This window comes from Pseudorca crassidens, chromosome 13 (assembly GCF_039906515.1).
Source record: "Pseudorca crassidens isolate mPseCra1 chromosome 13, mPseCra1.hap1, whole genome shotgun sequence".
Classification (NCBI taxonomy): domain Eukaryota; kingdom Metazoa; phylum Chordata; class Mammalia; order Artiodactyla; family Delphinidae; genus Pseudorca; species Pseudorca crassidens.
Genome location: NC_090308.1, coordinates 74,803,560 through 75,067,597, shown reverse-complemented (window position 1 = coordinate 75,067,597; position 264,038 = coordinate 74,803,560). Strand labels below are relative to the sequence as shown.

Here is a 264,038-nt window from a genome sequence, read left to right as displayed (position 1 = left end):
CAGGTGTTATGAATTATTTAATACTTACAACCACCCTATGAAAGAGCTTCTGTTATTCCCATCATACACATGCAGCATAGGCTAAGAGCTTAAGAAATGTGTCTCATCTCGCATGGCCAGGATGCAGGGGACTCAGGCATGCATATTTTTTAAACTTACACTCCCGGTGATTCCCGTATGCAGCCATGATTGAGAATCACTGTGTGGCTTGTGAGGTCTTTTAGGACAAGGGGGCCATCCATGCTTCTGGACCTAGCACAGTGACTGAGACGCAGTAGGTGTTTGTGGAATGAATGGAGGTTTTATTTGATCCTCTACACCAGTGTAGGAGGCAGGGCCATTCAGAAATCGTAACTGCCTTGTTTTTAGATGTGTAAAGAGATCCAGAAAGTCGAGTGACTTTACAGTTCATAAATGGCAGTGCATGTTCCAGACTAGGAACATCTGACTCCCCTGGGCTCTTTTCACCATCGTAGCTTTTTCTGGGACAGCCTCCCAAAGAAAGATTTCCTTTTGATTCTTCCTGGAAAACTTTGGTGATAAGAGATTCATTTTCACCTCTGATCAGATTTAGAGCATCTGTAGTGCCAGAGTACAAAGGGACAGGGTAGGTTCTGCTGCCAGAAAGAAAGAGAAGTTGCAACCTGAGCAATGTCGTTCTTTGATGTTTATCCTTAAAAGGAATTGCTTCAGTTACTGGAGTTATCTCGAGATCATTCCAGGTCATCTGGAATATTATTCCAGGTGGTTCTGCTAAGCCTCTAGGTTGAAGGATTTTTAAGTGAAAGAGTAACATCAGAATTGGATTTACTGAACACACACACATACGCACACACACACACACACACGCACACCACCAGCAACAGTGCAGGGGATGGGTTGTCAAGGGACAAAAGCAAACACAGGAAATGATGTCCATAGCAGGGTTGTTAATAACAACAAAAGGCTGGAAACAACCACCATGTCTAATGGCAAACAGAATGGTTCAATTGTGATGTTCACACAATAAATATTATACGTAAGTGGAAATGAATGAGTTATACCTTGTGTAAAACATGGGTAAATCTTGGAAGTATTACAGAATTACAGTCGTGTGAAGAAACAGCCAAAGAACGTAGGAAGAAAGCAGCCACCAAAAATGTAGGAATAAAAGATATTAGAGAGCATTCAGGCTCCTTGTTAAACAAAAATGTGATATCCATGTATACACTTGCATACAATATATGCAATCTATTTCACAGATATTTGGATGTTTATAACTCACACTACAAGCACATGTATATGCATGCTATATAAGCACATTATACAACTGGTATACAATGGACTGTGAAACATGATTGATGGCACAAATGTTATTACTATGGAGGTGATTGCATCTTTAAAATAGAGTTTAGCAGTATGGAGCTTCCTCAAAAAATTAAAAACAGAACTACCACGTGATCCAGAAATCCCACTTCTGGGTATATAGCCAAAGGAAATGAAATTATTATCTCAAAGAGATAGCTGCACCCCCCCATGTTAATTGCAGTATTATTCACAATAGCCAAGATGTGGAAACAGCGTAAGTGCCCATCAACGGATGGATAAAGCAAATATGGTACCTATATACCAGGGGATCTTATTCAGGCACCAAAAAGAAGGAAATCCTGCCATTTGTGACAACATGGATGAAACTGGCGGACATTATGCTAAGTGAAATAAGACAGAGGAAGAAAGATAAAAACTGTATGATCTCACTTATTACATGTGGAATCTAAAGAAGTCAAACTCAGACAGTCGAGTGGTGGTTTCCAGGAGCTGGGGAGGAGGTGGGAATGGGGAGAGGTTGGTCAAAGGGTACAAACTTTCATTTATGAGATGAATAAGTTCTGGGGATCTCACATACAGCATGGTGGTTCTACTTAATAATATTGTGTTGTATACTTGAAATTTGCTAAGAGAGTAGATCTTTACCGTTCTCACCACACCAAAAACAAAGAAAGAAAAAGATAACTATGTGAGGTGATGGATGTATGAGCAAATTTGTGGTAATCATTTCACAGTGTGTATATCAAACTATCATGTTGTACACCTTAAATATATACAATTTTTATTTGTTAATTATACTTTAATAAGTCTGGGGAAAATAGAATTTAAAATAAAAAATAAAATAGAGTTTAAAGATAAAATAGATCAAAAAGTGATGAGAATGACTAAGACTTAGTTAAATGAAATGGCCCCTTCTTTTTTCTAGCAATATTTCAATGATTTCTGTCAAACGAGTAAAAAAATAGCATTTCTTAGATTTGGGGGGAAAAAAACTGACATTAGGTAAAATAGTAAGTAAAATAGGGAGAAGTAAATAGGAAGTGAGCAGATGATATAACCTTATGTCTTTTGACATTTTCCAGCTGCTCCTTAGTGACAAAAGTTAAAATCTATATTTGTAACTGTAACAATATATACTATGCCAAAAAGCCTGAGTCATATGAAATGTCCCCAAATAAAATTTCATTTGTAATATAAGACATTTTAACCATTCTTCTAAATGAAAAGAAACTTGATTTAATTAGAGATCAACTAATTAATATATTTGTTATCTAACTCCTAGGTAATTTCTAGGAGAAATTACCTAGGAGAAATTACCTAGGAGAAATTACCTAGGAGAATTACTCCTAGGTAATTTCTCTTACAAGTAAGAGAGAATTACTTTTCTCACAATTCAAGGAAAATTGTGTCTCTCTTAACTTTCCTCTCAAATAACAAGAATTATGAAAAGGGTGACCCAGAGGGTAGCTTCTTTTAAAGTTTTGACTGAAATGAATGTTAAGTTTATAGATAAGCCATTATCTGAGTTTTGGTATTGCCAATATCCAGCACATTAAAGTTATTTATTATAAGCCTCCATGTTTCCAAAATAAAATGTCTGGCTTTTGCACACCACAGCAGGCATCCACACTGAGTGAAAAAAATAATAATAATAATGTTTCTCAGGCTGAAAAGCTCTGTTTATGAAGTTGGAAGCTGATATTTCTGTTTTATGTTCAGTGGAGCCACTTTGCCTACATTGCCTGTCTGCAGTTTTCTGGTTGAGGACCTCTTTCATGTAAAAAATTAATTCAAGGCAACACCCCTAACGATTTCAAAGCTTGCTGTGAAATATGGCATATATAGAACTACTTTCAAGATTTTCAATGAATCACCCATTACCTATCTGTGATAATGGAAAACTCTCTTACCAGGTGATTATGACATTTGGCTTCAGAAGCTGAATACATTTTATTGGTACCAATTAATTCTAACAATTAGGTTACAGTTTTCATAGCTTAGCTACTATTGGCAGAATTGTCGTCATGCTCCACATTTCCTTCCGTAGGATCATATAGATCCTTGTATACTGGGTCGCATATCATGCATTAAAAACAACTGAGATAGGCAGAGAAAATTATTCAGGGACGGCCAGTCAGCATTCCTAACAATGTATACATCAAGCGATTAGAATCAGTGGCAATCATGTAAAGCAGAAGTGTTACCTTGACCTCATGATTAAAATAAAGCCCCAAACTCTTAAGCATGTCATGGTAGCCATGAGAATGGGGCTTGAAGAACTCCATCTACAGGGAACCTAGACCGGAGCCCCAGCAGCTGCACTCTGAATTCTATCGCTGCATTTGTGCCGTGGATTCACACTTCCCTGGGCAACTTTGACACAAGGACTTCCCATTTGTCCAGCTGAACCTTTCTTAGACAGCACGGCAGTTGGGATGCTTTCACCCCACCTTACTTCCCTTTCTGCTTCACTGGGGTCAGACTTACACTGCAGTCTGATGGATCTCCCAGCCTCTCCTGCCTCCTTCCCAGTTTTCTTTCATAGCACTTCCTTATTCACATCCTTGTATGTTTAATTCCAACTTGTCATCTATTTCTTGGAAGACCTGGACATATGTCTAGAAATATCTGTTGGGTATTCAATTAAAAGTGTAATAGTGAAGAACATTTGTATTCTATTACAAGTTAATCACTAAAGGGATGTTGCCTATATGCTTAAATTACACATCGTGACCCATATCTGGGAACCCTGCCTCCCAGGTAATGAGCATTAAGCTAAAATACCTTTGTTTAGCTCACAGGAAACATCGTGACCAGGCCCACCTGTGAATGACTGCAGGGAGGAAGAACTAAACACATCACATGTGGAGGCTGCTGGGAACCAGGAAATGTTTGACTTTACGCCCTCCCCTTTTGGTATAAAAGATGCCCGAATTCTAACGCAGGCAAGATGGTTCTTTGAGACGTGACTGGGTCTGCTAGCTGTCTGATGAAAGTTGCTATATTCCTTTGCCTCAAAAAGGAATAATGTCGGGCTTCCCTGGTGGCGCAGTGGTTGAGACTCCGCCTGCCGATGCAGGGGACACGGTTTCGTGCCCCGGTCCGGGAGGATCCCACATGCCGCGGAGCAGCTGGGCCCGTGAGCCATGGCTGCTGGGCCTGCGCGTCCGGAGCCTGTGCTCCGCAACGGGAGAGGCCACAACAGTGAGAGGCCCGCGTACCGCAAAAAAAAAAAAAAAAAAGGAATAATGTCAACTCGTCTCTCAATTTATTGGCCTGTCCTGTGGCAAGCAGTACCAGCTTGGACTTGGTAACAAATGTTGGTAAAGCCAGCTAGAAGCCTTGCTACTCAGGGCCAGACAGCCCCAGTTAGGGAATTTTGGGGTAAGGCCCAAGCAGCTCCCAGGACCACTTGTCCTGTGGTTCTTCCCTTCAAAATTCCCCAAAGTGCCACCGGCTGCCCCAGCACTTGGCAGTGGGAGCAAAGAGTTGTCATCTGGGAGCTGACGAGTTCCATACAGTAGGGTAAGTTACTCCAGTGTGTACAACCAGAAACTTTGTGTCCTCTCCATTTGGGTTTTTTTCTCCAGAATAAGCCAATTTTTCCCTAATTTCAGCAGGTTACCCTGTTACAGAGAGGAAATAGTTGCTGGACTTTTACCCAGTTTGTGTACCAGTTTGTTTGTTTCTTTGGATGCTAGCATTTGTGTGTGCCTTTTTGTTTGTTCGTTTGTCCTGTATTTGTGTCTTTAAAAAATGGGGAATGTTTCAACTATCCCTGAAGAAAGTCCTTTGAGGCCCATTTTGGATAAGTGATCTGATTACAGCTACGAACTGATGAGTGAGAGGAAGATGATGTTTTATTGTAAGATTGTGTGGCCACAGTACTTGTTAGGGTCTCCACAAGGGGTTTAGGCAGGGTTATCTGGGGACCCTGTGCACCGTGTACTGTCAGCCTTGCTGTGTTAATTACGTCATCTGTGGCTTCCTGTGTCGTTTGTATATGTAAAACCCCAAGACCAAACTTGAGAATTTATTTAGGGTTTCCTGTTTGTCCTTTGGGTATTTTGTTCCATTTTGTTTTGGACCATTTCTCCAGTTACAGCCAAGTCAGTTTTATGATGTTTAAAACTTCTACTGATGTCAAATGGAGGAAAGGAACAGGACAAAAACAAAAAACAAAAAAACAACCCAAAAAACCTGTCCTTGTTTGTTTCTTTTCCCAGGGAGAAAAGAAAGATTCCGCTAGGCTCCTAAGATCAATAAAAGCCCCATCCCAGAATTCAGCCCGGTTTGTTGATGGCAAGGCAAAAAGGTACACTTCGAATAGTTAGAGATGACCAGTTGCTATTTGTGGTTTTCCAGTGGCTTTTGAATGGCTCTATAGCTATTCTGTGAAGAGGTGGAGAAGAATGATGAAATCCTTTATGTGCGAGCTTTTGTGCCGTTACATCAGGGAAAATAAGAAAGGGAAGGGAATGAGAGTGAGGATATATTGCTTCAGACCTTAACTCCTCCAGCCGAGCTGACTGTCTCAGCTGCTCTGGCCGCTGTGCCAATATATCTACCCCTTGCACCACCTCCCCTTCCTATCCAGCCCCAATTCCTGATACTGGGGCTCAGGACTCCACTCTCCTTCTAGGGAACAATTAGAAAAGCCTGTGTTAATTTCTGGGGCACAGGGACCTGATCTGGTATTGCCACCATCTAAGATCCAACAGGACACCCAATTTAGGCCAGGAGCCACTCCCAAAGCAGGCCAATTTCCCTTACACTGTTATCTCCTAGGGGGCTTAATGTAAATGGGCAGCTGGCTGGTTTTCTCAGGCTTCTTTAATTGGGAGAGTTGCAACACTCCTTATAGACAGGATCCTCTACACCTGAAGCTCACTTGGCAGTACACACAGCTGAACCAAATTGGGACCTTAGGGAGGGAACAATGCCCTTATTAGAGCCTTACTTGTTAGTTGGCAGGGCTTTGAAAGGGGGAACCAAAGCAAAAGAGTTTGAAAAAAATTCAAGGAATTCAGCAAAAAAAAATGAAAACCCCTCTGAATTTTTGGAAAAGATCTATCATGTCTAGACATTATACTAGTGCAGATCCTGAGGCCCCTGAACATACTAAAATGGTAAATTTGACCTTTTTGGAGGGCAAAGCGCCTCAGATATCAGGAAAAAGTTGCAACAATTAGATGCTGCTTTTGGAATGAACCCTTATCAGTTGGTAGATGCTGCTTTTAAAGTGTTCAACAGAGAACAACAACAGAATAAAGAAGATGTCAAATGAAAGGACACTTTTCTGGCAGCATCATTGGATTCCTGGAAGGCAAGTAACCCATTGGGGAGGGAACACTGTAAGGAAGAAGGGAATTGGAAAAAAGATCTCCCTAGGCTAAAACATAAGAAGAAACAAAAAGAGAAAGACAAGAGCCTCTCATTCTGATGAATGAACAGACCCAGGGGCTTCCTTGGGCTTGAGGTGCCCAATTTCAATTTCCCCACAGGAGCCCCCAGTAAAATTGACAGTGGGGAATGAGATGATTAACTTTCTGATAGACATCACCCTGAAACATAGTTTCTCCTTTTTTTTTTTTTTTTTTTTTTTGCGGTACGCGGGCCTCTCACTGTTGTGGCCTCTCCCGTTGTGGAGCACAGGCTCCGGACGCGCAGGCTCAGCGGCCATGGTTCACGGGCCCAGCCGCTCCGCGGCATGTGGGATCTTCCCGGACCGGGGCACGAACCCGTGTCCCCTGCATCGGCAGGTGGACTCTCAACCACTGCGCCACCAGGGAAGCCCTGTCCAGTTTTTTTTGTTGTTGTTTTGGGTTGTTTTTTTTTGCGGTACGCGGGCCTCTCACTGTTCTGGCCTCTCGCGTTGCGGAGCACAGGCTCCGGACGCGCAGGCTCAGCGGCCATGGTTCACGGGCCCAGCCGCTCCGCGGCATGTGGGATCTTCCCGGACCGGGGCATGAACCCGCGTCCCCTGCATCGGCAGGAGGACTCTCAACCACTGCGCCACCAGGGAAGCCCCATAGTTTTATATATGCCAGAATGTCCAATCCCTCTTTTGGGCCAAGATCTCCTTTGTAAATTAAATGCTCAAGTAACTGAATGCTCAAGTAATAGAATACACAGGTTCTTCCCTATTACAGTTCCCCACTGTCAGTGATCCACTCCACAAGTCTGTGGGAAGGGGGATGAAGGCCCTACTCTGGCTACTTCCTGTTGAAAGGGGGCAACAAATATTCCTTAGAATCTTTAGTCAATAGTACAATCCTTTTTCCTTTTTTATCTACAACTACTTTAACCTGATGAAATCCCTGAGCATTTTGTTGTCTAGTTTCTAATCTCGGGGTTTGGGTTCCAGTTCCCAATACATATACTAAATTCCTGTGCTATTTATTTGGACAAAATTAAATAGGTCGACCCTTCTCCAGCTACAGTGAAATTACCATCTCAGTATGTTTAAGAGCAACCTTAAGTCTTAATAGGTTCACAAGCCCATTTTTCCCCAGGCCTCTCGGGAGTTGAGTCATTTTCTGATGATGGTGGTGCTGCTTTAGTCCATGGCTTCAACCCAGCTAACTTGACAGATGAGAGCATGGTAAGTAATACCACATGTGGTCCTGTCCACCTTGCAGTCAGCTGATGTTCAGGCCCTTTTTCTCTCCCGGTTTTCAGGAGGACTCAGTCTCCAGGTCGGAAAGGATGTAAGGCTGCTTCAGTTGGATAGGCAGATCTGCTGGAGGCAAACTCATGAACAGAGATTGGTATAGTGTCCAGAGTTTTAACATAATTGGCAACTGCTAGGTCTTTTGAAGACTTTATAGATTCTCCTGCCCAGGCAGACACCTGGAATGGCCTACCATACAATATTTCAAAGAGGCTTAATTTAAGCCTGCTTCTGGGAGCCACTCTGATCCATAGCAGGGCAACTGGCAAGGACTTATTCCAAGTTAAATTAGTCTCTTGACATATTTTAGCAATGCTCCTTTTTATTTTTATATAAAGTTATTTATTTTTGGCTGTGTTGGGTCTTCGTTGCTGGGCGTGGGCTTTGTCTAGTTGCAGCGAGCGGGGGCTATTCTTCGTCGCAGTGCATGGACTTCTCATTGCGGTGACGTCTTATTGCGGAGCATGGGCTCTAGGCACGTGGGCTTCAGTAGTTGTGGCATGCAGGCTCAGTAGTTGTGGCACATGGGCTTAGTTGCTCCGCAGCATGTGGGATCTTCCCAGACCAGGGATCAAACCCATGTACCCTGCATTGGCAGGTGGGCTCTCAACCACTGCACCACCAGGGAAGTCCAGCAATGCTCCTGTTTAATGTATGATTCATTTTCTCAGTTTTTCCTGTGGAATGCGGTCTCCAGGATGAATGTAGTTTCAATGCCTTAATGCAAATCAGGGGATAATTTCCTTAAGGAAGAGCTTTAGCCTCTTCAGAGACTTTCTGTCTGGTGGCATATGCTTCCACCCATCCTGAAAAAGTGTCCCTATATCAGGCATTTGAGTAAAGTCTATTTGCCAGTCGTTGGTGGGGCAGGTTGCTTTGTGTTGAGTCCCCCTCTGGGGAGGTCTGATGGCAGTCTTTGGGTTATTTTAGCCCTAGAGTTTGAATTTATCACCAGTTGTTCTTTCATGAACATACAATTTGAAATGTTTCTTTAAATCTGGCAGTCCCCAAACCAGGGCCCAGGCTAATTTTGTTTTTATTGTTTCAAAAGGTGTTTGGTGTTCTTTAGCTCAAGTAAGGGACTCAAGATCATGTCCCTTTTAAAGCCTTATAGAGGGGCTTTACCATGAGCCCATATTTCAGGATCCAAATCCGACAGAATCCTGCCATTCCCAGAAACCCGCTCAGTTGTCTGTGGGTCTTGGGTGTTCCCAAGCCCGCAATCTCCTTTTTTCTGTCAGGCAAAATATCCCACTGTCCCTGGCACAGGACAAAGCCCAGATATGTGACTTGTTGCTTATGTATCTGGATCCTTTTCTGGGAGACCTTATATTCATGATAGTTCAGGGTTCTGATGGTATTTTGTAGACATTTATCATATGTAGGACTCAGAATCCTTCATTCAATATGAAATTTCTAAGGTCCCTAGCCAACACTTCCCAAACACGGTAGGGGAATTCTTAAATCCTTGAGGCAGGACTGTCCAACAATACTGTTGGGCTACCAGTGTTTCTGGGTCCTGCCATGCAAAAGCAAACAGCTGCTGGGATTCTTCTGCAGTAGGAATGCAGAAAAAAACATCTTTCAAGTCCAGAACTGAGAACCAGCTGCACTCTCCTGTAATAGTTGTGAGCACAGTATACAGATTAGGTACCACAGGTGCAAGTCTTGGACGACTTCATTAATAACCCTCAAGTCTTGGACAAAATGATACTCTACTGAGTTTGGCTTTTTGTGTTGCACAGGGACCTCCATTGTTTAATCAGTCCTGTTTTCAAAAACTTTAAGAATTGGCTGAATTCCCTTTTGGGCCTCTTGCCTCGGAGGCTGTTGTTTTAGATCAGGTGTCCCAGTGTCCCTTTATTTATCTATCTATGTATGTATTTATTTATTTTTGCGGTACGCAGGCCTCTCATCGTTATGGCCTCTCCCATTGCGGAGCACAGGCTCCGGACGCGCAGGCTCAGTGGCCATGGCTCACGGGCCCAGCCGCTCCACGGCATGTGGGATCTTCCCGGACCGGGGCACGAACCCGTGTCCCCTGCATCGGCAGGCGGACTCCCAACCACTGTGCCACCAGGGAAGCCCCCAGTGTCCCTTTTTAAATGCGATCCGTGTTGGCCTTCCTTGGAGTGCTGTCACCACACACTTCTGGACTTAACATTTCCTAGGCCTTGGGGTTGGAGCGGGGGAAGATATGTATATATCTGTCTCCTTTTCTGGGGATTTCATGGGCACCATCTGTAGGCTTACCTCATGCTCTAGTGGACTCTGATGTCAAGCTGTACTGGTGAGCAGTACCAGCTTGGATTTGGTAACAAGAGTAAAGTGATTGGGCTTCCCTGGTGGCGCAGTGGTTGAGAATCCGCCTGCCGATGCAGGGGACACGGGTTCGTGCCCCGGTCCGGGAAAATCCCACATGCCGCGGAGCGGCTGGGCCCGTGAGCCATGGCCGCTGAGCCTGCGCGTCCGCAGCCTGTGCTCCGCAACGGGAGGGGCCACAGCAGGGAGAGGCCCGCGTACCGCAAAAAAAAAAAAAAAAAAAAAAAGAGAGAGAGAGAGTAAAGTGATCTATGCCAGACTGGTGAAGTTTGTTAAATCCTAGTTATCAGAAAATGATTATGGGTAGTCCAAAAAGGTCTTTGTGGTGGTCTGTATACTGGCCTTTTATAATAAGACCCAACCTTAGGCAGAATTGCCTTTAGAACCAATATTATAAATCATATATGGAAATCACTCATTAATCCAGTCAATTCATTTGGTGGGGGGGGTGCAAATTACTTAATATCTGGGTGTTTAGTTTCTCCTAATTTAACATAGGAATAATAATTGTACCTACCTCACAGCTGTGCATTCTAAATGAACTAATATATATATAAATAATGTATATTGACCCAAGGGTTTAATCGCCACATGTTAACCATCATTATTAATAGCAGCATGAGCTTGGCACTTGAGAACATGTAGTTTGCAAAGACAGCTAGGATAGAAAATTTACACTTAAGTGAACAAAGAGTCAGAAAAGAAATGGTCAGAGTGTTTAGAAAAGCTAAAATTGTTTATTCAATGGCATATCTGAAAAGGGGGAGGAGAAACTTGTTCCATTTGCTCCAAGTTTTACACTATTTTTATGTAGCAAACTTTATTGTAGCTTGGTGTCCAGTGAAATAACTAATATCGCTTATTTTGTAAAACAATATGGCTACTCTGACCACTATGAGAACTTATTAGCATTCAATTGGTTCCTTAATAGTAGTAAGAGAAATATATTCCAGATGATCTTTCAAGTGGTCTTAGTAAGTGAGGGGACTGGTTAAGGTTAAAGAGGAAATAGGTTGCCATGGGGATTAGCAAAATTAGTGACTCATCTGAAAAAACAAAACTGAGGCCTCAGAGTCTTTAGGATACAGCTGTAACCAGGAGCAAAGTGGGCATTTATGTTCATTATTTCTCTGGGATAAATATGGCCTCCATGGTTTAATAGGGGTGCCCTTATATTATGAGAACACCAGAAAGTTTGATGAAATTATTTGTTTCACAAGTCATTGGGTGTGGGAGTTTCAGCTGAGTATATGAAGTCCTTTTCATATGACTTTTAAGATTTTGCTTAAAGATTTCACATTAAGTGAAGTTACAGGTTAACTTTTAGATTTTGTCCAGTAGAGTTAAATATCATTTCTGTTCAATGGAAAACAGAACTACAAAGTTGTGGTATTGCTCTGTTAAACATTAACCAGTTTTGTATCTAACCCAGCAATTTTATTTTCCTGTGAGTGGGCCATATTTTCTTACTTTTCATGCCTCAATTTTTGTTGAAAATTGGACATTTTGAATATTCTAATCTAGTAACTGGAAATCAGATTCTTCCCCCCAGCTCCCGGGGTTTTTTGTTTCTGTTTGTTGAATGTCATAGTTGTTTGTTTAGTTAGTTTTTTAAACTATTTTTGTAAAGACTGTATTCTTTGTCATGTGTGGCCACCGAAATCTCCGTTCCATTAATTTAGGGGTCAGCTATTGATCTGACAGATTTTCTTAAACAATTAGGGCCCTCACTCTCCCCCACAAGATGTACCTCCCAGATTAGCTTTGTGTTGGGACATGGACTCATGATTTAGGCAGCCTGTTCACAATTCTGCCATAGCCTTTACTTTCTGTTGTGAGGAGCCTAAAGGTCAGACACAGGTGAAAGTTTAGCATCTTCTCAGGTCCTCTCTGAGCATGCATGTGGCCCTGGCATGCATATTGCCTCCTAGACCATCTAGTATACATAGAAGTTTTTCAAAGCCTTTATTCTCCCATGTATTATCTTCCTTCCAAGCTTTTCAGTCTGCCTGCTGCTTACCCCATCTGTTCTGCCTTGCTTCAGGCAGCTGTGGTTAGTACATTTTTCTTTAAATCCTTTTGACAAACGCCACCCAGGGGGCCACTTCAGCCCTGCGAAAGTTCAGAGGTAGCTGAAACAAAGGCAAGCCCCTGACCTGATCCTTCCAGGAGCCACTAGACCAGTCAAAACACACAACTGCAATTTTTTTTAGACACCACATTACAGGGGCCCTCTCAGTGAGCCCTGAGGGAACTCAGGATGGAAACAAAGAATGCCTGCCATCTAGCAGTCAACTGCTGCAGCCACCCCAGATGGCGTATCCTGAGGTGACTCAGGATGAGAAAACACATGATACTGGCCCCAGATAGCTGAGATGCATGTAGAAGGAATGATTTCAGTGAGGCCAGACTCTTGCATCTTCTGATGCATAAGATATCTGGTTTTGTTTTACTAACAGTAATCTTTTGATGTTCCGACTACCTGGTCTTTTGTTGCAAAAACTCCTATATATCCAGGCTCCCCCCTTGTCTCTTCCGAGCAGTCTCTCAGAGTTATCTGAGATGCAGTGTCCAGGGCTTAAGTCCTCAATTTTGTCCACTGAATAAAACATAACTCAACTTTTAGGTTGTGCATTTTTTTTTGGTCAAAGGTTTTGGTGACTAATTATGAAAGGACTCAGAGAGGACTTCTCCCCTTTGCCTGAACTCTATGGGGATCTGGAGCCTTGGTACCAGCAGAGGCCTCTTGTGCCCATCCACCTCCTTAGAGGTGAGTTCGTGTGAGTTTGTCCTGGTTCTAGCATCTCCCATTATTGGTTGGTAATCCTAAGTTTTATTTGGTGGTGTTAAACTCCTCTCTGGAGGAGTAGGTTATCCTTGAAACTTAGTTTCAAGAAGAGGTACCTGGGTTATCCTCAGTGAAAGGCACTGGGAAGATTTCACTCAGTTTAGACACTGAGTGGTTTATCCTCAGTTGAAGGACTGGGAACACTTTGCTCAGTTAAACACTGAGTAGGGTTGGACTGAGTTATTAGAGGGAAGACGGGCCTCTTCTTTTTCCTTGAATTGACTACACTAGCGATTTTATTTTGACAAACCAACCTCTGAATGGGGAATAAAACTTTCAAAACAAAAGAAAAAGGAGCGACAAATTGCCAGCCTCCAATTAATACCCCAGCCAAATTTATGTATGTACAAAACCTTCGAGTACTGGGCTTCCCTGGTGGTGCAGTGGTTGAGAGTTCGCCTGCCGATGGAGGGGACACGGGTTCATGCCCCGGTCCGGGAGGATCCCACATGCCGCGGAGCGGCTGGGCCCGTGGGCCATGGCTGCTGAGCCTGCGCATCCGGAGCCTGTGCTCCACAACGGGAGAGGCCACAACAGTGAGAGGCCCGCGTACCGCAAAAAACAAAAAACAAAAAACACCCAAACTTTCGAGTACTTACTTAATTGGAAATTAAAGGAAATCTCACTCTGAAAATAAGGGAGCTCTTTTATTGCATATACAGTTAAATTTAGAAAGCCAGCTTGATAAAAATATCTTTTCAGATTTCTGACCTTAAACAAAAGCCTTGTAGGGGGACCTTGCCTTTCTCCTCCTGTGTCTTTGAGATGTAAATGTTCTACCTGATCTTGTGTGCGCGCGTGCGCGTGTGTGTGTATTGAAACCTCGACCTCTGCCATATTATTTTTGGGAGTAAACTTTCTGGGTCTTATTTAGGTGGTATCCTCCCCACTGTCTTATGGGGAAGCCTCTTGCATCCTATTGGTTTGAATCACTATGAATATATATCTCATTAATAGCCAAATGATGGATCCTTTAAATTGGAGAAACTTATAAATTTGCAAATTTTTAAAGAGCTCTCATTATAAACAGCAGCTTTATTGGTACCTATAAAAAATCAAATTAAAGGTGGAAAAAAGAAATCTAATGGTTAACCTAAGAATTTCCTTAGTTTAACACAAATTTAAAAAAACTGGTTTGGGAAGCTTTACTTGCAGTCTTTGCTTTCCCTCAATGGGTATTACAGATGCTAATAAAAACATTAAAATAATTAATGTTAACAGGAAAAAAAAAAGTAAGGAGGGCTTCCCTGGTGGCGCAGTGGTTGAGAGTCCGCCTGCCGATGCAGGGGACACGGGTTCGTGCCCCGGTCTGGGAAGATCCCACATGCCGCAAAGCGGCTGGGCCTGTGAGCCATGGCCGCTGAGCCTGCGCGTCCGGAGCCTGTGCTCCGCAACGGGAGAGGCCACAACAGTGAGAGGCCTGCGTACCGCAAAAAAAAAAAAAAAAAAAGTAAGGAAAGCCTAGATATTTTTTTCCCAACAATGTAGAAATTTTAAAAAGATTTATCCCAAACAGATAAAGAAATCTTTAGATGGTTATTTGAAATGGGATAAATAAAATGAACATTTATGGGATTAAAAAACCAAGGTTTTGATACTACAGCACCTAAGGGTAAATGAGCCAAAAGGGATCCCCTACTGGTCCCCAACATTAAAGGCCAAACAAGTCTGCTCTATTTACCCCAGTTTAATATATAAAATTCTTATAAGTAAATTAAATGCAAATAAGAAGAGCTTTTGGGTGAACTCTTTCAAAATAATTATGTTTTAAAAATGTCTACTTAAAATGATCTCTCCAGATACTTGGTAACTTAAAATTCTAGAGTTACACTAATTTAAGTTAAATGATGGAAGTTTATTGAACAGCTAGATCATTTCCCCAAAATATAAAATACTGAGACATCAGTTACTAAACAGAGAAACTAAAGGTATTTCAGACTACTAATGAATATGTTTGGTGCTATACTGAGGTGTTCTCTATAAGAAAGCAAATGTTTTTAGAAATTGTCACTGGTATTATGTTCACAATCTACAGAATGCTAACGTAAAAGAGTTAATAATTGCTTGCTTCTTAGTTTTCACTAGAAATTAAGGTTTGTAAGAGTTGAAGATTCTAATTTAAACATGTAATTAAAGCTAATAGAAATAATAAAGAAACATTTCAGTACACAGTAGGAAAGTAGGATGTGTGTCTTCAGTATAGAAGGTATGAGGAACAGAATTGCATTTTATTAAGGGAAAAGAAAGTAAGTTTAGACCTGTTTGTTTTTGAATGGAAAAATAAGGGACAAACTAATGGTTACAGAAAATGATGGAAGGTTGTGGAAAGGGACCCTGAGAAAGTTTTAAGCATGGTCAGGATTAGCTAAATTTAGATTGAATTTAAATTAGTAAATGGATCTTGTTAAAGGTAAGCTAGTAAAAGACTGGTATTTGATTTCTCTCTTGTTTAGGAGAACAAAGTTTCTTGAGTGTTCCTATTTGATAACAGATTGAGCTTCCATGCCCTTAAGTGATTTGTATTTGATTTTTGAAATCTTTTTATTATTTTGGTTAAATGAATAAGTATTGTTTCACAGTGTCCTATGATCCTATTGTGTTTTAAAACTTTTTAAACAAAACTTCCCAAATATCAAATTCTAACTAAAGTTCTTTTAGCCTCCAACTTAACTCTAGGATGCTTTGAAGGAACCCTGAGACATCTCAGAGAGGAATGTTAAATTAAATAGGCTTATTTGATATGTTAAATTACTTGAAAAACATTGCCAAGTGATTGGAGGTGAATCTTAGTTTATAGTGTATGGATAAATGTCATTAATATAGATATTCCAAAATTTATATGGAACTCCTAAAATCTCATATATCTTGAAATAATGTAATCTTAAAATGTTGTATGTCACAGAAATAGCCAAGTTTCTTGCCAATTTTATTGTAGTCAAATCTTTAACTATGCCATTTTAAGGTTTGACCTTTATAGACAATCATTATTTTACACTGATGCTTTAAAAAATGAAGATCTTCAAGAAGACTCATAAAAGCGCTTTTAAACAAATATAAGTTTCTGATAGCCTTTAGATAATACCACTGAACTAAATAACAAATGACAAAACTCTAAGGGAAAACCTGATGACTTCATTCAGATACATAGGAATTAATTACATGGGACTAAATGAACTGATAAATATGATTTGTAACTTTGTGACTCTTGAGAAATACACTAGTTTTTAATCTCTGATTTTCAGAAAAACCTTTCTTCTTCTGCTATGACCTACAACAAGTTGATAAAGTATACCTTTGTAAACAAAGATGGAACGTTTATCTTTTTCTCTCTACCTGATCCTTCCAGAATTTGGATTCTCCAGCTGGCTCTCCTGTGGGCTTCATGGCTTATTGCAACTGGATTACAACTAGTTATATTAATCATTGTTTTAATTTTTTCTTTGTTTTCAAATTGTTTATGCTTTGTGTCTCCCAGCCTCACTATGATTTTATTTAATGTTACTAGCGGTATTACTTATATCTTATTTTATAAGGTTATCTCTTACATTACACAATGTGTAAATAGGCCTCCAACAAAATTAATGATGGCTAAACATCTTGAGGAAATAGATCATATGTATGACTCATAAAATAATCATAATAGTGTGATTCTAGGTATGGGAAGAAGCGACAGGGGAAAATATTTCCTGGATAACAATATACTAGTAAGACAGGAACCAGAGAATTTTTTTTATTGGAGTATAGTTGATTTACAATGTTGTTAGTTTCTGCTGTGCAGTAAAGTGAGTCAGTTATACATACACATATATCCACTTTTTTTTAGATTCTATTCCTATATAGGTCATTACAGAGTATTGAATAGAGTTCCTTGTGCTATTCAGTAGGTTCTTTTAATTATCTATTCTATATATAGTACTGTGTATATGTCAATCCCAATCTCCCAATTTATCCTTCCCTCCTCCTTCCCCCCACCCTGTAACCATAAGTTTGTTTTCTAGGTCTGTGACACAATTTCTATTTTGTAAATAGGTTCATTTGTACAATTTCTTTCAATCTCTAGGTCCATCCATGTCACTGCAAATGACATGATTTCATTCTTTTTTATGGCTGAGTAATAGTCCATTGTATATATGTATCACATTTTCTTTATCCATTCCTCTGTTGATGGACATTTAGGTTGCTTTCAAGTCCTGGCTATTGTAAATAGTGCTGCAATGAACATTGGGGTGCATGTATCTTTTTGAAATTATGGTTTTCTCCAGATACATGCCCAAGAATGGGATTGCTGGATCATATGGCAGCTCTATTTTTAGTTTTAAAAGGAATCTCCATACTGTTCTCCATAATGGCTGTACCAGTTTACATTCCCACCACTGTCCAGGAGAGTTCCCTTTTCTCTACATCTTCTCTGGCATTTATTGTTTGTAGACTTTTTGATGATGGCCATTCTAACTGGTTGAGGTGATACTGCATTGTAGTTTTGATTTGTATTTCTCTAATTATTAGTGATGTTGAGCATGTTTTCATGTGCCTCTTGGCCATCTGTATGTCTTCTTTGGAGAAATGTTTATTTAGAACTTCTGCCCATTTTTTGATTGGGTTATTTTTTCTTTTGATATTGAGCTGCATGAGCTGTTTGAATATTTTGGAGATTAATCCCTTGTCGGTCGCTTCATTCGCAAATATTTTCTCCCATTCTGTGGATTTTCTTTTCATTTTGTTGATGGTTTCCTTTGCTATGCAAAAGCTACTAAGTTTAATTAGATCCCGTTTGTTTATTTTTGTTTTATTTTCATTACTCTAGGAGGTGGATCAAAAAAGATCTCACTGTGATTTTTATCAGAGAGTGTTCTGCTTATGTTTTCCTCTAAGAGTTTTATAGTATCCAGTCTTACATTTAGGTCTTTAACCCATTCTGAGCTTATTTTTGTGTATGGTGTTAGAGAATGTTCTAATTCATTCTTTTACATGTAGCTGTTCAGTTTTCCCAGCACCACTTATTGAAGAAACTGTCTTTTACCCATTGTGTATTCTTTCCTCCTTTGTCATAGACTAGGTAATCATAGGTGCATGGGTTTATCTCTGGGCTTTCTATCCTGTTCCATTGATCTATACTTCTGTTTTTGTGCCAGTACCATACTGTTTTGACTACTGTAGCTTTGTAATATAGTCTGAAATCAGGGAGCCTGATTCCTCCAGCTCCATTTTTCTTAAGATTGCCTTGGGTATTCAGAGTCCTTTGTATTTCCATACAAATTGTAAATTTTTTTTGTTCTAGTTCTGTGAAAAATGCTATTGGTAATTTGATAGGGATTGCATTGTATCTGTAGATTACTCTAGGTAGTATAATCATTTTCACAATATTGATTCTTCCAATCCAAGAACACGGTATATCTCTCCAACTGTTGTGTCATCTTTTATTTCTTTCACCACCATCTTATAGCTTTCTGAGTATAGGTCTTTTGCATCCTTAGGTAGATTTATTCCTAGGTATTTTATTCTTTTTATTGTGGTGGTAAATAGGATTGTTTCCTTAATTTCTATTTCTGATCTTTCATTGTTAGTGTATAGGAATGCAAGATATTTTTGTGTACTGATTTTGTATCCTGCAACTTTACTGAATTCATTGATGAGCTCTAGTCGTTTTCTGGTAGCATCTTTAGGGTTTTCTATGTATAGTATCATGTCATCTGCAAACAGTGACGGTTTTACTTCTTCTTTTCCAATTTGGATTCCTTTTATTTGTTTTTCTTCTCTACTATGTTGAATAAAAGACGAGAGGGTGGATATCCTTGTTGTTCCTGATCTTAGAGGAAATGCTTTCCGTTTTTCACCATTGAGAATGATGTTTGCTGTGGGTTTGTCATATATGGCCTTTATTATGTTGAGGTGTGTTCCCTCTACGCCCACTTTCTGGAGAATTTTTATCATAAATGGATGTTGAATTTTGTCAAAAGCTTTTTCTGCATCTAATTGAGATGATCATGTGGTTTTTATTCTTCAGTTTGTTAATGTGGTGTATCATATTGATTGATTTATGTATGTTGAAGAATTCTTGCATCCCTGGGATAAATCCCACTTGATCATGGTGTATGATCCTTTTAATGTGCTGTTGGATTCAGTTTGCTAGTATTTTGTTGAGGATTTTTGCATCTATGTTCATCAGTGATATTGTCCTGTACTTTTCTTTTTTTGAGATATATTTGTCTGGTTTTGGTATCAGGGTTATGGTAGCCTCATAGAATGAGCTTGAGAGTGTTCCTTCCTCTGTAATTTTTTGGAATTTTTTGAGAAGGATGGGTGTTAGCTCTTCTCTAAATGTTTGGTAGAATTATGTGAAGCCATCTGGGCCTGGGCTTTTGTTTGCTGGCAGTTTTTTTAATCACAGTTTCAATAGCAGTACTTCTGATTTGACTCTCCATATTTTCTATTTCTTCCTGAAATAGAAAAGAAACCCTCCTGAAACGTTGAACCTTTCTAAGAATTTGTCCATTTCTTTCAGGTTGTCCATTTTATTGGCATGTAGTTGCTTGTAGTAGTCTCTTATGATCCTTTGTATTTCTGTGGTGTCAATTGTAACTTCTCCTTTTTCATTTCTAATTTTATTGATTTGAGTCCTCTCCCTTTTTTTCTTGATGAGTCTGGATAAAGGTTTATCAATTTTGTTGATCTTCTCAAAGAACCAGCTTTTAGTTTCATTAGTCTTTGCTATTGTTTTCTTTGTCTCTATTTCAATTTATTTCTGCTCTGATATTTATGATTTCTTTCCTTCTACTAACTTTAGGTTTTGTTTGTTCTTCTTTCTCTAGTTGCTTTAGGTGTAAGGTTAGGTTGTTTATTTGATATTTTTCTTGTTTTCTGAGGTAAAATGGTATTGCTATAAAATTCCCTCTTAGAACTGATTTTGCTGCATCACATACGTTTTGGGTTGTCGTGTTTTTGTTGTCATTTGTCTCTAGATATTTTTTGATTTCCTCTTTGATTTCTTCAGTGATCCATTGGTTGTTTAATAACATATTGTTTAGCTTCCATGTGTTTGTGGTTTTTTACAGTTTTTTTCCCCTGTAATTGATTTCTAATCTCATAGCATTGTGGTTGGAAAAGATGCTTGATATGATTTCAATTTTCTTAAATTTACCAAGGCTTGATTTTTGGCCCAAGATGTGATCTATCCTGGAGAATATTCCATGTGCACTTGATAAGAAAGTGTACTCTGCTGCTTTTGGATGGAATGTCCTATAAATATCAATTAAGTCTATCTGGTCTAATATGTCATTTAAGGCTTGTGTTTCCTTATGAATTTTCTGTCTGGATGATCTGTCCATTGGTGCAAGTGCTGTAAAGTCCCCCACTCTTATTGTGTTACTGTCGATTTCCCTTTTTATGGCTGTTAGCGTTTGCCTTATATATTGAGATGCTCCTATGTTGGGAGCATATATATTTATAATTGTTATATCTTCCTTTTGGATTGATCCCTTGATCATTACATAGTGTCCTTCCTTGTTCTTGTAACTGTCTTTATTTTAAAGTCTATTTTGTCTGATATGAGAATTGCTACTCCAGCTTTCTTTTGATTTCCATTTGCATGGAATATATTTTTCCATCCCCTCACTTTCAGTATGTATGTGTTCCTAGATCTGAAGTGGGTCTCTTTTAGACAGCATATATATGGGTCGTCTTTTTGTATCCATTCAGCGAGTCTATGTCTTTTGGTGGGAGCATTTAATCCATTTACATTTAAGGTAATTATCGATATGTATGTTTCTATTGCCATTTTCTTAATCGTTTTGGGTTTGTTTTTGTAAGTCATTTTTCTTCCCTTCCTCTTTTGTTCTCTTTTCTTGTGGTTTGATGACCATTTTTAGTGTTGTGTTTGTGTTGCTTTTACTTTTTTGTGTGTATCTATTGTAGTTTTTGGGTTTGCTGTTCCCAAGAGGTTTTGATTTAGCAGTCTATATGTATACAGAAGTGTTTTAAGTTGCTGGTCTCTTTCCCACCTAGAGAAGTTTCTTTAGCATTTGTTGTGAAGTTGGTTTGGTGGTGCTGAATTCTGTTAGCTTTTGGTTGTCTGTAAAGTTTTTGATTTCTCCACCAAATCTGAATAAGAGCCTTGCTGGGTATTCTTGGTTGTAGGTTTTCCCCTTTCATCACTTGAAATATATTGTGACACTCCCTTCTCACCTGCAGAGTTTCTGCTGAAAACTCAGTTGATAACATTATGGAGATTTCCTTGGATGTTATTTGTTGCTTTTCCCTTGTTGCTTTTATATTTTAAATTTATTTATTATTTATTTGGCTGCACCACATGGTATGTGGCATCTTAGTTCTCCAACCAGGGATTGAACTCATGCAGTGGAAGCACAGAGTCCCAACAACTGGACCACCAGGGAAGTCCCCCCTTGTTGCTTTTACTATTTTTTCTTTGTCTTTAATTTTGGTCAGTTTGATTAATATGTATATTGACATGTTCTTCCTTGGGTTCATCCTGTGTGGGATTCTCTGCTCTTTCTGGACTTGAGTGTTTCCTTTCTCATGTTAGGGACGTTTTCTTTATTATATCTTCAAATATTTTCTCAGGACTTTTCTCTTTCTCTTCTCCTTCTGGGATCTCTATAATGCAAATGTTGATGCGTTTAATATTGTCTGAGAGGTCTCTGAGACTGTTTCCATTTCTTTTCATTCTTTTTTCTTTATTCTGTTGTGTGGCAGTGATTTCCATCACTCTGTCTTCCAGTTCACTTATTCGTTCTTCTGCCTCAGTTATTCTGCTGTTGATTCTTTCCAGTGTATTTCATTTCATTTATTGTATTGTTCATCTCTGTTCTCTAAATCTTCTAGCTCCTTGTTAAACATTTCTTGTACTTTCTCGATCTGTGCCTCCACTCTTTTTCCGAGACTTTGGATCATCTTTATTATCATTACTCTGAATTCTTTTTCAGGTAGATTGCCTATCTCCTCTTCATTTAGTTGTTCTTGTGAGTTTTTATCTTTTTCCTTCATTTGTAACATATTTCTTTTTGTCTCACTTTCTGCGTTTGTGGTCTCCTTTCCACAGGCTGCAGGCTTGTAGTTCTTGCTTCTGGTGTCTGCTCCCTGGTGGGCAAGGTTGGTCCAGGGGCTTGTGTAGGCTTCCTGGTGGGAGGGACAGGTGCCTGCCCTCTCGTGGGTTAAGCTGGGTCTTGTCCCTCTAATGGGCAGGGCCTTGTCAAGGGGTGTGTTTTGAGATGGCTGTGAGCTCAGTATGACTTTAGGCAGCCTGTCTTCTGATATTTGGGGTTTGCAGCGAGAAGAGGTACAGGAAGAAGCCCAGCACCCAGACACTGTGCAGACAGTAGGTCCTCATGTCTCCACCACCCAGAGAATTTTAAATTATCAACCGGGCCTAATCCAGAAATTAGCCCCTGGAATGGCATATCAACAAAATCTTCGGGGACCTCCCCAGCGGTCCAGTGGTTAAGATTCCACCTTCCAATGCAGGGGGCCTGGGTTCGATCCTTGGTTGGGGAACTAAGATCCCACATGGATCTAAGATCCCATGTGCCGCATAGTGCGGAAAAAAAAAATCTTTGCCTGATCTGGGATGAATTTCTCAGTGCCATGGGACAAAAATTGTTCATGAAATGCCTCCCAAACATTGGTTGATTTTATGATCATGAGGGAGCACTGTGAACTAAGAATGCCACCTGCCATATCAGTAAACAAAGGCAGCCATTAAGCCACCACATTACAGCTGCCCTGGCAGTGAGCCCTGAGGGAACTCAGGATGGAGGCAGCATGCCCCCCCATCTAGCAGTCGACTGCTGCAGCCACCCCGACGGTGTACCCTGAGGAGACTCAGGGTGAGAAAGCACAGGATCCTGGCCCCAGATAGCTGAGATGCATATCAAAGGAATGATTTCAGAGAGCCCAGACTCTTGCATCTTCCCATACGTAGAAAAGCACTAAATTCTGAAACTTGTGATGTCTGGTTTTCTTTAATCTTTTGATGCTCTGACTACCTGGTTTTTGTTGCAAAAACTCCTATATATTCTGGCTCCTCCCTTACCTCTTCTGAGCAGTTTCTCAGCTGAGATCCTGTGTCCTAGGCTTAAGTCCTCAGTTTTGTCCACTGAACAGAACACCGTTCTCAACTTTTAGGTTGTGCTTTTTATTTTTTTTCAGTTGACAGCGTTTATGTTTGACTTGTTACTGACTAAAGTTGTAGAAATGAAGCTATAAGATCTGTGTTTCTGTCTGTAACCAACCAAAGCCTCTACTCTCTTAAGTATGAAATGGTTTCCTACTACCAGAAAGTATTAATAAATTGAACTGAAGCATCTCTTAAAGGACTTCAAAGGAGCTCTCTTCTGATTGGTTTATAGAGATAAATGTGTTTTTATAAACAATATTTCCCAAATTCACAGAAAATAGAGAAACTAAATTTCTAGTATTTTAAGTAAGAGACATTAAAAAGTCTTACAGAAGCAACAAGCTCACAAATATTTTAAGAATTTCAATTATATAATTAAGATGAATCTTTGGACAAATTAAACTTATTTAATAACTTTGGTTTTAAAAAAATGGCTGTCTTTTCTATATAAATATGGAGTATAATGCAAGAATATTTTGCTTTTTTTTTTTTTTCCAGTATGCAGGCCTCTCACTGTTGTGGCCTCTCCCGTTGCAGAGCACAGGCTCCGGACGCGCAGGCTCAGCGGCCATGGCTCACGGGCCCAGCCGCTCCGTGGCATGTGGGATCTTCCCGGACTGGGCCACGAACCCGTGTCCCCCGCATCGGCAGGCGGACTCTCAACCACTGCGCCACCAGGGAAGCCCTATTTTGCTTTTTTTAAAAATGAAAACTGGGTCTGCTATCTCAAGAAGAGACAAGTTAATCTGAAGCCCCTGAATTTCTCATGCTGGTCTACTGACTAGATAAGCTAACACTACTCTTACATAATATTTGGAAGAGCTAAAAACATAAAATATGTGTTCAAATTAATTGAATCATAATTCTGACAAATGTTTTTGTAACAGTAATTATGTTCTGTAGTATGTCAGCTTGAACGTAATTTCCAAGATCTTCAGGTAACTTAAAACTTTGGACTAATATTAAACGGAATTAATGGTTAATCATTGGGTACCTATTTAATTATAAAATTCAATACTGAAATATTGCTAAGCATAATTTCAAGTTTATATACTTCTGCTTATATTTATATACTATGGAGTGGCTATATTTGGGTCATGTATTTAATGAACATGTTTATTTTTGCAATTTTAATATTTAGAAGTTATGTGTATTCATGAGTTTGTTATTCTACAAAAATGCTTGCACCTGACAGTTTTCAAATTACTTCCCTTCCAATTTTCTCTGAAATCGAATTTAGTTACTTTGGTTGAAATTTGTAATTCATGTAGGTAGTTGAGACCAAGAACAAATAGTGACAGAGAAATAAAACTGAATATCAGGATAATGGAATGAGTTTTTCTAGGACAAAGAGTTTTGTCCTGAAGTGTCTATTTGTTCCAAAATATGAAAAACAAGTATGTACAAGTAGCAGAGAGAATTAAGAGCCTGAAAAGAAACTATAAAGTGCGTTAAAAATTTGACAGTTACCCTCCCTTTGATGCACTTATTCAGGTGAAGAGGGGGAGGGAAGAGCTTGTAAAACCTTTATTTCTAAGTATTATGTCAATACCAAAGTAGAATTTGGTTTTCTGTTACAATAATCTTGTTTTCAAAGAGCTTGAAAGAAGACTGAGTTGCTCTTTAACTTCTAAATAATCTGCTCAGATTCCCCATATCTCATCAGAGTAATTTGCTTTGCTTTGACTTTATGTCCTTTTTATTAAAACAAAGGCCAAAACAAGGAACAAACGTTTTCCACTTGCCAAAGATCTAAGTTTTCTTAAAATAGTTCTGCCTTCTATATTTAAATATTTTATTTCATTTTTAATTAAATGGGAAACCAACTATTATTCTCAGGCACCCATGATTAAATTTTCTCAAACTCTTTTGGCTTTGCTTTCCCAAGACTGGACCTTAAATAAAAATTTCAGGATGTGTTTTACACTAAAACTATCCTTGAGATTCTTTAGAGGGCCCTTGGGAAAATCACAAACTTTAGTACTTTTTATTACCAGTAAACAAATATTTCAACTCAACTCACAATTTATAGTGTGTTGCAACAGCACAGTTGTAACTAAGGGTTCAGAAGATCTCATAACTACAATCAGGTCATGGCCACAAGGCACAGGTTGCCTGAAAGCTACACATTAAATGGTATATTTTCTTTAGGGACTAAATAGAAAAGCCAAGATTGAGTCATGAGTGAAGACAATATACACATGAGAAATAATCATAAATCATTTGAATTGAATTGGACATTGCAGATTAATCAATTTTTTTTAACTTTACAGATGAGGAAAGTGAAACTCAGAGATGAAATGACTCAACTCCACAACCCCAGTTCATCCCGTTACACTGTGTTGTCAACATGTCTAATATATTAGACAGAAAGGTACTAAATGAATCTTTTCCACTATTTTTTCCCCAAACAAAACCAAAAAGAATAATCTATATATGGTAAAACATGTTAAATGCAAAAAGATTACAAATACAAGGTATTCTATTGCAAAAACAGACATTTTGAGCTTTGGCTTTTAATCTTATTGTTCTCAAATAATGGAAACGCTTAGCCTAGAAGATAAAGTTGATGTTATTACAAAAGAGAAACTAGTAAAAAGTGGTTGCTAAAAATAATTTTTTTCTTTGCTGGTTCTCCTAAGTATAAACTAGGTATTAGTATCAGCATACTTTAGAAAGAAAAAAGGTACCTGGGAATGCTTACCTGCTTTCCTCAACTTAGAAATTTATTTTATACAAAGTCATTTAAACAAATTTCTTAAGGAGAAATGATCACTAATAGCTACAAATTCACAAATTATCTCATGTGCTTAATTGGAGTTTTCATTTATCGTAGCCTTATGCACTCTTTATACTAAAATTGAGATTCTCAGGATGTCAATAAAAATGTATACCAATCTGAACAAATTTCTAGAAAAACAGCAATAGCCTTATGAATCTCATTTTGTATAACTGCGTAACAAATGAAACGTTTTCATCGTTCTTCCATTTAATTTTCCCAGAAATTTCACTTCACACTTTTGAGAAAATACTTATGTAAACTGTTTCTTTGAAATATATCTTAGAAAAGTCTGAATATTGAAGTATTATACCCAGTACAGTAACTTATGCATAGCAGCAAATCAATATAGTTTTAAGTGTACACATTGAAAAGCAAATGACATTTTTAACCTTTGGTTATTTTGGAATTAAGTTACATTAGGGTACCCACAATCCTTTAATTAGCTAATGTATTTCAACATTTTGCCAAGTAGACACTAATGTACCACCATTTACATAATACCTCTTGAAATTATGTACTTAGTGCTTTATGTGTTACCAAAAAACATAAAGAAATCATGAGGCTCTACAAAATAGCTTAGAAAAACAAGTTTTCTATTTATTTAAAAATAAGTTTGTAGTTACTACATTGCAGGGACAGGAATTCTTACACATACATTCTAGTTTGTATAAAAGGATTCAAAGAATTATGCTTCAAAACTAACATAGAAAGTGTCCACCTAACAGTAAAGAAAGGTCCAATCAATATGTACAAAAACAAAGGGCACTGCTATTCTGGTGTGAGACTGCCGTTTATAACATGATACTCCAGGTTTCCAGAAAGAAAAAAACCAAAAACCTCAATAAAGCTAAATAATTAATTTGTTTTTAAACTCTGTTACTTATTACATACAACAGATTTGCTTGTGTTTAACATTGTTTTCTGTACAAAATAAGCATTTTAATTTGCAAATGTGTCAGTTTCAACATTAACTCTCTAGGTCAGTTACTTTTTAAAATTGAGCTACATTCTACACGTCTAAATATCGTGTGACAGGATTTAACAGTTTTCTAAAAGATCTTTAAATAAGACCCCATCTTCTTGCAGTTTTAATATGGTCCAAAAATGTAACTTTGTATTTTGTCGCAATTTGTAGCCTTTCAATCAACACGCACAATCTTAACAGTAACAAGCGTGTGTGCATCTGCCTCATAGGTGTGTGTACTATATATCGTCTCAAACCTATTTTCTTAGCTCCTTAAATGTAGAAACTCATAGCCACCCACTATTATGTATTTGGTTTGTGCCATATAAGGTTAATTTCCTGATGATTTTATCTGCATTAAAAAAGTATTTCAACACAGAGCTATCAAAACTAAAAATAATATATATTTATAGCTCATAATATTTTCTAATTGTTTTATTACAGTGTGTACAAGGTTTCTATCTGGAGCGTCAAAAGCGGTACTTACAGTCTTCTGACTCAACGTGACCTCTTCTTGGGTATTGTACATAGTACAAAATGACCTTCCATCTGGAGTCCTTAGCTCAGTATAATTAAGAACAAAAATAGCTTCTTAGTAAATGTAATATTTAGTTCAAATCACTTGGAAATTTGGGAAATGAGGGGAACTGCAAGGAGGGAAGTGAGGAAAAGGTATATTTTCCGACTTTAGTAGGAAAATAAATTGTCGCCTAAGTTTAACTAAACCACTTCTCAACCTGTTTAAAAACAAAACCAAAAAAAACAACTAAATACGGGTGTAATTCACAGAACATAAAAGTACTTCCCCTATTATGACTTTTAAAATCATATATTTCCTGCATATGAGAACAATTATAGCCCTTTTAAACACTCAAGTATCTTGGTCCTTTCAACCTACTCAACAGTAAATTTCAGGTGGACAAAAACATTCAGAATAACAATTTGTTTTCATTAGGTAGAAAACAGTCAAAATTGCTTCCAGTTGACATCTGAGAGAGAGGTATGTTTGCATGTATAAAATGGAATGCTAGAATTAAACGCTATAAACTGGAGAAACTAATTTATATTACAAATCATATTTCAAAACATGTAAATGTTGCTAATATATAAGGTAAAAATGTTATTTGAATACTTTTGTTAAAATGTCTGATTAATCTACTGCACTGCAGATAAGGGACAGTTCTAGATGTTAACATACATGCTGCACAAGGATCTTTTTGCTGATCAGTGTATATTACATCATTTCCAAGTGATACTAGATTCAACCAAACTTCGTGTCTCAGATGTGACCTAAACATGCTCACAAATATTCTATACAATTATTCTACTTAAGGAGGAAGATCGTTGTTACAATGCTACCAAATAGTCTTCAAATTTGTGACGTTGTACAATAATAAAAACAATGAAAGCAAGGCCAAATCTTTAGTTCATGAATATATGCAGAGAACAGTCCAATGCCACAATAGCAGATTGCAAAGAATAAAATTTTTAAGAAGTATGTCTACTGCCCAGAGTTACGAGATTGTAATTAGACTGACTGTTTAATCTGCTGATTTGCAACATTTTGTAATTTTATAAGATTTGATTGGGACTTGAGAATGTTGGGGTGGAGGGAGAGAATATTAGGGTTAGGTACTTAAAAATACATAAACTGATTTACATTTTCTACGAATGTAATAACAAGTTATATTTCTGAAACTTTCAGGAAACTTAAATTCTTTTATTGCTCACCTAAAACAACTGCCAACATTTCCTTTTGACCTATAAACAGTATATATATGGTGTTACTGTCTCAAAGAAGGTATTTTCCAAGTGGTAGAACAAAACTATGTTGATGACTTAAATTTCTCAATGCAACTTTTGCAACGTATAGAAGCTAAATTATAAAAAAATAAAATCTAGATATATCTGGTTATTACTAATACATTTTTAAGTGTTTCAATTATAAAGAATCTGATCCAAGTCATTTCTGCCTTACTAAGTAACCAGTGTCTAATAATATCCAAATAAGGTCATAAATATATAGTGTCTTTAGAACAGGAACAATACATTTACTTGTTGCAGGTAAGATGGTAAATACTCATTTTTTTGCTCATGAGTTAGAATTAATACACCCTACTAGCGGTATATTTCACTCTTAAGACTGTGTACGCTCTTCCTTTTCCTGTACACACCTTAAAACTGTACACATACTTTTTTTTTTACAAAAATGGATTTTATAGTCTTATTTTCTAACACAATGCAGATAACATCAGGAAATTACATGTTTCAAATAGACTGCCTTCAAAAGCAACATATTAATGACTTAAATTTCAAACATACACACTATTATTTTCAATACTGGTGTAGCTGAGAGACTCATTTTACTATACAACCAAGCCATCCATTTCTGCATTATGAAGAGTTTAACTACTGAATTTTAATTATATAGTTAAATATATTTGTTAGAAAAAAATAAATATACAAAAAACCTGAAAAATTTGAAATTATTTTCAACTGCAAAATCACAGCAATCCAGTTAAGATCTGGAAAATGGTTTACTTAATTCCATAGGAGGATTTCTGTACAAATTTAGTTACAAACAATCTAAAAAGCCCAAATGCATCACTTTCCATCCTTTTTCAAGACAATCAGATGACAGCTAACATTTATCCCTACCAGAAATATTATAGAAATAATTATGTAATGTATTTTGCCAAGGTTCAATTAAAGACTTTATTTTTCTATATCAGGGTCATGCTGATACATATATTCCCCAGCCTCGCTTTTTAAAAATGTAGTATCCGAAAATTCTGGCTACATTTTTGTACCATACCAGTCCTCACAAAATACTACATTCTTCAAACTTTAAAAAAAAAAATGGACAATAATCTTTAAACAATAGAAATGGTATTTATGTTGGTTTTTAAGGTATAAAATAACTAACTGTACCATAAACAAATAAATAACTGCTTTCCTTTTCCACAGCAGTACATATAGCAATACATTCTCCTAAGTCATATAGTTATCATTTACAATAGACAACTTAATTTTACTAATGATGCAAAAAATAATAGAATACAAGGCACAATCATTAAATGGAATTTTCCTTTAGGGTGTATACTGACATACCAGCGTGATAAGGATACCGTAAAAAGTGCAGAAAAAACACAATGTGCAATGAGACCACTGTATAAAACATGATTGCATAAAAAGTGATTTGGCCTATTTTTAAACCTTTAATAATTGAAAATAACCAATCTTCCCCTTAAAATTAAACTATAAAGTATGACATTTTAAAATTATTTTTATTCTACCACTATCTAAAAAATCCTGAAAAAAGAATTTATACCTGGGTAATAGTATATAAGTATGTGTTTGTATATATATTTAATTATACCCATTTATCAATATATACACATACACACACAGACACATTTCTTTGTAAGTCATTTTAGCCTATTAGATATGTCTAAAGTTTAGAAATGACATTAATCCGGATTAACAAGTAAACATCAAATCCCATACCTTTTTCCTGTATTTTCCTTGAATCCTTTAACCACTTAAACATTTTCTCTAAAACATCTCTGTCAAAGGACCCACCAGTGCATTATTTTCTACTATTAGTACCAAAAAAAGATACACCTCAGCATAACTCTTTAATAACTTGCTCTTTAGAATAATATATAGCCTTTCCAATATTGAAAAAGTGTATGCTGTCCTGACAGTCAAAAACAGGCTTTCCACTGCACTGATTCTCAGTCTTTGGCACAATAAACAGAGATTGAGTGATTGACATAAGAATCAAGGTCTGAAAAATTAGACAGTCAAATGTTTTCCAATGTGGATATGTTTCCTTTGCATCAGTACATTTTCTCTTAAGTTTGGCAGAAATGGAATACAGCAAAAGCCTCCTCTAGATTCTTTGTAGATGAACATTCTATAATTAAAATTAAACTTTTCAGGGTATCAAATGGTGGGAATTTTATATTTACCTTTAGAGGAAACACATTTCTTAATTTACTGCTACTCTGGTAACATCTGTTCTCCTAGGGACAAGACTTCTGTATCAACAGAAATGTACCTGGCTTGGTCAAAAATAATTCATTTTAACATAAAATGCTCTATCACTAGGAATATTATGCTCCTTAAGAGTATAGCAGAACTGTCTTCTTCAGAAATAAATTGGGAATTCATTATAGAGCCTCAATTTCCTTTGTTTTGAACAGTAAATGAAATGAATGTTGAAATGCATAACCTATCTAAGGGCAATAAATAGCAAACATTTAAAATATATATGTATATATTTATATATATATATATATTCATTTAAAGAAGTGAAGTGTCTTGTAAGTTTGTTTGTTTTTTTTGCAAATCAAATCATAACATTCCCTAATCCGTCATAGCAGCAAGGAAGCAGAAGCCATAGTTCTACATACTCCTTAACTGTACCTGCTTTATAGATTTTGAAGTAAAATATTTTGGTGCAAGTTACCAACCAATTAAGTTAGCTTTTGCTTTTTCAGTCAACTTTCGGACTCGTCCTCTACTAGAAGTTCCAAAAGTCAAAGAAGTGTCTTCAAACAACAGCTGCCTTTGCTCCTCTTCAGAGTCATCCTCGTTATAGAAGGCTGTCCTTCGACCTTGGTTTCTAGTTCTCATGTGAGGTTCAGAGCCTTTAAGTTCCTCAAACTCTTCTTCCTCATCCAGGGGATCGTCTGTCTTTTTTCGGTTACTTCTCCTTAGCATTTTAACACTTGTAGGAACTATGAGATCTGAGTCTAGTTTTTGTGTCTTCATCTTCCTTTTGGGTTTTCTGCCTCCACGACTCTTTTTCTGTAACAAATCCTCCTTTACAATATTAGTTTCAGAAAGAAAATTGCAGGTTGAAGAAGGAACTACTTCATCTCTGATGGGATGCATGCTATTTTGCTCCGAATCTTCGGGCTTTGCATACTGTAGCTTTTTGGGCTTCCTACCCCTCTTCTTGTGTGTAACTTCACCACTGCTGGTATTAACATCCACCTTAGGTTTCCTTCCAGGTCCTCTCTTCACAAGCTTGGACGGCTGCCCTCCGTGGCCATTTACTTGAATGCTTCCGGGTACAAGAGCATTGTTTTTACAATCTGCTGAAAGGGAACAACAGTGCACTTAATATATGGAACTGCTTTTTTATTTGACCCTCAAACCAATCAATAAGTCCACTGCTATACTTATACGTAATGACATAATCCTAATTTTTTTTTTTTTTTTTTTTTTTGGCGGTATGCTGGCCTCTCACTGCCGTGGCCTCCCCCGCCGCGGAGCACAGGCTCCGGACGCGCAGGCCCAGCAGACATGGCTCACAGGCCCAGTTGCTTTGCGGCATGTGGGATCCTCCCGGACCGGGGCATGAACCCGTGTCCCCTGCATCGGCAGGCGGACTCCCAACCACTGCGCCACCAAGGAAGCCCATAATCCTAATTGTTTTTTAACTAATATGAGAAAAAGAACTGACAAAAGGCTAACGGTTTAATGATATTATTTATCTTCTATTTAAAACTCACAGAGGAGAAGCATCCTTAATGAAGTCACTGATGACTTGACAGGAGGGAAATGAAACTCAGAGCAAATAAATTACTTGTCTAAGTTAATACCGTAAATTATGACAGAGCTGGGATTAGCCAAGGTTTCTTATTCCTACTACCTTTACTACACATTCTAATGTACGAGCATTGTTTTCATTACACAAAATGACCCTGTTTACTCGTATGGAACTTCACCACCACAAAGCACTTTGTTTCCCTCATTAACACAGAATTTTTCTGTCTTCCTACCTTCAAGCAGCTCCATCATGGAAAATAATCTTAGCATAAAATCCATGACCTTTAAACTTGGTAATCGGAATAAATAAGCATTATCATCCCCCTCTACTTTCCTCTAATCATTTTTTTCTATTACAGATGGAGGAAATAGGGACTATCAAGACTGGAATGATTCTAACTCTTATTTAATCCTCTCTTGGATGTGATGATGATCATGACCTTTCTGATATCAGAGAAGAATTTATAGTCTAAATATTTCCTTATGTTCCTCAGAAGTAAAAAGGATCTCCTTTCCTACTAACTCCTATGCAAGGGGTTTGGAAGTACATCTACTGCAATAATTTGTAACAGTTGTTCTCCATAAACACTACCATGGCTTTGATATTCTTCATCTATCATTTTTACAAGAGTAGAAATAAGTTACTCTTGGTCACAGAATTTTTAAAAAAGGGTTAAAATAAAAAAGCAACTAAATGGCAGTTTTCTTCACAGGCTCTTTTTGGAACAGTCCTATCTCCTTATGTAACTGAATGGCAAATGACTGATTTATAATCATAAGCAATACTGACTGCACATATCAATCAAATCCACTATGTGTGCAACTATTATCAGGATTAAAATCCCATTATAACAAACTCCACGATAAAGACCATTATGCTTTATTAAAAAATAAAAAAATTCTGAAGATTAAATTCCAAATCTGTACAATCTGGACATCATGATGAACTGCCTTTCTATGGTTTAAAAAAAAAAAAAGCCATTACCCTTTCAGATGACGAAAAAGATGACAAACACGCATTACCACTAACTTTTTTTTTTGCAGTGCACGGGCCTCTCACTGCTGTGGCCTCCCCTGTTGCAGAGCACAGGCTCTGGACGCACAGGCTCAGCGGCCATGGCTCACGGGTCTAGCCGCTCCGCGGCACGTGGGATCTTCCCGGACCGGGGCATGAACCTGTGTCCCCTGCATCGGCAGGCGGACTCTCAATCACTGCGCCACCAGGGAAGCCCACCACTAACTTTTTCCTCCAAAATTCTGAAGTTTTTTGTTTTGGTTGTGATGGGAGATCTGCAATGCAGTATTTTACAGGAAATCCATAAAGAGATGGAAAGTGCTGTTAAAGAGAATGCTTCTCAGAGAAGGAGTCTCTGAGCCAATAGCAGAGGAAGAAGGCAAAGCCCTCATTTCCTGACCCCACAGTACAAATGACTTTCTTCAGATTAGTGGTTTTGAATAATGACGAGGGGAGGGGTGCAGGGGAGAAACATGTCTGTGCATAAAGTAGTAAAAGTATTTTCTAACAAACAAGTACCCTTAACCTGCCTGAGGATTCTGTAAGATTCTGTATATCTTTTAATTTGTTTTACATTAAGACTACTGGCAAATAAACATCCAGTTCATATACCCTACAAAAGTTCCACAGACTGGCTTCAAGGACTCCAGGAGCTCCTTGAAATGGTCCAAAGTTTGTGTGGATATGCCTACGTGCATTTTTTTAGGGGAAAAAAACTACAGGGTTGGCCAACTTTACAAAGCAATATATAACCTAAAAAGGTTCAGAACTAATGCAGTTCTTTTAAAAAGGAATTCGAGTTAAAAAGAAGTTTTAAAAATCACTCATCTGGACCTGTACTATCCAATGAGGCCACTACTAACCACATGACCACTGAGCACCTGAAATGTAACTAAGCGATTGAGGAATTCAAGTTTTAATTAAGTTTAAATTTGAATATGAAGCAGTGTACATTTTGAAACACTGATGACACACTGAAATAATATTTTGGATATAAAGGAGTAAATAAAATACAGTATTAAAACTGATAATTTCACCTGTTTGCTGTTACGACATGTAGCTACTAGAACATATGTCACTTGTATTATATTTCAATTGCACAGCACTGCTTGTTTCTGATAGTTAATTCAAGTGCCAATATTTATATGCTAAGTCATCATTAATGGGTTACATAGTAGCTTATTATATTTCTATACTGTACTGGTATTCCTATGTATTTGTAATACTCAAAAACTATGAATCAAATTGGCTATTGGACCTCCCCTATCATAATGCCAGAACCAATTCTCTATATACATTTGATTTCTCTAGGATTCAGGACTAACAGAAGCAAGGCCAATATATCATTCAAAACTTTGAATTCAGTTCAGAAAGGAAGCAAATGTAAAACACTCACATACAAAATTATTTATTTATTCAAACACTGATTGTCCACTATATACTAAGTATAGGCAATTAAAAAATGAGCATGGGCAAGCACAAGAGCTCAGATTCTACTGGAGATAGACAACATAAAAAAAGAATAGTTCTATCAACATTATAAGGGCCACAAAAGGCAATGAACAGGAAACTATTAAACTAGTAGGAAAAAAGAAATTCCAAAGAAGGAAGAAAGGACAACAATATTTAGGGACTTCCAAGTGGTTCAGGATGGCTGGGACATCAAAGGGAGACAGAAAAGTAAGGACAGCTGAATGTTAGACAACAGCCAAGCAATGAAGAGTCTTGTATAACAGGCAAAAACATTCAACTCTGATTCCACGTATGATTCAAAGGCAGGGAAGGATCTTAATTCTCTCTGTGTGTTTGTCTGTGTGCACGTGATCAGAAAGGTCACTTTGACTTAAATGTGGAAGATGGACTGAATAAAGTAGAGTTGAGAACTGAGGCAGGGAGACCAGTTAGGAGAGTGTGACAGTCCATGGAAGTGAGAATGGAGAGGAGGAAATGGATCTCAGAGATGTTAAGGAGGCAGAAAGAAATAAGTAGATTTGGATGATGATTTTAAACTTATAGAGGTGGGAAGATCCCAATATCATTAATCAAAATGAGGTCATTTCAGTAGAAAAATTAAATTGTGAGAGGTTTCTGGGGGGAATACTGAAAAGGAAATGGTCTAGACACTCTGGAAGTCATGACGAAAAATGCTTATTCTTGAGCTGTCTGCTGTCAAGAAGCCATAATTATTTTAACATGTCGTAGGGTGTATTTCATCAGTTACTTGCTTCATCTTTCAAACAGAAAACTTTTACAATGAAAATGTGAAGACAAAAGAACTTTGGAAGCATAACTCTAAGGGGTCAAAAGTTGTATGCTAGAATAGATATCTGGCTATAGACAATCCTAATTATTATTTAAAGGTCAGTGTGTTGAATTTTGTGATATAAAAACAACTCAAAAATTTTTCTAAAGAAGTGCTATACTGCGTTAAAACTAAATTCAACTTTATTTAAACTTCTTGGATATACTTTTCTAGGTTTTGTAATACTGAAGTTAAAAACTACTAAATTTATATCATAAAAGCCTCTGATTTTAGAATATGCTTTTATTTTTCATAGGACAGAAAATGCTTTTATTTTTCATAGGGCAAGTTTTTCTTGGCTTCTAAAATTTAGTAACAATACAGTTTGCTTTTGGCACAAAGCTGCGTATCAAAAGATGTCTCAGTAAATATATCAACTAATACAGAATGTGTGACTTTTAAATGAGCAACCTAAAAAGTGGATATAAATATTATTTCCAATAGAACCACCATTTGTTAAGATCTACGGTACCTTGCTCGATGACAGCTGATGACTTTGAGAGAGCGGATGTCTTTGAGAGCACAGACGATTTCATTTTACGTTTGGCTGGCTTTTCCTTTTCCATGTTTTCTTTTGTAGAATTATTCCTAGTGGCATGACTAAAATTGGACTGACCAGGACTTGAAAGAGTACTCAAGGTTTTGGAATGTTTCATGGAATTCTCTAGAACTAAAACACACATACGAAAGATTAAAAGCTAAGAGTTAAATTATTTAACCTTAAAACAAGCAAGAAGGTTGGGATTACTTCTAAGGTGAATTGTTTGAATTAGCCAACAGGATAAAACCTGGGGCGATGCTTAAAGCTTCCGTAAGAAATCTACTTTCAAAAAGGAAAAAGGCGTACATAATAGTTTCAGACCTTTCAGAAGCTGTCCAGTCACTGCAAGATTATGAAGGGAAGTGCTGGCAAACTGCTAGCAAGTCTGGGTTCTACGATTTAAATTTAGGCAGTTTGGATCAGAGTTGCCATTTTTGAGCATTATCCTATACTGACATTCCTAAACCTCAATATTCTTTTCCTTATCAAAAAAAATTAAAAGAAAAACGGGCAAAAACAATAAAGAAAAGCAAAACCAACAGTGTCTGATGGAATTTACTAAATCTAATATATTCCATTTGGCAAAGTAAATGCTTAAATTACAAAAGTCATTATATATATTTCAATTTAGAAACTGTAGCTGATTCTTACTTGTTTTCCCTGGCACTGCAGATGTGTTAGCTTTCGAAATAAAAGTCTTCGCTGCTGAAGAAGTGGATGGTTGCTCACTGGTAACTAGATCCACAGCCACTCGATTGCTTCTGGTTCGAACTACAGAACTGGATTCCGTTTTACCATTTATCTGAGCAGCACTGTGCCTTGGTGGTATTGATCGTGTAGGTGCAGAGAATGGAGAGGTAGAAATATCTGACTTTAACTGGGGTTTTAAGATCCTTTTTTTCCGTTCAGGGCTGAAAATAAAATAGTATCATTAGTCATTCTTTTAGCTCTATGTGGATGAATAAAACAGTCTTATAATACTGTTGGATTCAATATTTGTACTGTTATGAAATATGTTAAAATATGAGATTTGTAGTGGATTTCATATGGTTGTGAGCCTTTGAAAAGTGAATATTTAGTGAAGGATCGCTGTAAATGCTATAGTTATATGACAGAAAGCATGATGCCATCACTATCCTAAAAATGCTGTTTTACTGTACAGATTTAGCAGTTTGAATTTAAGCACTTACACTAGTATAGCTTTAGTTAAAAGATTAAAAATCCTCCACATCATAGGAACTTGCATGTCAAATATATCATTCTGCAATATAGGGAATAGTAAAGGAAGTATTAAAAAACACCAAGTTCTATCATTTAGATGACAAACTTATAGATCAGTTGATGATATTTAAAAGAAATCAAATACCTTGATGCAGCACTACTGGAAACAGAGCTGCTTCTATTTCTTTTCCTCCTCCGTTTGGTTATTGTACTTCTTTTATGAAAACGAAGGGCAGATTTATAATCTGATAAAACTGAACTAATGTGTTCTTCAAAGAAAGCGGACAAGCGCAAACTCATGCTGTAAATCTATGGAAAGAAAAAAAACTGTTCAAAGATTCCTGAAAGGAAATGCCTGTTCCTTTGAGATAATAATTTAAATATTTTTCTAACAAAAAGTTTTTAGAATTTAAAACATTGCTTTTTCTCAATCTCTTTTGACAAAGACTAAAACTGAAACATTATTACAATTAAATTATTTTTGTATTTCTTGGACAAAGAAAGGTAAATGATATTTATAGTTTTACTCATTTTTATGACTCGTATGAGCATTATATGGAAAAAAATGCTCCTTTCCACTAATGCAGAAAACAGCTGGAAAAGTTAAGCACACGTACCTCTAACACGTATCAGGACAATGTGTACGTGATGTCTATTCAACTACACTACCTTCAAGAAAAGTAACCATTCCTAAACATTAGTGACATTAGTGTTTTTTCATAGAAGGAATAAAACAGAAAGATGTGAATTCCTTTTTCCACTAGAATACCATTAAGAACCTAATAGAAAGTTTATCAATTTTGTTTTAAATTTTAAGTAAAAGCAGCATTTAGTTACTCGACATACTTTTCTACTAATTTCATTTCATTTAAACAGAAAAGAAAGCAATTCAATTATATACCCTTGATCTTTTGCTTGGTGTATATGCTTTGGAATTACTAAAAATAAGTCTGACATCTTTACATAACTCCATTGGTGACTCATAATTCCCAGCCTCTAAAGTCTCTCTAACGGTAGCAAAATCCATTGGAGTGTCAATGATGTCTCTGTAGTCCTAAGAGAGGGAAAACAGGTCATATTAATAATATAATAATAATAGTGCATTACTTCTCATAACAGGGATTCACATTCAATTTCTGTGATGACTGCAAGTCCTAGAACTATTAATAATCATTCCTCGTTTCCCTCATCAAGGCTCCCTTTATTCCCGAAGTCATTTTTATTTTTTTCATGTCCTCTACCTTTTACTGCAATCAACACAGGATTTCTCTCATTCAGGAACCTATAAATTCTGCTTTTTTTTCCTTCAGAAAGAGGTAAAGGGTAGAGTTGTGTTTGAAAAAGGAGATTAAAAGAATATCGAAAAAACTCAGTTCCACAACTACAAGTTTGATATAAAAAACCCAAAACTTTATACTACCCATGAACTCTAAAGGCTGCTAATTCATTGAAACATAATTGTACCTTTAAAATTAAGAGATAAAAACAATAAAAATATGTTAACATCCCATGTACGTGAAGGTCTGAATTCTAGTAACCTCAACTGCAGTACTACAATTACTATAATTGGGAACTTTGTAGTAATCAAGAATTATGAATGTAAGTATCTGTCACAAAGCCTTTGCAGTTCATTCCACGGAGGAAAAGTGCAGTCACCCAAAGTCTCCACCTAATCAATTGTATATTGTATATACAATTGTATAAGATAAAGCAATAAAAACAGGCAAATGAAAGGAGAAAAAAGCAACAGAATAGGATAAAATGATCCAAATATGGTATCTTTAAAGGAGTAAATAATACTATACCTTTTCCATAGCCCCAGAGTATGTAACTGTATTTTTCGAAATACAATAACTTGACTTTGCCCCATCAAGTTTAAATTATGATCAAATATGTTTGACCATAAAGCAAACAGTATTACTGCCTTTGACAAATAGGGACAGTTTTATTTCTTCCATAACAATCTGCAATGCCCTTTATTTCCTTTTCTTGTCTTGCTGCACTGGCTAGAATTTGCAGTACTATGTTAAATAGCAGCTGTGAGGATGGACATTTTTGCTCCACTCCCAATCTTAGGGGGAAAGCATTCAGTTTTTCATGATTAAGCATGATGTTAGCTATAGGTTTTTAAACAGATGTTCCCCTTTATTCCTAGTTTTCTTAAGTCTGTTTTTATTATTAGTGGTGTTCTGTTTTCTTAGATTATGTATTTGTCTTTTTGGCATCCACTCAGCACAGGGCCAACTATATTAATTTTCTTATTTTTGTATTCTTGATACTGTGGCATTTTGGGGACCAAACAGACCTAAGGAGAGACTGCCCCCTTCCAAGGGCTTAGGCAATTCTTAGAGATGGCAAAGGGTTGTACTGGGAATACAGCTTTCATATGTAAACCAACCATGCCCTTAAGCAACCCTCACACACCAAGCCAGTATTTCCTCTGCCATGAATCATCCCAGGGTCAGGTATCAGACAACCAGAGACCACCCCTATGCCCCAAAACCAACTGGAGTAATTCAAAGTAGCCAGTCTTAAGCTGTTGACTATGCCCTGCCTTGCCTTTCTCATGGAAACCTCAGTAAAGGCTCTGGCCCAAGCTTGTCCTTTGCCCCTGTGTTTTTTGGCTGTGTTGGGTCTTCGTTGCTGTGCGAGGGTTTTCTCTAGTTGTGGCGAGCGGGGGCTACTCTTCGTTGCGGTGCGCGGGCTTCACTGTGGTGGCTTCTCTTGTCGTGAAGCACGGGCTCTAGATGCGCGGGCTTCAGTAGTTGTGGCTTGCGAGCTCTAGAGTGCAGGCTCAGTAGCTGCGGCACACAGGCTAGTTGCTCCGCGGCATGTGGGATCTTCCCGGACCAGGGATCAGACCTGTGTCCCCTGCTTTGGTATGCTGATTCTTAACCACTGCGCCACCAGGGAAGCCCCCGCCCCTGTCTTCTGCAACGTAACTAAGACCCTGTGCTTTCCCCTGTGGCCCTAAGTGGTATTTGGTGAACCCCTCTCTGGGACCTTAAGTGTAATACATTTCTTTCTTCCAAGACTCATTCTCGTTTCCTCCTGTGGCCACAATGATTACCACACCATACCCAACATGTACATTCTTTAAAGAAATGAGTACTGAATTCTGTCAAATGCCTTTTCTGCACTGATATGATCATGTGATTTTTCTTCTTTAGTAATGAATTATTGACATATTGACTGATTTCTGAATACTGAACCAGCCTTATATCCCTGGGAAAAAACCCACTTGGTCAGGGTACAAAATCATTTTCATATATTGCTGAATTCTATTTGCTGATATTAAGAATTTTTGCACTTTCTTCTTTTGTACTGTTTTGTCTGGTTTTGACATCAGGGTAACACTGGCTTCATAGAATCAGTGTAGAAGCATTCTTTATCTTGAGGAAGAGACTGTGTAGAATTTGTGTTAGTTCTTTAAACATCTGGTAGAAGTTTCCAGTGAAGACTCCTGGGCTTAGAGATTAAAAAATACATACTTGGGCTTGCAAGAAACAAAAGGAAATCCACACGTTTCAAAAACAAAGAGAAACGAAAACCAGAGCACTTTAGCATTAGCTCAGTTCTTGTAAGAGGTTTTTTGGATGGTAGGGTTTGAATTAGTCCTGTTTATCACACTGCTGGAATTAAACATTTATCTTCTACATTTAAGATTACATGTTTCTTGATTTTTAAAATGACAAGTCATTTATGATATTGATCTATTGATGAAACTTCTCTATTTCCATCATTGCAAATTAGAACACATACATAAAAAAACAGATAATAAAGACTTTGGTGATACCACATCCAGGTCATGATCTCTTATAAAACGTTTAATTTTAATTTCAAACCATGAATGTTATCTGATATACAATCTTTAGTAACTGAAAAAAGGAATAAAAAAAAATCACTTGAAGTGAAATTTAGATTGCTAAGACTGCACGCAAAAATAAATACTTGTAACATGTTTACTCAAACTTTTTACCACGAATTCCATAAAGATCATAAATTGGCATAACCTACATATATAGTAGTGCCACCTTACATTTATATATAGTGCTTCAGTGTAAAAACTATTTTAATGTTGAATAAATAACTAGTAATATTCTCATTCCACTTCTATAACCCTGTAAGGAAGGTTAGAGACAGGTATAATTATTCTTGCTTCCCAAATAATTTCCATAGTAAATTCACAGAATTAGTGTGGAAAAGAAAATAGTAAATATATACTCAGATATAAAAACTAAATAACTTGCTCGAAACTGCAGAACTGGTAAGAGGCAGAGCTGGGACAATAACCCAATTCTTTGGAGTCTTAGTTCAGGGTTACTTCTTTTTTACCACACTGTTCAATTTAGATGCTCTATGTAGCCAAATGGATAATGAGAAGGTGTATGAAATAAAAAGAAATAAACTATAATCATAAAAATAAATAGTAAACTGTCATGTATAAGAGATGTATATGTATTTATATATATATATCAAAATCAAACTGACAAATAAAGTATTTTCAAAAATACTTACTGGGGGACTTCCCTGGTGGCGCAGTGGTTAAGAATGCGCCTGCCAATGCAGGGGACATGGGTTCTCGAGCCCTGGCCTGGGAAGATCCCACACGCTGAGGAGCAACTAAGCCCGTGTGCCACAACTACTGAGCCTGCGCTCTAGAGCCTGTGCGCCACAACTACTGAGCCTGCGCTCTAGAGCCTGTGCTCCACAACCAGTGAGCCTGCACTCTAGAGCCCGTGAGCCACAACTACTGAGACTGTGCTCTAGAGCCCGTGAGCCACAACTACTGAGCCTGCGCTCTAGAGCCCGTGAGCCACAACTACTGAGCCCGCACACCTAGAGCTGGTGCTTCACAACAAGCGAATGAGAAACCTGCACCTTGCAACGAAGAGTAGTCCCTGCCTGCCGCAACTAGAGAAAGCCTGCACGCAGCAACGAAGACCCAACGTAGCCAAAAATAAATAAATAAATTTTTAAAAAAATCTATGTGCAAACACATTAAAAAAAAAATACTTACTGGATATTCAAGAAGATCTACTGGCTGGCGGAAAGGCTCAGAATCTTCACACTGAAATATGAGATTTAACAATTCTTGACACTGTTTCTTCCATGCTTGAATATCATAAGACTGTGCTCTGTTACGTAATCTTCTTCTAGGCTGATGGTCCTAAAATTAAAATGTTCAAATAATATTAATAATACATATAATAAAATTTTTATTTTTAATCTTGGATAATTAGGTAATATACAGTGATTCAAATAAAAGAAAACATCATTCACCTAGTTCTGAAAACCATGCATTGTTGTGATGGAAACTGATTTGGAAGTTAATACTTAATCTGTCTTTAAAAATAGTAAGAGTAAAAAAAAATGCTCAATACATTTTAATTCATATAAGGCACTTCTGTTAAAACAAAGAACTTAGTACCTTCCTCTTCCGGGTAGAAGTTCCTGGCACATCAGTGTCTTCTTTTTCTTCTTCCTTTGAAGAAAGAATTTATCAGATTCATAAAATATTCTAGGTTTCACTATATTCTATAGTTTTTTAATACCAATTATCTCCTTTACATTTTGGAAAACCCATAGTATATATGATGCTGGAACACTTTACTGACTCATTAAAAAGTCTCCCTCCACCCACCGTTTAAAAAAAATTATAACAATTCTGAATCATTTTTTTTTAAAAAGTTAGCAACAGCATTAGGCAAAAATAATTTTCATAACAGCATTCACCTGAAAACTACTGTGTGTAAATTTCTTTTTATATATGGAACATAACCAATGTAGTAATAATCATAATGAAATATTAAATACCTCAGAGTCAGACAAAACTTTCTTCTTCATTGAATTGTAGAGTGGAATTATGTTATAACAAGTCTGATCCCTAAATAACAAAGAAATGTTAGTATACAAGACTGGAGTCATGAGATTTTTGTCCTTTAAACCTGTTAGTAAAACAAGATTTTAAGATAAAACTTGAAGCTGAAGGCTTCTTCATCAGTTGACTCCAAAACCCTATGGCACACACATCTGCCCCTGCCCCGCCACTCTATGTGAAGCCTCCACTCTGGCCTATTTCATTACACCAAGCCCAATTCCCATCTCCCAGGTTTTGCTCAGTTCACTACTGGGCCTGGAATGCCTTCCTTCATTCTTCAGTCTACAAGGAATAGCCAGTATACCTCCTGTCTTCTAATTCCTTCTTCCTTTTATTCTTAAATGTAGGCATTCCCTAAAATTTTGTCTTTAGCCATCTTCTATACCTTTTGACCAGATAATCTTATATATCTGCAGTTTATCTGTGTTAGTGAACTCCAAATTCCTATAATTTGGTCTGACTCTTCTCCTGAGATTCCTGACACCATCTAAAATTCTGCATGTCTAAACCTAACTGTTGTTTTCCACTTTCTCCCTTTTCTTTTTAACTTTTTTTTTCAACCATTCTTACAGTAATGCATGGTTTTTCACTATTCCTTCCCTTGCCTCCTCCTTATAAACCCAATCATTGGACAAGTTCTGTGATTCTACCTTCAAAATCTCTTGGCATCTGCCTCTTTCTCACTTCCATAAAGTAAGCCTCCATCACCTCTTACTTGGTCAGCTGTAGAAGTCAATCTGCAGTCAGTTTAATATTTTTAGGGCAATTTGCATCATGTTATTCTCATGTTAAAAACATTTCAACAGTCCCTTGCCTTTTGTCTCCTCCCTATCTGTTAACATTAGACACTGCAGTCAAATTAATATTTTTAAGGCATAGCAAGCACCATGCTATTCTCAGGTACAAATATTTTCGATAGCTCCTTGCTCCCTGTGCTCATATTTTAAGTATAGTTCCTCAGATCAGCATTCGAGGTCCTCCACGATATGGTCCAAACTCGAGTTTAGCACACTGTATCCCTATTACTTCAGCTCATGTACTCTCTACTTCACCTGATTTCAGTTACTCGATTCCCTTAACAAATATTTACCTTCCTCCATCATGCCATTCCTCATCCCTGAACTGCTTTCCTTTCATCTAACTTCTGAATCAGTATCTACCTTGTCCAGAACATCTTAACATACTTCTCCCTGTACCTGAAATCCCACCCTTATAGCCAGAAGTGACCCTATCCCTCATCTAAGCATTCATACAAACTCCTTTTACTTTTTCCTTATATTATAGTTACAGATTTATCTACCCTACAAAACTGTATTAAGAGGATAATTATGCATTTCTTTCTATCTCCAAGTATCTATTACAACACTTTGAATATAACTATTGCTTGAAATTTGGCCAAATAACTCAATTAAAAAGTACCATTACCAAAATTTCAAGATATACTAGACATCTTGAAAAGTAACACTAGCTAAAAATGGTCCTTAACAAATTGTATACCTCTAAAAAATGCCAGGGATTTACTTTTAGATATATACAATGTAAATGTTTTATTATTTTATTTTAATCGGTTCTTATAAGGCATTTCAAAGTAACTATTTGAAAGAAATACAATTTCACAGATTATTCCAAATGTAAAAATAACTGTTTCATCTAAATTATTTCACTAAAATATGAATTTACTCTATCATGTGATTCTATTGATTCCTATCTCTTTGGAAAAACAGATGTACATAACATATATAAAACACAAAATTACAGATTAAAAACTTTATAGTTAAGATACTATAAACTTTTACAACCAAGTATATAAATAGTTTTCTGAGGATAACTAATTTTTATTATCTTATTAATTCTTGATTATCAATTTTACTGAAAAGCAGCAAAAGCTTAGCAATAACAGCCCCGAAACCAGTTGGAAGGCAACAGTTTTCTTTAGAGAAATAAGGTCGAGGAAGGGCATAAAGTTGATCTTACGAATTTTCTTTGGTTGTTTATTTATATTGCAATTACCTACATTCCTTAGCAAAACAAACAAACAAAAACAAACTCACCTAATACCAAGAAAAGGGACCCTATGATTATGCTGAGTAATGAGAATGAAGCTGGAGGTGTTTAAAAAAAAAAGCCTCAATAATCCCTTCATGTAAAAATGAAAGCTGAAAATAGGTGAATACTTAAATTATAAAATACCCAATTCTCTTAATGAGAAAAAATTATCCAATATAAATAAACTTCGTATGAATTCAGAGCTGTATTTCGTAGAAAATATACATATGATTCATTCCTCTGGCTTCAATTTAGAAGACTCAATTCATTCTATGAATGCATAAAATCCTAAGACAAGGAAGTAAAAGTCCTGCTGTCTTAAGAAGTTGTAGTTATCATCACTCTTGGTATGGGATTAATGAATGAGGAAGTAAACTTGACTTTGAAGAAGAAAAACCTTGAAAGTTAAATTCATTTTCCTGCTGATGTATTTGAATACTTGTTCCAAAACTTGATAGGGGCAATACAATGTTAAGATGAAAGGTTCTCAAATCAAATGGCAGACACTCATTTACTGTGAAAATTAAACAAGTTAACCTCTAAAAGATTCAATTTCCTTAACTGTAAATTCCAGATAATGATCTCTCCCACCTGTAAGATTTTTATCTGACTTAGAAGAGCTAATTTAGGTAAAACATTATACATTCAGTAAAAGCTTGCTATTATTATTATTATCGAACATTGGATTTAGAGAAAGATCCCTATTTTCTTACTTGAATTGCAGAACACAACTGTAACACAATCTCTTTGACTCTGTAATTATTATCAGCCAGTGAACTAAACGCTGCTTCTTTAGACAGACATACGCTTCCTATTTTGAGTGGAACTATGCTTATAGCACAGCACGTGACATGATGTATAATAAAAAATGATTGTACTCTACGTTTTGGCATTTTACATTTTAAAATACTGCCATTAATTATTACAGTAATATAATTAAGTGTGGAAAAATACTCACTTTATAAAATGTAGAAGAAGATCAGTCACAAATTTAGCAGATTTCACAATAGGGCTTCCAGGCTCATTAAACGTTCGTGTATTATGCTCTATATACCGAACTTCCCACATTAAGGAAGAAACCCGCCTTTAAACAAACAAAATGCATAAGTCTTATTAATCTCTTTATACTTAGAAACACACACACACATTTTAAAACCAAGACATTCAGACTTTTTTAATTGCAGTCTTAAATCAATTACAAAACTCACACCTTAAAAAGCTGTTTTCAAAAAAACAGAACGTCATTTGTGTTGGGCGGGTGGAAAAGAGTAGTAACATTATGTACTGGCATAGAAAATGTCTGGATTTGACACATTAGTCTATCAACAGGGCCTTCTTTTAGGGAGAAAGACTATAAGGAGAGTAGCAGGAGGAGAGAAACAGTGGAGTTTTAGCTTTACATAGTCCTTTCATGTATGGTGTAATTTTTTGGTAATAAGCATATCTGACTTTTACTTAAAAAAGGAAACCAAGCAATTTCAATCTAATTCTATTACTGGTAATCAAATGACATTTAAAAATGAAAAGCTAACAGCTTGCTTATGAGATACAAAAATATACAAATATGGTGAACATGTTAGTTTACTAAGAAACCTAACGAAATGAAAATTAATTTTTTTTTTTACACTAAATAGACAATGCAGTTGATCCTTGAACAATGGGGGAGTTAGGGGCACTGGCCCTCCTTGAAGTCTAAAATCCGAATACAACTTTAGAGTTGGCTCTCCGTATCCAAGGTTCCGCATCCATGGATTTAATCAACCATGGATCATGTAGTACTACAGGTACGTATTTATTGAAAAAACAATCCGTGTATAAGTGGACCCGTGCAGTTCAAACCCATGCTGTTCAAGAGTCAACTGTACTAAAATTCTGGTGTTTTATTATTTTATTTCAGTAACTAAAGAAAAATCCAAAGGCAGATTCTAGAATATCATCCAACTTAAAATGATAAGGAAGAAAATACTCAGGAAATGTTACTGATTTTTGAACAGAAAACAATTATATGGAATTTTTAAAGAATTATATATAATTGTGGATACAGAAGCATACAGAAAAGCTTCTGTGCATTTCCAATAGCATTCACAAGGCTCATTCTAATAAAAGAATCACAGGCCATTTTCAGAGTACCCTATAGAAACTGTGTGTAAGATAAGGCATGAGGATTTAATATCAGTAGGGCAAACTGACAGTGGTTTAAGACTGAACTAGAAGTATCAAAGAGGAAAACTACAAACTGTAAGAAGCCTGAAGCCAATGAGCAGAGGAGAAGCAAAAAAGCTCGAAACAGTGAAATAGCACATGCAGGCATCATTATTATGAAATAAGAACATAACTCAGGTCTACAACTACATTATTTAGTTAAAAATCAGGCAGTTTCTAATTTATAAGGAGTCTGTTCCAAAAGATTTTTTTCCTAAGTTGGTTAAGTTGGCTAAGCTAGGCTAATGCCAAAAAGCCTAATTAAGCTGTAATGTATATTGAAATACAGTACACCTTAGCAATTCTCATGTTGAGCAGTATTTCTATGAGAAAGTATATTTTTAACAATGGTGAGAGATGGCAGAAGTTTATCTTTCTAGATGTAGTCCAACTATTAGTGTGTAGAAAACAGTTCTTTCTCTCCCTTTTACTCTCCCACGTCTTGTTCCATCTCTGAAGCCCGGGGTGTAACTCCTAAGGTTTAACAACTTAGGAGCTTAGAGAGAAATAAGGATATAGTTAAGAATTTCTTCTCCATTTCCTGTCTTAAAACCTTTAACGTTGAAAATGATTTACTTAAAGAAGTGTGCTTCGAGAGGAAGATGGCTGGGAGGCACAAATCACAGGTGATTTCCTCCTCATCTCAATGCTTTTGACAAATATTAATGAAGCAGCAGCAGAAATACCTAACGAGATCAGAACGTAAAGTCCAATGCCTTAGTTTTCTTTATTCCAAGTGTTTCTCGGTGAAGTGACTCCGCCCAGCAGGAGACATTTGGCAGTGTCTAGAGACATTTTTGGTTTTTACAACTAGGGGCTGCTATTGGCACTTAAGGGTAGAGGCAAAGGATAGCCCCTCATAATGAAGAATTTTCCAGCCCTAAATGTCCGTAATGCTTTTGTTGAGAAACACTACCTTAGTCAGTAAGGAATAACAAATGGTGTTTTCAGCACCAGGCACACACAGTATCAAATTAGAATTACAATCTAAGTATTAAAAAGAACTAAAGGCACATTTTACACAGAAAAATATGAATACAAAATATGATTAAAAACTTCCCTAAGGGGCTTCCCTGGTGGCGCAGTGGTTAAGAGTCTGCCTGCCGATGCAGGGGACACGGGTTCGTGCCCCGGTCCGGGAAGGTCCCACATGCTGCGGAGCGGCTGGGCCTGTGAGCCATGGCCGCTGAGCCTGCGCGTCCGGAGCCTGTGCTCCGCAACGGGAGAGGCCACAACAGTGAGAGGCCCGTGTACCGCAAACAAACAAACAAACAAACAAAACCTTCCCTAAGTTAAAATAAATAGTAATGTAAAGAACTGCAGTACTATAAAACTGATCACAAAAATAAAGTTTTAATGCAATTATTATTTAAGTTAAAATGTTGTTGGCCTGCTAATAAGCAAAAGTCATAAGAAATGTGAAAGCTAAAAGTCTGATTTCATTACGTGAAAACAATGGACTTAACCTCACTTTTTGATAAGACGTTTTAGGCAATAAACCTACAAAGCCTGCCCAACATTAGAACTCAATGTTTACAAAAATTGTTAACCAGCATACGCAAATTAACTGAAATTGCATCTTTTTAAAACTCTAGTTATATTTCAAACTAAGCTACAACTATAAAAAGTACCCAAAATTTTCTTAATTTCATTCTTCAGAAGTATTCATAAGCTAAATAAATAAGAGAACACACAATTTTTAATATTATTCTATGAAAAAATCCATGAACAAATATTTCAATGGGATATCTAGGAGAAAATAAAATATGTTGGATTGTTTCATAAAATATAATACAAAGACAGTGACCATCAATTCGTATTTGTCTCTAAGTGTGGTCTATAGACCAGCAGCACCAGCATCACTGGGAACTTGTGAGAAACGCAATCTCAGGTCCTACTCTAAACCTACTACCAGATTCTACATTTTAACAAGATGCCCAAGGTGATTTGCATGCACACTGAAGTTTGAGAAACACGGCTAGAGAGGATCAGTAAAAGGGTGAAAGAATCACTTAGCTTTCTTTTGTTAGTAGCTACAGCAAATGGTTCTAACCTGTAAAACCTGTTTTCCAGTCTTTGTTTAATTGTACTTAAATCCGTTGGATATGCCACTACAGTGCAATACATGGGATAGGCTTGCAGATCCACAGGAGCCACAAATGCTGAAGCAATATCTAAGATAAACAAACAAATACGTTTATAAATTTATTTTTGTATTGCTTAAAATATTTCAAAATTCTGCTTGAATTAAGCCTTAAGTTCTAATCCACATAACCATTAGTCTACCACTATCTTCTGATAGAAAATACATACAGTTTAGCTAACACATAGTCTCACTTTTTATTATGTCTACATTTATACTGCAAAATTCTAGGAGTATTTATTTATGGACTCCTTAGAAGAAAAGAGATGACAGACAATATATAAAACTGACTTATTAAAGAACATCTACATGTATTTCTATAATTAAAACCAGGCCATTCCTGAATCTATGTTATGTGTTTGACAGTAATTGTTTTGACATAATTACTAAAATTACCTAAGATAGTATCTGAGACAATAATTAAGTGTTGCCCATATTTTAAAAGACTTCAGATGAAAATATCATCCAACATGTGTCTCCAATATCTTCAGCTCTTATTCATGTTAATTTCTCCCTTAGACTCTTTAAATCTCATTCCTTACTGAAAGTCTAGGTTAATACAAACCACCACACTAGTTTAGAGTTATTTTGGGCACCAAAAGTTCAGATAATCATGCTTTGTGGTCATTGTTCTTTTTCTGTTTTTTTTAAATAAAGCAAAGCAGTTCATATACCTTCTCCCTTCCCTTTACAAATATTCTATTGTGTATACGTATATCAAGTTAAGAGGAAAACTGGTACAGTTACCCATATAATTCAGCTTTCAGCCCTCCTCTTTCAAGTCGCATCATGTCAGCGTGAGTATGTGAAGGATTTTAAAATTAGGTTCTGGAGGATCTAGGTTTTTCAACGGTACCCCTGGTGTTTCTGGGGTCCCTTACTCTGAAATTCAGCTAGAGCAACCTCATTTATAACTGTTTTAGATATTTAAGCCCTGCGTAAAATCGCATTGAAAAAAAAAATACCAGTTAAAAATGTTTGAAAACAATGACATGGTATTATGGAAAAAAGTTTTGCTTGAATAATAGTATTTTTCCTTTGCTTTCTGGCAACATCTTCTATCTATATTCATGTGTTACTATTATTTACCTAGTGTCATCAACTGGTTTATTCCTGTAACAATTCTTTCACATTCTTCATCCCTGGGATTGGAACCCCATTCACCATCAAGAGGCTTATAAATCAATGATCTGCATTCAACATCAGTTAAAGGAACACTGGTACCTAGTTCTTCAGGAAATACAGCTGAAATACAAAGAAAGAAAGCAGATTTAGTGAAAATATGTGGTAATTTACTAATATTTAGGTTACCTTTAGAAATCAGAGTTAATATTGTTATAAAGTATAATTTTGTAAATGGTAAGTATATTCTTTATTTTCATTAAAGGAAAGTATGTTTCAAGGGTCAATAAAATTTATTCTTTAAAACATTAATTTCATAATTCTCTAGATAAGCATATAATTACTTCTCCAAAATTATACCTGACAACTTGCTCTATTATCAGTTACAGGTGAAGGAGAAAGTATTCCTATAAAATGATGCAAATTTAAAAGTTTTCTGAATCATTTCATAATGTATAATCTCCATGTTTACTTTGATAAAACACACAGGTGAAACTGAGCAAAAGTGGTATTCTTTCAGAAATGCTTCAATCAAAGGCTCAGTTTTTTAAAATGTGGGAACAGAGAGAATTATGAATACTGACAGATGATTCTTACACTTTTTGCTCTTAAATGATGAAGGTATGCTTTCTGCATGCCTGAATTTTTAACAGAATCATTAGGGGGTCGTGGTGACATAAAATCTACAAATCTGCCAAGCAATTTTTTCTTTGAACTAGACTTCATGAGAGAAACATTTTGAAATATGCTATTATTTGTTTACAAAATTTCTCCTCCTCCCAAAATGTAATTAAACTCTATAAGTGCCTATGTACGTGTATCCAAATAGAACAAAAACAACAAAAATCACCCCCTCCACATAGCAATATATTCAGGTAGGAGACAAGTAGTATATTACTGTCACTAATTCATTTCAAGAAATACCCCAGGCATTACAACATCGATTAGCTTCATTTCTCTCATATTCACAATAGTCTGATGTGACTTCAAATTCAAACCTTCACAAAGGAGAGAACTAAAACCAGACGAAAAGCCATGTAACACATTTACAAGTTGATTAAGATATTTTAAACAGCTCTAATTTAGCAATGAGATGAAAAAGACATTATTGGTATTGGTATCTCAAAGTGATAATTTCTAGAAAGTACTAGTTTTGAACAAAATCAGCATGACCATTTTCTCATTTCTAAGATTTACCAGACTGGGCTTAGTTTTCCCACATTGTCTTTTCTCTGCTTTTTTAGAATACAATAACTAGTGAGGAACTCCATTTATAAATGACTATTTCTACTATGTTACAAGTCAGGCTTTTTTTCTTTTTGTTTTTTAAAATCTTTATTCTTACATGATAGTAAAAGTAACATACTATTAAAAAAATCAAACAATACAGAATAATGTAAAAGATAATTTGTGGAAGTCCTCATATCCCCACGCTTTATAAATGACCACTATTAATAATCTGGTATATATCCTTTTAAACCTTTTTAGGCATATACAATTGTGTGTGTTGTATTTTTTTAAAACTGAAACAAACATGGACAATGAAATAGAAAGAAAATGCAATCTCCAGGCTTCAGCCACATTGGTCTTTTCTCAGTTCCAGGAAGATGTCATATTCACTGCCTAAGGCTAACTCCCAAATCCTAAGGCAATGCATCAGGCCATATGCAAGATGATGGTTATTATTATTAATTATAATTACCTACTCATTGAACCCTTACATGTGTCAGGCTCTATAATAAGTACTTTACACATATGATATCATTTAATCCTAATAGCAGCCCTATAAGGAAAGTATTAGTTTACATAGTTTCAAAAGCTGAATCCTAAGAATCTGGAGTTTTGAGATTTAAAGGAACTTGTCAAGATGGCATAGATAAAAGACAGCAGAGCTAGGATAGGAATCTAAGTCTTACTCAAAAGCCTGAACTCTAAGTATTACACTGTATTCTATGTATTCTGCTTGGAGTTACAAAAATATCTTTGATCCCAAGTGCTCATCTTCTAGAACAGCGGTCCCCAAACTTTTCGGCACCAGGGACCAGTTTCATAGAAGACAATTTTTCCACGGACGGGAGGTGGGGTTGGGGGGTTGGGGGGGGACTGGGATATGGCTCAGGCAGTGATGCGAGCGATGGGGAGCGGCAGATTAAGCTTTGGTCCTCGCCCGCCACTCACCTCCTGCTGTGCGGCCCGGTTCCTAACAGGCCACGGACCAGTAGCGGTCCGCTGCCCGGGGGTTGGGGACCCCTGTTCTAGAGTGAATAATAATTAACAAATCAGTATCATATTTTGCTGTAATTAATTTCAACCTTCCCTGTTAAATTACAAATTCCAAGTGGGCAAGGATTATGTCTAATTTTTTCACTGTTATGCCTCCCCTACCTCCAGGGTCAATAATAGGTAATAAATATTTGTGGAATGAATACTTTCTACTTGGTCTTCATTAAGAACTCTTTGTAGTTGCAAGTTAGCAAATCAGATTTTTATTTAAGAAACTAATTCCATAATACAGATGCAAAAAGCTTAACATACACTTACCATTGTTAGGTATAAGCTCCATATCCCAAGGACTCATCTTTTCTGTATCTCCATTGTCCCAGCTTAAAGGAAGGAAAACCTTTATATTAAAAAATCTAAATATTGCATTGCAATTTTAATAAAATCACCTTGTAAAAATAATTACTTCAGTGTTTAAAAGTAGTATCTTTATCATTTTATTAATAGGCGGGGAAAACATTCAAAACAAGTTAGGCTGAACAAAAATACAATACTTCCTTACCAAACATTATAACACTGAAACAAACTATCAGGGTACTCAGGCTGAAGAGGTTCCTGGCTTTCAATTGTTCCAAACCACCAGGCATCATCTATGACTGATCTGAAACGGTCACCTGGACAAGAATAAAAGCCATCTCATTACTCTGAAATGAAACACTGCTGTTGTTACTCCTCTTTCCTTTAAGATACTTAAATTGCCTGTATGATTTTAAAAGACCTACGAAAAATGACCTACACACTCCAAAATAAATAAGTAAATATATAAAATCAGCAATACTGAGGGAAAAAGTTATTTAATAAGCACACCTGAAGTGTGACTGACTTTTCAGCACCATTTTTTACATTTTATTATGGTAAGGAGAAATTCACTCTTATCTTAAACATTTTTACCAATCTAGCACATCATTAGGACTATGCACAAATTTTTCATTCAAATAAAACCACAGATAATTTCTTCCCCCAAAATATTTATAGTCTATCTTGAATTCTTACTTTCTGTAGGGAAGTTCCTCTAACCAACAATTAAGAGTCCAGCCTAAAAACAAACCAAACAACAACAATCCAACCTGCTTTCCTTTGACTCAATCACCCTTAAGTTACTAACACTTATCTGTACACTCACTTTCCCTTTCCTATAGAAACAAATAAAAAAGAAACGAAAACAACTAATCTTTGTAATAGTTTTGATCCAAGACTGGTTGAATCTGTGGAGGCAGAACCCATGGATACGGAGGGCCAACTATATAGCATAAAATGTATTTAAAAAAAGAAAAGAAATTTAATGACAGAAAGCTGGAGTCAGGCTAAATTAACAGAACACAACTGCATGTTGTTGAGTTATATATATGTGTATATATATACTCTGAGTGGGTATGCACTGGGATCAAATTTAGATTCAAATTCAAGCATTCTAACGGCCAATGTTAAGAGGGAAACATGATCTATTACTAGACTAAGAGTAATTGCTCCTCAGATGCATATTAGTGACACTACCCTTAGTGAGAAGCTAATACATAATTTAATAAACAGCATTACTGACACCTCCGACACCTTACAGTAAACATAATAATGAGTTTCATGAAGCTATTTCTTACAATCCTATTGTACCTAGACTGATGACAGTACGCTGAAGAGGAAGAACTGGATAATGTGTGCCTGACCACAATGAACGATACTGCAGGCTAATGACAATAAAGTTAAGCAAGGAATAGAGTCTACCAGAGCAAGCCTTAAACATACCTGAGGACAAGCTAAAGCAATTATTATTGATGTAATTTTAAATGGCAGTTGGTAGATACATGTAAATATCTTCAGAAATAGAAGACTAACTAGTATTAACTTTAGAAGAAATAGTAATCTATAAATTTAGGGGAGAAAAATGATAAGATCCAAATGATAACATTCTGATGTACATCCATTTGAAATATCTCTCTGATTTGTCCAATACTTGCCGTATTTCTTTGCTTAGATTGTCAGTGCATTTCTAGAATGTTCTCCTGGACTCTGACTGCTAATATTTGTTCCGCCAATTTATTGGCAGATGCGTGTCCTCAAAAATAACAGATGAAATTGATCTTATCAACTAACACATGTAAATAATTTAAAAAATCATATGTACCAAAGGCTTACATCTAAAACCAAGACGAACTTTTAACTCTTTCTTCTTGAATTTACTTACGGTTTTCTAAATACTGAGTATATAGCTATTTCTTCACTCATCAATTTTAGACATTAAGTATTGGTCTCTCTCCATATAATTGTATATAAAGGGTATGTGCATTTAATTTAATTTAATTTAATTCAGTTTTCCTGTCATGACTACACTGTATAAATATTGTTTGCTAATGAGCCAAATAGCACACAATTCCTTTCCTATATAATTTTGTATAACTGCTTCATTTTCTTATGGTTGCTTTTCTCTGAATTTATGATTATGTCTTCCCACATTCTCTAATAGCTCAAACTATAAAACACTCTTCAATATATAATTTCCCACAAAGTCAAACATCTTATACAATTTATCCAATTTCACTTTTTTTTTCCCTGATGATTTCACTCTTAGAGGACAATGTTTTCTGGACTGTTTGTTTTACAGACTTGCTAAACAGATGCTATCCTGAGACTTCTGTTGACTGTTATTTGGGAATTCCTTTTGTTGCTTTCCTGTTCTGAATTTCCTGTCTCCTGCAGAGATTCCGTGTCTTTTTCTTTTCTCCCTTATTTGATGGAACACATCTTTCAAAGCTTCCAGAAAAACGGTACATGCGATGTAAATTTTTTTCTGTAACTTGCATATCCCTAATTTTAATGACTTGCATTTCCATAATTTTTCTTTTTACAGCACACATGTAAATCTCTACGTTTACCAAGACCAAACAAGAGACAACAAATCACCACACAAAGGCCTTCCAATGGCACTGGAAGAGGGATGAAATGCCACGTCAACTGATGTGCTTTTTCAAACCAAATAAGCCATAGGGGCACCAGAGTCTACTCCAAGATGACACAGTGGTCCTGTCTGAAATTTTTTTTTTTTTTTTTTTTTTTTTTTGCGGTACGGGCCTCTCCCGTTGCGGAGCACAGGCTCCGGACACACAGGCCCAGCGGCCATGGCTCACGGGCCCAGCCGCTCCGCGGCATGTGGGATCCTCCCGGACCGGGTCACAAACCCGTGTCCCCTGCATCGGCAGGCGGACTCTCAACCACTGTGCCAGCGGGGAAGCCCCTGTCTGAAATTTTTAAAAGGAATACTCTAGAAAATAGCACATCCATCTGAACATAAATTAATGCACCTTAAATGCCTGGAGACTTCTAAGGATTTTAGAAGTTTTTCTGAGTCTTGATTACAATATTAGCTTTAATTTTAACAGAGTTAACCAATAAAAGAAAAATGTCAGTTCAGTTTTAGTCCCAGTCCAAATTATTAAACATTTTGAACTGGAAGACTACTTTTGCTTCAAGTTTGAATTCTGTCATTAATTCCTTTGGATAAGAATTTAATTCAGCACATAAAACAGCAGAAGGAATAGCTATAAACAATCTTATACATAGTTAAGAAATATAAGAGAGAAAATGTCTGGAATTTCAGCATCACCTAAATTAGAAGTATTTTCATTCTTAAAAATAAATAAATTCCTGACACAATATCTTACTTTCTTATTAACATCCCTGCAAATGGCAATATTTCTGATTATCTTTACCTAAATTATGAAAAATAGTAAGTCACTTATTAGATAAAGCAAACATTACAGCTTCTAAATAAATTACCCACCTATATTCCACCGCCTATATTTTGCATCGTCAAATTGTTGTCTCAAGACTAGGAAATCTATAACATCAGGCATATCATGGTACCTAAGTACAAACAGAAACACACTGATTAGGTCATATACTTACAAATATCTAAAAGGCATTCAAATTTATCTGGATCTTGAAAAATAATCTACAATACTAAGAAACTATTGCCTCTTTCAACAGTCCTTACTTCATGGTAAATGATCCACCGGTCAGTTTACCAGTATCAGGATCCAGAAAAGCAAGTTTAAGGCAGCAAAGGGTAGGCAATCCCACTTCATACTTTATGCCAACTATTTTCATCAGTTCTTGTTCCTGAGGAAGATACAGAAAATAAGAAACCATCTTCACAAAATAAACTGCTAAACATAATAAAAAAAGTTATCCATTTTAATATTGATCTAGGTGATTACTCTGTATGTATATGTAAAAATCCACTGAGCTGTGTACTTATCGGTGTACTTTATAGTATGCAAGTTATATGTCAATTTAAAAAAGAGAAAACAAAAGAAAGAGAAAAAAGAAAAAAGGAAAACTTTATCGAAATAAGAGTTTTCTAACACAGTTCCAAGGACATGGAAATAATTTTAAACTACTGCTGATAAACCTAGAAATACTTCCAAATTTACAAAGATGAAGTTTGCCTTAGATGTTAATGTTGTCCAGTTCTCACCATAATTACATTTTATTCCCAATTTATAAACTACTGGAATATATAAATTCAATCTTATGTTTCTTTAGAAATTAAACACCTTCTACTCCCCAGATTGTTCCAATTAGAAAAGGTATCTTCATGATACAGTTTCTTATAGTGAAAATAGTAACACTCAATACAAATTCCTCTATAATCGCATCTTTTTGGACTATTAAATTATAAACACCATACCCGTAGTTCCATTTTATGCCATGGCTGTTTTTTGGGATTGATACTATAAATTTTATTTTTCCGGGCCATTTCAACATACGCTTCATGTCCTTGTCGGAAATAATAAACCTAAAAAGTAAATAAAATCACAATTTTAAAACTTGTATGTGTTTCCTTTGACGCAAGATGCACGGTATCAGCTGAAACTGCAGAGGGAATTTAATGTCCCTTAAACTAAAAAAAATTCTAGTATTTTGATTTTTTTTTTCCCTTCTTTTCCTCAAGCTGTCCTACTGTCACTTAATCATAACCATAGTGTTCTAAATAACATTAAGAGGTTAGGATAAGCAGTTATTTTTTGGCTTTTTGGTTTCACCATTTTATTTTTGGATTCAAAATAAGTTAATTTATGTTGCATAATAAAGTAAGTTGTAACTAGGGGTCATGTTTAGTTGATTATTCACCTACTTTTATAGCAAGCAGTTTGTACAAATGCAGGAAACTTTAAAATGAAAAATATATTTTCATATATATTTTCACATATATTTTGTCATTATAAAGAGAGCAAGGCATATATTTATCCTCATTTATGGAGGTCAAATTTAAGTGACTCCTGACTACCACGCTGGAGAACCGGTACGTGAATACAGCAGTCTGACCCCAAGTGTTCTTCCCATGACACTTCCCACGATAAATAGTTGAGCTTGTTAAAAAATGCTGCTGGAATTTCAAAAAATGCTATTAAGTTCTTAGCAATATTTTGCGATACCCATTAGCTTATACACATTCATTCTATTCATTAATATCATTATTGCTCCAGCTGCCTGGAACTTTAGAGTTACTTATTACTCTTGCATTAAAAAGGTTTTGTTTTCCTTTTTTTTTTTAAACTGTCAACTGCCACCTGTCACTTTCTACTGTTAGTGTGCTCTGCTAAAGAAGCCTCTATTTTAACTCCTAACTTATTACTATGAATCTACTGAACACCAGATAACCCTGCCTCTTAACATTTACGCATAAAACAAGGAGACATGAACTCCTGAGTGGAAAAGTTTGGTCTAATCTTACATTTTCATTTCAAATTCACAAGAACATAGTCCAAAATGATGGCCAACCACCATATTTTCTTAAAAATGAAATGATATTTCGAATATAATAGATTTTAAGATCTAAGGAACATATTATGAACATTATAGTTATTTAAATAAAATACTTCTATGAAATAAAATTAAAAATAAAGGGCTGAATTTTATTTTTCCTTTACCATATGAATATATTTTAGGAAAAAGAAAACTGGCCATAAAATCCTCTTATTAAAAAATACGTATTAGCTTTTAAAATGTCAACAAAACCTCTATTCTCTTACAATATTTAATTTGCTATTGCAATTTTTACAGTAGCCTCAAAAAAGATTATCAGTAAAGCTTTCCTCCTAATTTTCCTTTTTCCATATACAGCTACAAATATGTAAAATGAGATACTTTATAAAACTGCTGCAATTTTCTGGAGTTCTGTTTCAAGAGCTATAAAAAGTATTTAAAGTTACTTGAATGAAACAAAGGTATTTTTTAAAAGCTAAAAAATACCTCATCACCCATTTGTGGCACAAATGGACATCTTCGGGGGAGAGTATCTGTAATCCATGTTGAAGGTAACCATTCTTCTAATGTCAAACCATTTTCCGTTAGTTCTCCCACAGCCAATCTCTAAGTGTAAAACAATATAAAGTAATATTATCATGAAAGCATTAATCTATCAATCTGCCCTTTAAAATAACTACAAAGGTAGTTTGAAAAATAAAAGGGGAAGGGATCTTTGTACAAAAATGTGTATTAAGTATTAATAAGCTTACTCTGGGAAGATGGCAGCAGTGGCAGTATAGTTATATTCGATTTCTCCAAATCACTCCATAAAAAAAGAACTAGATAAACCAAAGCTCTACAGACAATATTCAAAACAAAACTAGGTGACAAGATATTCCCATAAACACCAAAGTATAAGCTCTGTCTCCTTTCTTTCCTCTCAAAATTCTAGCAGTTTCATCAACACTCCATGTAACAGACTGAAGCATATTCGATATTTTATTTTAAAAAATCCTAGTCATAAGCGTGTTAGTAAGAACTAACTAAGATATTCTCATATGGGCTGAGCAGTGCCAAGATACAGAAGGCTAACTGCTTCCATGGGCTGGGCATTATACTTCCCCATAGCCCAAGAACATTCCTTTACTCCTTTTAAAGTAGCCATTTCACACACAAGCTTCTAAAAAAAATTTTTTTTCAGATTTTTTTTTTTTTCAAACAGAATGCTGTCAAGCCAGGTTTCTTACTTTTGTGAATAGGCCTTTGCGAAAAATTTAAAATTTTCCAGTCACCTACAGGTGGCCATCATAGCCTGGATATTGTTACCTTAGACTTTGGAAAAATGGACTTTGAGCTGAAACCTAACATATGTAAGTAGAGACAGAAACTTCATGCAGCTGATTAAAAATGTTTTGGTTCAGTGTTTGTAAACTAAGATTTCTAAATTTTATTCTCTTGCGTTTGTTTAAAAAAAAAAAAAGGTGGTTATAAGGTAGTTATCACTGTGAGTTAATGAAAGTTCATGAAAAGGAAAAAGGTCATAATGGGTGTCGAGAACACCATCTGCAGCAGGTATGCTATAGTTGCTACTTAATACTCATTTTCCTATTAACTCTCCTTCCTATTAACCACCTTTGTATTTCTCAGTTAAGCACATCAGGAGAACTCTCTCTGGAGAGTAAGGGAGGAGTAAAGGACTTTGGCATTTACTATACGTGAGATGGATCCATTGGAGAATTTTAGGCAGAAGAGTGATAGGATCTGACATATTTTAAAAGGATCACTCTGGATGCATCACAGCAGGCATCTGCAAATTATGGCCCATGGTCCAAGTCCAGCCCACCATCTTCTTTTATAAATCAAATTTTACTAGAACAAAGCCATACCCATTCGTTTATGTATTGTCTGGGGCTGCTTTTAGGCTACAATGGTGGAGTAGCTGGCCCTCTACAGAAAAAGTTTTGTTGATCCCTGCTTTAGAAAACAGAGGCTAGGGGGATGAGGGTAAAAGCAGGAAGAGAGATGGAAAGCTACTGCAGTAATACAAGTGAGAGTTCACCGTAGCTGACACTAGCATGATAGCAAAAGTGGTGAAAACAGTCAAGTGCTGAATGTATTTAGAAGACAGAGCCATGATAATAATTCCCTGATGGACTGAATGTGGAATGAGAGAAAAAGGAGAATTACAGGGTTTTGGTGTAAACAACTGGAGTTGTCACTGCTGAGATGAGGAAGGCTGAAGTGCAGCATGTTAGAGGGGAAAGCTTAGAAAATAAATTTTGCTATGTGTTAGATTTGAGATGTTAAGCCACATGACATGTGAACAGTTATTTTATCTACATGTAGTTACTGAGTAGCCACTACTGTTATGCACTGAGCACATCACAGAGTGAGATCCACAGATCATATCAGTCTTACATATGATGAGGTGTTCAGTTAAAGTGCTTGAAAAAGGTTTCCTTTGACTTAGTAAAAAAGGAAAAAAGGTAGGAAAAGTCTAAAAATTACTTATTCCAGCCTCAATATGAACTATTAATACACTAAGGCAAGCATTTCTTCCCAGAATGTCGATTAGGATAGCTAACAACTCTTACCTGAAGCCAGGTAAGTTGGATATTAAATAAAAGTAATCATATTTATAACTGTAAGACTGTGGCATAGACAAGAATCATTATGATAAACATTATGACAATTCCTCAACAATTCTTGGGGGACCTAGAAGTTTGGTTAAAGTAGATTTCTGTCAGTTAGTACTTACAACCACTTAGGGGATAAAATGCATTGACATGTCTCTAAATTTCCAGCCTCATGAATTGCGATTTCTTTAATTTTGGAGATACAGGTAACTGATTTATTTCCTTTCTATCCATGGATATTCTTCTAGGCCCATCTAAAATCTTATTTCTTCTGGAAAGCTTATGTGAAACTCTAAGATAAGATGGCCCCATTTGGTTTCTGAGTTATTATCTATAAAATTACTTTGCCAATCAAACATATTTTATCATGTGATATTTATTCCATTTTTTGGGGGGGGCGGGATTCAAATAACTTGTTAGTCACACATTGTTTCTGGAGCAAGTACTACGTCTTACACTTCTTTTTATCCACTGTATTGCTTTATAAACTGCAGGCACTAGATAAAAATTCATCGCTCTGATTTCCAGAGCTCCTAACAGCATAAGGGATATATGTCAGATAATATCTGAGATAACTTTACTGTATCTCTCGAGAATTCTATTTTTTAATAAGCATTTTCTATATTTGCCTAACTGGGTTGTTTCTTCTTTTTTTTTGCTTAATTCAAACAATCATATGGAAAATATTTTCATTTTTTTCATAGACGCAATAAATATCAACTAATTAATGATGTCTCAGTTACTTTTCAGCCCTACAACTCTATGCGTAAGAAGGGAAATATTGTGTTTACTTGAGATAAGACGACTAAGGAATAAGAACAATTCTATCTACTGTTAGATTCACTGATAGGCTGACAACAAACCATGTGAACAAAAACCAAATTACAGGGAGTAGCCTGTAACATCCTAACCTTATGCTTTTTAAAATCTGTCCCACATAAATTTAGTGGCAGACAGACCCTGGGGTAATACTTTAAGCAAAACAGTGAAATGAAAATATGCCAAACAGTAACAGTGGATCCAAATGTAGCATGTGTGAAGGAGCCTGAGGTATTAGTTTATGGATAATCATCAAATAAAAGGGGACCAGGTGAAGTAAACTGCACTCCTGGGATAAAAGAATTATGTGAGGCAGCACTGCAAACCTCAAAAGTTCATCAAAACTGTCGAGATGAAAAAAAAGTTTACCTCATTAGCCAGATACATGACTAAATCGGTTTTACCTGTCTACTATGTAAAGTAATAGGTCAGCCTACATTTATCATCACTGACAAGGAAGAAGAGAAATATTGTGGCTAATGTGTGGTACTCTCTTTGGTAAATATCCCCTAGACAAAGGCAAAGGAGGTGACAAAAAGGATAGTAGGCTGAGGAATGCAGATTAAAGTAATCCATAATTATAAAGCTGAAACAAACAAGTGCTCAATGGATGCAGATAAAATAAACACTTAAGACAGAAGTAGTCCTAAAATTTTTCAAAGCTCTCTAAAGATAAAGACCCTACTGTCTCCCTAGTATAGTATTTAATTCTACAGATAACAACTTCTATTTGATTCTAAAAATGGCAGAGGTTTTAAAAAAATCTCCATTTGTTTAACCAAATGTGCCTCGAATTTATAATCTTCTGGGGAATACAAAACGTGTCCCTTGTATTTCATTTACTTTAGAGCAAAATTTAAACAGTTCTTGTTTTTAAAGAACTCCGACTCCGTAACAGCTAACAGATATTATTCGCATAACATTCATCTCTTGCTTTTTCTGATCTGTCTCAAAGTATCCAGACTAAAGACGTAGTAATCAAACCAGTACTACTGACCTAAGGACTAGTGATGGCTCACATGCTCTGTAAATTAATGAAGGCTTGTTACCACAGCAGTATGCAGTAACAGTTAGTAAGGATGGTTGAAAAGTAAAGGCAATTAAAAGACTAATAAACTGTGTGTTTTGTAGCATTATTTTTTTTACATAAATAAACAAATCCCACTGAAGTCTCAAGAAAAATATCTGCTCATGTTATACGATTAAGTGCTCAATATTTACAATATGGTAATTCTACAAGTAAATACTCTCACATGCTAAACATTTAAAAACCTGAGGAAACTAAAGAGATCTTAATATATTTTATTTTACTACTGCGTACTTCTGAGTTTTTTCTATTGCTCTTACACCTGAAAAATGTTTATGTTCATCAGCTGCACTTTTAAAATGCGTGCTTTGTTTTTATAGAAAACATATATATATATAAATCAACCTTTTGTTTTCTTTCTTTGGGCTTCTTTTTCTTTGGTGATACTGGTCCATCTTTTTCTTCATTTACTTTCTTTCTTTCCTTTTTAATCTGTTTTTGCTTCTGTTTTTCAGATTCTTCTTCTTCATCTGAACTGCTTTCTGCTTTCTTGGTTTTATGCTTAGGAATTTTCTTTGGTGGCTGCAGATTAATTCCTGCATCTGCTGTCCAGTCAGAATAATCACTGGAGTAGTCACTAGAAGGAAAGAAAAGATTTAAAAAATACACAGACAAGATACACTTTTAAGACTTTGTTGTATGAAAACGTAAAGAAAGATCATCATAAAAAGTAATGACAGAACAGTACATACTAAATGAACTAAAAATATTTCCTAACTTTCAACTCATCTTCTAAATAGTTTCTTAGAAGTCTGTAGGCTTAATTTACTTAAGTATCTCCAAAAATTTTTAAGATAAATAAGGTCGTAGTGCTAGTTAAACAATGAACTTAAGTACCTTCTATGATTTTAGCAAACATACAGATTTCTGAGTGCTGCACGTGTTCAAAATATTGTGGAGTATACAAAAATGAGGAGCACAGCATCACTTTCCTCAATTCTAGCAACAACAGAAAGATAGCCCTAGATAGCACAGGAGGTACTGTCACTGAGGAAGAAGCATAGGGATTCCTTTTTGAGGGGAGGTGGGCCCCCTGACACGGGAACGCCCATGGTAGAGGCCTGATGCCTTCACGGTAGCTAGATACCGAACTGACAGGGCCAGAAGTCCTCCTACCCAGTGGGAAGACTATTCCTGCCAACTTCGCACGGCATCTCCAGTGTACACCCTAAGTGTATCTTATGCCTCAAAGCAAAGTAAGATTCAGAAAAATACAGGCCTAATATTTTATGTATCACTACCAATCGTGTTTGCCATTGGCTGTATCTCACTGGAAACTCAAGCTTTCTTTTCAGTTCACCTTCAACAGACCTAAGTTTTACTAAACTGATGTTGCAAAAATAAAGAATCCAATTATGTTATCTTCTGTTTTAATTTTAGTACATGAGAATATTTCATTACTTGATTTTATAGTTTTATAAATGTAATTACCTTAATGGAATCTAAATTATACTGTGTTAAAATCAATAATCAGGTTGCCTAGATTTACTGATGTATATCCTCACTCCTCTAAACATATTGCTGATAACACTGAAGGCATATTTTTCTGGAGTTTTATTCTACTACCTTGTCCCTCTGGTCCAAGTGTCCTTTATGGGTAATTTACCCATTATCTCCCTAAGAATAATCATCACAGATAAGAATCAAATAATTAAGGTGTTTTCTAGTATGATTTCATGACTTCATTTTAAAACTTAAAATGATTTTGAAGAACTTAAATAAAAAATATTTCTGACACTACTCTGGATATGTGGGAACACATCTGCAGGGCAAATAGCCACCTAGGCTATCCTCAACTTAGGAGCATTTATTTACTCTAACCCCAGCCATGGTCACTGTAAATGGCACTCGCCAAATACTCACTGTTGTTACTCTCTGGAGCACTCAGCTCTTACAGAAAATCTGCTGCCACCAGCACGGACTACAAACCCCAGAGGTCTATGTACTTTACAACAATTTCGCCAACTGCTGAAGCCAACACTGCTTTTTCAAAACAAGAACCTCTATGTTGTTTCATGGTTTGAGATACAGGCATACCTTGTTTTTACTGTGCTTCACAGACACTGTGTTTTTTACAAATTGAAGGTTTGTGGCAACAAATCTATCGGTGCCACTTTCCCAATAGTATTATTTTCAGATTAATGCTGTTTTTAAATGTTTAATTATTTTATTTAGACGTAATGCCACTGCACACCTAACAGACTACAGTATAGTGTAAACATAACTTTTATATGCACTGGGAAAACAAAAATTCACATGACTTGCTTTACTGCAGTATTCTCTTCATTGTGGTGGTCTGGAGTCAAACCTGAGATATCACCAATATATGCCTATACTCTATTTCCACTGCTGAGCCAAAAGAAAGTGAGCTTTTCTTCTACTGTCTTCTTTCAAATACAGAAAACCACCAGACATAACAATGAACACTTGCATATCATTACTGGGAGCAACTACTGTGGAAATAGGGAAGTCCATGACAAAAAGAGGTAAAGAATTCTTAAATACAGGCTCTTGGTTTCTTTGGCAATGTTAAGAGCTAGTTCTGCCAGGGAATAACTATCAGGGGCTAAACATAATTACCATTCCCAAAGGCTCTACTTCTTGCTACTGAGACCTCGCCAAGGTCAGCCAAGGCCATTAAGCCCTGTAACAATGTGAATCACCAGTAAGTAGAAGGAGCTGAAGGAATTCTCGCTTACGTGATCAAATGGGGTGGGAACAACAGGAATAAGGGAAAGTTTATTCTCATTGCTGGAAGAAAATATTATTAGCATTCAACAAATTCCATTAAAAAAAAGTTAACTCTACAAAATCTCATTACTTTCATAATTTAATGCATAAATATTTCTCAAAGCCAGTAATGAAGCTAGCTTGTGGTTCAGTATTACAAATATAACAGCATTCAGAAGATAAAATATCAACTAAGAAAAAGTTAAAAGCATCATTTTGTAGATCCAGTTACAATATCCAAAAATTTTTTTCTACTAGCGAAAACATGTCAAAGGAAATCTACATTTTGGACAACTACAAAAAAACTCTGAAGAAAGATCAACTTTAAAACCAAAGGGACTCTGAAATATGTTTCTGATAGAAAAGAATTTAACATTAAGAATCAAGGCAGCTTTCTAAAGAATTTACATTACATTTGGAAGAATAAAAATTCATTAAATTACCTAGAACTGCCATCACTATGCCATGCTCTCTCTTCCTCTTCGGACGTTCCACCACTGACAGCAACAACTTCACCTTCCTAAGAGATAGTTAATACATATTTTATTGTATAGCTTTACAGAATAACATTCTATGATTACAGAAAATATCAGTGATATCTAACAGTATGAATCATATTAGGATATTTATATTAAAACCTGATTTAAGTTAGTTGTAAAACACAGGGCTCATATTTCTATACAAAAATTATTGAATGTATCCAAATATTAAGTGTATCCAAAGATAAAATACTTACTAATACTGGATTCAGAGCAATCTCTTGGGTGGATTAACATTTTTTAAAAAAGCCTCATAACACATCTTCTAGACTGGGTGATACCAAATTAATATTTGATATCAACTTTACTTCTTGGGCTTTTTTTAAAATTTAAGTTTTCTTTTTCTATAGATGCATTGAGAAACTTAAATTCAGGAACTTTTATGTTTTTATTATTATTATTAAAATAGCTTTATCATATAAAAAAAGGATATTCCAACTCAGGTATTATTTTATACAAATGGAGAGGATTAAAAACTACCCAAACACTCTGATTTCTCTTTAGTAAATATTCACTGGTTAACACAGGATACTACCTGTGAAGCCATTTTCTTTATAAAAATTGGTTTTTTTTGGGGGGGGGGGCACAAAATCTTGCTCCAATAAAAATACCAGCTCACATTAATTAAGCTTTTAGTATATGTCAGAAACTGTTCTAAGCACTTTGTATATATCATCCCATTTGATCTAGACAAACAGTGCTGGTGATAAGAATCAGTCATTTAAATAAAAGAAACTAAAGCTTAAACAGGCTAAGAAATTTACTCAAGGCAGAACAATTAATAAGCAGCAAAGCCTATTTTGAACTCATGTCATTTTACTTCAAAGGTTAGATCCCACTCTACACAAGAACGGTTCAGTGTTACTAACTGCTGGGCACATCCAGATCATTTTTCACAAGGATAATGAAATGTATTTTTTTACTAATTAAATGTTATATCTTGGGGAGAAATTTTTTCCTGTTTTGATGGCTTAAAAATGAAGAATGTATTACATAACTATTCCACAGGGCTTTGAAAACTAGGCAAATATGAAAAGATCAAAATCCAGAGTAAATTTTATTTAGCAAATTTAATCTTTGCTCAATATAACTGAAAAAAAAATCTAAACAAGTGATCTGATTATTCCCACTCTTAGTATATTACTTCTTTAAAGGGGGAGAACAGAAACATAATTCTACATTCCAAATACAAAATAAAAAGGTACTATATGGAAGTACAAATTATTTGAACCAAAAACCCAGGATTCTTTCTTTTTTTTTTTTTTTTTTTTTTGCAGTACGCGGGCCTCTCACTGTTGTGGCCTCTCCCGTTGCGGAGCACAGGCTCCGGACGCGCAGGCTCAGCGGCCATGGCTCATGGGCCTAGCCGCTCCGCGGCATGTGGGATCTTCCCGGACCGGGGCACGAACCCATGTCCCCTGCATCGGCAGGCGGACTCTCAACCACTGCGCCACCAAGTAAGCCCGGATTCTTTCATTTTTAACTAATATATTGTGCCAAAGGTGATATTCTTTTCTTATTATTCTCCTCTACAAATTTAAGGCATAAACAAATTAGTTTTGAAGATAAATCAAAGAATTAGTAGAATTTTCTTACGTAACAGACGTACCTGGAAATACATTTTGAGCTGAATTAATATTTTTAAAATTTTATAGAAACTTAATATTTAAAAGAGTAATATTATAAATCTTTCAAAAATAAATATTTTATAATGCAAATAGATAGCACACATATATTTTACATTCTGTGGCATATCTAAATTGTTATGTGTCAAGTTTATATAATGAGTATATTTTATCTTTTTTTGCCAGATTGAATATATCGTTTTGTTCTGGCCATACAAGGATCTGAAAACACTGGAGACTTACTTTTAAATTATGGTTAGAATACTCTCGATTTGTGCTAATATTGCCCTGTCCATAGAGGATATATGTGGAGAATCCCCACACGTGTCTAACACTGCAAAACGTAACATGACTTCAAAAATGTGTAGCTGTCAACATCTCAGATCATAGAGTCTCTGACTTAACTGTGAGTGAAGGGGTAATAGGGAGAGTGCGACAGGGGAAGGAAGACCATTGTAATTGCTAAATAAGACTGATCTGTGACTGCAAATGGATTCCCTTCGCTGAAAGAATATATAATTTAGTAGGGACAATGATATTTATGGAAATAATTATACATAAGGAATATTTTAAAAATTTACATTGAGAAAGCTATAAATTGGTACAGAGATTAAAAACTAACCAAAATTGTCAAATGTCTATTGATCAGTTATAGTTACAGACTAGAGCTTCATGGTACCATTTCAAAAACTTGGTTTTGGAGTGAAAGGAACGTGCGTTTAATCCCTGCTCTACCATTTAATAGTTAGGTAAATGTGTAATCTAAACATCTTTGAACTTCAGAGCCCTCAAAATGGGAATAATTAATTCACATGCATTTGTTTTGTGGACTTGAGGTTATGAATATCTGTGCCATGCCCAGAACACACACTACGGTCCTACAACTATCACTATCATTTTAAGACCTAGACAAACCATGTTTGAGCTACATCTCTAAATATAACAATGAATGCAAAGAATAAAAGTTACATTAAAAAAAACAAGTAAAAATGGAAACAGAAATCTATGAGTGTGCTGAGCTCTCACATCTGAAGAACTAGTGCCATTTTCTATCTCTTCTGAAGGTCTGGGAGTCTCTTCCAATGCAGATCTCGTACGATAATTGTGTTGGTTTGCTTGCTGCTTTTTGGATTCTCCAAGATCCAGGAAATGTTCATGAGTATGATTCTGGAAAAAAGTAAATTAAATTTATCTGGAGTATGCTTAAAGAACACCTTTTACTTTAAAAGTTGTATTTTTTTTTTTTTTTTTTTGCGATACGCGGGCCTCTCACTGTTGTGGCCTCTCCCATTGCGGAGCACAGGCTCCGGACACGCAGGCTCAGCGGCCATGGCTCACGGGCCCAGCCGCTCCGCAGCATATGGGATCTTCCCGGACCGGGGCACGAACCTGCGTCCCCTGCATCAGCAGGCGGACTCTCAACCACTGCGCCACCAGGGAAGCCCTAAAAGTTGTATTTTTTAATGATAAAAAACCCATTCATATTTAAGATATCCCATAAGTAGACTAAACTATAGTACCAGCTCAAATATCTTAACATTAAGTTAAAACACAGGTTTATGATATGTTGAAATTCACTTGCTGATTGACAGGTTATAAAAACTTTTTTTTTCTGATGAGGATTCATAATAACAGACTAAGCCTAACACTGAACTCTCCTGTACCTACGCCAAACCTATAGAACAGATATAAGAAAGAGGACCACAGACTGGGAGGCATACATAATAAGGCAGAGGCAAACTAGAAAACAAAATGGTGATCACAAAGCTAACCAATCACTATGAGACTTGGACACCAGGTGACTAGCTCTCTTCTGCTGCAGGCAAATGGGAGAAAAAAGTCTTCTTCAGCAGATGAGAAAACAACTAAGACTGATCAAAATAACTGAAAGTCCAACATGGTTACATGATGGAAAAAACTAAACAAAAAGAAGAATTTACACCTGAAAAAAAACCCCCAACTTGTGAATATAAAAAAATAGAAGGAAAATACTAAAAATTACCTTTGAAAAAAGAGACTGACATCAGACTTATATATACAAGATATCATGCAATAAATCATACAATAAGAAAAAGGAACACTATCTTTGAAGTGTGGACAGAAAATAATTTTGAACCTATTAGTTATATCCTCAGTCCTTTGAACCTATAGTTATATCCTCACTTTTTTTTTTTCTCTCTTCTCATTAACTTTGTTTTAATGGATCTCAAAATTCTGTGACAGATTTCTGGTCAAGTTGTTTCCATTAAAAAGTACTGATTTAAAAACTAGTAAGTTAAAACTGCCACATACAGAAAAACGAATGGTCCACAAAACATTCTCTGCTTCTTCAAGGTTTTATGATGCATTGTTATCAATCAGTCTTTTACTATTCAGCTTAAATGGCTGATCGAGACAAACAGTCCTGAGACAGTTCTTCCACCACTGGTTAAGACTGGGGTGCCCGGTACTGGCGATAATATTCATTTAGCCTTCTGAGCTTTCTGGGCAGACGTGGTGACCTTGCCAGCTCCAGCTGCCTTCTTGTCCACTGATCTGACGACACCGATAGCAACTGCCTGTCTCATGTCACGAACAGCAAAGCGACAGTCAGAGGAGCTCTCAACACACAAGGGGGCTTGCCAGGAACCTATCAACGGCAGGCAGCACCACCACCTTTCAAGAATTTGAGGCCATCTTCCAGAAGCCCCTTCCCAGAACAGTGACCAATCTTCTCCTTCAGGTCAGCAACCTTGCAAGCTGTGTGAGCTGAGCTGTGGTACAATCCAGAACGGGTGCACAGCCAGCACTGACTTAGCTTGGATGGCTCAGGATAATCATTTGAGCTGTGAAGCTGGCTGCTTCCATCATTCATGGGTTATTTTTGCTGTCAAGAACCACAAAGCTATTATGGCTAGCAGCTCTGACAGACACGTTCTTGACACTGAGGTCTACATTGTCTCAGAAGAGCTTCACCCAAGGCTTCACGTGCACTTCAACAGACTGTTTTTTTTTTTAAACTTCAGCTGCAATGACGACTGAAGCAAAGGTGATCACATGCCAGATTTGAGAACCCCAATCTGCAACTGGCCCACAGGGACAGTACCAATACTACCCGGAGGGGCAGGCACCAAGGGCTTGTCCATTAGACAAGTCGGTGGCAGGATGCCATTCAGAGTTTTAAAGCAGCATGGTTCCACTGGCAGTGCCATCCTTACGGGTGACTTTCCATCCCTTGAACCCCGCACGTTAGCACTTGGCTCCAGCACGTTGTCACCATTCCAGTAAGAAATCAGCAAAAACATGACTGTGTTGGGGTTGCAGACGATTTTCCTAATGTGGGTGTTGATTCTTTAATTTCCTCTTAACTCTTCTGGCTGTAGGGTGCTCAGTGGAATCCATTTTGTTAACAACAAACAAAAAGTGTAATATCAGTCAAATTAAAGTTCATGTGGTTCCCTTTTTCCCTCCAGAAACTTTCAGAATACTCTGTGTTTTAGATATCTCCAAATCTTCCTATAATGTGCTTAGCTGGGGTTTTAATTCTTTTTTTCCTTATTCTAAGTTGGCACGCTACGCATTTGCTCAGCTAGAGATTAATTCTAGGAAATTCTGGATCATTTTTCCAACTCTTCTCTCCCTCTGTATATTTTTTCTTCTTTGAAGACTCTTACCAAATAAAGCTTTTTTTTTTTTTTTTTACTATGTACTTCTAATCTCTCTGTGTATACAACATACACATTACATAAACATACACATATGTTTTTCACATTTCCCTCTTTCTCTCCATCAATTTATCCCTTGTTGATGCATTCTGAAGAGTTCTTCAACTTGACATTCCAGCTTGTTAACTTATTTCTCAGTGTTTTGTATTCCTCTATTCAACCCATCCATTGAGTTCTCCATTTCAAAGACAAGATGTTTCATCCCAATTTCTCCAACAGAACCCTCTCCAAAACAGCTTGCTGCTACATCATGTTTCCAATATCCTCTCTTATCTCTCTCAGAATAATATGCTGTGTTGAATATCTGAGTATGTTTGGCTCTGGTTTCACAAGTGTATTGGGTGGCACTTGGGAAGGGAGGGAAAAAGAAAAAATCTAGGTATTGCCCTGTCTCCTAAAAAAGATTCTGTATGTGTATGGGGGGATGGGGCTGTGTACCTCAAGACCTATAATACTGCAAACCTGAGTTCAACCAGTCTCTGTCTCTCCATCACCTCCACTCTCCAGTTCCCTCCCCACAGTCTTGTCACTTCTTCCCTGCACTTTACCTCTACTCTTGCTGGGGCTGTTAACTTGTAAAAGCCAACTGAAATAAAAGACATTTTCACATACAAGGATACAAGATTTACTCCACACAGATTCTCTCTAAAAGAATTACTGAAGGGTTCTGTAATTTTGCAAAAATTTGGGAAAATATGTAAAAAAGGAAATAATATTCAACTATAATCTCATAAGCTTTGAGTAATTTATTGTTAAGAATGTAATGGATCTTGCTTCTTTCATTTAAATATTATTTATCTACACAAATCTATTTCATTAAAAATTGCTTTTTTTCCATTTTGTAAAGCTTTATCCACAATTTTGCATTTCATTAGAATAAATTCCAAGTCAAAGAACATGTTTTTAATGCCTTAATATATAATGTGTAAGAAAAAGCTGGTTGTCAACCAACATCTGTTCCCCGCTTCTTGCACAGAAAATGAAATTTTCATTGTCAGAATTTCATGTGACTAAATTCTGGTCAATGGGATATCTGGCACAATGTTGCAGAACAACTTCAAAAAACCTTCCTCAGGAGAGCATATGTATGTACCCTCTGCACCTTCCTCACTGATATGATCTTCCATCTTGCAGCCTTATATGAAAATGCTGACATCTTGAGGCATGAAGTCAAATTCAAACATAAGAAAATCAGAAATATTTAAAGAGCTTCAGTTCTCAACACAGAGGGCATCAAACCAGATCTTGACCACCTACCGAGGCTTTTAAATCTGAGAGAAATACATTTCCCTCAAGGGGAATAAATAAATATTTAAGAGAAATTAAGTAAATTTAAGGCACTGTAATTTGGGGACCAAACCTATTATCAAAAATCAACTTTATAATTGCTTTCTAACCAGTTTTTTTTGTATTAATTTATACAACCCCCCTGCACAGTTAGTACCCGCTACTATTAGAGGAAAAAAAATAATGCAAGGTAGCATCTCATAACTTGTACATCTGTGATTATCAACAGGAGGTGCTTTCAAACCTTTCTCCAGTCTCATAAAATTTGAAAAACAAATGTTTTTTGTATGTTATAAACACTACTGTCCCACTTGCTTTTTTTCACTTAACAAATACATCATGAACATTTCTCCAAGGCAACGGAGTGAGCTCTAACTCATTTCTTTAAAAAGCTGTAGAGTATTCCATGGGTATATATATGTCATGACATCCTACCTTTCGTCCACCAATAAACACTGAAGTTATTCCAGTTTTTGCCACCAGAGACACTATAAATATCTGCATGCACACACACGTATATACATTCACATCAATTCTTTTCTTTCTAAAAAAATATTCTTCGAAGTACCACTACTGGATTAAAAGATAAGCACATCCTTTTAATTTTTACAGATATTACCATATTCCATCCATAAAAGTGGCAGCCAATAGAAGCTCACAATCATTATATGAATTATGTCCCCACATCCTTGGATTCAGAGCAAAGGATACCAAAAAAAGGGTATGCTTTCCAGCCACCATGAAAAAACCCACCACCACCACCAACAACAAAAACCTAAAAATGAAAAGATTATTTCAGATTATACTAACAGAAACTGTAGCAGTGTAGGGTCCTACTGATGCCAAGGTATGATACCCTTAGTAAAGGAAAACATAAAATAATTGCAAAGGACTACTTGAGTCCTTTGAAGAGTCACAAAACAGAAAAGGTAGCTGTAATAAAGGAAACTACTTTAGAAGGTCTGAGGAACTCAAATAAGAGGAAGGAGCACAAAGCTGGGTCTAGAGACCCGTCAACCCTTGACACTCAAGAAGGTTAAGTACATTATCTCTCCCAGATTAGGGCATAACCAGTTGAAATCCACTGGACTGAAAAGTTTTTCCAGAGTAGGATGACAGACAAACCAACAGGGCAAACTAGTAGGGACAATTTACCTATCTTAATGGAGAAAATGAGAACTATTATTTATAGCAGCACAGCTGTCTTAATTACCTGCAATAACAAATAGGTGCAAAACAGTAAAAAAAAAAAAAAAAAAAAAAAAGTGTAGGACAAAAAAAAAACCAGAACACTGTTTTACAGTGTGCCACCAATGGCAGAACTAAAAAAAAGATCTTGCTTAGGCTTAAGGTGTAATTTATTAGATTTAACAGGCATATTACAATTGGCATTTGGGGAAAAGGTATGCTAGAAAGTAGGAAATGTAATATTAAAGATTTAAAGATAATCCAAAGATAATCGAGAATTAGCTATGTTAACTTTATTTCATTAGTTAAATATCCTGTCTATAATATTAACATGTTTAATTACAAACAGGCCTTTAATTACAAAAATAGTCACTGTACTTATGAAGCAAATATTAAACATCAAAGTAATTACTATTTACCTTGGAGACGGTGGGCATTTTATTCTCTTTTGGAACTGTGAAGTGTTTTCTTTTCTCTTCTGATCTGTAAGTCTTTATTTCTTCTTCTCCCTTCGCAGTTCTCCATTCTTCTTGCCTACTGAACGAGAATTAAAAGCCACATATAATCTGTAATGTTTATAACTGATTTCTCCCCAAAGGGAATGTTAGGTATCAGTGAGGGGATGTTACTCCTGATGCCTTCTTTTCAGATGAGGCATGTGATAAAGATTTCTGAGTTTAATTTCATAGATTGTGAGCTCTGGACATTGAGCATTAAATGACTGGAATACTGGAAAGACAGACTCTGTCCACTTGAACTAGATACTACTGTTTCTACTATAGTCTTTGGCAAATAAAGTTTTAGGATCTGGGAACACGGTTACTCTTAAGGTAACTGCTCCAAGGATTAAAAACAGAATTTATTTATTCTTCAAAACTTATGTCAGTGTTGGGCTTATGCTGTGATAATCTTATGTGCAATACAGATAGCTGGAATTTAAAAAAAAAAAAAAAATAAGGCACAACAGACCCTTGAGGTAGAACTAACATTAACTCCCGAAGCCCTGAAAGAACTACATTCTCTCCAGTGAAAGGCAGGTCAGGCTTCAGCCACTGAAAAAACTTCAACTCTATCCAGGTATCAAGCTGAATTTGAGCAACAGAAGTTTTGAGGAACATTAACTGTGAACTTTAACTTCATGGAACCTGGACTCACAAGGACAAGAGAATTCTTTAAAAATTTTAATTCCTTAAAACTTTAAGGTTTTTGAACTGGAAGGGTATTTAATCTCTGAACTTTAATTTTTCCCTGGAGATATCACAGTTGGAAGGGAGTTAATATTCGAACCTGGAAGAGCTCTATAATGTTGACATTTTATTACTTGGGTATACTTGGGTCATTTTATACTTAATTGCAGAATCTCTAATGAGGCTGGTCAAGATTCTGAATGGAAATGAGTGAACTTGAATCTTGTGAAAAGAATGCCCTTGGATTTAATTTTGTTTGTTAATTTGTTTTTTTTAATTAAATTTTTTTATTGAGATAACTGTAGGTTCACATACAGTTCTAAGAAATAATACAAAGAGGTTCCTTGTATCCTTTACCTAGCTTCCCCCAATGGTAATATCTTGCAAAACTATAGTACAACATCATAACCTGGATCTGGATATTGATACTACCCACTGATATTCAGAGCTCCCCAGTTTTACTTCCACTCATGTGTGTGTGTTTGTATTTAGTTCTGTCCGAGTTTATCACATGTGTACGTTTGTGTATCCATTGGCCCAGTGATACAGAAAGAACATTTCCATTACCACAAAGGTCCCTTGCGGTGCCCTTTTAATGATCATAGCCACCTTCTTCTCCTCCTCAGCCCTTCCTCTTCACAATGTCTAGCAACCACTAATCTGTTCTCCATCTCTATACTTTTGTCATTTCAAGAGTAGTCCACAAATGGATTAATACATAACCTTTGAGACTGGTTGCTCACCGTAATTCCCTGAAGATTCAATCAAGTTGTGTATCAACAGGTTGTTCCTGTTTAATGCAGTCTTATTCTATGGTGTGGATATACCATAGTTTGTTTAATCATACACCCACTGAAGGACATCTGGGTTGTTTCTAGGTTTTGGCTATTACGAATAAAGCTGCTACACATTTGTGTACAGGTTTTTGTGTGAAAATAAGTTTAATTTCTTTGGGATAAATCCCCAAACAGTGCAATCAATGGATCATATGATAGTCCTATGTTTAGGTTTTTAAAAAAATGCCAAACTGTTTTCCGGAGTGGCTGCACCATTTTACATTCCCACCAGCAATGCATGAGGGATCCAGTTTCTCCACACCCTTCCCAGCATTTGGTGCTGTCATTGTATTTCAGCCATTCTGATAGGTACATAGATTATTTCACTGAAGTTTTAATTTGCGTTTCACTAATGGCTAATGATGTTGAGTATCTTTTCATGTGCTTATTTGCCATCTGTATATACTCTTTGATGAAATGTCTGTTCATAGCTTTTGCCCAATTTTCTAATTGGATTGCTTTGTTTTCTGCTGACTTTTGAGAGTTCTTTATATATAATAGATATTAATCCTTTGTTGGCTATGGGATTGGATTTAATTTTAATGCAAAGCTCCAGGAAGGCCGAATACCCTTTGAAGTAATGGCCACAGCCTCGCTGGACCATACGCTCAATGGTCAAGCTCAAAGAAAGAGAGATAAAAAGGTGACAAATATCTGGAGAGAAACAAATCTTCCCCACTGTTCCATGTGCAGGGACCTCCACCACCAACGAGCAACCCACTCCTGGACACTTTTCACCTCCTTACTCATTCTTGTCTAGGGGAGGAGGAGTGAACTAATTAATTAGGATGCTCTAGAAGGAAAATCCAGCTTAGCATGGCCCAGTTCTATGCCCTGTTTGCCATGTATACATTCTTCTCTGCACTTCAAAGAAGCAAACCAGCTGCCTCACATGGGGAGAAATACCGTGGCCCAGTGGTACCTTTCGTTGGGGTTCAGTATTAGGAAGCACACGTTCATGCAGATATAAGTCACGTTCTTCACAGCCGTATGAATAATAAAATATGCTCATTTCCTGTCTTACTCTTTTGTGTTATTTTTTACTCCTTTAGAACTATTTTTAAAATGATGGGTATTATTTATTGCACCCTCTTCAAACCTTAACATTAGAATTAAAAAGTAGACAGGAACACAGCTAAAGAACATCTGGATATATTTGTCATCAGATAAAGTTATGGTTCAAATTCAAGCTTTAGGTGTATAATCCTAAAACCTAACACAAATTTGAGTGTTGTCCAATCAAAAAAGCATAATATATATAAACATTCAGATTACAAATATTTTTAATCATATAATTACTCTTATCTTTTAAGAACTAGGAAATCCTAAAATCAAATTTGATCTTCCTATGTTTTTTGTTATAGTACAGTATTATAATATATAGTCAGTATTAGTTGGGGCTCATATGGACCTCATCCATGAGTATTTCATTAATAAAGAATCAAAAGGAATTGGATATAAACGTCCCTCATAGCAATGACCTTTAGAATAGGATTACATAAAATCAATACTTTTTAATTTACATATGTATACTTTTAAGTATAAAAAAGATTTAAAATTCTTATATAATCTATTACCAATAAATAATGTATTTTCACTATGCCTCTGAATGATGCGGTATGAATGATTCGTAAAATCCACAGAAAAATAAATTATAACAAACTATGAATGTGTTTTAAGATACAGTTAAACAAGACAAACTAAGATTTAAATATGCTACTCAGTAAAATCTCATATTTGTTCAAGCCAAATTTATAATTCCCCCCCCATTCACCTTAACACTCCCCCCATATCATTTACATGAATCATCCTAGAAAGGAACATATACTGAAATTTAACTTTTCTCCAGAGTCATGAATAGTTTAAAACATTAGCTCTGCAGATAAATTTAAAACAAATTAGAGCTAAAAAGGTACTCTGAAGACTGTAATTCAAAATGAATACAAACAACTGTGGTACATAAAAATTCATAATTCCCCTTCCTTACCTGGCTACACCAGCTGATAGCTCAGGTACTACCACCCTTCGACTCCAAGCTACAAGATCCCGCTCTGTGGCTATTTCACTTCTTGGTGCATTACTATGCATTTGCCGTACACCTTCGATTTGACCACTACGCCTTAGTCCTACATTAGGTGGTGAATGAACCTCTGAGGTAGAACTTGTAGAGCCTAAGTGAAAAAATTAATACAGTAAGTTCTATTTAGACACACTTCTCCATTAGTTTCTAACAGGAAACACACACACACACACACACACACACACACACACACCGGGGAAAAAATCCATACTGTCTTCCACATGAAACTTCATAGTGCTGTGGCAGATAATCACATCACCAAATTAGGAGCTAAACCACAAGCAAAAGCTTAATGAAAACAGAACATGGCTATTCAGTTGACTAGATAAGTTAATGAATCATGACTATGGACTGTTAAGCTCCAAAGATGTAAAACCTAATATTACTTAAAAAAAAATTGCCCACTGTGTATTTTTGGGAAAACTATATAAGAAGCAAAAACAGACACAAACCGAAGGACATTTATGGTTCATAAATTTTCTCTGAAGTTTAATAATATACAACATTAAGGATGGTGAGATGTTCGAGAATGTGGCTTTGAATGTATTCCATAAATTATTGAAAAAATTTATTTTTAACATTTTTCTAAATTATTCATGTTTATTATAGGAGATTTGGAAGAATATATACATTAATAAACTCATTGTCCATAGTGTGAAACCTTATATTAAGAATATTTTTTTAGGTCATTAAATATTCTTCAAAACCATGATCATTTTGGCAGCCTAATATTTCACATAATGGATTTACCATATTTGTTTAATTGCTTCTCTACTGCTGTAGGTTTAGACTGCTTCAATTTTTTAAATATTTCACTTAAGAATCACTGCTTACCTCTACTTAAACGGCTGGTATTACTGATACCTGCTTCACCAGAACGTCTCAGGTCTTGCTCCTGTTGTAGTCTTTGAATCATACTGTCCAGTGGGCTGATCTCCTGGTTTGCTTGCTGACTTAAAACTTGGTTCAGTCCTATGTAAACCACAAAAATGCTAAGGATATTTCAAACCATGTTACTTACCAACCTCACTTTGAGTCCATAATTAAACATTAATTTTGCTTGAGTAAAAGACCTAAAATGAGCAACTGTGAATGACGGGAAAGAGAGAGAGAAAAAAAAAGGAAACATGCCCCCTTCAATCTTCATTAAAAATAACGATAATGATGATGACATAACTTTTACTTAGTGTTTACCATGATTCAGGTACTCATATAATCATTACAACACCACAATCCCATGGGTATTATTAATTCTATTTTATAGATAAGAAAATCAAAATAACTATTCAAAGTCATATATCTAGTAAGTGGCAAAAGAAGGATTTCATCTTAGATCTTCTTTTAAAAAAGGCAAATCTGATTACCCACTTTCTCAAAAAGCTTTACTGCTTTATTCAACAAATTCTTGAGTGTCCATTATGTATTAGGAACTACACCAAGAAACTGAGGATCCAGTGGTGAACAAGATACATCACGGTCCCTGACCATCAGGGAGCTAACATTCTAATGGGGAAACTGAATGATAAACCCATACACAAATGAAGATTGGGAAAAAATGTTGTCAACATAAAGAAGGTGATGAGATAGAGAAAATGGGGAAGGAGAGAAATGGGAACTACCTATGGTGAGTCAGAAAAGTCAAAAGAGCCCACTTTGAAAAGCATTTGAGTGAGACTTGAAGAAAAAAAAGAATTAGTCACCCATGTGAAGAGCTAGAAATACACTCTGGACAGAAGGTAACAGCTAATACAAAAGCTCTGAAGTAGGGAGGAACTTGGTGTATTTTAACCCATCCTGCTTTTCCAACATCAATTCTCACCCACACCAGTGATATGAGACTACCTGACTCTTTTACTCTCGTAATAGGATATACACCTTTATGCTTTGGAGCTTTTGACCACTTCAAGTACAAATGTGATAAATGCTAACATCCTTCAAGCACCAAGAGAAATGGCATCTCCATATTTCCTATGTGAAATCTTTCCAGACTACCCCTGAAACACCTAATACAATGCTATGTAATAGCAAATGCTATGTAAATAGTTCCCTGCAAGTAGCAAATTCAAGTTTAGCTTTTTGGAACTTTCTGGGGTTTTCTTCCCGAATATCTTCTATACGGGGTTGGTTGACTCCACAGATGCTGAATCCAGGAATACGGAGGACTGACTGTGTACATACCTTAGTACTCAGCCCAATATAGAAAGGAAGCCCACTACTTATTAGTTCTTCAAAAGCATGAATTTTCTTATCCATCTTAACATTCTAATCCTAAATCTAGAACAATGCTAGGCATATAAAGATGCTCAATCCTGCTGAACAAATAAGAAAATGTTATGTTATGAGATATATGAAAGGCATTGCCACAAGAGGAGAGAAAACAGCAATTAATATCGGGTGTGTGGGAATGTAAGCAAGGACTTGATGCGATCAGACTTTTAGAGTGGGTTAGTAAGATACAAAGTATATTCTGAAATGAAGTAGTAGTAGTATGAAGGTATAAGAAAAGAGGAAATTACATGTATTAAGCACATAAGGTTATTTCATTTTATAAGAGAAAACTAAAATTCAATGAGATAAAATAACTTGACCAAGGTCACAAAGCTACAAAGTGGTAAAAGTGAACAGAGGTAAAAATTAAAATGCCTATGGACGCCTCTTTCCTGGTATACTGGTGAGAAAACATCTCATGTTTGAATCTGACACAGCTCAAGTTTACAACTGAGAAAACATTTAAAGTGTATTGTTCAGTGTAGATATAACAAAACTGCACTCAAACCAACTTATTACAATATCCAACATGTATGTTTACCTAACTCTATTTCCCCAAATAAATTTTACTACAGATCCAGATTTGAAAATAGAAACATAATTAGAAATGATGCTAAAATTTTTTCAAAAAGTATTTTTCTTTTGTTCTATTTTTGTACCTGGCAAGTCTAAAATAACGAAGGAAATGATATTTACCCTGAATTCTGTGAGCTACTAGAACACGTAAAAATTCTGTGACTCACTGTGAAGCCATAATTATTGCTCTGGGTTCTCTTGTAGCCCAATACTATAACTGGTGTCTATTTCATTTTCAAGATCAAGTCCACTTGTTACTCTAAGGGCAGCTTGGCATGGAAGAAAGAACAATGGACTGGGAGTCAGAGCTGGATGTGAGTCTCTACGATTCCGTGTACTTTAACTTGAACAAGACATAATGTTGTTAAATTTTCATTTTCTCAATTTTTAGAATTGGGACACCACAGATAAAGGATTAAATGAGTGTTATTTATGAAAGCCCTTTAAAAACTGTTAAATGAAGGGAAGAATAATCACGATAATTAAATAGCACTGATATTTTAATAAATGAGTCCTTTTCTTATTTCCCTGTGCCTGAAATCCCAGCCTAGGTACCTGACTAGACCTGGGAAAGATCTGATTCTTGCCAGTTCCCCACTAAGGGAATGAAGACATTTATCTTAATTTCAGTCCTATGACCAAGACTTCTCTAACAATTGTGAATTCTCTAATCTGAATGCCTGCCTAGATTTCTCAAATCCTGCCTTTTCTTGGATTGAGTTCATGCTGTGTCCACGTACTGAAACATTTTAGTTTCACATACTCTAGATTCTTTATTATAATTTCACATGCCCAACCCTTTAAGAAAATAAGAGATGATTGATTTTTCTGTGCTGCTTACAGATTCTAAATTCATTATTTAAAAGTTAACTCATTATATATTACATCCCATAATGTCCTTCATATCTACTTAGAAGTTTTGTCCATTTATGCTAGTTGCGAACCTAAACTGTTTTCATAAACATTTTTCTAGTCTAAAATATAACAAAGATTCATAATTGCAAAACTGGTTTAACTTTCTTTACAGTCCTTCCATTTATTTTCACTTAATAAATTAGTGCTGTTCTTCTTGCCAAAAGCAGGGAAGAAGCCTGTAGACCTTGTCTCCATTTCAACTCCCATTCGATTCTTCAACTAATTCAACTTTCACCCTCCATTACTTCACCCTCCAAAACAGCAACACTTTTCATTCCTATCTTAAATTTCTTAAACTTTTAAAAGTTGATCACTTCTTAAAACAATCGTTAACGTGAACAGGCTATCTAGTCTTTTATTTATTTTTAATATTTATTTATTTATTTGGCTGTGCCAGGTCTTAGTTGCGGCATGCAGGATGGGATCTTCGTTTGTCGCATGCAGGAGCTTTCAGTTGCCACATGCGAACTCTTAGTTGTGGCATGTGGGATCTAATTCCCTGACCAGGGATTGAACCCAGGCCCCCTGCATTGGGAACACAGAGTCTTAGCCACTGGACCACCAGGGAAGTCCCCTAGGCTATCTAGTCTTATTCTCTCTCTCACATCATACTATTATTTGCTTTAATAATTATTCATAATTTTTAACTATGTATTTGTTTATAACTGTTTACTAATCTAACTCACTCCATGAGAGCAAGGATTGCATTTGTTTAGTTCACTGCTGAATACCACAGCTTAGCAAGTGTCAGTGACAGAGGAGATTCACAATGTATGTTACTGAATGAATAAATAAATGAACTGACTCATCTCATACCAAATATAGACTTACCCTATTAGTCCTCAGAAGGTTATAAATAGATATAGACCAAAATTATTGCTTTAAACCTCCAATGCTTCTTAACTGTCTTGCAATACTTAAGCATTATTCAAAGAACTTTAAAGAATTATAAAAATCATTTTACTTCTCATCTGTTCAAAACAATTAAAAACAAAGTTCTACCCAATTATCAATTTTATAAGATTTCAATAGGAAAAGGAAAATTTAGCATGGAATTAAAATGAGCATTTACCTGAGGAAGTTACCCCCATCTGAGGGATGAGTTGCTCCTCCCTGCAATTTTCACGACCAGGAACTAATCTCTGATATCTTGATGGATGAGGGTTACCATCGACATCAACCAAAAAAGGCGGCGGCATCAGATGAGGTGCTTGCTGTGTCTGTTCATCTAATACAAAATTGTTGGCATCACGGATAAGGGGCCGATAATCACTGTGAAAGAACATTTGATCTGCTATCTATAAAAAGAAAGGCCCATAGAAGAACGGACAAAGAAAAATTTATCATTATAGATTTCTAATGGAAGGCAAACATTTTAATATAAATCATGGTATTAAACAATAATATAAAAGAATATTATTTTCTTGAATTAACTGTAAATAAATCTTTGTATGTTCTACATTAAATTTTACGATTAGAAAAGTAGCTGCTTTGACTTGAGGATACAGGGTGGGGGAAGGGTAAACTGGGACAAAGTGAGAGAGTGGCATGGACATACATACACTACCAAATGTAAAATAGCTAGTGGGAAGCAGCCGCATAGCACAGGGAGATCACATAGAGGGGTGGGGTAGGGCGGGTGGGAGGGAGGGAGATGCAAGAGGGAAGAGATATGGGGATATATGTATATGTATAACTGATTCACTTTGTTATAAAGCAGAAACTAACACACCATTGTAAAGCACTTATACGCCAATAAAGATGTTAAAAAAAAAAAAAGTAGCTGCTTTAAAGTTTCCCTGGAATAGAAAGAGACTGTATTCATAAAAAAAAATTAAAAATAAGTTACATAATTTCAAATTAAATGGTAAAATTAAATCTAGGCATAAATCTTTCAGCAGTACTTTTACTTTCCCAGGGCTATCATGCTTTATCTTATCTTTAAAATTACTAAATATGGTAATTATTTGTTTTAGCACTTTGCAACGAGAAATCAATTTATTCTCTGAATTAAACTCTTTAATGAAACCACTCATACAATTTAAGAAAATCCGTAAGTATACAGTAAGCATGGTTTATATAATAATAATATAAAAAATTAACGACATGATTTTCTAGGAGAATAAGCATTTTCTCTAAAATTTCTGAATATAAAAATTATTAACATGAACTCATACCTGACACATCTGTAACTTTAAATTTTATCATTTACTTTGGAATTTCTTAAACCTGAACGCTTCAGTTTTTACTATGATAACCTTTTAAACAACTCTACCACAGATTAACAATTTAAATCTTTTAGTCACTAATCTCAGATAGGGCCTTTAATATTTAAAAATATTAACTACCATCACAGTAGGTCATACATTTTTTACTTTTTTTTTTTTTTTTTTTTCTTTTGCTGCAGTACACGGGCCTCTCACTGCTGTGGCCTCTCCCGTTGCAGAGCACAGGTTCCGGACGCACAGGCTCAGCGGCCATGGCTCATGGGCCAAGCCGCTCCACGGCATGTGGGATCTTCCCGGACCGGGGCACGAACCCATGTCCCCTGTATCGGCAGGAGGACTCTCAACCACTGCGCCACCAGGGAAGCCCAGGCCATACATTTTTTTGAGAACCACATAAAAGCCACAGAATTGTACCGCAGACAAATGCATATTCTCCATATAAGTAAAACATTTTACAGAATTTCAACAAATCCCTCTATGGACATCTCCAACACCCATCTTATATACCCCAACCTAAGAACTGCAATCTAGACCTTTCTAGCAGGCTAAGTAAAACGTTATTTCTTCTGAAATATAAAATTATCACTTCCCTCCCCAAAATACAACCCCTAAACATCTATGGATTTAAAAACAACAAACAAACAACTATAAGGAGTAGATATACAGTCATAGTACTCTACCTTGTCATATTTGCTACTGGAGCCAAAGCCAAAAATTAAAAGATGTCCATGAGAGTCTGTGCATGCAAAATGCTGCCCATCAGGAGAGCATTTGCAGTCAAATACTGCACCATGTCCTTGGCCTTCAATCTGAAATGTATTTAACCAACAATCAGAAAACTGCCATTAAAATATAAAGAACTGGCTGGTCACTATTGTTACTAAAATTCTATGATAAAAGATATGTAAGTATATATCCTAATGAAGTGAAGATATAACAAACACAGTATAGTAACAAAATTTGTGAATATTCATGAAAAGTGCCAGATTAAAAGCCTTGAAAAACAACGTATTATCTTTATCCATAGACCAGACACAAGTCAGGAAATAAAACACCACCATTCTCCCCCACCCATAGTTCTGCTTCATGGCTGTAACCCGGATTTAAAATGAAATTGCACCTTACAGTCCATCTCATCTGCATTTAATCAAGCCCTTTCAGCAAAGGCTGACAATGTGGAGTAACTGTAGCAATTTTTTGGTAACTCTTGAAGTAATAGCCAGAGATCACTGCTCACAAGACACTAAATTTTTCTTCTTGGTAATAAATTCCCTTGATGGTCTGACTCATTTTTTAAATGGTGAATTTCAAAGGTTAAAGAAAAGGTTTTTTTTACCTGATAATTGTTTTCTGTTTTCCAGTTCCATTAATCCAGAACGAATGGGTTTCTCCCTGCAACCTGTCAATCAAACAGAGGTGGCCAATCACCACTCTGAATTTTTTTGCTCTCAGTGCTTCTTCAGACTATGTTCCAGTTGAAAACTTCTTTAGCAGTGTTCTGAAAGAGGTAAAAATTCTACCCTATCTAAAGCACAACTAGGGACTGAATTTCAGAAAACAACTAAAATAGGGAGTTGACTCCCTAACAAATAACAACTAAGGATGATTTTCAACAAATGTGACTGGATTTCTGGATTAGCAGAATCGGAACACACACACATTATCAGGTAAGAAATACCTCCTCTCTGTTCCGGTATCCACTGATCTAGAACAAATTGGTTTTATTAGTAATATCCCAATATCCCAGTAAATGCTTGGAAAAGAGAGAAGTGGTAATTTTCTTTCTTTAGTGTTAAAAATATGGCACAGGGATGAATGTACAGTTCACCAAGTACAGAAGTGAAATTAAAATTTTGAAGAATAGTTGATTTTTCAAGGAAGGTTTGCATTTTGGTCAAAAGAGAAAATATTGTTCTAAAAGAAAGGGCTCTGCCTAAGAAGTTTATATAGTACCACAAATGGGATTACCTCAAAAAGAAAACTAATTTTTCCTTTGGCTTGTTGAAAAGAAGGAATGAGCACACAGGTGTTTATTAATGCTGTTTTGAACGGTGATAATAATGGAAAAGAAATAAGAATAAATTTCCTTAAAATTTAATCACATGAAAGAAAACTGGTGAAGTAATCTAACGTCTAATACACTAAAAGACATAACATAAAAGCAAGAAAATGAGTAAGTGAAACAGGATCATTTCTTGGTTGTGAAGAAAGTTGGAGGATACGATAACAGAGAAAGGGAACTGATTCGAAGTCTACTTTAAAACTGTTCAAAAATAAGAAAGAACTACTTCTCTAGATTAACCTAAGGGCATTACTAGCTATATAGCTTCGTATTTTCCAAAAACGAAAGAATATAAGCGAAATGTCAGGATTCACATCTCTATTTTTCAGTGTTGTCTAGGGAAATAAAAAGTTACATGAACTGTTATAATACCTAATCACACGAACAAAGTTTAGCTCTATATAGAATTTTACATAAAAAACTCAAGACCAAAGAATTAAAAGTGTCTTGGCCATGTGTTGTTAGATGTTTTATTTACCTCAATTCACTCAAAATTTCACAAAAGGCAGAGAAAAAAAAACAAAAAAACCCCAACTACTTTATAAATCTAATATAATAAATGCTCCCAGAACTGTAATACTATTCTAAGTTTACAATTCTAAGTATACGGTAGAACAGAGGAAGAGATCTGAGAGTCTGACTCAGCAATGCCAAAGTATGTCTGATGGATGTTCATAAGCATGGTATCCTTTATATAATGTTTAGACCATCTTGCTCTACATTCTTCTTTTGGGGAGGTGGCGGGGGGGGGGAGTGGTGGTGAGGATTAATCAACCCTATACCCATGCTACCTACCAATGTTGCCACATTTACTGTTGGTAGAAGATCTCTGAGAGAATACTTGGGAGAGGCAGAACTTCTAAAGCTCTAAAAAAGCAAAGAAAAAATAGCAATCCTATTGAAGATCACTGTGTTGCTATACAATAACACATGCCACTGTGAGTATGGCAGGATGGTACAAATTCTCGTGGTATAAGCCATCTGTATAACTCCAGAGTGACTTTTATATGGAGAATATGAAAGTGTATTTCAAAACTACATTATTTGGATTAACTATTAAAGAAGACAATGGATCTGCTTTACTTACAAACCAACTAGAAAAGGTGCCCATAACCTTACTATGTAAAATGCCAAATTTATCTTCAGAAAAAGCTCCTCAGATAATAAACAGCCCTAACTACAAAATGCCATCTAGCCTTTCCAGTTGATCAAAGTAGGAAAATATTTTACTTTCCTATACAGCTAAATATACCCTAGCTATTTTTATGATTTATGCTATAATTAACTAAGCCAACCATTAAAAATAGTTAAATACTTCTCTCTGAAAGGGATTTCATCTTCTTAAACCAGGGTCAGAATATTTATGACTAAGAATTCTTAAAGAAAAAATTTAATAATGAAGGCACTATTTGAGTATGCATGTGTAACTAAAAAGCAATGAGGTTTACATTCAAAAACTAAAAGGAAGAAAACATCCTTTCTATTCATATTAAAGTTACATGAACGTATATATTATAAATCAACTACACTTCAATTAAAAATACATTTAGATAAAAAGGTATATGAACCTATCATAAAATTAAATGCTCAATAGAAAAAGTCAACATAAAATTTAACATTGTACATAACTTATGCTAGTACTTATAGCATGCTCTAGTAAGTTTAAAAACAGAAAGAAATGAATAATAACAAATTTTCAAAATCAGTGAATTTTAGATGAACTATTCCCCTAATAATATCAAGTATGCTTGCTAAACATTATTTGGGACATATGAAAACAAAGACCACATAATAAAACTCATACTTGCTAAACCACAGTAAGGAAAGCTGAGAAAATCCATGAGGTAATATTCACTAATAAGTGTAAAAATTTCAAGAAGAATAGGAGTTAAAAGAAAACAGAAAAATACATTCAGTGACTATGATAAGGTTATTTTGTTTTGTTTTTTAAAGTAAGGGATGAAAAGACCAGACAAGTTAAAATAATGACTCCTTTGTAGGAAAATTCTCATACTGACTAAAGAATTCTAGAAATATTTCCAAGAAATGAGCAGCACAATCTTGTTAGTTTAGAAGTTTACACTGAACTTGGAAAAAATTAAATCAATGCAAAAACTTATGAATTAAAGAGCTTTGATGATGACAGAATTGTCATACTTAATGAAGAATACTAGTACCCTTTTCAAGGCAGAATACAATCCACAACTTCTAATATAATTCTTGTGAAATAGAAAGATGAATAATTAAAGGAGACAGAAGACTGACGCCTAAGACTGAAGAGACCTCTCCTCTAGTAATGGGTAAATCACTTAATATCTCTGCTAAATGATAAAGGTCATTTAAATGATCACTAGAGTCCTACCCACTTCTAAAATCCTAACACCTAATATTCAGGAAGCCTTTTTTGGAAAAACTGGACAATCTGAAAATGAGGTATGCTAAAAGCACCAGAATACAGACTAAAATTATAGGGTCTAAATTACATCAATTGTGAGGAACACACAGAGATGAATATGAGAAGTATGTACTCCTAAAGGAACTCAACACAAATCAGGATGCTTAAAAAACTGGCTTTCTTAGGCAGAATCATCCTTTTATGGAATTATTCCAAGTCTATGACCACAGTCAATTTGGGGGTCTCATTCATTTTTTAAAATATACCATTGATTAGAAGGGAGTAAGTATCTCACCTAGAAAATACTCCACAATTTCAAATTAGGAACCTTTCAAAATATCCTAATAATTTTATGGGATAGATTCATATTCCAAGAATAAAAGAGCTGAGAAACTAAATTTATGCTAAGAATTACCCTTAGAAAGTCTTATGTATAAAGAACCTTTAAAGCTATCAACCTGGGGGAAAATAAACTTAATTAAGAATGTACCCTAGATACTGGAGATAGACATTGTCATACCTATGATTAAAATATGCTTAGGTCACCTTCTAATTACTACTATAGTAACAGTGTAAACCAAGAATATATCTTAAGGGAAGCTATCCACACTCCAACAGTCCAGGTGTCATCAAGTTACTTTAAAAGATTATTCCTAAATAAATGTTTACTTTAACATTGAAAATTCTTTAATTAATGGTAACATTATTACATATGAATTAAAGATAGCTATTTAAAATAAATGGTGCCAAGATAAATAAGTTTATATAAAAAAGGAAACTGTTGTAACTGACTTAATAAAACCAGTAGATATATTAAAGTGATTCTGAAGAATCAACTCTAATGTTCATCAAAAGAAAAATGTACTACTAAAATAAATAACTCATCTTCAAATTTAACACCATTTTGTTTACCCATATTCTGATTTCTCTGAGGGAAGTAATACTATTAATCAAGTCCTCCTTGAAACTGATTCTCCTCCTTTGGCCTCTCTGACATAGCATGGTGTCTTCCCAACACACTTTCTGGAGATTGTAATCTCCTCTCCATTCTGCTAAACATGACTAAGGTTGACCCTTAAATGATGAAGGAGGTTAGGAGCGCCAACCCTTTGCACAGTCAAAAATCCACATATAACTATATAGCCAGCCCTCCATATATACGCAGTTCCTCTGTATCGACGGTCTGCATCCCGTGGATTCAACCAACCGCGGACTGGGTAGTACTATAGTATTTACTATTGAAAAAATCCGCATGTAAGTGGACCTGCACAACTCAAGCCAATGTTGTTAGAGGGTCAACTGTATTTCTAAATGTTTAGTTTTAAGCCCTCTACACTGTCCTCTCTATCTCCATGACATCTTTCTACACAGAAGACTACACTTCTTTCTCTCTACAACTAGCCTCTCCAAGTAGTCTATCTCCAAGTGCTGGCTGTCCATTTCCACAAAAAGTCCAACACTACGTCACAATAAACATATTAAAAAAACCCGTTTTCTTTCACATCTCTCATATTTCCATTAAGAGTATCACTGTTGTCAAGATCACCTAGGCTCAATACTCTTAACACATTTATTAAATTTTCTGTCACTCTCTAGCTCTAATCCTTCTATCATCACAGAACACCAAGTCCTACGTATGTTTTTCTTTCACAAATTTACTACCTGTTGCTACAATGTTTCATCATGACTTCACTGATGAAAGCAGATCTCCCCCACCTATCCAATTTCATACCTGAAACACTACCACTGGCAACCAAAATATTTTTCTCTTAAGTTTCTAGAATATAAAGTAATTCACCAAAACCCCCACTAGGTTTGCTATTCTTTATGTTTACAAGTAATTTGAGGGCACCAACAAGCCACTTCAATTTATGCTTTTCATTTTATCACCGATTTTTCAAAGTCTATTCCAGAAAAACTTTCCAAATTACTCTATGAACATGTCTTAACATTTCTTATTTGGCTATTTATATAATATTCCTCTTACTTATAAAATTATCTTCTGACACAACTGTTATTTATCTTTCAAGGCATAATTCCAATTCTTCCTCCTCTGACCATCCACCCTGAAGTTATCCTTACATTTTTAGATATACCAATTATCTTTTCTCATATGCCACACTACCACTTCAAACTATTTAGCCATACTTATCTTTTCAGGTGTATTTTATCTCCCCAACTTAACTGCAAGCTGGATTAAAAACAAAAACAAAAGAAGGACCACGTCCTACTCTTCCCATATTCTGTGTTTATGTACAAAATCACTCAAGTGTCTGCTAATCAAAATGTTTTCACCTGCATGTTTACATTCTGTAATTTTACATACTTTCCCTTATAACTATCAAATCTCAAAATATCCTTGTGATAGCAACTCATGGAACATGTCAAAATTACTACATAAAAAAAAGTAATTCACCAAATATAATATAGTATGACAAGCTCACATTCATGGCAACAAATATTAAGATATGTTTTTGATATCAAGATACAGAATGAGAAAGAGACAGAATCTAAAGAACCCCAGAAACCTGAAAGAAAATGACAATAACTGAAGTTTATAATCAGAAGATTGAAGGTAATTTCTTATGCAGAGAGGCTGAAACAAAGAATGGAAGTATCAGAAAAATCCTTTTAACAAACAGAGTACAGGTATATGACATCCTGTTAGATGATGATAGATAGGTAATGAGATAAAAGGGAAGGAACAAAAGAGGGAAGGAAGGAGAAAAAGAAAGGAGAAAGAGAGATGGAGGAAGAGAGAGGAAGAGAAAGAAAGGTCTTGAAATCTTGATTCACAAGAGAACACGATATGAGATACACCTATTTCAAGCTTCTTTCTCCCTTTCCTAGATACATGCAGCTACAATTGTCCAAAACTAAACTAGAGGTCACACTGAGAACATGTTAATGTCAGAAGTATGCATGTGCAAAAATTCTGAGTGGTGGATTGGCAGCCTCTGCTTGTTTGGAACGTTGCAAGGAGAAATATATTGTTCTGGATTAGTGGACACTGGAACATTTTTTTAAAATCTCAAGTAAAAGAAAGGTTAACAATTATAAAAAATAAGGAAAATTTAATCAAATAAATGAAAACTGTTATTTGGAATTTACCCATGAAACAACAAAAGCAAAGCAAAAATCAAATTCAGTAAAATTGCTTTCTAGCCAGAGACACTGTACTCTTCAATTAAAATCAAAACCAGACAAAAGGCAACAAACTAGAGCTTTGAATAACATTACAGAAATAGAACGATATGGAGAGAAAGAGACAGACAGACAGACACAGCTAGAACAATAGAAATAGAGAAAAGAGAGCAGAAAAGATAAAGCAAAAGTGCCAGAGACATGAGGAAAGCTACAAATCCCCCTCCAAACATCTTTATTTTCTACCTAATAATAAAATGGCCTAGTACTAAGAAATTTCAAAGTCACTTTTCATATCTTTTCAAATTAAGTTAATACTCATTTCATTAAACTTGTAGTTAAAACTTAGCTGTACTATGATAAATTTAAAGGGAAAAAAGGCTATAAAAAACAACTTTGTATTTTAGGAACATTTATGGGTGTATTAAACTTCTAAATTTGCCTACCTCTTTTGGGGGAATGGGGAATATAATACAAAAACCCTCAACTTTAGTTCAGAGAGTTTGCACACATTTTCAAGTTATTCTGTGAAATAATTTATCTGCCTCTTAGCATTTAATAGGAGTTTACAGCCTTTTAACTAGAATTTAGAACAACTGTTATCAAAACAAGATGCCTCCTGTCACATCCAAAGACAGAACATGGGCTTGCTCAACTATACATCAATAGTTTGAAATATTCTTAATATACACTATCAGTCTTCAATAAAATATCCCAAAATACTCAACTTTTGCCCTGAATACTCAAGCTATATAGGATCTATTCAGCTGAAACATGAATAATTGACAGTTAGTAGACGAATGTAAGTAAGTATAGCTTAAGGCCTAGAATTTAGTTTTTTAAAGAATAAAGTTATCTTATGTTCACAACGTTCTCTACAATATTCTCTTTAGCTTCTTTCTCTGGTTCATTAAAAAAGAGGAAAGAAAGGCTCGAGCCGTCCACCTTACATATTATGCTTTTCCAACAAATGCTTTTAGAAGTTTACATTATTTTATTTTTAGTTAAAGATGAAACAACAGAGGGGCAGGGGAGTGCAAGGAGCATGTATTGTCTATCCCATTTGATACCCTGAGTTATACCATATCATCATACACTTCTTACAAGTAACAAAAACAAACCCAGCACCCACCCCCAACTGCTTTTATCATTCAGATCCTCTATTAAGAGGAAAGCTAGCAATAAAAATGAGGAAAATAACCCCATCAGTTTGTCTAGACACCACCACCAGCAAGTTGAGAATTTATAAGATTTTGAAATGAAATGAATTAGGGGATTATGTAAGCATACAAGAAATTAAATATTTTTATCTCAACTCTCAATCTTAAATCTTTTAATCTGTTTACAGATTTAGGTGGTGCTAAAATATTTTAAAAACTGTACTTGATACAGGAAAAAGAAAAAAGGAATTAGAAAATTTATCTGAATGATGAATATCACGTGCCATACTACAATAAAATGTTAATGTTTCAAAATATTTTAAAATTTATTAACTTTATTAATAAATCTATTAAAATGCAATTACCATACGTCAAACATGGACTTTTAAAACATTCAACCTTTGAAACCACTGAAGATATATTTTTTATTCTAAAAATGTTTTAAAGATTTTTAACTTCTGTAATAGGTAAGAAAAGTGCAGTAAAATGCTGATTAACATAAAATAATTATTTGTTACATGGTTTCATTACTTTTCGCAAAGCATTATAAATTTCAAGTAGAAAATTCAATCATCATAAAAAGACTAATATTAAAGCAGTACTCTCAAAATACACTTGATAAAAACCTGCATTTTTAAGAATTTGTATATAGAATTTTTGCTCTTTTAAAGGTACAGTTTACATTCCTTATTTTCTGGCCATAGGTGTAATAGTGAATTTATTCAATACTTCTAAGCGTCAATCTAAAAACTCAAATGAAATATTACTTAATCTCAATACTTTGTGTAAACTTTTACAATTTCTAGTCTAGAAATGGGGTATAGTCCACTAGAATTATTCATCTTTAAATCATCCAAGATACTATAACGAATCCCTCTACATGGTGATCAAAAGGTATTTATTAAATTGAACTTATGATTACTAGTACAATCTAATATCATGGATTGAATTTGTACTTGATCAACTTCTATGTTATTTTAGTAACTCAAAACCTTACTGATTAGCTACACACAACCAAATAGTTATAACTATAGCCAAAACTCAACATTCATGATAGCAGACAGTGAACACAAGCTTCTACTTCTCCCTCAAATGGTTTTTATTTTCTTAATAGCAATGCTGGATGCCTTATCTTCTATCTGCCTATAGATTAAAAAAAAAAATGAAGTGAACAAAGGAGTGAAGAGCAAAAAGTAGGGCACTTAGGCAACTTGTAAATTAAGAGACAGAAAAATCATCAAGCTACATAATAAGATCTCACAAGATCTACTCAAAGTTACTATCACTATGAAAACATTTCCCCCCTGGACATATCACTAACTGGACACAGCTGGGGAATTAGCTATGTAATGACCAACCACAACTAGAGATAGCATTAAGAATACATTAGCAGGGGACAAAAATCATGGGTTTAAACTCCAAATGCCCGTATGATAGCTTTGTGATTTACGTAAACCAGGGCAAATCACTTCATCTCTGTACGGTTTCTGCATTCATAAAACCAGTAACAATAAAATCTACCCTAATTATATTACAAGGTTTTCATGAGACCCAAATGAGGTATTAAGTATTTTCGAAGTAGAAGAATTTTGGAAGCTATTAAAAAGCATGCAAAAAATTAAAGTATCTATATTTTAATGTGATGAGGGGTAGCTTATGTTCCAGCTTTTTAAATGCAAGATATATTTTTAATCCTTTTTAGTCTATGTTTTGTTTTTCTCAGTTTGAAGATTCAATAGATACCCATCCAGTTCTACTATTACAAAAATTGGTTTCTTCCACCCTTTAGAGGCTTTTCCCTCTCTTATTCATAGAAAGAACAGGAAAATAGCTTTATCTAAAACTCTTATTAAGCAAATAATACTTTTTGAGGCAGTAATGTAACTAATTCCTTACCTAATTTCAAAGAGCATACAACATAATATGGCTGACTTCTACTCCTGGTTATATCACTAATTTTTATTGGTCTAAGAGCAAGTCACTTCAATCTCAAGGTGCTGCAATTTTTATATCTACTGATATGTGGAATATTAGTGTGATCAACTTACCTGATGAGGAAAAATTCACCTTTATAACTTAAAGGTGAAAGCAATATTCAAGTATGAGAGAACACTTTCCCTCCAAACACTCTACTAATACATCAATGACTTTTGAAAATATGAAACTAACATGTATAGCCCACAATTTGTGTTCTTTTGAAGCTATAAAGGCAAACTGAGATATGACTTATTTTCTTATTCAGCAGAGATGTTCCAAAAAGAAGCAAATCAGAAACACAAGGACAGAGGAGGAGAAAAGAAAAAATTCTTTACGAGCATATTTAAAGATTCGTTTTTTAAAAATTCTTCTCTATACAAATAATCACTAAGGAAATCCATCTATCACTAACACTTGTACCCCAAATAATTAACACTGTCTTTTTAGAAAAATAAGAATTTGACCAATTGTATCTTACCTTATGTACACTAAGGCATATCCACAACAGCTAAAGTTAATTTCTTCACTAATAAAAATTCCTTTTATATTCTGCTTGCTTACTACATAAAAGTCACTTTATTATGATTATCAATCAAGTAGTGTCACTTTTATGAAATTTTTCACAAGCCATTACATTTTACAAATGACTTTTTTGTCTAATAGTTTTTTTTGCAAAATAATTCTGGCCACACACTATTAATTGTATTGCTTTATGATTTATTGCTAGAGGTTTTTATAATTGATTTTTAATTTAAAAATGCTGAAATAGTAGAAACACATGCCTTCCTTTTTGTTTTCTTTGTTGAAAGGCAGCCCTGATATACAGGAAGTAGACAAAAAAAGTATGCCTAGATACACAACAGCAGCATTTGAGGAGCGGAGCGCTTTTGCCTTCATACACTAGTTAGAGGAGTGGAAACTGCATGAGTTGTGTGTGATATTAAACCATTGCAATTCAAATACTCAGCAAAATATGCTAAATATCTATACAAGAAACAAAATGTGGAGGGAAAAGGGCTTAACCCAAATAAATACCTAATGTACCATAACTTGATAAAAGTCAAGAATATCTGTTGTTTTGGCTTTAATTTTAAAATGGATATATTTGAAGCAAATTCTGTTGCACTGGAGGACTGCTGACGAAATACAATAACACAATATAAATATTTATTTATAATTTCTTCACATGGTTTCCCAAACATTTTTCTTCTCTATATTGTCTTTTCATACTTGTGAGTTTCTCATAAAAGTTTCACTATTAGAAGTATTTTAAAAACTAAACTAGTTATCACAATATACAGGTATTGAAATACACATATCAATTTTCTTTTAAATTTAGTATCTCAATAGAAGTATGGAATAAATAATAACTCTTTTTTAAAACTTAAAGTGGAAACAATGTCTGAACCGTTTCTTCAATGGATTTCCTTTGTGATATGCAGGGGACCTGTGTCAAGAACTCCCCAGGTCTTTAACAGCCATAAAATGAAGAGACTGATAATTACCATATTGAAATAAGATCGAATTTTGACGCCTCTTGCCAGATCCCACACTATCACGTTTCCATCATGACCAGCAGAAAAGAGAACTCTTGGATCGAACGGGTGTGGCTCAAGAACAAATACCTCATCTTCATGACCCTGAAATATTTTTTAAGTGGCAAAGCATTACAAATATTAAAAGATAAAAAGAAAACTCAAACACCAACAGGACAACATTTCTAAAATATGAGTTTTAAGAATTATTAAAGTGGTAAAAATCTTCAAATTTATCGATCTATAATAACAAAGCTGAGCTAGTATCACTGTCCAGGGATTTGCTATCATTTGGTGAAACCTGAGAATATTATTTACTGATCCAGCCCTACATACTAAAAAAATAGCAAGATGTATATTTCTAAGGCAAACCTGTTTAAGTGCATTTTAAGATTATTTCCATTCTCCCACAAAGACCTGTTACCCAGCCAACAAGAGATCTCAGATAATACAAAAGACTTTATTTCTTAATGAAAATATTCTATTCTACAATCAGCTTCAGTTTATACCAAATAAAAATTAGTCTTTTTTCCTCACCATCAGGACATGAATTAGTTGACCGGTGTAAGAATTCCAAACTTTCAGAGTCATGTTATTAACTGCAGTTATAACTGTATTGTCATGCCGATCCCATGCTACCATAGTTACTTTCATTTTTGTGATTTTATCTTCTATCCCTTGAAGGTTTTGGCTGAAAGTGATGGAGGCAGTATTTGTTTACACTGATATTATTTATTAAAATACCAATATGAAAAAAACCTAAATGTATTTTCTTATAGGTTACATTTATTAACATGGATAACTAACTACTGTTTAACATGGTAATTAAGAATAGTTTGAACCAACAAAGAACGATGGCAAAAATCACTGCACGGAGTCAGCAAAATCAGGATTCCAGCACTCCTAAGTCCTTAGTAATAGATGACCTTGAGTAAATATTACTGGCTTTAACTCTTTCTGGATCCAGGAACTCTGAGCCATGCTGCTCACTCACCATCTTTTACTGTTGCTGTCATGCCCTGCTAACTACTTTGCTCTCCCTTCCAGGACTACTACACACAAATACAAACAGAAAAATTATAAAATATTAAAACCAAAATAACAGTTACAACATGTAGTATAATTTCTCTTGGCTGGAGACAACCAGTGGATATAGCACATCATCCCTGTATCAGACGGAACATTATATGTTCTGCTTTCTGAAAAAAACTAGTAAAACTTGCAGCTATTCTTACAGTACTATCATCCTCCTCTTAACAAAACTGAACTGAAAGAAATCATTAATGCAGCAGGTCTTCTCAAACAGGGCAAAAATTCATTTTATAAAAATCAACATCTTCATCTCCAAAAGCACCTCTAGTTGTTACAGAAAAGTAATCATTTTAACATGGTTTATGATACATACACTTACAGGCTGAGAGTCACACCAACCTGTAATATAGCTTTACAACTTTAAATGTTCTAGCTATATCTACGTAATATTTCAAATTTCATCTCTTACCCTGCTGGACGAGTAGCCATATCCAGCAAAATACTCTTCCATTCTCTTCGTTTAAATTGCCAAATACGTGCTGTCCCATCACGACTGCCACTTACAAACCTGCAAAGGAGCCCACCCCCCAAATAAAAAAATCATATGTGCTCTACCAAAGTGCACTTTCCAACAGAGTTATGTTTTTGAAAATGCTAAAAAAGACAGCATTCATCTTTACTTACACAGCATTCTAATATAATAGAAATTACTCTATCTGATACTCTCTGCAAATCTAAGAATTTCTGAAACTTCATGGGCTTTAAATATTTTAAATACATATACACATTCTAATGTGCACAGCTAGGTCTCACAAATAACATTCAAAAGTGATTCAAGGCCACTATTTATTACCTTAGAAAGAGAATTGATATTTTCCAATGGAAAAACACAGATTTTCCTTTCAACATTAAAGAACCTGACTCATCCTAATCAGGCGTAGAAATATCTTTTTAAAATTTAAAACAAGAACATGAGAAAACTTATACAATGTCATCTAAGCTTATCATCCATAAACAGTTCTGCCTCAAATACTACATTATGATACATTTCCAATCTCTACTAAGTTTCTTTACACTGATATGTATAGAATATATGTAGGATGGATAAAAGTCCCTATTATTAAAAAAACAGTGGCCAAATAAACCAACATTATTACAGATAAAACATAAAGCCGTGTTCACAGGCATGTGAAGGCTATATTGACTTTTCATTATAACTAGTCAAGATCTTTATTTTAGGTGGCTAATTAATATACAAATCTAACTAAAACCTGACCATAAGAATTGTCTTTATTTCATAATTTAAAAACTGGAATTAAATTTGACAAACAAAAATAATTATTTTACCTGTTACTAGTGTTGGAAAACTGGATACTGTCAACTTTGTCCTATATATAAACAGATGAACAAAAAAGAGGATCCTGAATATAAACCGTTAGACTCATTTAAATTGTACTCATCTAACTCTTTTCAGCAATACTTACAGTATGAAACTCCAATTCTGATATTTTCTCGGGCTGACCTGATCCAAAAAAATAAACCCTAATAATATGATCTGTGCTCCCTGTGGCCAGAAACATTCCACCTGAGGAATAACACCAAACATTTATGAGTGAGACACAATGTCAGAATCTCTGGGAATTAAATAATAAATGCAAGCAACATTATCATAATATATGTTGAATGACTAATATTTCATTCTAAAACTATTCATACTTATCCTAATGTATATAATACATCTAACCTGAAATTAAGAAAGTTTGCTAACATAAGCTTTGCCTGGGAAGAATTTTTCAATATTTATAGAAGCTTTCTTGTAACAAATGATTTCACCAAGTAACTACATAATCATGTTAAAATTATCAGTCACCATTACTAGAAAACATGTCTTTTAATTCTGCTGAAATCCCTCTCTTGCCTCATTTCCCATCTGTTAAAATCCTATCAAATTTTTAGGGCCCAGCACCTTCACTACAGGCTTTACAGACTTGCAATCAAATACGCCTGCTCTCCTCTGAACTCTCACTCAGACTTTGTCCTGTAGCAAATACATTCTACTCTGCATTACAGTTATTTGTATATGCAATTTACTCTCTCTTGGAATCAATACCCTCCCATAGTGCTGAAGACAGTGCTATATATAATTGCATCTAGAGTATTCTGAAGCATATGTAGTGCCTATAATTATGTTACTACTAGAAGTAAAACTGTCTTCATGGCAGTAGCAGTGGAAATCTAGAAGCTAGTAATTAAAGATGTTTAGATATTAGTATGGCAAAAATAGATTCATGTCCTCAGTTTGCAATCTCTTATCTCAGGTACTACTGCTCTCCACAATTATGAAAGGAAAAGAAAAGGTAAAACCGGAAATAAACGTGGAAGGAACTGGTATTAGGAACATTAATTCGTGTTTCATTTTCTCATCAATTCGCTTAAAATCTCCAGATCATAATTTGTTTAAAAAGACTCTAATATCCATTCAAAATGCTGCTACATAAACTCAAAACATAATTGGAATCTTAGCATTGCTATACTGCTACTTTTTAAAGAGCGAATAAGAATAATCTGGAGCAAAGTAATTAATAAAGATGTACAAATATCTATCAACCTATTTTACTTCGCTATGTGTGACTCCAAAATCCATAAAAATATAAAACAGATTTAAAAATACTTTTCTTTCAAAGAGATAACTATTCAAAGATTTATTCTTTAACAGTCAATTTTGAAACTATTTTATCCCTCCTACCAAAGAATTATGGTCTTCTTAAAGAAAAATCTTAATCATTTATACACTCAACCAAATGAGTATATAAGCTAAACTTGAGCAAAGTTCAAATACTTATAAACTAATTTACGATCATCCCCTGGTATGCGCATGAGAATATGATTTATATTACAACAGCAAGTATTTTCCAAAATTTTATGTGTTCCACTAGAACCCTTTAAGTGGAGAATACAACTTATACAACTTTAAGTGGAGAATTAGGAAGAAAAAAAATCTTACCAGCACTAAAAGAAGAACAGATCATTTGAACTCCAGGCCGAGGGCGCTCTGTAAATTTTGCAGGTCTCGGACTGTAATACAAAAAATAACCAATTAAAAATATCTCAAAGGGACCAGCAACACCAGAACTCAGCTGTCTCCAAAAATAACTACAAAAGGACAAAATTAAATAAGAAGCAACAGAGGGCTCCCTTCCTAAAAACAAGTTCAAAATCATTATATGTCATGATCAGCAGGATCTTGTGGAAACTTTAGATACAGGTTTTGCAGAAGCTCCTGATTATACAACAATCCACACATGAAACAAAGCCACTGTCACACCTGGCATGTAGTTATTGGTTACACTCACTTCTAATCATCTAATCCAATTTAACAGGTTCTCAGTTTTACACAGCAGAATAGCAATGCACAAATATATAAGGAAATACAGGTCATTTGTAAACATGAACAAACTAGCAAAATAGGTGCTGTCTCATTGGCATATATACACCATCAATCAATAAACTTTTTCAATATTAGTGTTAATTAAACATCTCCCTCTGTTTACTTTCTATAAAATATGCCCTTTAAGACTCCAAAAATTAAGAATCTTACATTCTAGTGAAAATCTGAAGACTATTTGACTCTCACATCAACTATAATGCTCATTTAAAATAGTGATCTATAGGGCTACCCTGGTGGCACAATGGTTGAGAGTCCACCTGCTGATGTAGGGGACACGGGTTCGTGCCCCGGTCCGGGAAGATCCCACATACCGCAGAGCGGCTGGGCTCGTGAGCCATGTCCGCTGGGCCTGCGCGTCTGGAGCCTGTGCTCCGCAACGGGAGAGGCCACAACAGTGAGAAGCCCGTGTACCACAAAAAAAAAAAAAAAAAAAAAAAGTGATCTATAGAAAATAGGTCACACTCAACTATACTTACATTAATTGTATAATTATATTACAGATTATATGTTTTATATTAATGCTATTGACATTAATGCTTAGTGCCAACTATACTAAAGAAAATTAAATTACAGATTTTACCCATACCAGCTCCAATATATGTACAATGTATACGTAATGTTCCAATACAGTGATCATATTTAAAGCCCTTCTTAACATATATTTTGACCAAGTTTTTCCTCAGAATATTAGGAGAGAGAACTAAAAAATAATTAGAGCCTTCAACCAGAGTGCACTGCATAACTTTCACAATCCACAACTACTGAACACAGAACGGTTTCCGTCTTGTGGTCATTTAGGGAAAAAAAGTACAAAATACTTCTGATCTATCAATTATATATTCTGAACAACAGAACACAACAAAAACTATTTTCTAAAATTTTAAAAAATAAATTTGTAAATTTTCTTAATATTCACAGGCTCTGATACAGCTGAGCATAACTGATATGGAGAAAGAGAAACTTACTAAAACACTTAAAACCTAAACATTTATTCAGATGAAAATTAACTCTAAGTAAATTTATCTGAAACTATAAAGGCAACTAAATGCACTACTTCCATTAGTACCTTGTAGACTGTGGAGCTGCATTTTTATTAAGTTTTGGCACAACTGCTCATACATGTGCCAAACAACCAGTTAGTTAGCACTCATAACCAGAACATGCAAATAATCATACAGATTGTCATTTCAAACGAATGTTAATATTTTTAAAGAGAAAAAAACAGATAAGCAGGTACACATAATTTTTAAATGTACATTTGAGGAAATATTTTGAGACAAGGCCTAGAACTCAAGATTCTCTGAGTTCAGTTCCCAGTTTTGCCACTTATTTGTGTGACCTTAGGCAAGTTAACGTTTCTGTACCTCAGTCTTCTAATCTGTAAAATGGGGGGTAAATATGAGAACATATCTCAGAGTCCCAGAGAGAATTAGATGAGTTTAATGCACATAAAGTGCTTAGTTCTGTGCCCAGCACACTCAGTAAATTATTATTAGCATTATTAGTATTTTAGTAGGTTCAACCAGTTCAAGATGGTCCATCAAGAAATAACTGCTATTTGGTTTGGCCTAGTGGTTAAGAGGAGGTCCTGACAGTGCACTTCCAGTATTTGCCTCAGTTTTCTCTCCTATCTGTCCTGAAGATAATAATTATACCTTCCTCATAGGGGTGTCATAAGAATTAATGAGATAACAGTTATAGAGTGCCTAATACTAGGCTTGACAGACTAAGTGCTTAATAAAAATTTGTAATCATTATTATCATTTGCACATTTTAGGATTCCAATTCTTTTCTCACATCTGTCTAGGCTTGGACACCTTCCTCCTACTCAGAGATCTCTTGAGCCAGTTTTCGAGTCAACCAGCCACTCAAATTACTCATCTAAGAAGCAGCGTCTTTACTAGTGGGAGTTGTTACCATACACATAAACCCTATATAAAAGTGAATTTATTAAGAGATTTGGGTTTCCAAAACAGATTTCATTTACTGATAGAACTGATTCTTTCAATTAATGCAGACTGGGTTGCTGAAGTCACTTACCCCAAAGATTATTCAAAAGCATTACCGTTCAATACGATTTTTGCCTCTGATTAGTAATTAAGGCCACATTTTTGGGCAGTTATCAACCATGTACACATAAAGAAAGGAAAACAGGCATCTCAAAGTCTGCATGTGAGGAAAATTACTCTTACTTTTATGCCTGAACTCAAGCTAAAAGTTTTCATGGGACAATTATAATAACAAATAGAAAAGAATATTACTTATAACTAGAAAAAACTTCTATGTCCAAAAATAGGAAAATCACTAAGCAAAGTATGGAACAGCTCAATGGAATATAATGCAGCTATTAAAATTATGTGAAAAAAATTGTTAGGGTAGTGGGTTTATGGGTGAATCTACATAAAGGTTCTGAAAAAAATCATTTATATGGAATACATCACTTCTCACTTCCAAATAAATATTACTGTACTTAGCAATGTAATCCTCCAGAAGCACAAAGTGAGAGCTTAATTTTGTAAACACATTTTTTCTTCCTATGTTGATTCGAAAATTGCTGATCACTTTTTCTTCAAAAACAAGACAGGACAAGACGAAGGTATCAAAATCAGATCATAAGGAGGTAAAGAATACTCAAAGGAGAAAACAATTAACTACTGCTATTGTCCATACTCGAGTGAAACATTTCAACTTTTATCTAAATGCCTACAGAAAGCCTTTACTATTCTAAATATTAAGAATGCAACTAAAGTGAAATCAGCCTGCTTTCTCCCAAGAGCCAAGTCTTTGATCACAATCCTTTCTGCAAAAGAAGTATAGTTTGCTGTATTATGCTACCCATGCTGCCACAGCCCCCTAAATGCCCTGCCATAAGAGGCACTATTCAGGAATGTTCACACATATGAGGTTTATCTAAACGTTACTGTTTCGAAATAACAAAGACATACACAAATTATTTTATTAAATAACTCAATTTGGGTTGATAGTTTATAAACAGATGTCAGAAACAATTATTGAGATATATCTAATCTAAATGACTTTTTACCTTGAGAGCTCAGAGATGGTCATTTCAACACTATGGAAGCACTGTATGTACTACCTCCCCATTCACAGATTTCCATGGGGTAAATACAGCATTTCTCCCACTATATCCACTTAAGAGGTGGCATGACACAGCACAGAACCAGAGGGCAGGGAACTGTTACAGTCCTGGCCTTGCCATTTTTAAAAACTTTTAACTGTGGGAAAGTTGTTTAACTTTTCTTTGCCTCAGTGTCCTTAATCTAAACATAATATTGTGCAGACAACTTATTTTGATAAACCAAGATATTATTATAGGTGAAAGCACAAATGCAAAATGCTATTATGGGGCAGAGGGAAGGGTGCATCTATCTACCTTGATGTAGTTTAGTGAAAATTTAATGATTGCATTTTCCTAAATTTCCCTAGATCTACAATAAAATCCAGTCTATAGATGCGATAACAGAAATAATTACAATTCTTCTATAGAACTAGGACTCTGAAGATTATGTTCTCAGTACCAAAAGGAGTTACTGATATGTAACTGCAGCATACAAAACAGAAGTGGTAATAAGACAGGTATATTCTGAAAGAGCTAGGGCTAGGAAGAAAGATAAGAGAAAAAAGAAATAAACATGTTAACAAAAATCTTTCTTTAAAGCATGAAAACAAAAAGGAAAGCATAAAAATGAAAGAGGTCAGTGAAGAGACAAAATGAATTTGTTACTTACTCAAGGAGAAAAAAAGTAAAATTATTCCTATTGTTGACTACTTCATACTTTTGTGATTTCAACCATTAAATTATACACATTTATTCTATGAAATAGAAGAGCAACTGACTTTATTTTAAGGGTTCCAGCATCCCACAGCCAAAAACAAATAGTGCCATCTGCCCCAGTAGAAGACAGATATCTCTTTGAGCCACTGCACAATGGTGAGAACTGAAAAACAAAGAAAAAAAATTTTTACAAGAAGAGTAACACAGTCCAAATAATAAACCCATCTTGACCATACAAACAGCAACTAACACTAACAGTGAGAGAACACTCAGAATTGACGAAGGTCATGGCTACCATGTTATTTAAAGTCCATGTATTTATAAAGAAAAGAGAAATACTCCTTTTTTCATTTTAGTTGGCTTTATACAATGGATTATAAAAGTGACTTCTTAAAATTTACTTTAAATTATAACAAGGATTTTGCAGAGATTAAAATGATTACCTGTAGTGACGTTATAGATGCACTGTGGCCCTGAAGAACAGCCAAAGGCGCGCATGTTCGCAGACACCAGACTCGGATCATTTTATCACAACTTCCAGCTGCTATCATTGTATTCTCATAGTTTACAGCCATGTCTGATATTTCAGCAGCATGGCCTCTTAAAGTAGCTAATAATCTCCCATCATCTGTTGCCCAGATTTTCACAAGACAGTCATCAGAACCCTTAAAATAAAAATGGATATTAATAGAATTAACTCTAAATTTTAATTGGAATTCTTAACACAGATTAAAAAAAAATCATATCTGTTACATCCACTTCCCAACAATTATAATTTTAAGTACTAAAAAGTGTTAAATACTTGTGTTATGAATTTTCCTCTACATAAGATTACTTTATTAAATTATTCACTTATAAAGAATACTCGTGTGCCCATCATCTAACAGGAAAAGTAGGATGTTAGCAAGAGCTAACATTTACCTATGGTCCCCTACCCACTACCTATATGGTACCCTCTATATAGAACCTTGTAAAAGAATCTGAACATCTAAAATAACAAAATTATAACTGCAAAACAAATGTAATACACAACAGTGACTAATCCTATCTACGTTAATATAAAAATGAAAGGAAGCATATTTGAGGCTTTTTCTCCTAAGAAGCCAAAATCTATGATACATGAGTTTCCCATCACTGATCTTCAGCTAAATACATTACATATAAAATCACCCGTCAGTTATAAGAAAAAAATTAATTTTATCTGTATGAAGTCAATAAAAAAAATATATATATATATATTACTTGTTTGTTGCAGCAGCATAAGCTCAGGAAGAAAATGTAAAGAATACAGAGTTTCCTATGAATTCCTATATTTACAAATAAACATTTCAATTTCACTTAGCCAAAGCAGCAGTAAGACCTTTTAGACATTTTTTTTGTTCTCTAATTTTCCTTATTCATCCTATAGCTCAAAGTTTACTCTTTTACCAACCTCTATTTCCCCCTAGTTTTTATTATTAAAAAGTTTTAAACATACAAAAAGTAGAGAATATTACCGTTAACCTCATATACCCATTCCCCAGATTCAAAATTTATCAAAAGATTGCAAAGATTGTAGTTTAGAATTCTTTACAATCTTCCAATCTAATTTATTAAAAAATACACACAATTTTATCTGATATTAGAAAGTACTTAGAGGATCTACAAACGCAAGTGACACAGAGAAGTATCCGCTTCATACTGATGACAGACATAACATATAAACGATCACAAACACAGTATTAACAGCATATGTTAAATGCTGTACCTTAAACCACATTCTGCCAACACTACCTAGAGCACTCTCAATTAACCATAAAACCAGTTCTTCTGACTGACCTTTGAAGCAAATTAAATGGGTTACCAACCACGGAAGACTAGTAATAAAACTTAACTTTGGTGAATTATTCACATTAAAATCTGGTATTCCCATCACGTTCACTTAATCTCAAGCTCTTCATCTATAAAATAAGGAAGTTAAATTGGATGATCTCCAAGGTTCCTTTTTAAAATTCAGTGATTCATGCATTCATTTATCCATTTGCCTTGCGATTAAATATGTGCCAAACACTGGAGATTCAAGGGTGATGAATAAAGACGTAGTATTCCTGTCCTTATGAAGCAAGGCAGAAGAATATAAATGCAATAACATGTCCTAAGTCCTATACTGTTAATCAGTAGAGATCTAAAAGGAGAGCAGTCTGTTTTTCCTCAAACGTGGAGAGGTAGAATCTGGAAAGGAATCCAGAAGCAGTGATGCTTGGACAGTCAATACAATGTAGTAGCTTAAGAGCACAGACTCTAGAGGTCAAGAAAAAAAATGGTTAAAAGATCAATAAGAGAATTTAAAGTTACATCAAAAATGTCTCTCTGGGCTTCCCTGGTGGCACAGTGGTTGAGAGTCCGCCTGCCGATGCAGGGGACACGGGTTCGTGCCCCGGTCCGGGAAGATCCCACATGCCACGGAGCGGCTGGGCCCGTGAGCCATGGCCGCTGGGCCTGCGCGTCCGGAGCCTGTGCTCCGCAACGGGAGAGGCCACAACAGTGAGAGGCCCACGTACCGCAAAAACAAACAAACAAAACAAAAATGTCTCTCTAACACAAGTCAGTAAAAGAGAAGCAGAAGAACAAAAAAGAGATGGCACAAATAGAAACTATTAGTAAAAAGGCAGAAGTAAATCCAACCGTATCTAGAATTCCATTAAGTGAGAGAATGGGACCTGGTGCAACCACTTTCTACACGTTTGACCTCGGAAGAATTACATGTACCTTCTTTGCCTCATTCTTCTAATCTACACCTACCTCTCATAGGGTTGTCGCAAAAAAGAAATGAGTAAATGAAGGCGGAGCGCCTGGCATAGAGTAAAAGCTATATATATACATATTTTTATATATATGTGGACTATCTACTATTACTGCTTTTGTTGCTGGTAGTATTCTTATTCTTACTTTAATAATATTCTTATTATTTTAAAAAGAACAAATACTCCAGATGGCAACTAGAGAGAAAAGTATGATCAAAGGCATGAAAATGTGAGAAGTTCAGGGAACTGCAAGTAGTCTGTAAGTTAACAAAGTGTGAGGTGAAGGCGAGAGGATGAAGTCAGGGAAGAACTGTGCAGGCCCTTTTATGGGATATGAAGGCGTATGGTATGTAATGGGGATCACTTAAGGTGATCAAGCCGGTGAATATCAGGATCAGATTTGTTTTCCAAAGATCATCCTGGCATCAGTATGGATTAGGCAAGAAAGTAGGAGGCCAAATGAAAGTCGTTAAAATAGTACAGGCAGGAGAGAATGGTAATATTGTTATTATAGAAGAGAAGGATCAGAAGAGATGGCTACAATAGGTATTTGGGGGAACAAAAAGGATGAGGATTACATCCCTGCCAACTGTGGGAAATGAAGAAGGAGGCTGTGTGTAGACTGTGATTTCCAGAAAGCTGGTCTACAATACCACCTGGCATTGTAGAAAGAAGTGCACTAGGCACTCGTTGGACAACCAAAAAAGGCTTTAAAACATTCATTCAACCCTCAATTTCTCTAAATTCCACAAATTAAGTCAATTTATTCACCTCATTTGCTTACCTTCTAAAAACTAAGGCAATATTTGCCTCTGACCTACATTCACAACAAAAATAAAATTTTAAGCATGCTAATACAGGCAGAATATATGAAAAGAGTAAAATCATGTCATCTCATTATTTCTTATGTATCTGAATTAAGAGTCTGCTGTATATTCTACTATGGAAGGTGTATCACATATTTTCCATGTTAACAGAAAAAACAAACAAACAAAACCCACACATCTTTTTGACCAAAATGCCAGCTTTCAATGAAAAGGACAGGGGCAACCTGTTATCTAAACTCAGCTTCCAGTGACTTTTCACTAATTAAAATTGAACAAAAAGCTCCACTATATTCTTATTGAGTTTATTAAGTTCACTAATTTAATATTACTTTATAATTCTGCTTTATTTAGACAAGTACTAAAAAACCCCCACAAAACCAAAACTTTTGTTTTAAAAAAACCCACTGTACACAATTCCCCCTAGTGTGTAGTATCCCAACTAACCTTTCTTTTCTTCCATTAAATTGCAGGAGAGAAATTTTTCATCGTACTTTCACTCTCTTCACTATCCTCTTTTATGATATAAAGTAGTATACTGTCCCCAACCCTTATCCCTGCTCACAGAACTCCTGGCAGAATTTCAAACCAAACCCTAAAGCATCCTCAGGCAACTTCTATTTCATCATTCATTACTTGTGATCATTCATCTGTTTTTATGGAAATGTGAAACTAAATATGATTTGACAAAATTCAACTAAGTTCTTTTAAAATGACTATCAGAAATACAAGTACACATAAATAATTGTTTGAAAAGGACTGCAGACAAGAAGAAAAATCAAATTTACTGGGAAAACATTTTTTAAAGCACCATAAATGTGTTTAAGTTGAATGTGGAAGGATGAACTAAACTTTGATAAAACTACTCTTTTTAAAAGACCAAAATGCAGAGAATTTGAACAAATGATCTTTCTTCCCAGAAGCCTACCTCAAATGTTAGTAAAGTCAATAATAAACCGAAGAGTAGGACATTATAAGTTTTCAATCAAAACTTTAAAGACAGTATGGACATTAAAGCAAAAGTAGTGTTATTTAAATGGTGAAAAGAAAGAGATGGACAACACAGGCACAGGGGTCAGCCTTGGTAGGAGGGACACATAGACTCCTAGGCTTCACGAAGGGGGAAGAGGTATGGTGGAGATAGCAATTTTAAAGCAAGCAGCAAAGAAATTAGATGATTCTAACCTTAGCAAGTAAGATAAATATCTGAAGATTATTTCCTTCAAGTGGAGAAGGGGGAAACAAAGAAGGAACCAAAAAAAGGTGAGCAAAGTTTGGACATGTGGTGGAATTTTAAGAGCAATAAGAAAAAGGGAAAAAACCTGGAAGCAACAGTGAACTTCCTGCTAAAATTAGATAGCATGATTTTAGAAAAATATCTCAACTGACAAGTTTTTTAAGCAAAGTTCTAATGCCTAGGGGAAAATGAAGTATTCATTTATTTTCAGTAACATCTAGATGTTGCTGCTAGGACTGGGAATTTGGCAAGGTGAGAAAAGTTGGGAGTACGGAGTGTAAGTGGGAAACTAGAAACAAAAATTAAGCTGGAAAGGTTTTATCTGAGGAAGGTAATAGAAGGAAGGGGTTTTAAATGCCTGTTAGGGAGTTTGAATTTAACCTGGTGAGGAAGCTACTGAAGAATTTTAAGCAGACAAGGCATAGTCACTATAATATTTTAACCACGATAAGTTTTAAGAAATACACGAACTGGTGAAAATTGAAGATGCTTTTATGGAATTCATTTTTTAATCAAATTATAATATTAAGCTAGTGGTCAATGCCAAGCAAATACAAGACAGTAGTGGATCATTAATGTCACTTTTCAATAATGTAAAATTGTCATAATTACCATGAAAGAGTACTCATTAATGTTATCATTTGTCTGTTTACATCAAACCTAGTATAAAGATAACAAAAAGAACAAGTAGCTTTGGCTTACATAAATCCCCAAACAAATGAGATATACCAAATTTACATTGCTTTCTCTTAAATGTCAAGACATCTCATCAATGCAAAGATAAAGCCAAGAAAGCTGAAAGAGCACCTTATCTCTATCCTGAATAAACAACAATGTAGATATTATTTGTGAAAAGGCTTGATAAAGGGTGGAACTTAAACAAAATTTAGATTTGCCTAAACTTACGAATTTAAAGTACCCTATAAATTTTCTTATTCCACAGCCACACCTAAAGCCACACACACAAAATGATTAAGGCAAGTGCCTTTAAAACTGTCAACATACTCTGTAGCTTAGGACAAGAGGAAGGAAACGGAATCAGACATTTACTCTGAAATCATTATTTCTTTAATACTTTTAAGTAGACTGTTGGCACTAATGACCCTTCCAGCGTACAACTAGATCTCTTACACTGCAGGTAATTCTCATTTTATGTCTATCTAAAAGAGGTTCCTATTTTGTGAATCCCTTTTGGAAACTCAAAGTTTCTTCAAAATAAAAAGTGTGAGAGGCAAATTTCAGATAAATAAAAACAAACGCTGACATTCTCTATAGTTAAGCCCAGGCAATAAATGTATTGTACACATTTGCTTTTGGTATTCTGGTAAAGGAAAAGGAAGTTCGACAGGTCTCTGTGATGTGGCTTTCTACTTTGTCATGCGCTTGGGTATTAAAATGCTCCTTAAAATCTACAAAAAATGTCCTACCTATTGATATGAAAATTTTATGAAACAACTTCAGACACAGGGCCTTCTTCAATCACTTAAATTCTATGTAAAAACTAAAGCAGAACCTAAGGTCAAATTTAAAGTTTCTGGAAGACAAGTTTTAAAGAGCTTAATTGAACTATTTATGTATATATGTATTTATTTATTTAAACTAAAGCTAGAAGATTAGAGGTAATAACTATGTGAACCATTCAATGATGAAGAAAACTACTTTACAGGATGGAACAGTAAGTGACAAAGAATTGTGGACATCTGTGAGCAGAAAACCGCACACATTTGGAAACAGTACAGCAGGTTGATTCTGCTCAGACGACCTTAAAATTAAAAAGTAGATCTGTAAACCTTTCCCTGCTAAAAGAGAAGCATCAATTGAAGAGATCAACCAAAGATTACTACTTTGACATAAAGATAAATTAGGTGATTTTTAATCTTATAGTGTCTTGGAGAACTTGGCAGTCCTTGGCAGAACCAACAAAGAGAATTCTCATTTCTTGCTACTGCTGCACAGCTTATGAGTCAGATTTCACCTCTTGATGTCATTAGAACAAACAGAATTAAATGTTAAAACACCGTGTATATGGTTATGCATACTATAATGTCATTTTCTTTTCAAGCTAAAAAGTAGCCTATTCAGGCAGCTAAAAGTGCTTGTAATTTAAATTTAGTTAGTTTTTTTAGTTAGTTTTTTTTGAAAAGAGGCTATTGATTTTCTTTCTTACCCATCTATCAGACCCCTATTTCATTTCCCTTACAAATTACCCTAAACTTCAGTGTCAATCATTTCAACACACCAAATTTTCTCACTCCCTTGTCCACCTAAACCACCAATGACTAACCCTGTATCAATGTAATCATCACTTGCTCTTATCCTGCTCCCAGATGCCAAGTACCATTATGGAAAAGAAGACAAGGACACTAAATCTGCAATGCTGCAAATTCATAACTCCTGTTTGTTTGGAAGGCTAAGGTTAATCAGCAATCCTTTTCCCCCATTCATCACTCTTTCCTTATCACCAGGTTTGATCACCCATCTCTAGAACCCAGTCCCACTCCCTAACCAAGACTCTTATCAGGTAAAATATTTCACTTTGAAAAGCAGAATCTGTTCATTGTAACCCTAATTATCTATCTTTCTAAGCAGTCCAAATAGACTGCTCTGTATCTATTTCTTCATTTACCTACCCTCCATAAAGACCACTGTACATCAAGTACCTCCTCTTATATCTGTGCTCCTAGTTCCTTACCTTTGACCCAGTTTTTCAAAAATTTACCTTCCTATAAATTACTGTACTCTAGCTCTCCTTTCCATTACTACCAAACTTACTGAATATACAGTATCATCCCTACGCTACCTCCCACATACTTTTAAAAAGTAATTTTGCATTTCAAACTTACAAAAGTTTCAAGAGCAGTACCAATGTCTTCCATCACTCAGATTCATCAACTATTAACAATCCACTGCATCAGCTCCATCACCACCTTTCTTTCCTTTCTCTCCATATAACACACACACACACACACACACACACACACACACACACACACACACACACACCCCCATTAGTCTTTTTCTGCACCAATTAATAGTAGGCTGCAGACCTGACGCCCCGTCACTTCTAAATATCCCAGTGTGCCTTCCTCTAAAACAAAGACACACGTCTACCTAAGTTGGGAAATCAATATTGATAAAACTGCCATCCAATCCACAGGCCCCATTCAAATTCTGTCAACTATCCCGATAATGTTCCCTTTTCCTTTTTGGCCTAGGACCCCATACAGCAACATGTTAAATTTTAGTTGTATTGTCACTTAAGTCTCTTCAATCTGGAGTATTTCCCTGAGGCTTTCTCTGTGTTTCATGTCTTCAGAAGTTCATAAAGAATACAGACCTTACATCTATAGGATGACCCGGAACCTCAGTCTGTCTAATGTTCATTAATGACCAGACCCAGATCATACTGTCTTAGTAGGAATCCCACAGACAAGATGCTGTGTTTTCCTCAGTGTACCACTTCAGAGGATACACAATGTCAACCCATCCCACCACTAGTAAAGTTAATAACTTTGTCTTGTTAATGTTTCCCACGTTTCTCCCCTGGAAAGTTGCACTTTTTCCCCTTTTAATTAATTAACTTGGTATCTTGGGGGAACATATAGAAGATTACGGTAAGATCTTCAAACCAGCATCTACCAGTCTTAGCCTCCCGCAATGACACACAAATGAATCAACCACCACTATGACAGTCGCCAAACCACCATTCTTTCTACAATTATCAGTTGGCATTCCACTGTAAATAGGAGTTTTCCCTTCTTTCTCACTTATTTATTTACTTATTTACATCAGTATAACCCACGGATGCCTACTTTAATCAGTGGTCATAAACAACTCAGTCAAGGTCCTATCCGTCCTCATGGAGCTTATTAATAAGAAAATACAATAAAAGCTCATTTAAAAAAATAAGTTTCACACAGTGACAGATATTATAAGAAAAATATAGTAAGGTAATGTGATAGACAATGATGGAATATGAGGAAGGAAGGTAGTCAGGGAAAAGTCGCTAAGAAAGCAGTGTTTGAACAGAACTGCTAAAAAAGGAATCAGCCACAGGAATATTTTGGAGAAGACAATTCCAGGCAAAGGGAATAGCCAGTACAAAGGCTCTAGGCCATAAATCGGCTTTGTGAGTTTGAAACACAGAAAAAGACCAGTGTAAATGAAGCACAGTAGAAGAAGGGAATTTGTCTTACAGACATTTTTGTATATATCTTCCCTAACAGAAGTTTCTTACAAGAAAGGACATTATTCACTTCTGTATCTCTAACTGACTGGTTCATTCATTCATCTTTTTGTTGTTTGCCTACTGTATGCACCAGATACTCTGTAAAGCACTGCAGACCTAAAAATGTTTAAGGAAAAGGCTTTGTTGTTAGGAAGCTCACAACTTAATAGAGACAGACGTCTAAACAAATTCACTGCAACACAGAGGACAATACAATACAATAAAAGTATGTTCAGTGGTAATACACCACATTCAGAAAATTGCCTATATTTTTTAGTTGTCAAGTTTTGAAAGATTAATCTATACCGTCTCTAATTCTTCAATTCCCAAACCTTCCTTTGTGCAGTGCATTGCAATCTCACTTCTACCCCTAAAACTAAAATAAAACATTTTTTCTTAAGTTCATTAATAGCCTTGCCAAATCCAAAAGATGCCTTTCAGTTCTAATTTTACTTTAGGTTTTTCTACCTTTCGTGAAATACTAATCCTTTGGCTTTTAAGACACCACTTCTTTTTCTATTTTTCTCCCGGCCTCTTAGGCAGCTCTTTCTCAGTCTTAATTATTGACTCCTCTCCTCTTCTTTAGTTTGCTTTAAAGTTGAAGTTTCAGCCTTTGTACATTACACATATGAGGTAAAAAAATCAATTTCCATATTCAACGATTCCCCAGTTCAATCTTCTAGCCTAGATCTCTCTCCTGAGCTCTCACAACCTGTTGAGCATTTCTATTTAGCAATCTATATAAGTATCTCAAATTCAACATGTCCCAACCTTCACAAACTTCTCCACTTAAATCCTTACCACATTAAGTGACACGACTTTCTAACCAGTCACACAAGTTAAAAAACATGTCATTCCATACTATTCCCTCTCAATTCCTCCCTACATTCAAACGAACCTTTTAAATCCTAGAGATTCTATTTTTAATCTGTTAATTCCATCCCTACTTCCACTGTGAATCTTTCATGGATCACTGCTACAACCTTTTCACCAATACCTCCGTATAAAGACTTAGTTTCAATCCATCCTCTACGATAATGCCAAAGAGATCATTAAAAAGAGAAATTCTGCTCACTCCTCTGTCTAAATCCATCACTTTTGCTCCATGCCCTCAGGAAAGACATCCCTTCATGTCACAAAAGAAACTTAATGATTTTGTCCTCCAACAACATCTCTAGCTCTTGCTTAGCAGTGGTCCATATTTATTCTTTGCCATGTCCAATAATACACAATTGCATGTTAACGTTCTCCCAATGACTGTAAATGCCTTTCCCTAACTCTGGAATACCTAGCTCAGTTGAGGTGTCACTTCTCTAGGAATTTTCTCTTACCATCTCCTACCACACACTGAATTAGGTACCTCTCTCCTATAGTACACCCCAGCATCTTGTGCTGCCTCTAGCAAGCTTATCACATTGTATCAATATTGTGTGTTGACTCTCTGTGAACTCTCCAGTGGCAGATACTATGTCTGTCATTTCTATATCCTAAGCTTTTAGAACAGTCCGCCTCCTAAAAGACTGAAGTTCATTAAAGGAGTGCATAAACTCAGTCTTTATAAATTACTGAATTTATATAACCAGTTTATGCTCTTTTGCCTTAATCTGAAGAGGTACATTTTATGTTTCTGAAAAAAGAGGGGAAATCTTTTTGTATGGTCCTCAACATACTTTTATGAGTGAATGGCTTACTACTGAGAGAATTCATTAACTCTGCTTTTCTTTGGCAAATATTATTTGACGCAATGATTCTGAAATCAAGTAAAAAAATTTTAGAAAACTAAGAAAGAGAGAGAATTAGGGAGTAGTCTGACTTGCTAATTATGCTACCTTCCTCCCTGGGTTCTTCTCATTATTCTACTGGGAAATGTCCATTACTAAAATATTCTACTACAAAATACTGGAAATTTTTCCTAACACAGAATTTCACTTATCAATCACAATGATTTCAATCTTGTACAGCATTTATAAATAAGATTTTAGTTAGGTAAGAAAATAAAGTGGAACAAATTCATTTAAATGCATCTATAAAATTAAAAGCAGCAAGTGAAACTTAGTAACTGCTTCCTGTATATCTTGTTCTATACTAACTGCATGCATCATTTCATGCAATCCCACAAAAATCCAGTGGGATTGGTACTACTATTATCTATTTCCCTTCTTTTTTTAACAGCTGAGAACACTGTAGATTAAAAGGGTGAGGTAATCTTTGTAAGCTGCACTGCTAGGAAGTGGTAAAGCTGTGAGTTGAACTAAAAGCCCCCTAATGCCAGAGCTGATGCTGTTAACCACAGGACTATACTGCCTCTAGCTGTGCCTACCCAGAAAGGACTCAAAAGTCCCTTGGAATGAGTCCCTTGGAAAAAGCTTTCAAATATATCTAACACTAGGACTTAATAATAATTGTATAATGTCTTCAGATACTGAATACATAAAAAGGAAATATTGAGCTGTCCATTACTGAATTGTTATTCCAATAAATAACAACAGTGTGTCACTCTCTCACAGGAATCTTTCATTGTTCAGTCATAATCTACTATCCTAAAGTCTTATCCTATCAGTTTTCAAGACTGGTTTTCAAAGCATTAGTTAGTGGCTAATGTGTTCCCAGTGGAATAAAATAACATGAATAGTAAACACATATGTACTCTAACTCGAGGTGATAATCATAAAAATACAAAGAAATTTTAAGTAACAGTGATCTCATATCTTTGCATTTCTTGTCACAAGGCAACATTTTGGAATTTGTAACTGCAAATCACCAGTAAAAAATTACAAATGAGAATATAAGTTTGGCACAATTAGCAGATTATATCACATACATAAAACATCAACATTTTTAGACTCTTGATAAGACCACATAAAATAGTACAGTGATAATTTTCTGCCTTTATTTATGTATCTTCAACTAAAGGAAAACAATCAGAAAATTGCTTCCCTCTTCACATATCATTCAATGCTCTTAAAAGTAGGAATTAACTATCTAGAACAAGGGCTGCAATTTTTTTCTGTAAGGACCAGATAACAATTATCTTAGGTTTTGCAGGCCATACAGTCTCTGTCGTAACTACTCAACTCTGCTGTTGTGGTACAAAAGCAACCACTGAGCGTGCCTGTGTTTGAATAAAATTTTATTTACAAAAAAAAGGTGGCAAGCTGGATTTGACCCACAAGCAGTAGTTTACTAACCCCTGGTTCAGAGTGCTCACCCAACTCTATGCCTATTACTCTACTAAATTCATGAGCCAGCAACAGTGTATTGTCTCACTGCATTTTTTCCCTCAAAAAGTTGTAGGAGATTATGTGTCTAATTCAAATCAACACATACACAGTGCTTCATAAAGTACGACAATCAAATGCTTACCATTCCTCTCATTTTCAAAGAAAGAATTCCCACAAGGTACTTTACAGACATCAAAAATTAAGTAAGAAGTTATATATTTTTTATAATCTCAGTGCAACGGCATAACTTAATACTCACCAAAATGAAGTATAAACACAATGTAATGTGTCTTTCTCATTCTTCCAATTTATTATTATTTTTGAAAGAATCCTTTTGAACATTAGAAATGCCAAAATTACTTTATGTTTTGAGAGCTAAATTTAAATGATAATATACTGAACTCAAAAAGGCTGTAAGTAATTTTCCATTACCATCTGAGAGCAAATTACTGTTGCAGGTATATGAAGGACTTTAGCCAATACAGGGATAACTATTCCCCACTCTAAAAACAATCACCCATCAGAAAATTTTTTAAATTTCAGTTTTATTCTGCTTCACAGAGAACAGCAGAGATAAAAGAGAAGGTGAAAGGGAGAATACTAATGCAGGAAATAATCTGCAAACGTCTGAAGTGGATTCTAGAACCGGGGAAAAGATATGTATGGAAATCCTTTCCCACACCCTGCCATTTAGCTGTTTTATAGAGGACTGGGTGAACGGGTAAAGGAGAGAAAGTAGACATAAATAAATCTCAGTTTACAAGCATATTTACTTAAAAGAGGAATCTATAATTGTTGTGACTGTATAAAATTCGCAGCTGCTCTCTTCGAAGACAGAGATAGAATTTCCATGTTAACTTCCATTTCCCATTTAAAATTAGGAATCCTGTGAATGAGTGTATACCTTCAGCAGAGTATTTAATATAAGTAGTATTTAATGGTAAGTACAACCATAATAGTGTAGTAAGTATTACCCTTAGTGGATATAATAGTTAAGGCACCTAAAAATAAATTGAAATATTTCCAAAAGGAATTTTCTCCCTTAAAGCTGAAAAGCTCTGTTTTCTCTGTTAATAAAAGAAACAGTAACAAACAAACCTAAGAGACTGAACACATGAGATACATTGAAGAATGAGGTGCTAAGGGTAAAAGGTAAAAGGAGAAAATGTTACATATGCTCAGAATTTTTTTTTTTTTTTTTTTTAACCAGAATTTTTTCTATCACTGCTTTAAGGGAAATTTCTCAGAGTCCCCTAATTTGCTTAACACACTTTGGGTGAAATGTCCTTGGTTTAGAATTAAAACTACTGTATGACATTTTTAAAAAGGTCACACTGCATTATTTCATATAATGTTGGAAATTACACTTATCCACGAGGACCATAATATAACTGTAACTGTGCTACAACATGTCTTTCAAGAATGTTCCAAACTTGAAGTCCAACCTTAAGTAAAACCTTCTGTTACAGTAAGCTAATTTACCTGAATTTCTGGTTTTTCATTAAAAGAAAAAACAAAGGTTTTATTTCTAAGTTCAACTTTAAGCAATGTTTCTGCAATTCCATATATGAATTAAGATAATACTTTAAAAACTACTTACAGTGGGCTTCCCTGGTGGCACAGTGGTTGGGAGTCCGCCTGCTGATGCAGGGGACACGGGTTCGTGCCCCGGTCCGGGAGGATCCCACATGCCACAGAGTGGCTGGGCCCATGAGCCATGGCTGCTGAGCCTGCGCGTCCAGAGCCTGTGCTCCGCGGCGGGAGAGGCCCCAACAGTGAGAGGCCCGAGTACCGCAAAAAAAAAAAAACAAACTACTTACAGTAAATATCCGTCTGCCAGTTCGATCAAAAGTTACACAGTACACAGACGACAAGTGTCCAAGAATTCTTTTATGCATTTTCATGTGCTGATACACTGCAGTGGGAACCAGTCGCTCAAGCCTGTATTTTCCATTCAGCTTCCTTGAAAACAAAGTATCCGCTACCAAGAAAAGGGGGGGAAATAAGTATAATTCAGAAATTAATTTTCTTAATCATCCTCTTTTATGAATTCACATATTTCAGTTTCTCATATGTTGGTAAAAATAAAGATGCTTTCTAAGGTATACGGCTCCTAGTTAAAAGTCTTCAAAGTAGTCCATAAGAGCCCATTATTTCACCTGAAATAAGTCAGGCACTATTATCTTCACTTTACAAACAAGTAAATTCAGTTAAACGACCTGTCTGAAGTCACAAAGTAAGGCATGAAGCTAGGATTAAAACTCAGACTTCTATACTCTCTGGCTAGTGCTTTTTAAAAACCAGAATCACTTTATATGACATTATTTGTTTCAAAGGCCCCTATGAGATAGGTTTTCTTACAAAAGCAGTTAAAACTGGATCCAGTGATTTTTACTTTTCATCAACCAGCAATTCGTGAACACTCTAAATATGACACACTGAATGATGTTTTTAAAAACTCTGCAACAAATGAAGACAGAGGAATAATCTGTTGCATTATTTTAAAAAAATAATTAAACTGGGGATCTTGCCAAAGACCTGCATAATGATTCCTTTTCTAAAACCTAGAGCTCTCTTTTTTCACCTCACCCATTTCAACCATCTTTCAAGACATGACTGAAATTTATCTTCTGTCCCAAAGCCTGAGATGCTGACTCCAGCCCAAAATGTTCTTTTCCATCTAAACTACTACTGTACTTATTTTCTATACCAATAATTATAGACAAAGAAGGCACTCAATAAATACATGTTGACTGATCTGCAGCCACATTATTCACCTGTAGATTATCTTTAACTACAAGGCTTTCTTTCTGACTGTGACTGCCATCTACATTGGACAGAATAAACACTGGTTTCTCACTTAAATTTAGTCCCAAAGAAAATTAAATATATGTACAAAGTACTATTTAACCTAGGTTTAGAGCCTACAATTATGCCCTAAAGTTGATGAAATACGAATATCTCAGACGTATCATAAAGAATCTCAGTGCTTATTATTTTATTCACATACAATAAATGTTTGGCTTACACTACATTTGCAAGCAAAAAGGAAAATCTTGGGGACTGGTGAGGAGATACGTAGAAGAATACTTTGCAGGTTCTAAAGCAATAATAATTCAAGGAATAATTACATTATGCTTATATGTTCTGTTACTACATCAATCATTTTATATTCTGATAGAGTACATCTCTTGCTGTTAACAGCATACAAGTCCTATGATACAATCTATTTCAACATCTGCAATATCTAAGACAAATGTTGAAAGTTGTTAATTAGCATATTTAGGCTTAAACTAGTTATATAATAACAGTGATTCAATAAGTTTCTAATAAACCCTGATACATTTTTCCTTATGCATAGAAATGGCCTGGTGAAAGACATCCTCCTGTGCTTTGGCTCCAAACTGATTTGGAGCAAAGATCACACAAAACCACAGGCATCAACTGTTCTGCCAAACGAGAACTCAAATGATCTTATCCAAACACTAAGGATCAATGAATGACATCTCACTTATTGTCTGTTTTATAAGAAAGTAAGTGATGACATGTAACACAAATGTTGACAGTGCTGCATTACCAAGACGTACTTTAATTCCCTGCATACAAAATTTACAAAATTCTCAAAATATCAAATTTTTAAAAAATATTTAACACTGTTCAGGAATAAAAATGATTATTGGAGATAACCACAAAATCAAAACCATTATTTTAATGATGATCAGGCACTTTTACATATGTCAGATTTTTTTAGATGAATTTGTTATAAACACTATTTATAATTCAGAGTTGATAAAGCAAAAAATACTTCCTTCAAGAGAAAATGTTACTACTCTCTTAAACATAGTTTTTACTGAATCTTTACCTAAACTCGGATTAAATCTTTATTTTCATTTTAAGAATCGACTGAGAAAAAGAACATCCCTTTCGAAAAGTTACTTTACAGTCAACGTTTCAAGTAAAACTTTTCAGAAACAACATTAAGTGAAATACATTTATAGTTAAAACTATATTCCACGCTACCCTATATTTGGTTACCAATTAACTACTAGATATCTATACTATGACTGCATAATAAGGAAAAAGGTACCTAGCAGAGTCCTTGCTCTCAACCAATTTACAAACTTGTACAACAGTACCAAAAGATATGACATACAGTATGTAGAGTTCCCAGGTAATAAGTTGGTGGTTCAAACTTGATACAGGGATTTAGAGAAGAAAATATAAGTATGGTTCAATAGTTGAAGTTCAACTGAGGAGACTGGATTTGAAGATGGCCTGACCAGGTCAAATAGGTAGAGAATTTTTATAAAGGAAGAGAGGAGGATGTTGTAGGACTCCCATTCAATGAACTCACATTTTCTTTTACTATACCATTTGCATAATGTCTTATCTCCCCTACCAGATCTTAAGTACCTTAAGGGCAGAAACTGTCTTCTTTGTATTTCCTACAACTGAGTGTAGAGCCTTTTAAATAAAAAAGTATATAAATGAATCTTAGTTAATAATAAGAAACACAAGATGGTTCAATTAAATTTACAGTTTTATGGCAGAAAGGCAAATGGCAATCATTTACTTTCAAAAGAAACTCTTAATAGACTAATTGGATTTTTGAGTGAAAAGGAAATGTCTCTTGGATTATAGGAACTCCTTAAATTTTATTAAACTAGAACATCAATTTTTAAAACGAGCATGGTTAAACAGATATAAGAGGTCATAAAGGAATAAGTTCTTTATATGACATTATTATACTTTTAACCTTAAATCAAGTAACATGTATGACTTTGGTTTAAAAGTACATTTATTTTCTTAAGTATGGTGATGTGAAATATTGTTAAATTAAGCCTGCCAAAGCAAATCTCTACCTTCTTCACTTAGCAAATTCTTTCTTACCCTCCAGGGCCAGTTTAAATGTCATCTCCTCTATTAAGGAGTGAATCTTAATTTTAAACTTAAAAATTTTAATTTTAAAAGCGACCTAACCGGTTGCCCTATAGTATCACTCCTGTGTTCAAAACTGCAATGTCCTTCACTTGATTCAGAATAAACACCAAATTCCTTATGCATCAGCCTACCAAGACCCTGCATAATCTTGTCCCCCATTACAACCTCTCTGACCCCTTTACTTGGTCTGCTCCAACCATTCTAATCTCCCCCATTCTTCCAACACATCAGGTATGCTCCTGACTTGGGGTCTTTGCACCCGCTGTTCCCCCCGGCCAGAAAACTCTTCCCACATAGAGCTAACTCCTTGACCTTCAAATCTGTCCTCAGATGTCTGTCACCTTCTCAATGAAGCAGAACCTGATCAGCCTCTTGAAAATTACAACCCACCCCCAACCACCATCCATTACTCCTGACCCCCCTCTATGTAGCTTAGTATTTGTTCTTTTTCCATCACTTATCACCTTTTATTTGCTAATTACGTTCACTGTTTATTTCCTGCCCCCTCCACTACAACGTAATAAACTCCACATGGGCAGGATTTTTTATCTGTTTTGTTCTTTGATTGGCCTAAAAGCTGACAATGGTAGCTGGCACTTCGTTGATAATATATAGTTGGTGGATTTAATAAATTAATTACACATCAATAAAACAATTTGGTTTAGGAAATAAAACAAAAATGGATTTCTTTATTGGACAGATTATAGATTCAAAGTATATTGAAACAGTTCTTCATTTCAACTGCCCTGCTAAATTTACTTAATTTGGAGGCAAAGGGATAGGTAAAAATATTTACTCAATGTCTTCTGAGGGAACAGACCAGTAAAGTGAAATAAAACTTCCAGAAATCACTGTTATCCATTTGAAGTATTATTCTCTCTGAAGCGAGAAAAGGAGCAAAATTGTGAACAGTGTCATTTGTAGCAAATCACTCAGAACAGTCTTTGAAACAAAGTCTATGTGCACAAGTCTATAGAACTAATTACTGAAGATAAACAAAAGGCCCACGATTTCTTAAAGTCAGGTGTAACTACTGTATATAACTAGATATATCTAGCCAGTAGGGTCTTAGCTGTTACTTCTGTGGATACATTCTAGGTAATAAAATGATAAATAAAATTCCCCCACAAGCCATTTCTTCCTAGTTCACACCAAATTATTTTTCAAGAATTGATTTATTTCTTTAATCATAATACTAATAAATACTCAATGTAGAAAATAAGAACATAAAGTCTACATCACTCTACCACCTAAAGCAATCACATAAAATTTTGCAGAGACTTCCCTCATAAACAGCATTTTAATAGCTACTCCATATTCCTTAATGAAATAAAAGCTAGGCTTTAAGTTTGACAGACTTGTATTTAAATTTGACACTGTGGAGATTTTAAGCAAGTTATTCTCTCTCTACTTCGACTTCTCAAGTTATACTTCCAGAAACATTTTCCACAAATATACTTGGTTTTCATATTATGCTATTCTGTGACATCTCACGATTTCACACTTACATAGCCAATTCTATCAATATTTTTCTTTTCTTCTGTAACTTGTTCTAGTACTTTAATATGAAGGTTCTTCTATCAGCCAATGGTACAATAAATACCCATTTACTTTTACTTTTATGTGGTTTAAATTTCTCACTTAACTACTTAATGTATTTGGAGTTTTAGTATGTTACTAGGTGAGTCTCTAAAGATTCCCCTAATCAACTATTTGTTCCAGTCTTTTCACTAACTAATCCTTCTCTATTCTATTAAATTATCTTATATACATTTCTGTGCTAGGTTGCTGATGACGTCTATTTATATGCCACTGCCAAAATTTTTAATTTATAATTAATGGCATTTTAGCTTTTATCTGGCTATTCTTCTTCATGTGTCCTTTTAAAAAAATCTTACTCCTGATTTATTATTATCTAATTTGAAGATGACTGAAAAGTTTAAAAAAAAACTAATTTGTTGGAAATATAAGTTTAATTTCATTCACTTATAAACAACTGACATCTGTTTATCCAGGAACACGGTACTTTGGTCCTATAGCTGGGCCGAAATTTTCAATGCAGATGATTTTAGAAAAAGATAAACATAAGCAGATTTACTTCAGTTTTCCTCATTATACAAATCTGTATCATTTGAACCAAGTTTCACGGGGGAAAAAATGGGTAGCTGCCAGAAAAGAGCATCTGCAATAACCTTAGTGACTACATTTCTGAGCATATTAGAAAAATATGTGACAAAATCTCTGCAAATAAGAAAGAACTAAAGCAGAAATACTATCACCTCCCTCCAAAAGGTTTCCTCCTTCTGACAGGTACTTTTTTTTCTTCCATTTTTTAAAGTTGAAGTATACTTGTTATGCAATATTATATGTCACAGGTGTACAATACAGTGATTCACAATTTTTAAAGGCTATACTCCAGTTAACAGTTATCATAAATATTGGCTATATTCCCTGTGTTGTACAATATATCCTATAACTTACTTTATGCATAAGCCTGTACCTCTTAATTCCTTACCCCTACATTGCCCCTCCCCCTCCCTCTCCCCACTGGTAACCACTAGTTTATTCTATCTGTGAGTCTACTTTTTTTTTGTTATATTCACTAGTTTGTTGAATTATTTTAGATTCCACATATAAGTGACATCATACAGTATCTGTCTTTCTCTGATTTACTTCACTTAGCATAATACCCTCCAAGACCATCCTGCTAAGTACTTTAAAAAATGGAGGAGTTCCCTGGTGGCCCAGTGATTAGGACTCCAATCTCTCACTGCTGAGGGCCCAGGTTCAATCCCTGGTCGGGGAACTAAAATCCCACAAGCCGCATGGCGTGGCCAATCAATCAATCAATAAACAAAAATTGACAAGGGCACATGGTGCAACTGTAATAAATTACCCAAGATCAAAATTAGTCATTGTTAAAAAAGATGAATTGGGAAAAAATACTAAAATTACTATGAATTAACAAAAATGCACAAGTTAGGGTTTTTTGCTGTTGTTGTTTTACCTCTTATGAACAACATAACATGCTATACAATATCTAGACCAGTAGAAAAGCTGTTCCGCCTTAACAATCAGAACTGGAGGGCCCAGGACTAGTGCCTACAACTTTTGCCAGCACATGAAAGCAGAGCCCAGCTGGCAGCATAATGAATGCAAGGAGAGGCATGTGGCTGTAGACGCCAAAACCTGGAGAATTAATGTTTGTGGCAGTAGAAGAATCAAATGAGGAGGCAAAAAGAAAGAGTATGTAATTTCAGAAGGTGCAACCTCGACCCTTTTCTGATAACAGAAAAAAGGGTACTCAGATAGGAAACATCAGAGTATTTTACTAGAAGAGTTTAATTTTTTTAAAAAAAATTTTATTAGATTCATTTTTGTACTATATTTTGGCCAATTTTATTCTCTGATTCTGGTTAAAGAAAACACCTGGAAAGCTCCCAGAGTTTCTGTAAATAAAATGCAAAAGTAGTTGTAACTTGTAATTAATAACCATATAAACAGTTCCTAAATTAAAGTACAAAAGAGAATGGGGCTTCCCTGGTGGCGCAGTGGTTGAGGGTCCGCCTGTCGATGCAGGGGACGCAGGTTCGTGCCCCGGTCCAGGAAGATCCCACATGCCGCGGAGCGGCTGGGCCCGTGAGCCATGGCCGCTGAGCCTGCGCTCCACAACGGGAGAAGGCCACAACAGTGAGAGACCCGCGTACCAGCAAAAAAAAAAAAAAAAAAGAGTGGATTCTGGATAATCAGTACTTAGATTTTATTTTAATCTCCACAATCTGTGTTAATAAAGGCTCTCCAAACTTTGGAAACCTACAGAACTAAAGTGAACTACAAACATTTTACTGTGCTTTGCTTTATTGCACTTTGCAGATACTGCTGCGTTTTATTTCTGTTTACAAATTGAAGGTTTGTGGCAACCCTGCATTGAGCAAGTCTACTGGCACCATTTTTCCAACAGCATTATTTTCTAAGACGTCAACATTTTTTTTCAGACATAATGCTATTGCACAATTAATAGACTACAGTACAGAGTAAACATAACTTTTATATGCATTGGGAAAACAAAAAATTTGTGTGACTTGCTTTACTGTGATATTCACTTTATCACGGTGGTCTAGAACCCAACCCGTAATATCTCTGAAGTATGCCTGTACAAAAATAATGATAAACAGGTAAGCAAGACCATGTGAAAACAAATTCTAAAATGATTTACCTCTTTAGACAATAATTAGTTTTCCCAACAAAATAATGCTACATATAACCATGATCAGGCACTCAGAGGGCAATTTCATAGAAATAACCTTCCAAATTCACTATGAGTCCAAAAAGTTGTCTCTACATGGTGTTGGTGATTTCCATTAAATAAAGTATTGTGTGGTATAAGGTATTTGCTAACGCGTGAAATTACGTAACATTTTATTTTTGTTAAAGAATCACAAAAATGTTGGAATGAAAAGGAGATGATGCAACCGTGCAGATCACAAAAAAAACAGCTATATAATTTTCTAAAAAAGAAGTTATGCTAAAGCCAAGAATCACCTATCTTGAGAAAACGCATATAAAGGAAGACAAAAGTCACCAGGGACTGAAGCTAGAGAGAGAGGTTCTTACTGGGACTTCAAGAATCTGATAGAAAAGAAGTCTTATCTGCTGTGCTTGTGGTGGGGAGAAAAAAAAGCTGTGGAAAACTATTATGATGTGTAGCAGATCTGGAAAATAATAGCTAATATTTACTGAGTACTTTACTACATGCCAGGCAGTGTTCAAGGAACTTTACATATATTCTCATTTAATCCTCACACATCTTTTAACATGGCTACTACTATTACCTCCTTACTGGGGATATTCCTTACCAATAACAGAACTGAAGGACAAAACGTAACTTTCCCAGAGGTGAAGCCCAGGTTTGAATTCAGGCTGTTTGGTTCCAAAGAGTGCACTCTTACCATGCTGGCTAGGTAGACAAATATTAGAAAAAAAGACTGAGAGGAAACATGCAAAAGTATTAATAACAGACAACCAGTGAGACTGGTTAATTTTTGAGCTGTTCTATTTTCCAAGTTTTCTCTATTGAGCATATATACATCCTGATTAATTTTTTATTAAATAAAGTATAGCTCAATCTACCTCGAGGAGGTCAAAAGAGCAATATGAAAAATATGAACTATCTAAGGAGATTAACTTAAATTCAAGACTGATAAAAACAGGTCCAGGGATAAAGATGCAAGGAATTCAAACTCATTTAATCATAAAAAAAAAAAAAGACTAAGTATATTAAAGTATTTGAAAGTATATTACACTACAGAGAATAACCATTGCCTATTTGACCATGGACTGAATGACATGCTACAAAGAATTCACATCTAGTCTGATTCGAAAGCCATAAAATACAAAGGGCCATCAATTTTGTTTATAAGTTTTGTTTCTAAAATCTTTCCCATTAAGTTTTTTTTTTTTTTTTTTTTTGCAGTATGCGGGTTTTTTTTTTTTTTTTTTGCAGTATGCGGGCCTCTCACTGTTGTGGCCTCTCCCGTTGCAGAGCACAGGCTCCGGAAGCACAGGCTCAGCGGCCATGGCTCACAGGCCTAGCCGCTCCGCGGCATGTGGGATCCTCCCGGACCGGGGCACGAACCCATGTCCCCTGCATCAGCAGGCAGACTCTCAATCACTGCACCACCAGGGAAGCCCTCCCATTAAGTTTTTAAAGTAAAAGATGTCAAAGGTAGTTTAGGTTCAATTTTATTTGGGAAGGAATCGTATAAGGAGGAACTTCTAACATTTAATTCTCTTTAGAGCCACAACTGAAAAGTTCGCCACAATAATTCTTCTGGGGTTACTAATATAGATATTAGTAGGAAATTACAACCAAATATTCATAATTTGAGGGCCAGAGATAATCTGGGAAATAATTCAACACAGGTTGGTTAATTTCTACAGCACCATCTGGTCTCTTTATCATACTACACCAGTAACTAGTAAGGAAGCAACATATGAACAAGACAAATAAAATGCTGAAACAGTAACTATAATGAACAAAAAGTCCCAACTTTAAAGTACAAGGGATTGCAACATTTGAAGGAAAATCCTGTAATTAGCTTTTCTGTCCACAAAATAAGGGGGGGGGGGGAGGCAAGAGAGAATGCAAGAGTAAAGGGAAATAATTACCTGGGTGACATAACGCCCAAGAGAGCCTCTCTCCTTATTTTACAACTGTATCTAAAATAATTAGTATGCACAGTAGCTGCCCTCTAAATCTCTACATATTCAATTCAATGTTTAGCTGTAACTCCCATTTGAAAGACACCGTGTTTCTTAAGATTTAGCGGGTATCACAAATAAGAATAATGTCTGAAAAGGAGAACTCAAATAGTAACTGAAATAAAATACAGAAAGTGAAAAAATGATTTCAAGAGTTAAGCAAAAAATATCATAAACCAAATACCAAAATAAGCACTAAAAAAAAACCAAACAAAAAACCAGACATTACAATTACTAGGATGGTAATTTACTAGAATTTTACAATTGCTTGATTTGTATTATTCTTCCTCCTCATTTCTTTCCTGGAAACTAGTGTGATGATACAGAAAATACTACAATGGTATAATATTTTCAGTTTTAAATATTTTAAAATATTTTAATAGTTATTTCAATAAAAATTCATTTTTTAAAAAGTTAGTTTTGTTTTTTTCTCCCCAAACATTTTAATCATTCAATTTTGAGTCAACGAACATTTATAGAGCACCTACATGGGCCAAGTATGAGCTAAAGGATATAACAGAAAAAGAAAAGACAGAACTTACCATCATGGAGATTGCAGTTTAGCAGGGAAGAAAGACATGAAACAAGGACTTATAACAATGATAAGTGTCATCAAATAGAAGGTACAGGGAAATCCTGAAATATACAGCCGAGGGTCCTAAACACATAGGGCAGGAGGATATCAGGGAGTCAGGGTAGACTTCTCTAAAACACTGACATTTAAACTAAGACCTGAAAAATGAACAGCCAGAGAATGTTGGTGGGAGGGGAGAATATTCTACCTAGGTGGAGGGAAGAGCATGTGCAATGGTCCGAGGCTGCAAAGAGCATAACACTCAAGCTACATAAAGAAGTCGGGTGTGACAAGCCCACGGAGCACAAAGGGGCAAGCGTCAAAGAGAGACCTTCTTGGAGAGACCAAGAAGGTCGAAGGCGGACTGCAAAGTGCTTTCTAAGCTATGCGAGGCATTTTGGGCTATTTCCCGAGGACAGTAAGTTGAAGTTTTTTAGGGAGAAAGAAGTGGGAGTAATATAGTAAAAGATTTGCTTTGGGATAACTGCAGTTTTATCTCTTGACTACAAAAAGAAAAGATCAGAAGGTATATAACTAAAAGCAAAAGGTGATTTTACAAAAGAAATCAGAGGGTTCCAAAAACAAAATTTCATTTTAGAAAAACTTAAATCAGTGCGCCAACAAGATTACAAAGGTTTTCTCACGGAACTATTTTCTCTCAAATTTAAGTATTTATCTGGCAAGATATAAACTTGAGAGAACACACCATGTTTTATTGTTTCTAGAGTTCTTATACTGGGGCATAATTCAAAAGGCTCCTATCCCAAATCAACAAATGGACACAGGTGGTAACAAGACTAATGGATAAAGAATTTCACAGGGCTTCCCTGGTGGCGCAGTGGTTGAGAGTCCGCCTGCCGATGCAGGGGACACGGGTTCGTGCCCCGGTCTGGGAAGGTCCCACATGCCGCGGAGCGGCTGGGCCCGTGAGCCATGGCCGCTGAGCCTGCGTGTCCAGAGCCTATGCTCCGCAACGGGAGAGACCACAACAGTGAGAGGCCCGCGTACCGCAAAAAAAAAAAGAATTTCACAGAACAGGTAAAAAAGGTGCTATATAAATGTGATATAAAGTTCAATGCATAAGAAGATCAGAAACAAAATAACCAGGGATATAACTCAGTTAGTTACTACCTCTCTTAAGTTTCAGTTTTCTCATTAATAAAGTAGGGGTATCTTGCAGAGTTACTATGAAAAGCAAATAAAACAAAACGTTTTGTAAACTCAAAGGTACTATGTACTAACATCTATATTTACTGTCCTTAAACAGTCAAATCGTCAGATGTTATAAATGCAAATTTTATTGAACAGTTTTTCTTTTATTTTAAAGACTTTTGTGGGAGATCATTTTTCCCCTACATCTCCCTTAAGGAGATGAACAAATTGCTGCTGTTTATGTAAGTATCTACTCAGCCTAATCATGGACTTCCCAGTTTTCAAGATGTCTAGGAAGATGTTTAATCCTTAACTTCAAAGGTTCCCTGAAGGAATTCAAAATAAACAGAGACTTTATGAAGAAAATATAATAACTTGCTTCACTTACAAACCCAATAATCAATCTGGAAAAATATATGATGCAAACTAAAAAAGGCAATGGCCAGTGCTTCCTAATTACTACTGAAATTACTTGCCAGACACATCACAAGGGGGGGAGGGGGGAGGGGGGGAGGGGGAGAAGACCTCTCATCACATCTATAACCTAAAAACAAATTTCATCTTATGACTTACAAAAGAAAATAAAACACAGCTACAAGAGCAACAATTTAAACTCACCCAAGGAAACTGTCATTCTTCAAAGTGCCTTCCCTTTTTTGGTCAATCATAATTTGAAAAGAAATTTAAGCAAAAGAAAAAAATGTAAATAATAATGTCTATTTTATATATTTGGTATTTTGGCATAATAAACATTAGCTTTATTTCCCTTAAAAACCAAAAATGCAAATACATTTTAGTAGTCTCTCACAGCTACCTGTTCTTAGGAAGCAAAGAAAAGAAGAGGTGGGCAGGGGAGGGGGTAGGGAGAAGAGAGTTAACAAAACAAAAACCTGTGACAAGTGAAAACCTGAATGTCATTAACTTTTCTCGTTCCACCCCAGTTCATCAATTACAGCAATTACATACTGCCTCTTTATTTTTTACTAATGCTGATGAGCTGGGTCTATAAAGAACAATAAAATGTAACCTCTACCCTCCAGACCCTAAAAGTAGTCAGGAAAACAAATGTAAATAAATGCGTATCATACAGGGGACAGATTAAAAAACAAAAACCAAGACCCTCTCCCACCCCCCCAAAAAAAAATATATATACATATATAGCTAAATCAGAAATTGTTAAAAAACAACACAAATTATAAAACTATATAACTAGAAAAGCAGAAGACTAAAATCGCAGAAGAAAATGAGTTCTGGAAGAAAAAATGATTACTGAGAAAATAACAGATTGAAAAAAATATATTCAAATAAGTGATGAGTAGAACACCTAACTAAGGATTAACGTATGGATCGTGCAGAAGGCAGGAAAAGGAACAAGACTGAATAGGAAATATTAGGGAAAGAATAAATGAACAGGAAAGAGGCCACAGATTATTAGAATCTTATGCTTTACTGAATTATATGCCAAATATTAAATTAGACATTATATGCTGAAGCTCAAAGGTTTATAATAACATAAAACAATCTTTCTAATAGTTTTGTAAGAAATATAGTCACATAAGTAAAAAATTAACCCTGCAACTCCAGATCCTAGCTCAGTGCCAGATATGTTAAGAAATTAGCAGTTGCAGAGTTAAGTCAAATACAATATTGGAAATATGGCAAAATATAACAGTGAAAATGAGAAGGGAAAAGAACCTTCTCTTTAAAAACGTACTCAAGCTTTATCAGCAAAATAATTCATTTTGCTAAATGATAATTACAGAAAGAAAGGGCAGAAAGTAACATTTATTGTTACCTGCTTTGTGCCTCACTTTGCTAACTCATTTAAGCCTCCAAATAACTGGATATGGTAGATATTATCTCCGTTTTACAGATGAGAAGGTTGAGAGGCTGAAAAGTTAAACAATTTGCCTAAGGCCACACATGTTGAACACAGTCAAGATTCATACCTAATTTTAAGTGAATATTTGCTGCCTTTGTTCAAACTACTTTCCTCAGAGAAAACCAGAAATGTGGACAAGCTTTAAAACTCCTTTTAATGTACAGTACTCCCCCCCTTATTCATGGTTTCTCTTTCCATGGTTTTAGTTACCTGTAGTCAATCATGGTCCGAAAATATTAAATGGAAAATTCCTGAAATAAACAATTCCTAAGTTTTAAATTGCACACCACTTTGAGTAGCATGATGAAAAACTTTTCGCCCTCCAGGTCCATGCTACCCAGGATGTAATCATCCCTTTACCCAGTATCCTGGCCATTTAGTCACTTAGTAACCATTTGAGTTATCAGATCCTGTGGGCTATCAGATTGACTGTCCCTGGTATTGCAGTGCTTATGTTCAAGTATCCCTTATTTTACTACTAATGGCTTAAAGCGCAAGAGTAGTAATGCAGGCAATTCGGATAAGCCAAAGAGAAGCTGTAAAGTGCTTCCTTTAAGTGAAAAGGTGAAAATTCTCAAGTGAGTAAGGAAAGAAAAACAAAAAAATCCTGGGAATTCCCTGGCAGTCCAGTGGTTAGGACTCGGTGCTCTCACTGCCGGGGCCTGGCTAAGATCCTGCAAACCCAAGTGGCATGGGCAAAAAAAAAAAAAAAAAAAAAAAGAAAGAAAGAAAAAATCCTATGCTGAGGTTGCTAAAATCTACAGTAACAATATTCTATCCGTGAAATCGTGAAGAAGGAAAAAGAAATTTGTGCTAGTTTTGCTGTTGCACTTCAAACCACAAAAATTATAGCCACACTGTGTGATAAGTGCTTGGTTGAGGTTAAAAAAAAAAAGGCATTAAATTTGTACAATAAGATATTTTGAGAAAGAGAGACCACATTCACAAAACTCATTACATTATAGGTGACCACTGAACAACATGGATTCACTTATATTAGGATTTTTTCAACAAATATTTACTATAGTATTACATAATTGCAGGGGATGGAGGTGCCAGAGCCCCTAACCCCTGCACTGTTCAAGGGTCAACTGTATATTGTTGTAACTGTTCTATTTTATCATTAGTTATTGTTGCTAATCTCTTACTGTGCCTAATTTATAAATTAAACTTTATCAGGTATGTATGTATAGGAAAAAACATAGTATATATAGGGATCGGTACTATCTGAGGTTTCATGTAACCACTGGAGGGTTTAGAACATATCCACCATGGATAAAGGGGAACTACTGATAGGCTTTTTAGCATTAATTGGATGTTTGTGTAGTAAAGCTGTTTTTCAAGGCAAAGCTGTTTCCTCACACGCATACATTTTTAAGAAGCAGGTTCTCTAATACTCCTTATTTCCACTCACCAAGACTGCAACCGTGCTGCAGAAGCAACAAGTAAAATAACAAACATATGGAAGTACCTAGGCAAAACAACATAAAAGATGAAAACTGGAAAATCTAGAGAGAAAAAGTTTACTTTGCTAACATGGTAAACCTAAGAAAAGTGCAAACAAGGCAATTAGCAAATGACTGCTTTAATTTAATACAATCCTTTCCACAAGATAAACATGCATTAAATGAATCTCCACATTTAACTTTAAAAACAGACTTAATGTATCTAGGTATCTCCTTTCCTATTTTCTCCCCCCACCATGTCACTTACTATTGAAGTAGGGTTGTTTATCACAGGCAAATAAATACAGAATAAACTATATCTGAAAACAGGCATAATATGGGTAAGGATGTAAGAAAGGACAGTACCAGAGATCTGTTAGTACCTTTGAAAATAAACGTGGCCATGCCAAGTACACATTCACAAATCTTCCATAGAAAATTGAAACTAGTGATAACAACGGACTAGTAGTATCTTTTGGTTTTCTTGTTTTCGAAAACATTATTAAAGGAGGTTGTAAAGGGCTGGAAAGGAGCCAACCACTTTGGTTCTCCTGCCCTGAGACTGAATTCCAGTTCAATTTTCACAATTTACATCAAATAATAGGAGGTACAAAGTAGTCAGGATTTATAAACAGGTAACAAAATACAACAGGATAAGAAAGCACTGAGATAAACTCAAGAGTTGGTTTTGAAATTATACAGGTATGGGTTTTAATATTCCAAGTGTAATGAATCGATAACCCAGTTCACTAATAAACCTTGATTTCCTAAAAATCAGTGTCTGGGGGTTTTGCTTACCTCAAAGGTATCCTTGGACCAAGTCTCTCTTCTTCCAACCACCTATTCTGTTTTTTACCTCCTACCACTTCTGAACTTTTCTTGTCCCACTGCAGTTCACCAATTACATCAATTACCTATTGCCTCTTCATTTAATACTAATGCTGAGGAGTTGGGTGTACACAGAGCACTAAAACGTAATTTCCAACCTCCAGAAACTAACAGTATAGTAGGAAAAAAAAGGTAAATAAATAGCCATGACTACGTGATAAAAGCTACAGTAGAGATTTGTATAAGCACTTAATCCTACCTGGTTACATTTAGGTTTTAAAGGATGAATAGATAAATGTTCATAGAATGAGGGACATTGCAGAGAGAAAGGGATCAAGACAAATGGCTGATTTTAAGAACTGCCCAATAGTTATACAAAGCTATAGCACAAAGTATAGGTGAGGAAAAGGTGGGAAAAGGTCAGTTTTGTGAGCCACATTACAGAGTTGAGACTATTCAAAGTCACTGGGGAAAAGGAGGCATGACATGATCACATTTGCATTTTAGAAAGTTCAGGGCAGTGGTTCTCAACTGGAGGCAATTTTACCCCAGGGTCATTTGGGAATGTGTGGAGACATTTTTGCTTGTCAAGATTTCAGGAAAGGAATTGCTACTAGCATTTAATGGAGACAGGCAGGGATGCTGATAAACATCCTACAATGCACAAGACAGCCGATTACAAAAAAGAGTATGTGGCCCAAAATGTAAACAGTGCTGGGGTTAAGAAACCCTGGTTTAGAGCTAAGTCCTAGGGTAGAGGAACAAGACTGGAGGCAGTAGATCAAGTAACCTGTAAGTTCTAGGAAAGCAGAGCCCATGTTCTTCTTTATCCTGCAACTCCAGATCTAACCCAGTATCAGATATAATGTAAGGACTCAATATTCACTTGCTAAGTGAATGAATGACGTAGAGCTCCAAGCAAAAAGTACCAAGGCCCAACAATGTGGCTATGGCAATGGTAATGGAAAACAGATTCAAAAGACTGGAACAGAATATATAGGCCTTACAGGAAAAAAAATCTAAGAAAGGAAAATCCAATTTACCATCACCCTGAACTTAAATGATCTTCTGAGTTACAGCAAAAAGTTCAATTTAAAAAACTGAGCAAACCCTAAGTGCAGTATGGTATTCTGGACTGGATCCTGGAACAAAAAAAGGTAATTAGTGGAAAAATGTGATGAGATATGAATAAGGTCTGGCGTTTAGTTAATAATAACGTACCAATGTTGGTGGAGTAGTTTTAAGAAATATCAGGTAATATAGATCTATAACATTAGGGAAAACTGCATAAGGGGTATACAGGAGCTCTTTGTGCAACGTTTCAGCAACTAATTTCTTATTTCAAAATTAAAAGTTTCTTAAACAAAACCCTATTTCCCAAATGTATCAAAACTTAAATATCTGAATCTACATTAAACATTTCAACCCATATTTTATGAAAAACTACAAAGCTAAAGTTTTTTTCTTATTTACATTGATCCTTGGTAATACTACATTGGCCAAGGAAAGAGCAAGGAAAATTTTTAGAGGTAGCCAGACAGAAAATGGCAGAGCAATCAACAAAATAAGATACGAACGTTCATATTAAAAAAAAAAAATCTTCTGACTCATACTCTGTGATAACTTGAAACGATACACTGTATCACTATGCAGGCAAACTATTCTGCCAAAAAGCCTACTGAATTTTTCTTTCCATTACCATCTAGTCAAACTTTTATAGCAATGACAGGACATCCAAGATTGTCACCAAGGTGAACTGCCGAGACATGACACTAAACTATGACTATTAATAAGTAGAGTCGTTTTGATTAGTCCAGCTTCTCTTTAGAGATGTCAAAAACTATGTGTGAGTATAAAACAAGAAAGCAGGTAAAACTCGCATTCTAGTACAGGTGTTTTTTTAAATATAAAGAACACTTTCCTGAAAATTTGAATGGGAAGAAAATTTATCATAAACTTTAAAAATGAAATAAAACTCTTTCAGAAAGGTACAATTACCTGCCTGGTAATTAATTCTACTACCTCAATATATTACCTCAATATACCAGTTGTGTCACTCTGATGTGACACAAAACTCAAGATATTTTTGCCATATTTACATCCCCTACATCCATGTCAGCAATATTTACTGATCTGACTATAAATGACCTGGCCTAAATTTTTTTATCTGACTTTATAAATATTTGGTATCTTTTTCCAAAAAGTGACTAATACCAACTTTCTTGAGTAGCCAAGTGTTACTATTAGCTAACTGAGAATAAGGCATAGCATGATGGGAGTCACTGTGGCTTCACGACTCACTAAATGTGTAACCTTGGTCAAGTCACCAAACCTTTTCATGCCTCAATTTCCTTCTCTGTAAAGTAAGAATATTTCCTACCTACAGACCATTTAAGGTTTTAAAAAAGAAAATAAATGGAAAATGGTTAGAATAGTGACTAGAACAGAGTAATTACTCACATAGCAAATGTTAAGAGGGAAGTTATTTACTATCAACCAGTTTTGCACTTTCATTGCCTACCACAGGGCTGCTTGACAATGTGTTGAAAGAACAACGTAACATATTCCCCTTATTATATGCATTTTTTCAAAAAGAGGATAAACTTTTCCCTAGAGGGGAAGTTCCTATTAAATTTACCTTCCCCTTCTTTCAAGAAAACTGTTCAACCTCCTAGCATAATGTTCCAAGTGAAAATAAACTCTAGTGTCTCAAATCCTTTGTTGTTTTAATAGTTGTTCGTTATAGTAAGACTATACAGAAATCATTATTTAACCAGGACAATTGTATGTTGAAAAAAAAACATCATCCATGATTACCCACCATACAAACATAGCATACCTTTGGAAAACAGGTTAAAGAAAACTATCCAGAATGCATCAGAGAAAAAGATGTAAATCGTAAAAGAGAGGGTAAGAGAGAAGAAAAAGTGGGAAAGTCTAGCATCTGTTTAACTGGAGTCCCAGAGGAGAGAACAGAGAATGAAGCAGACATGATATTTTAAAAGATAATGGCTGACAATTTTCCAATGCCAACAAAAGACATTACAGATTCTAGAAGCCTAATAAATCTCAAGCCTGATAAATAGAAAAAACTGACACTAAGACACAGCACAGTCAAACTGCAGAAAACCAACGAGAGACAGAAAATCTTAAAAGCAGCCAGAGAAAAAGAGATCATCTTCCCAGCAACAGTTAGATTTAAACCCAAATATATCAATAATTGCAATATGAAGGACAAAATGTCCCAGGTGAAACACAAAATTTGTCATATTGTATTTTTAAAAAACAACTTCTACGCTATTTTTTAAGATATGGAAAATAAAAGGATACAAAAGGGTTGAAAATAAAACAACAGAAAAAGATATTCTATATAAACATTAAATGAAAGTTATACAAAACTGTAATACTGATGAATTATAAAACAGTAATACTGACTGTAATTATCCAGATAAGGAAGAAATAAGTATAATTTGGATAGGTGGAAGAAAGAGGGAGAATAACATTTCTGGCTAGGCAGGAGGGTAGGGATAGGAGAGGAGGCTATGATTAAAACATGAAGGTCTCTGAAAGTCAGAAGTATAGACTTGGTGGTAGAGGAACTGCAACACCATTAAAATAGCATAAGCTACCTCATATACCACCTTGAGCAGAAGAGTGACATATTAAATAAGATTAAAATTACAGTGTTATGCAGTATGACCTGAAAGGGAGAGAGGGAGAAGACACCGGAAGCAATACTAGTTTGAATGATGCTATAGTAATTCGGGAAAGACAAGGGCCTTTTCATAGTAGAGGTAAAAGGGATGAATCTAGAGGCCATTTCAAGAGGAAGACCTATCTGCATCAGTTTTCCTCCTTTGAAATTTTAAAGCCAAAAAAAAAAACATGACTACTCATAAAAATAACAAAACTATTTTTGTTTTCCATCAGTACAACTAATCTGTATTATGGTAACAGTTGCCCATTAAATCAGCCTAATGATATACATCTTAATAAACAATTTTTTGTAAAAATACCAATGAACTAATTAGCTTAGATAGGTACAATATATACAACCCATAATTACACATTATTATGACTTCTTCACTATAGATTACTATCATAAGAAAAAAATTCTGAGAGCTTTTTCCTCTTTGAACGCTAACGTACATAATATGAAATTCTCTGACTTCGCAGCAAGTAAAAACATTTTTATTTTCAAAAGCTCTTTACCGAGAGGATATCAACTTGGTAATGAACTCAAACAACTCACCAATGCTGGGTGGGCTACCATAGTTAATTGGTGACTCTGGTGGTCTTCCACAATGCAATGCCGCCAGAGCAGATCCTTTCCACACAACATGCTTGCAGCCTATTAAACACATACATTTTTAATGGATACAAAAATAAGACACAAAGACGAAAAGTGAGGAAAAAAAATCTAAATTCTAATAGAAATTTTTCATACTTTTATTTGTGCGTAGCAAGGACTGTCTTCCAGCTCCTAATAAAGTTTGTACTCCAGGAACACTTTGTGGAATTTCTTGCTCAAGAAGAGGTCCTAGTCGATGACATATTTGCAGCAAGTGATCAGGTGCTAAATGTCTGTAATACTTCACCTATTATGTGAAAGACATATAAAATATTTGCTAAATAAAGTGATACAATTCTTTACAGTAAATAAACTTTAAAAAATATGGTAATTATTTCTGGCTAGTCAACATTTCATTTTACTTGGGGGAAAAGTTCACATTTATTCTGTGAAACCACTTGACTCACAGAATAAAACAGCTACCCAACCATGATTTGCCCCACTGAGGAGGAAAAATGCTAAAGAATTAATGTTACCTAAATACAGCAAGTTATAAATTAACAGATGCTAGTCAAAGCAAATACTGAACAATGAAAAAACCTACAGCATTATACCCTAAAATGGTATGTTTCAGTTTAACAATTTTCAAAAACTTCAAACAACAAAAAATCACCTAACTACAAATATAATAAACGTTTTGTATTTTCGACATTATTTTTTAAAAATCTGCAGAATAGTTCAGGATTAAAGAAACTTAATAGTTCATGTTCTCATTATAAAATCTAAAAACACTTACATGATTTCTATGCTGAATTTTATAATTTATTTATACCAAAAACCTCACAGAAAGGCCAAATTCCAACTGTTAAATGAAACAAGTTTTGACTATAAATCTACCGACTACAAAGTTTGAGCACTTTTTGGAACAACTTCAAAGTACTGCTTAATTTATGCTAACATTCAAAACCAAGATATAAAATGCTATATTTTTATTATCCATCCTGGAAGTCTTTAGTAAATAGACAATATTTGCATAATAATGTAAAGAGAATTACATCAGAAAAAAAAGTACACTATTTTTTCACTTATATTTAGGCTATCAAGTTACAAAAAATTTCTCAGTGTAGCACCGAAATATTCCAGTTCAGCCGTTTTCAAAGTGTGTTCTGTGGACCCCTAGGGATTTTTCAGGTAAAAATTATGAATAGGGACTTCCCTGGCAGTCCAGCGGTTAAGATTCCGCACTTCCACTGCAGGGGACATGGGTTCAATCCCTGGTCGGGGGCACTAAGATCCTGCATGCCACGCGGTGCGGCCAAAAAATTTAAAAAAAAATTATGAATAATATGAAGACGTTATTTGCTTTTTCACTCTCATTTTCTCATGAGTGTACTGTGAGTTTTTCAGAGGCCACATGACATGTGATGTTCCAACAGACTGAAGGTAGATGTGGATGTAAGAATCTGCCTTCTATTAAACCAGACGCTAAACATCCCCAAAAGTGTAAAACAATACCACTCTTCTCACAAATTTGGTTTGTTTAGGAACATAATTATGTTATAAAAAAATTTTACTTATATGGAATGAGTTTATTATATTTAAATGAATAAAAATATTTTAAAATTTGTTTTAATTTTTAAATGTTAAATATGAATAGATTAGAATCCACATAAACAAAGAGACTGCAATAATTTTTACTAATGTGAAGAGGTGCTGAGGTGAAGAAGTTTGAGAATTGCTACTCAAATTCACTTAGATTCTTTTTTAAAAAATAACTGGAAGCTTGTACCTTTTGACTCCCTTTACACATTTCGTCCACTCCCATGGATGAAGGGAGTTAAAAGGTACAAAACTTCCCAGTTATAAAACATTCAAGCCACCATGAAGAGCACGGCGATTATAGGTAATAATAGTGTATTGCATAATTGAAAGTTGCTAAGAGAGAAGATCTTAAAAGTTCTCATGACGAGAAAAAAATGCTTGAAGTATATATGGTGACAGACATTAACTAGTGTGGTGGTGATCATTTCACAATATATACAAATATCAAATCATTATGTTGTGCACCTGAAACTAAAATAATGTTGTATGTCAATTTCACCTCAATTAAAAATAAATAAATAAATAACAAGGAAAGTCTGAGAAAATTTCATAGCCAAGAATAGCCTAAAAAAGACACGACAACTTAAAAGTCCACTTAGTAATGGCAATTTTAGTATGAATTCCTTATGGTAAGACAGATTTGGGGGGAAGTGAGGGATTAAATCATTCCATCTTGCAGTATCTGTTATACTCTAACTGCAAAAGACTGTGAATGATATTTTTTAAAGAATTAGCTGATATTCATTCTTCTAAGCTCAAGCCAATTAAGAGGAACCTACCTTACTTTTTATCATAATATACTATCACAGAGACAATATGTAGCCATATTGCCACACTTCGAAAAGATAATTTAAAATAATAGTCTCACACATAGCAGATGGTCAATAATTATTGGTAGAATGAATACTTCTGGAAAAGAAGTTCTAATACAAATTATACATACTACGTCTCTTTGGAGAACGCTTCTCTTTGGAGAAGCTTTGGAGAGTCACAAAAGCACAATGACATTAAAGCCTCTGAAAAATCTTGATATATCTTTTCAATTTTGTTTATTTCACAAACTCCTTTAGTTACAGAATCCTTTTTTCCCTAATATTATCATCTTGAATCAAAACATACTTTTTCAAACACTAGTATGATTAAACAGAAAAAGCATTCAGAAGAAAATACAGCAGAATATAAAATTTTACAATTGTATTTATACTGTAATCTTCCCTAAAATAATTTACTTAAAAATTTAAAGTAAAAGTCTACAATATTTATAGGGTCCCTTCGACTTTCAAACTTGTACATGATAATTATTCTAATGTGACTTTTTTAAATTGATTGGAATTCTTTTTAAAGTGTTTAACGAGAAAGTTCATTACTTGTTAACTTTAGTTTTGTGATGATCCTGTTTTAGGGTCTTCTTGCAAAATACAATTCAGGTAGTGAACCTGAAAATCTTCACTGCAGAACTGTATCTTTTTAATAAAATATTATGAATCCACTTTTTCCAACTAAATCTTTCCTTGATTATCTAGTATATTTCAATTGTTCAAAATCAACTTTCATTTTAAAGTTAGGAGAGAGAATTTTATGCTTTCTGGCTTTGAGACCTTGTGCAAACTGACCCCTCTGCTAGAAATTTTTACCCTGCAGCTCCACACCTCACTCTCCTTCATGTCAGTCTATGCCTCACTGTCTTCCATGACCTGCCTCTGCCTCTTCTTTGGGGACATTCTATCTTTGTGTTTCCACAGCACATTAAACTCCTTCCCAAACATTCCTTTACCCCACTCCCCGGAACTCTGTAGTACTTATCATACCATATTAAGTGTTCTTAATATATTTTGATACCTAGACCTCAGGAGGAATCTAATGATAGCTATGATGCCCTTCCCCTCCCCCCCAAAACACATATAGGCCCTACCACTACTATGCCCTGTTTTGGGGTTCATAAGACCCTGCACTATACTAAAATTGCCAATTTACTTTATCCATGTCCTACCTAAGAACACACGGGATTAGAACTTGTTTACCTGTCTACCCAGTACCTAACATAGTACTTACAGGTAAGTGCTTAATTATTAGATAAATGAATATATGAAAATATGCAGAAAAAAACTGACTTCTCTATCTAGCCATTAAAGGGTGAGGTTCTTTAAGGTCTGAGATCCAAGAGCCCAGTTCCAGACCCTCTCTTATTCTCACTCTACACTCTCTCCCTGAACAATCTTTATGCAAAGCTTCCCAAATTTTATCTATAGCCTAGGCTTGCACATCAGATTTTCTTAAAAGACTCCCCTCCTTGGCGTCCCAAAGCCTCCTCAACTCAACATATCCAAAAGTAAACTCATGATGCTCATGCCAACCCACCACCACCAAAAAAGTTCCCTACAGTGGTGACTGGCAACACCATCTAACCAACCTAAAATCAAGAAGTCACGTTTTTCACACTGTTCATTCCTCCCTCCCACCTCATTCCAAATATCCAAGCAGTCACCAACTCCAAATGAATTTTTCCTTCCTAGCCTTAAACCCATCTACCCGTTTCTATCTCCATAATAACAATCCAAGTTCAAATCATCTTTGCTATAAACTCTCATCTTTCCCACATCCACTCATGCCTTCTACAACCTCATTCAAATCTATACTCTATATTGCAATTAGAATGCTCTTTCCAAAACAGAGATCTGGTCAGGTCACCTCTACCTAAAGCACTCCAGAGGCTTTCCTTGCTCTCTGGAGATCCAAATCCTTAACATGGTCTACAAGCCCTGAAGTACATGTACAGTCCATTACTATTTCTCTGCCTCATCTGGCACATTCCCAGCCCTACACTCTCCAGACCCCACTTCTTTCCACATTTAGACACACTGGCTTTCTTTCAGGTTCTTTACCTGCACTCTCTCCTGTCAGGCTTTTCCATGTGGTATATACTCTCAGCATTTCCCCACATCCCCTTGCCCAGATAACTCTTCTATTTGCTTCAGATCTTCCCTTCAATGAACTTCCTTTGTTTTCCTTCACCCTATTCAGTTTAGGTACATTATCTTAGGTGAACAGTCTTTGGTGACTTTTCCTTAATTCATGTACCAGTTCGTGATTATACCTTTAACAATGTAATGATTTAATGTTTTTCTTCTCCACTTTACCGTAAACTACATGAGAACAGGGACCATCAGCTTTCATTCCTAGATGCATCATATATATACACACATCCCCAATACATAATTTAAAAAATGAATAAAAATTATTTTTTGGTACTATCTTTTTCTCAACATTATTCTTCATGAATATTAATCCATATATTTATGGTCAATATTTAAAATGTAAAAACAAAAACAAATTTTAAAAAATTAAAATAGCTCATTCATGGCTATACATATGTGATTTTTAATTTTCAAATTATTAAGAACCCTGTATCTTTAATATTAACTTAAGCTTTTTAGTCTGAATGAACTTTTAATTTACTAGGAAATAATTAAAAGGTAAAGTCAAAACAATATTGTAATAAAATCCCTTATCCAAAAATGTCTATATCTGGATTTTCAGTAATTGTCCATACACTATTATTAAGGAAAAACAAAACAAAACTTGACATTCTCAATTCTAATATGTCCATTACTTTTCAGGACCAGAGCTGCTTTCAAGCTCTTGAAGATATTCAACACAAAAAAGTATGACCAAATGGTAAAGTGTGATGAATATTAATAATACTAACATAGCTAACACATACTGGCTGCACACTAAATGCTAGGCCTTGTGGTAATTGTTGTTTTACATGAAAAAGCTGAGTTAATGATTTTAATATCCGTAAGAGGTATGTTCTATTATTATTCCCATTAATAAAGAAATGATGGCACAAAAAGATAAAAGAACCCTCCCAAGGTCACACACATTTAGTGGATGGCAGAGATGAGACAAACCAAGGCAATCTAACTCCAGAGCCACAATCATACAGCCCGTCCCCTACCTCCCCTCCAAAGTACCTATTGCCTCAAATATATGTATATATCAATGTGCAAGCAAGCTATAAATTAGACATTTTGAATAGTTTTCAACATATGCATTAAAGTGAGCCAGAAAGAAATGTTTTAGAAGTTGACCTTTCATGTTGAAAAAAAATCCTTCTAGACCTAAACAGAGAAAAAAAACCTGGATATCTTTTTAAGGACCTTTTAAAAGTGAGCTTAGATCAATATATTCATTCCAACTACTTGATTTACCGGTGAGACCTAGAAATGCCAGTCCTTCCTCTAGGATGTAATTAAGAAGTCCTAATGAAAATAAGATCCACCTAATGTTTGGCACCAAAACGATCTGATTTGACCAGGCTCTTTACTTTATCCCTAGGTCCCAAACACCTGACTGGTTCTAAAACAGTTTTTCAGATCTCCCACATCTGTTTTCTCACAATTTTTTTCAGATTTGATAGGCTAGTTGCTTCTGCTTCCTACTATGGTTCTGAGCTCTAAAAGGTCAGCTTCATGGAATATAGTTCTTATTTTTAGGTCTATTCTAGCATATAAACAAAATCATAAATTTTTAAAAACACTATTCACTGTTTAATCACTCTATAAGGCCTATTACTAAAATCCAGTCCCTAAAATTCTCAAAACTTCTAAACTTACAATTTATAAATCTGTTACCATTATTACAAAGTGCAGGTTAAATTATATCTACACTTTTTAAAACAAGTTTACATTTTCTGAGCATTTTTTTAAAACTGTAATAGTTTTTCCACATAGGAAAAAAATATGGAATACTTACTCTGTGCCAAGTATGCTCAAAATTTATTTATCTTCACAAGCAAATAAGGTTAAGTATTTTCCTCATTTCACAGGTAAAGAAAACTGAGGCCCAAAGGTTAAGGTCACACATTTAGAAAGTAGGAGAAACAGTAATCAAACCGAGGTCTTCTGATTCCGAGTTTAGTGTTATTTCTATAACACTATAGTTTCCTTCTCTCAACTTTAGTTTCCCCCACACTGTCAAACAGGCTCTATGATTACCAAACTTAAATAAAACCCATGTAACCATTTTTCAAGTCAAATCTTCTAAGCTGGGTAACAATTCTTAGGACTCTTACAAGCTTATGACTTATTTGTACTTAGAGTATAATAAAATTAATATAGAATCTTACTAAGTCTCAAAATTAATCTTGGTGGTCTATTTACTCTTAATAACTATGAATAAACATGCTCAAAGGACTGTCTTATATTCAGAATTTGGTCAACCACCTAAGAATTCACTTAGATAATAATTCAGTTAGAATTATCAATGCAATTATCAATACATATTTGTCAAATAAATAAAATGCAATATTGCTCTTCCAAATTTTATTCATTACAATTTGACTATATTTGTTTAAAAAAAAACCCAAAACTCTATCCAGAATTAAGGTTTCCACAAACCACAAAGTAAAGATGCTCTATAAAAAATAATTTAAAACACAACAAAATGACAAAGTTTAACTTTATAAAATAACATTTTGAAGTTCTGTTTTTAAATCAAGTCAAATTTGCTAAGCAAAATCTGTGCAATAAGAAATCTTCTTTAAAACATTATTTTACTTAAAGTATAATTTAAAACTTAAACCTATGATTCTGTTGAAAAAGTTATTGTCTATTAATTTTAAGATTAAAAATTCTTAAACTGTTTATTCTTAAAACGCCAATATAAATAATCTTAAGAGAACAATCAGTTTCATTTTTAGTAATGTTTCAGTTTCAAACACCATACTCAAAATAACTAACATCACACATATAACGGCAGTGTAAAGTTGTTTCAGAAAATGCATATTTCTCCAAGTTGACTAGAATTCAGTACTTCCACACCCCAAAACTAAACCAGAATCAAGTGACACAAATAAAGGTAAGTATTTTTTGCATTTATACTATAACCTCTGGCAAGACAGGCTATGTGCCTGTTCTTTATCCAGACAGAGACCAAACGGGTCATGCTACTGTGACCACAGCCATCTGGAGCCCAGAATAAACGGATTCCTTATGTGCTTCCTTTGCAGCAGGCTGCTATCACCCATGTTGCCATGAATAACTTAAGCCTTATACTACAAACCTCTCTCCTCTTACAATTTAAATGAGTTTTAACTAAAGCAGAAACTGCATTACACCAATGTTGCTACCCCAATTTTCCTAATATCAAAAACTTCTCATCCAACCATCCTTTTCATTATCTGTGATCCCTGAGCTTAAATAAGGCCGCTTTTGTGTATGTGCATATACGTGTGTACATGTGTGTGAGGCAAATAACTAAAGGTGGACCGGCTTCACATCTAATGTCTCCCTGCTCCGTAGTGACCAAAGGTTCTCAAACTTTTGTATTTCAATACCACAATTTTTTATTTTTAGTACCCTGAATTCTCAAATGCCATAATGAAAAAAAAATTTTCATTTTCCCTAACCTGTTATAAAATGCTTACCCTCCTCTATATTCCATATACTCAACAACGTATTTATTAATTCCAAAATAATTTGTTTTCACAAATTACTCATATGTCAACAACAGAGGTTCTCACAAACAAGACAGAAACTTTACACATTTAAAACTTCCAGAATTTTCAATTTGGTTCCTATTATATAATAGTCTTTATCACTTTTAAGTACAATTACAAAAGCAACTGAAGTATTCTAAACAAATTTGCTGTTAAAATCTTTTCCTCTAATACACTCATTTTAATGCTTGACTTTCTTTCCTGAAAGGGAAGTACATTAAAATACGAAATTATTCTAAATGTATATACTTAGTACTCTGTTAACTAATGGCCACTTTGCTTAGTACTAGGGATATTTTTCTATGAATTCTAAAACTTCTATGTGGAAACTACTAGTAAGAATGAAATTCACCTACCTGGTATTGTCCAAAATAAGTTGGGTAAAATACAATTTTATTTGCTATAATTCTGTAGTGATATGATAGATAACCACAAAATCGAGGAAAAAGAAGAATGGCTGCAAGAGGTGAGAAAAGTTTCTAGACAAAAGAAACAAAAAACTCGTCTATCTGACAAAGAAATTCTGTATGGACTAAAAGACTGACATTCATAGGATTTATTTAACCAAATACTCACTTAAGAATAAATTCAAAACGGTCCTTTTAAAACTCTGCTTAAAACAGAAATACCTTTAAGCCACATTACAAAACAAAGTATCTCCTCCTATTTCCAAAACTACAAACTATTGTGATGATTTTAAATTACAAAAATCTCTGTACAGAAGGAACCAGATGCAACAGCCAAGCTCCCTTCACATATTCCTAAGTGCCATCTGATCATGACCAAAAGGAAGAGCTTCATATATCCTCTAATCAATTCTGCATATTTCAACCACCCAAACATTTCTTAATGTTAACTGTTCCACAAATACAGTCATAGTTAGAATCACTATACAGACCAACAAAATTTTTCTAGAAATCTACCCACAATGTTTTAAAAATGATTTATTTTTGATATTTACTATACTTTTTTCTTTGTATCTTAGGCTTAATTATTTTGTACTTGAATCTACAAAGTAACTATACTACCAGTACCTTCTAAAGTTTTAAGCAGCCGGTTTTATATGGCAACTACTATATTCAGAAAGTTATGCATACTTGTTTCTGAAATAAAAATGTTTTTTCTTAAATTTTTATAAAATGTTAGAAAGCTATAGTAGGAACAACCTTTCTACTACTACTAAAGTTCTGATAATAGCAAACACAAACCCTTACATAGTATTTGATTTGTACCAGTCAGTTTTTACTCTCATAATCTTACAAAGTAGGAGCTATTATTAACCCATTGTACAGATCGGGAAACAGACTCCAACAGTACTTTTCTGCCTCATAACAATCATAAAACACCACTGTGCAGTTTGGGAGGGGATAATCCAACTCCCCCTTTATATTCATGCCACTTTACAATTATTCAGGAGTATTAAGAATTTAACAGGTATTTATTTTAAAATTTTTGTAAATGCCTCAAACTCTTTAAAATAATGGTATAAGTATCAATAGAATAACTGCATGTATAAGAAAGGATGAAGATTTGCCTACTTCAGCCCATCAATATGTACTATTCCCTTCACGCCTAACATTTTTTCTTCATTATAATGATTATGAGACACGAAAACCGTGTTATGGAGACTACCAAGCAAAGCTTACTATTTCACTGATACTCTATTAAAAAAGGAAATGATAAGTCTACTACACATTTAATTCATTATATGCCACCCCCCTCCAAAATTGATACTGGTTAAATTTTGACAGTACTATGTTATCTTTAATGGGAATGGGAATCCCTGATTCAAAAACATTTAATATGTTATCTTTTTTTTTTCTAAAACTGGTCTCCTAGGTTTTATACCTTAACTTTCACATTAATCAGCATACTCTAAATAAACACTTAAGAAAATCCTATTTATGGTTCCTATTCATCTCTGAATTTAAGACGGCCAATAATTTATGAAAACCAGTACTTAAACCATGGTGAAAACATATTAATTATAAAGAGGTAGTCTACAAAGTGGTTGTGTCTCAAAAATCTTCCTCTTTTCAAGGAGAAATGATTCTACAAACTAAGAACAGCACTACAAAAAGCATTTATACAATTTACTAAAATGCATGATTTGTCTAAGTCTACTTTTCTGTGTTTTAGATAATGAAACTCCAAAATGAAAAAGCTGAGCTCTTAGAAACAATGCATTGCGACTTCTAGTCAAAAATCAGATTTCAATTCGCTTATCTGACAAGAAAGAGATAACAGGGGCCCAGAGAAATTCCTGACTTGCCAGAGGTTAACCTGCAGGCTAACTGTAGGCAGGGCTAAGATCACAACCCGCAGTCTCCTGATTCCCAATCCTTTCCCTTGAATACAAAGATTTCTAATAAAGTGCAATCATTTTTTAAAAAGCAAACACCACTACAAAAAATAATAATTATTATATCATAACAGATTAGCAAAACAAGAACACAGTTTTGGAAAATAATGCCTCGTAGGCAAGAAATGTAATCAGAGTCCCAAATCTGGCAAAAAACGCTTATAAATTCCGCCTCAAGATCTCATAAATATGCAACTTAAATTATGTCGCCACTACTTAAGGTGACAACTAGAGAGCGAAACTTAATAAACCAACTAATTTCACTATTCAAACTAAGAAATAAATAAATGACAAAGCTTTCTTTGTCCAAAAATTAGTTGTTTTCTTATTCTGTAAAGTTGCCTCCTTACGCTTGATTCCTTTTAAAAAAATAAGAGTTCTAATGAAAGCTTAAAAAATGCCCTTTTACTTTAAAAGCAACCTCATACTTTTTAAAAATAGAAAATCTGATTAAACATATACCACTGAGCCAAAAGAAATTTTTAAACCCTTTAACTTCCTATCAAATTCCATCCACTTTTAAAAATGTTTTAAGTCTTAAGATAGACAGCAATAACCATAATCCTGTTTAACAATACCTTTACCAATGACACTTAAAAAAATAATAATACGTTTATTTCAACTCCGTAAACTTTTAAACTGCTCTTAAAACTCCACTTTCTGCTTGGTCAAAACTCAACCACTGTGATTTTATCTGCAGCCTGACTGCAGATGCTGATCTATGCGTGTTTTAAGCTCACAAATACAAATATTATACCCCATCCTAAATAGCTGTAATTTGAGGTTCTCTAAAAATTTCAATTTGACATACAAATTCTCCCATTTAAAACCATTTAAAATATTACCCAATTTATCGGTTAACGTCAGCAACAAAATTTCCAGGTAGAGGTAAACACTACTGAAACTACAAACAATAGTTATTACTTTGGCTTCACTCACCAAAATAATCTTCAAACTTTGGCTTCACTCACCAAAATAATCTTCAAACCAACATTATGTAAATTAAATTTAATAGGACACAAAATAAAACTTTTTTTCAGTCTCAGGAATAAATTAAGACAACAGAGAATGATGTACAAGAGACTTTGCATGTGCTCACCTAGCTCACCATAAAATTTCAAAATCCTACTATTAAACAAAAACGTACTTAAATACCTAGTGTTCTAAAATATCTTTAGGGCTAACTAAATGTCAACCAAAAGTCAAACAAAATTAAACCAAATACCACACACCTCGATATATAGTTCGATGGGTATGAAAGTACCTCAAATGGTGCCTCGGATCCAGCTGATACAGAGTGAGTAATATGCTGAACGAACGAAATGAGAAAATGAGCCAGAGAACCCTGAAGTCTAATGAGAATTCTTAACTATCTCATGAGCGTGCCAACATGACTGCTCTGGTAAAAAGGTCTGAAAACACTCTAAGCAAGAAAAGACACTTCCATACAAAATAGGTGGATTTTGATAAATAACACACTGATAAAGACACTGCTTATGGTATCCTAAGTCAAGTCTGATAAAGAGACTAGGAATATAAACTCATTTTACTAATATTTGAGAGGTAAGAAACTCGCTCAAAAAAAGCTGAAAAACACTGGTAACCCTGTTTTTATTGGAAAACAAAATGATATTCCTACAAGGACTAGACATTTTCATAATTTGGCCAGATACCATTGGCCGCTTCATTTAAAAGACATAAAAATAGCGTTACCAATAGTCTCCACATTAAAAAGAACACAGCAACCTTTAGTGACTTGGGGTTTGTGGGGTTTTATAAAACGCAAAGATGGGTGTGGTTAAAAGAGAGGCAAAGATAAGTTCTGTCTGTCCAGTTCTTAAAAATGGAATATTATCTTTATGATAATTCTTTAAATAACAAGAAATACATGGAAATCCACTTAAGATTTTGTCAAGTATTTACAAACCTAAAAATTAAACATTGCTGTTATTGAATCTTGGAGTTTGCTTCAAACTCCATTCATTTTAGCCAAGTACTGAATAAGACTAGTTGAAATCACTACGTACTTGAAAAACTAACAGTATGGAAATGAATGCGCTGTTAACTCTCTATTCATTTAACTAAACCTAAGTACGCTTGCTTATTTCAATAGCTGTGAGCACTTACCAACAACCTATACTAAATCATAACACATTTAGACACAAAAGTTAGATGTTCTATATGCAAATGAAACAGGAGCCATCAAAAATCATGTCATGCCTTCCTCAATCTCGCTGAAGGCGTTCAAAGCTAGCTGAAACTTCCTGATGCTTTCAGAAGCCCTCTTGAAGTAACATTATAACTATCTTAAAACATCAGCTGCAAACATGTCTCCGAAAAATCAATGCACTGCATAAATTTCAAAGGCTCGATGTGCCCCAGTGACTGCTTTAACACACACATCACACACATACGCATACAACCTAAATCAGAGGAGGAGGAGAAATTAACACGAAAAGCAGAACTCCCGAATACAAATACCCCACTGTTCCATTCACAACACTCAAGGGGTCAGGACCACTTTTAGAAATCAATTTTCAGAAATGACTAAAATACTCAATTCGGAAACCCACAAAATTAAGAGAGGTATTTTTCAAGCGACTAACAAAATACATCCCGCTGTAAAACTGAAAAACTTTTACTTGCCAATCGCCACTCCACAGTAAGTGTACGTGTAAAAAAATCAACACTCTTCAGGGGCCTCCAATAGCAGCTTTTAATTTAACGAGGGGCCTAACGCGAAAATTAGCAAAATGAAAAAAAGCCTGTTAAACTTCTGGCTTTAGGGTGTTACACGCTTTACACTTCTGCGAAAAAAGCTTCCGTAGATGCAAGATGCGCCCGCTGGCCAACGACCATCAGCCGGCCGAACCCCTCCGACGAAAAAAAAAAAAAAAAAAAAAACCTAGCTCTGAAGGTAAAGGAAAGCCACAGAAACGGAAGAGGAAAAAAAATAACGTCTTGCCACGGTTCCGCAGCGGCTGAATAGGCGGCTTGTGAAATGCTAATGCCACTTCGGAGCAGTTAGTCACCAGCTATTGTGTGCGGCAGGAGAAAGCCGAGCCGAGCGCGCGTGCGGAGCGAGCAGGCGAGCGAGCGCGCCCTCCTTCCTCGCGCCGCCGCCGCCGCCGCCGCCGCCTCGCGCGCGCCCCCGCGCCCGCACGGACGCGCGCGCCGGCCCCTCCTCCTCCGGCCTTGCACTGCACAACACTCATGACGTATCTTTATTTCTAGCACATTAACAAAATATCACAAATAAATTGTCGGCAGCCCCTGCGGCCCCGGGGTGCGGGTCTCCCCGGCCACTGCCCCCCGCAACCCCCGCGCCAGCCTCCCAACCCTCCCCGTGGCCTTCGGAGCTTTCAGGTTCTGGGGCCAAGTTTTTGTCTCTGTAAAAAAATTGCGGGAAATTCAATTTTTATTCGACTCGGGGAAAAGTTTCTTTGCTCCGCGACGTGAATGTCTCACCAGATTCTGGTAGGTCCTGGGATGCTCCTTCCCGGTCCAGTCGGTGCGCCGGGGCAGCAGCTGCGGGGAGAGGACGCCCCGTGAGCCCGGCCCCCGGCCCCGGCCCGCCCGCGCCCCTCCCCCGCCCTCCCCGCGCCCCGCCTGGGACCCCGAGCCCCGCGCCCCGCGCCCCGGCGGCGGCGGCGGCGCAGCGGCCCAGGGGCGGCCGCGCGGCGGCGGGACGCGGCGGGCCGCCGCCGCCCTTACCTCCTTCTCGGCCACCTCACGGATCAGCACCTGCAACAACAAAGCGGGGAGAGCTGAGCCCCGCGCCCCGGGCCGCGGCCCCGCCGCCGCCGCCGCCGCCAACGCCGCCGCCGCCGCCCTCCCCCACGCCCGCGAGCGGCGAGCGCCGGCCCGGCCCGCGCCGCGCGCCGCCGTACCTGAGCCGCCTGCTGACAGGGTCCATCTTCCAGGAACCGGGCGATGAGGAAGTAGAGCTCTGCGCGGGAGAGAGGGACGGGGAGACACACAGGCTGAGCAGCCGGGCGGCGGGGGGCGGGGGACCGCGGGCGGCATCGCCCGGTGCCAGCGGCCCCGGCAGCCCCCCGACTTACCCGATCGCAGCTCCGAGAGGCCTTTCCTCTCACAAGACATGTTTATGGGTCACTTCGGGGCCGCCGGCGGGACACCCCGCCGCCGAGTGGAAGCGGGGATGGTGCCGCCGCCTGCCCTATAGCTGTCACTGTGTGTTCACGAGCCGAGCCTCGGCTCCACCATTCAAGCAACGGCGGCGGAGGCGGAGGAGGAGGAGGAGGAAACAACAACTCTCAGGCAGCGGCTACAGGCGCCGCCGCCGCCTCCGCCACGGATCCCTCCGCCGCAGAAAGGAGTCCGCCGCCTTCGCGGCCCCGGGCTCGGCCTGTCCTCGGCCCGCGCCCGCGCCCCCGCCCCCGCCCCCGGCGCAGAAAAAGGAGTGCCTCCGACCCCACGGCCCCGGCGACCCCGCAGCCGGCGCGGCGAGACCCCCGCCCGCGGCTCCCCGACCGAAGGTGCGATTTATTTATTTATTTCCAGTCGAAGATGTCGGAGCCGGAGCCACCGGTTGGCTGGAAGGCGCTTTCTCTGTGGAGGCCGACCTCGGGAGGGAGGGGGCCGGGGACGGCTCCGCGGAGGGATCTGACGCACACGGAGCCGCAGCACAGGCTCTATTCAGCGGCGCTGGCTGGGGCTGAGATGGAAGTTAGTTTCCATGTAGCAGAAATAGGAAACAAATGAAGCAAAACTGCCCAAAGAGGGGAAATGCCCCGAGGATGGGTCTCACTCTCACGCGCGCGCACAGACACACACGCAGAGAGCACTCTCACGCTGGGCAAACTCGGGATCGCGCTACCCTGCCCGAGTTGAATGATAGTGTTTGGTTTCTCTCTTGCCATGTGCATGTGTATAAATGCTGCGGATTGGCATCTGTGTAAGTCTTGTCCTGCGTTATTTCTGCAGCCTATGCAAAGTGTTGTGTAATTTATTGGAGTGCTGTATATTGCAATAGAGGTTCAGGCGCTTTTTGTTGAGCACTTGCGTTTGCAAGCCCGTTATTTGCTGAAGCCACCTCTTCGTGTCTTTTATTACTGCCATTGCCTTAAGCGTACATTTTAAAAATGTTTTTCATTGTTATATGGGCAAAGCGAACTCCTGATCTGTACTTCAGATACTCTTTTTCCTCGTTACAAAAAGGCTAGTAATAGCTAATTAGGGATTTGGGATTAAAGAACCTTAAAGCTTTTCTAAGTGTTTACAAGAAGGAATAATGTAAACCTGAGCGAAAGGAAAGAACGTTAATATTTATCTCTAACTGATCTAGAGGTAATATACTGACAGATCAATAACGTACCGAAGGATAACGAAAGAGTATAGTACGCTTTTAGCCAAGGTGATTGGTGATTAAATAATTTAAATTATCTGTGTATATTGCAGTTGACTTCGTCATGCTAATTAATGGCTTCTAATTTGAGGTGTAAACCATTCCTGTTTACAGTTGATCACGGGAAGACTTCTTGGAGACTGACGAAAAGAGAAAAAAATTAATCTTTCATAAATTAGTATGTAATTACCGGTTTTATATGCTAAATCATACATCTGTCTTTTGCTGATGAGGATAAGGGCCTTGTTTTTTAAAAAACGAATATGGGTGAAATTAATGGAAACAATGGAAAAAGCCATTTGTTAGGAAACAAGGACACCAAGTGATATTTATCTCCAGAGGATTTAAGCACTTTTCAAAAAGACTTGAGAGTTGATTTTTTTTTTAAGGATTGCATTTTAAAGGGAACTAGGATAGTCGTTCTTTTGTTAACATTTAACAAAAGAGTCTCCTTAAAAAATTTAGATAATAAACTGCATTTTATGGACGTGGTCTAAAAAGGTTATTTATGGGGAAAGGACCAACAAGCTGCATTGTGGTTTTCTAGATTGCTTCCTCAACCCTTGTACCCTCCTAGCTCCTTACATTCCTAGTGGGAAATACTTGCTGCAACTGCCTTGGGCTGCATTGCAAGACTGCACCGGTGTGATGCCTTGTACTGAAACAGCCAGAAATCACCGTACATGTGAGAAAGAGGAAAAAAACACCTAAACCTATTTGGAGTAATAGGATGTAAAAATTGCCTTTTATAAAAATCTTAACCAAATTTTTTTAAAAAGGGAAGTTACCATGACTTGTCCTATTGCTGTAGGGTTATCAGAGTCATTGTTATTTATTGAAATGGCTATCCTTCAAGTACTAAAAATATTTGCATTTTTAAAGACATTAGTTCTATTGTAACTATGATAGGTAAAGTAGCTTGCTTCTAGATGGTTAGGTTTGAAAAGATGGACATTTAATATGCCTTTTTGCAATTCTGTTTATTTCCGTGACACATGCTTTCTATTTTATCTTAACTTTTAAAAAAGTATCATATTCTTCAAATAATTGTGATGTTTTTACATTACGATGTTCTTCAAATAAACAGATTTTTTAGGAACTAAACATTATAGTTAGAATTTTGTGATTTTTAAAATGTTTGCATTAGTCTGATTCTTACTAATAGATGTTTATCCTTGCTAAGGAAAAGAAACCAAATTATGACATGGAATATAATATTACTCTGGGTAAAGTTTTCTATATATATCTTGTGAGTAGTATGGAAATATGGAAAGCTAGTATGAATATCTCATGTATGCTTTTCATTTAGAAGCTTTTCCTAAGTATGCTACTAGTACTTAGCTCCTAAAAAATTTTTAAGGAAAAATTTCCTTCTAAATTTTCTGAATATGATGTTCCTGTCATTTTGACTAACCTTTGACAATGTTTATAGTTTCTTTTTCAAAGACCTAATTTGAAGATAGTTGTGAGCCTGCCTTTGAACTAATTTATAGCTATCAGTCTGTTATAAGAAAATGTAGGTTACCTGCTAAAAATTAAAACTTCTTTTCAGCCAAATAAATTATTTGTTTTTAACAATAGATGTTAATTTGAATTCTACTTAGTTCTTCAAATGTGACAAATACTCCTTTATAACATTTTAATTTCTTTAAACATAAAACATTTCTGGAATCTGACATCATCAGTTAACTATAGGGTTTATTATGTCATGTATTGTGCATGTGTACACAAAAAGTCAGCACATATCAAATAGGAAGAAAATCTTACTTTGAAGTCCTAAATTTTAGTTCCCAGGGCAGTGGCATTCTCAGCTAACTTTTGCACATAAGGATAGTTCAAATTTCATCTATATCCATTTCTATTTGTTTATTTTAACTTTTTCATGGACTTCAAAAATAAAATGTCAATTTTAAAAGATTTTCATACCTTTTTTTTTTATAAGAAGGCTAAAAAAATAGTAAAAGTTTGGAAAGCCAACAACTACTGTTTTTGTATAATACAGTGTCTAGGAGATTACAAACTTCGTGAAATGTAAAAGCTCCTGTGCAATTCATTGCTTCACTTGGCAACACATGAAACAAGATAAACATTTAACAGAAAGTCTGTCTTGATTGTGATAAGTTACTATTCTAATGAAATAATCAAATGCTGCCATTCAAGTTCTTTCTGGAACAAGATGGGATAGTTTATAAATAAAAAGATTCAACCACATTTATGAAATTTAGTTTGCTCCCACTTGTATGGTGAACTCAAAAAAACTTTACAATTACAACTTTTAAGATTATATATTAAATCTTTTGTGTGTGTGATATTATGCTTTTTTTTTAATAGCAAAGGCTTTGTCCTATAAAGTGTAGAAATGGAAAAGTAGAAAACACTCTTCTTCAAAAACCACATTCTTTTTTAATCCTCATCTGCCCTAACAACAAAATACAATTGTCAAAAGAGTGTTGTTTTACACACCACTTTCCTCCTTCTGGATTGCTCCCCAATATTGGTTTTGTCCATGTTGGTCTGACTTTCTCCCTCTCAACACACATATTCTTCTTCCTTCACAAAGCTTGAATATATATCAGATTTGAACCATGTAAGTAGATATACTATTTGGCTGCTACAGAAAGAATAGAGAGAACCAACTTCAGTAAGCCAACTCATTATTTAACACTTTGTATTGTCTCCCTTATATCTCACTGAGAAACCTTTTAATCTGTAACAAAGATTAGCTGGTTATCAACAATCATATAATCCCTTACTTATTTAAATGTTATTAGTAATTTACCACTCAACTTTTTTTCCTCCAAATTAAATTATTCTAGTAGCTTAGATTTTTAAATGTCTTAGTTTGCATGATAAGGAGAAATACATATCTTCGTTGAAAAAAAAACATGTATATATAGACACACACATACACACCCATCACTTCATGAGTTCACAGTACGGCTACAAAGATTAAAGGAGAAAAACAATTTTAGAACACATTCCCCCAAGATTTGGAGCAACACGGTGGATGAAGTAGAAAGAGCTGTTCCGGATGGCAGGAAACTTAAAGGAGAAGTCTGTAGGCATGTTCTATTATATGATGATGTCTAATGGATTGAGAGTGGGCTTTATCGAACAGGGAACAGTGGAAGAAGTGAAGGTAGACTCAGGAGAAGGGATGCAGAGACTTGAAAAGTTGCTAGTGGTGGTGTATTAAATAAAGCATATATGATCAATGTGATTCTAAGATGGAATTTGAGGACAGAAAGTGTAGCCACTTGCATTCATATGTACCTGAATTCATAAACTTTGAGAACCCCCAAGAAGAAAAATTACTTTATTCATGGAAAGGGAGAAGTTTGTCTGTCGAGTTAGTGAGGAACTTCTACGTAATCAGAATCAAGGACACCAAAGCAGACACTGTTGGTGAAGAAAGAGAATGGTTGTTTAAAAGAATAAGATCTGACCACCAGAGTGCCCACAAGGCTGCCTTGAGATTCAAATATGAGAATAAGACGTACAAAAAGTAAGATCCAACTCAAAATTGAGAATGAAGCCAATTTAGATTTAAGCTGACTTTGTAATCAAAAATGGTGTTTCCATTTTCTAAATTCCTATAGAAAGGCATGTCTCATTATACCACCTTATTTGTAAATTGCCTTCATTTATATATATATATGTATATACGTATACGTATATATGCATATATACACACATACTTGGCAAAGATCCCCTTGACTCATGCATCTGTTGCTTTATTTCCTTCAATGGATATAATCATACCTATTTGTTGAAATGGTGATTAGCTAACTAGCCCAAAGAATGAGTTCTGTTACACATTTATAAAATTAAAAATAATATTGATACCAAGTAGATCTTTCAAATGAGATGTGTGTGTTAAAAATTTAAGAGAAAAAAGAGAACCTTTGAATATGATTTTGAGATTACACCTACAAATTCCATTGCATTCAAAGTTTTCATGCTTACATTTGAACACGTACAAATAAAGGTGCATATTAAGTGGTTATAGTGGAATTTTTCGTGCTTATCCAAACTTCCAACTGACAGTGATTTATAGAAAAACTAATATAGCCTTTAAATGGAATCTCCTGGTAAGAACATATGTATTATTTCCTCTCAACAGTTATTAGAAGTGTTGTCACTGAATATCATTAAGAAACATCTTTCTTAAGAATATTGAGTAAGTGGTATCATATGAGAACGAAGAAATATGTTGCCTTTTTGTCTTACCATCCTCACCTCTCTGGTTTGCACATGTTACACTTTATACTTGTTTTGTCATTCATTGTTTTGGGGTTTGGGGTAAGTGTATGTATAAGAGTTTCACCTTTCCCTGCTTCCTCACCTTTTCAGTTTTTTCAGCATCTCTATAAAATTTTCCTTCTCTTCCATCATTGAAACTTTCGTTCTAATGGTAAACCAAATATAGGAATTAAGATATATAATTAATTTGGATATACCCTAAAAGCTCTAAAAATATGAAGATGAATCTATTCTTCATTTCTTATAGTTGAAACTGTTGCACACTAAAATCTTCCACCTCTCTTATTTTCAGCCTCCTGGTTATTTTACAAAAGACTAGAGAAACAATTTACACACCTGGTGTGAAAAGGAGGGAAGAAAAAGCCTTCCTTTACTTTTTCATAAGGAAAGAAACAAAGTGCCAAGCAGTAAGCATTTTCTGTTTGTGAAGTATATATACAATTTTGTGTTACAAAATTTTTCCTATTTCTGTATTTTTTGCCAAAGTCAAGGTAAGTGTGGCCTCTTTAGACATTAGATTTTCTGAGTTAGAGGAATTACTAATTTTTTTAGAAGTTATTTTTGAAGTAATTAATGCATCTTTCTGACTCTAGCTTGTGAAGTTTCCAGTCTAATAGTGACTGAAGAGGACTGCCATTGACTCGAAGCACTCTCTGGTGCTGCATAACTTCACCTCTTTGAAATATTTAGGTCAGAAATTCACTTCATTTTCAGAGCCAGATCCCATCATGCCCATAAAAATGTTCGAAAAAGAAATCCGGGATGAACACACAATGGCAAATTTCCATGGCACAACAACGGTAAGATATTTTTCCCTAATGCCTGTGAATATTGCATTCTTTTATTAGGATAATAATAAAAAGGTCATTTCCCCTTTCAATCAGCCAGTTTCTCATGTGGCCTCTTCTTTTTCTTTTTATTACTAAGAGAATATTTTAATAGAAATTTATTTTTTTAAATATGAAAAAGAAACAGGAACTTCAGTCACAAGTTCCAGTGACCTGTACTACTTCTGTGAAGCCATCTTCCTGTTCCCTGGGCAAAAATTTTTGAGTTGACGTAAGGACCCAAAGTCTACCTTTAATATCTCTCCCTTGTCTCCATGTGCCATTTCTACTGCTATAGTATCCTCATTGCAGCATTCTGTGCATCAGCTGAAGAATCATCATTTAAACACTGGCTTACAGCTTGACCCTCATTGTGTACTTTTAGTCCAACACATGGAGATGCCCTGTTCACTAGAGGCTGACAGTAGAGATGAGAGCTAATCTGAAGCAGCTGAGACCCCCACTGATGGCTACACCTGGAAAGCAGAGGTTTCTGTGATAGTCTGGCCAATCTCCAGATATTATCAGTTATTAAAACCTGACTTTATTTAGCAGCAATAACAATTTATTGAATGGACTACAAGAGATATGAATCAATGGCTATACATACCATTCAGATTTTAACTACAAGGAATTCACATTCCTGAAATAAAAACGAACAGCACTTATAGACTGTTTTTGTGTTTTAACCTAATTGCTTTTAGTATAAAAGATTCATATTTGATGAATACTAGCAGGATTAAATTCCACTGTTATTTTTAGTAATACAAAGTAACATAAAATTTTGTGAAATAATCAAGGGTGATATAGATTAATGTGAAAGCATTTTTGGAAACACCTTTTGAAACGAGTGTATGATTTCCATCTTTTTTAAAAGTTTAACTAATTTCTGACAGATTAGTTTCAGTTCTACAATATAAACTATGGAGAGATTTGAGTCAAGAAGATCTCAAGTCAAAATTAGATTGAAAATTTACAAACCTAGGGTCAAGAATTGCACTGATGCCAAAAATCTGTATAGTGCTGCAGGATACATACATATATTATCATTCTTTAAAAATTTGATTCTTTTTAACTAATGTATTTATGTATCAACACATTAATGTTTGAAGTCTAGAAATCAAGTCTCCTTAACTCGGGAGAAGTTTTTAAACCTCTTTGTGGTGGAAAAATATCAAACATTCCAAAAAAGTAAAGAAAATGGCAGTATGATCCCCAGGTACCAGATTCCCAGCATTCATAATTATCCACATTTGGACAATCCTCTACTATCTATCCTCCAGCCACCCCCTTTCCTGCTTTAAAGTAAATGCCATCATTACCCCTGTAAATAATTTGGTATGTAGTCTAGAAACAAATTCTGACTAGCTTAATTCTTTCATTGATTGATTCATTCATTTATTTACCACCTCATATTTTAAACATTTGTAGAACATCTACCATATTCTAGATGCCATATTAAGCCCTGGAAATTGATTGGCTGGATATGGTAATTTGGGACCATTTCTAAGAAGTTCTCTTATAACTGGAAATGTATGCTGTTAAGAAATCAGGTCATACCATTCAACTGCTTAAACCCCATCCAATGATGTATCATGAACTCCTGGACAACCCTTAACATGACATGTGTGATCTCTCATAATCTAACCCCCTCAACCTGTCCACACTCACCTTTACCCACTGGACCAGGAATACTCTAAACTCCTGTATGAAAATATTTTCCCCAATATGCCTTTCTTTCATTTTCTTGTACATGCTGGTCCCTCTTTCTGGAATCTTGATCTCAAAATGAGACCAATTGTGACGCAGTTTTCAAGACACCCCCAATCATCACTTCTTTGAGTAACCCTGTATACCTCTCCTCCAAGAAAACAAACCTCTAGGTGTTCATCCTCTATTGTAGCACAGAACGTCTTCTGTGTGTCGCTATTGTAGCACAGCTTTCAGGTATATCATAGTTTTATGTTGCTCTGACTAGACTAAGAATTTTTAGGACAGGCTCTGAATTTTGGATTTCTGTATCCCCATTATATGCAACAATCGGAATATACAACAGGTACTTAATAAATTCAGTGGTTTTTTTCTTGGAATGTGTTTATCAGATAAACAAACTATGGTCATTTCTGGAGGTATATTAAGATGGATCCCAACAATGACCCCAGTTCACCATGACTTCACAGGGCTAGCAGAGGCCCATGGAACCACTGATAGTTTTCCCACTGAAAGGAAGCAAACAAAATAGGTGCTGTATTTAAAGAAACACCAGAATATCATGTGATATTTGGATATCAGCTCTGCCCTTTCAGAATGTTTAGTACAGTATTACTTGAATGTAAAATGAAGGGATAAAATGGTCACTAAAAGAAGTTCACACAATATGAAAATAATGACAAAAAGAAAAAAGAAAACGAAAGCCTAACCTAAAGTGAATGACTTTAGGTCATTCCCCTCCTTGCCACTTAACTTTAACTTGTCTTTTTTAGTACATTTTTCTTACGTATCTTTTGTCTCCATCTTATATCTTGTGCCCTAAAGAATCAGATGGAAAACAAACATACATGTAAATAAGATATCAAATAAATGGAATAGTGCCTCAGCAGGGCCCCTATAGCAAATGGAAAAGAGGGTCTGTGTTACTACATCCATAATTATGGCAATGCCGTATGTAGGATCACTGAATTTTAGAGCTGGAAGAACCCTAGAGATTATCTAGTCCAAATACCTTTTCAAAGATTAAATGATTTATCCAAACTCACACCTCCTTTTCAAATTTCAGTCAGCCTTGCAATCTTTCTGAGGTTATTGGTGAAAGGGTAGGATAACTGAATAGCGAAAAGAGAATAATTTAGCATGGAGGAGTCAACATGATTTCTGCACTAGAAATGATGTTTGTTGGTTTTACTAGAGTTGTTTGAGGGGATAAATAAGCGTGACTAAGGAGATTTAAAGAGAAAATTTATATTTAAACTTTCAAAAAGCCTTGTGACAAGTTCCTATATCAGACTATTTAAACAACCCCCATAAGAAATTGGCTTGGAGAGAAATAAGGAGAAATTTGAGAGTTAATATCATTGATAAAGAATCAAGTCCTATTTCTGGCTTTTACTGAGTGTTGTTGGCAAATTATTTTGCCTCACTTATCATCATTTTCCCACAAATAATATAAGAAAAGTGATTTCACTTAACTCACTGAGCTACTGTGAGGATTGAATGAGATAATAATACTGTTTATAACAAAAGCTAACATATATTAAGTACAATTTCTTAAGTAATAACAAATTTTATTTCACTTAGCCCTCACAAGGAAAATACCGTTGTTATCTTATCACTTTAAAGATGAGAGAACTGAGGCACAGAGTAAAGATGGTGACCATTTTATCCCTTCATTTTACATTCAAGTAATACTGTACTAAACATTGTCCTGAGTCCTGAAGCTAATTATTGGTAAAGCCAGGAATTGAACCCAGGAAGGCTGGTTCTAGAGCGCTTACTCTTAGCCAGTCTCCTGCCTCTTGTGCTATTAGTATGCACAAATCCCTTTTCACGCACAGCCTAGGTACGTAATAAGGGCTTAGTAAGTTTAGTTATTACTATTTTTATACTTTATCAGACGGAAGAAGAAAAGGAGGCCTAATATTGACTGAAGACCTACTTTAAGTGTAATGCATTCTCTTTACAACCAGCCTGGGAGGCCATAGATGCCCTTAGAGGTATCATGGTTCAACCAGTCAGAACTGGGATTCGGGGGGACGTTGGTCTTGTTCCAAAGCCCATGTTCTTTTTACTACATTCCAGCCTGTACTGTTACTTGTTATTCCTCTTGTACCAAAAACACACTTAGGTGTATGGGTAGGTATGTACCCAAGATGTAAGGCACATATACACATAAAATCAATGTTTTATTTGACTTACAGGTGAGTAAATTTTAGTAAGGAAGAAACAAAGAGTAGCAAAGGAAGAATTTAGTAAGTTTCTGAAGAGCAGACCTAATGGCTGCTGTCCCCAGAGTCAACACTGGAGCTAGTCAAGTTTTATTTTTAGAGTGTGATGGGGCATACAAATACACATAAAAATTGATTAATTTTCAATTGATAGTAAGCTTTTATGGGGAGAAAAGGGCCAAGCCAATGATATCAAATGGCAGGATCCTAAAATGGACTGCTAGACAGGGGATCTATTGTCATTTTAGGTTATTCCCTGTAAAACATTGTCCAAAAGAGCTTTTGTACCAAACACTCATGCAAAGTGCTGCAAGGAAGAGTACCAGAAAGCATTATCCATGGTACTGCATGTCGGCATTAGAAATATTGTGTGGTTCTAGTCGCCATACCTCAAGGAAGACATAAGGCCATAAGGTTAGAAACCATCTAAAGAAAGATAATTAAAATGACATAAAGATACAGAAAATTTGCTGCGAGAAAATCGACTAAAAATATTAATACCTTTGAAAACTGAAAAGGGACATAATATAATAAAGTCAGGATGAAAATGAGTAGTATGAACACAAACTTATTCAACAATTCTAGAATTCCAGAACCAGCAAGTACCTTGGTGCTGTTGTTAACCCCTGAATTCTTCAGAATGAATCTCCCAAGTGAAAGGAAATCTCCTGCAGGATCACATGTATTAATCGCACTTAGGAAATTTAACATTAGTACTATAATATAGCATAATACACACACATATCCAGATTTCTCCAATTGTCCCAATAATCTTCTTTATAGCTTGCCCGTCTTCCCTCCCTGCCTCCCTTTCTTCCTTCCTTTCTCTTTTTTTTTTGATCTAGAGTCCAATCAGATATCTCACATTGCATTTATGTAATGTAACTCTCAACTCTCCTCTAATCTGGAACAGTCACTAATGCCATTACCCCCAACCCCTGGCAACCACTGATCTTTTTACTGCCTCCATAGTTTTGACTGTCCTAGACTGTCATATAGTCAGAAGCATACAGTATGTAGCTTTTACAGGTTGGCTTCTTTCACTTAGTAAATATGTACTTAAGGTTCCTGCATGTCTTTTTGTGGCTTGATATTTCATTTTTTAAAAACACTGAATAATAGTCTATTAACTGGATGTACCACAATTTATTTATCTATTCACCTACTGAAGGACATCTTGGTTGCTTCCAAGTTTTGACAATTATGAATAAAGCTGCTACAAACATCTGTGTGCCTACTTTTGTGTGAAAATAGGTTTTCAAATTTTTTGATTAATTTTGAGTGCAATGACAGGATCATATAATAAGAGTATATTTAGTTTTGTAAGACACCTTCAAACTGTCTTCCAAAGTGGCTGTACCATTTTGCATTCTCAGTATCAATGAATGAGAGTTCCTGTTTCCCCACATCCTCACCAGCATTTGGCGTTCTTAGTGTTCTGGATTTTGACCATGCTAATAGATTTATAGTGGTATCTCATTGTTGTTCTAATTTTCATCTACTTGATGACTTATAATGTTGAGCATTTTTCATATGCTTATCTGTCATCTATATATCTTCTTTGGCGAGGTGTCCGTTAAGGTCTTTGGCCCTTTAATTGGGTTGTGTGTTTTTTTTTATTGAGTTTTAAGAGTTCTTTGTATATTTTGGGTAACAATCCTTTATCAGATTGTGTTTTGTAAATATTTTCTCCCAGCCCATGGCTTGTCTTTTCATTCTCTTAACATTGTCTTCCATGGAGCAAACTTCCATGGAGCAAACACATTGTAATTGTAAAGAAGTCCAGCTTATCAATTATTTCTTTCATGAATCGTGCCTTTGGTGTTGTATCTAAGAAGTCATCTCCATACTCAAGGTTATCTAGACTTCCTCCTACGTTATCTTCTAAGATTTTTAGGTTTTATAATTTACATTTAGGTCTATGATCCATTTTGATTAATTTAGTAAAGGATGTAAGATCTGTGTCTAGATTCAATTTTTTGCATGTGGAAGTTCAGTTGTTCCAGCAACATTTGTTGAAAAGACTTTGCTCCACTGGATTGCTTTTGCTCCTTTGTCAAAGATCAGTTGACTATGTTTGTGAGGGCTGTGTAGGAGAAGGGTGGTTCTGAGCTCTCCATTCTGTTCCATCCATCTATTTGTCTATTCTTTCACCAATACTATACTGTTTTAATTACTGTTGCTTTATGGTAAGTATTGAAGGTGGGTAGTGTCAATTTCTTGGCCTTCATTATTGTGTTGGCTATTCTGGGTCCTTTGCCTCTTTGTATAAACTTTAGAATCAGTTTGTCAATATTCACAAATAACTGTTGGGATTTCAACTGGGATTGCATTGAATTTATAGATCAAGTTGGGAAGGACAGACAGCTTGACAATATTGAGTCTTTCTGTCCATAAACATGGAATGTCTCTCCATTTCCTTAGTTCTTTGATTTTTTTCATTAGAATTTTGTAGTTTTCCTCATTAGATCATGTACATATTTTATTAATTTACACCTACATATTTTGTGTTTTGGGGCGCTATATAAATTGTATTGTGTTTTTAATCTCAAATTCCACTTGTTCATTATTGGTACATAGGAAATAATATTTTGATAGAGATCTTTTCATCTATGTTCATTAAGGATACTGGTCTGTCGTTTTCTTACAATGTCTGGTTTTGGTAAAGGGTAATGTTGGCCTCATATTTTAAGTTAGGAAGTATTTTCTCTGCTTCTTGGAAGAGATTGCAGACCAGTGGCATAATTTCTTCCTTAAATGTTTGGTAGAGTTCACCAGTGAAGGCTGGTGTTTTCTCTTTTGGAAAGTTATCAATTATGGATTCAATTTCTTTACTAGATATAGGCCTAGTCAGATTGTCTATTTCTTGTATGAGTTTTGGCAAATTTTCTTTCAAGGAATTGGTCCATTTCATCTAGTTTGTCAAATTCATGAGCATAGAGTTACTCATAGTATTCCTCTATTATCCTTTTAATGTCTATAGGATCTATAGTGATGTCCTCTCTTGCATTTCTTATATTAGTGATTTATGTCCTATCTTTTTCAAAGAACCAGCTTTTGATTTTGTTGACTTTCTCTACTGAACTCCTGTTTTCAGTTTCCTTGATTTCTGCTCTAATTCTTATTATTTCTTTTCTTCTGCTTACTTTGGATTTAATTTGCTCTTCTTTTTCTAGTTTCCTAAGGTGAAAACTTAGGTTATTGATTTTAGCTCTTTTTTATTGTCTAATACCTGCACTCAATATCATAAATTTCCCTCTAAGCACTACTTCCACTGCACCTCACAATTTTTAAGTTATGTGTTTCATTTTCCTTTAGTTCAAAATATTTTAAAATTTCTCCTGAGATTTCTTCTTTGACTCCTATGTTATTTACGTTGTTTAATCTTCACATATTTTGGGAATTTCCAGTTATATTTCAGTTATTGATTTCTAGTTTAATTTCATTGTGGTCTGAGAGCAGACATTGTTTGATTTCTATTGTTTTAAATTAGGGTATGTTTTATGGCTTATAATATGAACTCTTTTGGTGAATGTTCCATGTGAGCTTGAGAAGAATGTGTAGTGTGCTGTTGTTGGATGAAGCAGTATATAGGTGTCAGTTATACACAGTTGATTTTTGGTGTTGTTGAGTTCAACTATATCCTTCTGATTTTCTGCCTGCTGATATGTCCACTTCTGATAGAGGGCTGTTCAAATCTCCAACTGTGATAGTGAATGGATCTATTTCTCCTTGAAGTTCTGTCAATTTTGCCTCATGTATTAATACTTTGACACTATGCTGTTAGGTAAATACACATTAAGGATTTTGGTTTTTGAGAATTGACTCCTTTATCATCATGTAATGCCCATCTTTATCTCTGATAACTTTCCATGCTTTGAAGTCTGCTCTGAAATTAATGCAGCTGCTCCTATTTTCTTTTTTTAAATAAATTTATTTATTTATTTATTTATTTTTGGCTGTGTTGGGCTCTAGGCACGTGGGCTTCAGTAATTATGGCATGTGGGCTCAGTAGTTGTGGCTCACGGGCTCTAGAGCGAAGGCTCAGTAGTTGTGGCGCACGGGCTTAGTTGCTCCGCGGCATGTGGGATCTTCCTAGACCAGGGCTCGAACCTGTGTCCTCTGCATTGGCAGGTGGATTCTTAACCACTGCGCCACTAGGGAAGTCCCTTCTATTTTCTTTTGATTCGCGTTAGCATGGTATATTTTTCTCCATCCATTTACTTTTAATCTATGTGTATCTTTATATTGAAAGTGGGTTTCTTGTGTACATTATATAGTTAGGTCTTATTTCTTGATCTACTCTATCTCTGTCTTTTAATTGGTGCATTTAGACCATTGATATTCAAAGTGATTGTTGATATAGTTGGATTAATGTCTACCATATTTGTTGTTGTCTTCTATTTGTTGCCCTTGTTCTTTGTTCCTCTTTTTTTCTTCCACTCTTTTTCTGCCTTTTGTGGTTCTAACTGAACATTTTATATGATTCCATTTTCTCTCCTTTCTTTATGCATATCAATTATACATCTTTTTAATTTTTTTTAGTGGTTGCCCTGAAGTTTGAAATATACATTTTCAACTAATCCAAGTCCAAATAACTACACTACTTCATGGGTAGTGTGAATACCTTTTAATAACAAAATAATCCTAATAATCCTAATTCCTCCCTCTTGTCCCTTGTATCATTACTAACATTCATTTCACTCATATATTAGCATAAAAAAAGGCAGGTCTACTGGCAACAAATATCCTCAATATCAGTTTATTTGAGAAAGTTTTTATTTCTCCTTCACTTTTGAAAGACAATTTCACAGGCTACCGAACTCTGGGTTGATGGTTTTTTTCTCTTTATACTTTAAATATTGTACTGTACTCTGTTCTTGCTTGGTTTCTGAGGAGAGGTCAGATGTAATTATAATCCCTTTTCCTTTATAGGTAAGGTTTTTTTTTTCCTCTGATTTCTTGTGGCATCTTTCCTTTATCTTTGATTGCTGTAGTTTCAAAATGATATGCCTAACTTTAGTTTTTTTTTTTTTTAATTGTTTGTTTCAGTTGCTCCACATTCTCAACAAAACTTGGTATGGTCATTATTTTTAATTTTAACCTTTTGAATAGGCACAGAGTGGTATCTTATAGTTTTAATTTGCATTTCCCTAAAGACTAATGACATTGAGCACCATTCATGTATTTATTTTCTATCCTTGTATCTTTTTTGGTGGAGGGTCTATTGAAATCTTTCAGCCATTTAAAAAATTGTGTTATTTGTTTTCTTATTAATGAGACCTGAGAGATGTTTTTCTAAATATCTGGATATAAATTTTTATGAGATATATATAATGATTACTTGCAAATATTTTTTCCTAATCTGTGGCTCGTCTCTTCATTCTCTTAACAGTGTCTTCTGAAGAGCAATTTTGAATTTTGATGAAGCTCAATTTTTTCTTTCATGGACCATGCTTTTGGAATCATATCTATAAAACCTTTGCCTAACTTAAGATTTTCTAGTCTGTTTTTTCTAGAAGTTGTATAGTTTTAGATTTTATTAAGTACTCTGATCCATTTTGAATTAATTTTTGTGTATGATGTGAGATGCTGATCAAATTTACTTTTTGCACATGCATATCCAAATTTTCTCTTATCATTTGTTGAAAAGATAATCCTTTCTCCACTGAATTGCCTTTGCTTCTTTGTCAAAATTTTTTCAATTTTTAATTTTTCATTGCTAGCATACAGAAAAACAGTTGAATTTTGTATAATGATCTTGTATGCTTCAAACTCACTAAGCTCTAGTAGTTCTAAAACATTTTATGTGATTCCATAAAATTTTCCTGATAGGAAAGTCATGTTGCCTATGAATTAAGGCAGTTTTACTTTATTTTTAAACTCCAAACGTTTTCTTTCTTTTGCTTACCCTAGCCTCCAATGAAATGTTGAATAGAGATATTGAGAGCTAACATACTTGCCTTGTTGTTGACATTATGGGACAAGCATTCAGTCTTTCACCAATAAGTCTGATGTTAGCTGTGGGCTTTTCATAAATGCCCTTTATTGGATTAAGGAAGTTTCCTTTTTTCCTAGTTTGTGGAGAGGTTTTGTTTTGTTTTTTTAAATCAGGAATGGATGTGGATTTTGTTCAATGCTTTTCTGCACCAGCTGAGATGATCATGTGGTTTTCCTTTTTAGTCTGTTAATGTGATGAATTACATTGATAGATTTTTAAATGTTAAGCCAACCTTGCATTCCTGAGGGGAAAAAAACCCACTTGGAACCCACTTTTTGCTTCAAATTACTAAAATTTTATTGAGAATTTTTGCATCTATGTTATGAGAAATATTAGTCTGTAGTTTTCTTCCTGTAAAGTCTTGGTCTGGTTTTCATATCTGAGTAAAGCTGGTCTCATAGAATAAGTTGGAAAGTATTTTTTTTTTCTTTTTACTTTTCTGAGAGAGCTTTTGTAAGATTGTTATCTTTTAAAAAATATTTGGGTAGAATTCACCAATAGAGCCATCTGGACTTGGGGTTTTCTCTATAAAAATTCCATATCTTTAATAGATAGATGACCATTAAAATGATCTATTTCTTCTTGAGTGAGCTTTGTTAGTATGTGTAGGATATCTCCGTTTATAAAGTTCTCTCCTCTGTGCCCTGCAAACTCTAGCAGCCTTGGCCTCCCTGGACTCCAACTATGCTTTCTGAACTCAGAGAGACTACCCAGTATCCACCTGAATTCTTCCAATCTGTGCCACGATCTAGAAACTGTTTGTAGGCAATAAACTGAGACCATCTTCGTGCTCATCTCATTTGTTTCCTGTTTTTTAGAATCACTATCACTCATTTCATGATGTCCAGTTTCTTAAAAACCAATGATGCATATGTTTTATTCAGTTTTTCATTTGTTTCGGTCAGGAAAGTAAATCTAGTCCCTACTATTCCATCTTGGCTGAAAGCAGAAGTCCATTCTTCAACTTTTAAAATATTTAACTCACCCAAATTTGACTAACTTATCTCTCTTACTTTATGCTAATTTTTAAGTAATATTTTAAAACTTTGACGCTGTAAAAAACGTGACTTTTCCCCAAGGGGGAGAAAAGCTTTTCACTTTTGTATTCATCTTGGTGCTTGACTTATATAATTTTCACCCATCAGTTTCATAAAAGGTGTTCAGTGTAAGCTATTGGGATCAATTTGACAGTAAGACTTTGTATGATGAGTGCATCCTCTAATTGTGAAAAAAAAAAATCTAAGCAAGAGATTTAACTGCTGTGGCTAATTCTTCTTCATCACTGCACTGTTCTTTGCAGAAAAGCTTGGAAACCAGCCATACTCTTTTTTGTGTCCTTTTTTTTTGCCCCTAGGGTTAGTTAGTTGTTGGAATGTCATAAAGACATATTTTTTTAACCATTTAAAAGAAGAAAAATATAAATTATTCTACAGTTACTTATATAAAGCATACGTTTGTCTATCAAATCTACCATAAAATCAAGAGCTAAACTTTGAGCCTTAGACAAATTTGAGGTTTGACTTCTTTGGGGCTGTCAGTGACGACAGACTGTCTAATATTTAAAGCTTGTTCATTCCTTTTGTATACTGGTGTGCACCCCTCTGGAGTTTACTACTGTTAGACAAAGCTCCTCTTCTTTGCTGTTCTATTCTCGAGCAAGCATTTTACCTACTGGCAGGCGAGACTATCATATTATGGAAGTTATGTAGACTTCAGTGGCAGAGGAAAGGCTGTGCTCACAGCAAGTTCATAGCATACGTGACATTGCAAAATAGTTTCTTAACCTGGAATCAGGTACACAGAGCTTTGGAATCTGTGAACATCTTGTAACTGTGTGCACATGTTTGTATATGTGTTCATATTTTCTGTACATGGAATCTGTAACTTATATTTGATACACAGAGAGTTTTTAAATGAGTCCTCCATGTACTTGCATAGCAGAGTAGAACAGAACAATCAGACCCGTTGTAAAAGCACAGGAGAAAGATATCCCCATAAAATTATCCTCTGAGGATAACTTAGGAATCTAGATCACTCAGGCCTCAGAGTGGGCCTCAGGCCTCACATCATTCTTTCTCACAGTAAACCATTTCTTTGCTACTTTCCTCTTTTCAGTCAAGCAACACTAGGTCTCAGGATGTAGACTAGTCATTTTAATCATTCTAGAATAATTCACTCTATCTTGATTTATATATAGGGGAAGTGTAATTATTTCTATGTCATTTCTAACAATCCAGAACCTCCAAAACAGATTATGTTCATGAGAAAGTCCATTTCCTTACTTTTTAATTATGCTTATTAAGCACCATCTTTTGATCTAAAGCTCCATTGAGTTTCATTTTTCATACCTAGGAATGTTCCTCTGGTGAAAAGAATCATTAACAATGAAGTCATACTTTAAAAATATTTTCCATCATCCGTTCACCTTTTTATTTTCCTGTCATGTCTCAGACTCAACTTATACTCAGTTCTCCCTTTGTCAGTTTCTCATTCTGGTTTCTTCAATTCAAGAATTAAGCAGTGTATATCTAAAAAGCAGTTCACCCATAACAACAGAGTCAGTAATATACCAAAATAAAATTTATTTAAAGAGGGAAGTGCTTTCTTTGATCACTGAAGAGTCTTCTGCACTAATATTTGAGGCTATATCTAACTTGCCAATTATCCAATATAATAAATAGAGCTATATATTCTGAGTTTTTCTACTAAGTCTTTCTCTCTCTTTTTTTTTTTTTTTGGTAAGAACTACATTTAAAAAAATTTTTTTAATATAATGAGTAAATACTGATTTTTTAGAAAATACAAGTCTTTTTTTGTAAATGAAAACCCACCTTTCATAGATGTTCTTTCTATAGTTATTAATTTAAATCATTATTTAAGTTTGTCCACTGTACCCATTGTGTTGGATAAAGTATTTTTCTCCCTGAAAGGAAATGATCATTTACCTATGCAATACTGATATAAAATGTGGCAGCTGAAGAGCAGCTAAATCTAATACAAGCAGTTGTAATCTCAAAGGTAATATATGATTGTAGGAAATGCTTTGAATGTATTCTCTTAACTTATGGACTATAATAACAATGATAAAGATCATGAAGTCTGGTCATGCCTGCACGTGGCTTCCCTCGAACAATGGTGGGCAGTTGGTGGCACAGGTGGAAAAAGCGACAAGTTTTTTAAAGCAGTATCTTAGCATGATATGGAGACTATTTCAAGATCCATGCCTGTGGAAATCCAAGCCGATCAAAGGCACTGAATCTGATCTGTTAGTATCAAGCGACAATAATCCACACTGCTTTTTACTAGGGCCCTGATAAACAAAGGTATTCAATTACTTAAAAAAAAAATTAAACATCTTTACATAATGAAATTTGCTTTACAAAAGGGCATATTAACATTAACACATCAGACACATATTCATAAAACAAGAATATGAAAGATCTAAGAAAGCTATGTATTCTGGACATAGACCACAGATTCTAGATAGGCTATAGAATTCAATTAAGTGAGAGATTCTACAATAAAAAGTCTCAACACTTTTGCAACTCTGAGCTGAAGATCACTTAAATATTCTGTCAGGTCCATTGATACTGAAAGAAAAGCAAGGGTATATAAGACTCAGTGCACGGCCAGCTATATTTACTATTTGCCTTACTAATGCTCACTCCATCTCAGTTATCACTAGGCTCAAAGTAAGTATACAGTTTTCTATTTTCTTTCAGAGCCAGGTCATTCAAATGTTTTGAGGCTGGAGATCAATTCTTGTTTCAATCCCAATTAATTCCACTCTCTGTGAGAGTTTAAAAAGAATTCCTAAAGTAGCAATGAAACATTTAATCATCACCAATTGTTTTCCTGGTGAAAACCTCTCATAAAAAATTTTCCAACTTTTTCTAAAAAAGATAATTTAAAAAATATGGTAATAGAAACTTACAAAACCTTCAAGCTTCAGTGTATATTAACTAATGATGTCCTGAAAGTTTTAGAAGATGAAGAGATTAAAATTATTTGTTAAGCTATATTAACTATATAATTAACTATATAATAATTAACTATATATAATTAACTATATAATAATATAGTTAACTATAATTAACTATATTAAATAAAAATAGTTTATTTTAACTTGCCAATAATATCATTCTTTTATCCACATATTTACATGTTTTCCTTCAGCAGCAAATCAGAATTTGAGAGTAAATCTTCTGCATGGCTGACATCTAAGAGGTCTGCATTGGTGACCCACTACATTTCATAGTTCGTGCTCAAACCTTTACCTCTTTAACATCTTAAGACTTGACAGGAGAATTTATAGGCATGTTGAGGAATACCAGTGTTTTTCCTGCACTTTCTATTTCAGTAAAATCACAGGGTTTTTATGTAAATGAAAAGTTACCTCTCTTAGAAGCCAGCTGGGAGCTTTTGACAGATAAATGTCCAATGCTTTAGTGAAAGGCTTTCACTTCACAAAAAGAAGATCCCCATTTAACTTAAAATGCAATAGTAAATAACAAGTTGAACAGATTCCTTCGAAACACACGTTTGCACATAACGCAGACAATGACAAGACAACGTACTTTTTCTTTTTTTCTTCCCTGATGACTGGCGGGTTTTAAGAAATTATCACTGTAAAATACATTCCAACTCTAGACACATTAAATGTGAAGAGAGAAAAGACTAGAACTGAGAAAATATGGTATGTTTCAACTTCTTTCTTTTCTACTTTGTATGTCAGTCTGAGTCCTCATACCTTCTATTTTCCTGTCACACTTTTTAATATTAGCTATGGCAGCACATTGAAACAGTTAAAGACTTGAAGCAAAGCTAAAGTGAGCAACAATTACAACACAGTCAATGGCAACTGTATAATAATATCTCACAGTGTCTATAAAAGCAGAGACAGTTATCAGACAGTTCACTTGATGGTTCTTTCAATACTATGTTGGTGATGCCCTGACTGTGTACTCTTTAATACTCACTAGGTAAAGTTTTTACATGTTCCCATGCTGCGTGATTTTTTCTTTGTTGCCAGCTTAATGTTACTTTCTATTCTACATATTTCCACATGACCAGCTCAGCTCAGCATCCCATCTGACAGACAGCACCTCAACCATGTAAACATTAGTTGTAGCAGATATTAGTTGGATGGTGAAAGAGGTATCAGTTTTTACCACATTAAGACAAAAGAAAAAATAAACTGGCTCATGTAATCCAAGGAAGTATTGAATAACCGAATCATAAGTAAGTCAGTAATCACTGACTCTGGAAACTTTGGAAACATGGACAGAGGCCCTGGACCAATTAATTATGTGGATGAAAAGAGGGACTTTTCTAGAAGTGGAGTGTTAATCAGATACTTCCAGAAATTCCCTACATAGCAAGAAATAAAGTTTACGCATTGTTTATAATTGTGAAGACTTTGTGACACTCTAGTTGGGAAAATCTGGTGTATAACTACTACAATTCTGTTCAATAAAGTATTGCAATAGTGGATCATTGACACGTTCTGAGGTTTTGCTCTCCAACACTAACTTTTAAAGGTTTAAAGAGTCATCAGACTCGCATAAGTTACATGATATTAATTATTTTTCCCTCAATGCCTGTGGTCATTTGCTCCCTCTTTTACTGCTTCAAAACCCACAAATATAAAGGAGCACAAATATCTATTGCTTTTCATTTTTTGTCCATAGTCAATTAATATTTTGAGGCTGATTGTGTAATCTAAGGAAGGACAAAAGTGTCAGAGTGAATGTGTTTCTTATTTCCCAATTTTGTCAATAAATATCTAAAATACAAGAGGAGCAAGGGAATGTTGCTCCAGGTGCAAACGGAAGAAAAACCAAACAACTGATAACATCAAAAGACCATATTTTCAAGAAGAATTAAACTGGTGATGTGGGAACAGAGAAGAAAAGGAAAATTACCTTGGAATAACTTCTTAAAAGGAAGAAAAGGAAAGTTATTTTGGAATAGCTTCTTAAAGCAGATGTATTCAAATCATCAGAACAAAGAAAACATGAAAAATCAAAGTTTAGAGACTTCCTTGTGGCACAGTGGTTAAGAATCTGTCTGCCAGTGCAGGGGACACAGTTTTGATCCCTGGTCCGGGAAGATCCCACATGCCGCAGAGCAACTAAGCCCGTGCGCCACAACTACTGAGCCTGCACTCTCGAGCCCACGAGCCACAACTACTGAGCCCGCATGCCACAATTACTGAAGCCCACGCGCCTTGAGCCTATGCTCCACAAGAGAAGCCACCACAATGAGAAGCCTGCACACCGCAACGAAGAGTAGCCCCCGCTAGCCGCAACTAGAGAAAAGCCCGCGTGCAACGATGAAGACCCAATGCAGCCAAAAATAAACAAATACATAAATTTATAAAACCAAACAAACAGAAAGTTTATAGAGTGCACCTTAACCATAATGTTCACATCAACCCTATTATTATCCCTGTCTGGTCACACCATTGCCAGTGGCAGAGCTGGAGTCTCAATCCAAGTCCTCTGGCAACAAATTAATGTTCTTTCTCTTGCTCTGTACTGCCTCCCATTCGAGCTCTTCACAGGCTTGAAATCAAGCTTGCTTCCTAGATGCTTAGAATCAGAAGTCCTACCTCCAACGCCTAAGAGCTCAGTGACCTCAGGCAAGTTACTTTAACCTCTTTGCAGTTTACATTACTCATCTATGCAGTGAGAATCATGACATCTTTCCTGTCATTATAGAGTTGTTGGAAGACCAAATTAGACAGTTTGTAACAATAACATTTATACATGTAAGGAATTGTTATAATTAAAATGCATAAAGAAAAAGGCTGATGAGATCTCCCAGCCACTAGTTATTATCTTTAAGGACTCCTGGTAGCAATAGTTGGAAATAATTTCTCTCTCAATTAGTCACACATTGGGCCATTGTGGAGTTAGTATTGCATTCAGTTTATGTCTCCTTACCTTGACGGTGCTGTGAAGTGGAGAAGTTCGGAGTAGTTTAATAATATGATTAAAGTGGTGAATAAATAAGACCCAAGAGGACAGGTAGAAGGAGTTGAAATTAATTAGTCTGGAGACAATAATACCTCCTAATACATGAGGCATTATCATAAGGAAAATGTAGACCAACTTTTATCCATCTTCTCTGAGAACTAACTGGAAAGTAACTGTGAAAATACAGTACAGAGATAAGAAGGAATTTCCTGAGAGGGTTGTTTGTTAAATATTAAAACAGGCTATTAAAAGAAGATGTGGAGTCTCCTTTGTTGATGACTTTTCCAAAGAAGAATAGACACAAATCAATTTGGTATGGTCGGGCAATAGATATACTGGCAATCTGGGAACTAGAAAAGCTTTTACTGAGATCTTCTTTCATCTCTCAAGAATTCTACAGCCCTCTGGCTAATTTTCCTGATTAATCATAAAATTGGTAGGTAGCAAGTTTTTCGAATTATCCTTGTCCAAATATGCAGACTATGTGAATTTGTTACCATCCTATGATGTGTATAGTTTTCTTTCTTGTCTTTTTTAGAGGAGGGGGGGATACATGCAGAGGGTGAATTAATCTTATTCTTTGGCTCACGGCACAGTATCATCATTGATTTAGTCAAGGCAAAAAAAAAGCAATTTTAAATGGATTTCCTCCTATTATCAAATTCCTCACTCCCATCCTCCCCTCCCCAACAGGTAACTGCTCTGATGTGTTTAATGTATACTCTTAAGTGTAAACGCATCTTTGGAAATATGTAGTGTCATTTTGTGTGTATGTACTTTAAACGTACATAAATATATCTCACTCTTTTTCTTCCATTTTCACCAAGCATTATGTTTCTACGAGCTACGCTGTTTCTTTTTTTTTTTTTTCTTTTTTGACAACCCTCCACCCCATATTTTTTTTAATATATATTTCTTTCTTTGTAGAAACTGGATTATTTCTTCTAAATTATTTCCCACATTTTGTCTTTTGGCTGATTGTGTCCGTGAGGTATCATTTAAAATGTTTCTTGTTTAACCTAGTGGTTAGATTTAAAGGCTTGGTTTGATTCATTTGTTTGTTTGTTTTCTTGGTAAGAATACTTCATGAATAGTACCATGTATTTCCTAGTGTAACATAATGGGAGGCACATGATATTCCTTTGGTTAGATTAATCAGTGCATTCAGATGATGCTGGCCTGACTTGCTAATTATGATAAGTTCCTCATCCACCTCTCACCTCATGGTTTAGGGACCATTGATGATAGTTGTCTATAGATCTATTATTTCAGTATAGGATGGAAAATAGAGATTTTATCATTCTTTTCTCCTATTGCATTTATTAATTGTGATTTTCTATAAAGAACTTTCTTTCACCAACTATTTGATTACCTTCAAATACAGTTTGTGCAGGAATGTCTAGATAAATGCTGGATTCTTTGCCTTTATAGCAAATTTAAGAATTATGAGTTGACACCCTAATAATCTCCAAAGAGATTTCCTTTGGGTGGGGAAGAGTGAAGGAGGCTTATCATTTCTAATCCATGTATTTCTTTACATCTTTATTAAGGTGTAATTGACAGAAAATAGACCGTACGTATGTAAAGTCTACAATTTGATAAGTTTGGGCATATGCATATACCCATGAAACCATCAACACAATCAAGATGCTGTTTCTAACTGCTGTGTCATCTTCAGGAACGTGCACCCACAGCTTTCTTCCTCTGGTGGTGGACAACAAGGTTGTTTCCAATTCCCTGCTTCCACAATGTTGTGAAAAACATATTCTCTTACGTGCTTTTTCTGGTAAGGATTCTCCCTTTTTTCCTTTAGCAGTGTGATTGGATAATCTTACATAATTGGTATATGTGCAACTACTGTGCCAGATTGTCCTCCAAAATGGCAGTGTTCAAGTGTGAAAGAATTCTTGTTTCCCCATCAACACTTAGCATTATAGAACTGGGCAATTTTCCCTTGTCTGATGGGTGTAAAGTAGTATCTCATTGATTTTCTTCTTTACTTACTGAGATAATATACTTGTTATTTATTCATATATATTTCCATCTCTCTAGGGTTTTCAGTCTTGTTGATTCTAGGAGTTCACTTTATACAATAGTATAGCTATAGCTATTATTTCTTTATCTATTCTTATGTCTATTCCATTAATCTATTTGTCTGTTACAACTGACATTTGGATTGGGACTGAGAGTAATTCAGGGAGAGTAGACAGTTTTACACTGTCAAGTCACTCCATCTATATGCATGGGTAGATCTCCATTTATTCAGATCTTTAATGCCATTTGGTAGAGTTTTAAATTTTCTCCTTTGAGGGCTAAGGCATTAATGATATCCCATTTCATATGTAGTTATCCCTCTACAAATTGGCATTATTAACTAATTTAATGTACATGTTCACTACTGGCCCTGTTTATGCCCTTTATGTCTGTAGTGTTTATAAACTCCTCAAGACAAAATCTGTTTAACTTCATCTGTGCAGTGTCTACACAGCTCCATGTAAAGATAGATATTGATATGTACTTTTTTAAAATATATTTTTTAATATATTTATTTATTTTTGGTTGTGTTGGGTCTTCACTGCTGTGCGCAGGCTTTCTCTAGTTGCGGTGAGCAGGGGATTCTTTTCGTTGTGATGCGCAGGCTTCTCATTGCTGTGGCTTCTCTTGTTTTGGAGCTTGGGCTCTAGGCGCACGGGCTTCAGTAGTTGTGGCATGTGGGCTCAGTAGTTGTGGCTTGCGGGCTCTAGAGTGCAGGCTCAGTAGTTGTGGCACACTCCGTGACACGTGGGATCTTCCCAGACGAGGGATCAAACCCGTGTCCCCTGCATTGGCAGGCGGATTCTTAACCACTGCGCCACCAGGGAAGTCCTTGATGGGTACTTTTGATTAAATGATTCCTTATTTTTTTCCCTTATAAAATACCTCAAAAATGATAAATTCTAAGACCTAATTATTTTTAGAATAAAGAGTTGCTGAACCAATAATAATGGACGCTAGTAGAATTATCGAGTCCCTCATTTATATTAAAAATTTTAATTAAAACTTCCTACCATTATGTGATCTGGTATCACGTGTTCTGCTGTGATCTGTGGATCCCTATGTCCCTGAGACCCTTCCAAGAGGTCTGTGAGATAAGATTATATTCATAACAATTCTAAGATTTATTTGCTTTTTGCACTCTGTTTACATTTACATGGATGGTACAAAAGCAATAGTGGGTAAAACTGCTGGAGTCTTAGCATGAATCAAGGCAGTAGCACAAAAGTGTGCACAGTCATTGTGTTCCTCACTCACATGCATTCATAGTGAAAAAACTAAAAAACACCAGTTATATTAAGAATCTCCTTGCTGAGGCAATAATATTATTAATTTTGTCAGATCTAACCCTTGAAGATATTTTTTAATATTTTGTGATAAAGTGGAAAGTATGCATACTGAAGTGCAATGGTCATCTTGAGGAAGAGGACTTTTGCTGTTATTTAAAAACTGAATTAGTTTTTTCATGGAACATCATTAATAATTGAAAAAATGGCTGACAAACTATGATGATCAGAATTGGGCATTTGGCAAATCTTTTCTCAAAAATGCGAAAAGTATTTCATTTGAAAAGAAGCAGTAGACGATACTAATAAAAAACTAAAACTTCCAAATAAAAATCAGAATTTTTATCCACCACCATGGGCTTGATGGCTCCCCAATATTTAAAGACTTTTCTGATGAGGTTAGAAAAAATGTGATTTTTTTTATATTGCCTAATAAAATGTGTCAACACTTGAAAAATCTGCATAAACTAGTTACCAAATGACAAACGCATGAAGTTACAAAACCATGCAAAGGCACTGATCCGTTCAACTTTCAAAATAGACCAATGAATTTCAGTGCACAGTGAAAAATTTAATTGATATGATTTCAGATTCCATGTTGCAACTAGCCTTTAAGGAACTTCTTTAAACATATACAGATGGTCCTCAACTTTTGATGGTTCAATTTACAATTTCTCAACTTTATGATGGTGCAAAGTGATACACAAGTAGAAACTGTACTTCGAATTTTGGATTTTTATCTTTTCCTGGGCCAGTGATATGCCCTATAATAACTCTCTAGATAGGCTGGGCAGCTGCAGCTCCTAGTCAGGCACACGATCACCAGGGCAAACAATCAATACATTTACAACCATTCTGTACCCAGACAACCATTCCATTTTTCACTTTCAGTACAGTATTCAATAAATTACATGAGGTATTCAAACTTTATTATAAAATAGGCTTTGTGTTAGATGATTATGCTCAACTGTGGGCTACTGTAAGTGTTCTGCCCACATCTAAGGTGGGCCAGGCTAAACTATGATGTTTGATAGGTCAGGTGTAGTAAATGCATCTTCGATTTACGATATTTTCAATTTACGATGGGTTCCTCGGGTCATAACCCCATTGTAAGCTGAGGAAGATCTGTACACAGGTATCTGAAAAGTCTGTAAAATATTCTTCCCTTTCCAATTACATGTCAGTGTAAGGACAGATTTTCTTCATATATCTCAACCAAAACAATGTATCACAACAGATTGAATGCAGAAAGAGATATGAGAATCCACTTTACTTTTCTTAAACCAGACATTAAAGATATTTGCAAAAATGAAGAATAATACCACTCTTCTCACTATTTTTTCTGTTCTAGAAAATAGAATTATAAAATGTTATTTTCATAAAAATGTTATTTGTGTTAACATGTAATAGATTTATTATTATTTATTTTTAACATCCTTATTGGAGTATAATTGCTTTACAATGGTGTGTTAGTTTCTGCTTTATAACAAAGTGAATCAGCTATACATATACATATATCCCCATATCTCCTCCCTCTTGTATTATTATTTTAAAATAAAGGAATAAAATACGTAAATATTTTCTAAATTTATCAGTTTTAATTTCTGGTATATAGTAGATAATAATAGATGTAAGTCACATATACTAAAGCTGCTCAGATTCCTGAATGCTTTTTTTTTTTTTTTTTTTTTTTTTTTTTTTGCATTACGCGGGCCTCTCACTGTTGTGGCCTCTCCCGTTGCGGAGCACAGGCTCCAGAAGCACAGGCTCAGCGGCCATGGGTCATGGGCCCAGCCGCTCCGCAGCATGTGGGATCCTCCCGGACCGGGGCACGAACCCGCGTCCCCTGCATTGGCAGGCAGACCCTCAACCACTGCGCCACCAGGGAAGCCCCTGAATGCTTTTTAAGAGTGTAAATTCCCTGAGATGAATAAGTTTGAGAACCACTGCTCTAAGACTAGGCAGGAGAGTAAAGAGACAGAGTCCGCGACCTCATTCTAGTTGGGGTGTGCAGGTGAGCAAATGTATAAACATGATTTCAGATGTGTAAGGCTCTAAAACAAACGAGGTGATGTGATACATCATGGGTAAAAGAGCTTTTAATACGAAGCTCAGGGAAGTCTTCTCTGAGAAAGTTATAATTAGATCTGAGACTTGAAGAATGAGTAAAAGTGACCAATTAACGAGTCAGAGGAAGAGCATTTCAGGTAGAGTGAGAAATTTTCATCAATCTGAGACAAAAAGAGTGTGCATGTTTGAGGACCAGAGATGAGGCCAGTGTGGCTGAAATAGAGCAGTCATCAGAGAAAGCAGCTCTAGAAGAGGCTGGAGAACTGGGCAGGGGAGGAAAGACCCTGGTGGCCACCTTTGGATTAAAACAGAAGTCCAGTGGGAAGTCACTAAAGGCTGCAATAAGGGACTGTATAATCTGATGAAGATCTTAGAAGGTGACTCTGGCTGCCGTGTGGAGGATGGATTGCTGGGTAGTAAGAAATGAGGCAGGTAGACCAGTTAGACAGCCAAGACCCTGGCACCGAAAGGAGGCAAGTGTCTAAGCCAAGGTGCTGACCATGGGGATTGAGAAAAAGTGATAGATGCCAGTTATATACTGGAAGTAACAATAGGACCTGCTGACGGAATGGTTGTGGGGAATGAAAAAAGGGAAGAATCAAAGTTGACTCCTATGTCTTAGTATAGAAAAACCAAGTGATTAAGAGTGCATTTGCTGAGATGGCGCATCACTGTATAACCAGCACATTGCCACACCTTCAGCTCCCTTGCACCTCTCCATCAAATTTTCCTGGCAAAACCTCAAACCTGGTGAATATATCTCCATTGACTCTTCCTCTGCACCTGAGCAATGAAACATGGATGGAGAAAAAGCACGTGCACAAGCTGGCTGATCTCGCTTCAGGACCTCAAACTTCAAGTGGGCCTTTGTCCTGCCATGCAATCCTACTATAATTTCCTAGGTAATTCACCGTCCTGCTCTCCTCGGTAAATATTTTATACGTTCTTCTCTCTCCTTTAACCTCCATTACTTCTTTTTTTTTTAACATCTTTATTGGAGTATAATTGCTTTATAATGTTGTGTTCATTTCTGCTCTATAACACAGTGAATCAGCTATATGTATACATATATCCCCATATCCCCTCCCTCTTGCATCTCCCTCCCACCCTCCCTATCCCATGCCTCTAGGTGGTCACAAAGCACCGAGCTGGTCTCCCTGTGCTATGCAGCTGCTTCCCACTAGCTATCTATTTTACATTTGGTAGCGTATATATGTCAATGCTACTCTCTGACTTCGTCGCAGCTTACCCTTCCCCCTCCCCATGTCCTCAAGTCCATTTCCTATGTCTGCATCTTTATTCCTGTCCTGCCCTTAGGTTCATCAGAACCATTACTTTTTTTAGATTCCATATATATGTGTTAGCATATGGTATTTGTTTTTCTCTTTCTGACTTGCTTCACTCTGTATGACAGACTCTAGGTCCATCAACCTCACTACAAATAGTTCAATTTCGTTTCTTTTTATGGCTAATATTCCACTGTATATATGTGCCACATCTTTATCCAATCAGCTGTTGATGGACACTTAGGTTGCTTCCATGTCCTGGTTATTGTAAATAGAGCTGCAATGAACATTGTGGTACATGACTATTTTTGAATTATGGTTTTCTCAGGGTATATGCCCAGTAGTGGGATTGCTGGGTCGTATGGTAGTTCTATTTTTAGTTTTTGAAGGAACCTCCATACTGTTCTCCATAGTGACTGTATCAATTTACATTCCCACCAGCAGTGCAAGAGGGTTCCCTTTTCTCCACACCCTCTCCAGCATTTATTGTTTGTAGATTTTTTGATGATGGCCATCTTGACCGGTGTGAGGTGATACCTCATTGTGGTTTTGATTTTCATTTCTCTAATGATTAGTGATGTTGAGCATCCTTTCATGTGTTTTCTGGCAATCTGTATATTGTCTTTGGAGAAATGTCTGTTTACGTCTTCTGCCTATTTTTGGATTGGTTTGTTTGTTTTTTTGATACTGAGCTGCATGAGCTGCTTGTATATTTTGCAAGAGATTTCTGTGCATTAATTTTGTATCCTGCTACTTTACGAAATTCATTCATTCATTAGCTCTAGTAGTTTTCTGGTAGAGTCTTTAGGATTCTCTATGTATAGTATCACGTCATCTGCAAACAGTGACAGTTTTACTTCTTCTCTTCCGATTTGGATTCCTTTTATTTCTTTTTCTTCTCTGATTGCTGTGGCTAAACTTCCAAAATTATGTTGAATAATAGTGGTGAGAGTGGACAACCTTGTCTTGTTCCTCATCTTAGAGGAAATGGTTTCAGTTTTTCACCATTGAGAATGATGTTTGCTGTGGGTTTGTCATATATGGCCTTTAATGTGTTGAGGTAGGTTCCCGGTATGCCTACTTTCTGGAGAGTTTTTATCATAAATGGGTGTTGAATTTGTTGAAAGATTTTTCTGCATCTATTGAGATTATCATATGGTTTTTATCCTTCAATTTGTTAATATGGTTTGTCACATTGATTGATTTGCATATATTGAAGAATCCTTGCATTCCTGGGATAAACCCCACTTGATCATGGTGTATGATCCTTTTAATGTGCTGTTGCATTCTGTTTGCTAGTATTTTTTTGAGGATTTTTGCATCTGTACTCATCAGTGATATTGGCCTGTAGTTTTCTTTTCTTGTGACATCTTTGTCTGGTTTTGGTATCAGGGTGATGGTGGCCTTGTAGAATGAGTTTGGGAATGTTCCTCCCTCTGCTATATTTTGGAAGAGTTTGAGAAGGATAGGTGTTAGCTCTTCTCTAAATGTTTGATAGAATTCGCCTGTGAAGCCATCTGGTCCTGGGCTTTTGTTTGTTGGAAGATTTTTAATCACAGTTTCAATTTCAGTGCTTGTGAGTAGTCTGTTTATATTTTCTATTTCTTCCTGGTTCAGTCTTGGAAGGTTGTGCTTTTCTAAGAATTTGTCCATTTCTTCCAGGTTATCCATTTTATTGGCATATAGTTGTTTGTAGTAACCTCTCATGATTCTTTGTATTTCTGCAGTGTCAGTTGTTACTTCTCCTTTTACATTTCTAATTTTGTTGATTTGAGTCTTCTCCCTTTTTTTCTTGATAAGTCTGGCTAATGGTTTAGCAATTCTGTTTATCTTCTCAAACAACCAGCTTTTAGTTTTATTGATCTTGCTATTGTTTCCTTCATTTCTTTTTCATGTATTTCTGATCTGATCTTTATGACTTCTTTCCTTCTGCTAACGTTGGGGTTTTTTGTTCTTCTTTCTCTAATTGCTTTAGGTGTAAGGTTGTTTATCTGAGATTTTTGTTGTTTCTTGAGGTAGGATTGTATTGTTATAAACTTCCCTCTTAGAACTGCTTTTGCTGCATCCCATAGGTTTTGGTTCACCGTGTTTTCATTGTCATTTGTTTCCCTTTGATTTCTTCAGTGATCTCTTGGTTATTGAGTAGCATATTGTTTAGCCTCCATGTGTTTGTATTTTTTACAGATTTTTTTCCTGTAATTGATAATCTAGTCTCATAGCGTTGTGGTCGGAAATGATACTTGATACGATTTCAATTTTCTTAAATTTACCAAGGCTTGACTTGTGACCCAAGATATGGTCTAACCTGGAGAATGTTCCATGAACACTTGGGAAGAAATTGTATTCTGTTGTTTTTGGATGGAATGTCCTATAAATATCTATTAAGTCCATCTTGTCTAATGTGTCATTTAAAGCTTGTGTTTATTTATTTTCATTTTGGATGATCTGTCCATTGGTGAAAGTGGGGTGTTCAAGTCCCATACTATTATTGTGTTACTGTCAATTTCCCCTTTTATGGCTGTTAGCATTTGCCTTAGGTATTGAGGTGCTCCTATGTTGGGTGCATAAATATTTACAATTGTTATATCTTCTTCTTTGATGGATCCCTTGATCATTATGTAGTGTCCTTCTTTGTCTCTTGTAATAATCTTTATTTTAAAGTCTATTTTGTCTGAGATAACAATTGCTACTCCAGCTTTCTTTTGATTTCCATTTGCATGGAATATCTTTTTCCATCCGCTCACTTTCAGTCTGTATGTGTCCCTAGGTCTGAAGTGGGTGTCTTGTAGACAGCATATATATAGGTCTTGTTTTTGTATCCATTCAGCCAGTCTATGTCTTTTGGTTGGAGCATTTAATCCAGTTACATTTAAGGTAATTATCGATATATATGTTCCTATTACCATTTTCTTAACTGTTTTGGTTTTGTTTTGTAGGTCTTTTCCTTCTCTTGTGTTTCCTGCCTATAAAAGTTCCTTTAGCATTTGTTGTAATGCTGGTTTGGTGGTGCTGAATTCTCTTTAACTTTTGCTTATCTGTAAAGGTTTTAATTTTTCCATCGAATCTGAATGAGATCGTTGCTGCATAGAGTAATCTTGGTTGCAGGTTTTCTCCTTCATCACTTTAAATATGTCCTGCCACTCTCTCTGGCTTGCAGAGTTTCTGCTGAAAGATCAGCTGTTAACTTTATGGGGATTCCTTTGTATGTTATTTGCTGCTTTTCCCTTGCTGCTTTCAATATTTTTTCTTTGTATTTAATTTTTGATAGTTTGATTAATATATGTCTTGGCATGTTTCTCCATAGATTTTTCCTATATGGGACTCCCTGCACTTCCTGGACTTGACTATTTCCTTTCCCATGTTAGAGAAGTTATTAACAATAATCTCTTCAAATATTTTCTCAGTCCCTTTCTTTTTCTCTTCTTCTGGGACCCCTATAATTCAAATGTTGGTGTGTTTAATGTTGTCCCAGAGGTCTCTGAGACTGTCTTCAGTCCTTTTCATTCTTTTTTCTTTACTCTGCTCTGCGGTAGTTATTTCCACTTTTTTATCTTCCAGGTCACTTATCCGTTCTTCTGCCTCAGTTATTCTTCTATTGATTCCTTCTAGAGTATTTTTAATTTCATTTATTGTGTTGTTCATCATTGTTTGTTTGCTCTTTAGTTCTTCTAGATCCTTGTTAAACGTTTCTTGTCTTTTCTCCATTCTATCTCCAAGAATTTGGATCATCTTTACTATCATTACTCTGAATTCTTTTTTAGCTAGACTGCCTATTTTGTCTTCATTTGTTAGGTCTGGTGGGTTTTTACCTTGCTCCTTCATCTGCTGCATATTTCTCTGTCTTCTCATTTTGTTTAACTTACTTTGTTTGGGGCCTCCTTTTTGCAGGCTGCAGGTTTATAGTTCCTGTTGTTTTTGGTGTCTGCCCCCCAGTGGGTGAGGTTGGTTCAGTGGGTTGTGTAGGCTCCCTGGTGGAGGGGACTGGTGCCTGTGTTCTTGGGTGGGGCTGGATCTTATCTTTCTGGTGGGCAGGACCGCGTCCGGTGGTGTGTTTTGGGGTGTCTGTGAACTTAGTATGACTTTAGACAGCCTCTCTGTTAATGGGTGGGGTTGTGTTCCTGTCTTGCTAGTTGTTTGGCATGGGGCGTCCAGCATTGGAGCTTGCTTGCCGTTGGGTGGAGCTCGGTCTTAGTGCTGAGACAGATCTCTGGGAGAGCTCTCGCCAGTTGATATTATGTGTGGCCGGGAGGTCTCTGGTGGTCCAATGTCCTGAATTCAGCCCTCCTACGTTAGAGGCTCAGGCCTGACACCAGGCCAGAGCACCAAGACCCTGTTAGCCACGCAACCAGGTATGTGGAGATTTTCTTGCCTTTGGGAAAGTGTGAGGTCTTCTGCCAGCATTCAGTAAGTGTTCTGTAGGAGTTGTTCCACATGTAGATGTATTTTTGATATATTTGTGGGGAGGAAGGTGATCTCTATGTCTTACTCCTCCACCATCTTGAAGGTCCCTCTTTTGTTTTTTTCTTTTCCTTTGTGCTTTGTCTAGTTTCACTTGTTCACAGGGTGCTTCATGCAGAGGCCTCACACCCGGCACTTCAGATCAGAGTGCCCAGTGAGAAATGGCTGCACTGACACCTCAGCTCTGCGGGCCGGGCAGTGTCTAACCTCCATTAATTCTCCATTCTCTGTCTTCTCATCTAATCATGACCTTGCTTTCTAGTTCAATGAAAAGTGAGTTTTCATGCCTCTGGATACATCTGCCAACCTACTTAAAATGACCCTTTCTGCCCTTCCTCCAACTACCATGGATGAACTGTCTGGTCTTCCACCTAAGCCCACCATCTCCATTTAAACTCTGGATCCCGTCCTTCTTGCCTAATTATGAGCGTTGCTCCAAAAGGTAACACCTGTCTTTCCTGTGTCATCAGTCAGCATCTGCAGCACTCTACTTAAGCTTCCACTCCCTCAGTTCCACTGAAATTATCATTGTCAGGGTCATCAGTAACCTCCACACTGTTCATCAAATGATCATTTTTCAGACTTCATATTATTCAACTTCTTAGCAGATTTAACGGAGTCCACTACTTGCTTCTTGAAACACCTTCATTTCTCCTCCAGGCACCATCCTCTCTTCGTTCTCCTGTCTCACTGGCCGCTCTTCCCTCTGTCTCCTCAATGAGTTCTTGCTCACCTTCACAGTCAGTAAATGTGGAACCCCTCCAATCTCAATCACTGAAGCTCTTCACTTTTTCTATCCATACTCCCTCCCTTGTTGATCTAATCAAGTCTTGTGGCTTTAAATACTATTCATACACTGATGAGCCTTAATCAGTATCTTCCACCTGACTGCTCCCTCAAACTCTATACTGGTATATCCAGCAGCCACTTGACATCACCATTTGGTTGTATAAGAGTTATCTCAAATTTATCATGTCCAACTGAGCTCCTGTCCCCCTGACCTCAACCCCCCAAATATTTTTTCCACCTATAGCCATCTCCATTTCAGTGACACTATAATTCCATTTGTTCATGTCAAAAACCTTGGAATATGCTTGAATCTTCTGTTGCCCAATCCAGCAGTAAAATTCTATTGGCTCTAACTTCAAAGCATATCCAGAATCCTACCACTTCTCACCACAAAAATGGCCAACATTCTAGCTCAAGTCATTATCATCTCTTGCCGATACACTCCTAATTGATGTCTGTTTCTGCCTTCATTTCCCCACAGGATATTGTACAGCAGCTACAGTGATTTATTTAAAACATAATTTAATATTGTCTGCTTAAAATCATCCAAGGCCTTCCCACTTCCTTCTGAATAAAATTCAGAATTCATACATGGCCTCCAATAAATGATCCGGCCCCTTGCCATCTCTCTAGCCTCCTTTGCTAATCGTCTTCCCTCTCCATCCTACCTCTCAATTCTGCTCCGGCAACAGTAGGTTCCTTGCTGTTCCTTGAGCACATTAAGCACACTCCCACGTTAGGACCTTTCTCACTTGCAACTGCCTCCATCTGGAATGCTCTTTTTTTAGATGGCTACATGGCTTACTTCCTCACTGCTTTCAGGTTTCGGCTTGAATATCATTTTCTCATAAATACATTCCCTTTACACTCTGAATCTTCTAAGTGAAGATGGAGGATTGAACACATGCATTTCCTTCAGCACTTTCTTCAAACTCCACTAAATAGCAGTTAATGACTGTATTTTAAGCCCATGGAGTCGCAAAGACAAAAAGAGCAAAAGAGATGACATTAATGACAACATTTTGGAAGCTGGAAAGAAGAGATAACAGAAAACACACACAAAGACCATCCATTCTGCTTGCATAGCTTTATTTTTCTCAATACCACTTAACCTAGATAAATGTAAGTAAATAGAAACACAAGATACATATTTACTTAAAATTTTTCTGTTGTCTCCTCCTCCTTCCTCCACGCCTGCAACCTGCATGATAGCATTCTTTTCAGTTTGGTTTAGTGTCGTATTCTCAGGCTTTGGAATCTATAGGTATTTAATACAAATTTTTGACTGAATATCTGGTGGCCTGGGCAAGGTGCAGTCTGCGGAGGGTGTGGGGTTGTGGCAATCAAGATCTTTGATTTGGATGTTAAATTTGAGGTACCTATTAGATATACAGCTGAGGATATTAAAAGGGCATCTGGATTTCTGGAGCTGAATGCAGAGGTCAAGGCTAAACATACACATTTTGGAGTCACTGACATTTGGACTAGGTAAGATCACCTGGGGGAGTAGGAACACAAAAAGAGGAAAATGCCAAGCTCTGAATCCTGGAGGACTCCAGCATTTAGAGGCCAATCAGAGCAGTGGTTTTCAAACTTTTATCTTATATCATTATCCGTAAGAAGAAGAAAAAATAATTGAAATTAAGCAATGAGACAGTAGATTTTTATTTATAAATTATATATGTATTATTGTACAAATATATTATGTGCATTACAAAAACCCCCACACATATAATACTAAAAAACAATGAGCTGAAGGACTTCCAGTGAAAGGGGAAGTATTGAACACATGCATTTTTCAGCTCCCTTCTTAAGACCACTACAGTGATGGTAAATGGATTTTTAAAAAGAAGCTATAAACCCACAAGGACAAAGAGAACAAGAGTAAAACAATAGCACCAGAATATGGGAAGCTGAAAGAAGACAGATGAATGGCAACTAACTTATTAGACCCAGGAGAGCTGAGGCTGCTGTGGGGAGAAGCCAAGAGGCAGCCTGATTTAGGAGGACTCAGAATCCCCCAGCCACCCCCCCCCCCCGCCCCGAAGGCACAGGAATTGGTGTCTGGCACCTCTGATAGAGGAGGTAAGTGCTGGGCAACAACAGACTGGCTGAGAGTCTGCTTGAGAGGCAGTTACACCCAGAGCATACTCACCACTCTGCACTGCAGGTGATTAACCTTCTCCTACCTGGCAACAGACTGGAGGCTTTATTTTCTGGAGAGGATTAAAGAGAGGGTCTTGACTGGAGAACAAGAGGCACCCTTGAAGATGAGAACTCCAACAGGTAGATTGTCAAAATTAACATCAGAATGCTTAAAGCTGAAGTATCAAGAAGGTGCTCTGCATGTTTCTTAGGGATACGGAGGCACATAACAAAAAGAACATTATTTTGATGTGTAGCAATGATTGCCAATGGCATTCGCCTACACAGAGGGAACTTCAAAAAATGAATGCTATATAAAATTTTCGTTACTCCTTAGAGCCATTTCAAATATTTATTTCTATTTCTTTTAAAGTGCATGGATTGTCTGAACATTATTTTGGTACATGAATGCAGACATTTTAAGTATTTGCATTTGTTGTATCCTGGATTGGAAGCAGGCATAAATATTGACTTTTTTTCTGTTCTATGTAAATAATGACACCGAGTCTACTTTGAGTACCATGGCATCACCAAAAGTTATTTATATATTTCATATGGCATATATGTCTAGAGAATCAATCATTGAAGATACAATAATATCTTGCTTTTATATTACACTTTGATATTTATATACCTTGATTATCCAGCATATTCTTTTTTTTTAATTAATTAATTAATTTATTTTTGGCTGCGTTGGGTCTTCATTGCTGCACAAGGGCTTTCTCTAGTTGCAGTGAGCGGGGGCTACTCTTTGTTGTGGTGTATGGGCTTCTCATTGCGGTGGCTTCTCTTGTGGAGCACAGGCTCTAGGCGTGTGGGCTTCAGTAGTTGTGGCACGTGGGCTCAGTAGTTGTGGCACGCAGGCTCAGTAGTTGTGGTGCAAGGGCTTAGTTGCTCTGCGGCATGTGGGATCTTCCTGGACCAGGGCTCGAACCCATGTCCCCTGCATTGGCAGGTGGATTCTTAACCACTGCGCCACCCGGGAAGTCCCTATCCAGCATATTCTGCACTCATCCACAGTGATTTTCTTCCTGGAAATCACTATGCTTTGATTATTCTTTTCCTGCAATGTTCTTTCCTTCCTTATCTGCCTGAAAAACTTTCACCTACTATTTAAGAACTGCCTCAAATATACCTCTTCTTTAAGTTTTTCCTTGACTCCCTTCAGCTGTTTTTGCTCCATTATTTATATAATACAGCACCTTGTTTGTACTTTCATTATGGCAGTTCCTGTATTGTTTTTATAGCTATATTTATAAGTCTGTTAACTCTTTTAGCCCAGGTACTATGTCTTGTTTATAATTTCAGTCTTTAACCTACCATAGTGCTGGGCATACAGTGTTATTCAATAAATGTTTAAATGGATGTTTGAAAACGATTTTGTGTTCATTATATCATTTGATTTTCCCAGATTCAACCAGTCACTACACCCCATTACTCTAAATAATTATTATATCCATCACTTCTTACACTTACCAATGTCTACTGCCAAGAATTCATACTCTTGCTGTCTGTTGTTTGGACTACTAGCATCTTAACCTGATTTGGTCCCTAGTCTCACTGTCCTCCAATTAACACTTTATTTGCCCACCAGAGTGACTTAACTATACATTTTCCCATGTTCTCTATGCCTTTAAGTTGGCTACATCCACTTCTAGACATGATAGAGCAAAAGAGTATATTAATTTCCACTTTAAACAATTAGAAACCGAAAAAACAATTTTTAGACATTTAGACAACAGGCAGTGCAGGACATTGATCCCTAAGAGAAGGCAGACTATTAAAGTGAGTCCTTTGATTGCCCCAGCTAACTGCCTAGAAAGAGTGAGAGACAGCCTGGCAGTCTTGCTCAGTTGAAGAGACACAGTTTAGAGTCCAGAGATGAAGGTGGCTAGAATTTGTGAAGAAAAATGCTAAAGAGATTGGAGAACTTTTTTGGTGGGGAGGTAGCTACAGAGATCTTTCGGGGTTCCCCACAAGTCTTGAGGCTGAATACTGATCTGTGAATATATGAAAGGAACTGTCTGAGACTGAAGAAAAATACTCTAAGGAAGGAATAGGCTAAACAGTCCTTAAGCTCACACAGGCAGGCAATAGTTTGTGTTCTAACTAGCCAGAGTGAAACAACCTCCTAATATATGGGCATTAAGTAGAGTCCTCAGAAAGAAGATGCCTCAGTAATGGGAACACATTAGCCTAGACTGCTTCACAAAGCTAAAAAGCAAATCTTTAAAGGATCAATCTGACTTCAAGCAACAAAGTCCAGCAATATTTGAGTACTACAAAATTCAGCATCTAACAATGTAGAAATTAGCACTGTCAGCATCCAATCAAATATTTCCAAACATGCAAAGAAGCAGAAAATGCAACCCATAACCAGGAGAAAAATCAATCATAGATACAGACCCAGAGATGAGAAGATAGTAGAATTGACTGACAAGGATGTTTAAGCAGCTATTATGAACATATGCTATATGTTTAAGAAGGTAAAGAAAATATGAACATGAAGTTGAGAGATATGGAAGGTATTAAAGAAAAACAATTTGAATTTCTAGGTATGAAAAAATACATGATCTGAAATGAAAAGTAACTGAATGAGATTAATAGTATTTACACACTGCAGAAAAAAAGACTAGTGAACTTGACACAGCAAGAGAAACTATCTAAAATGAAATAAAGAGAAAGAAAAAATATTTTAATAAACATAAGATTAATGAGCCGTGTGACAATATCAAACAATCTAATAATATATGTATAATTGGAGTACCAGAAAGAAAGGGCAAAACAGAAAACATATTTTAGAAAACAATGGCCACAATTTCTCCAACTCTGATGAAAATTATACATCCAGAGATCCAGGAATCTCAATGAGCTTCAATTAGCACAAACATGAAGAAAAGTACATCAAGACACATTATAATCAAACTACTAAAAATCAGTGATAAGATAAATATTTCAAAAGCATCCAGAGATAAAGGATACATTGCATTCAAAGAAATGAAGATAAAAATGACAGCAGACTTCTAATCAGAAACCATGCAGGCCAGAAGATAATGGAGGAACTTCATCAAATAAATGAAACCAAAAGAAAACAAAAAATTTTAACCTATATTTCTTTTTTTTAAAAAATTATTTATTTATTTATTTTTGCTGTGTTGGGTCTTCGTTTCTGTGCAAGGGCTTTCTCTAGTTGCGGCGAGCGGGGGCCACCCTTCATTACGGTGCGCAGGCCTCTCACTATCACAGCCTCTCTTGTTGCAGAGCACAGGCTCCAGACGCGCAGGCTCAGTAGTTGTGGCTCACGGGCCCAGTTGCTCCGCGGCATGTGGGATCTTCCCAGACCAGTGCTCGAACCCATGTCCCCTCCATTGGCAGGTGGACTCTCAAACACTGCACCACCAGGGAAGCCCTAACCTATATTTCTATACCCAGAAAAAGTCTTTTAATTTTTTATGTGGCTGGGAGCTACCTTACTGGACAGTGCAGTTCCAATTAACGACACATGTTGAAAGACAGAGATTTTTCTAATTAGATTAGAAAGCAAGACTTGACTAAATGCTATTTACAAGAAACCCACTTTAAATGTAAACACATAGGTAAGTTAAAACAAAAAAGGATGAAAAAAACCCTAGAAGAATGGAAAAATATACTATGAGAAAAACCGGTCAAAAGAAGCTGAATTTACTACGCTAGAATCTGTCATACAGAGTGAAGTAAGCCAGAAAGAGAAAAACAAATATCGTCTACTAACGCATATATGTGGCATCTAGAAAAATGGTACAGATGAACCTATTTGCAGGGCAGGAATAGAGATGTAGACGTAGAGAATGGACATGTGGACATGGTGGGGAAGGGGAGGGTGGGACGAATTGGGAGATTAGGATTGACATACATACACTACCATGCGTAAAATAGATAGCTGGCGGGAACATGCTATAAAGCACAGGAAGCTCAGCTGGATGCTCTGTGATGACTTAGTAGGCTGGGATATGGTGGGGGAGGGAGGTCCAAGAGGGAAGGGATATAGGTATACATAGAGCTGATTCACATCATTGTACAGCAGAAATTAACACAACATTGTAAAGCAATTATACCCCAATTTTAAAAAAAAGCAAAATAGACATTACATAATGATAAGGAGCCAGTTTACTAATAACAGCTTCAAATGCATAGAGCAAAAATTGATAGAATTGAAAGGGGAAACAGAGAAAATTGCAATTATAGTTAGACATTTAAACAATCTTTTCTCAGTAATTGATAGAAAAATTAGAGAGTGAATCACTCATGATATAGAAGACCTGAACGACACTACTAACCAACTTGACTTAATCAACATTTTTAGAGCACTCCATCCCAAAACAGCAGAACACAAACTCTTTTCAAGTGCACATGGAACATTCACCAAAATAGAGCATATTTTAGGTGATAAAACAGCCTCAGTATATTTAAAAGAATTGAAATCATGCAAAATATGATCTCTAACCACAATGAAATTAAGCTAAAAACCAGTAAAAAGAAAGCTATCTGGAAAATTCTCATGTACCTGAAACTTACACAGCATACTTATAAATATCAGTCAAAGAGAAAGTCACAAAGGGAATTAGCAAATACTTTGTACTGAATGTAAGTGAACATACAACATATCAAGATTTGTGGGACCTAGTGAAAGCAGTGTTTAAAGGGAAATTTATAGCATTAAATGTTCATATTAGAAATGAGGTAAGTTCTTAAATCAATGATCTAAGCTTTCAACTTGAGAAAATAGCAAGAGAAGAGCGAATTTAACCCAAAGCAAGTAGAAGAAAGGAAATAATATACTTAACAGTATAAATTAATAAAATAGAAAACAGAAAAACAATTTAAGAAGTCAATGAAGGCAAAAGCTGATTCTTTGGGAAAATTAATAAAATTGATTAACTTCTCTAGCCAGGCTGATCAAGAAGAGAGAAAAGACAAAACTAACAATATCAAGAATATGAAAATGGACACCGTACAGATCCTACCTATATTAAAAGTATAATAAGTACCTATGAACAATTGTATGCCTATCAATTAGGGAACTTAAATGAAATGGACAAATTCCTTGAAAGACACAAAATATCTAAGCTTTCTCATGAAGATATAAATAACTGGAATAGCCAGTGTTTATTAAAGAAAATGAATTTATAGCTAAAAACCTGCACATAAAACTCCAGGTCCAGGTGACTTTACTGTCAATTTATATCAAGTATTGAAAGATGAAATCATACAAACTCTATACAAATTCTTCCGAAAAATGGAGAAGAGGGACCACTTTCTAACCTATTTTATAAGGCTAGCAGTATTATCCTGGTAACAAAATGTGACAAAGACATAACAAGGGGGAAAAATACACACCGGTATCTCTCAAGGATATAGATGCAAAAACTCCTCATCACAATATTAGCAAATTGAATACAGTTATATACATATATAAAAAGGCAATGCATCAGGACCAAGTGTAGTTTTTCTTAGGAATGCAAGGTTGGTTCAGCATTAGAAAATCAATCAATGTAATTCACTGTATTAAGAAACTAAAAAGAAAAATGATATGACCTTCTTAATAGATGAAGACAAAAGCATTTGACAAAATTAAACACCCAGTCATTATAAAGTTCCCCAAAAATTAGGAATTAAAGGAAATTTCCTCCATGTTATAAAGGGCAACTACAAAAAACCCTACAGCTAATAATACTTCATGGTGAAAGGCTACATGCTTTTTTCCCATTTGGAAACAAGGCAAGGATATATACTCTTACTACTCCTATTATACATCCATATGAATCAGAAGTTTCACTCCTAGAGATTTACCCAAGAGAAATGAGCACACATGTTCATAAAGACTTGTATAAGACTGTTTATAGAAGTTTTATTCATAAGAGCCTCAAACTGGAAATAAACACCATCAGCTTGTGAATGAATGAACAGATTGTTATATATCTATATTTTGGATTACTACTCAACAATAAAGAGGCACAGTACTGATATATGCAACAACATCGATGATTCTATAAAGCATTACAGTTAGTGAAAGAAGTCACGCACAAAAAACTACCAACTTTATTATTCTATTGCATGAAATTCTAGAAAAGGCAAAACTATAGAGTCAGCAAAGTGATCAATATTTTTCAAGAGGTGGGGGGAAGGAATTAACCACAGAGGGAGCGTGCAATAACTTTTCATGGTGATGGAAAGTTTTTTTTTTTTTTTTTTTTTTTTTGCAGTATGCGGGCCTCTCACTGTCGTGGCCTCTCCCATTGCGGAGCACAGGCTCCAGACACGCAGGCTCAGCGGCCATGGCTCATGGGCCCAGCCTTTCCACAGCATGTGGGATCTTCCCGGACCGGGGCATGAACCCGTGTCCCCTGCATCGGCAGGCGGACTCTCAACCACTGCGCCACCAGGGAAGCCCAATGGAAAGTTTTATATCATAATTGTCGTTGTGATTACACTACTATATCCAACTGTCCAACCTCACTGAAGTATAGACTTGGTGGACTTTATTTACATAAATTGAACTTCAGTAAAACTAACAAAAATGTTTAACAGGAGAAAAAAAAGAGTGGGGAAAAACAGATATTTTAGTGACCCTACATTATTCACAGTAAAGATTGCTGAGTAAGTCACAGTAGCCATTTGAGTGTGGGTAAGAGAAGTGTTGCCCCATGGCAGAGGGTGTGGAACAAAGAGTAAATAAAGGGAGTTTCTGAAATGTACATAGAGAAGTGGCAAAAGGAATATAATAGGTTTGGCCATAGAGAAGGGGTGACCAAGGAACTGTTGAGGGAGAGCCATCTCGAACAAAACTCATTTTATTTACATGATCCTTCTTGAGCTGAGCCTTGCCTACCTCTCCACCTAACTCGCCTACTCTCTCTCTTACTGTCTGTTTTTACTCTTATGTCTGTTAGCTCTTTCACAAATTCCTTTGTGTGCTTCTCAAAGGAGCATACTAGGCACCATCCTTTATTCACTCTATACCCTTTGTCCCTTCTCGGTGAATCATCCACTTCCATGACTTTAAATTATTATACCATTGATAGCAAAGCCAGGAAAAGCCATGGAGATTATTTCTTTTCTCCATACTGTCAAAATGTTATTCTTAGGCAACAAAACTAGCTACCTGAATTGGATTTGGAGGAAAAGGAGGCATTTATGGAAGGAAGCAAAGATGGGCAAACATGAGGGAAAGGAACAACATTTGTTGGTATGTCAAGATTATTATCCTTCCAGACTTAGCAGTATTCTATCCTAGCATCCTATACTTACTTCTTCTCTGAAGCACATAACACACTTGAAATCATTTGTTTAATATTGATCTTCCTGGCTAACCTTTCATCTCTTTGAGGGTCCTTCTCAGTCACTTCTGGAATCCCCCAAATTGAGCAAGGTGCTTGACGTTTAGTAAGCACCCAATAAGTTGCCTAACTAACTATTCTAACGTTTAAACTTGTTGTTTCTTCCAAGCTGAGCTTGTGCGCCACATCATTTCATGCCCCTGCACATTTATTTTAATGTTTCCTCTGCTGGATATGGAATGAATCCTCCTGATTTCTTCCTACCCACTCTCCAACCCTAACCCACCAGGCAGATTCTTACTTTTACTTCTAACTCCAGTTTAAATGTTTCCTCTAGGAAACCTCCCCGACTTCACTTAAGCAGATCTTTGTGCCACCCTGTACATCCTTCCCTTGTAGTTCACTCTGCATTGAAATGATGTTTTCTTTTCTGTTTTCCCTTCTTGATTCTGATTTCCCTTCCCAGGTTGATTCTCATCCTTCCACATCTGCCATAATAGTTGACGCACAGTAGACTCTTAATACATATTTGTTATGGAATGATTTCTTTTCCCATTAATCATGTGATATATACAGAGAAGTATTATGCCTATATAATTATTAGGTTTGTGAAGCGAATGAGCCCATACTCCTTACATGGAAACGAGTTAAAAAGAGAGTGAATTGGTGGATGCCAAACCTCAGATCCTTGGAGAAAGTTGTTATTGGAACTTCTGACCACTGCTATAATGAGATTTAAATAGTAAAGCAACCCAATTTTTATCAGAAAGTTCTCCAAAGGGAAAAATAATAAATTTATGTCTACAATTCCTTTAAAATTAGAAGTTAGCTACACTAGCTTGGAAATAACTAAATGCAAAGTCCTGAAGAGATTATGCAAAGGAACTTTCCACATGGCCTAATTCAACCTTGTATGAGGCAAATAACTTAGTTAACTCAACTGATTTTTTTTAAGTATTATAACTGTGTTACCTACCTACTTTCAAGATTTAGAATTAAAATTGTCCTATATATGTATATATACACACATATATATGAAACACACATAAAAATGTGTAAGTAAGCAATATGATTATAAATTGCAATGAAGGAAACGATAGGGAATAAGAGAAAGCATGAGAAAGTGACTTATTTTACACATGAGTTTCAGGGAGAGTCTCTCCAGGAGGTGATATTTAAGTTGAAGTCTGAAGAATGAAAAGGAGATAGTGATGGTGTGTGTGTATGAGTGTGTGTGTGGGGGGGGGTGTGTGGTCTGTGTGAATGCTCCAGATAGAGGAGAGATATGTATAAAGCCCTATGATGGGGAAAAAGCAAGGCAGATAAGTGTGAGAGGCTGAAGGAATGCCAGTAGATGATTAGGACAAGAGCTGACACTGGAGAGGCAGAGGTATGATCGTACAGGACTGTATGAAACAAAGTAATCAGTCTGGATTTTATTCTATTGACAAGGAAGCCATGGAGGGATTTTCAGCAAATAAGTTACATGATCCTATCTATACTGAAAAGAGTTGAGAACATGAGAGTAAAAGGAGCCAGGTTAGGTTGGCCTTCTCCCCTGATCTGGATTGTAAGAGTGACCAGATAATAGGTGCTGCCCCTTAGAGCCCAGCCCTGCGCACAGAGAAGGGATCCATGCACGCTGATTGAATGAATGAATGGAATATTTACATTTTATGATATAGTGTATTCTTCTATTTTAATAACATTTAAAATAGTAACTAAACAAAAGGTGAGTGCATTCAAAGACCTTGCATTATGAGACTTACACTTGTTTTATTTTTACATTCAGAATTGGGTAGAAAATGAAAACCACGTTCAGCCAGGCAAAGAAGACGAAGAGCAGAGAGAAGAGAGATGACAATTTTTTTCCTCTTGCCCACGATCCCATTTCCTACAACTCATCTCTCTGTGAATGTCTTTGGCTAATTTAAGGAACCTATTCTTGACTACAAGAACCATATGTTGTTTCTAAATGTTATGCCCTTAGAAACAGCTTAAGTTTTTTTTTCAGGTTACTCATACTTGATCTTTATAAAAAGCATCATTATAATAATAAATAATTTGAGTAGGAGTATGATATTTGAATGTTTCGTGGAAGTAGTAAAATATTTCACTTTCGCTTATTCATTAAAGCCATGAAATTCCACTATTAAATGTGGATGTACAATGTGATCTGGACTTTCACTCTGTGATAACGAAGTTCTGAATAATGGATCATTTGATTCAGCAATTATTTGGTTTACCTATGGAGGTTCACAGCCCTGGAAAGATCAGAAATATATTTCAAGCTGTCTTTTACATTTCTACTTTGGGTATGCTCACCTAGTCTAAATTATTAAAAAAAACAATGCCTAAGTTGGGTCTTAATATATTACAATCAAATCATTTGCCCATTATTTCTATTTAACTTGCTTTGACAATTTAAGAAAGTCTTCACTAGGTGAAATTGTTCTGTGGCCAAAATTATGCCCAGGTCAAAGCTGTGGGTTCTCGGGTTCTCTGTGAATATGTTCAGTTTGATAGTGGCTAAGAGTGGGAACGGGAGACAACCACGGCATCCTTGGGTCCCAGACTCAGCTCAGAGATCCCTACTCCTTCAGACAAACATGTGTGGATGCCCCAAAAGCTGGCCAATCATGTTTTCAGAATCAAGCACCTTGAGTACAAGTCAGTGAGAGTCATCACCCATCTGGGGTGGCCTCTACTTAGAAAGGTAGATCCTACAAAGCAAAATTCTCCAGCAAATTAGGGATATGAAAACTGTTGTGTTTGGAGAGTAACTTACAGTTACTTAGGAGTTTTCTAGTTTTGGAATCTGTTAACAGCATTATTGCTTCTGATAATTCTAATCCAAGATTGATACATAGCTTTTTAATAACAATAGTGTTAATAATTTATAATATGTTTGACTGATTACTATGTGCAAGCTGTGGGCTGAAAAGTTTTAAAATATCATTTCATTTACCCTATGAGCCAGATATTACCATTCCCACTTTACTGATGAGGAAATGGAAGCTTTGTGCTCTTAACCACTACTTCTTCATGCCTCTTACAGAAGTGCTTCTTTAGGGAGGAAATCAGTTGGAGTATACTGCTCTCCCTACTCTTGGAACAGACAGGCCAGTATCTTTGTCATCCTCACACTCACGTCAAATATCTTACCTCTGGACAACCTGGGATTGTGTACCAGGATCTGTGTTAAATTAATAATTCCATTTGACATTTGAAGAAACTGAAGCTGAGTAAATGTATACCTTGCCTGAGGTGAGAATCATAATTTTGGAGGCAGAGCTAGGTTTAACTTCTGATTCCACCATTCACTAGCATTGTTACCCTTACTAAACTTTAAAACCTCTCTGAGCCTCTGCTTGCATTTAAATCATGTTGATGGTAATGCCTATTTAATAGGATCCTGTCAGGATCCTACTGTGAAGATTTAAACAAGAGCCCATCAGTGCCTGCTGCAGAGTAGTGCCCAATGAAGGTAGCTATCATGGTGACTTTCATTTGCCAGCCTCACACAAGAGAAGAGTGGATGCCCACTTCTCTCCAGGCATTCACAGACACCATCTGGGCTGTGTTTTCCTTGTTATCTAAGGAGGGATGATTTCATGAAGGCTCCACCATGCAAGAATTCTTGGCCCAAGTTTTCTCCTAGAAATGAATCTGAAACTTCATTTTGCCAGGGGAATAGTAATGGCAAGATATGACCATTAGTTGTGTAGATTTATGTGTTCTTTTCTTAACAGACCATCATCTTTTATAAGATAAACAAAATGGCAAAGAGTTGACTTGAATACTTTCCATTCATTCTTACTTAGTAGAGGATGAATGAATAAGTGAAATGGAATAGAGCATACAGAATGATTGACAAGTATTTGGTTACTGCCCTCCAGGGGGGAAAAGTATGTATGTGTATATATAAACACATATATATTCCTCTTGTATATATAGATGTATTCCTCTTGTAGGATGGAATTTGAAACAGTATATAGGGGGTAAAAGGCATCTATGAATTTTTAAACAATTCCTCAGTGTTAAAAAGAATTCTCAGTTCCATGCTTTTACCTTTGGAGTTTGAAATGTTAAGACCTTTGCACTTTTTCTTGGAGAGAAAGAAAATGTTTGTAAAAGTTGAAATGTCATAAGCCATTCTTCATGCCTTCAAGGACTGGGATCAAAACCCCAGGATGGGGGGATTAGGAATAAACAAAAGTAGAAGCAGAATGAGATGTCCAGAAGAATTCTAAACAAGCACTCTTGCTCTTTGAACTATCCTTCTGGTACTAATTCATTCCCAGCTAACTACTCTGCCCCCTCCTTGATTCTCTCTCTTACTGTGTTTTTTTTTTTTTGCGGTACGCAGGCCTCTCACTGTTGTGGCCTCTCCCGTTGCGGAGCACAGGCTCCAGAAGCGCAGGCTCAGCGGCCACGGCTCACGGGCCCAGCCGCTCCGCGGCACTTCCCGGACCGGGGCACGAACCCGTGTGCCCCGCATCGGCAGGCGGACTCCCAACCACTGCGCCACCAGGGAAGCCCTTACTGTGTTTTTCACTCACCACCTTGGTTACCTAGACTCCTCTTGCTTGGTCTTTTTTTTTTCTTTTCTTTTCAATGTCTCTGTCTGCTAAGGCTCAGCTTGACTTTGATCCTTGGTTTCAGCTTCTCACTTTGAATCCTTTTGGTTTCTGACACCCATTTCAGGGCAAACCCTTGATAAATATTTGCATGCTTAGCCACCTGTCCTGACTGTTTCCTGGCTCTTTCCCAACTACCTCCAACCAGTTCCAGAGTCTGGACCAGGATGTGTTAACAAAAAAGGGGTGGCAGCGGGGGAAGCTTAATAATCAATAGTCTCCATTTTGGGGGACTGTGATGAACTTAATACATGAAAGAAACTTAGTTTTAAAAAGTATTTTCTAAGAAAAGCAAGGGCCACATTGGCTAAATTCTATATGGCATGACTTATGATAAGTGAATGAATAAAATGGTGTTTTAGGGCTTCCCTGGTGGCGTAGTGGTTAGGAATCCGCCTGCCAATGCAAGGGACACAGGTTCAAGCCCTGGTCCGGGAAGATCCCACATGCCACGGAGCAACTAAGCCTGTACGCCACAACTACTGAGCCTGTGCTCTAGAGCCCACGAGCCACACACACCCAAAAAAAGAAAAACAAACAAACAAAACAAACCCCCAGTGTTTTATTTGGCCCGGATCCCCTTGTCTATTTGCTTATAATTTAGGACAAAAGAAAGGGTCAGAAGATAATAATTTTTGTCCTGCAATTCAAACAAAGTGGTAGGATGTGATAATCAAGTGAATAAGCATTACAGAAATAATCAAAATTAATGGTTTGAATAATGTTCTAATATTTTAGCTTTATTCATAACCCAAGCCTTATCATCTATTTCAAATTTAAATTATAAGAACTGACTAATAATTATAATTTTCCTCAGAATATTTAAAAAAGACCTTTCCTTAAACATTTGGTTAGCTTTATTATTATTATTAATTAATTAATCAACTCTTTTCCAATATTAATATCATATCTTAGAGGGGACATGTTCATTTATAACATCTATACTTCATACAGGAGTAAAATTCACTTCTATATTACTCATGTTGTAAACATAATCACCAATTATGGGAGACATGCCAGAGCATCTCAGCCTTTATTGCAAGGCATTTTATCATAAATATCAAGACGTACTTTAACTCCTTGAAATGGATACTTTGTCTAGTCTGTAGTTTGTGTCATGCTATGTTTATTCAATGTTGCATAAATAATACATTATAATACTATTAGTAATTCTTTGCCTCATTCTACTTCTGCTATCAACTAATTTTTTAAAATAAATAATTATTATGTTGTCTGAAAAAATAAAACAATTCTAACATAAATAATACCTCAAAAATTGCAACATACACCCTCACTATCAGTTTTCAGAAATTTTACTATTCACTGATTTACTCAGCCATTTAAACATTTACTGAAAGCCTTCTATATGCCAGGTACCACTATGCAAGGTGCTGAGTATATGGGTAAATAAAATATGATTATTCTCACTATGATCTCATAGTTACAATGGAAGTTCAAGAAATCATGCAAATAACTATAATACACAATGATATAGGTTAAAATAGAGTTATTCATAAATTGCAGATATGAGGGCCTTCTTTCTGTCTACAGGACTTAGGGAAAGCTACAGAAAGATGATACAATTCAGGGTGGCTTTGAAGAATTAGCAGGGGTGCTGAAGAGGCAAGGGATGTAGAAAGCTCATTCCAGGAAGGAGCATCTATATGCATGGAAGCTGGAATCACACAGGAGAAACAAGGAGGCACGTGAATGCAGGGGGCATATGGGTAACATCAGGCAGTGCAGTGTGGCTGAAATGTGGGGAATACATCGGAGAAGGTATGCAGATGAAATGGTGGGTGGCCACTTCTCAAGGTGGTTTAGACTTGGTATTACTTGGGATAGAGGCAAAAGACTTAGCAAAATGAGAGAGAGAGATGAATACAAAAGGTAAAAGAAACAATTCTACATGGCCCTCAAATCTGTTTCATATTTTTCCTTCCTGTGCACAAGGAAAACTCCATTTCCAGCTCCCCTGCTGTTAGGCAAAGTCATATGAATAGTTCAGGCCAAAACATTGTAAACAAAATTTTAATGTTACTTCTGGGCTGAGATAGTGAAAAGCCCCTGTGTTATTTTCCAGTGTCTCTTCCTCTGTCATGGAAACCAAGGGGGGCCTTATGTTGATGTGAGGAACCACAAGATCATAACTGCCTGAATTCATGAGTCACCACATCAAAGACAATTGCCCTGGAGGGTTGCCTAGATCCACAGTAGATCTGGTGGAAGGAATACATTGAAAAAATTTTTTTATTAAGTCATTGAACTTAGGGGTTTTTGTTACTGCGGCATAGCATAGCTGATCCTGACCAAAACACAAATTTAAAAGTTAGTACTTAATGAGCATACAATTCAAAGGAGGCAGAGGATGGATTCAAGGTTATAAGAGGTCAGAGAGAAATGGGGCTACTTCTTCCTCTAAAACATGTAGGAAAGTTTAGGGAGGGATAAAATATAGAACAATTTGGAGATAGAAAAGAGGAAGTTAAAGAAGTTTATTCATGATGGCTACTACATTCCTCTGATATTGGAAATTAAGTCTTCTGCTGAGAAGGTGACTTGCAAGATTGAGGGAAATAAAATGATTGAGCAGTTGCTGAGGGGAAAATTACTATACAGAATGGGAAAGAGAATGGGGTAGATAGGAAAGAAATGCAGAGCAGAGGTAAATGCTCAGCTGGGTCTGTAGCTCATGAATTTATACTGGAGTCAGCTAACATGAGTTTGTCATTTTCTACAGCAATGATTGCCAGCCTGAGAGTAAAAGCAAATAATTATGCTCATATGGGGGCTTGGAAAATAAGTCATGGTATGAAGAGGAGATCTCTAAAAAAATTAGGGAGGCTTGGGAAGGTAGAGTTGAAGTGACTGACAATAGCATTTGATGCAAACAGGAAGAAAGTGAAGCCAGAAGGAAGCTGATAGAGAAAAAGACTACAAAAAACTGTATGTTTTAGTGGGTTGAAGGGAAAGTTTATCAGGGTTATTGGTGTAGAAGTGGTTAAAAGACATGGAGTTATGCTTATCAAGATGGTAGTATAATGTGATTGTTAAGAGCAGGTTGTCTGGGTTTCAATAGCTGCTCTGCCCCTCACTAGTGATATATGCTATTAGCCAAGTTAGTCATGTTTTTTTTCTGTGCCTCAGTCTCCTCTTAGGATATATTAAGCTCCATTGAAGGATTTTTGTGTTGACTGAATGAGTCAATATATATAAAGCTCTTAGAATGGTGCTTGGCATAAAGTGCTCTATAAAGATAAATTGTTATAATGGTAGAGATTATACAGCCATGGAGATGGGTGCTGAGGTGTAAGGAGATGAGCACTGCTGATGGAAAGGGGTTAAGAAACTTAAGATGAGAGATTTGGTGAATCATAAATGTGGGCACTGCGTAGTCTCAAGATGCTGAGGACAAACAAAGGAAAGAAAATCATGAGCTAGTATGATGTCTTCAGTTGATGCCATGACATAATAAGATAATGACAATGAGGAGAGGAGAATGGCATAACTGTGGCGTGACCTTCAAGACTGGTAACTTAGTAGTCTAGGAAGGTTGTCCACCCCTACAACTTGTTGCTGAGATGGAGAGCATGAGAAAATGACAGCCTCTCCTTTCAAGAGTTTTCAGGAACTTTTGCTGGAGAGGATGTGGAGAAAAATGAACCCTCCTACACTGTTGATGGGAGTGTAAACTGGTGCAACCACTGTGGAGAACTGTATGGAGATGCCCTAAAAAACTAAAATACAGTTACCATATGATCCAGCAATCCCACTCCTGGGCATATATCTGAGGAAAACTCTAAGTCAAAAAGACACATGCACCCCAATGTTCATTGCAGCACTATTTACAATAGCCATGGAAGCAACCTAAATGTCTATCAACAGACAAATGGATAAAGAAGATGTGGCACATATATACACTGGAATATTACTCAGCCATAAAAAAGAATGAAATAATGCCATTTAGAGCAACATGGATGGACCTAGAGATTAACATATGAAGTGAAGTAAGTCAGACAGAGAAAGACAAATATCATATGATATTGCTTACATGTGGAATCTAAAAAAATGATATAAATGAACTTATTTACAAAACAGAAATAGACTCACAGACATAGAAAAGAAATTTATGATTACCAAAGGGGAAAGGGATAAATTAGGAGTTTGGGATTAAAATATATACACTACTATATATAAAATACGTAACCAACAAGGACCTACTGTATAGCACAGGGAACTATATTCAATATCTTGTAATAACCTATAATGGAAAAGAATCTGAAAATGAATAAATATATATATATAATGTATGCATATGAAAATAAGAGTTTTCAGGAACTTTTATCAAGAAAAAGCCACATTTGAGACTTCCCTGGTGGTCCAGTGGTTAAGACTCCACAGTTCCACTACTGGGGGCACGGGTTCAATCCCTGGTCAGGAAACCTAGATCCCACATGCCATGTGGCACAGCCAAAGAAAAGAAAAGAAAAAGCCACATTTTAGTTGATGCAGTGAGGAGGAGAAGAAAAGGAGGTGCAACTAAGCAAAACCTGTGGATATTTATGAATCAAGAGTCCCAAAGTCACTTTGGAAAAGATATTTTTCTAAGCAAAATCAGTAAGAGTAGAATTGGAGAGAGAAAAGGTAAGAAGTTTTCAAGGGGAGTGAAAGTCTACACACCTTGAGCCATTATCATGGGGTAAGAGATGGGGAGTTAAGTTACTTTTTTTTTCTCTCTCACTCTTGTGGCCTCTCCCGTTGCGGAGCACAGGCTCCGGACACGCAGGCTCAGTGGCCATGGCTCACGGGCCCAGCCGCTCAGCGGCATGTGGGATCTTCCCGGACCGGGGCACGAACCCGTGTCCCCTGCATCGGCAGGCGGACTCTCAACCACTGCGCCACCAGGGAAGCCCAAGTTACTTTTCTGATGTTCATATAACTTAATTTAACATATCCATTTACTTTTCTACATCAACCATTTGTAATATTTTTAGAGTGTATTATTCTCAGGTGTAACCAATAGCTGACTGTGGGGCTCTTTTATTATGTAAACAAAAGATAAGTACATTTATTACGTTTAAAATTATTGAAGAATAAATAATTCCAATGTTATTTAAACCATTCCAAATCATAGAAAATGATATCAAGCTTGTTAATATATTTTCTGAAGCTGGCATAATGTTAACAATAAAGATAAATAATAATAAGAGAAAAAAATAATAGTCCAATTATTCACTTAAGAATACAGATATAAAATTATTAATAAAAAACAAGCAAATAAAGTCCAGTAGTGTGTCAGTGGTGAACTAGTATAGTTTATTGCCAAAATGCAAAGATAGTTTCATGTCAGGAACTCTTTCAATATGAGAGTTCTTTTAATAGCATAACTTATTACAACAGTATATTAATGGATTAAAATGTTCCTAATAGATGCTGAAAAGGCATTTGATTAAATTCAGCAGCCATTTCTACTGGAACTCCAATCAAAATAAGAATAAAAGGAAACAATCTAAATATGATAAATACTACTTATGTAAAACCAAGAGCAAACATCATTCTAGATATTAACCCAAGAGACTATCTTAAAACTGTTATAAGGGAATTTAGTAACAAGCCTGTAGAAAAAATATCTATTTCAAAAGCAATAGTGGTTCTTTACTAGAAATAATCAGATAGAATTAGACATGGAAAAAATAAGCCACATATAATAATATAAAAAGTTCAAAATATTTTGAAATAAATTTAACAAGAAAGGTACAAAGCCTATAAAAAAGAACTATAAAATCTTATTAAAGGGCTACATCAAGAGCTGAACAAATGGAAAAACATATCTGGTTCTTGCAAGGGAAGACTTAATTTTACAAATATGTTAGTTCTGCTCATATTGTGACACACTTAATGAATTTTCAGTTAAAATCACTATGGTCTTAGAAAATTGAATTATCTTACATTTTATATGGAAGAATAAATGTCCATGAGAAGCTAAGAAATGTACAAACATGAAAAATCATGATGAGATTCCTTGCCAGATATTAAAATGTTATAAAGTCAGCATAATCAAAAGGGCTATTATTAGCATAGGGATAGACCAATTGATTAGCAGAACAAAACAAAAATTGCAGAATACATGGGAGTACCATATAGGATAAGTGTGCTATTTCACTTCAAAAGGGAGAGAATGGTTTAGTAAATGAGTACATTTTATTTTTATATTAGTAAGTAGCATAATTAGCTATTCATTTGAAAAAAATTAAACCACTACCTCATATGATATATAAAAACATTGCATTAGCTTTTTTTGCATCAAAGATTTATTTACTCTTTTATATGTCGATAGTTCTCTTTTATATGTCAAATGTTATACCCACTTCTCACCTGAGCTCCAGACATATGTATTCAATTGTCCATTTTGCATTTTCACTAGGATATCAACTCCATGTGTCCAAAAACATAATTATACTATCCATCAGCCACTTCCAAAACAGTCATGCTCCAATGCTAAGTGGGTGCTACCATCCAAATTGTTACATTAAAAATATCCTCGGGCTTCCCTGGTGGCTCAGTGGTTGAGAAGCTGCCTGCTAATGCAGGGGACACGGGTTCAAGCCCTGGTCCGGGAAGATCCCACATGCCGTGGAGCGGCTGGGCCCATGAGCCACAACTACTGAGCCTGTGCATCTGGAACCTGTACTCCGCAACGGGAGAGGCCACAACAGTGAGAGGCCCGCGCTCCGCGATGAAGAGTGGCCCCCGCTTGCCACAACTAGAGAAAGCCCTCGCACAGAAACGAAGACCCAACACAGCAAAAATAAATTAATTAATAAACTCCTACCCCCAACATCTTCTTAAAAAAAAAAAAACCTCAACAATTACTTCTCCCCTTTGACCACATTCCCAATCACTAAATCCTACTGATTTTACCTATTAGTAACCTTCAAACCAATTCATGTCTCATCTCCTTAACCATTTTCTTAGACAAACACAAGATATTTTACCTTGACCACTGCATTTACCTTTTAAGTATTATTTCTGTTTCCAGTTGTGTACTCTCCAACTCATTTGCAAAAAAAAAAAAAAAAAAAAGAAAAAGAAAAGAAAAGAAAGAAAGAAAAATGCATCCTGGATAAAGAAACTGTATGCAGAATATATAAAGAAATTTCAAAACTCAGTAATAAGAAAATGAACAACCTAATCTAAAAAGAGCAAACAATTTGAATACTTCATAATATAAGATATAAGCCTGGCAAATAAACACATGAAATGATGGTCGATATAACAATTCATCAGAAAAAATTCAAATCAAAATCACATATCACAACATACCCACCAGAATAAAGATAAAATATCTGATACATCTAGTGTTTACAAGAATGGGAAGCAATAGTAATTCTTATGTCTTGCTGTGGGAATGCAAAATGATACAGATACCAACTTCTGAAAACAGATTGGCAGTATTTCAGAAGATTAATAGTATATTTATTATAGAATCTAGCAATCCCACTTCTAGGTATTTTTCGAAGTGAAATATGCTCACACATGAACATACATCAGTGTTCACAGGGGCATTATTTCATAATGGCCACATCTACTGGAAGATGAATAAAGACATTGTGATATATTCATACTATGGAAAACTCTTCATCATTAAAAAGGAATAGGGCTTCCCTGGTGGCGCAGTGGTTGAGAGTCCGCCTGCCGATGCAGGGGACACGGGTTCGTGACCCGGTCTGGGAAGATCCCACATGCTGCTGAGCGGCTGGGCCCGTGAGCCATGGCCACTGAGCCTGCGCGTCCGGAGCCTGTGCTCCGCAGCGGGAGAGGCCACAATAGTGAGAGGCCCACGTACCGCAAAAAAAAAAAGGAATAAAATATGAATACAGCAACAACATGGATGAATCTCAAAAACATTATAAGTAAAAAGAGTCAAATGGTACATACTGTGTGGTTCTCTTTATATAAAATTCAAGAAAGATCAAAGTTATAATGATACTATATGGATCATTGATTGCTTGGGCTTGAGGGTGAGAGTGGATATATTATTGATAGTTTGCTAGGGCTGCCATAACAAAGTACCACGGACTGGGAGGCTTAAACAAAAGAATTATTTTCTCACAGTTCTGGAGGCTAAAAGTCTGAGATCAAGACATCTTTGGCAGAGCCGATGTTATATAATATCTAAAGACGTTGCATTAGTCATAAAGGTTAAAAAATAAAAAATACATAAAATTTTAAAAAGATAAAATTTAGACTGTATATATATATAACCTGTATGTTGAGGATACTTTTTAAAGCAAGTTAGTAACCCAGAAATTATTCAGAAAATACATGATTGACCTTGTATAAATAAACTTTTTCTTAGGGCAAAATATACCTGTCTCAGTTAGGATGAATTCAGCTTCAAGTACCAAGAAATCAAACTCATACAAACAATAAGGGAATTTATAGGCTCGCATGCCGGGAAGTCCAGAGGTAGGGTGGCTCGACCCAGTGTCTTTATCAGAATCATGCTCTGTGATTCTCCCATCTTTACCCACTTTTTTGAATTGGCCTTCTCAAGGCTGGTATCAAGATGGCTACAGCAGTTTCTCTGGAAGCAGCATCTGTACTTGACAATGGCCAGGAGAAAAAGAGCCAATTTCTTCCAATGGTCCATTCTTAGAGTGAGGATAAAACCTTTCAGCAAGTTTCTTCTCACACCTCATTGGCCCCAACTGGCCACATTTCTGAATCCCCAGTGGGGAGGGATATGAATTGAAGGGCTTTGACCTAGGTGTGTATGCATACACATACAATCTGGTTTTCTCAGTGTGGGTGATTTTGTGTAATTTTTACTTTCTTCTTCAATATCAGATTGAATTTTTAGAAGTAAACATGTATTATTACTATAATCAGAAAAAAATGATATAGCTTTTTTTTTGTAGAAAAAGTGTATTTCGTAATAACAGAGAGCTGGGGAGTGTATGGACTTACATATATTTTCTTTTTGTCATTTCATTTCCATCTCTGTCCTGTCATGAAGTCTTTTTTTTTTTTTAAATGGAATCTTCCTTTTAAAATGGCCCCTAAAACATTATGTAGGCATGAGAAAAAAATTGCAATGAATTTAATTATGTTTTTTAAACATTAGCGGTTCAATGAACACTTACTTCTCATCAAACTTCTCCACTTAGTTGGAACAACGGTATGGTGGACAGACAGGCCCGAATTACATTTCTACGATTACACTTGTTTTATGCCCTTGAAACAATGATAAGTTACGCCCCTCTCATCTGAGAAGAAGAAACACGCTAGTTCCTTTTGATCTGATCCGTCCCAGAGCGACCATGAACCAATTCCTACGGAAGTCTCAGCATCCCAGCAGTGGGTGCGGGGAGAGGTATAGGGTGTCCCCAGACTCGCTTCAGAATTTGATCATCTCATCTCACCAGTTGTTTTTACTCGGACTCTCCTACCCCAGGAAATGCCACCAGCGACATCACGCAGAGTGCGCTATTTTTAGCACCGGGCCTGCCTGGGGAAACCGGAGAACTTGAACACTCCCGGACGAGGAAGTGGAAGAGAGCAAAGGCTTAAAGAGAGAAAGATGAGATGCTTTATCTTTTCCTCCTGTGATTTTATTTGGCAGCCAGTCATCCAGTTTGCAAGGTCTAGGAGATAACAAAGATAAAGTGCTGAGTGGCGAGAGAAGGCTGGGGAAGGGAAGACAGCGCGCTGTGGGAAGGAGTGCGGAGCATTTTTATGTGGAAAGAAGGAAAAGCTATGGAATTGAGTTACTTAAACACAGAGGGAAAGTTAAGGGCACAGAGGCTGTTTTGGGAGAAGTCAGTCAAGACCTGAAGTGAAAAGCTTTAAAAGTTAGGAAGAAGTGGCTAATAAAATCAGATACGACTTAGGATAACTCTCCAGCCATGTGAATTTAGGCAAATTACTTATTAAATTTTGCCGTCCATAATGAGGCAATGCTCAAGATGGTTGTTATACTACATTATTTGGACACTGTCCACCTCTGTCTTGTAGTTTTTCAGCAAAGAGGGAAAACCTGAACTATCATGAACATGGATGGGTTAAGCGTGAAGGCAAACCAAAGTAAATCAATGTTATCTCCTTTAGACACTCTGTGCTAACTAAATGTAATAGATCCCAGGGGCAAAATTAAATAGAAGATACGTAAAAGCATCAATATGAATGCAATTGAGGAATAAGAAAAAGCAATGTAGTGCATATAGCCTCAAGTTAATATTTAGCAAAGATTATTAAACTTCAAAACAAGAAAATATAAAATTAATATTATATTGGTGTATCCTAAGCAAAAGTTAAATAGCTCCCCGAAGATATACCCTCACCGGCCAGAACTTTACGGACTATGACTTCTAAGATCCTTCCAACTCTCAGGAAAAAAATAACATTATTATTCCTTTGCACCTAAAAACACAATGAATGTTGTCTCTTTTAGTCATACCTTTTCTTCAACTTGATTTTCTTCAGTTTTCCAGTGAAAAGCAGTTGACACTAAAAGTCCTGGCATATGGTATTTCCCAATCTGCATATATACATCAGCTCTACTCTTCAAGATGACTTAAGTTATTTTGGTTTTTAGAGAACTTGATAAGATTTTATAATTTGTACTTAAAAATTGTCAGCAACTTTCATTTACACTTCTTTCTTATTTTTAATTCTACAGGTTCTCCCAATATAGCTACATAAAATCCTCCTCAATGCAATCTAGGAAGAAGTAAATATGCAAAATTTTTTCTCCCTTACCTTTTCCCTCCCCTTGCAATAGTATCCCATTGACTGTATCCAAAACCTAAAATGAACAGAAATAAACTCTAGTTCTTTTCCCATGTGACTTGTTGGAGAGAAGATTCCAAACAACCTAAACTTCCCCCACCACTTTTAGGTGTTTGGAACTGAGAGATAGATGGATGAAAAAAAATATATATCATGACAGATAGAAGGAGTCTAAAGGTGTCTGTTGCAGGATAAGTCCCCCAGGAAGTAGATTCTGAGATAGAGATTTGCGTGCAGAAAATTTATGGGAACTGGTCTTGGGATTGACACCAATGGGGGAAGGGAAGGAGGCCAGATGGCGTGAAGAAGATGGGCTGTAATGCAGTCACAAGACTTCAGCCAACTCCTGGGATTAGGTTAGCAGAAGGGGCCCTTCTTTATACTGGATATGAGAGATCCAAGGGAAGAGGTTTGAACCTAGGCAAGGAAGCTCTCTACAGCTGAGGGCAACTCCCAGAGAAAGCTGCAAGCTGATAGCTGTCAGCAGGCAAAATTCCTGTCTCCCCAGTGAATAAGACCTTTCGTCATGGAGTGGGAATCTAGGCAGTGCAGCACAGGATCCAGAAATCATGGAGAACAGGTATCATCTTTGGGGCAGGTGCTGGCTATGAATGTGAGGTGGACTGACAGTTGAGATAACATTTGATTGGTCCCCTCCCGCACATACACATTTCTATACCCCATACTTTTCTGCCATTGTCTCAGCAGAAGGATGAAACAGCAGAATGCAGAGAACAGAGGGATCAATTCTTTGCTTTTGAGTTTCAAAAACTTTGGCCTTGGCAAAGACGATATATTTGGAAGAAGGTAGAAAGTGTAAGAAGAGAAGTTTTCTCGACCCCTCCCAGACTAGATAAAGATTCCCTGGGCTTTGGTAGGGAAAGTATAGAGACTTAGAAGCCTGTAGATTCCTGGGGTACAACTTGGGGAGCTGAGAGCACAGGAGTGAAGAAAATAAGACCTCTGTATCTCAAAGAATTTACAGGGAAGATGCATTCAACAAATAAATGCGATAAAGTGAATTGATTATTATGATAGAACATACAGGAAGGGGGCCTAGCCTGTCTTATGAATCTGGAAACAACTCACTAAAACAGGATATTAACTGGAAACCTGCAGCATAAGCAGATATTGTCGAGATGGAGAGAAAAAATTGTTTCAGGGAAAAGGATGATCTGTGGAAAAACGTGGAGGAAGAGAATGTGGCCTGTTTTAGAAGTCGAGAGAAGACGAGATGAGTACTGGAATGCAGAAGAAGAAGAATGGTAGGAAAGGTAGGCAAGCCTGTTAGGAATTTAGTGCTGTAATCAAGAAGGGAAGAGATGGTGGTTCATCTCTGTAGCATTCAGAGCTGGGCAGGAGTTGAGTTCTCTCTCCAACTCTCCACTGGAAATACTTTAGGTCAAAAATTGCTGAGATATGGATAATTCTATTAGAATAATAAAATACTGCAATTAACTTGCTCAGCCATTTGCTAGGTGTATGACTTTAGGTAAGTCATTTTTCTAGGCCTCAGTTTATTGCACATATAATGAAGCTAATTCATGAATGATAAGTAGAGGTGGATTTCTTAGGAAGCCTATGAAGCTTGGCTTCAAGGCCTCTTATTTGCTCAGATTCCTTTCCAAGGCCCTGTGAAGGGCCCTGGTAATTTTTCATTATTTTCCTCCCCCAATCATATAAACTTCAAACACCACCATACCTAGCTCTGCCTCTACTGATAGGATTTTATGAGAATGAAATAAATAATAAATGTAAAGTACTTAACCCAAGCCCTGGCAGCTACTGCTATCACCATTATTGTTAATAATAGTACTAATCATTTTTATAGAAATGACTGTAAAGACCTTAATCAAAATTTAAAAATCAAACTTCAAAAGCAATAAGAATGAATGAAAAATATACATTTTTCTGGTTTTTATAGGGTTTTGTTTTACAATATTAATAAAATTTTAAACACTTTCATATTTATTTTTTAATTATAAAGGTAGTGTACGCTTGTTATAAAAATCCAAACAATATAGTTAAAAATAAAAATCTTGAGTTAGAAGAGGGAGCAAGATGATGGAGTAGGAATATCCCGAGCTTACCTCTTCCAGCAGAGCAACTATCTCTGAGAACAACCTGAAATCTAGCAGAAAAGATTTCCCACAACTGAAGATATAAAGAAGGAACCACAATGAAATGAGTAGGAGCAGTGGAGATGTAATCTAGTCAGGACCTACCCTCCTGGTGTGGCAACCCATAAGTCGGAAGGCTATCCCGACCACAGGGGTCCTTCCCAAGAAGGGAGGGGTCTGAGCCCCATATCAGGCTCACCAGCTCAGGAGTCCTGAACTGGGAAGTTGAGTACCCAAATGTCTGACTTTGAGAACCAATGGAGCTTACATTCAGGAGAGCTGGAAGGCTGTAAGAAACTGAGATTCTGCTCTTAAAGGGCATACACAAAAACATTCGCTCCAAGTCCCAGCACAGAGGCACCAGTCTGAATGGCACCTGGGTCGGACCTACTTGCTGATCTTGGAGAGCCTCCCAGACAAGCAGGAGGCAGCTGGGAAACCTCCTGGGGACTGAGATGCTAGTGGCAACCATTTGGGGGGAATTTCATTCTACCACATTGATACCAGCGCTGGTGGGAGACATTTTGAAATGCTCCCTCTAGCCTATTAGTGCCAGGGGCCTGCCTCACCCACCAGTGTACCCATAGCAGTCAGATGTCATCGGGCCTTGTAGCTAGCTGGGCAGGGACCAGGCCCACCTATCAGCACACCTAGAGCATTCAGCCTCATTACAATAGAAGGGTGCACACAGTCCACATAGGAGACACCCCTGGAGCATGTGGCTATGGTGGCTAGAGGGTACCATGCTGCTGGACTCCATAGGACATCTCCTACGTAAGGCTACTTCTCTGAGATCAGGAGGCATAAAAGACCTACTTAGTACATAGAAATAAACACAGAGAATTAGGCAAAATGAGGACAGAGGAATACATTTCAAATGAACAAAAATGGCCAAAAAACTCAAAAAGAGCTAAACAAAATGGAGATAAGCAATCTACCCAATGCAGAGTTCAAAGTAATGATTATAATGGTGTTCACCAACCTTGGGAGAAGAATAGATGAATACAGTAAGAACTTCAACAAAGAATTAGAAAAAATTTATATAGCCAATCAGGATGCAATAACTGAAATGAAATATACACTAGAGAGAATCAGTGGTAGATTAGATGACAGAAAAGAGCAGATCAGTGATCTGGAAGACAGAGTAGTCAAAATTACACAAGCTGAAGAGAAAAAAAAAGACAAAGGAGTTTTTAAAAATGAGGATAGTTTAAGGAACATCAGGGACAACATAAAACATACTAACATTCACATTATGGGGGTCCCAGAAGAGAAAAGAGAGAAAGGGTAGAACACTTATTTTAAAAATCATGGTTGAAAACTTCCCTAATGTAGGGGAGCAAAGAGATATCCAGCTCCAGGAGACACAGAGAGTCCCAAACATGATGAACACAAAGAGGTCTACACCAAGACACATCATAATTAAAACGGCACAAGGTAAAGATAAAAAGAAAATTTTAAAGGCAGCAAGAGAAAAACAACTAGCACATACAAGGGAACCTCCATAAGTACATCAGCTGAATTTTTAGCAGAAACTTCACAGGCCAGAAGGGAGTGGCATGACACATTTAAAGTGCTAAAAGGAAAAAACCTACAACAAAAAATACTTTACCTGGCAAGGTTATCATTCAGAATTGAAGGAGAGATAAAATGTTTTACAGACAAGTAAAACCAAAAGAGTTTATTACCACTATTCTGGCCTTACAAGAAAATGTTAAACGTTTTCTTTAAGTGGAAAAGAAAAGATCATAACTAGAAATACAAAAATATACGAAAGAAATACTCTCACTGGTAAAGGTAAATATAAAGTAAAGGCAATAGATCAGCCACTTAAAAAACTATGATGAAGGTTAAAAGACAAACGTCGTGAAATCAACTACAACTACACTAAGCAGTTAAGGGACACACAAAGTAAAAAGATGTAATATATGATGTCAAAAACATAAAAGGTGGAGGAGAAGTAAAAATTTACTACTTTTGGAATGCATTCAAACTGAAGCAACTATCAGCTTAAAACTATCTAGTATATATAGGTCAATATACATAAACCTCATGGTAACCACAAACCAAAAACCTACGATAGATACACAAAAAATAAAAAGAAAGAAACCCAAACTCAACACTAAAGAAAATCATCAAATCACAAGGGAAGAGACTAAAAGAAGAAGAAAGGAGCAGAGAAGAACTACAAAAACAACTAGAAAACAGTTAACAAAATGGTAATAAGTACATACCTATCAATAATCACTTTAAATGGAAAAGGACTAAATGCTCCAATAAAGACAGAGTGGATAAAAGGATTAAAGAAAAAAACAAAAACAAGACCCATCTATATGCTGACTACAAGAGACTCACTTCAGATCTAAAGATATACACAGACTGAAAGTGAAAGGATGGAAAAATATAGTCCTTGTAAATAGAACAGAAAGAAAGCTGGAGTAACTGTACTTACATCAGACAAAATAGACTTTAAAACAAAGACTGTAGCAAAAGACAAAGGGGGCATTACATAATGATAAAGGGGTCAATCCAAGAAGAGATATAACATTAATAAATATTGGTGTTGGGGTGCTGCTATGGCTTCCAGTGGGGCCGGCGTGATCGCTGCGTGCTCGGCAAATGAAGCTCCCGAAATCCCAGACAACGTGGCTTCGGGGCATCTACTGCTTCACCACCGATAGGAATGACTTCCGCAGGAAATTGATCCTCAATTTGGGACTCTTTGCTGCCGGAGTTTGGCTGGCCAGGAATTTGAGTGACATTGACCTAATGGCACCTTAGCCTGGAGTGTAGCCGTAAAGACACATGGAACCCCTGTGCTGTACTCGAACCTTCCAAAAACAGAGCCTCCGATCTGTGACCGTCACAAGACTTGCCCTGATGACGGCTGAAGTTTGATTCAGATGGGCACCTTTCCTTCCCTGCTTGATTTCCTTTTCTTTGCTGAGTCCACTCAGAACACCCTTCTCTGGTCAGCAGGTAGGGTTCAGCTAAAGGGTTGTCCTGTGTTCTGTAAAGTTCTGTATATAGTTCCAATGTTTCTGCAGGGGATGATCTTTGCTCTTGTCCTGAGGAATATTCTAATGGTATTTTAACAAATAAAGACTGTACACTAAATAAATAAAAATAAATAAATAAATAAATATTTATGCACCTAAGATAGGATCACCTAATATATAAAGCAAATACTAACAGACATAAAGGGAGAAATTGACAGTAATACAATAATAGTAGATAGATCATGGATAAATGGATAGATCAACCAGATAGAAAATCACTAAGGAAACATAGGCCTTAAACGACACATTAGATCAGAAGAACATAATAAATTTATACGGAACATTCCATCCAAAATGTAGAATACACATTCTTTTCAAATGCACATGGAACATTCTCCAAGATAGATCACATGCTAGGCCACAAAACAAGTCTCAATAAATTTTAAAAGACTGAATTCTTACCAAGCATCCTTTCCAACCACAACAATTTGAAACCAGAAATCAATTACAAGAAGAAAAATGGACAAAACACAAACACTTGGAGGCTAAAAAAAACCCAACATGCTACTAAACAACCAATTGGTCAACAAAAAAACCAAAGAGGAAATCAAAAAATACCTTGAGAAAAATGAAATTGAAATATAATGTACAAAAATCTAAAGGACACAGCAAAAGCAATTCTAAGAGGGAAGGCTACAGCAACAGAGGCCTACCTCAAAAAATAAGAAAAATCTCAAATAAACAATCTAACATTACACCTAAAGGAACTAGGAAAAGAAAAAACAAAGCTCAAAGTTAGTAGAAGGAAGGAAATAATAAAGATCAGAGCAGGAAGAAATGAAAAGGAGACTAAAAAAATTGAAAAGATCAATGAAACTAGGAGCTTGTTCTTTGAAAAGATACACAGAATTGATAAATCTCTAGCCAGACTCACCAAGAAAAAAAAAAGTCCCAAATAAACAAAATCAGAAATGAAAGAGAAATTACTAATGACACTGCAGAATACAAATGATCATAAAAATTACTATGAACAATTGTATGCCAACAAATTGGACAACCTAAAAGAAATGAATAAGTTCCTAGAGATACACAATCTCTTAAGACTGAATCTGGAAGAATTAGAAAACCTGAACAGACCAATTATCAACAGTGAAACTGAATCAGTAATCAAAAGATTCCCAACAAAAAAAAAGGCCAGAACCAAACAGCTTCACAGGTGAAGTCTACCAAACATTTAAAGAAGAGTTAATACTATTCCCCCTCAATTTCAAAAAAAAATTGAAAGGAAGGAACACTCCTAAATTGTTTCTATAAGTGCAGCATTACCCTGTTACCAAAACCAGACAAAGACACTACAAAAAAATTATAGGCCTATATCACTGATGAACATAGATGCAAAGATCTTCAGCAACATACTAGCAAACTGAATTCAACAATACATTAAAAGGATCATAAACCATGACCAAGTGGGATTTATCCCAGGGATGTAAGGATGGTTCAATATCCTTATATCAATCAGTGTGATATACCACACTAATAAGATGAAAGATAAAAATCATGTGATCATCTCAATAGATGCAGAAAAAACATGTGACAAAATACTATACTTCAATTTAAAAAAAGAAATGCAAAATGAAAAAGAAATTACTGAAAAACCAAAAAAAAGAAAAAATCTTGAGTTAAAAATAAAAATCTCCTTTCTTTTTCTCCCCTTCCTGACCATTGCTCTTTCCTTCCCTAAAACATTCTTCCACCAGTGTAACCATGAATTAATAGTTTGGTGGATATATTTTTCCCAAATCTTAAAGTATAGTTTACAGGGGCTTCCCTGGTGGTGCGGTGGTTAAGAATCTGCCTGCCAACACAGGGGACATGGGTTTGAGCCCTGGTCCAGGAAGATCTCACATGCCACGAAGCAACTAAGCCCATTTGCCACAACTACTGAGCCTGTGCTCTAGAGCTTGTGAGCCACAGCTATTGAGCCCACATGCCACAACTCCTGAAGCCTGTGCTCCACAACAAGAGAAGCCACTGTAATGAGAAGCCCGCACACTGCAGCGAAGAGTAGCCCCTGCTCGCCACAACTAGAGAAAGCCTGTGCACAGCAACAAAGACCCAATGCAGCCAAAAATAAATAAATAAAAATAATTTTTATATATATATATATGTAGTTTACATTTAAAAGTAAAGATTTCTATCTCACAAACAATAGAAAATCTTTTGTTTTTTAAAGTTCCCTCTCAGTTGAAAACTGGCACAAAAGAGCAACACCAAACAGATAACTAAATGGGCACGCACGCGCGCACACACACACACACACACACACACACGTTTCTAGTAGTCTCCACAAATCACAAAGCACAGAATTTAAGGAAACCAGGACTGTCTTCTTAAAGATTTTGCCAACTCACCAAACCATTTTACTAAGTGTTACCATAGAACGTTTGCTAAACAACATTGCACGCATCACGTCAAAGTCAACCCTTGCTGTAGACCAGTGTTTCAGCCTGTTCTACAGGTCAGGGTGTGAAAGGCAATGGAAAGCAACCTTAAATAAGGGAAGGGAGATTGTATCAGCCTCATGTCTTTTTAATTTTTCTGCTTAGTTGTAAATATTATGTATGTGGTTCCTGTATTGAGGAAGAAATAAAAACTAGTGTTGCCTTGTATGCATTTTTAAAAATTCAGGAGTATGCCAAAAGAGGCTGATATATTAACTATTAGAAGAAGTTTTAGAATATGTGTATATGTATTATACAAAATGTGTATTACAGGCATTGTAAAGACTTTTTGGCAAATTTGTAGGTAATTTTTTGCTACCATTATAAGTACTGCCTCAGAATTATTTCCAGTGCTTGATGTAAAATTCTGCCTGCAAAAAATACAGTCACCCAAGAGTTAAATAGATGACACCTCTTAAAACTTTGCAACCAAAAGGAGAGATGGTAAAAATTTCTGAATGTTATTTACTGAAGACCTTTGTGACACATTATTCCAAAAAAGATCATTTTTCAGAGAGAACATAGATGATTAATCTTGTAGGTTAATTCTTAGAAACTTTTCATAAATGCTTTTCTACATGAACACATTTTATGAACTTTCTAATTTAATTTATTAAGTGGAATTAAAAATTAAAGAACAGGGGACTTCCCTGGCAGTCCAATGGTTAAGACTCCATGCCTCCAATGCAGCAGGCGCAGGTTTGATCCCTGGTCGGGGAACTAACATCCCAAATGCCTCACGGTGTGGCAAAAAAAAAAAAAAAATTAAAGAACAGCTACAGTTCATAGTGAAATAATTAACATAGGATTTACACAGAATTTTGCATATATCTATGTATTCATAAAGGGCAATGGATTTGTAGCTTAATGTAATAAATGTGAATAAATTAAGCTACAATTACATATTATTTTCTCTAATTTATGAATTTGATATCTTACTGTTTTACTATTATGTATATAAATAAAGCAGTTTATTTAAATATTAACTTGTAAGGGAAATATATCAGTTTACAAAGAACCTAAATTTAAAATGTATACTGTAGAGAGAAACCTGTAATATTGCATAATATGTTTTTATAAAAGAGTATGACTTAAGAAAATTGAAATCATCTCAAGTATCTTTTCCGACTGCAACACTATGAGACTAGATATCAATTACAGGAAAAAATCTGTAAAAGATACAAACACATGGAGGCTAAACAATACACTACTTAATAACCAAGAGATCACTGAAGAAATCAAACAGGAAATCAAAAAATACCTAGAAACAAATGACAATGAAAACATGACGACCCAAAACCTATGGGATGCGGCAAAAGCAGTTCTAAGAGGGAAGTTTATAGCAATACAATCCTACCTTAAGAAACAAGAAACATCTCAAATGAACAACCTAACCTTACACCTAAAGCAATTAGAGAAAGAAGAACAAAAAAACCCCAAAGTTAGCAGAAGGAAAGAAATCATAAACATCAGATCAGAAATAAATGAAAAAGAAATGAAGGAAACAATAGCAAAGATCAATAAAACTAAAAGCTGGTTCTTTGACAAGATAAACAAAATTGCTAAACCATTAGCCAGACTCATCAAGAAAAAAAGGGAGAAGACTCAGATCAATAGAATTAGAAATGAAAAAGAAGTAACAACTGACACTGCAGAAATACAAAGGATCATGAGAGATAACTACAAGCAACTATATGTCAATAAAATGGACAACCTGGAAGAAATGGACACATTCTTAGAAATGCACAACCTTCTGAGAATGAACCAGGAAGAAATAGAAAATATGAACAGACCAATCACAAGCACTAAAATTGAAACTGTGATTTAAAATCTTCCAACAAACAATAGCCTAGGACCAGATGGCTTCATGGGCGAATTCTATCAAACATTTAGAGAAGAGCTAACACCTATCCTTCTCAAACCCTTCCAAAATATAGCAGAGGGAGGAACACTCCCAAACTCATTCTATGAGGCCACCATCACCCTGATACCAAAACCAGACAAAGATATCACAAAGAAAGAAAACTACAGGCCAATATCACTGATGAACATAGACGCAAAAATCCCCCCAAAAATACTAGCAAACAGAATCCAACAGCACATTAAAAGGATCATACACCACGATCAAGTGGGGTTTATCCCAGGAATGCAAGGATTCTTTAATATACGCAAATCAATCAATGTGATACACCATATTAACAAATTGAAGGAGAAAAACCATATGATCATCTCAATAGATGCACAGAAAGCTTTCAACAAAATTCAACATCGATTTATTATAAAAACCCTTCAGAAAGTAGGCAGAGAGGGAAATTTCCTCAACATAATAAAGGCCATATATGACAAACACACAGCCAACACCATCCTCAATGGTGAAAAACTGAAACCATTTCCACTAAGATCAGGAACAAGATAAGGTTGTCCACTCTCACCAGTATTATTCAACATATTTTTGGAAGTTTTAGCCACAGCAATCAGAGAAGAAAAAGAAATAAAAGGAATCCAATTGGAAAAGAAGAAGTAAAGTTGTCACTGTTTGCAGATGACATGATACTATACATAGAGAATCCTAAAGATGCTACAAGAAAACTACTGGAGCTAATCAACGAATTTAGTCAAGTAGCAGGATACAAAATTAATGCACAGAAATCTTTTGCATTCCTATACACTAATGATGAAAAATCTGAAAGTGAAATTAAGAAAACACTACCATTTACCATTGCAACAAAAAGAATAAAATATCTAGGAATAAACCTACTTAAGGAGACAAAAGACCTGTATGCAGAAAATTATAAGACACTGATGAAAGAAATTAAAGATGATACAAATAGATGGAGAGATATACCATGTTCTTGGATGGGATGAATCAACGCTGTGAAAATGACCCTTCCAAAGCAGTCTACAGATTCAATGCAATCCCTATCAAACTACCACTGGTATTTTTCACAGAACTAGAACAAAAAATTGCACAATTTGTATGGAAATAAAAAAGACCCCGAATAGCCAAAGCGATCTTGAGAACGAAAAACGGAGCTGGAGGCATCAGGCTCCCTGACTTCAGACTCTACTACAAAGCTACAGTAATCAAGACAGTATGGTACTAGCACAAAAACAGAAATATAGATCAATGGAACAGGATAGAAAGCCCAGAGATAAAACCACACACATATGGTCACCTTATCTTTGATAAAGGAGGCAAGAATATACAGTGGAGAAAAGACAGCCTCTTTGATAAGTGGTGCTGGGAAAACTGGACAGCTACATGTAAAAGTATGAAATTAGAACACTCCCTAACACCATACACAAAAATCAACTCAAAATGGATTAAAGACCTAAATGTAAGGCCATACACTACCAAACTCTTAGAGGAAAACATAGGCAGAACACTCTATGACATAAATCTCAGCAAGATCCTTTTTGACCCATCTCCTAGAGAAATGGAAATAAAAACAAAAATAAACAAATGGGACCTAATGAAACTTAAAAGCTTTTGCACAGCAAAGGAAACCATAAACAAGACCAAAAGACAACCCTCAGAATGGGAGGAAGTATTTGCAAATGAAGCAACTGACAAAGGATTAATCTCCAAAATTTACAAGCAGCTCATGCAGCTCAATATCAAAAAAACAAACAACCCAATCCAAAAATGGGCAGAAGACGTAAATATACATTTCTCCAGAGAAGATATACAGATTGCCAACAAACACATGAAAGAATGCTCAACATCATTAGAGAAATGCAAATCAAAACTACAATGAGATATCATCTCACACTGGTCAGAATGGCCATCGTCAAAAGATCTACAAACAATAAATGTTGGAGAGGGTGTGGAGAAAAGGAAACCTTCTTGCACTGTTGGTGGGAATGTAAATTGAAACAGCCACTATGGAGAACAGTATGGAGCTTCCTTAAAAAACTACAAATAGAACTACCATATGACCCAGCAATCCCACTACTGGACATATACCCTGAGAAAACCATAATTCAAAAAGAGTCATGTACCAAAATGTTCATTTCAGCTCTATTTACAATAGCCAGGACATGGAAGCAACCTAAGTGTCCATCAACAGATGAATGGATAAAGAAGATGTGGCACATATATACAATGGAATATTAGTCATCCATAAAAAGAAACGAAATGGAGTTATTTGTAGTGAGGTGGATGGACCTAGAGTCTGTCATATAGAGTGAAGTAAGTCAGAAAGAGAGAAACAAATACCGTATGCTAACACATATATATGGAATCTACGAAAAGACAAAAGGTCATGAAGAACCTAGGGGCAAGACAGGAATAAAGACACAGACCTACTAGAGAATCGACTTGAAGATATGGGGAGGGGGAAGGGTAAGCTGTGACAAAGTGGGAGAGTGGCATGGACATATCTACCAAACGTAAAATAGATAGCTAGTGGGAAGCAGCCGCATAGCACAGGGAGATCAGATTGGTGCTTTGTGACCACCTAGAGGGGTGGGATAGGGAGGGTGGGAGGGAGGGAGACGCAAGAGGGAAGAGATATGGGAACATATGTACATGTATAACTGATTCACTTTGTTATAAAGCAGAAACTAACACACCATTGTAAAGCAATTATACTCCAGTAAAGATGTTTAAAAAAAAAAAAAAGAGTATGACAACTTTAAACATGCAAGGAAAGTTTTCATTTGAGTAATTAAAATTCAAGGTCATCTTAAGACAGATTTCCATGGTAAAATCATAGTTGACCTGTTTTCACTTTGTATATATAGTAGCACAAAGTCTGTTTTCTCTTGTGCAGTTATATACTTAGCAGAAAACACACACACACACACCTTTTCCACATTTATTTCTTTTTCTGCTTGTTTGGTTTGTACACAAACCAACTTGCAGTCCAACCACTAGTAGAGTTTGGTTGTAAGTAATGAAAAAAAACTCTACCACTTCAACAGTAAAGAAATTTGTTGGAAGGATATCGGTTAGCTTCCAAAATCAAAGATAGAGCTGATGAGCCATCCTGGTAAGGAAAGATCCTAGAACAGTTCCAGGAATCTAGGTAGGAGGAATCCATGGACATCATCCTTAGAAAGCTTATTGGAATGAATCTGTGCTCGCCATTTTCTGTCTCAGAACCGCTCTGCTCAGGAACCAGATTCACAGGGAGAGAGTCTGGTCTGCCTAACCAAGTTCACAAGGCCACACCTTGACTGGGGGGATCTGGATGTCTTCCCTGAAATTACCACAAAGAAGGCTGGCAGTTGGGAAGACATAGACCTCCAAAGGGAAATCGAGGTGTGGTTACCAGAAAGGGGACAAGATTCTGGGCAGGCAAAAGCAGTGCATGTTTTTAGATTCTAAAATGTAGGATACCATGACATTTATGTGTAATTGCTATATATGGCTTTGATCATTTGTAGTTAAAACATTCATGCGGGAGGATATTTTAACCAGCAAGGCTTTTTATTAAGAATAATGAGGACGAGGGGCCTCCCTGGTGGCGCAGTGGTTAAGAATCCACCTGCCAGTGCAGGGAATACGGGTTCAAGCCCTGGTCTGGGAAGATCCCACATGCCGGGGAGCAACTAAGCCTGTGCCCCACAGCTACTGAGCCTGCACTCTGGAGCCCACGAGCCACAGCTACTGAGCCCAAGTGCCACAACTACTGAAGCCCGTGTGCCTACAGCCCGTGCTTTGCGACGAGAGAAGCCACCGCAATGAGAAGCCCGCACACCGCAACGAAGAGTAGCCCCTGCTCGCCGCAACTAGAGAAAATCCTGCGTGCAGCAACAAAGACACAAGGTAGCCAAAAATAAAATAAATAAATTTATATTAAAAAAAGAATAATGAATAAGAAAAACAAGGACATTTCTTACTTATCCTATTTCCCTCCTCCATTCACTTGTTACTCCTCCGCTTTCAATGGAACATGCAAGCCTTATATGGAAAATCTCTTTGTGTGAATATGTATAGAGTACAAGCCAGGAGACCTAGACTGTATTTCCAGTTGTTTCTCTAATACACTAGGAGATCTTGGCTAGTTAAAACTTTTTTAGGTTTAATTTCTTCATTTGTGAAACAAAGGTATTAAGGTATAAGAAGTTCCAGAGACCATATTCATTCTGTGGTCAGACAGTGGCAGGCAGAGCTCTGTGCTACTGGTTCCTGCCACCCTTTCCCAGGGTCAGGCCACGCTACAGAGGAACCACGGGCCTGTGCGTACAATTCCTGGGGGTTGACAAGTGGTGGGAGACTCTCCAGCCTCTGCTGAGCAGTTGGGATGAGTCCACTCACTCATTCGTACCATCATTCAATCAATCAATCATTTGCCAAGCATCAGGCGATGCAGGTGAGAGCCACTACTCTAAGGAAGCTCACAGATTCTGGTTCAAAGAATTCCTAAGGAAGAAACAAGATCTTGTGAATCTGAAGAAACCTAAAGGAAAAAGAGAAAGAGTCATATACAGACCAACCAAGCCTAATTGTGCTAACTGTAGTAGTCGGGAGCACATAAGGGCTTATGGGAGCAAGGAGGGCTCCCTCTCCACTACAGGAGAGGGTTAGGGGCCAGGGGTTATTCTGAGGGGACTGATAAAAGAACTAGGAGTTTGGTTCATTCATCCATTCATTCATTCAATCTTTAGGAGCACCTTTGTGAAGTCACTGTGTTAGGCAATGAAAATGGCCATGAGAATGAAAGACAGTCTAGGAGATGGGAATGAGGGTGGCGGGAGAAGAGGAAAGAAAAGGGGTTTTAGACAGAAAAGTCAAAAAACGGTATACCTGCAGCTGTCACTATATAAAAGCAAAACAATACGAAATGGCTGACACTTAGTGATTGCTCCTTGCTAGGTACAATTTTAATTGCTTGCCATGTATCAATTTATCTTTGAAACAGGCACTGTTATTATTCCTGTTTTACAGTTGAGAAAACGATAGAGCTGAAGCAATCTGCCCAGGGTAATGTTCTAAAAATGCAGCAGGTTTGGGATTTGAAGCCAGACAAGTTGGATTCTAGGGTCTGGGGTCTGGGCATTTAACCCCCTATGCTATACCACCTCTCTGCACATACGTAATAGCTGAGCAATCATCCAATACAAATGTAGTAGGGTTTGTCTGTTTTAGACCAATTCTTAATACTGTGGCAGTTTAGAAGAATAAATTAGTACCCATAGCTATAATATTCTTCTAAAAATTACACTATCATTTCCTTTATATTGCTCCTTTTTTTTTTTTTTACCCTAGGGCTAAATCTCCCCCAAATCCAGCCTTTATGACAGAATCTTTGGCAAGAAATGAACACTTGGCTAGAACTGAGAAAAATCTGATCTATTTGGATTTTCTTGGGTTAGCAAAAGGAAACTTCTTTTGAAAATTGAAAAGTGTGGTTATTTTGTTTGTATGAAAAATAGTGACTCTGGGTCATATGAATTCCTAAGTGAGAAACAAGATCTTGTGAATTTGAAGAAAACCTGAAGGAAAATACATCAATGTACAATTGTAGAACAACTGGTCACCTTTCCCCACTCAGATTTAAGCTGTACCATTATCATTAAGAGTTATATAATTTCGTATTCATTACAGGGTCTTTTGTTAGTACCACTTGTTTTTATAACAACTATGAATTTATATAAGTACGTTATCTGGAGATACATAGTCATGTGACTAATTTTGTTTTGGGTTTTGTTGGTTTTTAATTGGTAACTGAAAGAATTTAAGGACTAAAATCATCAAAAATTAAACAGCATGGCATGCACAATACCACATTAGTCATACAACACAAACAAGTCTGAGGGCTCGTGTAGGAGATAACTCTTTGGTCACAATAGAATAATGTTCCATTAAATAATGAAAATCTTCACTCTAAAGCCTGAACTTTTTCTCTCAGAATTCTTTCTAGACCCTCACAATCTGTAGATCTCTTTTCTTCCTCTGAACTTCAAAGATATTCACTCTCTCTTCAACCTATTTGGCCCTCATCGCACCCTGCCTGAATGGTAAATGACTGTTGTTTACATATACATTGTTATTATGTTGCTGGAGTATAAAGTCTCCCAAGACAGGGACAGTGGTTCACATTTCTCTGCATCCTCTAGAACAATTGAGCACGTAGTAGGCGCTCAGTAAGTATGTATTAATAAGATATCTGATTAACTAGAATGTTACACTGGATAATTCAGGCTAAAAAATTTCATTCAAGAACACTATTTAAACGGCCTGGCGGTCTACATTAAATCAAATGGGTGACTTCAAAATTCCATTTCACATTATACACACATATCTGAATAAATGCATCAGGAAAGTCAGATTTAAATCAAACAATTGTCTTAGCTGTAAAAACAATGTTGACATATGAGCCTTATCTGCTACTTCCTTCATTTATTTTTTCTCAGCATTAATTCTACTCCCAGGAAAAGCCCAATGAGTGCTGTGTGATTTTTGAATGCACTCCTACATGACTACAGCTTTGCAAATGTTCTGTTTTATCATTATTTCCAAAAATGTAGTCTGATAGATTTCTACATCTCTTTTTCATACTCTATTTTTAAATAAATAATTTGAAACCAGAAAAAAAAATCAATTGTCCCCAGATAATGTAAGAAAGTAAAAACAAAGTATCTCTTTCCTGGTAAGTAAGCCACATTTTCTATATGTCACTAAACCCCACCCCTTCTCTTTCTTTTGGGACTTTATCCTGGTTTCTAGAGTTGTATGAATACAGCTGGTGGATCTAGAAGATTAAGTTTTGCCAATGGTACAAAGTTGAACAATTTCAAAGTTTCTCTGACATTTGGATGAAACTCCAAATGGTATTTTCATGTCATGCTCATAATAGTAGTTGCCCACACTCACCTTTTCACAAGTGACAAACACACTGGCTTTGATACAGAGTTTTCACCCTCCGGCTCTTTGCCAAGCTATGCATATGTATGGCAGACAGGAACTCTGGATGCTTTAGATCTGGTAAACAGATTTCAAATGCTTAGTTTATGTCACAATCCCCTTGGAAGTTTTGTAACATTATGATAAAACAGAAACTCATACATGGCAAGACAATTGTCTTCTCAGGCATTTACATAAGGCAGCTCTCTGTCTAGCCCAACTATTCCACTTGCATCAAGTAAAAAACCCACAGTGAACACAGAGCTTGTTGTGCAGGGTTTTAGTAAGGGCCTGACCTTGTAGACACTGGGCTCACAGTCAAGCAGCGTCAGCCTTGGGCAAAGGCAGTGATCGTGCCAGGCCTTGTTGTCAGGCAGAGCTCAAGGCTTGGAACCTGATCTTCAACCCACCTGGTTCTGTGAAGAGAAGAACAATGATTAGCATTTTAAAATCAAAAATACTTCCAGTGTATGTCAGCTTGCTGGGCTTAAGTCACAAGTTACTACACAGCTATAAATAAGGCCCCAGTCACACTGATCAAGGTTGTTCCATGCTAGCAATTTCCCAATTTATTGACAATGAAAGACTCAAAATTTTGGTGCTCATGTATGCTTGGATGAAGGTACTCACTAAAGAAATAACCTCACATACATCTTAAACTTGCACAATGTTATATGCCAATTATATCTCAATACAAACATAAAAAAGAAACATTAAAAAATGAAATGACCTCACAAATTAATTGAATTCTGTAAGAAATGATTAAAATTTGATTTGTGGCTTGAAAAAAACTATACCCAGGCTCCAATAACACTAATAAGAAATTAGAGAAATTAAAGCATTTTAATTGTAAGATTATAAAGAACAATATATAATTTAAAGTAAACATGCATTTTATAATTGTGTTAGAAAACATGTCATAGCAAAAGACCCCAACATTTTAAATCAGTAAACTGATTTCTTTTTTAATTACTAAGTACCTATTTAATATTACAGCTGATATTCCTAATTCCTACTTCAAATACACTCTGAAACTTTGTTTTTAAGATATACAATTTGAAAAATAAAGACCATTTTATTTTTTTGTTTTGGCGGTACGCGGGCCTTTCACTGTTGTGGCCTCTCCCGTTGCGGAGCACAGGCTCCGGACGCGCAGGCCCAGCGGCCATGGCTCACGGGCCCAGCCGCTCCGCGGCATGTGGGATCTTCCCGGACCGGGGCACGAACCCGCATCCCCTGCATCGGCAGGCGGACTCTCAACCACTGCGCCACCAGGGAAGCCCTAAAGACCATTTTAGACAGCTCTATCGAGGCAAAGAAAAGAATACGGCCAGTGTTTTTCAATAGTCAGGCATCTTAAATTATGGGGACCACTTTCAAATTTGCATCTCCATCTCATTTTAGAACCCCAGCCCCAAAGAGCCAACTGCTTCTCCAGGGTTCCACGTGGACTTCTCATGGGAATTTCAAACTCAGCAAGTCCCAGGTGAACTCCGTGTGTCTTCGCCCTACGCACCTGCTCGCAGTGTCTCAGGCGTAGCTTCTTCAGGTAAAAGGCACCACCAGCTGCTTAAGCCAGAAAACGACTGGTTCTGAGCTCCTCTTCATCTGTCTCGATGTCCACTCAGTCCCCAAAATCTGTCACCTGCACTCGCCAAATAGATCTTGCATCCATCCTCTTCCCCCGGCTCCCTTGGACTCCATCACCATCACCTTAGGGGCTCCGCTCACCTCTCCTGCCTCATCTCCCGCCGCTCCTTTGCGCGCCTTCTCAGGTGCAGCGCAAGCATGCGCAGAGCGTGCAGCGCAAGCATGCGCAGATCCCGCAGCGCGCAATCCTCTTCCCTTCCAGGCCTTAGCCCCGTGCTGTCCGCTTGTCCGGGAGCATCTTCACCCAGCCGCTGCTTACTCCTTCGGGTGTCAACTTAGATGTTACCATGAAGCCCCTCTGGCACCCCCCCCCCATTCACTTCTGTGTTCTCCAGGACAACCTCCCACATTGCAAATCCTCCGTGAATATGTATTAAGGAGATGTTTGATCAACTAGACACACACTGGCAGGTTCAGGATAAAAACTACCATTCCCCTCCCCCCCGCCCCGCCCCGCCCTTCCTCTGCATTCCCATACCGCCCCCATTATGGTGCGTTTGTTTTAAAGGTCCATTGAGTTGTCTGTGTTCCTACGGATGGTTAGCAAGGGCCCCTTTATTACCTGACAAAGAACCTGGCACCTACCAGGTGCCGTAAATATGAACGAATTAACCCATTTATATTTATGGCACCTGGTCCTTCAGAATTCCTGAAGCAACTTTTTTTTTTTTTTTTTTTGGCCAGGTTCTAGCAAAGCCTCTCTTTCCTCAATTTAAACTTTGAGAAAAATTTCTCACGAATGAATAATCCTGATCCCACTTAGATTTATGATTTATCCTTTTTGTATTTCTCTACCCTGGCAAGATGATTCTTTTTTTTTTCTTCACGGAAAGGCATTTTCTTTTATTTAAAAAATATATATACTTTTTTTTTTTTTTTTTTCCGGTACGCGGGCCTCTCACTGCTGTGGCCTCTCCTGTTGCGGAGCACAGGCTCCGGATGCGGAGGCTCAGAGGCCATGGCTCACGGGCCCAGCCGCTCCGCGGCATGTGGGATCTTCCCGGACCGGGGCACGAACCCGCGTCCCCTGCATCGGCAGGCGGACTCTCAACCACTGCGCCACCAGGGAAGCCCAGATGATTCTTAATTTTAATTCAAGGCTCTCCAGGCCACTAATAGTCACACCATGATTCTTAACTTTAATTCAAGGCTCTCCAGGCCACTAATAGTCACACTCAGGGCATACTTTCAGTGAAACTGCTTTTCTGCATCATACATGTAACTAAGGAAAACATCAGGTAGCCCTAGGCCAGTTGTCATTCCTGGAGACTGTACCTCCGAGTCCCCTCAGTAGGGAGGTCGTGCTCAGACCTGGTCCTCTGCTGCCACTTGGCTTCCCTTCAACAGCTTCTCAGCTGAATCTGCCACTCTCGACTCCTGCTTTCTTCTACCTGATTCCTTGTAATTGGCCTGAACTTGACTTCTTGTCTGCGCTTGGCCTCCTGGCCCAGGGCTAAGTTGTGCCCGCTGCTTGTCTGGTCCTACCGGCGTGGCAGGGTCCACAGCTGCCTCCTCACCACCCGCAGTGCGCGCCCTCACTTTCCAAAGTCCTTCCTGACCACCGTCCCGCTTCATCCTCATAGCAGCCAGGGAAGGGTCGGCATTCAAATCCGTTTCTGTTTGCAGTGGAGTTGCAAATCCAATAACTTTCCCTGCCACCCCATCTCACCTACTGGATAGTATGTTTTATATTTACAGATTCACTGTAACTGAGTTTTGGGTGGCTTACTCAGTCTCTTTTGGGAAGATGCTAATTATTTAAGATTTTTCTTTTCCCCTTCCTCAGCTCCAAGACACAGTCATGATGTCATGTAAGGGGTGTGTGGGTGTGTGGTGAGAAGGGGCTTTGGATTCAGACGGTGACCTCCGTGGACCCTCCCTGGTCCCTGCAGTTCAGTGTCTGGTCTGGTCCCTGGACTTGTGACTGCAGGGTGCTGATGGTCCCATTTGCCCTGTAAGCCACCGTGTGGACACACACCAGTGGACCATTTGCCTCTTTGCCTCACCTCTGGATCTTGTCGGTCCACTGGGCCTTTTTGGATCTTTGCTTTCCCCACTAGGACACACAATTACTTCTGGACCCTCTGCTCACCACACATAGGCCAGGGGAGCCAGGAGACCAGACGCTTTGGTCTAGATAACTTCTCTCCACCAAGTGCCATTGCAGGGCCACTCACCCCATGTCTCCACTCTGTGTCCCACAGAAGGAGTAAAGCAAAGGCCCTCTGCCTTCAGGGTTCTCCAACGTTTTTAAGGCACCACCCCTTCCGGCGCGGCTCCTGCCTGCAAAGTGGTGGTCAGGAATGAGTCTTCCTTCCTGTCTCTGTCTCTCTCCTCTTGCTGCAGATCTTCCCTAGGACAAAAGACATAGCTCGACTTCTCCTTTCCCTTCTCTGTGAGCTTGCCAAGCTACAAGGTCTTCCCTCAGGTCTTATCCTGAAGCCCGTCTATCCCTGGCACTTGATAATTTCCGTGGACAAAGTCAACATGGGGCTAAAACAATTTGCAAAATTGCGGAGTCTTTTGACAAAGCCTGGATTTTAGGAATATTTTCTTATTGCAAATTCAAAACCCCTGCTTTGGATATGAAAAGCTGAATATTGAAACCCTCTTTATTTTTGCATTCCAGCTATAACATAACCCTAATGCCTTGGACAGAATGAGCAAAGGTCACACACTAAGAAATGCAAAAGAGAAAAACTCATTAATATATATTATATAAAAACATTTCCAGGCTTTCCTGGTGGCTCAGTGGTTGAGAGTCCGCCTGCCGATGCAGGGGACACGGGTTCGTGCCCCGGTCCGGGAAGATCCCACATGCCGCAGAGCGGCTGGGCCCGTGAGCCATGGCCGCTGAGCCTCCGCATCCGGAGCCTGTGCTCCGCAACGGGAGAGGCCACAGCAGTGAGAGGCCCGTGTAACGCAAAAAAAAAAAAAAAAAAAAATTTCCATTACAGTATTGATTTGGAGAAAGCATATTAATTAACTATGGCAAAATTCCACTAACTTGGACTGAATGGTAAAGTCAGTCTGAATTAGCAAAATGTTTAAGTTATTGACTATTCCTAAAGAAAAGTAACCTTAAAGTATGTAGATAGAAAAGAAAAAACTATTAAAGATAAGAAAGGGACAACTGTTATTGAACATTTGGATGGGCTGGGATTTACATATTATGTGTATATACATGTAAATATATATAACATATATATGCAGATATACGTGTATGTCACACATACATGTAGATATATATGTTAAGTACTTTACATATGTGAACCAATTTATCTTTACAACCAATTTTACAGAGGAGGAAACAACACAGAAAGATTGACTTGCCCACTGTAGAATAGTTAGTAAGTTGTTTTGCTAGTGTAGCCTGGCTTTGGGACTCCTGATAACTTTTATAAACCTATCTTTAAAAAATAAATTATAGGGGCTTCCGTGGTGGCGCAGTGGTTGAGAGTCCGCCTGCCGATGCAGGGGATGCGGGTTCGTGCCCTGGTCCGGGAAGATCCCACGTGCCGCGGAGCGGCTGGGCCCGTGAGCCATGGCCGCTGAGCCTGCGCGTCCGGAGCCTGTGCTCCGCAACGGGAGAGGCCACAGCAGTGAGAGGCCTGCGTACCGCAAAAAAAAAAAAAAATTATATGAAGAGCCCTCTAACCAATAAATGGAAAAAATGTAATTAGTGTATTTTGTATAGAAATGATGCTCCTTGAAAATGTTTTCTTTTATTCTTCTAGTACTGGATACAAAAATTTCCATTGTTTATTTTCTTAAGAAACATTTCATAAATTTTACAGTGAAAATTTTAGCTACTGGTTTACCTAGCTATGCAGAAAAGTCCACCTTAGAAGGATCTGCCTACATGAATTTTTACTGGATGATTTTCACAGAACTAAACATATTCATTCCTTATGATATTTGCCTTTTTATCTACTTTCTCTAGGTACTTTGTAATTATAAGATGTCAAAATATTTAGTCAATTCACTAAAAATATTTTAAAAACAGTCAAAGGTCCTAGATACTTAGCTTCACTTAACCAAATAGCCACTTGAACTGATTGAATGGGCATAATGTAGAAAAACTCAAGTTTTCAGACTCTGAGTTTAATAGTAAGATATATAGAAACAAAATTGTGCAAATTTCTTGCTGAAAATAAAAGGCTTAATATTCAATATAGGCAGAAATGTTAGATTAAAAGTGAATTTTGCAAACTGGAACTATAAAACATCAAACTTTTATAATAATAAATTATAACAAAAATAATTCAAAGTTTCCAAAACAGACAAAATGACAGCAAAAGCATGCTTTAAAAATATTTTATTAAATTTGGTGCCCAGATCTTTTATTCTCCAATAAAAGAAACCAGTGCTCCTTGGAGAAAAAGGGGACAGGGAATATACACAATGAGCCTGGGGTATCTTGTGTGCCAGAAAGTAAGGGAGGGCTTAAAATATACACCCACTTCTACACACACAATGTAGGGGTCTCTGATAAAGAGACATAGGAGTCAACTGAAAGAGCTCCCAAACACCAAAGCTGGAACATTTTGAGCAACAAAATAAATAACGTAGTTTTGGATTATAACCCAAAGTGTAAAATAAATAACCAGAAGTCCATACTGATATATACATGATTAAATAAATAGAAACATACACACATAGAAAAAAATATAGAAGAATTTTCCATAATGTATGTAGTTATTCCACCTAAAGGAGATGGAGAATAATTCTCTGCTCTGTGAATAGGGGCTTCGCATAGAGCCTTCCTTCCAAATGGTACTATAGGGAAAGAGGAAAATAAAGAGTAGGTTTATAATGGAGAAGACTAACAAACACGACCTCAGCCAGGTAACCAAGGTGAGAAGTCATGTGTAGAGTATGTATCTTTGATGAAAATGGCATTTTGCTTCTGTGGTCTTCCTCCCCAAAGCCCTCAGACCCCAGTTGAATCATGAGAAAGACATCAGACAAATCCCAATTGGGGGACATTCTACAGAACACCTCACCGGTTGGCCTCAACACTGTAAAGGTCATCAAAAACAAGGAAAGTCTGATAAAATGTCACAGCTAAAAGGAGGCTAATGGGATATGACAACTAAATGGGATCCTGGAACAGAGAAAGACATTAGGCAAGAACTAAGGGCATCTGAATAAAGTATGGATATTAGGTAATCACAGTGTATCAATATTTATTAATCATAACAAGTATACCATACTAATTTCAGATGTTAATAACAGGGGAGACTGGGTGTACTGTCTGTGTTGTCTTCACATTTTTCTGTATATCAAACTATTTTAAAAAAAAAAGTTTATTTTAAAATAAAAAGTTTATTTTAAAATAAAATAAAAAGTTTATTTTAAAATAAAATAAAAAGTTTATTTTAAAATAAAAAGTTTATTTTAAAATAAAATAAAAAGTTTATTTTAAAATAAAAAGTTTATTTTAAAGTAAAAAGTTTATTTTAAAATAAAAGATGTTACATGTGGATATCATATTTTCAACTACTAATATTCAGGAAACACATAGGACTGAAGAACATATTAAACTATACCACAGGATACACTCGGTGAAATCTAGGCTGTAGAAAAGGTCAGGACAAATGACCCAGTTTCTTCAGCAAATAAATTGCAAGGGGGAGAAAAAGAGAGAGTTGAAGATTAAAATAGAGTTAAGGGCTTCCCTGGTGGCGCAGTGGTTGAGAGTCTGCCTGCCGATGCAGGGGACACGGGTTCGTGCCCGGGTCTGGGAAGATCCCACATGCCGCGGAGTGGCTGGGCCCGTGAGCCATGGCCGCTGAGCCTGCGCGTCCGGAGCCTGTGCTCTGCCACGGGAGAGGCCACAACGGTGAGAGGCCCGCGTACCGCAAAAAAAAAAAAAAAAAAAGAGTTAAGAGGCATTTGGACAAATCGCAATGTGTGGCCCTTATTTGAAATACTAAATGAAACAAACTGCAAAAATTATAATATTATAAAATAGTTGGAAATTTGAACATACACTGAATATTTGATGATATTAAGGAGTTGCTGTTAATTTTATTTTGGGTGTGATAATGCTATAGTGGTTATTTTTTTTCAAAATCCTTATCTTTTAGAGGTACATACTGGAAAATTTAAGGATTAAATTATATGATTTCTTGAGGCTTGCTCCAAAATGATACGGGGTAGGTGAGGGTTTGTTGGGGGTAGAGGCGAAGCATGATTGACCATGAGTTGTTAATTGTTGAAGCTGGGTTAAGTCTATGGGGATTCTTACATGATATGCTTATGCACATGTTTAAAATTTTCCATAATAAAAAGTTAAATGAAATAAAACCTACAAAGTGAAAACAACTGTCTAATAAGCCTTACTGTATAGTACTCTATTTCTAAATAGTAAAGTGTTTTCCACCTACACATCACCAATTCTCAAAATAGCAGCTTGAAGATAGAGAGTGACATTTAAGCTGTGTCTACAGGAAGCCAAAAACCTACTGGTTGATTTGATTAATTCAGACAAAGAGCTAGTCAATTTATATAGAAGTGGAAAAAAATCAAACCACTCATTTTGCTGAGTTTACTGAATAGTACCTTGTATAGAGCTACGCACATAATATGTGATTAATATTTGCTGGTCAGTAGGTCAGTGAATTTAGCATGTTCTGGCACCTTTATGGACACACGATTTGGCTGTCAACAACCAATATAAGAGAACTCAGAAACTAAGGGAAAAGGCTAGCTCTAGGCAAAACTATGGAGAAGACAATGTTTATTTTCCAAATATTCATGTGTAATGAACATCACTGTAAATGTACACAGCCTAAGTTGATGACAAGACACAGATCATGAAACTACCATTAGATTAAATTTTTGTAAAAGTCTGCCAATTGTTATAACAATATATATTTATGCTGAATTGGTATTTCACTGATTTATCTACTATTTAATATATTTTAAGCCTAATGTAAGGACCCTAATGTATAGGACCCTTTAAAATGTACAAAGCACTTTCATATTGCGGTGTATCATGTTACCTCATTTTGTGAATCAGACAAAAACAGGTAACATTATCTCTGTTTTTCAGGCCTAGGAAGCCTCCAAGCATTGTCAATGCCAGAACCAGAGGAATGGGGACTAGAACCCAGGTGTTCTGGCACCAGGTCCAGTGTTCTGTGTTACACTTAGCTCTTTCTCAAGGGGAAATACACAGTACATTCTTGTTGCTTCCACTTCCATTACAGTGGAAAGAAAGTTGGCGTGAATAAATATCTCTAATTTAGGAACACAAATAATGTTCTCTTTTTTCCAACCTCTAGTATTTAAATTGTATCAGTAAACTGGTGCTTCTTTTTAATGACTGTAATATTATAAATAGTCAATATTCTGGGCAAAGCAATGCTCCATTAATATTACATTCTGTTTGTTCAGCGATGCACAGCTGAAATCCAGAAATTAAGCTCTGTGAGGATGCTAAACACTCTTCTCAGCACTATTAGATCCTTTGATGTCGAAAAAGAATATGTATTAAGGTATATTAAAATATTATATAATAACTTTATAATGCCAATTGAATACAAAGCTCATCATTCTGGTCCATTAATTGGCAAATGGATTTATTCTTTCACAGTGTCTTTCTCCAGGGGGATTTCAGTTCCTCCTCAATAGTTAGCCCATTTATTTAACACACGTTCACTGCTGCTTGAATCCTTTTTCCAGCCTATTTTATATGCAAAGAAAACCATTCATAATAGCTTATGTGTGACTGTTTCTTACCTCCAGTCCATGACCATTTTCATTCAAACTATTTTAAACCGTGTTTTAGAATCAGCCCATTCCTTGCCTTTGCATATATTCTATATATTTTAACTCTCCCAAATGGCTCACTTCTGTCTTTGTTTTTAATTAAAGTTTCCTCTATGGTTTCTTCCTGTGTATCCCCTTTGGAGCTAGACAGATAACTTGTTTTGCACAGCAGTTTGTCCAGCACAAAACAAAAATACAGAGATGCGTTGCCACAAGGTTTAAGTGGATTTAATCAGAATGCAGTTTAACAGTTCAAATATTTCAAGGACCACAAAAGAACTTAACATTCTCTGCTCTCTGTCTCAGCAATATGAACAAAACAAATTGTCAAACACTGTACCAGTAGAAAATGAACGTACTTCCAAAATCACTTCCCTGATCCACTACAAACAGCTTGATCACACAGAAGAATGTGACCCACGGGGTTGCCAAAGTGTATTTTCCCACTTTATCTCATGCAGAATAATCAAACTAAGAGGATCTGAAACGTCACTTCACAGACACAAACTGAGGAAACTGGAAGAGATAAACTAGAAGAGATTTCTGAGTTGGAAAAAATGCCTGGTGGTCCACGGCAGAGTGACAGTGTATGTACCTGGGAGATCCCAGAAACGTGGATGCTGAGGTTTGGGGGGGGGGGGGTTTGAGCTTCCTGGAGCATTCACACCAGGTAATGAAGGGCACCATCTGTATGAGTCACTTCCCTGCTTCACCAAATGTATTCCATTTTTATTCCTACAGTAACAACTTGCCACAAATTTCATGGCTTAAAGCAACACAAATGTATTATCTTACAGTTCTGTAGGTCAAAAGTGCAGTAAGGATCTCACTGGACTAAAATCACTGTGTCCGCAGGGCTGTGTTTGCTTTTAGAGGTCAGCACGGCAGGTCGAGTCTGACTCACAAGTCTCACTGACCCTTTGGTCATCACATCACTTTTCTCTGACCACAGATGGAAAAGGGTTTCTGCTTGGAAGGATTCATGTCATTAGATGGGGCCCATCTGGATATTCCGGAAAATTTCTTCCTTTCCAAGTCTATAACCTTAACCATATTTGCAAAGTACCTTACATATTCACAGGTTCTAGAGATTTGAACACGGATTTTGGGGGGGATGCTATCTTGCCTACCGTACCAAGTGAAGAGTAGAATGATAAAGACTTGGGGTGCAGTCTTTCTGGCTTTCATCTTTCACCTTATCCTTAGGTCTTAATGTACTGATGGATCTGGGACTACCACTATACACTCCAATATATTCCAGCCTTATTCTCTTCTTATTGTTTAGTTTTAACTCACCTGGCTTGAAAAACCATACCATTCCTTCATTATTCTCAACAATATCGGAGAGTGCAGAAAATTTATAAGAAATAAATTACTTTTTGTGTTGACTGAAAAAATACATCAATTAATTCTTAGTGAAAATCTTCCATCTCCACATCAGCTATCTTCCGGGGTCATCATAGGTCATAATATATTTAACAATGGCAGCCAATTTGGATTCTTTGAATAAATAAAAATGGGTTTCTTAAGACAAAGACCTCCAGGGAATTCCCACCTCCCTTTAAGTCTGTGACCTATGTGACCTCAGGAAGACAGAGATTATTTTATTGTGTTCTTAAGTCCAAATTAATAAATGACCATTTGCCTATTAAAAATTACAGTATTTTATTTTTAAAGAACTGTGTCAGTACAAGTTTTGAAGTGGGGGATATATATATTTTGCTACATTTTATTGATGAATGGAATTAGAGTTTTTACAGTATATAAACTGAAAGCAAAATCGAATTTACCTTGAAGATAATTAAACTTAAGCTTCAGGGGCTCTAATTATGAAATAGGAGTATTTGATCACATTTTCCTAAAGAGAATCACAAAAATTGCATATGTTTAAGCCCCATAAAACTTGAATCCACCACTGACTGGAGGAGTTTTCTGATGGAACTGCATAAGTGTTTAATAATCATAGTGTTTTCTTTAATATATATATATTTGGTCATATTATTTTGCTGTTTTCTACATTTTAGGTGTGATAGACTATTTGCTCACAATTTTTCATTCCTCTCCACTTTAGCCATGCTTCCTTGTAATGCAACATACTTTCTTGCCCTGCTGACTTTGTACTTGCTTTGGCCAACAGGAGGTGAGCAGACGGGAAATATGCTATGTCCCAGCAGAAAATTATGATGCCCTAGTGTGGTTTGGTTTGCCTCTATCTCTCAATGATGAGTATTGCGTGCTCCAAACAGTGACTGCTGCTTCTACCTGGGTCCGAGAATGAGAAGGCATATAGAGCACAGCCAAGTTCAGCACAGGTCCAGTTGACCTACAGCTCTCATGATATGTGAGCAAGATATAAATGTTTGTAGTTGCACTGAGATGTGGCCATTATTTGTTGTTGTAGCAAAAGCCACAGTAATGGTCATTCTGTCTATTTTTTCATTTCACCATGTTTTTCTATCTATCCATCTATCTACCTACCTAGCCAGCCAGCCACAGTAGTATCTTCCTGGATTTGCAACATGTATACTATACTCTTTAGTTGCCTTTCACTAGCATACTTATTGATGATTGCCAAGGACTGAATCATTAAACGCATACCTTCTCTTCCTTGGAGACCGCCTTTGTAAATGTTTTCCTCTTATCTTTCTTAAAAAGTGTATTGGCGGGTTTGCACAAGGAAGGAAGCTCTCTCATCACTGGGGACTTCAGATCTCAAGCCTGTGCTACATGCTCACTGCTTTCTGAAAGTGCAAAATCCATCTCTGTCTGTTTTCTTGAAGTTATTTTATAAAATATGTGAGGTTTGTTTTCTAATTATTTTTAATTATGCCCCTATAGAATTAGTGCAAATTTCTCCCACTCATTTATCTGAAAACCCCTTATGTGAAGTGAAGCTATGTCCCCTGATGGGCACTATTTACATTTTAAAGCATCTAGACACAAATCTCTTCTGAAGATCCTCCCCAACACGGCCAAATTAATGTCATTTCAATTTTTGCATTTCCACTAAATTTCCCTAATCAGTGATAACAGATGTTATTTGTGTGTGTGAGTTCATTAAACGTGTTATTTCCTTAAACACACAAGCTTATCAAGAAATCCATCCCTTCCCTAAAAGATGCTATGATTCTAAACTACGAACTTTTTGAATACATGAGATGTTTCACTCCTGAGGCATTGTAATATATATCTGTTGAAAAACCCATCCTTGATAGAAGGACAAGGTATCTTTGAAAACACCATGATATTCTCTTTATTTCGCAATTGCTTCGATGGACCTGATTGAATGTGCACCCCAGACCTGTTTCAAACCACTCCTAAATCTAAATTGTAAAAAAAAAAGCTTTATTTAAAGAAAAAAATTTTTTAGAAGTAACCAGTTGCAGTTATGTAAAATCTTAACGCTATTTAAAACATCCCAAATTTAAGTAAAGTAAAAGAGTAAAAAAAAGTTAATACTCCATAAAGTAGATTAAAAAATAATCCAGGATATAGAAACTGCCAGAATATCTTTATGCCTTTTATTTCTGAGTTCAGCTGTATTCGTACACTAAAATAAAAATGTCCATAGTATGGGAAGAAGGATTTCAAGGGAGGTTGGACCATACATTGTAGTAGGTACTCAACAAATGTTGAAAGAATAAATCAGACTGAGCTGAAGAAATGTGTCTTTTTTCAGGGGATAAGAAAATGGAAAAAGGCACTTTTGGAACGTTGCATGAATATGTAAATTTAGGTTAGTTTGATACCTATTTGGAATTGTGATAGAATACATTTAATTTGTTGCCTCTATTTTTTCTTATTTTAAGTGGAATGCTCTTCTAGCAAAGAGAACTTTTACTTCTTTTAGGCCAAGACCAGTGGCATGTACAAGGTCACCTGTGAACACTGCTGTCTGAGGTTACTTTTTTTTTTTTTTAATATTTATTTATTTGGCTGTGTCGGGTCTTAGTTGCAGCATGCAGGCTTCTCTCTAGTTGTGGAGTGCAGGCTCAGTAGTTGTGGAACACAGGCTCTCTAGTTGTGGCACGTGGGCTCTAGAGCATGCAGGCTTAGTTCCCCGATCAGGGATCGAACCCGTGTCACCTGCATTGGAAGGCAGATTCTCAACCACTGGACCACCAGGGAAGTCCCTGTCTGAGGCTACTTTTGCATTAGTGAGGACAGTGCTCTGTAACTGACCAGGCACAGGGCACAGCTGATCAACACTGCATCTAGGCGGCAGGAGCTTCAGGGTGAATCTTAGCTCTGGAAGGCGCCAGAACACTTTGGCCAAGTACTTATTCTTTCTAAATTTCAATTTATTCACGTATAAACAAGGGATAATGATGTCCCCATCACAAGATTGCTGGAAAATTAACACAATTCTGGAATAAAGTACAGTGGGCTGAATGGTGACTCTCCACCCCCCAAAGGGATCCATGTTCTAATCCCCAGAATCTGTAAATGTTACCTTATTTGGAAAAAGGGCCTTTGATATTTAGTTAAGGACTTTGAGACAAGGAGATCATGCTGGTTTGGCCAAGTGGGCCCTAAATCCAATGACAGGTGTCCTTATAAAAGAGTGAGATGACAGAAGAGGAGAAGGCCATTGGAGGCAGAGATTGGAGGAAAGCAGCCCAAATCGAGGAAGGCTGAGAGCTACCAGCAGCTGAAGGAGGCAGGGGATGCATCCTCCCCTAGAGCTTGTGGCGAGAACGCAGTCCCTCCAAAAGTTGGCACCTTAATTTCAGACGTCTGGCCTCCAGAACTGTGAGAGGATACATTTCGGTTGTTCTAAGCCACCCAGTTTGTGGTAATTTGTTACAGCAACCATAGGAAACTAATACATAAAGTTTGTGGTACCTAATATGTTTTTAATAAATATAAATTTTCTCCTTTTATTCTCAACCCATCATCACTGAAATGTACATTTTCCAAAAAATTTTTATTGGAGTACAGTTGATTTACAATGTTGTGTTAGTTTCTGCTGTACAGCAAAGAGCTACCATATGATCCAGCAATCCCACTCCTGGGCATATATCTGGAGAAAACCATAATTTGAAAAGAAACATGCACCCTTATGTTCATTGCAGCGCTATTTACAATAGCCAGGGCATGGAAGCAACCTAAATGTCCATCAAGAGAGGAATGGATAAAGAAGATGTGGTACATATATACAGTGGAATATTACCGGCCATAAAAAAGAATGAAATGTACATTTTAAAAATGTATACAACATTCAGTAGTCTATATTTAGGGATGCTGAAGTTATCACTTATTGAATGTTCACAATTCTATGGTCCTTAATGGTTAAAGGAAGAGAATACAGGGTGGCCCTTGGAGTCTAGATATGCCCAGTGTGTGGCAGTGGGAGAGATACTGACATTAGGAGCTGAAAAAATTATTTTAAGAGAATAGTCTCAAGCCATGTGATGCCTCTAGTCTTTCTTGCCCCTGCCCACTAAGTGCCAGCAGTACCCTCCCAATCATTGTGACAACTCCAAATATCCCCCCCTTTCCAACTGCCCCCCAGCTGCTACACGAGCCTTACTGAGGCCATAGCTCTACACTTGAAGTCCAGTCAGGCCCTTCAGACTCGCTCTACATCTCCTCAGAAAAATCACTCGCAGCCTTGCCCCCAAGACCTTTGTCTAAAACCCCCTACTTGGTACAAGTAGAGGAAGCTACTCCACCCCAACCTGGCCCCCGGAACCCAGCCTTTAGCATTGGCTGTCTGGCACCCCAACAAGGAGGAGCAGGATTGGAAAGGAATGTAAGAGTCAACAAAAGAGCTCAACTTGGGCTTTCCTGGTGGCGCAGTGGTTGAGAGTCCGCCTGCTGATACAGGGGACGCGGGTTCGTGCCCCGGTCCGGGAAGATCCCACATGCCACGGAGCGGCTGGGCCTGAGCGTCCGGAGCCTGTGCTCCGCAACGGGAGAGGCCACAACAGTGAGAGGCCCGTGTACCGCAAAAAAAAAAAAAAAAAGAGCTCAACTTTATAAAAAAATATAATTCATATACTTGTGTATTTAAAGCTACGTATATGGTATATTTCATGCCATCTAAAAATATGATATGTAATGTAAATTCTCAAAAGATAGATACAATGTATCCCAAATGTTACACGTTCAATTAATATTCTAAGTTATACTTTTACAAATTAGTATTACAAAAAGTCTTACTATTCATAATCTTTAACTCAGTGGTGCCACTTCTAGGAATCTATCATAAGTAAAAGAAATGTTAAATATGGCCAAAGAACTATACACAGAAATATACATTGGAATATTGTTCTTCATAATACAAATTTAAAACAATCTAAACGTCCAACAACAGAGGAATGAAGAATATTCATGTCAATTATGGTAGATCTAGATGACGGACTCATGTGTAGCAATTAAAAATAATGTTTATAAAATAGTTTTAATATTTGCTAGGCAGAGGAACTGAATAGACATTTTTTTCCAAAGTAGACATACAGAGCTTCCCTGGTGGCGCAGTGGTTGAGAGTCCGCCTGCCGATGCAGGGGATGCGGGTTCGTGCCCCGGTCCGGGAGGATCCCACATGCCGCGAAGCGGCTGGGCCATGGCTGCTGAGCCTGCACGCCCAGAGCCTGTGCTCTGCAACGGGAGAGGCCACAGCAGTGAGAGGCCCGCGTACCACCAAAAAAAAAAAAAAAGAAGACATACAAATGACAAACAGATACATGAAAGGGAAAAGCACTAATCATCAGGGAAGTGCAAATCAAAATCACAGTGAGATTTCACATCACACCTGTTGGAATGGCTATTATAAAAAAGTTAAGAGATAACAAATGCTGGTGAGGATGTGGAGAAAAGGGAACACTGCATTGTCAGTGGGAATGCAAACTGGTGCAACTACTATGGAAAACACTATGAACATTTCCCCAAAATTAAAAAAAAGAACTACCACGTGATCTAGCAATTCTACTGCTAGGTATATATCTGAATGAAATGAAATCACTATTTTGAAAAGATATCTGTACCTACATGTTCTTTGAAGCATTATTTACAATAGCTACAACATGGAAAAAAATATGTGTCCATCAATGGATGAATGAATAAAGAAAATGTGGTATAGATAAACAATGGAATATTATGCAGCCATAAAAAGGAAACCCTGCCCTCTGTGACAACATGGATTAATCTAGACAGTACTATGCTAAGTGAAATAAGCTACACAGACAAAGATTAATACTGTATGATCTCACTTATAAGTGAAGCCTAAAAGAAAAAAAAACCTCATAGATACAGAGAATAGATTGGTGGTTGCCAGAGGCATGGGGTGGGGAGTGGGATAGATGGGTGAAGGTGGTCAAAGGTACAAACTTCCAGTTATAAGATAAATAACTTCTAGGGATGTATTGTACACCATGGTGACTATAGTTAACAATACTGTATTGTATGTTTTAAGGTTGCTAAGACAGTTGATCTTTGAAGTTCTCATTACAAGAAAACAATTTGTAACTATGAGAGGGGATGGATGTTAACTGAACTTGTTGTGGCAATTATTTCACAATATATACATGTTTTAAATCATTAGATTGTACACCTAAAACAAATACAATTTTGTATGTCAATTATATCTCAAACAGGAAAACATTCTATTTAAAAAATTGTTTATTGCCTCCAAATCAGAAAAGAATAGAATTATCTCTGTTTGCAAATGACATGATCTCATATGTAGAAAAACCTAAAGAGTTCACCAAAAAAAAAAAAAAAAGTTAGAATAGTGAACAAATTCAGCAAAGTTTCCAGATACAAAAATCAACACACAAAAAATCAGTTGTATTTCTATACACAAGCAATGAACAATCTGAAAAGGAATTAAGAAAGCAATTCCATTTACAATAGAATCAAAAAGAATATAATATTTAGGAATAGACCTAACCAAGGAGTTGAAGGACTTGTACAATGAAAACAATAAAGCATGGCTGAAAGAAATGAAAGAAGACATAAATAATTGAAAAGACATCCTGTAATCATGGATTGGAAGACTTAACATTGTTAAGATGTCAATACCACCCAAAGCAATCTACAGATTCAATGTAATCCCTATCAAAATCCCAATGACATTTTTTGGCAGAAATAAAAAAAAAAATCCATCCTAAAATTTATATGGAATCTCAAATCATTTCAAATGGCTAAAACAATCTTGAAAAAGAAAAACAAAGTTGGAAGTCTCAAACTTCTTGATTCCAAAACATATTACAAAGCTACAGTAATCAAAAGAGTGTGGTAGTGGCCTAAAGACAAACATATAAACCAGAGGAATAGAATAGAGAGCCCAGAAATAAACCCTCATGTACATGGTCAAATAAATAATCTCTGACAAGGATGCCCAGACCATTCAATGGGACAGAAAACTTTCTCTTCAACAAATAGTGCTGGGAAAACTGGATATCCACATGCAAATAATAAAGTTAAACCCGTATCTTACACCATATATGAAAATTAACTCAAAATGGATTAAAGACCTAAACATAAGACCCCAAACTGTAAAACTCCTAGAAGAAAATGTAGGGGAAAAGCTTCACAACGTTGGATTTGGCAGTGATTTCTTGGATATGACACCAAAACCACAGGCAACAAAAGCAAAAATAGACAAGTGGGACTGCACCAAACGTTAAAATTTCTGTGCATCAGAGGACACATGAACAGAGTGAAAAGGCAACTTATGAAATGACAGAAATTATTTGCAAGTCAAATATCTGATAAGGGGTTAATATCCAGAATGTATACAGAACTCCTATAGCTCAACAACAACACAAAAACAAATAACTCTCCCCAGAAATGGACAAAGCGCTGGAATAGTCATTTTTCTAAAAAGGGTATACAAATGGCCAACAAGGATACGAAAAAGTGCTCAACGTCACTAATCATTAGAGAAATGCAAATCAAAACCACAATGAGATATCACCTCATACCCATTAGGATGGTTATTACCCAAAAAATCTGAAAATATTTGGTTCCTGACCACTGAAATAAATCCATTATTGCAAAATATATCAGAAAATAGTGTGTGTTGGTGAGAATGTGGAGAAATCAGAACCCTTGTACACTGCTAATGTGATTGTAAAATGGTGCAATCACGAGGGAAAACAGTATGGTGGTTCTTCAAAAATTAAAAATAGAACTACCATATGATCCAACAATCCCAGTTCGGGCTACACATCCAAAAGAATTGAAAGCAGAGTCTCAGAGATATTTGCACATCCATGTTCAGAGCATCTTTATTCACAATAGCCAAGAAGTGGAAGCAACCCAATGTCCATCAACAGTGAATGGACAGGGACTTCCCTGACGGTCCAGTGGTTAAGACTCCATGCTTCCACTGCAGGGGGGAAGGATTTGATCCCTGGTTGGGGAACTAAGATACTGCATGCCATGATGCATGGCCCAAAAAAAAAAAAAAAAAAAAAAAGAATGGACAAACAAAATGTGACATATACATGTCATGAACACTATTCAGCTTTAAAAAGGAAGTAAACTCTGCAATGTGCTACAACATGGATGAACTTTGAGGACATTATGCTAAACAGAATAAGACAGTCACAAAAAGACAAATATTGTATCACTCTACTTACATGAGGCATCTAGAGTAGTCAAATTCATAGAAACAAAGTAGAATGGTGATTACCAGGGGGTAGAGGAAGGGGGGAATGGGTGTTGTTATTCAATGGGTCTAGAATTTCAGTTTTGCAAGATTACAATGTGAATATATTTAATACTAGTGAACTGTATCCTTGAAATGGTTATGTTGGAAAAACTATTTATTTTGGAAAGCCTTTAGAGTGTTTCATAGAAATGCATATAATAAAACAAGATTAAATATAGAAATAAGAGAACATGGAAAGTAGGACAGAAGAAATCTGAATAGAAAAGCATAAAATTAATCTAGAAGTGAGTTTTGTCTACAACATGAATGTTGTAAGATGTTTGATGCTAGGCTTTTTAGCAGTTACTGCCTATAAGGCGGCTAGTTATAAGATTTCTATAATCTACAAAAATGAATTTACAGTGTCCTCTCAACTGGGTAAAAAAATTTTTATATAGATATATATAGATATGTATACATATCTCTCTATATAAAAGTTATATATATATAACTTCAGAGAGAAACATGCCGAAATGTTATAAAAGTTTAGTACTAGGTAATTGTTGTATTTTCTTTATGCTTTTATATATTTTCTGAAATTTTCACAATTGACTGATGACATAATTAGGAGAATGCTGTTGTGTATCTTGATGCCTTTGGTAGAAATTTGTTAAATGCCTCAAAGGGGAAAAATGAAAAAGGGTCACATTTGCAGATCTAGTGCCAGGTAAAACTGGCTGCAGAGAGAAAAGGGGAAATTGTCAAGGAGGAGGATTGGCTTCAGTGTGGTTGAAGGCCACAGGCCTTATTCTCTGTATGGAAGGGATGTATGAAGCCCTGGGTCCTTTATGGGGACGGAGTATTAGGAGAAACAGCTTCTCCTGGACCACACTCTTGTCTCATACCCTCCTGCCATGAGTAAGGAACAGGGTGCAAGAGAAGACCTAATGCAAGTGGGGAGACAGGGCTGAGTGAGGTTCTAGCATTTTCTCCCAAGGCAAGACACACAGTTATTGTTTGCTTTTGTTTTTCTTTCTCCAGAACCCAACTTTACTCTCAGGCTGTAAGAGTCCATTAATTCAGACAAATTTGGGGTAAAGTCAAATGGAAAATTATGAAGTTCAATTTGTGATTCTGAAAAATGTTAACAGCTTTAGTGAGATAAAACTTATATACCATAAAATTCACCCATTTAAGTGTACACTTAAATGCTTTTAATGTATACTATACAAAGTTGTGCAACAATCACCATTATCTTTCATCACTCCAAAAAGAAGTCTCATATCTGTTAACAGACACTCCCCATTCTCCTCCATCCCAGCCCCTGGTAACCACGAATATACTTTCTGTCTTGAAAGATTTGTACCTGATGCACATTTCAGATAAACTGAACCATATACTATATGGTCTTTTGTGACTGGCTTCTTTCACTAAGCATAATGTTTGTTTGAGGTTCATTCGTGTTGTAGTATATATCAGTATTTCATTCCTTTTATGGCTGAATAATATTCCATTGTATATCTATACCATATTTTATATATTATTCATGGACATTTGGATTATAGCCCTTTTGGGGCTAGATTCTTAAACTGATAATAATTCTTCCTACATGGAACTTCTTTCTTTCTTTTTTTTTTTTTGGAACTTATTTCTTAAAAGTTGTTCTTTATGAAAGTTTTATTGGGTGATTAACCCATTTATATTAATCAAAGACATTAAATGACTGTTATTCAGAGTTTCTAAATAGCATGAGATAATTATTAATCATCCTCTGAGATAATCAATTATTGAACTAAGCTGATGTAGTCTCAGTCAAGAGACTGAAACTTGACAATTCAGACAGCTCATACAGCTTAAAGTTAAATTTCCCATTTCTGTAAGGTCTTTGAATATAATGAAAATAATGCACAGATTCCCATCATTATCTCTGAGGCCATCAAGGGGCCTGGAGACAGGACATGAGGTTGGGAGTCCCTGTTTCAAATTACAGAAGAGTATAACAGGCACTTAGCTTTATTGTTTTCAATTACATAAAGTAACAAGGTCTAATTTCCAAAGCATTGGCATAAAATGTCCCCGGGGATTTGGTTTAATGAACAGCTAAAAGTGATCTACAATAAACATATTTGCAATTGTATATAAATGGTGCTTTAAATGGCTTTAGAGTTTTCTTCTTAGGGAGGTGAAATCTGGTTCAGCCTATTCATATTTTTTCGTGCACAGAAGAGAATCCTCACCAGTGCAGTCTGTCCCAGTGATGGTCAGTGGTCCCCAGAACAGTGAACATGAGTCCTCTCTTTCCCTGCTGCCCTTCCACACTGCTTGCTTCCACCCCAGGCAGTCGGAGGAGGGCTGATTCCAGTGATCCGATTTCAGCACATGGAAGGGGCTACTTTTCCAGGGATGGAACTATCAAAGGAGTTTAAAGGTCCAGCAATTTCAGGTAGAGTCCCTTTTCTCTGACTCCTTTTTAGCTCCTTTTTTCCCCTTCTCCAGTACTGTGTCCAGCTTCACTGCCCTGGCCTGAGAAGCAGAAGAAAGCAAAGGGAACGGCAACTCTTGAATGAATTTTTGAAAAGAAGAGTCTGATGTTGATGAGTAGAAGGAAGGTAAAATGTCATGAAACTTAGCTATTCGAAGAGTAATGCCCTTTTTCATACTCCCCTACAAATCCAATTTGGCCTGCTTCTGTCCACAGGCTAGGTGTCCTTGATCTGGCTTTGCCTTTGTTAAGAAGATCTTTAGCAGGTTTCAGCTTGCTGTATTAGTCAGCCTAACTGCTCTAACAAACAGTACCATGCCTCAGTGGTTTAATCTGATAAAAATGTATTGCTTGCTCCCATCACCCAGTCTAACGAGGTTGGTAATTATTCAGGAGGAGCTCAGGCTCCTTCTATCTTGTGACACCACCATTGTCAACACATATCCTGGTCATTGCAGAAGGTGTGGCCAGGCCTGTACATTACTACCTCTTAATTTCCACTGGCCAGATCTTGCATGGCCCCAGCCTAACTGTAAAGGGGCCCAAGAGGGAAGAAAGGAAGAAAGAAAGAGGGAAGAAAGTAAAATGGGCTTGGTAAAGACTTGGCAATGTCTCTGCCACACCAGCTCTTGGCTAAGTGGATGCAAGTTATTTTCTATTGCTCTCTGGAGGTCTGATTCTGATTGTCTCTGGAAGAGGTTCCTTATCACCTTTTAGTAGTAAATTCTGAGATTTGGATTTGGATTTAGTCATTAATGGGGCTTCATCTGAGGTTGGATCCCTAGATACTCCTTGTTCTGCAGGCTGAAACATCATCTCAATAACATCTAACAGTACCCAAATCAATAGAGATTCTGAATAAGTAAAATTCAAGAGCTTTTCTGGATATACATGTTTAAGTGGATTTTATTTCATATTGTAAAGGTAGAAAGAATCCACTACTTTACTAGGGGACTCGATTTACCTTGTTGGAAATTTTTAATCCTTTTTTAAAATTGAAATATAGTTGACCTACAATATTATGTTAGCTTAAAGTGTACAACATAGTGATTCAACATTTAAATATATTACAAAATGATCACCATAAGTCTAGTCACCATGTGTTCCCATACAAATTTACTACAGTACCACTGATGATATTTCTTATGATGTATAATATCTCATAACATATATTTTCTAACTGGAAGTTTGTACCTCTTAATTCACTTCACCTCTTTTGCCCAGCCCCTCACCCTCTGGCAACCACCAGTTTGTTCTCTATATCTATGAGCTTGTTTTCATTTTCTTTTGCTTGTTTGTTTATGTTATTTTTAGATTCGACATGTAAGTCATGTCATATGGTGTTTGTCTTTCTCTGACTTATTTCACTTAGCATAATACCATATATATCCATCCATGTTGTTGCAAATGGAAAGATTTCATTCTTTTTATGGCTGAGTAATATTCCGTTGTGTGTGTGTGTGTGTGTGTGTGTGTGTGTGTGTGTGTGTGTGTATCACATCTTCTTTATCCATTCATCTATTGATGGACACTTAGGTTGCTTCAATAGCTTGGTCATTGTAAATAATACTGCAATGAACATAGGGGTGCATGTATCTTCTCAAATTAGTGGTTTTGTTTTCTTTGGGTAAATACCAAGAAGTGAAATTGCTGGATTATATGGTAGTTTTATTTTTAATTTTTGAGGAACCTCTATATGTGGAAATACTCTATATTTCCACAGTGGCTGTACCAACTTACATTCCCACCAACAGTGCAAAAGGGTTCCCTTTTCTCCACAGCCACTCCAACACTTGTTATTTCTCGTCTTTTTGATAATAGCCATTCTGACAGGTGTGAGGTGATATCTCACTGTGGTTTTGATTTGCATTTCCCAGATGATTAAAGATGTTGAGCACCTTTTCCTGTGCCGGTTGGCCGCCTGTGTCTTCCTTGGAAAAATGTCTCTTCAGGCCCTCTGCCTGCTCTAGCAATATGTCACCCAGCAGCAAATAAAGTGGAACTTAGTTATACACAGTTAATTTCCCACATTCCCTTTTACACACTAATTCAGGAAAAGCTATTCGGCCTAGTACTTACCCCATTACGTTGATAATTGCTGTTTCACCTGGTTCTAAAAGGGCACACTCCCAAATTACTCTTTAGATCTTGGACTCTGTAAGGACATGGTTGATGGAGATACAAATGCATCAGGAACAGAGGTAATTTATTAAAACTCTCTCTTTTAAAATCAATCTATTTTATTTTGGTTGCCCGCTAAAGATGAATTACTGACTATTCTAAAACTAATGCTAATATAAAAGAAGAAAATTTGAAATAAAACAGTATGGTATGTTGTTTTATTACTCTGCGACTTCCTCTGAGATTTAAAAAGCCTAATTTAACATTCATTATTTCATCCTGAAGTTCATTCAGTAGCCCTCTCTTTTTTTAAATAAATTACTTTTTAATGTACGCTTTGCATCAAAGCTACAAGAGTTGTTTCCTTTTGCTGTTCTTCTTATTAAGCCCATATTTTGAATCCAAAGTGGTCACTGACTTGCCATGTTTGAGGAATTTTCACAACTCAATGTCATTAATAAAAGTTGGGTGGCTTTTTGGGGGAATGGCTAATGTTTGTTATCAATGACGATAATAACGAGGATGATGCTTTTCTCATAGAGCGTATTCAGCTAGCTTTTTCTGGACATTATCATCATTCATTTTCACATTGACAACCTTGCTGAATTTGACATGTTGACAACCTTGCATCCTTTCTCATCAAAGAAGAATTGCAGGATGCCACACAGAAGAGAGGAAGGATATATTTTAGAACCAGGTAGACTCTGATGAGATTCTTTCCACCAATTTTATGAACAACTTTGGGCAAGAATTATTCCTAAATTCCTTTTTCTTTATCTGTAAAACAAGAGCAAGCTTCTCCTTAGATTCATTATGAAGATTAAAGGTCAGAATGTATACAAAATGCTTAGCACAGTGGCTGGCACTGCAAATCTATAAGCTGCTCTGTGTGGCCCCAGACAAGGTGTGTTAGTTTCCTCACTAAAACTTCTTTCCACAATATTAGGACAAAGTGTAGAACATGTATATAGCTATTATTCTTTGCAAATAGTCAACTTTTCTTGAACCAGAGTATTCGGCTAACATAGTACTTCTAAAATATGACAAATAACAAAGGATTACTGTATTTTTCATAAGTCTCTCAATGTTTCTCAATTACAAAAGATTAAAAGGGAACAAAACAAAGCTTAAATAAAAATGGCTATAGGCCTAAATGCCATAGAATCAGTTCATGAATTGCATTGTTGCATTAAAAAAAAAGAGAATTTTTTGTTGAGCACCTGTCTATTTTAATCACCAAAACATGGGAGATTAAATCTGTACACTTTGCTTCTGAGCCCAGAATCTAAATTTACTCCACTGATGGTTTTCATGATGTTTCTAGACAGGAAATACAAATTCTTCATAAAAGTATTAAATATTCTTACAGTTTTTCCTGGAATGTTTTATGTTTACAAATGTGATTTGAATTATAAGTGTCTAGGGCTTTGCAAAGCCTAAGGCAGAGGGCCATTGGTGGGAATTGTGCCATTGACATTTTGTACAACAATCATTTGTAGATGCTCAGGTACTGTGTTTTCTTCTTGGTCTGCAAAGACGTTGGGAGCTGTGAAGAGTCAAGTGTTGAGAGCTGTGAGTGTACTAGTCCCTTTGGTTATCAAAGCCAAGACCCCTGTTCTGGTCCAAACAGCTGACTGTGTCTTGGAAGTCAAGGAGATAGTTTTCTTTCAAACAACCAGGGCCTCTTGTCCTGTTAGGATGCGACCCACCCAACCTCAGGGAATACGGATCCTAACCCCTCAGAACTGTCCTTGGTCTGTTTTTATTGTGACCAGGCTCATCAATGCTCTGCCAAATAAACAAGTCCTGCCCTCTTCTGACAGTGCTGAGGTTTATGACGCTGGCATCTCTCAACTTCAACTTCGGGTATGACCTAGAAATATCCCAGCCCAGGTTCTACCCCTCAAGGCTAGAGTATCTGACACAAAAGATTACACCATAGAAACTAAGAGTAGATGACGAGTAAAATCCTCTTTTTATGGAAAAAAATGATCTTTTATTGCTCTTTTGACATCCCCCAATTTTTAAAAAACTATTGAGATGTAATCTACATACCATAAAATATACTCATTTTAAGTGTACAATGATTTTGGGGGGCTGATTTACCAAGTTTTGTAACCATTGCTAAAATCCAGTTTTAGAACATTTTGGATTGTTTGTTGTTAGTATATAGAACTACAATTGATTTTTATATATTGATCTTGCATCCTAAGAGCTTATTGAGTTTATTTTTTCTCCTTAGTTCTAACAGTTTTGTGTGTGTGTTTGTTTGTTTCCCTTAGGATTTTCTACATAGAGGATCCTGTTGCCTGTGACTAAAGACAGTTTTATTTCTCCCTCAATTTTTAATCCAACCATAGATATCAAATCTGGTCTCTTCATGGGAAGGGAATGCTGGGAGGAGGTACCGGTCTTGGCCCATACAAGGGTGTGTGGCAAGTGATAAAAACCAAGAACCTAGGGCTTCCCTCATGGCACAGTGGTTGAGAGTCTGCCCCGTGCCCCGGTCTGGGAAGATCCCAGTGGAGCAGCTGGGCCCGTGAGCCATGGCCGCTGAGCCTGTGGGCCTGCGTACCAAAAAAAAACCCAAACAAACCAAGAACCTATTCTTTGGTTTCAGGAATAGGCTACCTCTTCACAGTTATTTATTGATAGCTGTGGTTATTTATCAAAGTTAATGAGGATGTTTTCCTCCTTAGGTTGAAAAAGAAAGGAAATGCAAGACTGGCAATTCAGATACCTTTCAGTGGCATTTATGGATATAACCTGTCTGGTATGGATATAACCTGTATGTTATGTAGTAGAATTTCTGCTGGGTGTTCATCACCATTACTTCTTACCCAACTGGATAGTGAAAGAATCACTCACCCCCCACAAAACCGTCTCCTTTCTTTTCCTTCATAATTTCTCAATAGCACTTGAAAACTTCATCAACTCCCTTTAATTTCATGTCCATTACTAATTTATTGCTAAATCTCACTCCTTCTTTCTCACCACATTGCCACTAAGCTTATCACGTTCAATTGTTCCTCTCCGTCTTTCTCCTTGACCACCTAGAAAGCCAACGATATTTTCTCCATTATTAAAGCTACTCAATATTCTTCCAGATAAAATAACCATCCATACATTTAACATTTCCCACCTCGATTAATGTAAACTTCTCCAGTTGGCCTTACTTATAAATCACTCCCATTCACCAAAAATTATTTTCCGTCTTTGTTCTTATAAGAACATAACCTTTACCGGCCCCCTCTTTTGTTAATTCCACTCCCATGATCTTCATTATCTTGTGAATCTAGTTTGGCACGTGTGTCTCTTGCAATCTGACTTGGCTAATGTTTTAAGTTTTCAGGCGCAAAGGAGCCAAATCTGAGAGGACGTTGCTCTCTGTGTAGCTATCCTCCTGAAATCGTTGCTCCTCTGTCCATTTCAGAGAGTAGCATCACACATTCACGAATTTACCAAACCCGAGGCTTGGAAGCCAGGGGATGTGTTCTGTCCTGGTCGTCTGTGTACCCGGGCGCTTAGCACAGGTGCCGGTACAGAGATGCCACACCTTCCACCTGATGACCTGCTGGGGTCTGGGGACAGAAAGAGGAGGGAGAAGCTGCCTAGGGCAGTGTGAAAAGGACAACTAATGGGTCACTGTGTTGAGTGCCAAGATGGAAGCACCAACAAACTCCCGGGGAAGCTCAGAGAAAAGACCTGCCTGGGAGGGTTAGCAAAGGTTTCAGGAAGAACGCGCCGTGGGAATGGGGCCTTAAAGGAGTTTTTGCCAGAAGGGGATCTAAGCAGAATAGTCCCCTCAGCTCTCGAAGCAAATTTAAAAACAGCAGCCTAATAAGAGCGAACATTCTGGGGTCTAGGCCTGTCTCTGGTATTTTACAGTCATGTGATCTTGGGCATGACACTTACGTGTGTTCCAATTTCCTATCTTTTAAATGAGAATGACCCTAATGACATCCCTCTCAAAACTTCTGCAAGGATCATATGAACCCATGCCTGTGCAAAGTCACTTGTAAATTCTAAAACACTATATGGAAATTGCTTAAGTGTGATTTTTGGCTGCACCAAAAATCACACATGGGACCCTAGTTCCCCGACCAGGGATTGAACCCAGACCCCCTGCATTTGAAGCGCAGCGTCTTAACCACTGGACCACTAGGGAATTCCCCTGCTGTACATATGGTGTGAAAGCTTCTTTTCCCTGTTTGAAAGCCAACAGATAATAGTTATGGTTACAAATGATTTTAATAATTTACAATGTATATTATTATATACTGTATGTAATTAAGATGATCATGATTTAAAAAATCAAACTGCAGGGGGAGAAAAGCACATTATTTAGAATTATGGAAGCAAATATGAGAGGAAATACCTGAGACTATATGCCTTTGGGGAGAGGGCTTTGGGTAATGTGTAGCAGGGAGCTGTTAAGACTACTCGTCTTATCAGACAGAGAAAGACAAATATATGATATCACTTTTATATGGAATCTAAAAAAATGATACAAACGGACTTATTTACAAAACAGAAATAGACTCATAGATGTAGAAAACAAACTTGTGTTTACCAGAGGGGACATCAGTGTTAGGGGGTTGGGGGGATGGGGAGGGATAAATTAGGAGTTTGGACTTAACATACACACTACTGTATATAAAATAGATAAACAACAAGGACCTGCTGTAGAGCACAGGGAACTCTACTCACTATCTTGTAATAACTTATAACGGAAAAGAATCTGAAAAAGAATATGTATATGTTTATATATATATATATATAAATATATACATATATGTAGAGCTGAATCACTCTGCTGTACACCTGAAACTAACACAACATTGTAAATTATACTTCAATAAAAAAATCTATTATTTTAAAAAAAGTGACTGTTTGACTTTCAAAACATTTGATTAAAAACAATAAAGTAAATTAAAATTTAAAAGTTAGAGTGGAGAAACATACAGAAGGAAGTTTATCTGTGATCTCAAGCCTGCCATTCCATCCTAACCCCAAAGAAGAACACAGACTCCACCCCTTGGGGCCTGACCTCACACCCAGACTCCCACCCTGACTTCACAGGGGCGGTGACCGAGGCCCTAGCATGGTATTTCTCAGTGTTGGCTGTACTCTGCTCTCAGAGGGTATGGAGTCATTATTAGTTGTCACAATGACCAGAGTGGGGAGTGGGGGGAGGGGGGGCGGTCCAGAGGGATGACTGGCATTTTCTGGGCAGGAACCAGGGATGACAGACATCCTGCAATGTGTGACAGTCCCGCACAACATAGCATCGTCCTGCATCTCTCACGATGTGCACATGTCCGCCTGGACATTCATGTAGATTAAAAAAAAAAATCCTGTTTATAAGTTCTAAGCCTAGAACCTAACTGTTTTAACATATGCACAATGAGTATTCTGAATACTTTTTGCACGATTTTAAACACTGTCCTTAGCTTGAAACTTTAACAAGCATTGTGCGCCATTTCAGGAAATCACATGGCCAACAGCAACGCCATTTATAGTGTCTGAGTCTCCAATGCAAATGCAGCTGTTGCCTCACTGTGGTTCCATGCTCCCATATATTTATCTCCCATTTTAAAGTCTCAAATGTAAAGGAAATATGTTAACTCACTGAATATGTCTTACGTTTCTTAGACCTGAACTTATTTTATGCATCTACCTGTCTTCTTGTGAAGTCACTCCCAAACATTTACATACTGAAATACATAGTTTATTATAAATTGCTTTGATTTAAATTCTTTATTTTATGGTTAGAGCAGTCTATTGAGGTTTTTTAAAACTGAGGTATAACTGACATACAGTATTAGTTTCAGGTGCACAACATAACAATTCTATATTTGTATTCATTGCGACATGGTCACCACAATAAGTCTAGTTAATGTCCTTCACCATATACACAGTCACGGACATGTTTTTTTTTTTTTCCTTGTGATGAGGACTTTTAAGATCTACCCTCTTAGAAACTTTGAAATATGCAATATACTATAATTAACTATAGTCACAATACTGTACACAATATTCCCATGATTTACTTTTTAATAGCTGGCTGGAAGACTATACATTTTGACCCCTTGGCCCATACACACACACACACACACACACACACACACACACACACACACACACACACACTGCAACCACCAATCTGTTCTGTTCTCTGTATCTATGACCTTGGTTTTTCTTCTTGTTGTTGCTTGTTTTTTAGATTCCACATATAAGTGAGATCATATGGTATCCGTCTTTCTCCGTCTGACTTATTTCACTTAGCATAATACCCTCCAAGTCCATCCACGCTGTCACAAATGGCAAGATTTCATTCTTTTTATGGCTGACTAGTATTCCATTCCAATATACCACATCTTCTTTATCCATTCATCCATCAATGGACACTTATCTTAGCTATTGTAAATAATGCTGCAGTGAACATGATAATGATGCATGTATCTTTTCAAGATATTGTTTTTGTTTCCTTCAGATAAGTACCTAGAAGTAGAAATGCGGGAACACGTAGTAGTTCCATTTTTAATTTTTTTTTTTTTTTTTTTTTTTTTTTTTGCGGTACGCGGGCCTCTCACTGTTGTGGCCTCTCCCGTTGCGGAGCACAGGCTCCGGACGCGCAGTCCCAGGGGCCATGGCCCACGGGCCCAGCCGCTCCGAGGCACGCGGGATCCTCCCAGACCGGGGCACGAACCCGCGTCCCCTGCATCGGCAGGCGGACTCCCAACCACTGCGTCACCAGGGAAGCCCTCAATTTTTAATTTTTTGAGGAACCTCCATACTGTTCTCCATAGTGGCTGCACCAATTTACATTCCCACCAACGATGTTAATCTTTGAATGCCTGTAGGCATGTTATATAGTCTAGGAGCTTTAGTTTGGTAAAAGGAATGTTAAAAAATATTTGTTATACAAAGTGGGTGGGTCTGATAGGGTTGAATACAACTATTCAACTGAAGGCCTGAAAGTTCTTTGTGTTAGACCTGGGTCCCTCCTGCCACGGCTTAATGCCATTTTCCATTTTCAGTCTTCTTTCCTCTCCCTTTGGAGCTGGAAAAGAACTCCTGAAAATGACCTTAACATTTTCTTTCTTTTTTTATGTCCCAAAGTGTAAATGATGTAATATCTTATGCTCACTAGGTTCGGCATTACAAAGCCTTTTTGGGTATAAATATAATTTCACATGGCTCAAAGTTCAAAATCCACATTCCTGTGGAATCAGCCAAAAGATGGCAGCAGTTTTTCTTCGGTCTTTTCACTGCAGCCTGTCTTGAGTGTCCCTGACCAGCTGCAGGAGGGTTCCTGCTTCGTGATCTGGGGGGCCTCATGAGTCTCCACCCCCAGAGCTGGGCCGGCTACACTGCGCATTCTGCCCTTCGCACTGCTAATTCACCAAGCTAATTAGGCTAGTTAAGGGTCCATAAAGGCAGAAATCTGGTGGAGTTTAGTCTCATTCATTTCTTTCAGAAAAATTTGCAAGGAAGCTCCTGTCAGCTTTTGGAACGGGAACAGAATCTCACAGGCTTGGCATGAGAAACAGTTGAAGGCGCCAACCTTCCAGGCCAAAGATTCTAGTCACAAAGAGTCCCAATTCAACTTTTTCCCTTGAGGCGAACTTCAAAGTATGCAGGAATCAAAAACTCATATAATGAAAATAAACCCAGGGATAACACACTTAGCTAAGACTTGCTGGAAACACATTTCTCTCACTGTACCTCAATTCTCTCTGCCTACAGAACTGCCTCCTGGCACCTAATTACTTATAAGAAAGACAAAGGCAGCTTTTCTGATGGTCACTCACTTTATTCCACTCGCGCCTGCAAAGTTTCTTGTGTTTAAAATTTTTTATTAAATGACGTTATATAGCTTACTACGTGCCTGGCACTGTTCTGAGCACTTGAAAGATATTAATTAATTTAATCCTCATAACAGCCCAATGAGATTGACACTTTTATTATTCTTATTATATAGATGAGGAAACCTGTATACACCATTTCCTATTTTCCTTTGGTGGTTGTGTTTTCTTTCTTTCTTTCTTTTTGTGGTGGTGGGGGGGGTGGTTTCTTCTTTATCCTGCATAAGGTTTTAGGACTATGCCTAATTATGTTCTGGAATCAATTTTTTATAATCATTGAAAAAAATTGGAAAATGAGGATAGTACAGATCAGAGCAAAGCATTATCTCAAAACACAATGTTTGAAGTTGTGGGGGTGTTTTTTTTGGTTTTTTTCTGTTTTTTTAGGTGAAATATAAGCCACGTAAGGAATTCCACAGAAGAGCCCAAACTAAAACGTCTTAGAGATTCTTTCGGCCACTAGGCTCACGTTAGCAGAATAAAGCAGCACCAGAGGTTTAATCTCTTGGATTTCTCTTGTTTTTATGTGCTCTTGGCATTGCCCAATTTTCCTCCCACTAGTGAATCACTTACCTCCAGGCTTTTTGGGGGGATGGCCAGGGAAGAATAGCACCGTCACAACCTGTGTCAGGGCATTGCTCACACATCAACGCACATATTCAAAGAGCAAATGCCCAACTTCATGACTACTGCAGAGGGTCATTCACACTTTTGGCTTGCATCTATATAGTACCATCTATCTGGAAGCTTTTGTGATGATTTGATTAAAATGAATGCACATTCAGCTAGCTGGTTTACAAGATTACCAACATGCTTGCAAAGTCTTGACATTTGTGGCCTGTTAAAATTAAACCTTTCCTATTGAAGTGTTTTGAATTCTGCAAAAGAAGAGTATTCAGAGCTTGTTGGATAGATCTTCTTCCCTCATATAATTTCTTTAGGTTATTGAAATTTTTACCATCCTGATTTTTGAATTCTGAAGCACATGCCATTTTGATTTGGATTATTGTCAACCAGCAATTAGTAGAGAGAGGTACGGGACTGCTCTCTCTTTTAAAGCATTTTTTCCATGCCACTGACATTTTATAGCAAGCCTCCTATTAACTGGGATGGTTAGAGAATGTGGAGGTCTTGTTACTTGGACAACGGAAAAGTTTATGAGAAAGCCCATTCTGTTAGAACTCTTTACAAAATTAATTAGTCCACTTAATGACCTTAGAAAACAAAGTGTGTAGTATCAAACACCACTGAATCTTTCTTTCAGGGGTTGGTGTCTTGTTTTGCCTCAGGGTCTTCATTCTGAAGGTCCATTATTATTGTACAGAACTGCAGTTAGAGAATGGAGGAGACAGGACCCAACTTGGACCTACCGACTTGGGAATTCTTTTCAGAATTCTGGAATTATATCCCTGAGATAATAAGCTTGTTTCCTTATCAGCAAGATGCACAAACTCTGGTGCAGCCTGGCAAGGATTAAATGCTTAGTTTCACCATTTACTCACTGTGTAACCTTGGGCAAGAGAGTTATCTGTTCCTAAGTTTTTCTAATCTATAAAATAGGCAAATGGTTGTGCCCATCACAACTCATTCATGCTCATGTTAGGAGTAATAAATATTCACACAAAAATACAAAGGAGAACGCCTGTGCCCTAGGCAGCCAAACTGCAAGGTCTAAGGGCACGGTCCCCAGGACTATCTCTACTTCTGACACCAACCTCACCTCCGAACAACTGCGGGTTCAGGGGGTTCTCAAAGCCAACCCCAGGTTTGGTAATGGGACAGACTTCACTTAAGTCAATTATACTCATGGTTACAGTTTATGACAGGAAAGGGTTACAAATCAGAACCTGCTAAAGGAAGAGCCACATATGGAAGAGTCTAGGAGGGTTCCAAAGGCAAAGCTTTCATTGTTCTCAGGAAGCACTGAAGTCCCGGTACTGAGGTCTGACAATACACAGGGAGTATTACTAGCCTGAGGTGTTCACCAGGGCTTTGGTGTACAGAGTTCTTATTGGGGCTTCATTATATAGGCATGTTTGATGGACTGATTGCCCATGTGCTGGGACTTGGTCTCCAGTCTCCCCACCCCCAGTTTGGACCGAAACCACATGGCCCAGGGGCCCACCCTGAATAACAAAGATACTCCTACCACTTGGGAAATTTCAAGGGTTTAAAGGTTCCACCTCAGGAGCTGGAGACAAAGGCCAAATTCTTTACTGCACAGTCTGGCAGAGAGTAAGTACTCTCTGAATATGTATGATTACTATTACAATATAAGGAACACCTGTATTCCCACCACTAGATCCAATAATTAACATTTTGCCATATTTGTAGTATCTGTGTAGATAAATATATGTGTACAAATGGATGTATATACATGTATTATATATACATTAT

The 264,038-nt window shown here is 36.4% G+C and overlaps 2 protein-coding genes and 1 pseudogene across 4 annotated transcripts; 2 read left to right on the top strand and 1 right to left on the bottom strand.

Moving 5' to 3' along the window:
* Window positions 1–26,634: 26,634 nt before the first annotated feature.
* Window positions 26,635–153,787, bottom strand: PHIP (pleckstrin homology domain interacting protein). Of its 3 annotated transcripts, none has more exons than XM_067702731.1 (40): window positions 153,532–153,787; window positions 153,358–153,416; window positions 153,182–153,211; window positions 152,936–152,995; window positions 139,161–139,311; window positions 138,966–139,064; window positions 119,451–119,611; window positions 105,781–106,002; window positions 105,400–105,500; window positions 101,098–101,168; window positions 99,578–99,678; window positions 99,441–99,481; window positions 98,563–98,661; window positions 97,599–97,752; window positions 97,032–97,166; window positions 85,469–85,597; window positions 83,633–83,858; window positions 79,636–79,773; window positions 78,709–78,892; window positions 75,118–75,235; window positions 69,546–69,686; window positions 66,799–66,875; window positions 63,971–64,202; window positions 59,588–59,707; window positions 58,023–58,130; window positions 57,327–57,451; window positions 57,114–57,196; window positions 53,844–53,955; window positions 53,603–53,664; window positions 51,029–51,184; window positions 49,850–49,970; window positions 46,553–46,678; window positions 43,485–43,554; window positions 43,099–43,152; window positions 42,688–42,837; window positions 38,569–38,721; window positions 37,813–37,976; window positions 37,098–37,357; window positions 36,378–36,575; window positions 26,635–32,134 (listed from the first exon to the last, which is right to left on the bottom strand). In XM_067702731.1, the coding sequence occupies exons 1-40, from the start codon at window positions 153,569–153,571 to the stop codon at window positions 31,497–31,499; spliced, it is 5,469 nt and encodes a 1,822-aa protein (XP_067558832.1). In that variant the 5' UTR covers window positions 153,572–153,787; the 3' UTR covers window positions 26,635–31,496. The 3 variants fall into 3 exon arrangements, with proteins under 3 accessions (XP_067558832.1, XP_067558833.1, XP_067558834.1); XM_067702732.1 differs by having other exon boundaries at window positions 26,635–32,131; XM_067702733.1 differs by having other exon boundaries at window positions 75,118–75,232.
* LOC137204902 (uncharacterized) lies at window positions 153,570–203,227 on the top strand. Its single transcript, XM_067702903.1, has 5 exons — window positions 153,570–153,632; window positions 153,675–153,966; window positions 159,813–159,898; window positions 178,526–178,633; window positions 200,024–203,227. The coding sequence occupies exons 1-5, from the start codon at window positions 153,570–153,572 to the stop codon at window positions 200,090–200,092; spliced, it is 618 nt and encodes a 205-aa protein (XP_067559004.1). The 3' UTR covers window positions 200,093–203,227.
* Window positions 203,228–217,967: 14,740 nt separating this feature from the next.
* On the top strand, window positions 217,968–218,910 carry LOC137205065 (mitochondrial import receptor subunit TOM6 homolog pseudogene; annotated as a pseudogene).
* Window positions 218,911–264,038: the final 45,128 nt, after the last annotated feature.

Excerpts from the sequence above, each read along its gene's own strand:
- LOC137204902 (XM_067702903.1), top strand. The coding sequence starts at position 153,570 with ATGTTTATGGGTCACTTCGGGGCCGCCGGCGGGACACCCCGCCGCCGA. Across the intron at positions 153,967-159,812 it reads CCGCGGCTCCCCGACCGAAG|AGCCAGATCCCATCATGCCC; the intron begins GTGCGATTTATT and ends CTTCATTTTCAG. Across the intron at positions 159,899-178,525 it reads ATTTCCATGGCACAACAACG|GAACGTGCACCCACAGCTTT; the intron begins GTAAGATATTTT and ends TGTCATCTTCAG.
- PHIP (XM_067702731.1), bottom strand. The coding sequence starts at position 153,571 with ATGTCTTGTGAGAGGAAAGGCCTCTCGGAGCTGCGATCGG. Across the intron at positions 105,501-105,780 it reads CATCTATAACGTCACTACAG|TTCTCACCATTGTGCAGTGG; the intron begins GTAATCATTTTA and ends TTTGTTTTTCAG. Across the intron at positions 53,665-53,843 it reads TTTCAGTGTTATAATGTTTG|CTGGGACAATGGAGATACAG; the intron begins GTAAGGAAGTAT and ends CCTTCCTTTAAG.